Source organism: Monodelphis domestica, chromosome 1 (assembly GCF_027887165.1).
Source record: "Monodelphis domestica isolate mMonDom1 chromosome 1, mMonDom1.pri, whole genome shotgun sequence".
NCBI lineage: Eukaryota > Metazoa > Chordata > Mammalia > Didelphimorphia > Didelphidae > Monodelphis > Monodelphis domestica.
Window position 1 is genome coordinate 530,341,856 of NC_077227.1, and position 220,782 is coordinate 530,562,637.

The following is a 220,782-nucleotide window of genomic DNA, read 5'->3' on the forward strand; positions in this document are numbered from 1 at the left end:
TATTATCCCCATTTTACAGATAAAGAAAACTGGGGTTCCAGGAAACTGAGTGACTTCATCACAGTCAAATATAATAAGTATCCAACTTAACATCTGAATTTAAGTCTCTTCTAACTCTAAGCATAGAATTCTTTTTATACTCCTTGGTTATGTCACCTTGCATATTAGAATTAAAAACAATGCCCTTGACTTCTCATATTTATTCAAGTCATTCAACAAACATACTAAATTCCTATTACATACGGGGTAAAGGACAGAATGGCATTACAAAATATAGTGCTTGACTTGATGGCAGGAAGACCTAGGTTCAAATCCTGCCTCACACAGTAAGCTATATAACTATAGCAAGTGATTTAACCTCTCTGTACCTCAAGTTGCTTCCTAAGACTTTTATATAAGACTTTTAGACATCTGGAAAAGGAATCAAAAAACTCCTTGCTCCCAACTGCCACTTCCAAACTTTTCAGCAATTTTTCCTCCTTCTAAATTCATTCTGTCAAAAATGTTTATACAGAACATGGCAACTGTTTTCTATCATCTCCCAGGTCACTTTTCCCTCTTTCTCCAGGAGTTTGGTCCTTGTCTCACTTTCTTCCTCTCCTCCCTAACTCCTGTTCTTATACTTGGGAACTTAAACATTCATGTTGATGCTGTCTCAAACACCCTAACCTCTTAATTCCCATGACCTGCTTCTCCACTTCACCTGCAGTCATGCATGAGATCGTTACACTCTAAATGTCACCATTACTCACCAAAGATCCACTTCTTTGATCAAAAAAGCTGGCATTTCTCTTCTACCATTCCATTCCTGTGTTCTCCCACTTTTCCACCTTTGCTTCAGCAGACTTTTCATTTTGGAGATGCAAATTCTTCCCTCTTAACCCCCCTCCCCCAAACTGGTTACATTCCTGTCCAGAATCACTGTTTCAGGAAGTCCCTAGTCCATCCAAGCTCACTCTTCTTCTACCTCTTCTCCTGACTCTATGGAATTTTCAACTTTGACTCTGTGCAGATATTCTTCTCTTCCTCCTTTTCCCATTCACTTTCCTAATGGAGGAAAAGCTCACTGAGAGAAGAACATTTATTTTCCTTATATTTGTATTCCCCCTACTTAGCACAGTGCTTGGCATATTGGATACACTTATTTAAAATGTTTTATCTATATATCTATACTTCACCCCTCCTAGGATAAAGTATAAGTTCCTCTGTTTGGCTTCACAGCTCTTTTTATAATTTTTGTCTTTATATCCCTGGTACCTAGCACAATGTCTATCACAAATTATCACAAAAAATCACAAATAATAAATGTCAATTGATTGATTAGTTACTTGACAAGTTATAAAAGATTACAACCTTCTTGAGTGACAGGTATTCCTAGGTCAATGAAATCACAGATCTTTAATATCCAGGCTTCAGGAGTGATATAAAGATAAATAAAACATGCTTTAGATTAAACTGTTATCAGCAAAACAAGATCCCAAGATAACTCCAAGGGACTCACATTAAAAAATTCTATCCAGAGCCAAAGAAAATGTTGGAATCTGATTGTAGATTAAATCATACCATCTTTTACTTTATTTCCTTTGTCAGTTTTTTATTGCATTGTCTGCCATAGCATGAGAATATAGAAATATATATTGCATAAAAGCACTGGCATAACCAATAACAGACCATTTATCATGGAGAGAGTTTGAACTGCAAAGTGTCAGAAAACAATTGTAAAAATTGTTTCCACATGTAATTAAAGAAAAGTAAAAGAAATAATAAAAAAACAAATCATCTCTAAGATGCTAACAAGAAGCTAGAGTATACACAGGGACCACATCCTGGTAAAACTGTCTCCACATTCATTGGCCTGAAAGCCAGAACCTGTCCATGAGTTAGGGAGGATGTCTACCCAAAGCATATGAAGACTTCTTCCAAAAGAATGAGCAAATGAAGACGATTTGTTCAAATGGCTATGAAAGCAGCTGAAGCAAGCTCCAGGGAGTGTTTAGAATTTGGTCAGACATCAAAGACAACAAGGTCATCCACTGCATCACAAGCCATCACCAATCATCTTAACTTTTAGTTTGACAATGAACTTTGATGGCTGGAAGGAAGAGAGCAAAGCTGATGACTTTGTGCAACTCTGTCTCACTTAAATCCAATTCACATGCAAGCCCAGACACTATGCCTTATTTGATAAGTCACTTATCCATATTTCTATCTTTCACTCATTTTTTGGATGTAGAGTAACAATCTTAATGGAAATATATCTCAATACTAGTATATGATTGTTCATTCACATCTCCAGGCTCAGTGCCATATTCTTGAGCCTTCTAGGCTCACAGAGGTTAAATAATTTGCCCAACTTGGCACAGTTAGCCAGTGTCTGGGCCCAGATTTGAATGCGGATCTTCCTGACCCTAGGCCCAGTGCTCTATCCACTAACCCAACTAGCTGTCCCTGTAGAAGATCACATGTAACATCTGTTAAACATATATAAATGTATATACATAAAATCATTGCTTTATGGCAAATTATTATGAATAATGGCCCTTCAACAGTTTATGAAAAGGTACTCCTCCACTTAGAAAATGTCTTCAGTTAGTTAACAAATATTTATGTTAAAAGACTGTCTGCCCTTTGATCCAGCCATAGCACTGCTGGGTTTGTACCCCGAAGAGATTATAAGGAAAAAGACTTGAGCAAAAATATTTATAGCTGCACTTTGTGGTAACAAAAAATTGGAAAATGACGGGATGCCCATCAATTGGGGAATGGCTGAACAAATTGTGGTATATGTTGGTGATGGAATACTATTGTGCTAAAAGGAATAATAAAGTGGAGGAATTCCATGGAGACTGGAACAACCTCCAGGAAGTGATGCAGAGCGAGAGGAGCAGAACCAGGAGAACATTGTACATAGTAATGGATACACTGTGGTACAATCGATTGTAATAGACTTTCCTACTAGTAGCAATGCAATGATCCAAGACATTTCTGAGCAATTTATGAGAAAGAACGCTATCCACATCCAGAGAAAGAACTGTGGAAGTAGAGACAAAAGAAAAACAACTGCTTGATCACATGGGTCAATGGGGTTATAGACTCTAAATGATCACCCTAATGCAGATATCAATAATATGGAAATAGGTCTTGATCAATAACCCATGTAAAACCCAGTGGAATTGCAAATTGGCTATGAGAGGGGGTGGGAGGAGGGGAGAGAAAGAACATGAATCATGGAACCATGGAAAATTTTTCTTAATCAATGAAGTAAAATTTAAAAAATAAGTTTAAAAAATACTTATGAAGTCCCCATGGGGTGAATTACTGGCCAGTTTTTAATATTTTTTTTATCTCTGACAGAGCAATATTCTAAAATGTTCCCTTTAATTTCTTTGAATGCTTGTTTCCCACCAATTTAGTGGCCCCAAATATCCAAAGCATTGACTTGAGTTCCCCCAGGACAGATGCTTCCAAATAAATTCTTATTTTATAAACCCTTATTTTCTGATTTAGAATTGATACTACCTATTAATTCCAAGGCAGAAGAGTGGTAAGTACTAAGTAACTGGGGTTAAATGACTTTTCCAGGGTCACACAGCTAGTAAGTATCTAAGGACATATTTGAACCCAAGACCATCCATCTCCAGGCCTGGTTGTCTATCCATTGAGTCATCTCACTGCTCTTCAAATACCTTTGTAAGCCTCTCTCTCAACTACTAAAAAGAACCCCCTCAAAATGCAACATTTTCTTCCCAGCTCTAGGATATTTCTCTTCTTCCTTTAGAAGATTTAAGTGCCCTAATGTAGCTAGACTAACTAGCAATGATTTCTTCAAGCATCAATAGGACACACTTTGAAGTAAATCTATTCTTAGTACCAAAAAGGGACTCCATTTATAAATATGTGAAGGACTTTTTGTTTTGTTATAACATTTTCTATAACATGGACTCCAAGAACAGTGTGCCTGTAATATGCCTGTGCTTTCACATATGTGTTAGGAATAGAAGGATCACACTTTCTCAGTTCTATTACTTTTGTTTTCCTTATTCTACTAAGGAAGTAGGCATGTTCAAATTTCAATGCAATTAGCATTCATTTTGTTCAAGCACCTCATAATTAATCTTTTATGCTAATGAATCTGTTGTACATTTTTTGAAAATCACAAAGTAAGCAAAACCAAAACATATCTTTTAATAGCAGAGTTGAACAAAAATCTTTCAACCTATGTGGATGGTAGAAGGAATAATCTAATTTTCAGGCAAATGAAGCAATATTTATGCCTCAACTGTCTGAAAACCATTTCAGTTCATGGGTTTTACCTTAAAAAATAATGTTTAAAAGTAAACAGGGGGATGAAGTGAGGTGGCTTAAGGGACATAGAGCCAGGCCTAGAAACAAAAAGATTTTGGGTTCAAAGCTGGCCTCAGATACTTCTGACTATGTGATCTTGGAGAAGTCATTTAACCCAATTGCCTAGGCTTTACCACTTTTCTGCCTTGGAACAGATACTTAGTATTGAGTCTAAGACAAAAGGAAGGGATTTTATTTTTTAAGTGAATCAGGAAGGCAAAGAATACCAGTAACCCTTGTGTCAAGGACCCATGTTGAACAAACACCTTTGGCAAGATTTCTTCAGTTCTTTTGGCTATAATATCCTTTCCTAGAATGTTTGGGGAAATGTTTGCATGGTTCTCTATGCCTACCGTAACCAACATCCCACTTGGAAACACAACTTTCTAAATTATGAGAAAAAGTGCAAGGAAGAACTAGTTAGAATGAAAGTATGAAACATGAGAGAAGAGAACCATTGTCCATATACTCTAGCAGTTATCTTTGGAAGAACCAGATTGAGAAATGATTAGGAAATCCAAAGAGAAATGTCAGGAAATTCTATCCAGCCCAAAATTTAAAAAGCCAGTCATAAATCGCTGGTTTTAGAAGTTCTGGAGTTCTACAGGGAATCCAGTACAAGTACAAATAAACTGAAAGAAAGGCATCGAATTTGGTCCTCTGAAGTGGGATACTAATTGGAGTGGGGCTGGGGGACCAGATTGAAAGATCATAGAATTCTAACCCAGGACTCCAGAGCCTGCCACAGTTCCAAGTGCAGATACCCCAAAGGAAATAGAAGATTGTCATAGGAAAATATGAAGTCAACATCAGGACCAAAATGACCTGACTACCTAACTCAAGAGCATGGGAGGGGTAAAAAAGTCCTAATTCAGGAATTTGGACTGGATATATGAGCAAAAAGAAGACACCAAACATCATGAAATATATCATGGGTCAAGAGTCAGCCAAGACATAAATCCACAACTACAAGAAAAGCTTCAGAGGAAAAAAATCTCAGCCATAAGAGTTTAAAAAGTCTGTAAACAAAATGATATGAAATGAAATTAAAGGGAAAAAATGAAATAAGAGCTCTGGAGAGAAAAAAGTAGAAGGAAAAAATAGTTTAGAATAGAAGGTAGAAAATCTTACCAAGTTGTAAATTCCATTCAAACTAGAATAGAATAAAACATAACTTAATGACCCTCTGATACATTAGGAAATATTAAAACAAAACCAAAAGATTTAAAAATAGAAGAAAACATAAACCCCATCATTTGTGGAATGGCTAAACAAGTTGTGATAGATGATACTTATGGAATGCTACTGTGACATAAGAAATGATAAGCAGTGTGATTTTTGAAAAATCTCAAAAGACTTACATGAACTGACATATATTAAAGTAAGCAGAACCAGAACATCATACACAGTGACAGCAATATTTCTTGATGAACAAATGTGAATGACCTAGTTATTCTCAGCAATATAATCCTAGAGACCCATGATGAAAAATGCCATCCAACCTCCAAGAAAGACCTAGAGTCTGAATGCAGACCAAAATATACTATATATTTCATTTCCTGTCTTCTTTTTTTGTCTATTTGGGAAATATTCCATAAAACAACTAATATGGGAAAATGTTTTAAATGATTAAATATGTAAAATCTTTATCAGATTGCTTGCCAACTAAGGGAGAGGAGAAGGCAAGGAGGAAGTGAGGGAAAGAGAGGATCAGAAGAAGGGAAGGAATTTGGAATTCAAATTTTGAAAAAATGAATGTTGAAAAAAATTGTACATGGATTTGGGGGAAAATAAAATATTATTTAAAAAAATTATATGAGAGGGCAGCAACTAGATGACTCAGGAGATAGAGAGATAGGACTAAACATGGAAGATAATGGTTTCAAATATGACCTCAGACATTTTCTAGCTGTATGAGCCTGTATGATCCTGGAAGGTATGGCCAGGGTCTGTATGACCCTGGGCAAGTCATTAATCACAGTTGCCTAGTCTTACCACTCTTCTACCTTGAAACTAATACTCAGTATTGATTCTGAAACAGAAGGTAAGTGATAAAAAAAAAATCATATGGGAAAAGACTAAAGGAATATAATTTAATGATTATTAGACTCCTTGAAAACCCTAGCCAAGAATTAAGACCTAAATGTCATATTTTAAGAATTCATAAATGACAATTACTTACAGTTACAAGAATTAGAGGTCAAAGTAAAATTTGAAATCAACTATTACCTCCTGAAAATCAAGAATTACCACGCAAAATTAAATCTAATAATGCAAGGGGAAATGGAAGAGGGCTTTAAACATTTAAATATTCTTTTAAAGGAAGAGAAGATTTAAAATATGTCTCAAGACCAGAGGTGAGTTGAAACTCTGAAATGCAAGCACAAGTGTCAAGAGAGATAAAGAAAGATAAATATGCTTGAGAAATTAGAAAGGGATGAAATTATGATTAAATCCTTACATTTTAATCTGGCAAGAACAGAGGTGTCTCTATAGAATCCTAATCACAAGAAGAAATTTAAAAGCAGAGGAACTTGGAATGGTTTTGTACTGTTTAGATGGATTTAGGAAAGGAAATAAAAGGGATACAGTAAGGCGGAAATGAAAATGAAGGGATGGAACCTATTATTTCGCATAATTAACATGTCAATGGAGAAGAGTGTAAAAATATGGAGGAATAAGTGTAGTGGGCAGTGATTACATGAACTTTGCTCTTACTTGAAGACAAAAAAGGACTGAATACAAACACAAAGAATTTCATAGATTATTACTTATTACATTAAACTCAACAGAGAAAAAGCCAGACAGGACAAGGGGAGAAAAGCATTAAAAAGATTGATAGACCTTAGGACAAAAAATCCTACCAACACCTGCATGGCAGAACACCAGGACTCTCTGTTCCTCAGCCTGTCAGACTTGAGACAAATGCGTAACATGTACCCAACAGCACTCTGCATGGCTGAACATCAGAACTTTCCATTCCTGAGGCCTGTCGGATCTGGAAAAATGTATAACCTGACCGCATCCTGACCGCATCCATTCCTGAGAACCCCCCCCCCCCCCCCCCCGAAACAGTCAATGAAATTGATCCAAGTTGCCTTGTTCCCTACATTCCCTTTCTTCCCCAAACCTATAAGATCCTATATCTCTTTCGATCCAGGTGGGACTCCCCAGTTACCTCTTCTGGTATTGGGCTCCCCCTTGCCTCCCCATGGGACCCTTTCACTAATAATCTTGGCACTGGGCCCCCTTGCTGCTTCAAATAAACCCTGATGTACCACCCTACTCTGGTCTCATTGTCTCTTGGGTAAAACCCCCATCAGTCTGTCTTATAACAAAAGAAACCAGTTTTGGACAGTGGGTTGTAAGAGGAGATTAAAAGGAAAAAAAGCACAAAAATCAGTGACAGTGGTCTGGATGAGAAGAGAGGATGAGTAGTAGAGTGATGAGATGTATTTAGTAACAGGTGTTTCACTTTTAGCACTTGCTCTGTAAAGAGGTGTTTTGTGAGACAAAAAGGAGAAAAAGTATAAGATGAAATGATAATATGATAGCAGAAAATGCATAATTAGCAATCATATCTCTGAGCATAAATGAGATGAACTCATTCACGACACAGAAGAGTACAGCACAATACAATAAAAAATAGAATACCTGAGTAGAATTTTCAAGAAAATAATAAATATACTTGAATATAACAAAAAACAAAAAGCATACTTACAACATATACATGTGGAATTAAAATAAAAGTCTAGATCATAATTTATTATTTTTCTGCTGAATTAAAAAACATTAGGAGTAGTAATTAATGATTTCATACAATGCAATAGTTAAAACAAACATGGTTAAAAGAGATACATAGGAGAACTACATTCTTAACAACATAAGCAACAAAGGGCATGGATATTTCAAAGAGCACTGGGTTTACAAACAAGAATAAACTATTCAGAAAAGCTGAGTCCCATTATGCAAAGAAGAAAAAGGTCATATAACAAAATTAAAGATTTTCAAATATTCTTGAAGAAAAGAGCAGAACTGAATAGGAAATTTATCCTTTAGAATGAGAAACACAAGATAACATGAAATACTAGTTACAAAGGATCTAATAAGATCAAACTGTTTACTTCTCATTTAAGAAAATGATATATTTAAACTATAAACAAAGATTTAATTAATTTACATATAGAAGTTTTGGGATTGAATTGAATATAATGGAATGAGTCAAAAATAAAATAAAATTGGGTGGGAAAGGATAAAATGGAATAATTATATCATATAAAAGTGACATGAATAAAAAGAAATGCTACAATGAAGGGAAGGAGGGAATGGAAGGCTGCTAATGCTAGTGCCTTACTCTTATCAGATCTGGAAAAAAGGGGACAGTGCATTCATATGGAAGGGTAAATTTTTCTTAATTTAGGAGATAAGAGGATGAGGGATAAAGATTAAGAGAGGGAACTTTAGAAGGACAATAGATTAAGAAAAAAGAGGGCTGGGGGATAAAAAAAGGGATGGAATAATAGAGGTTATTTATATTAATAAATAAGAGGGTAAAAAATGATAAGGGAGGGTCCCTCTTTAGAAAGGTAAATAGCTTAATAACTTGGATAATAAGGGGAGGAAACAAGGAATCTTAGAAGGACAGGGAAGGAAAATGAGAGAGAGACTGAAAAAGAGAATTGACAGAATTGTGGAGGTAATGGTAAGAAGAAAATTAGATTTCTGAGGAAGAATATTATAAAAATACTAATAATGAAAAATAGAATGAAGGGGAATATGCAACTAATAATTATAACTTTGAGTGTGAATGAGATCTATTCACCCTTAATATGGAAATAGAGAACAGAATGGATCAAAAACCCAAACCTAATAATATGTTGCTTACAAGAAACACATTTAAAAATCAAAGACACTTATAGAGCAAACAGTAGGATGGTGTAAAATATATTATGCATTAGCTGGCAAAAAAAAAAGCAGAGGTGGCAATAATGACCTCAGAAAGGTTAAAATTAAAATAGATCTAATTAAAAGAGGTAAACAGGTAAAATGCCTTATATTAAAAGGCATCATAGGTAATGAAGAATTACTAAACCACCATAGCCCCCAGTTTTTAAAAGAAAAAGCTAAAGGAGTTATAGGTGGAAATAAGTGACAAAACTAAAGTTGGAGATTTTAACCTTCCCCTCTCAGAACTAGATAAATCTAATAGTGTTCCAGGGGGAGTAATGTGTAATTGGCTTGGAATGATAGGTAAGAGCTAGATTGTGAAAGACTTTAAATGACAAACAGAAGTTTGTATTTTACCATAACAACAATGGGGAGTCACTGAAACTTCTTTAGCAAGGAAAGAGCATGGTAAGAACCAAGATTTAAGAATATAAAGTACAGAGCAAATGACTTCAGCAAATGACTAGTGTTTGATAAACCCAAAGACCCCAGCTTTGGGGATAAGAACTCACTATTTAACAAATTGCTATGAAAACTGGAAAATGGTATGGTAGAAATTAGGCATAGATCAGTTTCTCACACTCTATACCAAGATAAAGTCAAAACAAGTATATGATTTAAACAGAAAGAGTGATATCATAATAAATCAGGGGAACAAAGAATAGTATACCTGGCAGATCTATGGAAAAGGGAGGAATTTGTGATAGAGATAGAGAAACTAGAGATAGAGAATGGTATAAGATGTACAATGAATAAATTTGACTATATTAAATATAAAAGATTTTGTACAAACAAAACCAATGAAAAAAAGATTAAAAGGGAAACAACCTGAGAAAAACTTTTACAATAAGTTTCTCTTATAAAGGTCTCATTTCTCAAGTTTATAGAGAACTAAGTCAAATTTATAAAGAATACAAGTCATTCCCCAATTGACAAATAATCAAAGGATATTATAAGCAGTTTTTAGGTGAAGGAATCAAAGCTATCAATAATCATATGAAAAAAATGTTCTAAATCACTCTTGTTTAAGGAAATACAAATTAAAACAACTCTGAGATGACACTTCATACGTATTAGATTGGCCAACATGACAGTAAAGGGAAGTGATAAATCTTGAAAGGGATATGGTAAAATTGGGACACTAATGTATTGGTAGAGTTGTGAACTGATCCAAACATTCTGGAGGACAACTTGGAACTATGCTCAAAGGGCTATAAAGCTGTTCATGCCCTTTGATCCTATAATAGCACTACTGAATCTGTACCAAAGAGATCATAAAAAAGGGGAAAGGACCTACTTGTACAAAAATATTATAGCAACTCTTTTTGTGGTGGCAAAGATTTGGAAACTGGGGCAATGCCCATCAATTGAGGAATGGCTGAACAAATTGAGATATATAATGGTGATGGAATACTATTGTGCCATAAGAAATGATGAACAGTATGATTTCAGAAAAAGTTGGACAGACCTTCATGAAGTGATGGAGAGAGAAATAAGCAATGCCTTTAGAATATTGTACACAGTAATAGCAATACTGTGGGTTGATCAACTGTGAAAGCCTTAGCTACTCTCAGCAATAAAATAAGCCAAGACAATTTTGAAGGACTTATGACAAATAATGCTATCCACCTCCAGAAAAAGAACTATTGGAGTTGGGTGCAGATCAAAGCATACCATCTTTCACATTAGTTTATTTACAGTTTTATTTTGGAGGGTTGGTTTTCTATGCATATTCTCTTACAATGACCAATATGGAAGTGCATTTTGCATAATACATATATAACCCAGATCAAATTGCTTACCATCTCTGAGAAGGGGGAAGGAAAGGAAGCAGGGAGACAATTTGGATGTTACAATTTCAGAAATTGTAATTGAGAAAATAAAATATCTTTGAATAATAAAAAGAATAACTGTTGAGAAATATCAACCCTATTGTTTCCACCAGAAAATAGTGATCAAAATCACCTTAGAAGCAATAAAATACTAGGATGGAGCCAAACTAGTCTACGTGTTGTTCCCCATACAAAATATGTCATCTCCCACCTCTGAACCTTTATCTAGACTGTCTTCCATGCCTGAAATGCTTTCCCTCTTCACTTATTTCTTTTGGCATCTCTAGCTCCCTGCAAGCCTCAGTTTATACATCACCTTCTTCTGCTTCTCCAAAGTGTTTGTGTTCCTCCCAAATTCATAGTGTATTTATGTTATAGATCATTTCCTGTGAGCATATCACATCCTCTTTGCAGAGTATAAACTATGTCACTTTTGCCTTTGTATTCTCAGGTGATAGTCACAGTGTTTAGCTCATAGTATTTAATAAATGGCTGTTGATTGAAGAATCTTCGTGTTAAAGCAAAAATGAAAGAAAAGCTTTGAGGGGAAAAAAAAAAGGCTTAAATAGACAGAGTGGCGTAGTGGATAGAATCCCTAGTTAGGAAAAAATGGCTTCAAGTCTCATCCCTAACACATTTTATGTGACACTTGGCTTGTCAGCATTCCAGGAAACTCTCTAAGACTAAGTTACTGTACTGGGAGTTCCCTGCCCTAGTGGAATCAGAGGCCAGGATGAAAGGAAAAAAAATTCCTAATTTTAAATAAGGGGTAAGTTCAGGGCTAAAATCATAGGAACAAAATAAAGAAATCAATCCAACTCCTTTATTAGGAATTAAAAGATGTATCCAAGGCTACACAGGTGGTGTCAGAAGAGATTTATATCCAAGACCTGATTCCAGAGACAACATTCTTTCTAACCCCACTCAAATGGAAAAGAGTCAGGGCAAAGAGGCTGAAATGTGTGTTGGGGGAGGGGAAAGAAGACAGAAGAAAATGGCCTGAAGCTCAGGTCCATCTCTGCCACTCCCTCTATGGCCTTGGGCATGTCTTTTGATATCTCTTCCTCAGTTTTCCTCATTTGTGCAATGAGGAGAACTTTCCAAGTTCCCTTTCAGGTAAAAGATTCCATAATTCTCTGAATTCTCCACTTCCACCAAGCTGTATAAGTGCAAATTCCCCACCAGGAGGAGAAATGACTCTTTGCTGCTTCCTTCACAATTTGAAAGAGTGATGCCTAATGTCACACAGAACCAGATTTGAATCTGAATGTATTGCTATGATATATTAGTGAGCGTTTGCAATTTACAGACCTTCAAGTCAAATAGAAATAATCATTTGTAAATATTCTCAAATGGACAGTATTTGGCTTCTGACATGTTCAATTCATCTTCATATTCTTTCAAAGATAGCTCATATTTGCCATAAGTCACTTGGTGTTCTATTCCCAGCAAGCAAAAGCCAAGACCTTCCTATGAAATATTGTTTAAGAAAGAAAACAAGTAAGAAAGAAGAATCAAAATGGGTAAAATAAACCATGTAGTCCAAGTAAATACTTTCACTGAAAAAGCAAGAGTCCAGCAGGTTAGCCTTTACAGAGGTAATGAAATCTTTCCTTGGTAGGCTGCTATGGCCACTTTTTTCTCTCAAGTTTTCAAAACATGAACATTTTACCAATATCCAAACAATTTGCAAAAATGTTGAATGCTACTTTGGTCCTTGTGTAGATTTTCCCTATAAAAAAAAAAGTTAATCTTTTCAATGCCTTTCCCCCCCCACCCCCACTTGATTGTTTTGGAACTTGTAAAGTATACTGGCTCAAGATGTGTGTTTTTGGCTAGAAGGGAATATTTAGAAATCCCTACCCAAAAAAACCCAGTGGGAGTGGAAATTTAAAAGAGGACCGCCTAATTCAGCAGTGAGATGAGGGTGAGGAGCAGCATGTGTTTGTGTGTGTGAGTGTGTGTGTGTGTGTGTGTGTGTGTGTGTGTGTGTGTGTGTGGTGTGTAAATGTGTCTTTCATAGTGCTGAGAATCCGAAGGGAATGTTTGATTAGCTACTCTCAGGGAGAGAGAAAAGGTGCTCAGCTCTCTACTTTGTTTCTTTCTTCTTTGGGATAATTTAGCTGGAATCTGGGATGCAGAAAATCTTAGAGGGGAAACAATATTCCTTCCGTGTGGTGGAAAAAAATTGAAAAATATTGCACACTTCAAACAAGGTATGTCTCTCTGCTCAACTTCTGGGCTTTGTGTAGTTTGCTTTCTATTGTTAGAAGATCAGGAAAATGTATTTGTTATTAGGAAACAGCAGCAGGGGCTGTCCTTACTGGCAAATGACTAAAGGTCCCAAGAGGGACTCTATTAGAAAGAAGGCAATGCTATATTATGTATATTATTGCATCTGACATCCAACTCTTGGATTGGTACAATTTATTTCTTTTACTTCTTATTTAAACCAACTGCTTGTGGTGGAGAGAAGAGGAACTGGATGAAATTGGGATGAAATTTACACATTTACTTTTGTCTTCCATCTTTAGGCTTTTTTTGGGCTAATGGGCTATTTAATTAGGAAAAGCAATGTCAGAAATGGCAATAATAATCACCATACAAAGTTAAAAGTGAAATCGATTTCTGTGGGTCTGTGTTTATCTCTTCAGGTGGCTGTTTATGGTATTTGGCTTATATGGCACTATTTAAACCTTGTTTACTTTGGACGTGTGTGTGTGTGTGTGTGTGTGTGTGTGTGTGTGTGTGTGTGTTAAGGTTGAATAGTCTTTTAGGGATAAGCCTGTGGGAATGAATGGCATTGTTAAAGTCTGCCATAGCAGCTCCACTCTTCAGGGGGAGTCAGGATATGTGATCTCTTCAGAGCATGATTTGTGTCAAACCAGTATAAACATGAAACAAATACCTCGAGCCCATGTGGAGCTGAGAGAATCAGCCCAAATAATGAGAGTTGATAACGGGTTCCTGACACTCTAGGGCAACAGGGCCTGCATCTATTAGAAAATGGAATCCACAATTTTCTCAAGGTAGCTTGTAAAACTACAACTACACATATTTGGCCACACGAATCATTTTTAAAATATGAGCACTAAAAAAAAGTGGCATTTTACCAACACATCCCAGTGCAATAAACAGGGGGATTTTGATAGTAATTTTATTTAAAGTTTAATATTTTCTGGGGGTTTGAATATTTTTTTTTACTCTGGCATGATGATATCCTTGGGCAGATCACATTCAAATCATAAATTTACCTGGGCATTATTTAGAAGATGGAGCAGTAAAATAAGAGAAACTGAATTCAAATCTTGCTCTTACCATCTCTTACCTGTGTAAACTAAGACTAGTTGTTTAACCTCTTCTAGACTTAGTTTCCTCATCTGGAAAATGAAGGAATTAGATTCAAGGACCTCTGAGGTCCCTTCCACCTTCCAATCTATGGTCCTATGTTAACTGAGCTACTGGCTCTGATTTGATGAATTAAAATCCCCCCTTTCTGTGAAGGGCTGTCAGCCTAAGAACCATAAGGCTACAGATGGCTGCATTATTAATTGCCATGGACTGGCTCCTGGGGATTAAGCTTCATTTTGAGGAATATGTCTAACAAATGGCTTTGTCTGTACCGTGTGTTGGTGATGAAAGGAAATACCTCACCAGGAATGCAAGCAATATTAATGGCCAATCCCCAAACCCCCTTTTCTTTTAATGGCACTAAGTAGCTAGTAGAATTTAGACTTTCATAAGAACTTTATAAAATTATTCATGTGGAAAAAAACAGAAGAAACAAAATGTTCAGATTTCAAACAAGAACTTCCCTTGAATAGATTTTTGTGCTTTATGTAGTTTGCTTTCCATCTTAATATAATGAAAATATATTTGTTACTAAAACATATTAAACAGATACAATCTCCTGGTTGTTTTTGTGCTCTGAGTGCCCACGATATACCAAGTTCTCAACAAATGTTTGTCAATTGATTGGCTGATTATTTGACTGAGATGACTTATGAATTGCTCCATTTGAATTTGAATGTTATTTCAACTGATCTATAACATTCCTAGAGCAGAAATTGTATGACAGGAAGCAGAGAAGTACTGTGGAAAGTGGACTTTGGATGTAGACCTGGCAAGGACTGTTGCCTTAGGACCATCCTAGAGAAGTTGGAAGTAATTGAAGTCATAAACTTAGCACTATTCAGGATGTTACAGGTCATCGATCTATCCTCCTCATTTTATAGATGAGAGAAATCATAGAAGACAGGTTAAGGGAAGACCAAAATTACACAGAAGTAGAATCAAAATTTGAACTCAAGTCTTCTAACTAAATCCAGAATTATTTACACTATGTTCACACTACCAGTTATTTTCTATATCCCACACCTAAATACTGAATTCCAACTAATGAAAGTAAGCCTTCTAACCTTCTAGATCTTCAAGTCATCTTGAATTCTTGGCTCAGAAATCTGCACTACAAAATGACTAATTATCCAGCATTTTTTGTTCCCTTATGTCTGTCCCAAGATGAAATTTTCCTGTTTCCTTCTACCCCCTTCTTGCTACACAACACATATCGGTCGAGTCAACATGTAGTCAAGTATTTATTAAGCTCCTAGTCTATGCCAGGCACTGAGATAACCTTTTCTAAAAGGTATCTTTCAGGGACAAGTCAACATAAAAATTTGGAAATAATTTTTTTCTGAATTCATAGTAATTAAAAGTAAATATAAAAGGAGTTGATCTAGGTTCAGACTTGAGCTTTCTAACTTAATCCTTAAAATTCCCCAGTTCTAAATTGACTCATAACTCTCTCTAGGCCAAGACCCCCACATCAAAGCATCTTCCTTCCTTATGGTTCCAAAAGAAAATAGGGTCTCCTGTCCTAAAAAAAAGAAAAGAAAAAACAAAACAAAACCTGGAGGCAACTTCGGTATTCATCCAACAAGTCATGTTAGGTCAAAAAGAACTTAGTAAGCACCAACTATGTACCAAGCACTGGGGTTTGTAAATCTTGAAATTTCTCAGACTTGTGAATGTTAAAAATTTTCCCCAATGGGGAATTCTCAATTGGAACAATTCCCTACTGGGGACATTCCCCATTTTGACTGTGAGAACTCGCCAGGATCAGAAATGGGAGGACCTCTACTCCACCTATACTTAAGACTACTTTAGGGGAGAAAAATCCTTGCTAAACAATGAAAGTACTTGGACCCATGCTTATGATGAGTCAGGGAGTTCTTTGAGCCATGCCTGTTTTTAGAATTGATACAATGGGATGCTAGGTACCTATAAAGGTCGGGCAACTTGTAAATTTGCCAGGAGCAAAGAGGTGAAAACTTACTTAGAGGTTTTCTCTTGAGGGGATTAGTTGACTCAGCTGTGTTTTCTCTGGTTCAGATTTACTGAGGGGATTGGTGGACCCAGCAGTGTTTTTTCTGATTCAAACTTACTAAAGGGATTAAGTAGACCCAGCAGTGTTTTTAGAATGGGTTGTCCTTTGGAAAACGTCTACAGTGATTGGTAGATGTAAGGACTTAGGGGAGGTGACATAGGAGAAAAACCCCTATATAAGAAAAAGCAGAATCTCTTGAGAAGGGAATCCTTTTGGAGGATCTCTGATGAGGATCGCTTGGGAAGAATCTCTTGAGAGAGGCTCTGGAGAAGGGAAGCTCTTGGAGGACAATCTCTAAGGAGGTCTCGCTGGAGCTCCTCTGAGGGGACTCTGTCCCTCTGGAGGCTCTAGAGAGAGGCCCTTTGAAACAGTCTCTGGCTGGATCTCTCTTTGAGGAGGACTCTGGCTGGAATTCTCTCTGGTGAAGTCAGCTGAGATGGAGCTGGCCTGGTGTCACTAGAATCCTTGCTTAGACAGACCTTGTGGTGAGTGATAAAAAACTGACTGACTGATCTCTCTCTCTTAAGACTCAGGTCTAGGCCATGTTGGCTTAAGGCCCTTCATACTTATTCCTTTCTTACTCTTTCTCTCTTTCTTTAATTCCTCATTGTATTATTAATTAAAAATCTCTATAAAACCCAGTTGACTTGGGTATATTCAAAATTGGGAATATATTCCCTGGTGACCACCTTATATTTGATTTAAAAACCAAGACACTAGTGAAACATATTTTCTGTGGTCAAATTTACTCACCACTCTTATATCTATCACAATTTATATCTTCCACTATTTTACTCACTACAGTTTATGTCTCCAACTCTTTTAACTGCCACAGTTTACAACCACAACAATTTTAAATCTTACAGGTTAGAAAGAAAGGCAAAAAACAGTCTTTGATCACACTAAGTGCAGTAGGGAAAATAGCAGACAAACTACCATAGGTATAAACAAAAAATATAAATTGGGGATTGTCTCAGAAGGAAGGCACTAGCAGGGGGGATGGCCTATGAAAATGCATGGAATGGGGAAATGGGACATTAATAGGAGGAATAGCGTGGAGTCCAGTATTGCTGAATCACAGAATATATGACCAGGAGTAAGATATAAAAAGATAGGAAGAGGTCACATAATAGCCAAACAGAAGATTTTATATTTGATCCTGGAGATTAATAGGGAGTCATGAAAGTGTTTTGAATTCAAAGGTGACATGATCAGACCTGCACTTTAAGAAGCTTACTCTGACAGCTGAAAGGAGAACAGAGTAGAGCAGGGAAAGACATCAAACAGGGAAACCAACCAGAAGTCTATTTCAAGGGAGTTTATATGAGAAATGTTGCAAATGTAGAACTGGCAGGTCTTGGGTACAAACTGGATATACCATTGAGGAATAGGAATCAAGAAAGACACGGAGTTTGCAAACCTGGGAGTGGTGGTTCTCTCCACAGTAATGGGAAAGTTAGGAAGAAGGGAGCATTTGGTGAGAGAGGAGGGGAGGATATATGAGTTCATTTTTGTGCATATTGAGCTTAAGGTATCTATGAAACCTCAAAGTCAAGACATCCATGAGGTAACTGGTGATGGAAGACTGGCAGCCAGGAGAGAGATTAGACATGGATAAATAGATCTGAGAATGATCAGCATAGAGATAATAAGAAGAAGAAGGAGAATCATCTGTGAAAGCTGATGAAATCACCCAGGGAACTAGTATAGAGAAAGAAGAAAAAAGGAGCCAAGGCAGAGCCCTGAGGGGTCACCTGAACCAATGATGAAGCTTGTTTGCTCATTCTGGAATCCCTGGTTCCTTCACAGTCAACAAACCAACTGATTGAATTGTTGGGGGCTTTGGTGTTCTACCCACATAAAGAGGTCATTCATTCAATTCATTCAAAGAGTATTTATTAAGCATCTACTACCAGGCACAGTGCTGGGCAAATGCCAACAAGTTCCTGATCCCAAAAATCGAATATTCTTTTGGAGAGAATACAAATGCACAGAAAAGTGAAGATGAGAAATATGTAAACTAAATCCAAAATCATGGGAGTAGAGGGGAGAGGATGTACTGCAACCTTGAAGGATCACAATAGACTTTGTTAAAAATTGATAGGGATGAACTTTGAAGGAAAGGATTTTAAGAGATGAGTCTGAGGGAAGAGTTCCAGGCATGGAGGACAGCTTGAACAAAGGCTAGACAGTCATATATAAATGTTGCAAGTAACTGCTCTTTGGTTCTAAAGTGTCTGAAGGATGGGAATGTGCAATAAGCCTGGAAAGATGGGCCTAAGCCAGATTATGAAGGATTTTAAATATCAAACTGAAGGGCTTCTTTGCATTTGAACCTGAAGGCTACAGGGAATATACTGGAGCTTCTTGAGAAGGGGGTGGGGGTGACAAAGTCAGGTGTGTGGGCCCAAGAAATATCAATTTAGCAGCTATGTGAAGGAGACAATTGAAAATAGTAGAGACTGGAGACTTAACTAATTAGAAACTGCCCTCCATCCCAACCAATCAAGGGAAAATTGGTACACATGGTGTCCCTGTTCTGTCAAAAATCTGAATAATTCATTCCTCTACAATGTGATCTCCAAATTCAGCAGTTAGTCACTCTCCTGGAAGAGCCACAATGCCTATGTTAGATCAAGTCAAATCAACAAGCATTTATATATTAAGTACCTAGTATGTCCTGGGCACTGTGCAAAAAAATGATTCACTGGTTTTCTCTTTTTTTTCTGGGCATTTTGATTGTTTATGAATGAGAAGACACAAATTCAAAGCAGAGTGAGGCAATACTGGATGACACAGAAAACTGATAATCACCCTCACACTTTCACTCATTCTTCAGAAGTGGTGAGTTCAGGGGACATCTGGGTAGCTCAGTGGATTGAGGTCCTAGTTTCAAATTTGGTCTCAGCCACTTCCTACCTGCATAAACCTGGGCAAGTAACTTGACCCTTATTGCCTAGCCCTTAACACTCTTCTGCCTTGGAACCAATATTGGTTCCAAGGCAGAAGGTAACGGTTTAAAAAAAAAAAAAAGAAGAAGTGGTGAGTCCATATTCCACAAGGGTTATTTTGTGGCTATCATTTTGTGGCTCCCTAAATAAGTCATCACATCAGCCTACAAATAACAAAAAACAGCCCACAGCCATGATATTCTGACTAACCTGAAAGGTTTTTGCTGAATTAAAATGCTCACATCTCCAGAGAGTGAGGTGGATGGATATTCAGTATTTCCAAAAAAGGGTGATTTCATCTATATGAGTCTTCCAGTCATTTGGGCAGACTAGAGTCTCTTCTAGCTTTAGTAGACAGTAATAGAAGCAATTGTGGCTAAAAATTGTTGTTATCCAATATCTAAGTGGAGTAATGGATGAAGCACTAGACTTAAAGCCAGGAAGACTCTAATTAAATTCTTCCTAAAATTCTTTAAAATCTCTAGGAAAGTCACTTAACCTGCCTTAGCCCCAGTGTCCTCATTTGTAAAATGAAGGGACTGGACCAAATGGCTTCCAACCTATCTAGATCTAATATGTGAATCTTTGATCCCATCTTTGAAATGATGTTTCCCTAAACTTAGTCCAACTTAATTGAATGGGCTCCTACTATATGCTAGGCTCAAATGAAATAACCCAGATAAAGCACTTTGCAAACCTTAAAGCACCATAAATATATCCACTATTACCATTATTGTCCTTAATGGCAAACACAAAGAGTTGTAGAATTATAGACACTGCAGTGGCAGGGGCAGCTAGGTTGCTAAGTGGTGAGAGCACCAGACCTAAAGGGAGGAAGAAGTGGGTATAGGTATGTCCTATCTGTGTGACCCTGGGCAGATCATTTAACCCCAACTGCCTAGCATTTGCCTCTCTTCTTTCTTTGAATCAATACTTAGTATCGATTCCAAGACAGACACTACAGTTTAAAAAAACTAAATGACTCAGTGGTCATTTAGTTCAACCTATACTTGAAACAAATTCCTAATAAAATTTACTCAATAGGGGATTATACAACCTTTGCTTGAAGAGCTCCAGTGATGTGGAGCCCACTATTTCCTGAAGCAGACCATTCTTCTTTAGGGTAGCTATAATTAATTATTAGGAAGCTTTTCCTGGATCAAATGGATACAAGATCTCATTCATTTGAAAGTTCCCTCCAATTGTGCAGATTGCAGTTCATCCATGCCTTTATTCTGTGTCCTACCAAAAGTTAACCACTGGGAGTCTACCCAACATGGTAGAAGCCATCCTCTCTGCTGACCTCAAAGAGAAGCCCCTAATCATCACCATTTTATCAGCACTACTTTTTCTTGCTATCATTCATTTCCTTGATGATAACTTGCTCTTGGAAGTACCTTACTATGACCACACCCACCATTCACCTCTCCATTGTTCCCTCTGAGCATTTCATTTTTATTTCTACAGAAATGATCATATTGTAGGTCTCATTGCTGTACGACATCAGGACCAGATTTCCTGACATCAAGCCTAAATTTGTCTCTGAAAATTCCATCCATGCCTCTTATTTCTGCTTCTGGGGTCCAAAAGAACAAACCTAACACCTCTTACTGAGTCATTTAGAGTCACTACAGTTTACTCCCTATTAAGTGACAGAGCAGATCACTTAATTTCTCTAGTCTTCAGTTTCCTCATCTAAAAAATGGTCAGGAGGAAGAATTAGACTAGATATCATCTAAGGTGGCATGTATGAAAGGCCCTTCATCATGCATAACCTAAGTTGATAGGATTTGTGAAAGTCAGCTTCCAAAGGAATAATCTTTAAGAAATCATTGCTACAGGGTCAGGTAGGGGGCTTCATAGCTAGAAAGCCAAGCCTGGAGGCAGGAGGTCATGGGTTCACATCTGAACTCAAATGCTTCTTACCTCTGTGACCATGAGCAAGTCACTATACCTCAGTTTCCTAGCCTTTACCACTCTTCTGCCTTGGAATCAATGCTTAGTATTGATTCTAAAGTGGAACATAGGGGTTTAAAAAAAAAGAAATTATGACTACTTGAACAGATGAGAAGGCATTGAAGTAGAACCTTTATGGGAATCTATTTCTATTTTTCTTTTTGGACTAGACTTGTGATTCTATTCATAAAGGAAACTTCCAATGAAGGAATTTCTTCTCTTAATGTAGATTGATACCAGCAATTTATAATGTTAAGTGATATTAGCTAGCATTTATATAGTACTTACTATATATGCCAAGTATGGTACTAAGTGCTTTACAAGCATTATCTCATTCGTGCCTCACAACAATCCTGGGAAGGTAGATGCTATGTTTATTCCCATTTTACAGATGAAGAAACTGAGGTAAACAGAGAATAAATGACATGCCCGTACAATTAGTAAGTATCAGAGGCCAAATCTTCCCAACTTTAGGCTCAGTGTTCCAACTACTGTGCCTTCTAGTTATCCCATATAAGACTTAAAGTCTTTAGAGACTTACCTGGGACACCTCAGGTCATATAGCCAATATGTATAAAAATAGAAACCATGAACCTTGGCATTTTTTATTCCAAAGCCAAGCCTCTGTCTAGTGTACAATATTGTCTCTCATATTGTTGATAGAGAAAATATATTTATATATTTCTGCTCCAAGTTGACACTATTGTTAAAAATAATCAGATGACTTGGAGTCAGTTTTGGTTAGTTTCATGACTCAGTTAAATAGAAATGTTTAGATTTGATTCAATTCAACGTAATGTATATGTATCACTTAAGCAACAATCTTGGGAAAATCTGCAAAGTAGCACTATTGTATATCACTCATGATTAGACAACCTAGTGAAGATTACTCTTCATTTGGGTTTTCCTGGTTGGACTGAGGACTCTGCTAGAGAAGCAGCTAGGAAGCTCAGGGTATGGAGTGAAAATCTAGAATCAGGAGCACCTGGGTTGAAATCTGGTCTCAGATACTTCCTAGCTATGTGACCCCAGGCAAGTCATTTAACTCTCAATCTTTAGCCCTTACAATTCTTCTGCCTTGGAACCAGGACTTATATAAATTATAAAACAGAAAGTAAGAAATTATTATTATTCTTATTATTTTACAAGAGACCTTGCTAGAAAGCAAATTTTAAAAATCTTTTCAAGTGTATCAGTCAGATAGTAGGTATCAAAGACATTTAATTTAGCTAATTCTCCTGAGGAAAAAAAAATGAGCAGAGCACAAGATAATAGCCTAGAACTTCTCATGTGTAAAATTTAAAATTAAATCTCAATAATAAAAATATCATAATTTAGGAGATTTATTAAATGATCATTAGAAATCAAGGAATAGAGAGGATACAAAATAAAGGCCATGTGCCCATGACTGATTACCCATTTCAAAATCCCCACCTTACCATCACCATCATGATTGCTGCATCATGCCAAAGAGAGAGGCGGGACTCCCTGTCCTCACATTATATCCGCTGTTTATAGAAACTATGTAACAACAGGAAGTCAGTGGGGTCCTGGGAAATGTAGTTCTTTTTTTAGGGTAACATTTTCAATTATACATTCTCCCCCGAGATCTGTGGAAGACTAGTCTCTCCAATGGGTCTTGTAAACATAACCAACTTTGAAATTACAATAATTTGAAGATAAGAGGAAAAGAGAACATAATCAATGATTGCTAGGTGCATTGACAAAAAGCCAATTAGGGGGCAATTAGGGGCCCTTCAACATAAGAGTATACATACAAAACAAATGCATTCAACCCCACACAGTTGAAATCACCACTTCCAAAGTTCACTCTGGATCTTCTGGTGCAGTGTGTGGTCTGTGGGGGCATCGTCATGGTGCCTTCTCCAAACAGTTCACTTTCTGGATTCAGTGAGGTAGTATGTTTCTTATCCTAAAATTACTCTCAAAAGAATTTAAACTTTTCTTTTTAGATTAATAATACATTTCCCCCTGAAGATGGTATTGAAAAACACAGGGATCACTTTGGAATGCATGGTTGAGTTGTGAGGTATATGAATCAATTGGCAAGGGAAATAAAAAATATTTTAAAAATCCAAATAAAAGAGAAAAGATAATTTCTGGATGAAATATAGACTATCAAAGTCTTATGTGTAAAAATTCTAAGTAAAAGAAAAACAAATCCATAACAGGTCCTTGATGCAGGGCCCAATTAAAATGATTCCATTCCCACAAGTCTGTAGGACAAAATGCAGTAATATTTCACTTACTCATTTACAGCCAAAACTACAGGAAGTTGCCATACTATAAAAGAAAAGGGTCTAGATTTTAAGAGTAAATGGGAACCAGGATGGAGCCAGAATAATTGATGTCATGTATTTTATGTAGTGTGTGGTTCAAGGAAGACCTGCATTTAATACATGTTAAATAGCCGCAACCTCGAGTCTCACATATGATTCATGTCCTTTTCATATAGGCTTAGAAGTTCATCAGTCCTACCTGGATTGGTTTGGTCTTTTTTGACCTTGTGCTCAATTAGCATTATGAAAGTAGCTTTGTGCTTTTTTGGCACTGTGCAATGACTCTTTTTGTATTCCCTTCTCCTGGAATCAGATAGAATCATTAAACAAAGTCCCATAAATTTTTTTAGCAATCAATGGCATCATTTTTATAGTCTAAAGCTTTTTGGGTATGCATTGCCATCATAGCAAATATATTTTAAACTTATATTACTTCAAAATCAAAAATGTTAAAGAAAATGTTCTCAATACTGTTAACCTGTGCTTCAAGAACAAAAAGGGAGAGGAAAAATAAAACTGAAATAGTATATTGCACATGCAAGCAAAACAATAATAAAAAGTTTTAAAAATAAAAAATATATAGCTTATAATAATCGACACACTGTGTCAGCTAAGGAAAGGTAGAATACAAAGATTGCTCACCAAAAATGAGATCCATTTCCTCTTCAAACCTGGCCATGATTCACTCTGAGTGCAAGCAAATGGTTTTCACAAAGTAACAGTGCCTTTATAAAGAAAATTAGTACAGCATGTAATGCAAATTCAAAAAGTATCAATATTCCCAAAGTTATAATAGTCCATTTAATGACAATAGCAAACAAACCCACTATCATATTTTACATGAAACTGCTATATGAAATTTAAAGAAAAAAACCTTAGAAGCTAATGGATACTTGTCACAAGTTTTTTAGGTATAGCAATGTTTCAACCTTGGCTGAGATATTTTTAAAAATCTATTACTGCCATCAATACAAAAATGTAGCAAAGGAGTCTATAAAAAAACAAACCTCTGTACTGTTGATATTGGGCCCAAAAAAATTGCCACTAAGAATCTAGAGATCATACTGGTGAAAGGGTAAAGTGATCTGAGGAGTTACAAATGAGAGATGCCTCTCTTTTGGGAGCCATCCAGGGGTACCATGCCCTAGGATCAACTTCCCAGCTCCTTTGGTATGAGACTGTAATGTCCCATCCATTCACATTTTTACAAATGTAGGAGGTGGGGATTATAATTGTACTTCACTTCAGCTACTAAAATGAACCTTACCTATTGTTACAAATAACTCATGAGGCAGGCAAAATGATCAGTCAGAGTTGAGAAAAAAATCTAAAAATCATGTCTAAAGACCTATTAAAATCAATTTAAGATATTTAGCTCATTAAATTTCCCAAGGGTTGTTATACAGTTTTAACCAGTTTTTTGATGAAGTCCATCCATCTTCTATGTGACAATTTACAAAGCCAAAATGGAAGAAAAAGCTATTTTTATATGGACTTATTCAATAATATTTTTTTGGTATGGTTATAAAGGAAAGGTAACAGAATATAGCAGTAGTAAAACACAGTAGGTTAAACTGATTCAGTGTAACAGATTAGTATTGAATACATTAATATATGAACTTAAAACAACAAAATTAAATCTTAAAGCAATCAGTAAATACAATAAGATACAGAGACTTTTATAAAACATTGGAGTCTGAAAAAGCTTAAAATTTCACCTCCAGACTCTTTAAAGTTCTTTTCTTCTATCTGTTCAGATTCCTATTGTCAGCACTCTTAGATCTCCCATAGTGAGGGAGAACATGGGTTTTAAGAATTTCAAACTGGGCAGGCCCAAATGACCAAGAGTTACAGGGAGATGAATTTCTCCCCTGAATCTCAGGCAAGATAAGCAACAGGATCAGTGCACTGATGATGGGGGAAACTGTTTGAAATAGGCAAAATACTGCTCTTTCATAGAGTACACACCATGCTTGTAATGAATTTCCTGTTTGGAAGAGTAACTTCCTTCTCCCCATCCCCCCTGAGGTAAAACACTAGTTTCCCCAGAGGGAGTTAAGAAGTAATCATTGCCTAAGGAAAAAGACATCCTTTTTTTTTATTATCTACCCTGAGGAGCACCTCTAAGGACTCCTAGCTCCTCACAGCAGCAATCAGCAGCCCAGCAGGATCAGTCAAGGGGCGAGGGGTTGGGGAGGGCTGGAGCAGGAGGATGAGCAACCAGGATCAAGAAGGTCAGGAGTGGATGACTGGGACAACCTAGGAAGCTAGATCACTAGCAGTAGCAGGAGCATGAACAAGAAGCAGGCCTTTGGGATTTAGTAGCCTGAGTGATCAAAATCAGGAGTAGTAGTTGGAGCAGGACTGGAGATCGGGAGAAGAATTGCTGGGGGCTGGAGTGAGGAACTGAGGAATATGGCCTCAAGAAGAGTGTAAGAGTCCTCAAACTGAAAACTGCCAGGCCCATAGGGAGGGCAACCGGGCAAAAATAAACAAACAAACAAACATACAAACTAGCAGGAACAGGGCAGCAGCTCAGGTAGAGAATTTTGAGTCCTCTCAGAGTTCATGGGGGGTGGGAAGGAGAGGTGGGTGAAAAGACTTGGCAGGAGAAACATGGCTTAAAATTTATCTAGGCTATCTTTAAAAAAATTGAGAGTTTTTCTTGTCCCTTCTGGTTGCCAACTATAAGATTTAAAGTTAAATATCAATAATAAAAATATTATAATTTAGGAGATTTATTAAATGCTCATTAGAAATCAAGGAATAAAAAGCATACAAAACAAAGGCCATGTGCCCATGACTGATTACCCATTTCAAAATCACCACCTTACCACCACCACTATGATTGCTGCATCATGCCAAAGAGAGAGGAGGGACTCTCCCTGTCCTCCCATTATATCCTCTGTCTACAGGAAGTATGTAATGACAGGGAGTCAGTGGGGTCCTGGGAAATGTAGTTCTTTTTTAGGGTAACAGATTTTCAATTATACACATGCATCTTTGTGAAGAAGGAGAAGAAAAGGAACCAGCATCCCTCCCAAGCAGACCATAGTGGCCTAACTCCCAGGGATTCCCTGATAAAAATCTTCAAACCAGGCAATGGGAAAATTACTTACTTAAAGGGAGAATTACTAATTTCTATGCCTTTGATTAGGCCCCTTTCTCTGACTGAGATGCCCTTATTTTCTCCATCTATTCTTGACCAAATTCCACCCATCAAGGCATATTTCAAATGCCACTTCTTTCTAAAATTGCAGAGAAGAGGAGACTTCCATCTTTTTCCCAGTCACTCCATAAATGTTTTGGGGACACAAAGACAAGAATGAAACACTCTTTACCCTCTAGGAGCTTCTATACAACTGGGAAAAACAATGCATACATATACCTACATACATATATGAAAGTTATACACAAAAGTAAATGCAAAGTAATTCCATAGTCCATCTAGTAGTAGTCTCTCGGTAACCGAGGATGACGATTGTCTTTGTGCGTTTTCATCTATGATAGATGAGTGTGCACAAAGACACTTGTGCATGAAGGAGATTTAAGTGGAAAAGTTGATGCACAGAGACAGTCCCACTCTCTCGGCATTGGAAGCCTGGGTCCACTGGCATGAAAAGTCGTTACACCTGAAGACTTCCTCAGCTGCATTGGATGACTGTGTTGTCCTTTGTGCTGCAACACACCCTAAGCACTCCACAGTGCTTTGCTGCATCGCCCTCTCAGCCGTTGAACCTTCTTATTGGTTTCTTCCGTCTGTTCAGCCGAAGCAGTCTTCACATGCTAGGTGAGCAAAGCCTTAGTTCACCAGGGGTCTAAGACCTGATGGCTACCCTCACAAGGTTTAGCTGGCCTGTCGAAGCCCTTGCCCGGGGTGTGGCCACTGCCGCATGCTAGCAGCTACTGGGAGCCACAAGTGAGAGCTGGGTGTCAGGTCATAGTCCATCTATACCTAAATATTTGTAACAAGTGGCCATAAGACAAAAAAATTGGAAAATGAGGGGATGCCCTCTGATTGGGGAATGGCTGAACAAATTGTGGTATCTGTTGGTGATGGAATACTATTGTGCTGAAAGGAATAATAAAATGGAGGAATTCCATGTGAACTGGAACAACCTCCAGGAACAGATGCAGAGTAAAAGGAGGAGAAGCAAGAGAACATTGTACACAGAGACTGATGTACTGTGGGACAATCAAATGTAATAGATTTCTCTACTAGTAGCAATGCAATGATCCAGAACAATCCAGAGGAACTTATGAGAAAGAACACTGTCCACATTCAGAGGAAGAACTGTGGGAATAGAAACACAGAAGAAAAACAACTGCTTGATTGCATGGGTCAATGGGGACATATTTGGGATGTAGACTCTAAATGATCACCCTAATGCAAATATCAATAATATGGAAATGGTCTTTATCAATGACACATGTAAAAACCAGTGGAATTGAGCATCAGCTATGGGAAGGGGTTGTGGGGAAGGGAGGGAAAGAATATGAATCATGTAACCATGGAAAAATATTCTAAATTAACTAACTAAATAAAATTTTCCCAATTTAAAAAAACAAGTGGCCATAAAATCATAAGATTTCATAATAATCCATATGAGTTAGGCCTTTCAGTTTTGCAGGGACCTTCAATACCTTCCTAGTGATTCAGGAAATATATTATCTATATCCCTGTTTTACAGATATGGAACAGAGACTCAAAGATTTACTGATTTGTCTACAATCCCACAATTTTTTAAAACCCTTACTTTCTGCTTTAGAATCAATACTCTGTATTGGTTTCAAGGCAGAAGAGCAGTAAGAGCTAGGCAATGGAGGTTCAGTGACTTGCCCAGGGTCTTGCCCTAGCTGTATAATTAGGAAATGTCTGAAATTAGATTTGAACCTGAGACCTCCTGTATCTTAATCCACTGAGTCACCTACCTGCCTCCTCTCACATAGTTTTTAGGTGTCTTTGGAGGGATTCAAAACTGGATCTTCTTCTTACAAACTTTTTGCTCTCTCCTCTAGTCTCCTTATCCTGTCTCTATGGGAAGACCTCTCTTTCCTTAAGCAACCTATTCTGCTTTTGAGTAGCTCTGCTCGAAACAGTCATAGAATTGAAATCTGCCTCACTGCAACTACCACCCCTTCTTTCTAGCTTTGCCTTTTAGACCCAAGAATTCCTTCATGAAGTTCTCTCTGACCTCCTATCTGCCTATCAGCCAAATAATGTCTCCTCTTGTAAATTCCTTATGTTGTACAATTATATTTGGAGGGAAGGGGAGGTTACCATATGTGACAATGATTTATGGTCATTTGAGTACATCTTATTACCCTAGTCCTGGTGTGTCTTATTTAACTTGATATAACCAAAATTTCTGCCTTATAATCAATAAATGTGAATTTAAATGTTTACTATATGCCAGGCACTGTGCTAAGTATTTTCTCCACCACTGTGCCTCTTGCCTGTCACCTCCTCCTGGAAGTTAGGGAACATAAACCAAATCATCTGAGCAGCTGAACCTGGCTTCAAAGTGGCTCTTATGAAAGTGGGGGCAATGAGAATGAGGGTTGGGATCCCAAGATCTTTCTATATCCCATTGATTTTCCTTGACTCAGTCTCCCTTAGAAATGGCCTCTATAGCAGCAGCTGAGGCTATTATCTCCAAGTCTTTGTTGCATGGAATGTCATACTGAGGTCCCTACTCCTGTAAAATCTTAGATCCAGAAGTTTAAGGTCTCTCCCCAGCTCTTCCCTTAGCAACTGAGATTAGCATAAACCCAGAATTCTTAGTTATGGCTCTATTTGTATCTTCCAAGAGATCAATAAAACATTGGTTGAATAAATGAGAATTAGGTTCAGTTACTTAGTTTGCTTTCCTTAATTAAATCCTAAAAGAGCTTCTATTCAATATAACCTTGAAGACAAGAACCATTTCCTTTTTTGTCTTTGTATAACTAGTTTGTAGCACGAATTTAGGGATCCTGGTGCACAGTAGAGCCCCCCAAATCCTTCTGGGATATGACTGAATTGAAGTGGGTTACATTTTTCCCAGGTCTTGGTGTTACAGTCACTGCCTTAGATTTCTTCCTTAGCATTGAGCTCAGTAAATCATTACTGAATTCAGATTTCTCACCTCAACCTTTGAAAAACTAATATCCACTAGATGTTGACATTTTGAGTTGAAAATTAGGAGAAAAAATTTTCCTTTGTGAAACACTTTAATAATTAGTGGCATCAGATACTCCGTAGCTGTGTGACCTTAGTCAAGTCACTTAATCCCCCATTGCCTAGCCCTTATTCTTCTGCCTTAGAACCAATACACAGTATGGATTCTAAGATGAAAGGTAAGGGTTAAAAAATAATGAGGGACTAAGCTATTTGCCCATGGGGACCCAACTAGCAAGTATTAAGAGAGAGGAAAGTCAGGGAAAGTAAAGCCATTGCTCTATTTCCCCTTAATTTTGAACCCCTGAAAAATAAAGAGCCAAGAACTTCCTTGGACTGTCTTCTGGCTTGAGAAACATTGAAAAGGTTCATTAGAAAGATGCCACAGAGAAGATATTGAGCAATACTTAATCATTAAGAACATCAAGCAGCCATTCCCCAAGGAAATCATTTATCTTCACCCCAAGGACTTGGGTTACTGGCTTGTCACAGGTGTAATCTTGCTCTCCTATGACTCACTATTTCAGAAAATCACTTTCCGTGATAAAGGTCTCCTCATTGACAAGACTGCAACTTGTCTCTCTGCAGAGAGAGTTAATACATACTATTGCCCCTCTACATTCTTTCCCTGAGCTTATGTAAGGGAAAAGAGAAAGCTTTGTGTGGACATGTGATAAAAAATTCATAAAATCATCCCTCAGGTGATCTATACTAGTCTGACATTCTTTTCCCTCAGATAAAAAAGAAGAAGGAAAAACTAGCCCTTGGGGTAAGGCTGAATACACCTCCCAGGTTACTGGGTCATTGGCAGCTCTGCTCGAAACCTGTTCATAGCTCTCACTGCTAGCAAACATTCATTCACTGCAGGTATTGGACTTAAAAGAGAAAGGAAGCTTGCTCTGACTGGCTTTTTTGCCTTTGGAAGTGAGAAGTTCTGCATTCTGGAAAGTGAAGGGATGACTGGGAAGCAGAGATGCCAGAAGTCCGATATCATTAATATGTGAGCCCCTGTCACACTAAGACAGCCCACAGCATAGGTCCAGCTTCTTCACTGGAGCTCTGCAATTTATTATTTGAATGAGTAGGTGATGACTGCCTGGGCCAAAAATAAAGGACAAGCCTTTGTTATGATTATGGATATAATTGTGCTGTGATTATATTTTATTTAGGCAGTGCTTTGTAACTAATAATTTCCTCTCTCAACAAACTTAGGAGATGCATGGGAGCAAATTATAGAGGGAAGAAATCTCTTCATAGCAATTGGCCAGAGGTGCCCCTGAAGAGAAGACCAGAGGGATGCATTGCATCTCATTGTACAGGCTTCAAACCCAAGACAAAATCATTAGCAAGACCAATGACCAACTAAATAAAAGTCATCAAAGAGTGAAAGATGGTACAGATGGCCTCCATTTGTTGGCAAGGCTTGCACCTAAATAAAGTCCTGCCCCTTCTTTCTTTAATTTAGGGGACTTGGATAATAGTGTTAGAGCTGAAAAAGACTTTATAAATTAGAATCCAAGTGTCAAAAAGTCCACCTTGTTTTTCAGGTTGTTTATGAACTTTGATGAGGAAAAAAATTGTATCTTAATTATATCACTAACTTCCAACTTAAATTTAATATTTCTTCAATGATTTAAAAACACTGTTCTGAGAAGGGTTCCATAGGCTTTATATAACTGCCAAAGGGGTCCATGACACACACAAAAAGATTAAAAACCTCTAATATAGTCCAACACTTTAACTTTTAAATGTTATTATTGTCTCTTCTTTTTATGTTACCTGCATTTTCTAATGTATCATCCCATCTTTTCTTTTTTTATCTGACTTTGTTTTTTATTTAATTTTATTTTTTCCCACTTACATGAAAAATAGTTTCCAACATTAAAAAAAGTTGTCTTGAATTCTCTCCTTCCACTCAAGATGGTAAGCAGTCTCATATAGATTTTACACATACAATTATGTAAAACATTTTCCCATACTAATCCTTCTGTAGAAGGAAACTTCAACAACAAAAAAAGGTAATGAAAAAATTTTGCTTTATTCTGGATTCAGACTCTACCAGTTCCTTCTCTGGAAGCAGATGGTACTTTTTATCATGAGTTCTTTAGTACTATGTATTGCTAAGAACAACAAAGTCATTCATACTTGTTCATTGTACTGTATTCCTGTCACTGTATACAATGTTCTGGTTCTTCTCATTTCACTTTGCTTTAGTTCATATAAGTCTTTCCAGGTTTTTATGAGTTCCTCCTGCTCATCAATTCTTACAGCACAATAGTATTTCATTACAACCACATACTATTACTTACTCAGCCAATGCTCAATTGATAGGTATCCCTTGACTTTCCAATTCTTTGCCCCTACAAAAAGCTGTTTTAAATATTTTTGTATATATAGGACCTTCCCCTTTTTGTTTTTTATCTCTTTGGAAAAACCTAGTAATAGTACTGCTGGGTCAAAGCATATACTTATATATAAATACACACACACACACACACACACACACACACACACACACACACACACTGTTTTTATATATAGCCCTTTGGGCTTAGGTCCAAAATGTTCTCAAGAAAGGTTGAATCAGTTCACAACTCCCCCAACAGCGCATTAGTGTTTCAGTGTTCCCACATCCTCTGCAAGTTTTGTTATTTTCCTTTTCTGTCATAATAGCCAATCTGATAGGTAGGGAATGGTACCTCAGAGTTGTTTTAATTAGCAGTCCTCTAATTAATCGTGCTTTACCATCCCTTCTTTTCCCCTCAAAAATTGTATCTTATAACAAAGAATTTTAAAGGACAAAATAGCCAGTTCAACAAAACATGCTAATAAAGCCAGATAATAATATATAGTGGTTCCATAGACATTATATTCATAGGACACACACACACACACACACACACACACACACACACCTCTGCAAAGGACAGAGAGAGATACCTTCTTATATCTCTCTGAGGCTTGTATGGTATTTTCATTTCCATTATTGTAATCACTTTTACATATTATATTGGTTGCTTGCTTTGTATCATTTCCTTTTCCCATGCTTCTCTGTATTCATAATATTTATCATTTCTTATAATATGATAACATTTCATTACATTCATATAATTGTAACTTATATGGTCATCTACCAACCAATGGACATCTACTGTGTTTCCATTTTTTTTTGCTTTCTTCCACCATAGTGTCCCTTGTCTTTTTCTTCCAAAAGCCTTTTCTTTTAATTGTTGACATCTTCAAGATATATTCCTAGCAATAGAATCTCTGGATTAGGGAAGGTAAATATTTTAGTCACTTTGTTAGCATAATTTCAGATTGCTTTCTAAAATCAGTCCTTTCATGATATAGACAAGGTAACTGAGACCCAGTTAAGCAAATTGCCTGAGGTCATAAAGGTAGTAAAAGGCAAAGGAGAGATTTTAATGTAGATCCCCTGATGGTTCCAAATCCTTAAACCCAAAGAATATTTCAGGAACTAGGCTATATCATAATGCCCCATGAAAGGAAGTGTGAAGCAAAACAAACAAAAACAAACAAAAACAAAAAACAAAACAAAGACATGTATGCCCAAAAAAGGAGGTTAGTTGCATAACAAGAATAAGTCATAAGAGATAGATGGAGAGGCAAGTACCACATTGCTCCCCAGTGGATGTTCCCTGTATATGGGCCTGATCCTCTATGAAGCATTTATAGAAGGGTATGGACATGAATGGCCCAGGATGAGTCATAGTGGAGTTGTTATTTATAAGAGGAGCACCCCTATTGATCACATGATGGATTTATTAAAGTATCAAAGTTAAATTTGGCACCTTCATTTCCATAACTATATAATCTCAACAGTAATGATATTCATACTTTCAGTAGTTTAAAGAAGTTGGGAGACCATTAATCCAGACTGGCTTGTCTTCTGTGAATGGTCTGCCAGATGAGCTAGAGAATGCAATTATTGGTCAAAACCATGAAAGGGTCTTCAGAGGCCATCTAGTCCAATGGATACCAGAATAAAATTTATTCTCCAACATTTATAATGTCTTCAACTAGCCTCTGCATGAAGTCATCCAATGAAAAGGGAAACCCACTATCTTTCCAAACAGCTCATTCTATTTTGTATACTGATTTCCAGGAAGTTTATCTTCTTATCAAGTCTAAATTGACCTCTTTGCAACTTCCACCCATTATTCCTAATCCTGCCATCTGGAAACCAAGCAGAAAAATAGAATCTGTCTTCCACATTTCAGTCCTCCAGATATCTGAATATCTATCATATTTCATTTAAGTCTAAATATCTTCATTTTCTTCAACAGACCTTCATATGACATTATCTTGAGCCAGGCCCTTCACTGTCCCACTGTCAGTGGTTTACCCACCACTGAAGTCTTCTTAGCCTATCAATATTCTTCCTAAAATATAGCCCTGAACCAAACACAATACTACAGAAATACTCTGATCACAGAAGAATACAAAACTACTCTTTCCCATGCTTTGGATCTTGACTCTTAAGATCACATTCACTTCTGAGGCTTTCATATCACATATTTGACATACTGATCCAACAAAGTCTCTTGTTCCTTTTAAAGCAAACTTCCCTATTTTATGCTTGGTGAAATTGGGGGAGGAGGGGTTGGGAGGGATTTAGCCCAAGAGTAAAACTGTAATTATCTCTGTTAAATTTTATCTATGAGGCATTATGTTATAGTAAGTAGGCAACCAACTTTGGCATCAAGATGACCTTGATTCAAAATTTCCCTCTGACATATATTGGCTATATAACCTTTGGCATGTTAATCCTTCAAAGCTCCAGACCACCCTCTTACACCATATATTCCATAATAGATGACAATCTGCAATAATAGATGGCTCACCAGCATGCCCTAGAGCTACTTTGATTAACTCCCAGGTCCTGACAGTTATGAATAAAAAGTAATCTTGGAGACTTTATACTAAATTTATAAGTATTTATTAGTAAAGAGAATGACAGATTCCAGCCTTTCTAACTTAAAGTAAATGCCCAGCTGATTTAATTCTGCTCTATTAGGTCCCAGATTCCAGCCAGCAAGGTCTCTGCCACACTGTTTGTCAAAGATAGCTACATAGATAAGCCTTACAGCTGAGTGAGAGAGAGAGAGAGAAAAGAGAGAGAGAGAGAGAGAGAGAGAGAGAGAGAGAGAGAGAGAGAGAGAGAGAGAGAGAGAGAGAGAGAGAGAGAGAGAGAGAGAGAGAGAGAGGTCCTCCTTTCCCAAGCCCCAAAAGAATGGCATGGCAAACTTCTCAGTCCCCATATATCACATCCCCTGACTTCTGTGACTTCTACCAGTCTGCCACTCTGGCACATGAAAACACATGACTCTGTGATTCCTATGACTACTTATTGTAGTGAGTCTTCTGGGATTGGACTGGGTGGGAGGTCCAGATATTTAATTCACACATGACCAAAAAAAAAAATCATGGGTATGGAAGGAAACTCAGAAGCTATGTGAATGTGAGTCAATCATTTTTACAGATATAAAAGGTGAGGGTCAGGAAATTAAACAATTCATCCCAAGTAACATCATATCAGAAGTGGGATTTGAACTGAGGTCCTCTGACCCTATAGTTAGTGCTCTCCTTCCCCACTACCATATCACAGAGAAAGAACATGGACTTATCAAATTTGGTGCAGTATTTTAGTCTGGCAAGATCTTTTAGGATATTAACTATCATTCACTATCTGAGGGACAGATAATTCACCTTTCAGTTTCAGAACACAGGCAAGGACGTCAGGGCATTGGAAGTAAAGGACAAACTAGCCTTCACATGTGCTTTAGAATTTAAGACAAAAGCAAAAGTACAGGTCAGTACAGCTTAGCAGAAGCAAATCAGTAAAACCATATTATGATATCCAGTCTCTTTGGCCATCAGAAATTCCATAGCCTGCAGGAGAAAAGAAGTTCAGAAAATGTCACACACAGTAGGTAAAAGAGCTTCAGATGAAAGAGACATACTAATTTTCAGCTTCTGTAACTACAGAAAACTGGTAAATCCCATAAAGTGACCAGAGAGACTAAGATGAGATCATGGCCCACTCTATGACTTTCTAAACAAATGTTTTCCCTAATGTATATCTTTCCTGTCACCTTCCATTATAGAAGATAAATAACTCTTGAAAGCAGTTCTCTAGAGCTCATTTAGGAGGCATGCCTGCTAACTAGTATTTTCCCCCAATGGCAGTGGAAGAGCTAAACTACCACTTCAGAGATATAATTACCATGTGTAATATTCCAAAGCATCACTATGGGTCAGAAGCCTTTGTGGATCTAGTAAGCATTACCATATGTCAGTCTGTTAGCAAGAAGCAAAATGATGGCCTGAGAAATGCACACAAAAGGTCTCTTCCTTGGCTTTGGCTTTTATGACAAAGCTAAAGATAGAACAGCATTGAGCAACCTGAGATGAAGAAAACATACCCCCAGATCAAAGTCACGTTGTCATACTAATACCAGGGAGCACAGAAACTACCCTGACTGTGAATGGTGGCTAGAAATGATTGGGGGCAGGGAAGAGTGGGGAGAAAGACTCTTAATTTGTCTATGCTCCTAGGCTCCAGTCTTGTACTTTCAAATAAATGCCTTCTGGGTATCTCCACCTAAATGACAATGCAAAGTCAGCATTCCTGATGCAACACATAGATTCAAATAATACCTCTACACTTTGTATAGCTTTGAGCAAGTTGCTTACCCTCCCTGTACCTCAGTTTCCTCATCTGTAAAATGAGAGGATCAGATTACATGGTCTCTTTCAGCTATAAAATCTATGATGCTATGTACTCATTATCTTCCAGCACCAAAGCCTGCCCTTGCTCCCAACATCTCTATTTTTAATAATGGCACTAGCATTGTCCCAGTCCATTCTCCTCTTTCTTACATACTTATATCTAATCTCTTGCCAAGTTTCCCCTAATGAGCAAGTCTAATATTTCTCTAACTAAAATCCTTCCCTAGTAGCTGCCCATTGCCTTCAAAGTCAACTATAAGTTCTTTAGCGTGGCATTCAGGACCCTCCACGATCTCTCTTCAATCTACATTTACAAGCTTATTTCATGGTGCCCAACTTTGTATATGCTGTACTATATCAGAGCCATCCTGCCCTCTCCTATTTCCATTTTTTTTCACATTATCTTCTGCTTGTACCTGGAACTAACTCCCTCCACATCCATGTATCCCAGCTGAACTCGCTCTCTTCCTCTGAGTTCTTCTCCCCACTTGCCTAGTTAGAAGAAATTCTTTTCTCCTTGAACAGCCTACATTGATATAATACTTGAAGCTTGATAAAACATTTACCCCACAACAACTCCTAAAATTGATCCTGAAAACATACACACTTCTTGGATTGGCATTTAAAGTTTTTCACAGTTTGACTGCAAACTATATTTCCAAATCAATTTAACATTACTTATCATATTTATCAGAGAGTGTCCCAAAAGTCTCCATTCAGCTTTTAAGCTTTAATATTTAAGGTATATATTACATTTTATATGGTAGTAACAAAATTTCCTGTTTGTGTCCCCTTTTGTATATATGTATATACATATTGTGACAGAGGTTAGCATGTTCATATTTATATATCCCAAGCAGATAATCTTTTACTGGGGAAGTAACATGCACATTTATAAGTATATATAGACTATATACAAAATCAATACAAGACAGTTTAGGGAGAGAGACACTAGTCTTTGAAACATTGAGAAAGGAGGGAGAATGAGCTGTATGTGATGGGGATTAGGATTAGATAATATTTCGATTAATGCCTATAGTGTACTAGATTTCCACTCTCTTGATTCTGTTTTTAGCCTTTCACCAACAAGAACCCAACAAATAGTCTGGGTGTAGGTGATTAGACTCAACAATTTCATACTAAGTCTCTGAGAAATTATCTACTGTCCTACAGTTTATTCAATGAGTCAAATCAAGTCAAAAGCATCTAGGCACTTTGTTAAATGCCAGTAATGCAAAGAACAACAAAAACAATCCCTGCCATAACATAACTGACAATTTAATGGTGAAAATAACATGGAAACAATTATGTACAAAAAGGTATATTCAGGATGAATTGAAGCCAGGAGGAAAGACACTAGGGTTTAGAAGGAATATGAAAGGCTTTTTGTAAAAAGTAAGATTTCATCTGAGACTTGAAGAGAACCAGAGAGAGACAGCTCCAGGCATGGAGTTCAGCCAGTGAAAATACCCAAAAGTCAGGAAATGGAATGTCTTATTTAAAAAAAAATAGCAGAGACCAATGTCACTGGAACACAAAATACTTAGGACTGAGTAAGGCATAAAAAGATTGGAGAGATAGGAAGAGGTTAGGTTAAGGACTTTAAAAGCCAAAAAGGAGAATTTATGTTTGCTTCTGGAAGCATTAGGGAAACAGAGGAGTATAATGAATTGGGGGAAGAGAGAAGGTAACATTCCTACATTTTAGGAACAAAAATTTGACAGCTGAATGAAAGATGGACTGGAGAAGAAAGAGACTTTAGGTAGGGAAACTAGCAGTTATTGCAACAGACCACATGCGATATGGACCAGTTCTAGGCTAGTGGTCATATCAAAGGAGAAAAGAGGGCATATTCTGGAGATATTTTGAAAATAAATATCATGAAAGTAAAATGGAAAGGACTTGGGCCTAGATATAGGAAGTAAGAGAGAATCCAGGAATAAAGAATGAAAGATCCAGTCTCTCTGAATAATTCCCTTAACCAGATTATCTACCACCTGTTAAAATGGGTTTTTACCACTAGTGCTAGGAATTGTCCTTTTGGTGTCTCTGGCAATCCAACATAAAGAAAAAAGGCAATAGCAAGTGGAAAGAAGGAAGGAAATAAGAAAGGAGAAGAAAAGGAAAAAAATTCTCTCCTCTGAGTTTTTGTGATAGTTCTTCCTTTCTGTTTTGCTTCCTTTCTACCTGACAACTTCTCAGTCTCCTTTACTGGATCATGATTTTTATCATGACCCCTAACTGTGGATGCCCTCCAAGATTCTGGCTTGGGTCTCTTTTCTCTTTATTCTCTTTCTCAGTAATCTTATCAATTTTCATAGGTTTAACTCTGATATGTATGCAGATTATTCCCAGATGTTTGTGTCCAATTTCAGTTTTTTTTCCTAAGTTTTAGCCCTGTATCACCAATTGCCTATTGTGAATTTCAAATTAGTTATCCTAGAACCATCTTAAACTCAATGTCTAAAATTAAACTCATTTTTTTCTTTAACTCCCCTCTTTCAAATTTCCATTTTTCTATTGAAAGTACTACCATCCTTCCAGGATCTCAGCTTTATACTCTTGGCATTATCCAGTACTCTTCACTCTTCCCCATGTTACATACATATCCATTCAGTTGAAAAATCTTGCTTCACATCTTACAATCTGATGTTTCCTTATTGCTTCAATTTAATTCAATAATCTTCTATTGTGTACCAGGCATTGTGCAAGGTACTGTAAGGATTAAATGAGTTAATCAATATAAAGCATTTTGTAAAACTTAAAGTCCTATATAGATATGAATTATATTATTGTTGATGTTGTAAATTGGCACACAGAGAATCAGAGAATCTCATAGTAGGAAGGGGATTCAGTGGCCATCCAGGTCAGTCCATACTAGCAAATGAAGTCCTAATACAACAATCAATAAAATAAATCAATTTACAAATATATATTAAGAACCTCCTATGTACCAGGCACTGTATTAAACCAGAGCTGCACCTTAAAAGATGAGGGGGAGTCTATGAGGCAAAGGTAAGTAGAGGCGATTTCTGGATCAAGAATGGCCAATATGGGGGGGGGGGCAGCTGGGTAGCTCAGTGGATTGAGAGTCAGGCCTAGAGATGGGAGGTCCTAGGTTCAAATCTGGCCTCAGACACTTCCCAGTTGTGCAACCCTGGGCAAGTCACTTGACCCCCATTGCCTAGCCCTTACCACTCTTCTGCCTTGGAAGGCAGAAGGTAATTTAATGGCTATTACAACAGTCTAAGCAAACAGTGAAGAAGGCCTGAATGAGGCGGTAACTGTGTGAGTGAAAAGAAGAAAGACAAAAAGAAAAGAAAGAATGTGGCAAGAAAGATTGTTGATATGTCATCAGTGCTGGCCTCAGTTGGTCCCTCTAGTCAGTCATAGAAACTCAAGTCTATCCTCATCAATCAAAAGTTTCATATTTTCCCTAGACAATGCTGACTGTGAGCTTGCTGTATCCCACAAGGGAAAGAAGCAGAGCAATAAGGTATTTATCTAGGCTGTACAATGCCAACAGTGTGCACCAGAAACAGCTTTAGAGTCATTCTGTCAAAAACATCAAAGCTGGCTTCTAGTATGGCTCCTATATGTTTTCTTCCACCTCTCGCAAAACTGCTGGACAGCTCTGGGCTCCACTGCCCACATGTCATTTCTATCACTCTTTCTACTAGAGTAAAATATGACAAAATACAACGGATAGCCTTTATGAAAGTCATGCTTGGAATATTAGTTGTTCAGTTGAAAAACAAGTGTTTGTAGAGTGCATTCAGCATGGTGCTAGGCACTGTGGGTAGGAGTGGAGTACATGAGACACAAGATATGGTTCTTGCTCTCCAGAAGTTTATAATCTAGTTTTGGAGACAAAGCAAATGAAATAATAATAATGCATGAAAGAATGTAATTAAGCTCAGGCCCTTCCCTTCTTTTCCCACCACCACCATTCTAATTCCTGTCTTGGTGACTTCTCACCTAGATTGCTATATCTTCCTTCGCCATCTCCTTGGCTCCAGGCTCTCCACACTCCCAAACATCTTGTGTATCGATCCTAAAATCACCCTCTTAAAGAACTTTTTTAGAAGATGCTTTTACTACTTTAACCTCCAAACCTTCAATACTTTCCTATTGCCTAGACAATAAAGTAAAATTCCTTACCTTGATATTCAAGGACCTCTGCGATCTATACTCAATTTACTAATCTAACTTTGCCTCTCTTGTTCATCAGGCATGAAAATTGGTTAAACAAAAATGGATCAATTTATCATTCTCTGAGGAAAACTTGTGCTTTCCTATGTTCCATTCATTTCTTCCAGAGAGAATGCCCTCTCTGACCCTTTTACCTACAAAAAATCCTATCCATTCTTCAAAACCAAGCTCAAATTCCATTTCCTCCCTTACCACCCCAGCTTGTATTATCAGTGTTTTTTCCATTTCTGGTTGTCCTCTTCCAGTAAAGTTCTACTCAGATACATCAAAGTAGAATGGTGCTGACCAGAGGTTCTTCAAGGCTATTTTAATGAAACAAAAGCTCTGACTGGTCCTACCAAACTGTAAAAGATCCATATACTATCCTGCCCATGGTCTAGCAATGTTCAGAAAGGGTCAGCAACAGAATATTGGCAACAAAACAGAATTCTTTTTTTTTGGGGGGGGGCTTCTAATTGAATTCCTATCAACTAAGACTTTATGTTGATAATGACTTGTGTTGGTAGAAGGAGTTCTGTGTCCTTGAAAAAGCATTAGACCAATAATTCTCAAATAGTGCTTGTTCCATAGCATCTTGTAAGGAACTCACACACACAAATACATATGAATTTCTTTTAAATGATATAACACATATACTTATAATGACTTGTCCATACGTGAGTCCTTTTACTCTCCTATAATATGCTAAGATTCCTCTCAACAAAAAATAATCATGGTAGGAAGTGGGGCACAGCTATAATGGCTAAGTGGATAGATAGCCAGGTCTAGAGATGAGAGGTACTAGGTTCAAGTTGTATGATTGAAAATCTGTTACCCAAGAGCCCACTGACTTCCTGTCATTATGTACTTCCTGTAGACAGAGGATAAAGGGCGTGGGCTTTGGAAGCTCCCTGTCTCTGATGTAGAATCAACATTGTTGGTGGTGAGTGGGGTTGACTAAAAAAATGACTAACCAGCCATGGGCATGTGGTCTTTATTTTATATCTTCTTCATTCCTTGATTTCTAATGATCATTCATAAATCTCTTAAATATATAATATTATTATTGAGATTTAATTTTTACTTTTACATTGATGACAACCACAAAGGGATATATAGTTCTTTTTTAATTCTGTCCTCAGACACTTCTTAGCTATGTGGCCCTATGTAAATTATTTAACCTTTCTTGCCTAGTCTTTACTGCTCTTTTGCCTTAAACAGTATTGATTCTAAAATGGAAGGTAAGGTGTTTTTTTTTTTTTTAAATCATGTTCTGTTAGCAACAAAAAATTCAGAATAGTGGTTAGATATCAGCTTTCAAAAAATACTTTAAATTCTACTTGGCATCTTCTTACCCATCATATGCCATCATAATGCTTTGAAATAGTAGGTCCTCAGTAAATACCTATTGTTACCATAAATTCTATTTTTCATTTCTGTATTTTAAGTTATTGGGTGCTAAATTGTGTGGCCCGTGCTAACCATGTTCTCAGAGTGAATTTGTACATTTAGAGCATACTACTTAACAAATCTTTGCTATTCCTCTTTTTTAAGTCAAAACCAACAATATATAAAGTACTGAAATATACATCCTACTTATTATTTCATGGCATTTCATGAATCAAAGAATTATAGTTGACAGGGACATGAAAACTCATCTAGTTCAATTGGTACCTGAATTAGAATTCCTTCTTTATAAAACTAGTAAGTAGTTATCCACTTTCTACTTGAAAATCTCTAGTGAGAAAAGATCTACTATTAGAGCTGAAACTATCATGAGGACTTTGATGCAGGGTGCCAACATCTGGATGGGGTGGGAGAAGCTTCCTCCTTTAGAAAATATATTGTTTTCCTAAAGTGACCACAATCTTCCAACTTCACTTCAGGATCATCTGCCAGCCAGCACTGTCCTCCCTAAGATCCAGAGGCATTCTTCCCTTTGGCTGGTTCCTCTGCAGAGACAAGGCCTTGACTGCTCCCTACAGATGTGGTCAGACTGTCCTCTGGGTGACTGTTGCCAGCACCTTCCTATATAGATACATATCACACAAAGCTATTTTGCTTGGCTTCTAGGTAAAAAAAACCCAAAAACTTCTTTCTATAGTTCTACCCACCATGTCCTAAGAAAACCCATTCTACCTTGAGGCAACTCAGCAGTAGATTGGCTGACCTGCTCTCTGACTTTGGAAATGGATAAGAATGGGAACTTTTCATATATTTTAAAGAGCATATTTCCATTTCATGTGTAAGTGCAAAGAAACCAGTAAACTAAACAATAGTTTGTAGTGAGAGAGAATCCTGAAAACATTCTGATTGCACCAAGCACAGTGGCCCTGGTCAGGTTCCATCACTGGTGACTCAATATCCTGATGCTATCTCCTCAGGGCTTAGAGAATTTACTGGAATCCTACTTATTTTTATGTGTCCATCTAACACATGAAAGATCAAATTCCATTTCCTAATCACATCCTGAAATCCCAAGGATTTTAGGCAGAACTTGCAACTGGCCCACTTAAGAAGAAAGAAAACTTTTCCAAAGGAAACATTCTCTCTCTCTCTCTCTCTCTCTCTCTCTCTCTCCCTCCCTCCCTGTTCCCTCTTTCTCCTCTCCCTGACTCTCCCTTTCTCTGTATATATATGATATTTGAACATGTATCATATATACATTTTTTCTTTTGCTTCAAAATTCTATCTCCTAGGAGAAAGGATAATATCACTAAGAAAGCTAAAAAACTTAACATATTCATCAGCAGAAGTAGCTTAGAGGGAGAAAGGAGCAGGGTACTGGAGAATTGGGACTATAGAATTTACTTCCAATGCAAGTTGGACCTATTAGGTTTACTAAAGAAATACATCACAATTAAAATGTTTACAAAGTCTGTTATAGCTCTCCCTGTATTATACTGAATCCCAAGGCAGATTTGAATGACTTCATGTATGCTTTGAGACTGAAATCTATTAACTAGTCATTATTTAACTAATGGTTACTAGACTCCTCCTGGAACCTCAACTTATCAAAACTCTTATTTGGTATAGTTTAGGAAAGTGGCTTGTTCTATTTGGTTTAGCCTTGTTCTTTAGACTAATCATTATTGTTTTTAATGCTTTAAAAAGCCCTAATCAAGAAAGAATCTGTGAAACACAAAATAAACCATAGCACCTAAGGGCCAGAATGGTCTCATTTTACAAATGGAGAGGCTGAGCACTAGAAAGATGTAATTGGTCAGTTGCCCACAATCCCACATCTAGGCAGTGTTTGAGCCATGATTAAAACTCCTTTCTTCTAGTTCCCAAATTAATAATAGAAATGTAAATATAGGTACAATCTAAGGAAGATCCCTTCCAACTCTAAATCTGTGCTATTGTGATCCTACTAATTTTCTGACTCTTGATTAATACATTATATAATATTAATAACTGATATGTTTGGAGTGCCTACACATTTACAAAGTTCTTTATACATTAACTAACTTTATCCTCACAATGACCTTGCAATGTGGACACTATTGTACAAATAAGGAAACTGAGGCTGAGTATCTCTGGCAACTAGTAAGTGTCAAAGGCAGAATATGAATCCAGGTCTCCTGACTATGAGTACAACACTGACTACAGCCCCATGCCACCTGCTTTTACATAAATATAGGTATGGTATGAATATGGAGAGGCAAAGGTTCAATGAATCCTTAGCTGGGAGGCTTGAGGACAAAATAATTCAAAAGGCATGACAGACTACCATGAAGCTCACTTAACTAATACAATTATAGACCAACGACCTCCCAATACTGGTAACACTGCTAATTTCCCATGATAGCACCCCAAGATGCTCCCAGAAATGAGCACAGTATCTGACTGGCCTATTTCCAAACCTGGTCTGGTATTTTGCTAAGATTGACTTTTTCCACCATCTCATTGTTTGCTCTAAGGAAAGGATAGGGACCCAAAAGAAGTGGCAAAGAGGCTGATGACTCCAGTTGGCATGTCTAGCTTAGGATAGAAATTGTGTGTGCCAGAAACATAGGCCATCTGCTATCTCAGCATGACACGTACAGGAGGACACGACTTGGGATCCTGGGGCTCCAGAGGACAATGTAGAATGATATAGCTGATGCTCTATCATTAAGCAAGCTGAAATTCAGAACTTCTGGCTGAAATGTTATGGTGTTATTGTTCCTTCCTCTCCAGGGTGCCATTTTGATATTTATGGGAATTGCTGTTCTCGCTATGAAGGCATCTGTTATTGAAATGTTCCTTGGTAAGTACTTTTATATGTGTATCTGGATACACTCATAACATTTTCCTAAGAACTGAGGGAAAAATAAGCCAAAAAAGTTTTTAAACTAAAAAATATTGCATAAACACTATTGTAAGTCTTGTCAAGATAAACATTCTGGGAGAAAGTTAAGAGAGAATGTTAACTGCCTATTTGATTAGTTTTATGTGCTATTCATCTACCTAGCCAGAGACAATCACAATTGTTGATGGGTTGTTCGATTGCCTAGACTCCAATTTAGTCTAGCTAATGTTCACAGGGCAGCACATTTAAGGATCTAAGAACCCTTTTGCTCCAAATCCAATGGTTGGCTTATTGATAAGAATGTATCCATCATTCAGCAAACATTTATTAAGCACCTACTATGTACTAGACATTGGAGGAGTTCCAAAAATAAATCAGGCAGATTTACCCATGGACAGAACTGCCTATTGGGGGGCTAGATGGTACAGTAGATAGAGTACCAAGCCTGGAGCCAGGAAGATGTATCTTCCTGAGTTCAAATTTTACCTCAAACACTGGGCAAGTCATTCAACCTTGTTTGCCTCAGTTTCCTCATCTGTAAAATGAGCTAGAAAAGAAAACAGTAAACCACTCTAGTATTTTGCCAAGAAAACCCCAGTTGGGGTCACCAAGAGTCAAAAGTGACTGAAAAAAGCCTGAACAACAACAAAATAGCCACCACATTCCAGGAGCCTATGTTCTAGTGGGGGGAAACAGCATATATACAGAAACAGGACCTCGGTTCAAAACTTAATGCCCCCCTTACAACTTGTATGGTCTTAGACCTCAATTTCTTTATCTTTAAAATGAGGGGGCTTGGACTGGATGGCCTCTAAGATCTTTTCCCACTCTGGATGATAAGTGTATACTATAAGGTAGAGAGTAATGATTTTGCACTGGCTCTCCCCTATACCTGGAGTGCACTCCCTCCCTCCCTCTTGATTTTTAGAGTTCCTGGATTCCTTCCCAACTCAGCACCAATGCAACTTTCTACATGAAGTCTTTCCTGATTCCCCCAGAGGCCAATTGCCTTTCTTCCCAAATAATCTTGTATTCCTTCTGTATAAGTTGTATATTCATTTCTACATGGAGGGGAGGTATTCCCACCCTCAATTAATGTGATTACAGAAGGCCCAACCTGAATTGAACCGATCAATCAAAAGAGTTAACTAGTGGTGAACAAATCCTTAATATTTGGGGGAGAAGTGCTATGATTTTTGGATTAAGATTGATGATTGCCAACCAGGAGATGCCTTGTGATTGGCTGAAAGATTCAAACACACCTCTTGGCCTATATGTAACACAGTAAGTCAGTTTAAAAAGTCTTATAAAACAGTAGCCATGGTGTGAGTAGTGGTCAAATCTAGTGCTGATGATCTCCTGAGAGGTAAATATTTGAGGGGGTGGGGAGAAGAGGAGGAGATAAGTTTCTCTCTCCCAATTCTTGCTGCTATGATTATCTTATGAATTTCAAAAGTTCTGAATATCTGTAATTTCCATCAAAATCCATTGCAGTATTCCCACCTGACAATAGCATCTGCATCAAAACTTAAGATAAACATGAAGGACAAACTGAAAACAAGGAGGAAAGGTCATATTAGGACTCTGTGAGGATGCCAATGCCCACTCCCTGACCCAGCAGAGAACTATGCTTAAGAGAAACTTCATGGGGCTTCAACAAAGGGAAGAATGTACTTCCAATAAACAGAAGGATTGAGTTTACCCTTTGGCTGCATATGATCTCCCAGCTTTTGAGATAAGAATGTACGATTTGACAAAAACTGCTGGGAAAACTGGAAAACAGTTTGGCAAAAACTAGGCATAGGCATCTCACACCCTATACAAAATATGGTCAAAATGGATATAGTGTTTAGAGACTAAAGAGTGATACCATAAGTAAATTAGGGGAACATAGAATAGTTTACCTATCAGATATATGGGGAAGAGAAGAGTTTGTGACTAAATAAGAGGTTGTGAACACTACCAAGTATAAAAATGAATCATTTTAATTATATTACACTCAAAAAGTTTTGCACAAACAAAACCAATATAATCAAGATTGGGAGGGAAACAAACGGGGGGAAATATTATAACAAATTTCTCAGATAATGGTGTCATTTTTCAAATATATAGAGAACCAAGACAAATTTATAAGAGTACAAGCTATTCCTCAATTGACAAATGGTCAAAGGCTAAAACAAGCAGTTTTCAGATGAAGAAATTAAAGCTATCAATAATCATATGAAAAAATGTTCTAAATCACTCTTGATTGGAGAAATACAAATTAAAACAACCCTGAGGTATCACCTCACACCTCTCAGATCAACCAATGTCAGTAAGGGAAAGTGATGAATGTTGGTGGGGATGTGACAAAATTGGGATGCTACTGCACTGTTGGGTGGAGATGTGAACTGATCCAACCATTCTGGAGAGCAATTTGAAAATATGGCCAAAAGACTATAAAACTGTTCATTACCCTTTGATATTACTACTAAGTATCCAAAAGAGATTAAAAAAAAAAAGCAGGGGAGGAGATGGGTGCATGGGAAGGACTAACTTGTACAAAAGTATTTGTAGCAGCCCTTTTTGTGGTGGAAAGAATTGGAAATTCAGGGAATGCTCTTCAATTGGGGATGGCTGAACAAATTGTGGTATATGATGGTGATGGAATACTATTGTACTGTAAACAATAATGAATAAGATAATTTCAGAAAGAGTCGGAAAGACCTAAATGAACTGATGCAGAGCAAAATAAGCAGAACCAAGAGAACACTGTACACAGTGTAAGCCATACTATGGGATGATCAACTGTGAAAGACTTAGCTACTCCCAGTAAAACAACGATCCAGGACAATTCTGAGGGACTTAGGACAAAGAATGCTCTCCATCTCCAGAGAAAGAACTGTTGGAGTTGGAATACAGATCAAAGCATACTATTTTTCATGCTAGTTTATTTGGAAATCTTGGTTTTATATGAGTATTCTCTTACAATAATGAACAATATGGAAAGAAAAAGAAAAAGAATTTAAGCCCCTTGATAGCAGAGAATATATCACTTTTACCTTTCTATCCCCAGAACTTGACACAGTGACTGTTTGTTAAATGATTGATTGGCAAAGGAGGGATCTAAAGTGTTTATATAGGCATATTAGAAGTTAGATAATACTTTCAATTGGCAGAAAGGGAAGAAATTAGAGGAACCTTAAAAGGCAATGAGATTCTAAAATGTAGAGATAAAAAAAAGAGTTCATTCCAGATATGGGGGACTGATCTAGTCAAAGGCAGAATATAGCATGCTGAGCTTGGAGGATGGCTAGTCTACTTTGGCTTAAACATAGAAAGCACAAAGGAAAGCAATGTGAAGAAAGGCTGGAAAGCAACCAGGCATAGGACAGAGATAAACGGATAGTACTCAGAGCATCCAAGGTAGGGACAAGGAAGTGTATAGGGAAGCCTTCCATATGAAATAGTCAAAAGCATCTAAGGCACCAATGCCCCAACCACAGTCAGAAGGCTCCTATCTCCATTTAAGTAGAAAAAAATCAAACACACCTCTTGACCTTTGTGTAACATGACAAGTCAGTTTAAAAAGTCTCACAATTTAGTAGCTATGGTTGGAATAGTGGTCAAATCCAGTGCTGATGGACTCCTGAGACATAATTACTCAGAGGAGAGGAAGGAGGGGAAGAGGGTATACTCCATTGCTCATTCAATTGCTTTGCTTAGCAAGTTTCTTTCCCTTAAAATGCCCTTTGGTTTTCCCTACTAAGCTTCCTTCTCACTGATCCCCTCTACCAGGGACACCTTCTCCATCCTGAAAAATCCTCAGCAGGATCTTACTTTCCCAGGCTGCTCAGGTAAACTAAGTATCCTTCTTCTCTAAACTTAAGGGGTGACTGAGAACCTGTCTCAGCAAATGCTGACAAAGACTTTGCAATTTGGCCAGGGAATAGCCCAATTTATTAAACAAATATTAGATATTGGCAGCATACCAATGATTAACTTGGGCAACAAAAGAGAAATCTATCACCTTCTGACCCTTTTAGAAATGCTACCTCGCCTTCTTATTAAAAAAAAAAAAGCAACACTAAAAGCACCAGGCTCACACACCTCATAGCCATTCATCTAGAAAACTTTGCAAGTGGTCCCCTGGCATTTCCCATTAGTCTCCTCCTCAAATCCTGTCAAATTAACATCTATATTTTACTTCTCAGTACTGTTAGTTATTTATTCCTAACAAGAGGGAGATAAAAGAATGTAGCTCTAGTCTGGAATTTTTTTAAAGGCTTTCATAGGCTAATATACAATCACCTCATTCCTCAATGATTAAGAAAAAAAAAAAAAGATGCCTCCTCTTTCCTCTCTGCTTACACTTCTTAAGCTTCCTTTCCTGACTTCTCTCTTCCCTCCTCTCCAAATTCTTGCCTCCAAAACTGTCTTTGATGCTAAGGTTCTGTCAAGAAGGCTTTAAAAGTATGATGGAAGGGGGCGATTAGGTGGCTCTGTGGAGCCAGGCTTAGATATAGAAGGGTACAAGTTCAAATGTTATTTCAGACACTTCCCAGCTGTGTGACCCTGGACAAGTCACTTAGTTCTCATTGCTTAGTCCTTACTGTTCTTCTGCCTTGGAACCAATACTAAGTATTGATTCTAAAACAGAAGATAAGGATTTATTTAAAGAAAACAACAACAACAACAACAAATAAATAAAGTATCGGAGAGAGAATAATCAGAGTCCAACTCTCCAAAACTGAAGTCTTTCCTTAGGGAAATTTTAAAATAATAAAATAATACAATTGTTCTTTTTTGAAAAGACTATACAAATACATATAGCATATTGCATGGTAACCATATATGCTATATAAGACAGCTATGTGGCACAATGGAATGGACCTGGAATCAGAAGACATCTTCTTGACTTGAAATCTGTCATCAGTCACTTCCTAGCTATATGGCCTTGGACAAGTCACTTAATCCTTATTTACCTCAGTTTCCTAATCTATAAAATGAGCTGGAGTAGGAAATAGCAAACCACTCAAGTATCTTTGCCAAAAAACCCAACCCAAATGGGGTTATGAAGAGTCATGACTGAAATAACTGAACACCAACAAAATATGGCAACCAGACCTTTTAGCAATAGTTATGGGTATGGATATGGAAGGCCTGCTTATTACTAGGGCATTGCAAGACCTTAGACTTGGAACTACAAGGGAGCTCATGGATCAGCAAATCCAACTCCCTAATTTTTGAATAAGGAAACTAAAGTGCAGGGAGGCTGTTAATTGCCTGCTATCAGGTAATAAGGTAAGGATTTTATTCTAAGTCCTGTGACTCTAAATCAATTTTCCACTGAATCATATGGCCTCCTTTTCTGAGGAAAAAAAGGATATACATAGACTTTACAACTGGAAGAGAACTTAAATTATGATCTATTCCAAAAATTTGGTCCCCTATGAGAGATGAAGAAAATAAACTTAATTTTTGAGAGATGTGAGAGAATATATGTATGTAATGTTACATACCTTGTCACATTGCATTTGTGTGTGTTCATTTTGCTGAACTGATCCTCCCTCTCCAATTTCCTGTTTAGTCTTTTCTTTTCTTTTTACAAATGATAGGTCATTGGGTAGGGAAGGAAGAAAACATGTATTCCCAAATGAAAATGATACAAGAACACAAATGACATCAATAAAAATAAATTAAGATGATCTCTATAGCTGCTTCTAGCTTTTATATTGTCTAGTCTAGCCTCCTTATCTCAGGATAAAAATACTAGCCTTTGAAGATTTAAAATAAAAGGACTTTTGTTTCAATCCTGACTCTGCAATTTACTATCCTGGGCAAGTTACAACTTCTTTGAACCTCAGTTTCTTATCTAAAAAGTGAGAGGTTTAGACTAGAAGTCTCCTGACATTTAAATCTTTGATCTCATGATTCTATGATATAAATTGACTTTTATTGCTGTTCAGTTATTTTAATCATGTCTGACTTCATTTGGAGTTTTTTCAACAAAGTTACTGGAATCGTTTTGCCATTTCCTTCTTTGGTTCTCTTACAGATGAGGAAACTGAGGCAAAAAGGAATTATGTGACCTGCCCAGGGTCACACAGCTATTAAGTATCTGAGGTCAGATTTGACTTTCAGTCTTCTTGACTCCAAGGCTGGTGCTGTATCCACTGCATCACCTAGCTACCCTATGGGCAATGTGGCCATTCAAACTGGTTATTGGCAGAACCAAAACTAGAATTTGCATCTTCTGACTCTTTATCTAGAATATTCTGGCTAGATTAATGATGCTACAAAGCATTTTTAAGAGCTTAGAGCATCAAAATGCTCACTCACCATCCATTCTGAATGTCACCCAAAACTTTTGTTAACTAAGTGATTAATAGATGATTAATAAAATTAATGTCTGCTAGATTTATATGTTGTCCTTCAACCCCCTTTCTAAATGCCAAGACATAAAAAACATCGTTAATTAAGTGCTTAATAGATGCTTATAAAATTTAATAGATATTTGCTTTATGTAGGTCAGGTTGATGATCCATTTTTGTCAATAGAAGTATAAGTTTATAGCTAAAAGGGATGTGAGAGGCCCCCTAGACCCACCCCCTTGGTTTTACAGAGGAGGAATATGACAGTAAAGTTCACTTTTCTTGTGCAATTCATGCTTTGAGAACCCTCCTTTATGCTATCGACTTAATTTATTATGCCTGTTTTGTAAGCCTTTTATGAGGGAGAAAATGTGATATAGTAGTAAGATATTTTACTGGGAGTCAGAAAACTTGAATTCTAGTCCTGAAACTTCCATGAATTAGCTGTACATGGGCAACAAGTCATTTTAGCTCTGGACTTCATTTTCCTCATCTGTCAAATGGAGAAGTTAGCTTAGCCCAAATTTCCTACCTTTAAAATTCTCTCACTTGGAGTGTAATTTATTAATTTAAGTAATTTTCACAGAAATCAGATGCAGTCTATCAGTGGACTAGCCTTGCTATTTGGGGAAGCTATATGGCTCAGTGGATAGGAAACCAGGCTTGAATTCTGAGTTCAAATCTAACCTCAGACACCTGTGTGACCTTAAAAAAATCAGTTAACCCTAATTTCCTAGCCCTTACTATTCTTTTGCCTTGGAACTAATACTTAGTATTGACCCTAAGACAGAAGGTAAGGGTTAAAAAATTGGCTACATGCCAAGCATTATGTAAAGACTAGACTTAGGAGTTCAGGAATGGAGGGACAATATGCAAAGAACTATGTATAGGAACAGCTAGGTAGCACAGTGGATAGAGGACCAGGTCTGAAGTCAGGAGGTCCTGGGTTCAAATCTGACCTCAGACATTTCCTAGCTGCATCACCCTAGGCAAATCATTTAACCCCAATTGCCTACCTTCTAGCATTTTTCCATCTTTGTATCTTACTTAAGCATCAATACTTAGTATGGATTCTGAAACAGAGGTAAGAGGTTTAAAAAGAACAATGTACAAAAAAATAAACAAAAAATAAATAAATTGGGGGAGAGATAGTCCAAGAAGGAAGGCACTAAGATTGAGGACTTGGGAGTGTGTTAACAGTGAAAAAAAAGAGCTGAATTCAGAGCTAAAAGTACCTGGATCCAAGTTATTCTTCTGACACATAATTGGCTGTATGACCCTGAGCAGGTCACTAAACTTCTCATTATTCTAGTCAATTCTCTAAGACAATAAGTTAGAGGGGATGTACTGACCTACATTAATAGAGAGAGTTTCCTCACCCAAGAGCTTCCTATATACCAATGAAATCACAGGTTCAGTTCCTATCACAGAATTTCAGAGTTGGAAAAGGTACTAGTGATCATTTAGTCCAATCCTATCTGAAAGGAATCCTCTTTGCAACCTACCTAATGAGAGATCATCCAGCCTGTGTTAGAATACCTCCAAGGATGGGGAACCCAATACCTCCCTTGGGAACCCAGACCGTATGGGGATAACTTTAATTGTTTAGCAAGTTATCCCTCATGAAAAAATCTAATGTCTCTTGAAGAATTCCACCCATTACTTAGTCTCTCTCCCTACCTCCACTCAGTCTTCTCTTTTTCAGGTTAAGTATTCCCAGTTCTTTCAAATGATTGTCACGTGGAACACATTCAAGATCTTTCATCACCTTGGTTGTCTTCTTCTGGGCAATCTTATCAGTATCATTCCTGAACTGCGATCCCAGAAATAAAAATAATACTGCAGATGTGGAAAAGTAGAACAGGATTATGACAGACTCTCTTACTGGAGTCCAAAGGCCAATCAACTTTTTCAGTTTCCGTATCACACTGTTGAGTCATTTTGTATGTTAAAGATTTATTATCAACTCCATTTTAACATGTTGTGAGTTTTTGTTATTATTTATTTAAAATTAGAAATCAGACTAGATGGAGCAAATAGGTTTTCATCTAGTTGAATTCATTTTACAGATAAGGAAACTGAGGTTTGAGATGGTAAATGGTTTACCTAAGGCTACACAAATAATAAATGACAGAACCAAAGGTCTCTATATCTCAGAATCCAGCATTCTTTCCTCCATACCATTCTGCCTCATTCCATCAAATCTTTGGTTACAGACATAAATCAATATATTCTCCTCTCTCCATTATTAAGTAAGACGATTTCAGAAAGTAAATAGCAGTAAGTCTTGCTTTACTGCTAACAGTTCTAATGGCCTCAATATAACAATTTTTTAAAAATCTGTTAAATCATCCTGGATATATTTACTTACAATTCCATTCCGTTTTTCTAGGACTTTATAGCCAGAGGGACCAAATAATGCTCCTGTGATTCTGGGGCACACACGTGTGCATGCACACGCGCACACACACACACACACACACACACATACACCTCTCCATCACCAGTGGTAAGGAGATTGCTTTCAGATGGGTCACTGCTTTGAACCTTCCATTAAGCACTGGCAACTCTGTCACTGTTGCATAGGCTCAGCTGGGCCTCTTAGAAAAGGAAAAATTAGGCCGATTTCCTTTCATCCAAACTCCCCATGCATTTCACCATCTCCAATTTAGCAAGAGAGCTCTTACAGAGGAAGGATGAAGAAAGATTTGCTTTAGGGCACAAGCACATTAGGAGGCCTTCCCTGGTCAGCTAGCTGCCTGAAGAGTGGTTTCAAAAGAGTCTTTAATTAATAAGCAAGGATTGCTGAAGTCAGAGCCAGTATCCCACCAAAAATAACAACCCAACCTACCACTACTGTTAAACTGAATCCAACCGTGTGCATTTTCACCCTGGAGGAATTTCTGTGACAAAATATCAGTGATCCTGGGGGGCGGTGGATCTTAATGAAAGCACTTTCAGTCCTAATGATAGCAAGATAGAGAAACCACAGACAACAGAAGTGCTCTCAGAACCAGACTGAGAGTTTTCAGTGACCACAAAGATGGCAACTGATTTTTTTCTCCAACTCTGGTAAAATTTCATATGATCAATTCCTTACAAAAACTTTTTAGAAATATTAATTTAGTACTTGTTTCACTTAAAACGTACTCCACAACTCTGGCTATATAGCATCGATTCAATTTGATGTAGTAAACATTTACAAAATGCCTATTGTGTACTAGCAATAGAAGATTAAAAAAAAAGATCAAGCATAGACCTTGTTCTAATGGAACTTATATGTGATCACAGACAAGCCAGGTAGCCAAGCAAGGCCTCAGTTTCCTCTCCTCTAAAATAAAGGAGTTGAACTACAGGGCCTCCAGGCCCCCTTTTAGCTCTAAATCTATAAACCAATCTATGATCTAATCTGATAATCTAATGGAAAACATCCTCACATATCACTATCTTACAAGGAAAAATAGATTAAGGGCAAAGAAGAGCTCCAAAGTGTTGTTTGAGGAGAGAGATATCATTTTCATAGGGAAGAGATGAGGCAAGTGGAATCAGGAAGGGTTTCTTATCTCTTGAGTTAATATATAACTTTAAATATAGGCTTCAAAAGCTGGAGATGGAGAGAGGAAAAGACTATCTGTGGAGCAAAAGTAGCAGAACAAGGAGAACATTGTACACAGAGACTGATATATTATAGCACAATTGAACGTAATGGAGTTCTCTACTAGCAGCAATGCAATGACCCAGGACAATTCTGAGGGACTTAGGAGAAAGAACACTATCCACATCTGGAGAAAGAACTGTGGGAGCAGAAATGCAGAATAAAAATAGATGATGGATTACATGGTTTGATGGGGATATGATCAGGGTTTTCATGTTAAAAGATCACTCTGGGGCAGCTGGGTAGCTCAGTGGATTGAGAGTCAGGCCCAGAGACAGGAGGTCCTAGGTTCAAATCTGACCTCAGCCACTTCCCAGCTGTGTGACCCTGGGCAAGTCACTTGACCCCCATTGCCTAGCCCTTACCACTCTTCTGCCTTGGAGCCAATACACAGTATTGACTCCAAGACGGAAGGTAAGGGTTTAAAAAAAAAAAGCTCACTCTACTGCAAATATGAATAACATGGAAATAGGCTTTGAACAATGATACCTGTATAACCCAGTGGAATTGCTTGTCATCTCCAGGAGGGGAAAGGGAAGGGGGACAGATCATGAATCATGTAATCATGGGAAAGAAAGGAAGAAAGAAAGCAAGGAAGGAAGGAAGGAAGGAAGGAAGGGAGGGAAGGAGGGAGGGAGAGAGAGAGAGAGAGAGAGAGAGAGAGAGAGAGAGAGAGAGAGAGAGAGAGAGAGAGAGAGAGAGAGAGAGAGAGGGAGAGAGAGGGAGAGAGAAAAGACTATCTCAGGCATGGGAAGTGGTATGAACAAAGGCACAGAGACTGGCTAGTACAAGACGAAAAAGAGGAGTAGAATTGTTTTAATTTGGTTAGGAACCAAAGTACATGGAGGGGAGACCCAAGATATAAAACTTGGAACAAGACGGGGAAAGTTCCTAAATGCCAAAATCAAGAATATGTGTGTGCGAAAAGATAGATGGATGAATGGAGAGAGACAGACAGACAGAGACAGAGAGAGAGAGATGGATAGACAGACATATACATATATGCCCATACATGTACATATACATATATGCCCATACATGTACATACACACATATGCGTATAATCTATCAATTTTATTTTCACCCTCATCTTAACCTGTGATATCTTAATACATTCCTCGTCCTCCATTCCCTTAGGTACCCTTTCCTTTTGAAACTCTCTTCAGCATTTGACACTCTTAACCACTTCTTTACTGATTAACTGTTTGAAATGGCTTCATAATATGGCATTTTCATAACTCCTATCTGTCTAACAAATTTAATTCCATTTTTAAATGTCTAGAGCTTGGAACAAAAGATTAATAAAAGATAATTGTTTTTCAAAGACTAAATGAATAATAAATATTTAAGTTGAATTGAAAAAACTATTTTAATAGTCATCTACATAAAGATGATAATAGAACTGGATGAGATCCAGGCAAAATTTTAGAATATTATTAAAGGGGATGTTTATGAACACTCAGGAATAGAAGCAGTAACCACTAAGGGCTTCTGTGTCTTCATCAAGAGCAGGTCATATGAGACTAAATTCCTTTCCTTTTTTGGCATGGCTACTAAATAAGAGCTAACATTTAATAATGCCTGTGTGTGCCCATGTGTTAATCACTTGGTTAATCTTCACAACATCCTTGCCCACAGTCATACAGCTAGTGACTGGGATCAAATTTGAATTGACTTACTACAGAAATTCCAAGGGAATTCTGTGTATATAGTTTATTTGTATTTCAGCAAAGTACTTGCCAAAGTCTCATGTTCATCTCTTACTACTTAGTTTCCTTAAAAGTTCAACTTTAATCCCACCTTCTGTAGGAGGGCTTTATTGATTCCATTAGCTGCCAGTGCCTTCACCCCTGTAAGGTTACCTTCCATCAACTCTGTCTCTTAAAAACCTATTTCTGTGCCTTTTGCCTATCCCCATTAGAACATAAGTTACCTGAGTGCAGGATTTGGTTTTTTCTTTTTCCTTGTTTCCCCAAGCTTGGTATAGGGCTTGAGTCAAAGTAAGCACTTAATAAATTCTTGTTGGTTTATTGGAAAATTTGGTTTATTTCAGTTGGCCTCAAGAGGTAGAATCAGGAGCAATGGATGGAAGTTATTGAGACAGATTTTGACTTGATATAAGCACACACTTCTTATCTAAAACTGGAATGGTCTGCCCAAGGGGTAGTGTGTTCTACATCAGCAGAGGTTTATCTGTTTGTAGAACAGAGTAAAAAAAGGCTTCTTATTCAAGTGTTTATTGGACTAGTTGACGTTTAAGATCCCTTTCAGCTCTGTGATTCCTTGATTCTGCAAAGTAGTGAGTTCCCATTATGAGAGATCTTCAGACAAAGATTTGAAGATCTTTTGTTGGTGAATATGGTAGAAGTACAGTTTAGACTAGATGGGCTTTGGAGTCATTTCACTTCTAAGATTCTGTTTCTCATTTTCGTTCTCCCCCACCTCTCTTATATTTTCTATCCATCTCCCAAAACAGACATACATGACAATCCCATAGTTCTAGGGGGGTATGCTATACCTACTTCAATACTTACATTTCAGACATTTATGATTTCAGGGAGGTAGGTGCACCATCAACCACTGTGGCATACAACCATCACAGGATGGTTTTTCAGTGTCAGGTGGTCAAAACAATTAATCTTCTTGCAATTAACCCTGTGATTGATCTCTCTGAACTCAGTTCTATTAGTCCTCAGAAAACAGACATGCAATTCACTCCAAGGCTTTCCAAACTTAGGTGAACTCATTAGAGTTTATACTTTATGAACATAGACTTCAAGAAGCCAAAGTTATTTGTATGCTACTATGAAGGACAAAAATAAGCCTCATCAACTGTCAGCATTTAATATGTTACCAAACAAATATGGCTCCATTTCACAATTTATCCTACCTGTGGAATAATTTTTTTCTTTTTGAGAATTTTATTTATTTGTTACATTAAAGTTCTCTGGTATCTCCATCCCTCCTTTTCTCTCCCATCCCTTCTTCTCACCTCACTATATGTATGTATTTATTTATAAAGCTATGTCTTGCTTATTTCTACAAATCTATTCTTTCTCTGAAGGTGGACCTAGGTAATTCTTCAAACAATATTTGTTACTATATATTATATTCTCTTGGTTATGCTTATTTCCCTCTTCATAATTTCATGTACGTCTTTCCATGATGTTTTAAAAAATTAACCTGCTTGTCATTTCTTACAGGACACTACAACCATATGCCACAACATGTTCAGCCTTTCCCCAATTGATGGGGGGGTAAAATCCATGGAATAATTCATAGAATAGTGAATACTGTGTTTTAATGCATATATATAATACACAAATAAGATGCATACTAAGAGTATATCATTGATTCAGTCTGGTCCCATTGTCTAAAGGCCAGGTATATTGTACTTCATTCCTTCCCAGGGTTTGTCAGTTGCCTAGAGCAGAGATGTCAACCAGAGCTGAATTCCCTCCTCAATGTCGTAAGTGCCAACAGAACTAGATAAAAAGGAACCTGGAAGTTATTTAATAAAATAAGTTAAAATGTAGTGAAACATATATAGTCTTACATTTTGAAACTAAGTCAATATGTAGCCCAAAGAGATCCTTATGTATGTTGTAGTGGCCTTCATTTCTATTGTAGTTTTTACACCACTTCCCTAGAGAGCTATTAGATCTCTTATTCTCTGCCATTGACTATAGCCCCCAAAACTGTGATTCCTTCAATTTTAGGAGTCCAAGCTCCCAAAGTCCATTTAACCACCTTATAAGCTTTTACAGAGAAATTTTCTTCAAAGATATAGTAAGAAAAGCTTAGAAACACTTCCCATCAACATCTTTTGGCATAATTTCCTTTCCCTCCCCACACTATACTGTCTCTGGGAATGAAAGGGAGATTAGGTTCTCAGTTAAAGTCAGATCCTACAAAGCATTAGTCCCATTAAATTCCAGACCAAAGCTGCCCCCTCTACCTTCCCAGAATCCCAGCTTCTCAGGGCTTCCCTGTTGGTCTAGCCTCAATTTCTGTCCTCCAAGGGTCCCATGACTTAAGTTCCCAGATCTAAGGACCTCACTCTTTGCCCTGAGAATTGAAAAAGACAAATAAAACAGATCAAAACTAGTATCCTGTTTCTATAGTATCCTATATATACTACATACATGGACAAAGGGAAGGTGACCCATCCCCACCATACTCCTTACAATCTTGTGTCACCTTCTATGAGTGAAGGAGTCCCTCATCCCTGGACAGTGCCATAGTGAGAAAGCAAATATCTAAAGTCAGGTAGACTTAAAGATTCATACAGTTCTGGCTACACTGCCAATGGGGGTTGGGGGTGGGAGGCTGCCTTCCACCAAGTGACAGACCACTACAGAATATTCATGCATGCATCAGTCCTCCTTGTCTCCCAGAAGCAGTTCTCTAACATCATTTGGTCATGCACCAAATCCCATTACTCTAGTACCATTTAAAATGTTGTTTTGATAGGTTCACCAGAAGGATGTGAATCAAAGATGTCTTTAGAGAATAACAATTTTGAGAAGCTTAAGTTGGGAATTTGTCTGTTTGCCATAATTTAGTTTATTGTAGTTAGTCCCCGACTGCTTCTGTCTCCCCAAAAGATTCACGTCTCTCAAAGACCTTTTGAATCATCCTCACTTCTTATATTCTTAGTTGAAGAAAACGGGAATATTTAATTTTGAAAAAGGAAGACAATGAGGATATGGTAGCTTCTTAAAGTATTTAGTGGATCATCATGTAGGAAAAGGACTAGACTTGTACGGCTTGGTCCTCCAAGATGAAACAAGAAACAGCAGACCAAAGTTGCAGAAGCAGGATTCTGCCCAGAGTGAGGCCATTTCCTAACAACTAAAGCTATCAGAAAGTCTAACAGCTTGCCTCCAGTAATAATGAGTTATCAATCAATCAAGGGAGGTCTTTAAAGAGAAGTTGGATGAGCAATTGTGAGGGACATTATAGAAAGGACACTTTTCAGGTTTGGCTTGAACTAGATGACCATTGAAGTCCCTTCCAACTCTGAAATTGTTTGATTAGAGACAGCAATTATATTAAATGATGCTAATTAGCCTTTTCTGCACTTATTCTATTTAGTGTTGTTGCTGATTGGAAACTCTGAAGCTAAAGAAGTCACCAAGAAGAGTAAAAAACCAAAACTCTGTAAGTAAAAATAATAATTTCTGTTATAAAGCTGGTTTTTTCAATAAGGGATAATCCACTGGGAAATTTGGAATAATTTTAAGTTTTATGTTTAATCATTTTATCCCTGGAATTGAACTCTTAATGAGTTTAGGGTAGTTGGTATAATATACTTTATTACTCTGAAATGCACACCAAAAGACACTTAAACTCCCATAGCTGAACTAGGGTACAAATTTCCCAGGTTTTAAGAGGGTGTCTCCCACTTAGCAGCCAAGAAATTGAGTCTGAGCAACTACAGAAACTTAAGTTTTGGCCTGAACAGAAAGCTCCTAGGAAAGCAGCCACCCAGTACACCCAGAAGCTATAGCCAAATCTGAGAAAAACAATGAGATATAACACCCTGCTAGGGAAGGAGAGTGGGAGGAATTAGAGAAAGTAAAAAACATTTACATGGTAGAGAATTAACCATAGGATGAATTGGAAGGTTAACTTTAAAGGCTATTTAATCTTCTAGTGGAAACTGAGGCCCAGAAAAGTTAAACAACTGCCCAAGGTCATGCAGGTAGTCAAAAGAAACATTTCAACATAAGTCCTGCAGAGGCAGCTCTCTGTTTACTGTTCAAGGATGCCACTCAGGATTGCATAAAAGGATCCAAAGATATCAGGGGTATTTGAGGTAGCTATGTAGCGTGGAGAGGTTTGGTGGTGCAGTGGATAGAGTTCTGGTCCTGGAGTGAGGAAGACATAAGCTTAAATTCTGTCTCAGACACTTACTAACTGTGTGACCCTGGACAAGTCATTTAACCTCTTTTTGCCTTGGTTTTTTCACTTGCAAAATAGGAATAACAATAACATCTATTTTCTAGGATCCCTGTAAGGATTGAATGAGAAAATAATTGTAAATCACTTAGCACAGCAGTAACTGGCCCATAGTAAATGCTATATGAATGTTATCTATTATTATTATTATTATAGTTAAGATTACATGATTGTTAAAAGAATTGAGGGGAAATTTGTCATTAAATTTTCATTGGAACGTAAGCTTAAGAGCAGGAACTGTTCATTTTTATTGTTATATGCCCAATGTCTGGGACATAGTAGGCATTTAATAAGTATCTGTTGGATTGAATGAGCAAGATTAAATTTGAGGTTCATTCCACTAAGGATCAGCTCTCCAACTGATTTTATAATTAATGCATCTTTAAATGGAAAAAGTTCATCATTTGAAATAAAGAGACTTCTTCTATACCTTTAAGCCCTACATGTGGGACTTCCTGATGGAATGAGACAGAACTAGCCTAATACCCTGAAATGCTAATAGGTTCTAATTGTAATTAGTATTTCATGTCCGAACCTAGCCAGGAAGACTGGCCCTGGGGCAGATATGTGGAAAACAATGATTGGGTTAATATGGAAACTAAACACACTACCTAAGCATTCTGAATGAAGAGTTTGTGTTTTTTCCTAGAGGCAAGAGAGATTCCTTAAAGACTTTCAGACAAGGTAGTGACATGGGCAGACTTGTGCCTCAGGAAGATTATTTTGGCAGATGTGAAGGAAACTTATGGTGCAATGGGAAGAGTATAAGATTTGTAAGTCAGAGAACCTCAATTCAAATTGCAGCTCTGCTACTGACTACTTGTTTCATCTGGGCAAGTTGTTTGTGCTCTCTGGATCTGTCTCACCCTTTGTAAAATAAGAGGGTAGGACTAGATGACTTTTGAGGTAACTTCCCTTTCTAAATCTTGGCTCCTATGGTTCCATACTGCAGCCAAAGTCATTCCTTGTCATCTGTCTGACTTGGACATTCCCCTATTCAAAAAACTGCAATGGCTCCCCATTGCCTCTAGGATGAATATAAACTTCTCTGTTTAAATCTCAAGACTAAATATATCCCTAACCTAGCTTTCTAATGTTTTGGTACATTATTCTCTCTCTTACACCCAGCAAAAAGGGCCATCTCTATGTGTTATAGTTTCTCAGCTGCTTCAGTCATGTCCAACTCTTCCTGATCCCATCTGGGGTTTTCTTAGCAAAGATATTAGAGTAGTTTGCCATTTCTTAAAGAAAGAGAAAGAGGTCAGTGTCAGGGGAGCACTTCAGGCATGGGAGGATGGCCAGTGCAAAGACATAGAGATAGGAAATGGAATGATAGCTGTGAAGAACAGAGAGAAAGACAGTTTGCCTGAATGATAAATTGGAAGAAGAGGAGTAATATCGAGTGAAACTGGAAACCTGGAGTGGGGCCAAGTCGTATAAGGCTTTAAAAGCTAAACAGAGGAGTTTGCATTTGATCCTAAAGGCAATAGGATGCCGATGGAGTTGGTTAGTAACCAAATCACTTAGTTAGGTTTGAGCTTAAGAAAGATACTTTGGCAGAATGTGTAGGATGGACTGAAGTGGTGAGACTTGAGACACAGATACCAATTAGAAGGCAATTATGACATTTTAAGCAAGAAGTGATGAGGGCCTGAACTAGGGTGGACCCTGTGTGAGTGGGAAGATTGGGTTAGACATGTTGTGGAGATAGAAGTGGTAAGATCTGGCAATTGATTGGATAACGGGGTGAGTGAGAGTGTATAAGATAATATTAAAATTATCATTTCGATAGAGAGGTAGAGATGGGTAGTATGAAGCTCAAAGAAAAAAAGTTATTGAATAATGGCAACAGAGGAAGGAACTAAAAGGGACATTGAGGATCATGTCTAGTCTTACTTTTGCCTAAGTGTATTCGGTGGTTGGGTTGTGGGGTGGATGGATGTCTAAGGTTATGGTACCTTTTAGGGAAAGCCAAGCTTCTTTTATCTCAAAATGATGCAAAAAGTATCCATATCCACAAGAGAATAAGAGATCTAAGAAAAGGAACATTTATTAAATAATAGGAAAAGATACAGAAGGTTTTAGCAGAGTGGGTGAGGAACAAAGAATGGTCTTGGGAAGGATAAGGATTAGGTAGATGGAGATGAGAGGCTGGAGAGCTCATGCTAGCTCCAAATGGTTCTACAGAGTAATAACGACCAAGGATTGGAACTAGAGCCTCAGAACCAGAGAAGGAAAAGAAGGGCTCTTAAGGGTTAGGGAAGGACCCTGGGTGGAAGCCCCTGTTTGCGTCAGTGCTCAGAGGAAATGGAGGGGCGCACCTGCTACAAGGGAAAAGTAGACTCCAGAGTATTTGGTTCCCAAATAGAAGAAGGTCTCTAAACTTAACTCTGAGCTTGCTGGGAATGGATCATCCACCATCATCAGTAAAGTGGTTCTTCCTTGACTCCAGACTCTCAACTTGAAGCAAGGCACCCAGGCTCTGGATCACAGGTTGCCTGGAGGAAGACTGCTGCCCTGCTCTAAGAACTCAGAAGATCAATGACAGCTCCAACTAGTATTAATGCTTTTTGCTGTTGCAAAGATGTTCCCACCATTCAAGGCTCTGTTCCCTATTGGTTGTCTATACCTGTGACTCAAAAGCCATTGAGGACAGAGTAGACACCCAGTAAAACTAAGTAAAGTTTATAGTCAGTGTCTTTTCCCCTGCCTTGTTAGCTGGCTGCTCAGGGACTGGGTTCGAGGACCTCCTTCTCCTAAGAACCAGTTGCCCTAGAATAGTGATGGTGAACCTTTTAGAGACCACTTGCCATACCATGCCCCCCCTACTGAGTGCTAGGCATACCCCACACCCCTCTTAACCCACACAGGGGAGGGAGAGAGAGCTACCATTGGGCTTCTGGGTAGAGGGGAAGGTGAAGTGAGGAATGTCTTATTTGCGTGTAGAGAGGGGGAAGAGAGTGGCCCCATTATTCTGCTTCCCTCCAGCTCTGTCACTTGTGAGCTCCCCACCTTACCACTCCCCCCTTTATGTATTCTCATTGGGCTGCTGGGTAGAGGATCAGGTGAAGCAAAAAAAAATGTCATCAGCACTGAGATGAAGAGGGGAAGGAAGAAGCTCTGCCTAGGTCCCTCTGCCCTTCTAGTAATGAACTCAGGCAGGGAGGGGTGGCATAAAACCACAGAGAGCACTCTGTGCCATCTTTGGCACATGTGCTATAGGTTCACCAACATGACCCCTGAATCTATTGCTTCTTTGCCCTTAGTTACTGCAAAGGTGCTGCATTACTCTTCCATGGCATCCTCTTTCTCCTTATCTATCAGATGCCTACCTTGAGTCTTCTTCCCTAGATTCTGAAATTTCTGTGTCTATTAAAGTATAAACCTACAAGGCTTACTATATGTTGAGTTTGAGGGTAGGGTTGATCTGGTTCTGTGATTTTATCAGTAGGTCAATTAAGTGAGGGAGTGGGCAATGCACTGGACTTGGAAGGAGGAAGATTTGAGTTAAAAATCCTCTTAGACATGTATTAACTGTATGATCCTGAGCAAATCATTTAATCTGTCAGCTTCATTTTCCTCATCTGTAAAATGGGAATAATAGCACCTACTTCAATGGGTCTTTGAGAGGATCAAAGAAGATAACATGTAAAGCAGCTTGCAAACATAAAAGTGCTATAGAATTATTAGTTATTAATGTTAGAAGCTCTTTAGATTTATGCAACATGCAACTGATTTAAAACCTACAGCCTCAGAGGAGGCATCACCACTTAGAAAGAGCACCAACTCTGAAGACAGAGGTGTAGATTATGATCTTAGATGGTACTACCAACATGATGTGATCTTGAGTAAGTCTCTTAACTTCCATGGAAGTTTCCTTAATCTGTAAAATAAGGGGTTGAATTAAATGTATCCTGATGCCTCTTTCACCTCTAAATCTAGGATCCTAAAGTTGCCTGTGGACACAGAGAAATTGAGTAATTTGTCCATCATCACATAGCTGGGCAATCAATAAACATATATTAACTTTGTGCCAGAAATTGTACTAAACCCTGTGGATACAAAAAAAAAAGGAAGTTGCTCTTCTTAAGGATCTCACAGTCTAAGGGGCTAAGATACCAGAGAAACAAAAATGTGTCGATAAGCTATATACAAGGTAAATTAGAAATAATCAACATGGAGAAAGCAATAGTATGTAACAGAGACAATACCAGAAATGAAATCTTGCTGGCTTTCTTTCCAATATACCATGCTGCTTCTCTCTGCCAAGGGTTTCCATTTAATAAGGGATTCTTGACAACTGAAAAATCTTTCAGTCCCAAAGGAGTGAAGCTGCAACAGTGGGATGACAGGCAATAAAATTGATACTTTGAAAAAGAGGCTTAGCCTGGGGCCCTTTCAAATTATGCAGCATAAATAGCTCTCTACCTACTAGTAAGGTTGTTCAGGTCTGAAGAGACTCTCAATAATATGATGATGACAGTTGCCATCATCTGCACCCCTCCGAGCTTTCTTCCACTTTTCCTGTTTCTCTTCCTCTTTATCCTTCCTTCTTACATACTTTCTTATCCTTCTTCCTCACATAATTATGTCATAGTTTTGCTAGTGGTTACTCTTGGCTTCCACTGACATTGGGAAGCACCCAAATGACACCCTGGGCTAAAAAGATTGCTGAGCTGGTGATACTAGAGAGAATGTCAAAGATTATCCTAAGGACTAATCTATATGCTGTCACCCCTTCTTAAAAAGGTAGAAATAAGGAAAGAAAATAGTTATCAAATTGGTCCCAAGCCCTACTGTGTACATCCATCTGCAACATCAATTTGTACCTTAGCTGTCATGTAGCCATAGCCAAACAAAGTAAAGGCACTCTCCTTGCATTATAAAAAGAGAATGTGTAAAAGGAAACCAAACTCTGAGTAATTGAAAAACCAATAATGTTCCTGGAGAACAGATAATGAATCATACTTATGTCCTCTCTGCCAAAACATTGGAGACGACTAGGGCAGAATCTCATATATGTTGTCAAGATGGGGTCGTTATATTAAGGGATTTTGATTAACTGTTTTTCTTTGTTACAAAGGAGAGTTCAATTCTTGGGGTTTGTGTGAGGAGTTATTTCTGGAAATTATTTTAATGTCAAGACAAAAGGCATCAATAAAATATTTTAATTTAATCAAAATTTTCCAAAAGAAAACAAACTTCCTCTTTTTCAAAGATAGTCATCTTTGAATCATCAAATCTCTATAAGATTTCTAAATTTATGCATTTGAGGCCAATAGATGACTTTATCTACAAATGTCTAATATGCCAATTGAGTGAATATGAATCTTCAAAAGTAGATTCAAATATATGGCCTAAATGTAATTGAGAGCTTTTTTTTCTGATTCTAGTTCAGAAATATTAATTTAAAGGTTTAGAATGAAAATGTTATTTTTATACAATTTTGTGAGGGTTATAAATTTTAAGTATTAGCTTCATGGATCTGTAGACTCCAGGCCTTTATATTTAAAAAGAAAACCCATTCTTTAAAATGTGAACCTTTTAACCCAAACTAAAAGTCTGACAAAAGCACACAAATCACTTCTATCAAACACATCTAAATAGTGGGGAATGACACAAAGTGTTTAAAAGAGGAATAATAATTTGTCAGCTTCATAATCTCTCTGATGGTCATTTTCATGAGAAGAATCCCCAAAGCATTCTAAAATGGTATCCAAAATAATTTATAGACCAGTGATGTTGAACATTTTAGAGATCAAGTGCCCAAACTGCCACCCTCACACTGCCTGTGAGCCTCCCCCTTACCCCAGACAGGGGAGGGAGGAAGTGCTCCCATTGGGCTGCTAGGCAGGGGGGCAGATGATGTGAGAAATGTCCTCAGGCACATGTGAAGAAGGGGTGGAGAGCAGTTCCCTTCCAGCACATGTGCCATAGGTTCACCAACATGGTTCTAGCCAATCCCAGGGTAGTGAATTGAAATGGAGAGTATGTTGGTCTTGTAGTCAAGGGAGATCTGAGTTTGAATCATGCTTCCAATCTTTATTAGCTGTGTGGTCCTCATCATATCAATCTCACTGAGTTTCAATTTCCTAATCTGTTTCCTAATCTTGGAGCTAATAATACCTGCAATACCTATCTTGAAGGTTTGTTGTAAGGGAAATTATTCTACAATGTGATTTTTTATCAATAAAATAATGAATATGAAGCTCTTTCCACACCTTAAAATACCAAATAAATGTCAACTATTATTACATTATCTTGAAGTCAATATCAAATGAGAATTCCAAATGAATGAAATGATTAGAGGCACCAACCAGTAGCAAAATCTTATTTTCTGCTGTTTCTATTGCTCTCTGTAATACCAAGCCAAAATTAGCACTCTAAGGCACTGTCAGGTTATTTCAAAATAATCTATCTGTCCAAAGTGTGAAGGCCTCCCAGTGAAAATCTTTTTTTTTTTCTTCACATGAACCAGAAGATGAGAAGGCCATGGTCCTGGGGCTTAGAATCTTGGCCAGAAGTCAAGAGAAGAGTGTCAGGGAAGATGTGTTTACTTGCCCTGGGAAATACAGGGCTTGCTGAAACATTGGCATGATATGAGGAATCTTGGTACATGAATAAGTCTTTGGTTCCAGAATGCCAGTAGCTTTGAATTACTCCAGAAAGTGTTGAAGTTAGAGTCAGGAAAAGTTCCAAATTCAAATCCTCATTCTGGTGCTTAGAGGGCAAGTCACTTACCCTCTAAGCCTCAACTTGAATCCCACACATATATGAAAATCATAAAAGGTTCCATGACAAAGACAATCTTAAATATAATCTTGTTCAAAGATTCAATTCAATAGTGAGCATCAACATCAAAAAAAGAAAGAAGACATATATGTTCATCTAAGGTGCTCACCAGTGTCATTTAGGATAACCTATACTCAAACTAAATATGAATACTGCTTATCAATGACAAGATTCTTCAGTTGTAATATGGTATTGTGAATAGAGAGCTAGCCTTGGAGTTAGGAATACCTGAATTGAAATCCTGCTTCTAGCAAACATCAACATTGACCCAGAACAAGGTATTTAAATTTATGGAATAAGGGAATCAAACACAAAATTATGAAGACAGGATATCCATATGCTATATGACCTTGGACAAGTCCCTTAACCTCTCTGTGCCTCTCCTCACCCATAAAATGATTGTGTTGAATTTGATGGACTTTGTGACCCCTTTCAGCTCTAATTTATCATCCTGAACTAAAGCAATACTACATTTATTGCATCCTGCCTGGGAACATTTCAAAGTCTCACATGTGAATTCTACAATCATTCAAAAGAGATAAGTTTAATTAATCATCCATACCCTAAAGACAAAGTGAATGAAAAAATGTTTATCATCTATACTACAATATGATTGAGAGATCTAAAGAATATTAAATTTGATCATGTTTTTGTTTATTGATTTTATGAAAGGATTTTTCTCAGCAAAGCAAAAGCAGCCTTAAAGATTTTCCTTTGATACAGTGTCTCTCTCAAAAGTAAGTCCAAATTATAGAATTTCATGATTGATTTGGTTTTAGAGATCTTGTTCAATAATCTTTGAAGTTTTATTTTTTTAAACCCTTACCTTCCATCTTGGAGTCAGTACTGTGTATTGGTTCCAAGGTAGAAGAGTGGTAAGGGCTAGGCAATAGGGGTTAAGTGACTTGCCCAGGGCCACACAGGTAGGAAGTGTCTGAGATCAGATTTGAACCCAGGACCTCCCATCTCTAGGCCTGACTCTCAATCCACTGAGCCACCCAGCTTCCCCCAATCTTTGAAGTTTTTACATCAGATGAGGTACCTATTCATTGAAAGTATTCATGAGTACAGAGAAGATGCCAGCATATCATCATGATTAGAACATTGATGTTTAAGTGGAGAAGTCCTATGTTTAAATCCTACCTCTGATTTCATTGTTCAGTCTTTCCAGTTTAGTCCAACTATTCATGACTCCATTGGGGTTTTCTTGACAGATACTGGAATGGTTTGCCATTTCCTTCTGAACTCATTTTATAGATGAAGAAACTGAGGTAAATAGGGATAAAAGGACTTGCCCAAGGTAAAACAGCTAATTCATGTCTGAGACTAGATTTGAATTCACAAGAATGAGTCTTCCTAACTGCTGTAATAGAGGGTTAGTCTGGTGGTAAAGAGGTCTCTACTCTTTCTCCCTCTCTCTCTTTACCACTTAACCCTCTATTACACTGCAGGGAAAGTATTATGTCCACTGTTCTACCTAGTTGCCTACCTCAGTTACTCTTTCTTCCTCTCTCAAACTGTGATTATAGAAAATATTGTACAAAGGCCAGCTAAACTGTGATTGCCATGATACATTCAGCCTGATTTGTAGTTGTAATAACCCTTTTTATAATGTAAATAATGACTTGTTTTTTATTTAGTATTTTTATCATGGGAAATGCTATCTTTCTTTGTAATAGATAATAAAAAATCTATCAAAGAAAAATTATATATTCCTTGATCAAGGGTCTAATTGTCTTTTCACCAAAGAATAGACTTCCTTTGGTAAAAAACAAAATAATTTAGAAGTAAATCAGTTAGTAAAGAAGCATTTATTAAGCACTTACAATATGCCAAGCACTTTTCTAGGTGCTGGGGGGTGGGGTGGGGTAGGGTAGGGTACAAAGACCATTCTTGACTTCAAAGAGTTTATATTCTAATTTGAAGGCAATGTGTACTTGCAGAAGATAGAAAATAAATAAAGTCATTTGGGGAAGGCAGACAGTAGCAATTGAGGTCAGGTTGAGTAAGGATTCAAAAGCTAAACAGAAGCTTTTATACTATATCCTATAGCAGAGTTTCTTAACTTTTCTGTGTCGTGAACCCCTCTGGTAGTCTGCTGAAGCCTATGAAGTCCTTCATAGCATATTGTTTTTAAATGTATTGTGAAGAGTGAATCAAACTCTATCTATCAGCAACTTTTAAGTTAATCAATCAAAAAACTTAAGTACCCCTACTTAGTACATTACCAGGCACTAAGTATGAGAGTTCACAAGTCACTTGCTAGAGTGGATGAAAACTCCAGAGATCACTGCCCCCACCCCCACCCCCACCTCCATTCCTCCATTCCCACCCCCCCACCTTTGCCTGCAGTGCCAGGCAAATCAAAACACTGTGATTGGTTCCCATAATGTGGGAAAGGGACAGGAAGTGATGTGGAAAAAAGGACTATAAAAAAATCCTAAACTTCCTGTCCAAGGGACTTCTTCTCCAAAGGAGAGAATCCAAGAAGCAGAGACTCCAGAGAAGAACTCCAAAGGAGAAGTCTCAAGAAGTAGTTGTTATGAGTGGAGAGAAAGACCATCCTTTCCATAGGTTGAATTAAAAAAAATGTTCCTGGCACTGTGTTAGGTAGTTTCCCTCTATAAGACAAAAACCATGAAAACCCAGTTCTCTTCATTCAAGGAGGGCACAGTCCAATATTAATGTTCTCCTGATGATGTATATGACTGCAAATTATTGAATGCAATAGTCTCAGAAGAATTCAAATGATCTTAACAACACAAAGCCTAGTGCTGAGTATGAATGGAAAGCAGAATTTTATAAATGATGACTTAAATACAAGAATGGAAGACATCATTGGATGTATAGACTCCTGGAAAGGAGGAAGGGCCATTAATGAAACAAGGATATAGCATAAATGAGAGCCTCCATTAAAATGAGTGAAAGGGAAAAGAACAAGCATTTTTAAGCACCTATTATTGGCACTATGATAAGTGTTTTATAAATATTACCTCATTTGATCCTTTTAAAAATGCTCTGAGGTAGGTACTATTATTTTCCTCTTTTTTTACAACTGAGGACAAATTAAAGCTGGCAAATACTAAGTGACTTGACCAAGATCACACAGTTAGCAATGTCTAAGAGTGGATTTTATCTCAGGTCTTCCTAACTCCAGGTCCAGTGCTTTATCCTCTGCATGACCTAATAGTGGTGTATTTCTAGTACATTATATATATTCTCTCTGGGAGATTTATAGTAAAGTAAAGGCACAGAATAGGCAGCGAAACAGCTCAGTGGATATAGAGCACTAAGCCTGGAGTCAGGAAGATCTGAGTTCTAATATGACCTCAGCCACTTACTAATTGCATAACCCTGGGAAAGTCACTTAGCTTCTATTAACCTTAATCTATTACATGAGGAAATGGCAAATCACTGCAGTATCTTTGCCAAGAAATCTTATGCATAGTAATGGTATGATATGATCCATTAGGTGATGAAGATTCGGATGTAACTGAACAACCGAATAATTAAAACAAAAGACTAAGGATTAAAAGATTCAGAGCAATGGTGATCTTTGCTGGAGAAGATAATATACAAAGCAATGAAATTATGGATCACTCTAAGAAAATACAGGCTCAATTAGATTAGAACATGGGCTCTCAAACCAAGCGATGAAAATTTTTTTTTAATTCTTAAGTTTATTTAATTAATTAATTTAGAATATTTCCCCATGGTTACATGATTCATGTTCTTTACCTCCCCTCCTCCCACCCCCTCCCATAGCCAAAGAGCAATTCCACTGGGTTTTACATGTGTCATTGATCAAAACCTATTTCCATATTATTGATATTTGCACTAGGGTGAGAATTTAGAGTCTATATCCCCAATCATATCCTCATTGACCCGTGTGATCAAGCAGTTGTTTTTATTCTATGTTTCTACTCCCACAGTTCTTTCTCTGGATGTTGATAGTGTTCTTTCTCATAAGTCCCTCCAAATTGTCCTGGATCATTGCATTGCTGCTAGTAGAGAAGTCCATTACATTTGATTGTGCGACAGTGTTATCAGTCTGTGTACAATGTTCTCTTGATTCTGCTCCTTTCATTCTGTATCAATTCCTGGAATTTGTTCCAGTTCACATGGAATTCCTCCAGTTTATTATTCCTTTGGGCACAATAGTATTCCATCACCAACAGATACCACAATTTGTTCAGCCATTCCCCAATTGAGGGGCATCCCCTCATTTTCCAATTATGTCACCACAAAGAAAGCATCTATCAATAATCTTGTACAAGTCTTTTTCCTTATTATTTCTTTGGGGCATAAACCCAGCAGTGCTATGACTGGATCAAAGGGCCATGCAATCTTTTAAAAAATATTTTTAACTGTATTTCATTATAATTGGTTTACTTTATAATCCTATGTATTTTATTGTGTGATTTAAAGATATTATTCTGAGAAGGGGTCCATAGGTTTTACCGGACTGCCCAATGAGTCCAAAGCACTGAAAATATTCAGAACCCTTAGATTAGAGGGACATTGCCTCAAGGCAGGGATATGAGATAGAAGACCATTAAATAGTTCAGGTGTGAAGAGATAAGGGCTTTGTGGCCATTGTAATGGGGCAAAAAAAAAATGTGAGAGATATTATGAAGGACAAAATGGCAACAATTTACAAGTGACTGGATGTTTGAGCCAATAAAGAAGCAAATATTATCGTTCAAATATTCTTTACCAGTCAGTTCTATTTAACAAACCTGGCTTTCTGAGGAGTATTATGTAAAAATGGATTTTTTTGGAGTTGAATGTCACAGTTATATCTTTACAAGACAGCCGACTCAAGTTCAATCTTATTACTCTGCCTACAGACATACTTTTCCTATTTCAGTATTAATTCTTCCTCTCAATAGCTATAAGACAAATTTATAATGTCTTTATCTGATTGATGAGCAAGTCTAGGCCCCAGAGCAAAGTAACTTTTTTGGGGAGAGTGAAAAGGTGAACAGCGAATGAGAAGTAGAATGTACTCTTTTGAACACTGAGCATTTGACTTATTGAACCTGACATCATCCTATAATCACTCTGTTATTAGAATAGGCAGATTCCACAAACCGTAGGCAAAGTATGCAAAGACAATGCCCATGCTTACAGGGTTTTCAAGACATATCAACACTGATTTTCTGCTCTTGGATGGAGCTTGATCCTAGGAAAGCCAGTGAGGTAAACATAAGTGATGAACAAGTTAAGTTTAGTAACCAATACAAGTCACGATCACAAATTCACATAGAATTGCAATATCAGAAGGGAGCTCAGTTCTAATTCAATCTATACTTATAGCAGAATCTTCTTTATATCATCTCTAAAACATCATTATCCAACCCCCACCTGGTGTCCTGAAGTAACAGAACCCATTACCTTTGGAGGAAGCCTGTTCTACTTTTAGAAAACTCTTTTAGGTGGTTTTCCTTACATCAAGCTAAAATCCACATCTCTCCAACTTCTACCCTCTGGAGCCAAGTAAAACACTATTCATTCTTCTTCCATGAACATCTCCAGTTCCTTCAACTGATCTTCATACAGTGTATTTCAAGGCCTTACCCCAACAAAGTATGTATTCCACCAACTCAATAACCTTCATAAAAGATGATGCCACCCCAAGCTGAACACAGTATTTCAGATGTGGCTCTTCCTCCCTGAATGTATCCTAGAGTTGTTTGTGTTGGCTTTCATATCACACTGTTGAGTCATATTGACCTTACAGCTGACTAAAAGCACCACGTCCAATTGTGCCTAAACATGCTCCTCTAGTTTGTACTTGTGAAATTGATTTTTTGTACTCAGGAGTAGAATTTCACATTTATTCCTAGTAAGTGTAAGTAGATTCAGTCAAACATCCTACACTATTGAAAACTTTGTTGGATTTTGACTCTCCTTGGAATATGTTAGCTATCTCTTTCAGCCTTAAGTCCTTGAGAAATTTAATGTTTGCCATCTGTGCCTTTGCCCAGCTCCCTGTAGTTAGGATAGACTCCTTTACAAAAATGAATGGTCTTTAAGTAGGTGGGCCTCATGAAGAATCTCATAGAGTTCTTTGAGTACAAAATATGAGACAAAGGGAAGAGCAGAATAAACTATTCAAGTAACAGAGTTCTCTTTCAGAAAAGCTATTGGAGCAATGTGGTCTGGTGGACTATACCACAGGCCTGAAAGTGTAAGTTCTAGACATCAGTCTCACCAGTCAGCAATGTGGCCCTTAGCCAGTGTCTCTTATGAGTGAGGAACACTGAAGTTCCCTCTTAGGTAAATACAATAGAAACTTTGTTTGGATTCAGTGACTGGTAGGCTATTTACAAACATTTATTTGGAAGTGATGTTATGACTTGTGAACACAAACTCTCATTTTGTAGTTGGAAACATTCAGGAAAACAAACAAAAATGTAATTTCATGCTTGAAGTAATAAGTTTTATATTTCATTTAACCAGATCTTATGGTATTTAGGGTTTGTTCATTCTCTTGACTTCTTCAGTCTTACCTATATTTCTCATTTGTCTTCACTTTTTACTTATCCTCTTAAGAGATTTGGATTTTGGGCATTTGTTTTTCAACAAAAGAGGTGGGGAAAGCACAAAGGAAGTCAGAAAAGGAAATAAACCTTAATGATGAAAGAGAGCAAGATATAAACTACAGATATCTAGATGCTCATTGGAAGAATTTTAACCAGCACAAAGTGCCCATATCTGTATCAAAGAGGATGCTTCCTCTCTGCAATGTCTCTTTCTTTCACAGAATTTGAGTTAAAAGGAACCTCTGGCCATGTAATATAAACCCTACCTGAAAAAGAATTCCCACTATAATATACCCAATCAGTAATCCTTTAATGAGAGGGTACCAGTCACCTCCCAAGGCAGCCCAAGCCACTTTTGTACAGTTCTAATTGTTAGAGTTTTTCCTGACATTAGACCCAAATTGACCAATCAATCTATAAGCTTTTATTGATGCATAATCAATAAGCACTGTGCTAGGTACTGGAAATGGAAGTGCAAAGAATAATCCATACTTTAATTCCTACCATTGTGCTACAGGTTTTGTCCTATCTTTGCTGTCCTCTATCAGCCCTGCATTACCTACTGTAGCTATCACTCTGCATTGTTTTTCAACAATCATGACTCTATCCTAGAACTGATGTTCTCTCCATCACCATGCCCGTTCTACTGAACAAAACCAGGAAAAATAGACATGGGGATCCATTCTACTCATGACACCCACAATCAGTCATAAGGTGAAAATGACCTTCTTGTTGTTCCTTGCACACAACACTCCCATCTTTGTCTTTGCACTGCCTGAAATGATCTCTCTCCTTATCTCCATCTTTTTAGAATTTTTTGTTTCCTTCAAAACTCAATTCAAATGATGTCTTCTATATGAAACCTTTCCTGGTTTCTCTAATAGCTAATACTCAGCCTCGCCCAAAAAAGTTATCTTGCTTTTATTTTGTACACATTTTGTATATACATATTTGTGCATATGTTATCTCTCCCACTAGAATGTAAGCTTTTGGAGGGAAAGGACTATTTCATTTTTACCTTCTTATCCCACAGCATCTAGCACAGTGTCTAGTAGATTGTAAGTACTTAAACCCTTATTGGTTGATCAGCTGCTTGGTTGGTAATGCCAGTACCTCACTCAAAGTGGCTTCAAGATCTCCATGTCCTCTCTGCTCAACTAAATTTGACCCTGGTGCTAGATTTCAAGTTACAGCTATGCTCAAGAAAACAGAAAAATTAGAATATATTTTTATATTTATTTGGCACTTTACAGTTTTCCATGCCCTTTCACATAGATTCTCTTATTTCATCTTTACCACCACCTTTCCATCAGCCATGTTGGCACCTGATCCAGAAAACATGCTCTGAAAGCCTTAATCCTTTCAGCTCCAGAACTCCTGCCTTGGTTCTCATGAGGTCTTTATCAATGAGTGCCTCCCATGTGGCCCTCTACACCAGAATGCTTGCTCTAGTCATGGTTCACTTTACTCTTCCACCATCGCTTGCCCGTTTGTCATTTCCATCCTGGAACTGTAATCAAATCAGCACTACCACTGCTACTGAAAGGGTGTATCAATCGACTCTCCTATGGCTGCACTTACCTCCTTATAACTTTCTAAGTAAAAATATCCCCTTGTGGTGACCATTCCCCCTATTTGTGTTGCCTCCTCCTATTAGAATGAGGGCAGGAACAATCTTCACATTTGTTTATGTATCTTTAATGCTTAGTAGCACAGTGCTTGGTATATGGGAGCTGCTTAATAAATACTTTTTCATTCACTCATGTATTAATTCTCACCTTCATAGCAACTCCATGAAGAAACCAAAGCTCCTAAAGGTCAAATGATCTAGTCTAAGTCACATAGGCAGTAAATGGCAAGGTATAAGTGGAATTCATTTTTCTTGAATACAAATTTCAAATCCTTTCACTGTAGCCTGTAGTCATCTAATTGAATTGGGACAACATAGTAGTTGATTGAGATGTCACATCTAAAAGTAGATGAAATCTGTGAACAAAAACAAATGTGTCAAAGAATCTGTGAAGGTTAGATGGAAAAAAGGAAACAGACATGAACCTAGAAGCAACTGAGTAAACAATTAAAATAGGAACTTTATTATAGAACTGGGGATCATTAAAACAGAAAAGATCAATCAAAAATGAAAAAGGCAGGAATGGTATCTGATTTTTCTAGCCAGCCCAGGGTTGCTATGGATACTGAATAATATATTAATGGATAGCTCTGTAATCACTCTGAGAATCAAAGACTTTGCCTGTGTTTACACTGTGGACTAGTGACCTCATCCCAGATTCATAACTAGCATGGAGCAATCAGGGCTTTGCTGTAGCATGCCAAATATGAGAGGAGGGCGTACTTCTTCCCCATAGTGATTACATGTCTGCCAGAACACACAATTATGTGGCAAAACCACTCTAGAGAATCCTCCCCACTTCTAGTAATCACAAAACATATCTCAAGAAGGCAATTGTTTCTCCTAAGTCTCACTGGAAAGGAGCTTACACCAGTCTTTTCTCGGAAGGACTGAACCCTCAGATGGACTATCTTTAGTACCATTGCTTGGCTGTCCATCATTCATTTCTTTTTTGTCTCATGAGAAAATATTTCTTGTTATAGCTCTTCATGAAAGTCATTACAGTGGTATGTGTTATATACATATTATATATATTTTTGCCTTCAGGAATGAAATAATCCATCATTTATTGGTACATTAGGATTATAAGAAAGCTGGTGATGTTTAGAATTCTTTCTAGATACTTCGAAGAATCCATAAGTTCTAGTATTAGAAATAGGAGAAGCAAGAATAACAGGGGTAATACACAATACCCCATAAAATGTTGAGTTCAGAATTAATAGCAACTTTTCCTTAGTGCCTAGAAACCTTTTCTCTTATGCATTTTCACAAGTGACTGTTACTGAATACCAATTTTCTGCTTCATAAGGAGGTATAGGTAAATAGCAAGTCTCTAAATAAATTTGATCACAGTAATTATTCAACAAGATCCAAGATAGTACTATTTACCCAGCCAACCTCTTGTATATTCATACTTTTTTTGACTGGGGCACATAACTTGCTATCTATAATAGCTGTCTACTGATATTACTTAGTAGTCTGCCACTAAGACTGAGTTGATTTTCCCAACAAGGCCCTGGGGTATGGCAGCAGGGAAGAAAGGCCTCAATTAGCTCAGTACTTTCTCTACTAGAAACTGCTCCAAGAAATACTTTGCTTATCTATAAAATTACTAGAGTTTAACTTCCTCCACCCAACACCTTCATACCCCTTAATACACCAAAACAATGAGTCATCAAGGTCTTCTGCTCCTTCTCCCCTAAAAATTTCTTGTTACTTTGCATTACCTGAACTAATCTAATTCTCATTCATTTCAAACCTATTTTGGAATTAGTACCTGTGACCTCACCCCACACACATATCCATGTCTGTGTCCAAAAAAGCTACTCCAGGTTCAAGTCACTCTGTGGTTCAAGTGATGGCTTGTGAGCCACCAACAATATGTATATTTTTGATAAGTCAATGAGAAAAGACAAATTAATTCAAAGCAAAAAACTCAATCAAATAGCAGAGGAAATTGATAAGAAAAGAGACCCCTTGCCCAGAAATATATTCTCCCACAGGTAAAATACCATTTCTGAGTATATCCACATGTGTAGAAATACATGATTAGAGAACATGAATATGAGTACACATGTAGACAGCACATATATGAAGGCACATAAGATAATGTAGAACTCAGGCACAAATATAGAGGGTACATATAGGAATGCATTTGACTAGGGAACATTTGACCCTGGGATAATTCCCTGATATCTGGGGGCCATCATATCTTGACTGACTGACAAAGTCACAGTCTGGGGAAAGGTGTCTGCAAAGCAGACCCCACCCCAGATGAGAGCCCCCTACTAACCCCCTCTCTGTGACTTCTCTTCCCAACTTCCCCCACTAATAGACTTGCTCTGATTATTATTCTCTTCCCAATACAGGAGAAATAATATGAGAGCAAATACTTATAGCATCAATAAATATATACCCCACTTTAATCCCCCTAGATTAGTACCCCAAAAAGATTGCAATTACAGAGTTAAAGTCCAAAGATTATTGCACATAACCCCTCCTTTCTCAAGCACAAGATACGCTTCAAGGCTTTACAATAAACAGTGGCCAAATGCTTGAGCACCATAATAAATCTTTCCCTACAGTTATCACACTCTAATAAATTTGTTGATGAACAGAAACCAAGCAGCATTGCTAGGCACTTCAAAGTAACACAAGAAAAACAGAACTTGTAAATTGAGGAAAACCCCAAAACTGGTCTGCTTTAGGTCCTCACACCTAGATATGAAGATGTTTTGTTATTCTTCTCCCAAAAAATTGTGATTGATAATGAAAGATGACCAAAAGCACAATGATCCTCTCAGCAGGTCAAGGGGTACTAACCTACAAATGGCTTTATTTACATTAATCATATCTATCATAGAGGGTTGAAATGCAATAAATGATCACAGGATTCTTTGTTGTAGTAACATCACAAGAGTGTTGTTTAAGTGATTTGATAATATCCAATCAGAATGCAGAATGTCACATATGTAGAGAATTGATTGTGCATTGTAACCATGAAAATGTGGTTTGCCAAGACTGTGAATGTTAAAAATTTGTAATGCCAAAACTGTAAAGGGTTTCGGCCAAACTATAAAGATAAATTTTAGTGTCTTGACTTAAAATCTAAAATTAAGTGGTTGCCATGGGAAAATTCCCAAATATGAAAATACCCAAGTCAGCTGGGTTTTATGGAGATTTTAATTAATATAAATGAAGGAATTAAGGGAAAGAGAGAGAGAGAATAGCCAAGTAGTAGAAAAGGACCTGAGCCAAAGGGAGAGCAAGTCAGTCTTTATCACTCACCACAAGATCATCTCAAGCAAGCTCCAATCCTCCACTGAACTCCTGAACTCCTTCACTAAGTTCAATCCTTCTCCTTTTAAAGAAATTTTCTCTTATGTCACCTCGCCTAAATTTTCATATCTACCAATCACAGTAGACACTTTTTCCCCAGGACTGCCAATTCCTAGTTCTTATCTTCTTTTGTTCTCACCTTCTCTAGTTAGATAAAAACTTCACACCTCTTTTTGTTAAGCTTGCCTTTTGTAAGTTGCTTGATCTTTTAGTGACTAATTTAACCTTTATAGGTAGTTAGCACCCTTTTGTATTAGATCTAAAAATAAACCACCTAGCTTAAGGTTTTGGCTTCACTATAAGATATGAGTTAGGGACTTTTCATTGTTCAATCAGGAGTTTGCAACTTTATCTTCCCCTAAGTCACTGTCTGAGTAGGGTGGAGTAATTTTAAAAGTTCTCAATACATTCCTGATCAAGTACTTCCATTGTTACAATAGGGGAATTTGCTTAACCAAATCTTCTAAGGTACAGTCTGAGCAGTTTTAAGATTCAGAGTATGTACCAGAAAACCTATATAATAAACAAACCATGGCACTGTGGCAGATCACTGTGTGTGATGCCTGCATAAGTGGGTTGAATGCACAATGTATCTCATCTCATTTATCTGACAAGGTTGTCACATCTGGGCAGAGACCTTAGATCCTCAGAGAGGCCACTGGATGGACCTTGCTACCTGATGAATCAACTTTAATTACTCATATCTCTGATGCTTCAGAGTTGCCTATGCCCTCCATAATATACCAATCTTCTATGCTCTGTTGACCATCATGTCTCTGCTCTTTTCTCAGGGACATTTCATCTCTGATATGCTCTGCTACTGTATTGTTGTATTTGATGATACCTTTAAGCTACCACCACCAAGCTACTCCTCAACTATTCACATTTGTTGAGCTAACTGCTGTTCTCTGCTACCATGTGCTGGAGTAAGCCCATAGGCAAGTGAGAGTTTATTTAGGCAGAACCAGATTGATGATTTAAAATTCCTTTTAATTCTTGTTAAATCCTATTCTGGGGACTCTACCCAATAATAATACAAAGGAGCTATGCCATTCTGGGGTTAGGGAGCTCCCTGAGACCCAAGAATGTTCTTTGTTACATTGAAAATTTATGAAAGCAAGAAAATTTTAGTGAATCTAAGAACTTTTATTAGATGCTTTGTTCTAAATTCCTGCCTTTAATTATGAATAGCGTGGTGGATCAAAATCAATTACCTTTGTTTAGCATGACAGACCTCTTTAATCTCCTTTTAAAAGGGTGAAGTTTGAGTAATGGTGGTTTAAATATTCTCAAGAATATCAAAGGCATCCCTGAAAAAATTTTAAGGAATGTGTCATTTGAGGGCTACATCTCAAACTGTATTACAAAACAGTAATCATCAAAACAATCTGGTACTGGCTAAGAAATAGAGTGATAGATCAAAAGAATAGATTTGGTACACAAAACTTAGTAATAAATGGCCATAGTAATTTAGTATTTGATAAACCAAAAGATTCAAGGTTATAGGATAAGAACTCACTATTTGACAAAAAATATAAGGAAAATTGGGAAATGTTATAGCAGAGACTGGAAATAAACCAACATTTCATACCAAATACCAAGATAAGGTCACTATGGATGCATGATCTAAACATAAAAGGTGATAGATATCACAAACAAATTAGGGGAGCATGGAATAGTTTACTGTCAGATCTATGGATAAGGGAATAATTTAGGAACAAACAAAAAATAGAGAGCATTATAAAATGTAAAATGGATAATTTTGATTATATTTGTTTCAAAAAATTTATACAAATAAAACAAATGCAAACAAGATTAGAAGGAAAGCAAAAAGCTGGGGGGGGGATTTTATAGCAAGTATCTCTGATAAAGGTCTAATTTCTCAAATATCTAGAGAACTAAGTCAAATTCATAAAAATAAAGGTAATTCTCCAACTGATAAATGGCCAATAGATATGAACAGATACTTTTTGGATGAAGAAATCAAGTCTATTTATAATCATCTGAAAAAATGCTCTAAATCACTCTTGATTAGAGAAATATAAATTAAAACAACTCTCAAGTACCCCAACAAATCTATAAGATCAGCTAATATTGGATGGGATGTGGAAAAATTGGGACACTACTACATTTGGTGGAGTTAAGATCTGATTTAGTCATTCTAGAGAAAAATTTGGAACTATGCTTAAAGAACCCTAAAACTACAAACCCTTTAATCCATCAATACCATTAGTAGGTCTATATCCCAAAGAGATTTTTAAAACAAGGTGGGAAGAAAGAGCCTATTTGTACAAAAAAATATAGTAGCTCTTTTTGTGATAGCAAAGAATTGGAAATTATGGAGTTACCCATCAACTGGGGAATGATCAAGTTGTGGTATATGATTATGATTAAACACTATTGTGGGGGGCAGCTGGGTAGCTCAGTGGATTGAGAGCCAGACCCAGGGATGAGAGGTTCTAGGTTCAAATATGATCTCAGATACTTTCTAGCTGTGTGACCCTAGGCAAGTCACTTAACCCCCATTGCCTAGCCCTCACCACTCTTCTGCCTTGGAACCAATATGGAGTATTGGTTCTAAACAGAAGGTAAGGGTTTCAAAACAAACAAACAAACACTATTGTACTTTGCAAAATTACAAGCAATGATTACATGGGTCAGTGGGGATATGATTGGGGATACAGACTCTAAATGACCATCCTAGTGCAAACATCAACAACATGGAAATAAGTTCTGATCAAGGACACATGTAAAACCCAGTGGAATTTTGCACGGCAGCTATGGGAAGGATGGGGGGAAGGGGAGGTAAAGAATATGATTCTTGTAACCAAAGAATAATGTTCTAAATTGACTAATTAAATCAAATTTTAAAAAAATTACAAGCAGGATGATTTCAGAAAAATCTAGAAAGACTTACATTAACTGAAGCAGAGTGCAGTGAGTAGAACCAGGTCTTTGTACACAGTGATGACAAACAATCGTGAATGACATAGTTATTCTCAGTAATTCAGTGATCCAAGACAACCCCAGAAATTTATTATGAAAAATGCCATCTGCCCTAAAAAAAAGAATTGATAGAGTCTGTATGAAGGCTGAACATATTATATTTTACTTTCTTTCAACTTTTTTTTATTTGAGATCTTTTCCACAAAAATGACTAATATGGGGAAATGTCTTACATGATTACACATGTAAAATCTATTATCAGTTTCTTATTGTCCCTGGGAAGGGGGAGGAATGGGAAAGATTGAGGGAAGGTGAGTGGGAAGTGAGATAATTTGAACTTAAAACTTAAAAAAAAAAAGAATGTTAAAAATGTTTTTACATGTAATTGGAGGAAAAAATAAAGTATTATTTAAAAAGGAAGAAAGTCCTCAATGGGAAAACAAGTAGCTAAACAGAGAGAGGGAAATACTGACCTATGTCAGATTGAGGGGCAAAATGTCACACTGAGGAAAAAAAAAGAGAAATTGGAACCACTGAACACTTGAAGGCTTAGCAACTCCCTGATGAGAAGTGGTAAAGCAACTGTTTTTCCTACTGGTAACAACAGTAGACAGATCAGCTCTCTTCTCAGGGCATGTATCCAAGATGTAATGGGGAAGTTCATAAGACAGGTCCAACTAGATGATTACTACTCACTTATATCAGTTAATCAATAAACATTTAGTAAGCACTTAGTATGTGCCAAGTACCCTGGTAAGCACTGGACATAGAAAGAAAGACAAAAAACAGTCCTTGCCTTCCAGAAATTCACATTCTGAGTGGGAAAACATGCAAACCACTATACATAAACAGGCAGTTAGGTAGCACACCGGATAGGGTGACGGGCTTGGAGTCAAGAAGACTCTTCTTCCTGAATTCAAATGTGACCTCAGACACTTATTAGCTAGGTAATCCTGGGTAAGTCACTTTAACCTTGTTTGCCTCATTTTTCTCATCTGTATTATGAGCTGGAGAAGGAAATAGCAAACCACACTAGTATCTCTGCCCAGAAAAGCCAAATAGGGCCCCAGCGTCAGATATGATTAAAACAAGTGAAAAACAGCAACAACATGTATAAACAAATTATATACAGGATAAGTAAGAAATAATCAGCAGAAGAAAGGAATTAGCACTAAAAGAGACTGAGAAAGATGTTCAAAAATGGGATTTTAGCTGGGACTTGAAGGAAACTTTCTGGTGATTTATATGAACACAAATGACTGCTAAAAAAAATCAATAAAATGTTAAAGATTGCAAAGCCTTGAGGCAGGGGACTGAATACCTTGGGTATATGCGATGTTTCAATCAATGCTGTTTATCAAAGGAAAGGGCTTGAGGAAAGAAGGCAAATTTGGGAAGCAAACGTTAGTTAAGTAGATTGTATCTTCTGAGAAACGGATTTGGTATTTGGACCATTCTTTTTATATATACATATATATTCATATCAAATACATATCTAATTTATATAATATATGCTACATATAACATATATGCATATATAATGTATATAATATAGATATATTCAGACATCTGTGTAACTGTCATTCTGAGCATTCTCTGTTCTTTTCTGACATTGTCACCAACATTGCTAAAGTAAAAGGAAATTGACTGAAGACTACCAAGGGCCATTTTTTATTTTTCTTCATATTATGAGTTGCCAGGACTTCAAATAATTCAGCCACTGTCAGAACCAAAACTTATACATCAGTGTACCTGGATGAGATTACAGATAAATCAGAGTCTGAAAGTCTGACAGAGCTAAGGTAGATGCTTCAGGTTCTATAGATGTAGTGATTCAAGATGAGAAAAATGGGCACAGTGATATAGAGGGGATGGATGAGAAAATAGTAGTTGATGAGCTTTGGAATGTTATAAGAATGCTACATAAGTTGGAGAAAAAAAGCAGGTTGAAAAATTGGGGCAAATGAAATGTCCAGGAGCTGGTTTCTGAATTCCTAGGCCAAATAAAAAGCATGCTTGAAGAACCAACTGAGTAAACTGAGTAATTATAATAATTTATATTTAGAATATTCTTTAAGATTTTCAGAGTACTTTACATATATTCTCTATTATCTTTTAAATAACTCTGTTAGATATTTTTATTCCAATTTTAGAGGTGAAGAAATTAAACCTGAAAGAGTTTAAATGACTTTCCCACAGTAATTTCACTAGTAAGTATCCAAGGCAAGATCGATGTCATCTCCCTAAATTCAAGTCCAAGTACTCTCTTCACCATACTAATTTACTCTAGGGTCCATCCAGGGAAACAACAATAGTAAGGCAGAACAGGCAGGAAGTTTATAGCTAGGTGAGCAAATAGTTTGGTATCTGGGAAATCTGGCATGAGGGACCAGGAATGGGATTAGCCTGGAGACAGAAAAGTGAGGATCAAAGAACCGTGTTGTGAGAGGCCCGAGATACTATTTGACTGAGAGGGGAAAAAAAGAGATGGCAGATAGATTCTTTTCCCATGCCTCACTGATATGAGTGGAACTAGAGAGGAATTTACATAAAACTAGCTTCAATAGCCTCTCCCACAGAAACTATAGATACTGTTACTCTCTCTTTAAAAGGCTATGAAACTTTGAACAGTTACAGTTTAACTGACATTTCTTGATGAATCAATGTGGAGCTGGAGAGTTCTGTCATCAGGGAAAAGATGAAGAAATTGTCATTCTGAAGAGTTACTTGTCATAGCTAGAAAGACTGTGTGAAAAGAGAAAATGATTCCCTAAGAACTGGATTTAACCCTCATGTTGAGAATAAATAAAGATTCCTGAAAGATTTGAACTACAAATCTTAGTAGGTGACTGGTGGGACTTTGTTCCAGAAATAAAGAGAAGTCTTCCTCTTCCTCCTCCTTTCCCTCCACAAGAACAACATTTATTAAGCACTTACTATGTCCGGCACTGGGGATACCAAGAAAATGCATCACCTATCCTCAAGAAGCTCATATTTTAATGGAGAGACAGCAATCAAACAACTATGTACATAGAAGATATGTATAGTATAAATAGAAAGGCACCAGCAGTAAGAAGGACCAGGAAAAACCTCTTGTGGAAAGTAGGATGTAAGCTAAGTCTTGAAAGAAACCAGGAAAGCCAGAAGGCAGAGATAAAAAAAGTTATTGGGGGACAGGAGGGGGTCATTCCAGGTTTCAGGAATGCAAAAAGCATAAAGCTGAGACAGGGTGTCAATATGAGGAACAGCAAGAAGGCCAGTGTCATTGGATTATAAAGTATTAAAAAAAAAAGACTGAAAAGATAAGGATGCAGGTGATGACGCACTCCAAAAGTCAAATAGAAGATATTGTATTTGATTCTAAAGGTAATAGGGAGCCATTGGAGTTTGTTGAGGAGGGGTAGGATGACTTGGTCAGACATATGCTTTAGGAAGATCACTTTGGCAGCTAAGAGAATGGACTAGATTGGGGAGAAATTTGAGGCAGGGAGACCAACTAGAATGCTGTTGTAATAGCCTAAAAAGCAGGTTTTCTGACTCCAAGTCCCTCACTCCATCCAAACTGCCATTCTGCCTCTCAAAGTGGACACAAGGACAGAATTAGGACTTCTGGATAAGGACTCTGGATGAAGATACTTGGGCATCAGAAATCAGATAGAAAATGGAAAATGAGTGTCAATAATTGTGTTGATACTTAACAGAGATATTCTAAGAAAGAAGATCCTTGAAAGAAGATTCTTCCTCAGGCTAGAACTTGGAATAGGCTCTAGGCAGAACTGAGCCCTAGGAGGAAATGGGAAATTATACCTGACACCAAGCCAGAATTGAAGTAGCTAGGTGGTACAGTGGATAGTGTTGGATCTGAAGTTAGAAAGGCCCAAATTCAAATCTAGTCTCAGAAATTTACCAGCTATGAGATTGTGGGCAAGTCACTTAACACTGTTTGCCTTGATTTCCTCATCTATAAAACTTAAATAATAGTATCTACCTCCCACAGAAGTTATGATGATAAAAATGAGATAGCATTTGTATCTAGAGCAAAGCATTTTGCAAACTTTAAAGAACTGTATAAATTTTAGCTCTTAATATGGATTGAATGGCAAAACAATGGAAGACAACAATAGAGAAAAAGGACCTGGAAAAGAGTTGTCCATGATAGCCAGACATAAACATTTAAAGATTTACCGTCATTCAGTGCTGATTACAATATAATTTAGCTTCCTTGAACTCCAGATCATACTTCTCTACTCTTATAAAGTCAAGAAACATGAAGAAATATTCCAACCTGTCTTCTCAAGAAAGGAGAGAGGTATTGGGGAGATAAGAAATTAAACCTGCATAGCCACACCCAGGACAGAGACTAATCATCCAGGTTGAGTGGGGAATCATACCAGCAACACCAGTTCAAAAGATGCTCTTAAAAAAAATTATAGAAGCCCAAAACACACCATTGATCCCAGACTAGAATATACAGACCTCAGTGTCTGGGTTACTGAAATGAAAGGCAAGGAAGAAAATAACCATGGTCAATAGTCAACTTTTGGTGGGAAGAATAAACCCAACAAAACTGTTTCAAGCACCAAACTAAAATTTCTTAACTCAACCCACAAATTGTTTAAGCCTGTGAGCAAACATGGCCTGCTAGATTCCCAAAGGAAGGAAAGATTTCCAAGCTGGCTCAGATCCAAACAAGCCAAGGTTGGCTGAGAGGGCAGGGTAAGGAAAGAAAAGGGATGGGATTCTGATTCCAAGCCTCTTTACAGATTGTTTGAAATGTTGACATGGCTACCATAGATAGTTAAGGGTTAAAAAGAGTCAGATTGTTGGTACAGCTGGAAGTCATTACAGCTGAGACCATCAGAGAAACAGGGAGTTTGGAGTGGGTGGCCTGGCCAGTATTCAGAATCCATTCATAGAATCTTGGAGTTTGAAGGAAGGGCCCTCAAAGATCATGCAGTCCAACCTCCCACCCCATGCAGGAATCCCTTTTAAAACATCCCTGACAAATGATTACACAATCCCTGCTTAGAGTAGAGAGAGGAGCTCCTTCTTTGAGTAGGCAGCCATTGTTACACAGATGACCTTGCTCTTCTCTCTGGAGAAAAGCATGGCAGGTCTCCTCCCCACACAGCCCTTCAAATATTTAAAGACAGCCATTATATCCACCCCCACCATTTCTACCACTCCCCCAGATCTTCTCTTCTCTAGGCCAACCATCTACTGTTCTCTCAACCATTCCATCTATGACAAGATTTCCAGTGTGACGCAGGACAAAAGAGTAATGAATTTCAAACATGTATTCATATCTCAGTCCTTTCATTTATTATTGATGGACTTTGGGCAAGTGTCAGTCTTTCTAGGTCTCAGGCTTCCCATCAATAAAATGAGAGAGTTAAACTAGATGACCACTGAGATCCTTTCCAACTCAAAATCTATAATTCTGTGATTAGTTATCCCACTTTGAAAGCACTCCAGCTTTCAGAGACCATTTACAAATGTAACACCAGGAACTGGCTAACATACTCCAGGTAGAATATGATGAATACATGTGGTTTAATCTGAGAAATAAGGCTAGGTTCCATTGTCAGCTAATTTGTTTATTTCTTCAGTGAGGTCAGTAATGAGTTTCCTGCAATATTTGCCAAGGTCTTCACCTCAATAAGGCTATGAATTTAGTTTAATAAAACCCCTTTCACTTCTGTGGATTGTAATTTACTTTATAAATATTTACTTTTTGTTAATATATATATATGAAAAATATATATATATATATATATTTTTTTTTTAAGAGTATTTGACTTAAGGGGAAAGTTAGGTGGCTCAGTGGATTGAGAGCCAGGAGTAGAGATGGAGGTCTTGGGTTCAAATATGACCTCAGATACTTCTCAGTTATGTGATCGTGGGCAAGTCATTTTAACCCCATTGCCCAACACTTGCAAACCTTTTAGAGATCTCATGCCTAAACTACACCTTCAAGCTGCCTCTGAGCCCCTCCACATTACCCCAGACAGCAGAGGAAGAAAGTGCTTACACTGGGCTAATAGGCAGAGTGATGGGGCATGTGAATATTATCCTCAGGCACAGGGGAGAGGGAGAGGAGGGCAGCCCCATCTTGTACACTGGAGCAAGCATGCCAAGCCATCACCAACACAGGCCTAGTCCTTACTACTATTCTGCCTTGGAAACAATACACAGTATTGATTCTAGGAGAGAAAGCATGAGTTTAAAGACAAAAACGAACAAAAAATGGTCATATGAATCAACTAGATAGCAAAGTGTTAAATCAGAATTAACACTAAGAAGGTAAGTGTTAAAAAAAAAAGAGTACATGCCACTTCCCCAAATGGAATAATCTCTTCCAGGTGAGAGATTCTCATTTTTGTCTTTATATACCTAGCCTGTGGCATATAGTAAGTGCTTAATAAATATTTGTCGATTGATAGACTGATGGTCATGGCAGTAGTGATAGCAATAGCAGAACAAGGTAATGAAAGTAGAGGTTTCAATTGAATTTTCACCAAAGGAGATGCCAGCTTGTGACAAAGTATAAGGGCATAAGAGAGAATCTGACTCTAAATGAAATATATTCATTGCTACTCACTCCCTTGACAATTTCCAAAACATCACTTTTATAGCTTCACTTCCTCTTTTCAGAAATGCTCAATGTTTTCCTACTACCTACAGGATAAAGTCCAAAGTCTTTCACCTTGGATTCAAAGTCTTTTAAAATCTGACCCAAATCCATCTTTTTCAGCCTCATCTCACACTATTTCATGACTCTTACAAACTAGTCAGGTCAGTCACCTCACAGTTTCCTAAATGAATCTGGAGTTTTCCAGTCTCTGCATCTTGGTTCATGCCAAGTTCTCCAACCAGAATGCTTGCCTTCCTTCTTCTCCACCTTTCTAAATCCTATCCATCTTTCAAGTCTAGTTTATGTTTCCCCTACTTACTCCTATAGAAAATCTCTCCCCCAAATCCCAGAACATATTGAGGTCTCCCTATTGTAAAATGTCACGCTTAATATCTGTGCCACATGTTCTCACTAACAGTACATTTTAGTGCCTTATATTACTTAACTTTATATGTTTGTATATTTTTTCTTTCCCAACTAGATTTTAAGTTCTTTGAGAGTAGGGACCATTTCTTTTACTTCTATATGTTCATGGTGCCTAGTACAGAGGACCCTTTTCTGACTGACATTCAAGGTTCTCAGCCCCAACCCACCAATCTAAATTTATCTCCAAATGGTTCCCAGTATGAACCCCCAAACCAGGCTGAGCTCACTGTCTTCTGGATAGATGAGATTTACTCCCAGTCTCATGCTCATACTTAGTTTCTTTTTCTCCCCAAAATGTCCTTCCATCATCTCTGCAGGCAAAAAGAGAGGCAGCTGTTCCCAAAGAATGACACTGCCACCCAGGGTCGATAGAAAATGCCAATGAGGAACAGCATAAGATGGGACAGTGTCAATAGCTGGTGGCACAGCCAAGCAATAGGAAGTACTCTCAGATCCAGTCTTCCTAGTGCCTTTCTTTCAAGGCTCAACCTAATACATATTTTTTTTAGAAAACTGCTCTGTCACCCATGAGGCAAAGCAGTAGAATTAAGTGCACCAATGAAATGGAAATATTCTAAAATTGCCTAATAAGGTATGAGGAATGAAGAGCAGGGGCCCAGGAAATAGTTCTAACTATGGCACAGCTTAAAACTGCCTGGGGTTGGAGGGGAATTCGCCATCTTCTACTCAGTTAAGCCTTAGCATACATGCTTGGGGGGGGGGGGGGGGAGTTTGAGGCCAAACCAGTCAAACCAGGTTTCACCAGCCCACACTATATAATCATGGAAGTTGAGATCTCCTCCAGCAAGCCTCTCCTACCTTTTCTAGCACACATAGATCTCCTTATCTCATCTCTGCATTCTTATAGTATTTACTGTCTGTTGTTGGGATCTTATTATTATTCCCATTTTAAAGTTGAAGAAACAAAAGCAAACAGAAATTAAATGACTTGCTTAGGGTCACATATATAGCAAGTGCCTGAGGCTAGATTTGAACTCCCATCTTCCTGACTCTAGACCCAGTGGTTTATCCACTGCTTGGCTAACTACCTGGAAGAATACAAAGAATTGGTACAATTCTATAGGAAATCTACAGCAGTGAGGATCAAGAACAGGGACACAGGAACTTGTGATGGTGGAACTCTGTGCCAGGATTAGTTGCTTCTGAATCTATTCCTTTTACTTCAAAATGGGATTGGTAGGGCCAGAAGCAATTTGAAGTCCCTGCAACATTAAGATTGGGAAAGTGCCACTCTCAAAAAACACCAGTTTTCAATGAATACTAATTCCCTGGTCCAGACCCCAACTCCAGAGCTTCAGTGCTTGTACTGATCACTATCCCTACAGGAAGGCTGAGTTAACATTCTTCAGGAACTGTTGTTATATTTGCCTGCTCAAGGGAGGGATTCATTGCCCAGAATTACTGGGACTAAACATATCCTATATCTGGGAGAACGTGGAGTTACACTTATCATGGCACACTATTGGCTGATGGAATGAAAGGCAACTAACCACAGCGCTGTGTTCCGCATTCTGGGCACTGATTGACTCAGTGACTGTAGGTTAATAAGAGTGTAGCAAAGGTTTATAGGAGAGTGGGAAGGGTTTATAAAGCCATATATATATATATGTGTATATATATATATATATATATATATATATATATATTATAACACCACTACTTCATGGATTTTCACCTATCACAGGGGGATTTTCATCTATCACAGGGGTCTCTGGAACATAATTCTCATGATAGGTGAGGGATCACTGTACTAAAGTTTTATGACTAAAGTCCAGTGAAATATAGTGGAGACACATCTTACTTGGGAGTTCAGATCTAACTTGTGTAGAGTAAAAATTGTCTCCTCTCTGCATCAGATCCCATTGGAGAACAGCCAGAGCCATGTTGAAAAAACAAATGTAAGGGAAGTTGGCAAGCAAGAGCCATCATTTCAATACAAGGTTTGGCACTAAACACTAAGCCCAATCAACATGCATTTATTGAGTGCCTACTATGTGCCAGACACCATGCACATGCAGTGTAACAGTTGGTCCAGGGCATGAAGTGGGACTAGGAGTGAGCTGCTGCTGGAGAAGTTTCCATCATTCCTCTGCCCAATATTCCACTGAGGCCTCTCTCTCCAGCACTACCACCCTTCCTTATCCGAAGCCCTAAGCGTAGTAGATGGATGGGAATAAGAGGAGGAAGCAGGCATCAGTATGACCTGATGAGAAGGGGATACTCAGCTCCTACCTTACATTCACCCCAGGGCATATGATCACTGAATAGAATAGCAGATATGATCTCCTACAACATTTAAACTCTCTGTCTCTCTGTCTCTCTGTCTCTCTGTCTCTCTGTCTCTCTGTCTCTCTGTCTCTCTCTCTCTCTCTCTCTCTCTCTCTCTCTCTCTCTCTCTTTCTCTCTCTCTCTCTCTCTCTCTCTCTTTCTCTCTCTCTCTCTCTGACTCTCTCCCTCTGACTCTCTCTCCCTTTCTCTCTCTCTTTCTCCCTCCCTCTCTCTTTTACTCTCTCTTTCATCTGTCTCTCTCTATCTCTGTCTGTCTGTCTCTCCTCTCCTTCTCCTTTTCGCCTTTCCTTTTCTTTACATCTTTCTATGTCTTTCATAGTTGAATCCAATGTATAAATGTTGGGGCTCTATTGTAAACACATTCAAAAAGAGGCAGGGTTAGCCATTGAGTTGGGGGATTATTCACAAGTCCACATACCTCTTAATAAGAATCATAGACCCACAAAAGGTGAAGTGAGAGATTGAAGGTCACTGTCTCTCTGGTAACCATGCAGAGCAAAAACAACACTGAATCACAGCTTCTATCTACCCTCACCAGGGTCAGGTGGGACTCCTCAGTGAGCGGCTATCAGTGCCACCTGGTGGTTAAGACATTTAAGTGTTGTGTTCATGTGAGCTGTTATTGTTGATCTCATCTACTCCCATGAGGGAGGGTGTGCTCTTCTTTTGCCACTGAACTTGGCAGTCAAGGGTGCTTTGGGGAAGAGTTTTGACCTAGGGAGTTTATCCTTTGATCCTTTTTTCCAAACTTGGGCTTGATTGGAGTCTCCCATAAGAGGCCCTTCTGTGACCCTTTGAGACCCACCTTTGTGGAGCCTTGCTCCACCCACACAGATAGCCACTCACTTTAGAGGGCTTCTTAACCTTTTTTGTGTATGTCATGGAACGTTTTGGCAATCTTGCCAAGTCTATAAATCCTTTCTCAAAGCAATGTTTTTAAATGAATTTTTTAAAAACACTTAGTATTACAAAAAAGCTCAATTGAAATAGTTATCAAAATATTAAAAGTTTCAAGCTCATAAAACCCCTGAAATTTATCCACAGACCTCTTGGCTCCATCAACACCAGATTAATGTTAAGGACACCTCAGAAAAGAACCTGAAGCTCAATGAAATAGCTTGCCTAGAGTCACACATCCAGCAAATGTCCGAGGCAGGATTGAGCCTAATCCCAAGGCTAGTGGGCAGCTAGGTGGCAGAGTAGCTAGGGTGCCAAGCCTAGAATCAGGAAGACTCATTTTTCTGAATTCACATTTGACCTTATGTAACAGTTAAAATTTAGGAATTTGGGGCAGAAATTAGTTTCTCTCTGCAAGGAGTATTATATTTTATGAGGTTTATTAAAGATTAAGGATTAAAGAAAATACAGAATAAGAAAGCACGTGACTAAGCCAGAGAGAGGCCTAGACACAACATCACCTACAGTATGAAAAAAAACACGTCTGCTTGCAAGCGGAAAACAAGGAAGAAAAGAGACCCCAAAGCCTTTGCAATCAGGTTAAATACCCTTCTCGGCCCAGGTGAGGTTACAAAGCATTCTGGGGAAGTGGAGCACGGACTTCTGGGGATTGAAGTCCTGGATTCGAGTCTATTTTTACACTTATTACTTATTACACGTTTATTAGCTGTGTGACACTGAACAAATCACTTTGCCCTATTTGCCTCCTTTTCCTCATCAATGAGCTGAAGAAGGAAACTACTCTGGCATTTTTGCCAAGAAAACTCCAAATGGGGTCCCAAAGAGTTGGACACAACTGAAAAAATGACTGAACAAAACCCAAAGCCAATGTTTGTGCATTATATCACATTAGCTCTTATCTCATTCTTCCACTTATTTCCCTAATAACTTGCTGATTGTTCAGCTTCATGTTTCCTAAGAATAGACCAGGAGAGTCTGAATTGAAGGCTTCTAACAGCAATAAGGTTAGCTTTGATTCTCTGAAGTTCTTCCTTGTTTTGGACCTGATCACAGTCTAACAGACTGGCAAACAGTTCCTTGTGCAAGTGGAGGAATCAGTGAAGCTAGCTGAGTAGCCTCTAGAATTGTTAATTTAGTGATTGGAGGGTTTGAGAATTATGGGGTGGGGTGAGTTGGTGTCTTTGTCTTTGTTTAAGCAAAATTGGGGCAGAGCTGATGGTTTGTTGTATTTTTATTTCTATATGAGGATGCTTTTTAGTTTTCTCCTCTTCCAATGAACTCATGAAATATCAAAAATAATAATTGACTTTTATTAAAAAATGTTCACATTTGCAAAGTGTGCTCATTTCTTCCCCTATGCTTCACAACAACTTTCTGAAGTAAATATTACAGGTGTGATTACTACCTTTTTATAAAAGAAAATGAGATAAAGAGAGGTTGTCCTCCCTATCCACTCTGCCATATGCAAAAGTAAAATCTTGTTCTAGTCTTGAGTACATTTAAGGCCACAAAGGCAAGTCAACAATCTTTTAACAATAGTGGATGACAGTCTATCAAGATCTAGCCTTATTTTTAAAAATATTGCTGTCCTCTGGATTTTGCACATCTTCACTTCCCAATATATTCTTTCCCTCCCCCTTTTAACAAAAAAGAGAGAAGAAAATTAGTTCAACAAAATTAATCAACACATCAACTCTGATTGGACTCATAGGAGTTAATACATCCATGGTTGCCCCCAATTCCCCTCTAAAAAAAGAGAGAGAAAGAGAGAGAGGGGTGAATTATCTCTTCTTTTAGAGGTCACCTCGAACCAGCTTTTGGCTTACACAGGGACACTGAAAACTGATGGTTTTCAGAAATATTCTAATGCAATGTTTGCTTTCATTTGGTGACTGAATGGGGCCAGGGGCAGGAACAGTTCTGCTTTGGGAGATTAAGTGAATAAACAGTCATAACCTCTTGTTGCTCACCCTGCATGTGGTTTCACCTGCAGCACTGGGTTTAATTTTGCCATCATTTTGCATTTGCAGCTGTGCCTCAGATCAACTGTGATGTCAAGGCTGGGAAGATAATTAATCCTGAGTTTATTGCGAAATGTCCAGCTGGATGTCAAGACCCCAAATACCATGTTTATGGCACTGACATTTATGCATCATATTCCAGTGTCTGTGGCGCTGCTGTTCACAGGTGGGGAGCTTTGAGCTATTTCGAGACCCAGCAGATCAAGGCATGGGTTCAGAGAGACTACACACAGTCAGATGGGATTACCTACTAGGGAAGAAACGAGTTGTCATGAGTTGCTTTTCATAGCACTAGCTGAAAAGGAGGATAGAATGAATCTTCACTTAAAGTTAGCTTTAAAAAAAGCTCTCTCTTAGTGGAAGATAAACATTTCAGTGGTTTCTATTTAAATCTGGGACAAATAAACCAAATAGAGTTGATCAGATTCAAAGACAGAAAAAAAAATGTTATCAATTTGTGCCTTATGGAAAGATAGAAAGAAGAGAAAGCTAAGACTTTTGATCAGAGCAGGATCCAAAAAGATCTTGACAAGCTAGAATATTGGGCCAAAGATAATGATTTGGAATTTCAATAGGAATAAAAGTAAAACCATATGCTTGGGTTAAAAAAAAAAAACTCTGCTTATACAAGAAGTAGGAGGCATGACTATGTTGTAGCAGTGTGTGTCTAGAAAAGATATGGGGCTTTTAAAGGAATACAATGATATGATATGACAGGGGGAAATAATATAAATAAGTAATATTAAATGCTAAAAATTCTAAGGCAATTTTCAGTTGCATTAACAGAAGCATGGCGTACAAAACCTGGGAGCTGGTAGTCTCATTATACTGTACCCTTGTCACATCTCTTCTGTAATATTATATTCAGTACTGGAAAGCATCCAGAAGACAACCAATAATGCCAAATGAGGACTGATTGAAGAAACTGGCACTGTTTATTGAGAAGAGACAATTTGGGAACTCATGATAGCTGTCTTCAAGTAACTAAAATGCTGTCGTAGAGGAGAGAGATAAATTTTGTTGAGCTTGGCTTCGAAGGGCAGAACTAAGGAAAAAATTACCAAGAGACAAATTTAGAATTAATATAATAAGAAACTTCCTAATAATTAGAATTATTCCAAAATGGAATGAGCAGCTTCAGAAAAAGGAGAGTTTTCCCTCACTTGAGATCTTCCAATGGCTGACATAATTTTCTGGGATATTTTAAGTCTTTTTTAATCCTCCCCCAGCCCCAGCAATGGTGGAAACTTTCCTCCTCCTTGTGTCTCCCCACTAAAATCTAAGCTCCTCAAAACTAGAGATTATTTCATTCTTTAAGGCTGTTCCCCAGGGCCTGAGGTACCATAAATGTTTAAAAATGCTTGTTGATTTGTTGATATTCCTATTAGAGTTCAGGTTGGGGGGGTGCACTTTTAGGATCCTTTCACTTCTGAAATTTTGTAATTCTGTGAGCTATGGATGAGTGGTTAAAAATTAATAAATCAATGAACAAATATTTAATACGCATCTACTATGTTCCAGGTAGTGTCCTGAGAATATTAAGACAAAAAGTTAATGGCTTCTACTCTCCAGTAGATTGCATTCTATCAAGAGATTCAGCACATAAATATATAAGTATTTATAGAGTTAATGTGATTTTTAGTTGATGGGGGCAGCACTAGCTACTTAGTCTAGCCCTGGGAGGTCCACAAGGTAGGTGAAAAGAAATGTCAAAATAAGAAGATACTAGGAAAGGCAGCTAAGTGGCTCAGTGGACAGAGAAACAGGCCTGGAGACAGGTCTGTGTGACCCTGAGCAAATCACTAAACTCTACTTGCATAGCCCTTACTGCTCTTCTACCTTAGAATAAATACTTAGTTTTAGTATTTCTAAGACAGAAAGGAAAGGTTGTTGTTGTTGTTTTAATGATTTGGGACATGTTCTGTTGATAAAAAAAAAAAGAAAAAACTAAGAAAATAAGGAGGTAGGCATAGGTGCCACTTCTTTTATAAACTATTTAACTAAGATCAATGAGAACAAGATCATCAGATCATAGATACGGACCACGAAGGAATCTTGGAAATCATCTAAAGCAACCTTCTCATTGTAAAAATTAAGAAATGGAGTCCCAAAAAGGTCAAGTGGCTTGCCCAAGGTAGTGAATGGTGAAGCAAGAATTCAATCCTCTGACTCCAAATTCATCACTATTTCCACTGTCTCTTGCTTTAAAGATTTCTCCCCAAAATAACATAAAATACTGGTAGTTCTGGAGCTAGCATCAATGTTTCTTGACTCATAGTTTAGTATTCTTTCTATTACATTAATACTGCCCCTCCTAGGTAACAAAATTGCCACTACATCTATATGTACTGGTTCTATTGAAGTATCCTAGCATAGCTACCAGATAGAGACTAGACTTCAGATTTCATTAATATAGAGAACTCTCAAAAAAAGAAACTCCCTCTACCAAGAAAAGTCAACACTTTCAATGTACTTTATAACCTTAGAGAGGTTCTTGGGATGCTTAGAAGTTAAGTGACTTGCCTGGAGTCACCTAGTTTGTGTCAGAGGTTGGACTTGACCCTAGCTCTTCCTAGCTCCAATGCCATCTCCCCTTCTTCTCACTGCCTTTCCAGGATCATAGATTTTAGAAATGGAGAATTCAAGACTTTAGAAATCACTTAGCCCAACCCCATCATTTCATAGATGAGAAAACTGAGTCCAAGAGAAGTTAAGTATTGTGGAAGAGGCATGAAGAGAGAGGACTTGCAAGCCAGGTCATGCAAGAAACAAGGCTGGGGACCTGTCTGTCAATCAAGATTTGCTCAAAGATGTATAACTAGTAAATGGTAAAGCCAGTATTTAAACCCAAACACTCTGACTCAAAATCCAGTTCCTTTTGACAGTACAGAACTCTTGATAACTCCACAAAAAGTGTATGTGCCAAAGTTGAATCATTTCTGAAATCATGGTTTATGGATGGCTTTGGATTTTTGAGACTGACTGGCATCCCAACCTAAGCTAAATGCTAAAACCCTAGCAACAAGTTCAAAAAATGCTCTTCTTTGCTCAATGTCAGTTTTACCAAATCTTAACATCTGGCTATTTGGAATGTTCCTGGACAATACTATGCCAAAAGACATAGAATCATCCTGTGTTTTTATGACATACTCCATGAATTTTTCCACTGCAAACAGCAGTCAAATCGGTAATTAACAACCAACTCTTGAATCCTGATCATCAGCTTTTACATTTGTAAGGCTTTCAAAATGACATTCTATAATAGCAAATATTATTATAGTCTGCCAACCACATGAAAGGTGTAGCAAATACAAGATCCCACTGTGCTTACCACTGGATTCCATAAAGCAAAGTCTGACAACAAGGTATCCCCTTGTGCATGTGTGAAAATAATGAAAGATTCTTTAAAGGATGGAACAAAGATGACTTTGCTTGACAATCTGCTGTTTATTAACATCAAGCTAGGCATAAAACAGGGAGGTGTATACTTGCCAAAGGTGTTTGCCATTGTCTAGGAGGATGTAAAAAACCATTTGGAATAGGGTTTGTCAATAGAATATCCAAATATAGCCATTCAGTGTCCTGAAGTCCTTTCCAAGAATCTTAACTATACTTTCTTTTGCTCAATGCTTTGTTTTCAAAAAGTTTCAGAAGTTCAGGATGGTTTTCTTGTATTATTTCTTGCAATAAGATATTAAATATTTTCAAATTGCATTGTTCTTCTAGGAAACCTAGGAATCTTCAATTGTCTCTGGGCTTTCTGTCTCCAAAATCAATGGGTTTTGCTTTTATAGACTAGATCATGCATTTTTTTAAACATTATTACCCCCACTTCTCTCCTTTTAAAAAAAAAACCCTTTATCTTCTATCTTAGAATCAATACTGTGTATTGGTTCCAAGCAGAAGAGCAGTAAGAGCTAGGCAAGGGGGTTAAATGACTTACCCAGGGTCATATAACTAGGAAGAGACTGAGGTCAAATTTGAACCCAGAACTTCCAGTCTTCAGACCTTACTTTCTATCCATTGAGGCACCTAGCTTCCCTTTCTTTCCTTCTTAATTATCCTTCACTTCAATATTTTTGTATTCCAAACTAGTTATCCTTTTCTTTAATTCTTTAGAGAAATTCACCACTGTAGATTCAGTTTTTTTTTTCAATCTGTTTATTATTTCCTCTATAAAGGCTAGAAATTCTAACATTTTCCCCTTTCTAGTTCCTTTTCTTAAGGTTTTCACTTCTCTTTTGAGCCATTCTACAATACCTTGTTGTTAGTCTATGTTTTTTTGAAATTCTCAGAGGATATGTGTTTCATTAAACTTTGATTCTATTTCCTTTGCCTCATGACATTTAAGAGAGGTTTTTAATTTCATTCTTCCTTTGAATCTTAATATCTTTTCTGTTGATTTATCTCCTTGTAGTTTATTTTGGTTTAATTCTCTTTATCTTAAAATTTTGGTATGTCAGCTTTTTCTCTTTATATTCCTATGTGCAGTGAGTCCTCTTTTGCTGGTGGGTATACATGTCTGTTCTTTCATCTGCCTCAGCTTCCTCCCATATTGGAGAATTGAGTTTTACTGGCCTTCATATCTCCCCTAAGTCACTTCTGAGAAGATAAGCCTGCCCTTTCCTTCAGGCCCAGTGCAGCCACATGTACTGACCCTGACAATGAAATGGGGAATGGAAAGGGGGTTGGGAATGATGCCTGAAAAGTTTCTGCAGCAGCAGGGGACTTTCTGTGTAGCTTCCAGCCAAGCCCATGAGTCAATTTGTACATCCATGCTAGAGCATGAAGGCTGGTGGGGTAGGGAAGCAGAGTAATAATAACAGTAAAAATATCAACAACAATAATAATAAATGGCTAACATTTATATAGCATCTACTACTGCCCTAAACACTTTACAAGTATTACTTCATTTTATCCTTACAACAACCTTAGGATTTAGGTTTTATTATTATCCTTATTTTATAGGGATGGAAAATGAGCCCAAGAAAGGTTAAATAACTTAACCAGCATCACAAAGCTAGTAAGTGTCTGAGACTGGACTTGAACTCATCTTCCTGACTCCAGGTCCAACACTCAATCAACTCTGCATTAAAGATGAATGTTTTCCAGTGTTCATTTATAAGGCTTTTGCTTTATTGGACTTCTATCTTTCTTGTCCTATGGATTCAACTATAATTGCTTTATATCTTGTACATAATTCCTCTTTTGATGGGGTTTTTTTTTGAGTGTTAGTAGAGAGCAGAGAAACTGTTTACTCTTCCAGTTTATTAGACACATGATCTGAAAGTCAGACGTAAAAATTTTCTATACTGGTCAGGTTTCCCAAATGTTTATAAATGACATTGTGATAATTAAATCAAGCACCAGGATGTTACAAAGCCTGATAAATAAGATACACAATCATTTAAAGGAATTCAATCTTGTATTAACTACAAAAACTAAATAGAGGGAGAATGCCTACCTTCTAGATTATTAGATCTGTAATTAGGGTGGGGATACTAGGGCTTTGTCCATGGCACCATATGCAGAGGGCACTGATAATACTTGTCATCTATAAGCAATGGAGAAACATCAAAACTTAGTACCTAGTTAAGGAGTTTAGTTAGTTAAAATACTAAGCTACCCAATGATAGACTGAGTGAATTCTTATTTTTCTCACTTTCACCTTCAGATGAGAGTGTCATTCATGCCATTTATTGGTGTGATTTGTGGTACTTGCCCCAGATACAAATTCTTAGAAACAAAGGCCTGTGTTTTTAATATTAATATTCTTCCTGTGGTATTAAATAGCTATGAGATATAGAATATCACAGTCTCTAAGGAATTAAAGTTAAGAGTCAACAAAAGAACAGTGAAGAAGAACATAATGGATATGAATAGGCCACAGAATATCAATAATGAAAAACTGTTTAAAAATATAGCCTAAAGGATATATCATCATAATGATATATGACTGGAAAAGAAGGTTGGCCAATCAAATGATATAAGCAAGGAATAACAAGTGGATAATTCACATACTCCATTGATCAGTAATCAGTCTCAATCATCAGTAGACAATGTTGGAGATCTAGAGAAAAAGGTTTCTACCATGTTGGATAGGGCTCTTTTGAGTGAAAGATGTAGACAGCAGCATTCGGTGGAAATTTTTTCAAGGGGATGTTTCTTCACTTTACCTAAAGGCATTATTTCAATACTGTTTATTTTTTTTTAATCCTTACCTTCTACCTTGTATCAATTCTAAAGCAGAACAGCAAATGCTATGCAATCAGGGTTGAGTGACTTGCTCATGGTCACACAGCAAGGAAGGGTCTGAGGCCAGATTTGTACCCAGGATGGATTTGAAGTCTGATGATCTAAGTTGAAACCTTGATTCCTCTACTTCCTATTTGTTTGATCTCAAGCACTTAATGTCTCTAAGTTACAGATTCCTTATATATAAAGTGAGGGAGATGGACTAGATGAGCAATAGAGTCCCTTTCAGTTTGAAATTTTTGCTCTCCTGTTAGGGTGTTGAACAGAATGAAAGCATGTGACTATTGCTGTCTCCACTGAGGAAAGGAGAACCCATCCCAATGAAATCACAGACCTATGGAAGAAGGGTGAGAGTCCTGACCTGCCCCAATTAATATTATCACTAAGACCCAAACAGGTCCAATGAAACAATCAAAAATGTAAACTAGTCATGATGAAGGAAGGGAATAAACTTTTATAAAGGACCTACTCCATGCCAAGCACTTTTCAAAGCACTTTCATAAACATTACCTCATTTGATAATATGTGTGAAGAAGTCCTTAATTAATTTGAGAGGATTAACTGTGCTTTGGTCATTGGCTAGAGAGATAATATAAAAATAAGACAAAGGAGGAGGCTAAATAGATGAAGAAGAACCCTGTAGCAAGTAGAGAGACCTGGACTAACATATCATCCTGTCCAGCAGAGGAGCCTTGACAGTGCAATGGATAAAGTACCTGAAGTCAAGAAGATTCATCTTCCAGAGAAATGGCAAACCACTCTAGTATCTTTGCCAAGAAAACCCCACATGAGCTCAGTAAGGATTAGACAACAACTGGGGTAGCTAGGTTGCTCATGGATAGAGGATCAGGCCTAGAATCAGGAGAACCAGGGTCCCAATATTCCAAGCTGGGTGACCCTGGGCAAGTCACTTCATCCTATTTGTCTAGCCTTTTCCCTTCTGTCTTAGAATTGTTACAAGGACAGAAAGTAAGTGATCTTTAAAAAAATGATAGACACAACTGAACAACAAACAGTGAACTTCATGAAGATTATAAAAGGAGAATGGATTTCTAGGCCAGTGATCATAATACACCCTTTTTACCACAAATATTCTCTACCCTTATGCCTTACTACCATTGGAATTTAAATTTGAGTGCATTCTCCACATGGATCTTATGTGAGCAAAGGAAGAATACACCCCTGGGTTTGGAGTGGAATGTTTTCATCATTGCTATTCTTACCATCCTCTTAGTTCACACTTCTGCAGAAAGGTAGATGAGGTCATTGACTGATAATCAGTAGGAAACACACCAGTGGAAGCTCTTTAGGAGGAAACTGCCATCAGGGCTACCCCTAGAACCCTGAGTAGGAGGAGTCATCCAGTCTATGAATATACCCCACCTATACAAAGGAGATTTAAGGGAATGAGCCCAAAAGGGGACATTAAAAAGATAACAAAGTATATTTACATAACACTTTCAACCTTTTCAAACACTTTTGCATCTGCTCTCTTGGTGGATTTTTTCCCTTCATCTCACCTCATGAGGTCCATAGGGCAGATAATATAATCCCCATTTGAGAGATGAGGAAATTAAATCAGTCTAATAAAGGAGCATAACTGGTCAGAACTACAACTCAGGTCTCCTGAGTCCCAGGCCAAAGATTTCCACACTACCTTTATCATCCCCCCCCCCCAAAAGAGCAACCACAGGAACAGGAAATTCTCAGATTCAAATGAGAGCATTAATTGAACTTGGAAGTAAAAAGGACAATGCAGAGTAGAGGAGTCAGCAGAGTTAAGCAGAAACATCCAGGAAAAGCTTCCTTTGAGAAATGAAGTTTTAGTTATATTACTGGAAGTTATAGATTCACAAAGCTTTCAAAGTGAGGAAGGGCCATCTAGTCATTTTGGCATTTATATAATTGAGAAAACTGAATCCCAGAAAAAAGAAAGTGGCTTAATAAAGGTCACATGGCCAGTAAGTGGCAGGGATGGAACTCAATCTCCACTTTTCCAATGGCACATCTATTACTGCTCCTTCCAGTATCAATGAATCATTCTAGGTGGGTGAACAGCCTGCTTATTCGAATGACAAAGAGGATAAGCTGATGCCTTTCAGAGGCCAGACCTAAGACTAGCCTGGCTAGAGAAGAGCAGCTGCATTGAAGAGAAAGAGGAGGAGAGGAAGGAAGGAAGGAAGGAAGGAAGGAAGGAAGGAAGGAAGGAAGGAAGGAAGGAAGGAAGGAAGGAAGGAAGGAAGGAAGGAAGGAAGGAAGGAAGGAAGGAAGGAAGGAAGGAAGGAAGGAAGAGAGGGAGGTTGGGAGGGAGGGAGGGAGGGAGGGAGGGAGGGGGGGAAGGGAAGGGGGAAGGAAGGATGGAAGGAAGGATGGAAGGAAGGAAGGAAGGAAGGAAGGAAGGAAGGAAGGAAGGAAGGAAGGAAGGAAGGAAGGAAGGAAGGAAGGGAGGAAGGAAGGAAGGAAGGAAGAAAGGAAGGGAGGGAGGAAGGAAGGGAGGAAGGAATGGAGGAAGGAAGGGAGGAAGGAAGGGAGGGAGAAGGAAGAGGAGGAAAAGACAAAAGACCTCTGAGCACTAGGAAAAGAAGCTTAGATGATAAACCTTTAGCTGTACAAAGTTACTTAAGGTTGATATACCACCAGGGATTAATGTGATGAAAAATTAGTTAGAAATATTACTCTTCATGCAAAAAGACATGGAAATTTCCTCGGTTAAAGCCAGAAGTTCTGTTCCTGGCAGTTTTCTTTCTCAAACTGATTTTAGAGAGCAAAATAAGGTGGGTGAAAGTGGGGGCTTAAATGTCAAAAGGACTTTATTGATCTAAAACTCATAAGGGAAAGAGCATTGTTTTATTTTGTTTTTTACCATGACTAGTTTTGTCACATATCTAGTTGGATGTGACAAGATTTGGGAGAGATTTGCAAGAAGATACTATTTTTTAGAAGAGGTTAATATTTTATATTAAAGGATTTCATAGCAATAAAATTTTACAACTACATTCCACCTCTAATGATTTACCAGGTCTCCCTGACTAAGCAAGTCCCTTGATTCAATTTCAGAACAAGAGATTATTGGACATATTTAAGAGAATATAATTTGTCTTTGGCTCATTTTCTTCCCAGAATTAATCCCTGTATTTATAGAGGAATCAAAGAAAAGGGAGATGGCTCAGAGTGAAGAGTCCTTCACAGGCAGCAGAGGTGACTACACTGACTTCTGACAAGATCACCTACTGCCAAGACCAGAATTGGATCAGAAACTAGCCATAAGGCCTGAGATTCAGTTGTTTCTCAGCTTGTCTACTGGCCCATAGGTTATGCTAGTGATTTCTAACCTGTGAACTGGAGACTTCTTGGGGTATCTACAAAGTTCTTTCAAAAGGTTCATATAATGAAATTAAAATTGATTTAAGAAAATATTCCTCCCTTCTGCAAACAAGATAAATACTCTCTCAATAGGTATAGATGCGATACTGTTTTTCAAATGTATACCAACCTATTATGAGTATAAAATTACATATTCACTGATACGCCTTAACAAATTCAAACAAATTTTATACCATTACACATTTTCTCAGCTAATGAATGTTAATAAATATAAATAATATATTTATTAAATAATAAAAGGGATCTTCATATTTGAAAAGAACAATTCCTAGGAATATAGATTTAGGAGAAGTCTTTTTCTGATTTTACAGAGGAAGAAAACTGAGCTCCAAAGAGTTCTGAAATGTCTTGCTTAAATCTATAAGGTAGTAGCAGAGCTATATTTGAACCCAGGTCCAAAGAGTACAAATTCAATCACTCTTTGTGGTAAGAGTAAACAATGAGGACCACTTAGTTACCAATAAAATAATCAATGAGAGTTTGTTGGTCACCTATTATACTACTAGTATTGTGGTCCATTCCTGAGGGTACTTACAAGAATTATTCAATGTTACCTCAAAGAACTGAGAGTTCAGTAGAGAGCATGAGTCACCCTAACCATTAAAGTCAAAACCATATAGAAAATATATCATTGCTTAATGGTACATTTCAGTTCAGTGTGGGCTTTAGTGTGAATTAAAGTAATTAGAGATTGTGGGAACTGAACTAAAGCACAAAAATAGTCAAAATTTACCCCAAAGAGAAAGAAGCAGAATATTCCTGATTGAAATAGCAATATAAATAATGGTAAGAAAGCTGAATTTAGGATCAGGAATTCTGGATTTGAGGAATGATTCTATCATTTATTATCTATGTAACTTTGAACAAGTTATTCAACTTCTTTCACACCAAGTTTCTTCGTCTATAAAATGAAGAGGTTAATTTGGTGATCTCAAAGGTTCCTTCCAACTCTAATAGTCTATGACTGTAATATTTAGGGTTCAGCAGAGGGCAATAACCACAATGTGCCAAGTCAATGAAAGGGCACCAACCTTGCATTGATAGTAGGAAATCATAGTTCTAGTTCCTACCATGCTAAAATTATACTTAATTAAAGGATTCTCATTTGGAGAAATTTCTACTACCCCTTGTAATAAAGGATATACTTGGAGATAGAGAGATACTACCAGAGGGTGTCTATGTCTATTTTTCCACCCATTCCCTCCTACCTCCCTTTTCCTCCCCCCTTTTAGTCAGCCACCTTTCTATGTAACTCAAGGTTAACTGTGAGGATTAGAGAAGATACTTTTCCCCTCTTTCTCAAGTAAGGAGGTTTATTGGGGAAGATAGGACAGGATGGAGGAAAAGGTAAGAGGGATGGGGTATTCCCTAATCTATACAAGAAGTTAGGAGGGTAATAAGAAAATGACAGTTCTGTCACCACTGTGACACAAAGTCTATCAGGGAGATATGAGGACAATTATTTTCTTCTTTCTTCTTTTCCAAACAGCCAGATAATCTCAGCTTGGTTAATTCAAGTCCAGAGACACAATTAGCTCTTCAGGGTCAGCCACCACCCTCAGCCACATAAAAACTTCTTCCAGGAGGGGAAGGGAGGCAGGAGGGAGCGGGTGGAAAAACAGGTGGCATTTGAGGGAGGAGGGTAGGCAAAATCTTGATCCATTAGCCATTTAGTAGTGACCCATAGACACCCTCTGGTAGTATCTCTCCAAGTATATCTTTTATTACAACAGAAACCCAGAAGTCTATTTATTACAACTGGCACCCCAGATGTCTAATTTATTATACCCTGAAATAGGCTTACATATTCGATGTTGTTTAGAAAAAAATGGGCTTGGGAAGTATTAAAAAGAGAATTCATTTAGCATTACATTTAAAAAGTATTAATTGAAATTTCTAATAAAAATTACTTCTTTTGTTGGAAAAGGAAATTTGAGAAGATAGAAAGAACTGTCAGGACAATTAGTGAGAGAAATTCTGAGATCAAATAATGGGTTATGTTTTGAAGAAGACATTTCTATGGGTTAGGATTTTGACAATTTTTTTTTTGGTTTCTTAATTTCTCTGTCTCCACCTCTGTTTAGAGAGGCAGGGATCAGTTTATTAATAGTTCTCTGTCTATGCCAGACAATTTGTCAGTGAAGTAGGTTTCTTTTCATTCTTACTTCAGATGTTATTCTTTGTTCACAGTGGTGTAGTTGATAATTCAGGAGGAAAAATCCTTGTTCGAAAAGTTGCTGGACAATCTGGGTACAAAGGAAGTTACTCCAATGGAATCCGGTCATTGTCCCTGCCCCGATGGAGAGAATCTTTCATAATCTCAGGTACCCTCAAAACCACTGAAATATTTCTAAACTTGTGGCTCATGCCCCATTTTTCATTAAAGGCCTGGTAGGGAATAAGGAGACTAGAAAAGAGAATGCTGTTCTTCCTGAGTGGCTTTAATGATTAGAGTTATATAATTTTAGATTTTAATCATCACTTGATGATTCAAGATTCTCAGGTCTCTTTGAATATATAATAGGAATCTACAGGTCCTATTTAAAGACAGTCAAGAGTAGTTAGGAATTTAAGTTTTGGAACTCATGTCTCAATGTTTCAGTGCTAAGACCTATTTCCCTTTAGATTTTTGGCAAGTAAATAAACAACAGATTCAGAAATCTACTCTTGGCAAAGAATTGACGTAACATTAAAATTTTCACCATTTTTCTTTAAATATTCTGTCCATTTCACCCTTTTGTTTCCATTAGTTATTAAGTTGGCATTCAACAAGCACACCTGGCATTCTGCTTCACCTTAGGCAAATGGCCTATTCTAGCTCATAGACCAGGAACTGGAATGGGCCTTAGAGGTCACATTGCCCAACTCCTCCATTTTCCTAATGAAACTGAAGCTCAAAGAGATTAAGTAATTTGACCAGGGTCACATGGTTAATGGTAACCAACAGAGCCAGAATTTAAACTAGGGTCCCTTTCACTCTATAGAACTCCCTCTAAAAAGAAACCTAGAACATTCATTTTGGAGGACTCTCTGGAAGACCAAATTGACTCTAGGATATAACTAAGGAGACTGAAAAGCCCTAGGGCTCTTGGGAATATTTATGGTACTTTGTAAAAGATCCAGAATTAAGCGTAGGTTTCTTCAGATAAAAACTACTTGTGACATTTTAGAGCTGGAAGAGATCTTAAAGATTGCCCTGATCCTTTTACAGATGGAGAAATGAAGAGTCAAAAGCATTAATTCACTTACCCAGGGTTAGTTGGTGAGAAAAGCAGGAATAGAACCAGTCCCCTAACTCCCAGTCCAGCATACTTTCTATGTCACCATAAGGTCTGAGCAAGATCAAGAATGCAGTAACAGAACTGGAATGGGCCTTTTAAGAGAATTCCAAGCTAGAGTAACTTCTGCATCTCTCTGGGCCTCTCTGGACATGACCAGCACTCTGTAAGACCAGCTTCCAGTTGAATTTCACAAGTTACAAGCCAGGAATCACATTAAAATACTAAATCATCAGAGCCAGAAAATAGGACCTAGAGATACACATCCCACCCATAAACACTAGACATTTGCCAAAAGAAAGATGTGATCCTTGAATTCTTAACCTGCAATTCCCAATTCCCAAACCTAACCAAGTAATTCCCAAACTCCAACAGTAAAATGAATGTCATCATTTCTTTGAGTCAAGATTTTTAGGTCTTTGCAATGAAAATCATTATGTTAAGATATTTCACTGTAAAATCCTAGCAGGTGTCTCAATCTCCCTACCTTCTATTTGGTGACATTGGAGTGAAGTTTTGGAGAATTTCTTGGCTTTGTTTTGGGAATGTTAAATATTTGTGTTTCTGAAACAATGAGGAAGTCTCTTCTACATGGCTGAGTTAGAGGTTTGCACTGTGTCATGAAGGTATAAATTGACTGGCAGCCCAAATAATCATAATCATTAGGCAGTCACATGGTCACCTCCAGCATGGTGTGCACCCTTGGCTTTCTGCCAACCAGCTTAACTGGATTATGTCAAGATTCTCACTTGAAAACTGAGATGCCTCAGTGACCTTTCTTTGAGTTTTTATTTCCAATTTTCACACTTCACTGTACTCCTCTAATTAATACACTGAGGTTGGCTTGAGAAGGAGGGGGACGTGGGCATTTTTGTCAGCAGGATATTTCCACACAATTCAGGAAAGGAATAGATATGTGATTCCCTCAAGAGCTTTTGGATATTACCCATCTGTTTCCTGATCTATGCTATAGAAGGTTAAGATCAGATTCCTTTTCATTTTGAGTAATACATAGAAAATAAGATGGTATATTTTTTCCAGTGAGATGCTTGTTCACAAGTGCACTTACCTGAGTCAGGAAAGAAAAAAAAAAGATTTGTAATCTATATCATGTGATATGAGGGCTTGTAAATCTCAGCCTCTTGCTCACTAGATCATTTTCTGAGCTGAAGGGAATTAGAGAAACTAATCACATAATTCTCACAAAATTTAAGAGTTGAAAAGGACCTCAATGGCTCCCTATATCAACCCATTCCAAGCTTCCTTCCTGTTGTGTCCCATTTCAGTGGCATTCAAGTAACCTAAAATAGCACTGGAATTAGAATGAGTGGACCTGAGTTCAAATCCTGGGTCTGATATTATGTAATACCATAGAAATATATATATATATATGTGTGTGTGTGTGTGTGTGTTTGTGTGTGTGTATATATATATGTACATATATATATAATAATGACATAACAATAAAGTGCAAATCACTTAGCCTGTCAGGCCTTGGAGCTTTTGTAGTTGGATTAGTTCCATCTCTAAATCTAAGATCTTTTGACCCTAAATATTCAGTCTACAGTGGTAGTTATGAGATTTGTTAACAAATATATAAATTTGATTATATAAATATAATCAGTGGATTAAGAGCTAGGCTCTTAATGGGAGATCAATCCTAGATTCAAATTTGACCTCAGACCCTTCCTAGCTCTATGATCCTGGGCAAGTCACTTAACCTCCATTGCCTAGCCCTTACCACTCTTCTGCCCTGGAACCAATACATAGTATTGATTCTAAGGCAGAAGGTAAGGGTTTAAAAACAACAACAACAATAACAACAACAAGTATGTAAATCACCTCTGAGTGACTAGTAAAATCTTGAAGCAAGATGTTTTGTCTTTAGCATTCCTAGGTTGCCCAATCTCCATACGTTTCTTAGCTTTTACTGTGCCCCACCTCAGATGTATGATATCCTCATAGTTCCTCTGCCACCAGAACTCCCAGAACTTCTAAAATCACAGACTGTAGAAATCACGTACTTTAACTCTGACCATCAGCCTACTCTCTTCTTTTCAGGAATAGACTAAAATGTTTCAATTTGAAAGGATCTTAAGATCAAATTATTTTACAGAGTAGGAAACTGAGGCTTTCAAAGGTAAAGTGACTCACCCAACATCACACAGCTAATTTGTGACAGAGTGAACTACAGCCCAAATCCAGGGATTTTCTCTGCACTCTATCACCTCTAAGTACCACCTTCCCTTCTAAGAGAATACAAATTCTTAGGGTCTAAGATTTAGAAGTGGAAGGAACCTTAGACACCATCTTATTCAACTCCCCCACACTCCAGGCGAGGACATTTAGGTCCCCCCAAAATAAATGGTTTATCCAAAGCCCCACAGGTAATAAGTAGCAAAACCAGCTTTTGAACCTAGATCCTCTAATTCCAAATCTATTATTTTTTTCCCCATTGCTCTGGCATATAATTAAATATATAAAGTTAGCATTCTTCACTGTTCCCCAGACATCAGAAGTTCTTTCTGGACCACTACTGAATGTTTTTTTTTTTTTGTATCTGTTTCATTTTAGATTTCTTTATGGTCATGTGGTGTCAATGAAACAAAGATATTTTCAAAGATGAGAATGGGAGGCAGTGATTTGGGGCAAAGGATACTGGATCATAGGACCTAGGTTCAAGTCCTGGCTCTGCTATTTTTTATCTGTCTGACCTTGGGCAAGTCATTTAACCTCTCTGAGCTTCAGTTTCATCTATAAAATGAGGCAATTGGTCCAAATGATCTCTTAGGCCCCCTTCCAGCTCTAGCTGGATCATATTAATTATGATGATCTTATTATGATTTATTACAATCTTATTAATCCTCTTGGCTCTGAATGTATGGTCTTTGATTATCCTATACCCAACTTCTGAATAAAGTCTATCCACCCACTATTCAGAAGTGTAGCTTTTTGCTTGCTTTCATTTATCTACTGAAATTAAATCTCTAAAACTATAAACAAATACCCAAGTTTACATATCATGTTTCCATGAGTCAGGATTGAGACCTAATGTTGAATATTTCCAGTTGCAGGGATTTCATTGTTCCTATTCAAATCTTCCTAATAGAGTAAGGCTCAGGAGAGAAAACTAAATGTTTCTTTGCTTTTGATATTTGTTTTTAATAGCTCTGCCCAGGATGGGCTGGCTTTGTGCCTTCTTAACATAGATAACTTCAAGGAAAATGGGTAATGAGAAATAGAATCAATTAATATGGAGGGTCAGCTAAAAGCGCCTCCTGGAGAAATAATCAAATATTTTCTTTTTTCAGAAGGTAAACAAAAAAGAGGCGTGACCTACCCATCAACTCTTGAATATTCATCTCCCAAAAGCTCAACTGCTAAAGCAGGCAAGTGATTGATTTCCTGTATGACTCAAAGAAATGATCCCGATCAGCTTCCCACATACCCCCGCCCTCCTCAACTCCAACCCCCAGTTTCTCAGAAGAGTGACAAAAATCAATATTCCAATATTGGGATTCCCCAGAAGCTAAGAAAATTTTAGAATATAAGCACCTTAAGGACAGGAATTCTTCCATTTTTGTCCTTGTGTAGCTCTAGCATCTAGCACATGTCTATAACCTAGTAGTTGCTTAATTAGGATAGGCACTTGGACATGTGATTTCATTAGTATATGGAACCACCTAGGAAGGAAACTCCTTCTACCAAGGCCAGTTAGCACATCCTCTGCAAATTAGACAGTTGCCTAGAGCATTCAGAAGTGACCTGTCCAGGGCCACATAGCCCAGGGTCTACACAGCTAGTATGTGTCAGAGATAAGACCTGAACCCAAGTCTTCTTGGGAGCCTGGCTCTGTATACATTGCACCAGGTTGCCTGATGAGATCAGCTCGACAAATTACATGTGGGTCAATGAACTGGGGTGAGAGAAATGATTCTGGGAAGCAGGAGGGTCAAAGACAGACTGACAGATGGACACAAAGTCCTCTTGCTGATCAGTGACAAAGTTTATTGATTTCAAGTAGCTATTTATAGATGGTTGGATCATGCAGAGGGATTAGATCAGTCACAATGGAAGTCAATGATTAACAGAATGGAAATAATGGATTTAGATTACTTAGGTGGTTTTGAACAGAGTTTTCTATAGGTGGTAATTTAATATGTCAGTTCAACACATCAATGTGTGACCCAGCTTTTTGTAGAATACTGTATGTTCTTCTCACAGAACTCCTACATCAATAATTTCTTGGAAGAACATACAGTATTTGGAAAGGTTTGTTTTTCTCATGCTGGAGAGCAGCCTACGTGTCTGGCAATTCCTAAACTATGGTTTCCCAGAGATCTTGCAAACTGGGGAGCATTGGGCATTCCATAGCCTTGCTGGAATGGAAGTTCCTAATCTTCTTATGTTGTTCCCACAGCTGCCTCTCCTCAATTAATTAGTATCTGTTAATTAATTGACTGCTTTTAATATGTGCCAAGAACATGGGTACAAAGACGATGAGGCCTTTTGTGTTTTTTAACCATAGCAAATGTTTTTTGTTTGTGCCCAATTCTGAGACTGACAGCATTTCTGTTGCTGTCCAACTGAGTTAATATTGCCTTGGATTTTGTTATTTTGTTATATTTCGTTTCTGGCTGTTTCACATTCATACTGGAAGCTCAGTCTCCACACTGGAATTAAAAAATTAAAAAGGCTAAATCTACCAGGCCCCCCCAAAAGTAGGGGAATGAAGGTACTCACCTGGTCAATGTGACAAAAGCATACAAACTACACAATCCCAAATAACTCAGGCTGAAAAATATACTAGGCTTTGTTCTAGCATAGCATGGCCTCCCTGACAGTCACAAAGTAGACTGCTTTGTCAGATCCCATTATAGAGCTGCTGAAAGAACTGGAAAACACCTTTATTTTAGACTTCTTTGTGTGTTATTTATTTGACTCTGCAGAAATTTATGAAGCACTTATAGTTCCTGGAACTGCAAGGGGGGAGGGGGAAATGATACAATTTCTGCCCTTGATGAACACCCATTCTACTGGAATTCCACATCTCACATGGCAACTCAAAGAAAGCATTCTCATAACTGAATGGAGTAGGATTGGGGGAAGATAGTTATTCAAGATCACTTCATGCAATTAATTCCCCAAATACCTGATGTGAGATAAAGATGGGTTTTGTTTTTTATTTTTCTTTTTTCTTCCTTTTTTAATTAAACTCTTACCTTCTGTCTTAGAATCAATAATATGTATTGGTTCCAAGGCAGAAGAGTGGTAAGGGCTAGGCAATGGGGGTTACGCAAGGTAACACAGCTAGGAAGTGTCTGAGACCAAATTTGAACCCCAAAACTCCCATCTCTAGACTTGACTCTCAATCCAATGAACCATTCTTTCAAGAAAACTTGGGGAATAAGTAAGAAGAACCTACAAATAGCTTGAAAGTTTAATTATAAAATCCATTTGACTTTTAAATTCCTGAAGGGCACAGACCATGTTCTTGTTCTTTTTTATTTCAGAAAAGGCATTTCTGTCCCTCAGTTTTCTCAACTTTAAAGTAATCAGGTTGCACTAGAGGGTCTCAAAGGAATCATCCAGCTCCCATTCTATGATTCTAGACAAAATTTCAACTGTACCAATCATCTTACAATCTATATTGTTGACTGATTGGCAGCCAAAAGGAGGCATATTGAGGGAATCATGTTATCAGAGAATTTCAAAACTTTAAATCTGGAATGGTCTTGTAAGACTACGTGTTCTAGGTCTGTTGTTTTACAGATAAGGAAGGGAAGTGAGTGGTGAAAAGACTTGTCTGGGAATCACACATGATTTTTTTCTCCATGAACTGCAAACAGTAGTAAATACTCTGAACCTGTGTTGGCAAAGTGTGCCAGTGTGCTGGAGGGAGCTACTTCCTTCTCCATCTCCATGTGGCTGAGGACATTTCTGACATCCTGCACTCTTCTGCCCAGCAATTCAATGGGAACACTTCCTCCCTCCCCTGTCTGGAGTAAGATGGGGGCTTGTATGTGGTGTGAGGGTTGGAGTTTAGGCACTTGGTCTCTAAAAGATTTGCCATCACTGCCCTAGACAAAAGCAGCAGGTTAAATGCCATCTCACATGTTAACCCCACAGACTTTCTCTTTCATGTAATAGTTGCCTAAATAATTGCTAACATTGCTTTCCAACATGATTATCTATATCAATCTATATATCTCAAGCATTTATTAAGTACCTACGTTGTGCCAGGCTAGGTTCTTGGTGATAGGAGCACAGAGATAGAAATGAAAGTCTCTAACTTCAAGGAGCTCACATTTTATCAAGGAGGGAAATGCTCACATATAGGTATATAAAAATATATGCCAATTAAATACATAGTAATGAGTTGGGGAGATAGTTATCAATATCCCAGGACTTTAGGAAAAGTCCTTGTAGTTGGTGAAGCTTTAACTGTGCTGTGAGGGAAGATAGGATTTTAAGAACCAGAGGATTTTCATGGATCACTTAGGGTTGCCAGATTATGGGAATCATATTTTAATTCAACAAGAAGTTGTCTCCTCTAGCCCAAAAGAATTTCCCTTTAAAGTTGTAGGAAATGTAGAAATGTAGCCAGGTGGTTCAGTGAATTGAGAGTCAGGCCTTGAGATGGGGAGTTCTGGGTTCAAATCTAGCCTCAGACACTCCTTAGCTATGTGTCCCTGGAACAAGTCACTTAAACCCAATTGCCTAGTCTTAACTACTCTTTTGCCATGGAACCAATACTTAATATTGATCCCAAGACAGAAGGTGAGGATTTTAAAAGTGAAATAAAATAAAATTATAGGAAATTTTTCATCCATTCAACCTAAAAGCTGCCCTGTGAACCACAACAATGCAGCCTTTAACACTATTCTTCCTTGAATGAATGAATTCTCTTAAATTCAGGATGGTAAATGCTGGCAGATGGGCTTACGGGCATCATTCATTCCCTCATTCATTCTGTAAACATTTATTAAACACCTACAGTATGTCAGGCACTGTACTAAGTGCTAAAGATATAAAAACAAAACAGTCCCAGCTCCCAGAGCTTCCCTTGTACTAACCATATTGCAGATATCAGAGGCTAGGTAGAGAGGATGAACAGCTGCTAGGATTTCAGCCTCCCGTGGTAACAGGTAAATCAAGTTAAGATTTCAGTATAAGAGATGAAAACACACTTCTGCAGGATTGATCCCATTTGAGTGGGAAAGGTCTTGACTTGCAAAGAAGTAACATTACATGAGCAAACCTCTGTGCCAGGCAGTCAGAAGCCATAACGTGGGCAGCTGTAATTTGGTTAGGCTCCGTAGCTACTCAGACCAGATAAAAATAGCTAAATGCTAGTTTATAAAAATCCACCAAAACTCGGTGAAGTCACACGCTTCATTATCTGCAAACAAAGGGAAAGGACATGAGTTGTTGATGCAGAGAGCTGGCCAAGTGTCCAATGCCAAAGCTGCATCTATTCCACCCGCCTGCCCCATTCCCCATCCACTTTTTGGTGCTTGAATTTCCCTGGCCTAGAACATAATCCAGGCAATGAATGTAACACAAGGGGTGAGCTTCTCAACTACTCTGCTATGTATAATGCTTTAAAAAATCTGCTGTTTCCTCATTGTTGATTTCCAGTTAAGTAGTACAGCTTATGGCTGCTACACCTCCTCCTAGTAGCTCCTAGAGAAAATCTATGTGACTTTAAAACTGCTGCAGCTCTTATGTGTCTTCAATCTGTTTGCATCTCTAACTCCCGACAAGATTCCCTCTTTGGCCTCATGCCACACTGCTAATCTGTAGCTGAAATGGGAGAATGGGGGGCTTTGCCCTAGGACACCAAAATTTGGAGAGCATTGTTAGCACTTGCTTCCTTTGAATGGCACAGAAACAATTGAGTTGGACACCTAATTACCAGAAATAATTAGCTAAAATAGAAAGGTGCCAAATGACTGTCACTCCCTAGACAAGGTCCTTTTAAACTAGGGCCACTCTGCTTCCTTCCTTTCCCCCTTGGCATGAGCTAGTACTCTTTCTAGAAACAGACTCATGTCCCTCTCTTCCTGACCCCCAACTTGACTAAATTTGTTCCAAAAGTTTATTTGAGAGACTTTAAAATTTCCTCTGAAGTTTTCATCTTTTTAAGGTTACAAAAATATCAGAGGGAGCTAGGTGGATAAATAGATTGAGAGCCAGGCCTAGAGACAAGAGGTTCTAGGTTCAAATCTAGTCTCAGACACTTCCCAGCTGTGTGACCCTGGGCAAGTCACTTGACCCCCATTGCCTAGCCCTTGCCATTCTTCTGCCTGTGAACCAATACACAGTATTGATTCTAAGATGGAAGGGAAGTATTCTAAATATAAATATATAAAAATATTTTTTTAAATCAGTATTCCTTATACACATGAGAAAGAATAACTAAAGGTTATTATAGCCAGACTTGAGATCATCTCATTCTATAGCACTATGCTCTAAGAGAGTGATGGTGAACTTTTGGGAGACAGAGTGCCAGGCTCCATTCTCCCCCCTCCCCAGTCTGTATGCTGTGCCCCTCCCCTATACCGAGTGCCAGGTATACCCTACCTTCCCTACTACCCCACACAGGGGAGGGAGAAAGAGCTCCCATTGGGCTACTGGACAGAGGGGTGGAGGATGTGAAAGAATGTCAACAGGTATAGTGGAGAGGGGGAGGGGTGCAGCTCCACCGGAGTCCTTCTGCCTTTCTAGTAACAAACTGGGGGTTGAGGAGGCGGTGGCCATGTGCCCACAGAGAGTGCACTGTGTGCCATCTTTGGCACCTGTGCCATGGGTTCACCATCACTTCTCTAAGATATTTGATAGTATACTCTTAGCAATGAACAACAAATGAAGTATTCTATTCCTATATTGACTAGATCTGTTTTCAATTGGAGACAAACTCCAAGTTAAAAACAGACCATAGAGGAAGCCACTAAACACAGTGGATAGAGCATCAGTTCTGGGAGAATCCAATCAGAACTTGGATTCAAATATGACCTTAGACACTGTGTAATCCTGAGCAAGTCACTTAACCCCAATTGCCTAGCCCATGCCCCTCTTCTACCTTAAAATTGACAAGACTAAGACAGAAGGTAAAGGTTTAAAAAAAAGATCAATAAAAGCTAACTATATTACTCCAAGTAATGAAATTGTCAGAATGGAAATTGAGAGAGTGCCCCAGTTTTGGTCATGTGGTGCATGGTTCAGTTAAAATTTGTCAAGTAGTGTTTAAGATGGAGCAAAATATGTGAATAATATATGCATGCATATATGTTTATTTTTTGAGAGAGATTATATATATTTCACATGTATAAATTATGCTCTCTATTTTGACACCACCTTGGAAAACATTATCATTCTGCTAATTCCCATCTTGACCCTCTGTCTCTCTGATTGAAGGGCAGAGTCAAAAACTCAAACCTCCAGTTTAAGGAAGAAGCCTGACTGAAAGCATCTCCTCCTTTCTTACCAAACTGAACTCCTCTCAGACCTCTCTGATGACTTCTCTGTGCCCCTACATGAGATATTGTCTTCTCTCCCTTTTCAGCTTCTTTTAGTGTATTGTCTTCCCCCATTGGAGTGTAAGCTTCTTGAGGGCAGAAATTTCTCTTTTTTGTTTTTTTAAACATTTTTGGATAGCCAGTGCTTAACATAGTGATTGGCACATAAGAATTTTAAAGTTTACTGACTATTGATTATTATCGGCCATTTGACTATGTCCCTCTGTACGAATTATGTGTGTGTATTAATAATAAACACAGATGTATTCATAAAGGCAGCATAATATTCAGTGGATAGGGAGCTAGTCTTGGAATAAAAAAGACCTGAATTCTGGATTCAAGTCCTACCTCTAACATATACTAGCTATGTGACCCTGGATAAGTCATTAACCTCTCAGTGTGTCAGTTAATTAATTCTCTGAAGACTACAAATTGTAAAAAAGATACCAAGATTACTTGATCATTTTAAATTTCACTCAAGGCTTCTATTAGTATATAGAGTTCAGATTTATGATTTTAATGGTAGAGGGTTCTTCCAATGAAGAAATCCCCTCTTCCAAAACAGACCCTCAACTCTTCTAAAATATAGTCTTAAAGACTTAAAAGCCTGGGGTTACTTATAAATGCTAAGTCACTTGCCCAGGGTCACATGGTCAAGACTTTTAGGAAACAGGACTTGAACCCAAACCTACATTGAATTCCGAGGCATACATCATGCCCTTCCATCCACTATACCACTCTGTCTTCTTCCTAATGTTAGATGCTTTATGTACTAATCAAAGCTCAATCTAGAGGCAGGTAGGTGACTCACTGGATCAAGAGCCAAGCTTAGAGACAGGAGATCCTTGGTTCAATTCCAGTCTCAGACACTTTCTAACTGTGTGATCCTGAGCAAGTCACTTAAGCCCAATTACCTAGTCCTAAATGCCTAAATGGCTCTTCTGTCTTGGAAATGATACGTAATATCAATTTTAAGACAGAAGGTAAGGGTTAAAAAAAAAGTTCAATCTAGACCCCAGCTATACAGGTTTGAACACCAAGGATCTTGGGCTGTGATGCAGCAGCAGCACAGGAACAGGAAGAGTCGGGCTTGGTGGGCACCTAATCATGCATCCAGACCTCCCCTAGAGGGCCACATGCCTCTTTAGCTTCAGAGGGAGCTCCTGGCTACCCTTCTCTGGCACAGGTCTCTTGTGTAGAAAGGGAAACCCCTTAGGAAACAGGAAACCCATCTGTTTCCCCAGTCCTTGTGCCATCTTTGGTTGGCTCCAGCTCCCTTCCAGGTTATATAGAGAGTTTCAGTATTAGTCACAGAATCATAGAATGCCAGAGCTAGGGGGGAAAAGTTAGAGATCATTGAGTTTACTTACTATCCTATCTCATGTTATGGATGCCAAGTAATTTGACTAAAGTAACATAATTGCTTCATATTAGCATCAAGACCTGAACCCAGGTTTCCAATGTTCTTTCCATTATACCGTACTACGAATATTAACAAAGTGATCCCATTATTCTGTGGGGCAATAAATAGAATGAAATTTTAAATTATGTAGTCATTCTAGGTCATTTGGCATGATTAAACCATTTGTTCAGTATATGAGATATCATTTTTCAGTCCAGTCTGACTTCTCAGGATCCCATTTGGCATTTTTTTTAAACTCTTACCTTCCGTCTTGGAATCAATACTGTCTATTGGCTCCAAGGCAGAAGAGCAGCAAGAGCTAGGCAATGTAGGTTAAGTGACTTGCCCAAGGTCACACAAGGATGCATCTGAGGCCAGATTTGAACCCAGGTCTTCCTGACTCCAGGCCTGGCTCTCTATCCACTGTGTTACTCAGCTGCCCCTGCCCATTTATATTTGACAGCTAATTATGTCCTTTTGACATCTCTTTCACAGTTGCCTGGAACAAATATTCAGTAGCCTTCTATTATTATTTAATTTGTGTGTTTATAGGTTGTCCTCCCAATCAGAATATAAGCTCCTTGAGGCCAAGAAGTACATTTTATGCTCCATGAATCACCCATAGTGCCTAACACAGTCTCTTGCCTTATAGGATTCATTCAGTAAATGCAGAAAATTTTATTTCAGGCAGTTCCCCAGTATTATATGCCAGATATAGTACCACAGAGGTATCAAGCACATGGCCCTCCATCTGCATGTACCCCAAATTCCCAGGGGCAGCTCAAACCAGATTAATATGTAATTGGCAAGTGTTTAACAAAATAAGTAAATAATATAATAAAACAGATAATGTCACACTTTAAAACTAAGTCAGTCTGTGGGCTGTAGGGATCTGTATGGATGGGATTAGACCAAGGATTAGTGACTTCTATTTCTATTTGAGTTTGACAGCAGTGTAGTACAGTTATTACATTTTTCAGGATCTGGTTTGATTCTATTTTTTCATAGATGAGACCACAAAGTCATATCAGAAGTCTACGATCCTTCTCTCAACCACCCCACAGCCAACCACCACTACACGAAGACCTGCTACCACACCAGCAGAACCCCTGAGCACCACTCCAAGGCTGTGGACTTCTCTGGACACCACCACTGCCTCCACTACCACCATCACTGCCAAACTGCAGCCTGCAGGTCACAGGGTCAGAGATACAGGTCAGTACAATAGATGGAGCTCATAGGATCATAAATTTAGAGAAGGTGCATCAGAGGTCATCCAGTTCAACCCCTCAATTGATAGATAAGGAAACTGAGGCACAGAGTATCTAAGTAACTTAACTTGGGTCACAAAGCTAGTGTCTGAGGTAGTTGGTTGGCTATAGGCTTAGATTTTTCAAAAAGAAGAGTTAATGGAAGAATAATTGGATTTTTTTATAGAGAAATTATGATATTCCAGTGATTTTTGTTGCATTGAGGGGGCAACCTTAAAATCTATGTGTAGTTCTCTCACTTTGTAGTGTCTAGACTGGTCCGAGGAGTGTAGATGGTGGAAGGCTCCACTCCTCCTGTATCCAAGAAGGTGCATTATTGTGTATGTCCTCCCAAGTGTGAAGGTCATGGGTAATACCCAACTTTATTATTTTTTTAAGAAAAGCATTGTGCTATAGTAGATTGAGATCTGACTTCAAAGCTGAGAAAAGCCAGTTCAAACCCTGCCTCTGACACACACTGGCTATGTGAATCTGGGAAAATGGTACAAAATGGTACAAAAAAGGAATTTGAGAATTCCCTAAACCAATTAAATTACAGGTCCACTTCCTATCCATATCCTATTTTACTAAACAATACACCCAGAGCAGAGTCCTAGAGCTCCCTAAATTATACCATAGTGCTTAATACTACATTCAAAGTCTAAAACTGGAATTATGGTATTAGTGTTAGAATGTTGTCTTACAACTTCTCCTTTGTGAAATTACTCTTTCTTCAGACCTGAGTTGAAAAGATCTCAAGTTTCAAGGTTACTAGAAGTTGTTGGGGTTTTTTAAAACCCTCATTGTCTGTCTTGGAATCAGTACAAAATATCAGTTCCAAGGCAGAAGAGCAAAAAGGGCTAGGCAACTGGACTCAAGTGACTTATCCAGAATCAAACAGCCAGGAAGTATATGAGGTCAGATTTGAACCCAGGACCTCCTGTCTGTAGGTCTGGTAGGTACTCTCCAGTGAGCTACCTAACTGCCCCTCACTAGAAGTTTTGAAACAAACCCTCTTTCCCAAATAGTAGCCCATAAGGAAAGTCCAGTTTTTTGATATGTTATATCCTTCTCTGATAACTTTATCATCACTATTGAAGAAGGGGAAGGAAGCATTTATTAAGTCCTGCTCTGTGCCTGGTACTATGCTAAGCACTTTACAAATTTATTTTATTTGAACCTCACAACAACCCTGGGAGGTAGGTGCTATTATTATTCCCATTTTACAAGGAAGGAAAATGAGGCAGACAAAGGTTAAGTGACTTGGCTAGGATCACATCACTAGCAAACATCTGGGGGGAATCCACCTAATTTATTTCAAAGGACTACAATAATGAAATTTATATACAGTATTCACAGCAAGGATGGGCTCCTTAAAAGACATTCTAAATAGCTTCCTCATACGTTTGTACCTAAGCCACTAAATGAATGGATAATTATCCCAATTCTTAAAGACCCTCAAAAACCGAGTTTCCCTGTGAAGGATCCATTCTGGTCTGAGGGTTCATTGCTAATTATTTTTCATCCAGTGGCTCCCTGTTACCTCCAGGGTCAAATATGAAGTTGTCAGGCATTTCAAGTGGCAGCTAAATGGCACAGTAGATAGAGTATGAGACCTGGAGTCAGAAAGACTCATCTTCCTGAGTTCAAATCTGGCCTCAGACACTTACTGGGTGGCTCTAAACAGGTCACTTAACCCTGTTTGCCTCAGTTTCTCATTTGTAAAATGAGCTGGAGAAGGAAATGGCAAATCACTCCAGGGTCATAGCTGAGAAAACCTCAGATGGAATCACAAAATTGGACATGACTGAAAAACAACTGAACAGCAGAAGCAGACATTTAAAGATCTTCACAAATGAGCCCCTTCCTATTTTCCACATCTTGTTCCACTTTATACCCTCAATGAACTCTACAAGACAGTTTTCATTTTTTTCTTTTTTTAAATTTATTTAATTCATTCATTCATTTAGAATATTTTTCCATGGTTACATGATTCATGTTCTTTCCCTCACCTCCTTCCTCCCCCCTCCCAGAGCTGAAGAGCAATTCCACTGGGTTTTACTACAAGCCAGTTTTCTGATCTTCTTGTTCTTTGTGCATGGCATTCCCTCTCCCACCTCTCTTACACTGCTGGACATCCCTCTAGTGTAGAGTTTTCTCCCTTCTCACATCTTGGACTCACTGGCTTCCTTTAGGACTCAGCTCAATCTCTACTTTCCCTTGGAGAACTTTTCTGTTCTGGACTTTCCTCCCTAAGGCCACTTTCTAAATAGAAAATTCTATACTGCCTACCCCATCAGACCTTGAGTTCTTTGAGGGTAGGGATTATTTCTGTCTTTCTTTGCCTCCTCGGTGCTTAGGAACACTGCCTAGCTGGCACATAGTAAAAGCAAGGCATTAATAAATTCGTATTCATTGATTCATTGAAATAAATCCTGCTTCTATCCAATCAATATTTTTCAATATCTGTAAGTCCTCTTCTCCCAGTACCAATCCTTGAACTCTGGCTAGCCTGAAACCAGACCTATCCAAAACAAGGAATGAAATTGTTGACCAGAATCAGACTTTTAGTCCTCAACATTTGGTCTGAACAGAGAAACAAGCAACATGGCATGCAGTAAAGAATACCAGACTGGCAGTCAAGAGACCTGGTTCAAGTCCCAACTTGGACATTAACTTGCCAGGATGACCTTAGGCAAGTCATTTCACTTCTGTTCCTAGAACCCTATGTCCACAACTACCAAATGAAAGGCTTGAGATAGAAGATCTTTAAGATCATCACAGGGTTGGAAATTCTCTGACTGCTAGAGGATGCTAGGTACAGTTAACTCCCCAACAACCAAACAAATGGAGAGAAGCCAAGTACTAAAGGACCAAAACAAGTATCCTCCTAAATCTGTTTCTGTTGTTGCTGGTATTGCTCTGGAATTCATATGCCAAATAGTATTTTTCCCCTAGTTTACCTTCCTAATTATGTTTAACTTAGCCAACCAAAAACGAGGAGTTCCAGCCAAGAACATTCAAATATTTCCCTTTCTAAAAGGGTCACTGTTTACAGATCCTTTTCTTTGCAGTTCCCAATTTTTTCAAAGATTCTTGAAAGTTGAAGGTCATATTTATAAGTTGCCTCTTCTTCTTGTCTCCCAGGAAGACAACAATTCTCATAAAATGCATATTATTAAGTATGTGGCAAAGATATGCTCCTGTGCTGGAAGTTCTGAAGGCTTTGAAGTTTAGCCCTTGCTTATTTGGTGAGAGGGGGAAACCTGAAACTGTCTTTGAATCTGGCAAATTCCTATTATTCCTGGCTTGACAACTGGCTTAATCAATGGACTTTCTTCATCTTTGTCCACCAGTCTACTTTATTCTGACCTATCAGAATGTTAGATAAATATTCAGAGCGAGCTCTCCCTGCAATGTGCTTTAACTGCCAAAGGAGAGAAGCCAAATTTAAATACACACACACACATGCAAGCTTTTAAAAACTTCATTTCCCACGCACAAAATCCTCCTTCCCCAAAAAAAGTTTGATGTGGTAGGAAGAATAATTAATTTAAAGTCAGAAGTCTTGGGTTCAAATTCTGGCTCCCCTACTATACTACATGTATGACTTGAACAAGTCTCATTTTCCTCAATTTCCTCAACAGTAAAATAAAGGAGAGGGTGACCTTCTAAGGTCCCTACTATCTCTAAATCTGGGACCCAATACCTGTGTGACTTTGGGCAAATCACTTACCATTCCAAGACTTTGACTTGTCTTCTTTAAAAAGAAGATGTTAACTATTCTCTAAATACCCTCTATAGATTTAAATCCTCTGATCTTAATATGAGGGAAGTAAACATTTTATGTGAAGTTCATAAAATGAATCTTCCATTAATTAACCCTGACTTACACTAATGCTTTAATATATGTTTAAATCAATTGACCATATTCCACTATAGACAAATGGAATCAAATAATATTTGATATTTTTAGAAAATTTTTAAAAGAGCCCAAAATAGCAACATGTATTTCATTAACAGTTATTTCCAATAATGTGAATGGGGAAGGTATTCTTTTTTAAAATTTTATTATTTCTGTTTTTTGAATGAGTGTTTTAAAAATTAATCTATTCCACCCACAAACAAAGAATAAGTCTCTCAATATAGAGCTACAGAGTCCAACAAAACAAATTCTCTCTTTAGTCACATCCAAAAATGTATGTCTCTTTCTTCATTTTAAACTCATCACCTCTGGTCAAGAGGTGAGTGACATAGTTCTTCATTCTTTTGGACTTATGACTTATCATTGATTTGATAAGTGCTCTGAAGTCTTTTCAAACTGTCTTTCTCTAAAATGTTATTGTTGGAAAAATTGTTCTGATTCTGCTCACTTTGCTCTGTATCAATCCCTAATAGTCTTTTTGGTTCTTTTTTATTTTTATTTTATTTTTTTTAATAACCCTTACCTTCTGTCTTGGAATCAATAGTATGTTTTGGTTCCAAGGAAGGAGAGTGGTAAGGGCTAGGCAATGGGGGTTAAATGACTTACCCAGGGTTATCCAGCTGGGAAGTGTCTGAAGCCAGATCTGAACCCAGGACCATCTGTCTCTAGGCCTGGCTCTCAATCCACTGAGCTACCCAGCTGCCCCCTTTTATTTTTATTTTTGAACCCTTACCTTTCTCCTTAGAATTACTATCAAGTATTGACTCCAAGGCAGAAGAGTGATAAGAGCTAAGCGACTTCCCCAGGCTCACACAGTTAGGATTCCCAGTTCTTTAGAAAGTGCCCATTTCATCATTTCTAATGATGGAATAATATTTCATTACATTCAAATACCACAATTTATACAGCCACTTTCCAGTAGGATGATTCACCCCTTAGTTTCCAATTTGGGGGAAGACACAAAGAACTTCTATGAATATTTTTGTACATGTTGCTTCTTTTCCTTTTCATTGGCTTTCTTTGGAGTATAGGCCTAGTCATAGTATAGTGGAGTCAAAGGGAATAAACAGTTTAGTAATTTTGGGGATATAATTCCAGATTGCTTTTCAGAAGGACTAGACCAATTCACAGTTCCACCAAATGTGCACAGAAATACCATAGTGCACCTGTTTTCCCAATAGTCTCTCCAACATTTGCCATTTTCCTATTTTGGCATCTTTGCTATTTTGACAGATATGAGGCAGAACTTTAAAAATTGCTTTAATTTGCATTTCTCTAATTATAAATTTCCAGAGTATTTTTGTGTAATTGTTGATAGTTTATATTTCTTCCTTTGGAATCTGTCTATTCAAATTCTTTGATCATATGTCTTTGGGGGAATAGCTCTTAGTCTTATAAATTTTAATCTATTCCTTGTATATCTTGAAAATGAGACCATTATTAAAAAAAAACTTGTAAAGATTTCTTTCCAGTCATTTCCTTCACAATTTTTTCTACATTAGACTTGTTTGTATAAAAAAAAACTTATATTTTATAAAACCAAAATTGTTCATGTCATTTTGTGTGAACTTCTCTATCACTTGTTTACTTGTCAACTCTTCCCCATCTATTGATCTGAAAAGTAATTTCTTCCTTGTTCCTCTATGTTTTTATATTCTGACCTTTTATATATGGTACAAGAAGTTAGTCTAAATCTAGTTTCTACCAGACTGCTGTTTAGTTTCCCCATAAGATTTTGTTCAATAGTCCCTCTTCCAATAACTGGGGTCTATCAAATACTATGCTGATGTTTTGTTATACCTAATCTATTGCCCTAATTCAGTTCTCTTTCTTTTTAACTTGTCAGTTGTGTTGTTCAGTCATTTTGATCATGTCCAACTCTTAATGACCACATTTGGAGTTTCTTGGAAAAAATACTAGAGTGGTTTACCATTTCCTTTTCCAGTTCATTTTATAAATGAGAAACTGAAGGAAAGAGAGTTAAGTGCCTTGTCCAAGGTCATAGAGCTAGTAACTGTCTGAGGCCAGATTTGAACTCACAAAGATTAGTCTTTCTGAATTCTGGCCCAGCATTCTACCCACTGCATCACCTAACTACCTCTTAGCCAATATCAAACCATTTTAATGATTTTTGAGATGTCATTCTAAAAAAAAAAGTGAGATAAGTAGACAAAAGGGCTTATCAGTCAGTGATAGATAGTGTGATTGAGAGAAATGGGGCTGACTCACCATCTGATAGGCAGAGACTCCATTGGGCTATCTAGCAGGGAGAACAAGAAGGAAGGTGTTTCTCTGAATTGAGTCCCCTTACCTAAACCTGCTTCCTGGGGTAACATCTATTCAGAACCCCTCTCTCAGTATTCCCCACAACTACAATAGGGATGTCTCTTTAAAAAAATTATATATTAGGTATTTTGTTTTTCAAATCCCTTCACCTACTTTATATTATGTCCCTCATCCTACAAAATACTGAAGTCCCTTACACTGACCTCTGGCTGACCATCCACTGTTGTACCCATCCAAGGCAGATAGAAGCTAGCTCAGTAAATAGAGGATAAACTTGGAGGTAGGACAACTTGAATTTGAATCCTGTCCCAAACATTTAAGTCTCAGGTTTGTTGTGAGATTAAAATAACATGTAAAGTGCTTTGTGAACTTTAAAACCACTACATAAATGTTAGCAATTATTTTTGTTATTGTTTTGTTATTATTATTCAGCCCTGTTTTCTTTTAGAATATACCATTCTAGAATCTAGAATGTGATGGTGAACATTTTAGAGACTGAGTGCCCAAACTGAACCCTCCCACCACATGTGAATCACTCTCTTACCCCAGACAGGGAAGGAAGGAAGTGCTCCCATTGAGTTGTTGGGCAGAGGAGAGGATAAAATGAAAAATATCCTCAAGAATGGTGGAGAGGGAAAAGGGGGTAGCCCTCTCCAGCACATGTGCCAAAGGTTCACCAGCACAGCTCTAGAAGTTCCTTAAACTTCCTTCTACTGTCCTACCACTTCCAAATGAGACTTAACTGTCCTTTGTCCCATAATCCCAGGGCTCTGCATTATATTAGCTAACCTGATTAAAAAATTGATGCTAGAATAGTAGATAATTATTTAATAACAAACACATTAGCAGAAAAAAAAGGATATTGGAGTCAGGAAGTTCTGGGCAGGCTGCCTGATCTTGGGAAATTTTTGAACTCTACAAATTATCTACAGGTTGCCTATCTGTCTCTACAAGGAGAATTTCCATAGCCAGAAATCTCCATACTGGTGAAATCAAGGTCCAGAAATCCTCTCCAAAAAAAGATGTTTACTATTTTGCTCCTCCCAGAAAAATATATTTTCATTTTCATAAAGCCCTAAAATGCACTGAAAAGTGAGAGAATTTCAGGCCCAAAAGAAAGTCATTGGTTAAAGTATTTGGAGGCAAATGGACCTTCCAAAACTACTCAAAGCATATGGTGTAGGCAACTGCCTCTTTTACCAATATATAAAGATGATCTATTGTCTCTATTTGGAGACTCTTGAAGTGACTTGAACATGTGTCCTGGTTCCAGTCTATTTCTGTATCCCTCAGAGAATAAGTTATACTACCAAGCGAGTTCCTCTCCCTTGGAGCAGACAATAGTTTCCCTCTGGTTATAGTAACTTTTTTTTATTACTGCAATTACCTTGAACCCAGGTTGCATATTTGCAACTGGCACAACCGATTTTAATTTGCCCTTGTGATCTGACTAACACTGTCAATGTATAGACCATTATATTTAAATATATGAGGAAGTACTATGTGTCCTTTCATCCCTTTCCCAGCTATTTCATTTTTCAAAACATTTCTCTTTCCCTTTTTCTACCATTTAGCAACAGAGAATTTTTTTCCGCACCTATGGTAGCTTTTATTCATGGCCTCTTTTTTCCTATATTCTTCGACTTCTTACCTTCGTGGAAATTTGGCTTTCCCCCCCAATCTTATCTTTACATGGCTGTTCTGTCACCCCAAAAGCCCCACTTTTCTCTTTTTAAGGCTCTCTCCCTCGCTTTTTAAAAAATGCTTCTAAGAGACCATACCTGTTATATTGAATTCTAATGATTGCTTGATTCTCTCACCTGGTAATTAGGGCTAACCATTGTGTACCTTTAAAAATCCCTGTAAGCTAATGCTATCTGCATCAATAACATGTTAATGCTATTTAAGAAAACTGCTAAATGTTAAATGACATTTTCTATTGAAGGATTACTTTAGCCTCCTCTGCAGCTGGCACAGGTTAGGGTAACTATTGTAAGTATAAAGATGTCTAAAGAAATAGAGTGACTTAGTAAAGGAAATTCATTCTGACAGTTGTGAAATGCAGAAGTTATTATCTAGAATTTTCACCCATTGTTGAACCGAAAGTATTTTCTTCACATTGATGCTTTTTCCTGGGCAAGTTCAGGCTGCCCACAGACAAATATCTGCCATCATTCTGGCCTTCATAATAGCTGGTTAGAAAGAATGAGAAGGCTTACCTTAACTCATGCACTGACCAGTGACCTGTTATTACAGGATTCAGGTCCACTGCAGCCTATGCAGGCAACCACAGCATTACGCAGACCCACACAGGTAAGGGATTTAGCTCATTTTCCATTAACTGTTGAAAAATAAACATAGTGCCATGCCAGGAGAGGCAGTCTCCTGGTGGAGAGAGGAGTTGGACCAGGAGTCAGAAAGATCTGAGTTCAGGTTCTGCCTCTGATACATATTGACAATTTTATCCTGGCCATATCACATAACCCCTCAGTGTCCAACTCTCTGTGATAATGCAAATAGGGGAAAAAAGGAACAATTTGCATTAATAAAGGGAGTTTCCTCACTGGGAGTTTCTTATACCAATGAAATATGTTGGAGCAAAAAAAAAAAAAGATGAGATCAGTTCCATTGAATCCTGGGATACAGACAGAAATTAGCCTATTAAACATACCTTCTCTTAGAATGTTCTTTAATTTTGCTTTAAATAAATTCAAGTCAGATTGAGAACACTGGGAGAAAGAAATCTGAGGTTTAAGCAGGCTACTTGGAGTTCCAGATCACAGGATCTCTTCTTCCTTCCTTGTGGACTAATCCAACCCCAACCATTTTTCTACTCTGCATCTCCACCAAAGTACAGAATCTACCACTGAATTCCAGGGAAATTATAATAGAAGCAGATTTGAGGGGGTTAGGAAGAGGAGGGGAATAAAAGAAGAAATCACTAAGGTAAACTGGTTTTCCTCTTTTCCCCTTTCAATTCCCCCACAGATCCAATGACAAAAATCAGTAACTACCTTCCAGAGCCCTATAGGGGCTGTCATCAATCTGGGTAATTGGTATTATTTTGTACTGAATCATATTATTACCATTTAAGGTTTTTTAAAAGCCAAATTCTTGCCTCATGACTGTTCTACTGCACCTAACTGTGCTTCCTTCCTACACATTCAGAGAGATGGCCCCTTGTGGTGCAATCTTGTGTAAGTAACTAGGTTTGTTACCGAATCTTTAGTTGCATGAAGTTATTTTAACCTCTAGAAAATGTCTCTTGGCTTTGTTCTGTCTCAGTGTGACAGAAAAAGGAAAATCTCTTGTCAGCTCAGAAGCTTAAGTGCGTCAATCGAATTTATATTAGCTTGGGTGGATTTTTACCCCTGACAACCTCTGCTCCCATCACCTGCCCAAGCATGCCTTGAGAACTAAGTGGAGAATAGACTTCCCATGGAAAACAAGCACCAATGTCTGATCAGTTTCATCCATGGGCCCATTGACTACAAACTGGGGAAAAGGCAAAAGTGTAATTGACCAAAAAACAGAGCTGAGCCTCCCCACCTTTCAGATTCCATTTTTCATTCCACTGAGCAAACCTGAATTTAAGGATGGGGCCATCCTCTTATTTTCCAATCTGCCTCATGCTGAGTCTGCCCTTTATCCCCCAACTTTCATGGCTCCATCTGTCGCCTGCTCTGCCTGGCTATCCCTTTAACTCCCCCATGACTATGTCCTATTATTTTGCTCTCAGTTCATTTCTCCCAAAATCCCACCTCCCCCTGTTTTCTTCATTACTGAAATTCAATTTGATTCTTTAAACTCTCTCTGTCCCTGTCTCTGTCTCTCTTTCTCTGTCTGTCTCTATCTCTGTCTCCCTGTCTTCCTATCTCTCTATCTCTCTATCTCTCTCCCTATTTGCCCCCAGAATGCTCTGGCGCCTCTACCAAGTCACAGAATCTCAGAGATGGAAGAGATGCAGAGGTTATCAATTCTAAAACACACCTGAATAGGTATCTCTTCTATAAAATTCTCAAGAAGTGGTCATTTTGCAGAATTCCAAGCAAGAGAAACGTATCACCCCTGGAGACAATTCATTGTATTCTTGGATAACTAATTGTTAGGAAATTTTTCCTTACCTAAAGTCAAAATCTGTCTCTCTAGGGGCAGCTAAGTGACTTAGTGGATAGAAAATCAGGACTGGAAGTCCTAGGTTCAAATTTGACCTCAGATACTTCCTAGTTGCATGACTCTGGGCAAGATACTCAATCCCAATTGCCTAGCCCTTCTTCTGTCTCAGAAGGTAAGAGTTATTGAGTTTAGCCATGTTGAATGCATGGATTCCAATGAGAGATCCTGTGTGTGTGCCTGCTCAGTCAGCTTCATAAATGGCATAGCCCTGGCTGACCTGGGGCAGGTGGAGGACTTGGGGTACCTAGTGGACCAGGTCTGGCTCTGGTCCTGCTAGCCACCTTGGGCCAGCTTGTTCTGCTAGAAATGGATGCCCAGTTACACAAGGATTACCTGCAGCAGGTATTAGAATTGGCTTCCCAGGTTGCCCAGGATGTTCACTTTTTTTTTTTTTGGAAGAGTGATCTTGGGTAGCATGTCCATGAAGCTTCCTTGCTCCTTGGAGACTGACCCTAACCTTACAATAAAGAATTTCAGTCCTTCTTTGCCTCTATTGCCTTCACTCTGCATTTCTGTCATCACCAGATCCTTTCCTCCACAAGGGCCCTTCCTCTCTGCGAGGCGGGGGGTAGTTTGAGGTTCAACAGCATAGATGGGCTCCACAAATGAGAAGTCTCTTATTGGTGGAAATGGTTTTTAGAGCAACATTTGAGATATATGTGTGATCTTTCAGTTTAATAAATGTAGGAAGGTTATAGGGATCAATGATACTTCTAAAGAATCACCCCTTAGCCTGCCACTTGACTTGCTACTGTATTTAATTTGATTGAATAGTGTCTTAAATTGGACATCTCATTCATTAGCTCTACTTCCCACCTCATTTCATTGAATGTTAATTATTTAATGAATTGGAAAAAGCAACCTTCCCCAGTAGCAATTACTCATTTTCCTTTATAGTAGATAAATATTAAAATTACTAAATACATACAAATTTATAAGCAACAATAAAAAAAGATATATCCAAATAGTTTCCATCCACCATAGGATTCTCTGCTGCCCATAAACTCAGAGCCATCATCACTTGGGGCCCTTTAGCTACTACATGGTAAAAGGGAAATTCACGTCTCCAAAGGTTTTCTTTAAGGTATAAAGGCAGGTTTTATTATCATGCCTCAGCTGTCTGTTAATAGGCGCTTCTCCTCATAAAATACCTGTCTTCATTGTGACATCTGAAGATTCCTGTTCTTTTGGCTTGTTCCCAAGGTCTAGGTTTCCACCCTGATTCTTCCAACCTCTGTTCCACATGGAACATAATTTGCTCATAATTTAATTTTCTTTTAACCTGACTCATGTTTTGAGTTCTGTTCCTGCTTGTTACTTTGACTTTGGCACTTCTTAGCCCTTGTGCCCACTGGATCTCCTGGCAGGATTAGCCTCTCCCTAAACTCTAGTACCACATTAACCCCAAACCATAGCTATAAAATATGAATCCCTCATCTCCTACAGGGCAAAGGGACTTTGAAATTTCAGGTCATTTATAAAAAGAAAAGGAAGTAAAGCATTCTATATCCAACCTAAGTGGAGCCATTTCTCAGTGACAGTCATCTTTCAAACCATCATTCCATCCTAAATTCCTCATTCATGGAGAAATAAGTAAGGAAGCCAGGTAGGAAAAGGTGCAGTTGGAAGCCATTTTAGAAAATAAGGTATCAGTGGAATTTATTTTAGACCTGGACAAAGAATTGAGGAAACTACAGATAGATGACCATTCTTTGCAATATGACAAATTTTTCCTGACTTGTCTGGAAACTTAGGCACATCCATCATAAATTACAGATGGTCATAGAATCACACAAATCTAGAAATGATATCAGAGGCCAGCTGGTCCAACCCATTAATTTTAACTGACCCTTGGAAAGAGAAAGTAACAATGTGTAGTAAATTAAAGAGGTGGGATTTGAACTCAGGGCCCTCAGCCTCTTTCTATCCTACCAAACAGCTTCTTGGGCAGAACTCTCTAATGGCCAAACTCATTACTCTCCAAAATAAATCGTCAGAACACCACAGGGTTGGCTTGTCCATCACCACAGGGCTAGCTGTGAAGCTCCAGGGTTCCAGCACCATCATTGGAGTATAAATTCCTAGAGGGAGAGGATTGTCTTTCTCTTTACTTGATCTGTATTTCCAAGGCTTAGCTCAATGCTTGGCATTCAATGAGTAAACATTTAATCAATGTTTATTGCTGTCTGCCCTTTAGTCCTTTTAGTCACTCTCTACAGGTTGACTGGAGAAAGATTGTAAGAAAACTTTTTCCTTATTGACACCAGTTTACAAGTGATTCTTCCAAACTCAAATGTAAGTACATCAAGTTTGAGGTTTCAGAGTTCATCTTTTGAAGGAAATTAATTTATTTTCAACTTATTCCAGACAGGACAGAAGCAGCACTAACTGAAAAATGGAAAGAAAAGGAGTAAGGAGAGTAAAGGATCCTAGAATATGGGATCCCTAGAATTGCTCATCTTTGACTGAAAACAAACTGGCAAGCAAGCCTTCTAAATTGGCCAAGATCAGTGAATGTTGCAAGCCTCTTGGGTCAACTAGGAAATTTCATCAGGCCGATGGTTTGTCATGATGAAAGATGAAACAATATTTTTTACCAGCAGGTGGCATTAGAGTAATAAAGCTAAAAGTGTGGAATTTAGAAGAAGAAACAAAGCTTTTACAGGTCATTAAAGTGTCTTCTTTCCCCTTTTCACATTTTGAGGTCATTAACACAGTAAGAAGAACAGTATGCAATACACCATTTCTTTGTGTTTACATAATCCCAGTAGCCAGCAAGTTGGATAATAGTTAGCAAATGAGATTTAGGGGATGTAACATTTAATTTACGAATAAAGAGTCCACACTGTACAAACAATAACCATTTCCAGTGGCTGATTATAGAGTGCCTCTGCCCTGTTGGAGAGGGCAGTTTACAACATATCCTGTGGTGCTAGATCTAAGCCCCGTTCTAGCTATGTAATATTGCCAAAGGGAGAGTTTATATTTCAGGACTTCAATGAGGATCTCAATTAAGGTAGTTAGGTGGATAAAGCAATGTGCCTAGAATCAGGAAGATCAGAGATCAAATTCAATGTCAGACATTTACTAGCAGTGTGAGCCTGGACAAGTCACTTAACTGCTGTCTGCCTCAGTTTCCCCATCTGAAAAATGGGGATAAAAACAGTACCTTTTTTTACAGGGATATTGCCAAGGATTAAATTAGATAATATTTGCAAAGCACTTGGCATAGTGCCCAATACATAACAGACTCTATATAAATGCTCATTCCCTACCCCACTCTTCAATACCCTAATGTCTAAGTAGACACTCTTCATGAATTATAGTGACCAAAAAATTTTTTTCCAAGATCATGAAACTGAAGGGTACCTCCTCCACTCCATGTAGGAAGGCTATGGTAGAAATCCACAGTACAACTAACCTCTACTTAATGTTTTCAGTAAGAAAGAACCCTTTACTTCCCAAGTTAGCTGACTCTACTTCAAGCTTAATGTCAGAAAACAATCAGAACCATCCAAAGAGGACAAAACTGCACTTCAAGAGGTAGTGGTTGGCTTCCCTCTTTGAAGATTTTCAAACAGAGACTAGATGACCATTCTTGAGGGACATTATAATGGGGATTCTCTTCAGATATGGATTGGACTAGATACTTGATGGGAGTTGAAGCTTTTTCTAATCTCAAATTGTAACACTTGGATGCTGTAGGTACCTCTAAATATTAGAATGTGTTTCCTGTGATACATCATGATTCGCTTTGACACATACCCTTGATTAGTGTATCAGATGAAGAGCAACCAAGGACTTTAGGGACCAACTCTAGTTTATTTTCCACCTAGAGAAAATTAGGGTTGTCAAGTAGATAGAGGATCAGAGAAGTGAGGGGTAGAGCAAGAATCTTGCCTATGGGCCAAGACAAAAAAAAAAATATATATATATATATATGTATGTATGTATGTATGGTAGACCAGTTCCCTTGATCTAATCAAGATTTGACTTAACAGGTACTCTGATCAGTGCTGGGCCAGACTTGGGGTGAGAAAAGGACTACGTGTTTGGGAAATTACCAGAGTATTTACTTTATTAAGTTTAATAGCCTGTCAGTAATCAGGATCCAGAGAATCTATTTGACATTCTCTTTGGAATGGAGCACCCTTTCCCCGGAGCATTTTATCCAAGGTCTGGATATCATTCATTATTTCTTCAACATCACTGGCATGGAAATCTGAGTGGCATGGAAGTTGAAATGAGGACAAGTTCAATTTCTTCCAGAAATGTAATTGGGCCAGCTCCTGATTTCTCTAGCTTTGTTGTCAAAAGAGTTATAACATCTCAGGTAAAAACCACCCTAAGACACCTGTCTAGGAGACTGTCTTTGGCTTCTCAACATGACCATGTGAGCATCCCCTTGGTACCCTTACAACTCTCCCTAACTCTGCTTTATAGAGCAAACCAGGGAAGGTTGAAGATTTCAAAGAGTCTTGCATGATCTATTTATTGATATTTATCACATTAAAAATTAAAACATCTCAGTATTTTGAAATTTTTTGTTTTAACCCTGTGAATCACCTCCAAAAGAACATTCTCAAGAACTCCCATGAGTTCCTGGACCACACTTTGAGAACTGATGCTCTTGATCTGGAATGGGCTTTCTGGGATGGCTTGCTTGGAATGAGACAAAAGATTATCATAATCATCTATTTGTGTGAATAACTTTTGGACATTATTCTCCATAACCCACTAGGGCTGTGTATGGTTGATGTTGGCAGTGATTCAGGCATTTATTTGAATAGCAAGGCCAAGATGTAGGAAAGAGTTAAGCCAGGAAGTAGAGAGAAGATACTTCTCTGAGCCTCTACTAAACATGTCGAGCTAGTAGGTTAAAATGAGCTGTTCAGGTATTATTCTTCTGGTATGTTTTTTGCTAAGTTTGAGAAAAAGTAACTGTGACTGACTTTTCCAGACTGCTTTTATTTTTTCTAACTACTTTTCCTTCTACTCCCTCCTTTTCCCCAGTGGAAGAACTTTGGTCATTCATTGCCATTTAAGTGGTTTGGCATAGGACTTACTGTCATTTACTACCTATGTGATTTTGGCAAGTCATTGACATCTCTGGGTCTCAATTTCTTCATCTATAAAGGGAGGGGGGTGGTTGGACTAGATGACATCAAAGTTCACTTCAAGCTCTAGATCTATGATTCTGTAGTCAGAGATCTTGTGATTAACAGCCCTAGGAGACAGCTGGTATGAGAGCTTTAAATGAGTGACCCACCAGGCATATGTTGCTCTTGGCTCACAATGCCCCAGTGCACTCTCCAAGCCTGTGAGTGTCCAGTGGATGCTCTACTCATCCAATCAAACCACTGAACAACACTCAATGATTGAGAGTCAAATGACCACAATTATGATATCTTGACTGGCCAACTAATAAATCATTTGAGATCTGGCCTTACTTCTAGAAGTATCCCCTTTTAACTTGCATTGAGAGGCTTGACCAGAATCTGACTGCTTTATGAAAGGGTTTAATATAATAGGTCTTGGATAAGGTGGGTGAAGGAAGGAAAGATATAGGTTGCCCTGGAGCTCTACACAGTCCTTGATCTGTATGGGGAGAAATTCCCTTTTCATACAGATTTCTCCCTCCCTTCTCAGCTAAAATAATCCATCATTTAACTTATTTATCTATTTGGCCTAAGAGATTGAAGGAGGAATAGATCCAGGTAAGCAGGAAAAGACAAGGGAGCTATATTCTCCTTTCTGAGAGTCCACAGTCTCCCTCAGAGGTCTGAGATGTTTTTTTCCCTCAGATTGAGGGAGGTTGAAGATGTTTGTTTGAAGGAAGATCAGTTATAAGCTTTGAAAGTAGAAACAGGATCCTCTCAGATGGCTTCGGTGATTCCTCAGCCCCACCCCACCCCCAACTGGTCCTGCAAGGTCCAAATCCCAGACCACAAGTCCAGAGGCTCCTCAGAACCCTCTCAGATAAGTTTTTCCTGCCCAAAAGCTTTTGCTCTCTAACTGCCACTGGTTCTGTCTCAGTCCTCCTGTCAGGGTTCCAAATCTTTCCATGCCCCCATCCTTACAATAGGAAATTGAGGCCAAGACAGGTTAAAGGTGACTTGCTCAGTCACACAGCTAGTAAGTGCCTGAGGCCACCTCTGAACCCAGGTCTTACTTACTATCCATTTGCACCACTTAGATGACCAAGTGTTCTCTGTGAAGTACTGGTCAAAACACACTTTTGGTTGTTGACTGCAGGATGTTAGGTTGTGTATGTCCAGCACTTCATAAACCTCTCAGTGAGAAATAGCCACAAGGAAGAGCTCACTGACTCTTAAGAGAAAGAAGATGAACAAGTAGACAGCATAGATTCCCCCCCCCACCCCTGTAAAGATTAAAATTTATGGAATATGGGGAGACTGAGGCAGATAGAAATTAGTTTCTCTCTGCAAGGAGTATTATATTTTTTTTAGAGGTTTATTAAGGTTAAAGATTAAGAATATACAAGTAAGAAACATGTGCCTAGGCCAGAGGCCTAGACAAAATAACCTCACATCATGGAAGAGACGCCTCTGCTCCAAAACGGAAGTCCAAAAAAAGCCAAGACCCCAAAAGCCTTTGAATCAGTCTTAAATACCTTCTCGATCTCGGCCCAGGTGAGATTACAAGGCATTCTGGGGAAGTGGAGCAAAGGCTCATGGGGATTGTAGTCCTGTATTCGAGACTATTTTTTACACCCCCCAACCCCCCCCCAACCCCCCACCCCCCGCCTCCTGAGCTCAAAGAACAGAATGGAACTGAACAAGGAGAATCTGTTTCAAAGTGCTAAAGGTCTCAGGCTGCCCCATGCAAACACCACCCAATAACCCCCAATCTGTGTAGTTGACTCCACATGTTCTACCAGTTCTGATTTTAAACGATGGTGTTCTTTCTTTACATGTTATCAAGCTGGAGAGACAGGCTCATGGAAACCTGGACTGGCCCTTTTGGATGCAGGTAAGTGGAGCATTGAGTAAGAAGCCAAGGAACCCAGTAGTGAAGAGGAGCTAGAATAAATCCTGCCTCTGCCACTTACCTGTCTATATGATCTTGGATAAGTCACTTAATTTCTCTTGGTCTGAGTTTCCTCACCTGTTAAACATGAGGATTTGACTAGATGGCCTGAGGTTCCTTCTATGATCCTATGGCCACTTAATTTTTTGTTATGTTTGTTGTTTATTATATATTTGTAGACAAATGGGGTTGAGGCATTTGCCCAGGGTCACCCAGCTTCACCAGATTTGAACTCAGGAAGGTGACTTTCCCTGTCTCCAGACTAGGGGTTCTATCCACAATCTAGCCTCCTATGGCTACTTTAGAAACTATAGATGTATAGATTTGTAGCAGTGATGATGAACCTTTTAGAGACCGGGTGCTCAAACTGCAAGCCTTGCTGGGCATGTGAGCCCCTCACCTTACCCCAGACAGGGAATGGAGGCAGCACTCTGATTGGGCTGCTGGGCAAATGGGTGGGTAAAATGAAGATTGTCCTCAGCTGCATGGAGAGGGGGAGGGAAATAGCCCCCTCTAGCATGCATGCCCTAGGTTCACCAACATGGTACTGAGGTGAAGAAGGCCTGACTCACCTCACCAACTGAACAGAGCAGAGCAAGTCAGAGGAATTCAGTGAACAGAAGCTTTGGCTAAGAACTCAGTCATTTTTCTCAGGCTATCTCAAAACTAAGCAAAGTGGTCTCTAAAAATTCCTACTGGGGGCCAGAGAGAGAGGAAGGGAAGATTGGTGAGCAAGAAGGAGAAAAGAAGAGCTGGGTTACAAAGCTCTCCTTCACAGTGTTTTCAGTTTCCATTCCATGCAATAATGAACCAGGATTTGACTTCAACTTCTACTGCTCCTCCCCTTCCTCAGGGTTCCAGTCTTCTCCTACCTATAGAATATGAGCCACTTTAGGGGAGAAACTTTTTTTGTCATTTTTTCTTTGAATTTCTAGCACCTTGCAAACAATAGCCACTTTAATTAAATTGTATTCTATGTCATTGCCTGCTCAAATTAAGTGTGTACCATTAAATCTTTGAAGGTCCAGCTGGAAAGTATTCTATTGGTCCCCTACAGTGAGAAAGAGTCAGGGATGGATGGGTGGGTTAGTATATGCTTAGAAGAATTTAGAGAGGAACATGTCTCTGGGCTCCTATTTCTACTCATGTACCCAAACTTTCACCACGTGACCCCTCAGTCTACCCCGTTGGCTAATGTCATTAATGAGAGCCTCAGTGAATGGGACCCTGTCTGGAAAAATACTTGTAAATCTTCAAAGAGAGTTTTTAAGAGAAAAAGAAAAATTGGGGGTGGAAGGCTAAAGCAAGGCTAGCAAGCCCATCTTAAATGTAAAATGAGTCATGTGTTTTTTACAAACTGGGAAAAACATGCCCAGAGAGCTCCAAAAGAACACTGAAGTGTTTCTGAAAGCATTTAGTGAATGAGCTTGTTCCCCTTGAAGTCTGTTGAGGCTTTAGTAGGAATCCTAAGAGATCAATGAAGCTACAGTTGAGGGGCTCATTTCTGTGTTGAATCAAACAGTAAGCCCTCATGTTCAGTGCCTCCCACTAGTTTTCACAAAGGATGAGTTCTTCCCAGCTGGAGTTCCATTTTAGTATAATGGCTTCCTGGGGGCAAGAAAGAGCCATGCTATGGGAGGAAGGAGCTGAATGGGCTACCAACAGCCACCAAGAGGAGCACAAATGTGTTATTATTGTCCTATTTCCACTGGTGAGGTCAGATGCTTCTTTTGCATGTAAGTAACCAAAAGTCTTACTGATATTTCCAGGATCAAGGCCAAATGAAGAATTAAAGACAAGATCTTTGGAACCAGCATCCAAAGGAGATCCAAGTAAGTTAAATGTTAGATAGTGGAGCCACAACTAGTAATTTGTGTGCTAGAGACAGTAGCATAACACATGCCTGGGGCAAAGAGCACCAACCAGACTTCAGATGCTGCTAGTTAAGTGGAGCAAAGAACTCAAGTGGGGTGTGGTCATCTTGTAGAAACTTCATATCTGAACTTTCTACTCTCATATTTTATGTGCTAAACTCAGTTGGTTTTACTTGCTAAAATGATTTTCAGTACCCTAATCATCCTTTACATTTGATACCTGAGATAAAAAGCCCATTCCACTTCGCTGTAGTTAGAACTCTGCCAACTAGCATCTCATGGTGATTTTTTTAGGCTATTGGTATATTCTTCTACTTCCACCCCTACCAGTCCTTTCATTTCCCCCAATCCAATTGTTTGCTACTTGGGTATCAATGGATGCTCCACTATCTCACTCACCAAATCAATTATTCTCCTACCTCTTTATCTTCTTGCACGTTTAAACATAAATATCATTGTACAGTTCTAGGGGAATGTGATAAGCAGTGACCAAAATCTTTCCCTCTCTGGATTTATTAGAGTTCTTGATTAATCTGGACCATCTCCAATTATTAGCACTCTTTTTACCTTCTGAAATATCTACCTGAGGGAGAAATAATTAAACACATTTGTTACTTACTTGAACTTCAAAAGAACCACCCATAATCTAATTAGTGTGAGAATTCCTTCCCCCAGCAGAGACCTTAACCCTCCATAGTTTTGTGAGTTTCTCCTCCACATGATGAAAATTCCCAACCCCCCATAAAGTACCACAAAATGTACCCAGAGAAATGGGAGGAGGAGGACTCCCAGGTAAAAGTGGGGAGCAGGACAGTGTGAGGCAAAGAGAGTACAGGAGTGACACACCAGCCTAACATATGAAAACTTTCTATTTTAATTCATTATGCTTGCTCATTAGCTATCAAGATCTGTTGTTTCCATGCAGGACTGTGAATATTGTCAATACCCTTTCAAATGGGTGCCCTGCATAAAGTCACAATTACCCCTCCCCAATATGACTTAGCTTGCTGAGCATAACTACTTTGGCTCTGGACCAAGCTCACAGATTCTCTTCTTCCCACTTGAAGCCTTTCCAAGTTAATAGGAAGTTTTTAGTGGAATGATTACTCCATTATCCGCTACAAACTACCAAAGAAAAAGTTTGACAGTTACTAGTCTCTAGACCAGAGGAATGTTGTAGACAGTATATTGATATTTCTACAGAGTATTTAACAACATCTTTCAGGATATCCTTTTGGGCAGACGGAGAGTGTTAGTCTGATTAGTTCAATCTGGAAATTGCCCAATGGCTAAACCCAAGAAGTTGTAATATTGAGTTGAAATGAACCTAGAGAAAGGACCTTAGTTGAATATCTATAGATTTGCCCTCCTCTCTGTGAATAGTCAACGTTTTTATCTGTACTTGTATGAAGGTCCAAACAGTATGCCCATGAAATTTTCAGATAATCTAAAGCTAGGAGGGATAACTAGCATGTTGGATGACATTCAATATCCAAAATAATCTGAGGAAGCTCGATGCAATTAAATAGGGAAACAGGAAATCCTATATTTGGGTTCAAAATAAATCAACTGGGTTGAATATAAAATGAAGAGTGGCCCTATGGAAAGGGCCTAAGGACCTCTAGACTTTACTTTTCATTCAAGTTAACACAAGAGTGATATGGCAGCCAGGAAGGCTAATTCAATCTTAGGCTACATTAAAAGAGACATGATGTCCTGAGCAATGGAGGTAAGAGTTCTATAATATGCTATCCTGGTAACACCATAGAATTATGTTCAATTCTAGGAACTCCTTTTTAGTAAAGATTCAACAAACTAGAATATATTTAGGGAAAGATAACCAAACTGCTGGTGGAACTACAATCCATGCCAGATTGAAGGAACTTGATGTATTTAAGAGAGACGAGATTTAGGGAAGACATGATAGCAATCTTCAAGTATTTAAAAAAGAAGAGGGATTGGAGTTCTTTAGCTTTGCTCTAGAAGGTAGAGGTAAGAGCAGTGAATGAACATTTCAAAGAAACAGATTTTGGCTAAACATAAAATCATTTCTTAACAGTTAGGGGGAATTTGGTTGTCTCAGTAGATAACAGGTTCCTCTTTATTGAAATTCTTCACATGGAGGCCAGAGGACCACTCACTTGTCAGATATGTGAGGGAAGGAATTCTTGGTCATTTGCAAGTTGATCTAGTTAGCATCTGAAGTGCCTTCCAATTCTGAGATTATATGATTGAAAATCAGCTATTTTTACCACTTTGAATATATTAGTGTTATGTTATTTTTTTCTTACAGCTGTGTATATCTGTTAAAACATTTCTACCCTAATAATTTTTGCCCTGAAGGCCCAGGCATTAAATATACATGTGACAAAAGATCTTGGCAGACAAGAATGTTGAGTCAAATTTAATAAGGTGAAGTTAAATGCCAAGGCTTCCTTAACAGGTGTGGGGTGGACACCCTCAGTGTAATCCTTCCCACAGGGCATTGGCCACCCACTCTCACTTTCTGGTCTGGTTTGCTCACTCCAATGACAGGTCTTTAATTCCAGGTAAAGACTACCACCATGTGGTTCTACATAAACTCTTTCAGAGTCCAGGAGATCTCCCTCTTATGGGGAACTATGTTCTCCCTACTCACTCTGGCTCTTGAATTTTCTCCAATGTGATTTCCATTAACACAAAACCAGCTACTCACTAATGATGACACCAGGATATTTTAAACATACGCATTTATTTAACAATAAGGCAAAAGCAATCATAACCAGTTTATCACAACTACTTGATATAAGCAAATGCAGTGATTACAGTTCACACATAAGCCTGGGTTACCCTCTCCCACCAATGTGCTCAGGAGCTATGCAGGATAAAGGGCAGAAACAGAACCCTGGCAGTGAAGCCCAAGAAGCACTGGTGTGCTCAAAAATAGCTTTGCCTCTTGTCCTTAGCAAGGTGGCTGAAGACTTCTTGTTTATTTAAGAGGTTGAGAATTCCCCATCAATGCAGTTCTTCCTGGAGAAGCTGGATGCCCATTTGTTTGATAGAAATGATCAGATTGTACTAGAAACTTTCTGAAGCCCTTTCCAATTTTTACCAGAAAGAAGCACTGATTCACGTAAGATGATGTCTACTGCTGATAGAATTGCAAGTTTCCATGATGACTTTTGAACTTCCCGATTCCCTCAGAATCAGCCACCAATAGGCCACATGTGACTACTGGCCACAGAAACAAGCAATCCTTCACTACCCTAGGAAACTGACACCCAGCCACTGAAGTCAGAAACCAAGTCAGCACCCAAAACTAGGTTAATATCAACTCACATTGGAGGGAACTTCCCTCTTCTCCCCTTCACTTCCTTCCCAAATACTCAGATTCTTTTCTCTGTAAATATGACATCCTGAACATAACACAGACAAATTCAATCCTTTATTCAACATCTGTCCAACTCCAGCTTTTCATTTTAAAATGAAAAGAAAAAGATAAAAAGACAGTAAGCTCTGGGGATATCACCTAAATTCCAGGAGCCTACTTGCCCAAATGGTCAACCAGCTAGCAAGGGAGTGAAAGTGACCTGTGTGGTCTGAAAAACAAGAATGGATAGGACAGCTCAGTACCCCAGGAAAGTTCCTGAGAGTGAAAAGTTTACTTGTTAATTGTTATTGTTAATATGCTAAATTTTACTAGCAAATACTAGCAGAAGAAATGTTCATTTTATTAGCACTATGAACAAATGGTGAGCCTATATGTCCCAGAACTATGTTTTCTTTTTATGTTACATTAAAGCTATGCTTAAAAGGTTTGCTAACACACACACACAAGAAAGGAGGAAAATCCCTTCACTGTCTGTCTCAGGACTGTCACTAGGCCAAGAGGGGAAAGCCTGCCAATGATCTTTATCAGGGCAAGGATGTTATTGTGTGTTGATTGATTGTTCTTTGTAAAGGCTGAAGGGAACAGCTAGAGTAGCTAATTAGCAATAAGAAAGAACTAAAGTGCCTTGACCCAAAAGCTGGATAGCTTGGTAATTTCATCCTAATTAAAAACTAAATCTTGGGAGTAGGCCACAGCAACCACTGGTGTTGGTTTTTTGTTTTTGTTTTTGTTTTTGTTTTGTTTGGATTAGTTTTTTTTTTTTTTTAAGAGATGTGAGAGGGAAGGTGGAAGGCTGAGTTTTCTTCTCTTATGAATATGGACAGAAATAATCCAGAAGAAAAGGAAGAGAAGGCACTTTCTAAAAGAAAAAAATAGGTCAACAGAAACAAATTGTTTTTGAAGGTAGTAGAGTTGAGTAAGACTGGCAAGTTTTCCCTTCAAAAGTAGACATTATACAGTCCCCTTTCTCTGAAACTTGCCAGAGCTACAAGCAATACCTCCAATGGCTCAAAAAAGTCTACTCTATATTCAGAGTAATTGTAGATCTGTAACCCCTAGAAATACAGCTCAGGAGCCTCCATGGATCTGTTTACTTTTAACAGTTAGAAAAGAAAATCACTTCAAAGCAAAGGCATTTAATGAATTTGGAGTAAAAAATATAACAATAAAGTATTTTCTCTATAAATATGGTGCATATTCTTACACAAATATATTTGCCATCTGTGGGAAGAGTGGATACACCTACAGAATACATGCAGATAGATACATATATATAAACAGTACATGTAGCCAGTACGCTTGCTTTGAGGGGCTCATGCTATTATCAACAAAGGAAGGATCCAGGACAACTCCAAAGGACTCATGATGAAAAAGGTAGAAAAAACTAAAGCAGTCCAAATGCAGATTGAAGTATACCATTCTTCACTTTATTTCCTCCATGAATTTTTCTCCAATGTAAGCTATATATGTCTTGTTTTACAACATAACAAACATAGAAATGTATATTGTATGATAACATACATGTTAGTACAACCTATATCATATTATCTGCCTTCTTAAGAAGGGGAGGTAGGAGGGAGAGAGAACATGGGTTGTAAAATGTCAGGAAATGATTATTAAAAATCATATTAACAAGTAATCTGAAAAATAAATAAATTTTTAAAAAGAGAAAAAAAAAACAACCTCAAATATTTACCAGCTGTGTGACTCTGGGCAAGTCATTTAACCTTGTTTGCCTCAAATTCCTCATTTGCAAATTAGTTAGAAGAGAAAATGGTAAACCACTCCAGGACCTTTGTCAAGAAAATCCCAAATGGGGTCAAAAAGAGTTGGACGCTACTTAAATGACTAAGAAACGACAACAACAATGATATCATATAATGAAGATTTGAAGAAATGAAGCCAGATTTAGGGAAGTTGGCTAATGGGTGGCTAGGAGCTAGAATCCTTGCTTCCGTTCAATTATTTGACTTTGTCTTGGATTATTAAGAACCTGGAAGAAGATTTTCTTGAAGTTCACTCTGTCCATTGCCACAAAATATTTGCTTAAAAGCGTTGTCCATAATTCTTATGCATTTTTTAAACCTTTAACTTCCATCTTGGAATCAATACTGGGTATTGGTTCCAAGGCAGAAGAGTGGTAAGGGCTAGGCAATGGGGATTAAGTGACTTGCCCAGGGTCACACAGTTGGAAAGTGTCTGAGGTCAAATTTGAACCTAGGACATCCTTTCTCTAAATCCACTGAGCTACCCAGCTGCCCCCAATTCTTGTGCATTTTTGAATTTCACTTTTTAAATTCCCTATTTCTTCTCTACTTCTCCTCCCCCTCTAAATATGCAAAACTCAGTTCTGCCTTATAGAACTGTATCTAGAGAGCTGAAATGAATCAGGGAGGCCATCTAGTCTAAATCTCTTATTTTACAAATGAGGGAACTGCAGCCCCCAGAGGTTAAATGACTGGCCCACAGGGGAAAAGTGGCAGAGCCTGGAAATAGAGCCTAAATCTTTTGACTGCAAATTTAGGGCTCTTTTGACTATATTATGTTATATCTACACTGTAAATTAAAGACTTTGCTATTGCAGCTACCTATAAAGTAGAGAGGTCCAACACTGTTCCATAGGTGCCACTCCAAAGAAGAACAACATTTATAGGCAATTGGGAAATAAGTGCCGCTTGTGATACCTGTAGGTATACTGTTCTTAAGTAACAAACTGATTTCATTTCAGTAAAAAGACTTATCGAGCAGAGCAGTGAATTGTGGACAATTGTTCAGTGGAGTCAGTGGGTAGTAGGGTAGTAGCCTTTGTGAGCAGTTGGCAGGATAGTCCAGTGGGATCCAGGATTCACAGAGCCTGAAAATGTCAAGTGGAGGGGACTGTAATGATCAGTTTAGTCCTTTTACATTCTAAATGAGAAGACCGAGGTCCCAAAAAGAAACTTGGTCAGAATCACACAATGGCTCAGTGGAAACTAGCATCCAGGTCTTTTGACTTCTGGTACAAGATTTTTTCCTTTATATCTTGTCCTAGAAGAAAGAGGAGGGAAGAAGAAAGAAAAGTATCTGGAAATCTATCATGTGTCTTTGCTTCTACATCCACTCTGTCAGGCAGGTAGTATAGGTATCGTTAGCCCATTTTATAGATATGGAAACTGAGGAACAGTTTCACAACACAACTAACTGGAAGATGTGAGACTAACTTCTTACTGGAAGTCCATTGATTTTCCCATTACTAAGAGTCAACAGATGCTTAATTCCCAACAACTGAGAGCTGAGCTGTTATTCCTTCATCCCCAGAGAGCAGGACTTTATTTCCATGAGTGTTTGCTCGGTTGCACCATTACTACAAGCAAAGGAAAGGTTTGAAAGAGCTAGAAACAGTATTGACATTGTGTCACTGGGCTGTAGCTTATCGACATTGTGTCACTATGTTGAACCTTCCTGGTGAAAGATCTTAAATCTCTTTATGTATGATTTACCAGGTGAGCATGCCTCATACAAGATGAAAAGAAAGTGTCTTGCCTTCCCTTATACAGACTTTGCTGCTCTTATCTTGACACACTAATAAATATTTGAATTGAGTTGGATCAATTGAACTGAAATGAATTAAACAACTGAACAGAAAATCTGTCACAGTCCCAGAAAATTGGGCAGTGGGGGGAGTTGGGATGGAAGATCACAAACTCCTGAAATCTATCAATAATATTACTTTATGCCTGTATGGAGAATTGTTCTAACATACAGAGAAGCACCATGGCATCATGAATAGACCACTGGATACAAAGGATTAGGGTCTCACCTCCGGCACTACTAGTCATGCAACAATGTGCAAGTCTCTTAACATGTAAGCTTCGATTTCTTTATGTGTAAAATGAGGAAAATATCCATAATGGTTACTCCATGGAGCTGTGTACAAAGTTCAAATGAACTTACACTTGCAAAGAATTTTGCAACCTTAAAACTACTATAGAAATGCTAGTTTTTATTCTGTATTATATAGGAGACCCTTCGGAGGGCATTTTCCCATCTTTTTGGCCTTGATGGAGATTTGAATAGACTGATTTATGAAGAATACGAAGAATACTCTAAATCAGCCACAAAAATAAGCTTTGACCCAAATATGTAAGAAATTAAAAATATCACACAGAAGACCTAAGAATCAAATAATTCGTGGGCATTTCAAAAATGAGCATTCTCTCCATTGTTCTGCTTCTCTTTTATTGTATTTGCCTGCGAATATCTTCATGTAAGGGGAATATCTGTATCTGCTACAAGGAAATCCTGTTGGGTTGTATCTTCATAATGATATAGAAAATGATAGAAGGGGAGTAGCCATCAGTAGTAAATGAGAGTAAGCCTGATGCATATATTGAGGGTCCAATATACATTTTGAAGCAAAATGACTTTTCAAAAAATTATAAGGTTATGAATCAACCATTATATTGCGCACTTCAGAGATAGCTCAAATGACATCAGTATGATTATTAGTAATAGAGCTTTAGAATTTACAAAGGACTCATATGATCATAAATTTAGATCTGGAAGGGCCCTTTATGCAATCCCAAAATCAATTTACAAATGATGTAAATGAAGGCACAGAAAGTGAGAACTGTGGTCACACAAATATTAAGTGTCTGAGGCAAGATTCAAACCCAGCTCTTCTTTTTTTTAATGTAATTTTATTTTTAAATATTTTTAAATATTTTCCATGATTATTTGATTCATGTTCTCACCCTCCTTTCTTCCCTAATCAATTCCACTGGGTTATACATATATTATCCCTCAAAACCTATTTCTGTATTATTCATTTTTGTGATAGAGTAATCTTTTTAAGACCAAAACCCTAAACCATATACCCGTATAAACAAGTGTTAAATCATAAGTTTTTCTTCTGCATTTCTACTCTCACAGTTATTTCTCTAGATGTGGATACCATCCTTTCTAAACCCAACTCAGAAAAGATAAGTTATTTGCCCATAGTCACGTGACTAAAAAGTAATGCTCCTAGAATTTGAACTTAATCCTTCTTATTCACAATATGGACAATTTTGTGAATGCAAAAATGCCCACCCATTTTGCACTCAGAATTTTTCATTGGTCTAAGGTTCAAATCTGGCCTCAGACACTTCCCAGCTGTGTGACCCTGGGCAAGTCACTTGACCCCCATTGCCTAGCCCTTACCACTCTTCTGCCTTGGAGCCAATACACAGTATTGACTCCAAGATGGAAGGTAAGGGTTTAAAAAAAATAATAATTTTTCATTGAATTGTCTGATGTTTTAAATTTAGTATTATTTGTTTGTTTCTTAAGTGTGGGAAATTGAGGAAAGGGGAAGTCAATTATTAAATATGATTAAAGAGAATCAAAGTAAATCAATCATTTTTCATTCCCCAGACTGCAAAGTTGATTTGTCCTTTTTAATTGATGGGAGCTGGAGCATCGGCAAACGGCGTTTCCGAATCCAGAAGCAGTTCCTAAAGGATATTAGCCAAGCTCTTGACATTGGCCCAGCTGGACCACTCCTAGGTATTGTACAATTTGGGTAGGTATCATTGGTATCCCCTGAATCAGTGGTCTAACTATTTTAATACTGCAGATACCGTAGCACTTAAACATCTGTCCATATCAGTAGCAAATTTCTCAGGTGCAAACCAATTAGTCAATCCATTGATTTATTTATTAAGTACTACCTACTATGTGCCAGATGCTGTAGTAGTCATTGGGAATATAAAGATACAAATTATACAGGCATCACTCTGTTTAGGATCTTCCCTTCTATTAATATATATTAAAGATAAAATTTCCAATGATATAAATTCCATCTGGAAAAAATAGGGGAAAGATCAAGTTTAGAAACTTCAGATCCAAGTCGCTGATGTTTTTACTTGTATTAGAAGGAGTTCTGTTGGAAGCTTTCCTCCATCATGCATATGTGAATGATTATATGTCTATATGTGAACACATGTACACATCTGTTTATACACATGTATGTGCATATATGTACATATGTTACAAAATGTGTATATTGGACCTCTTCAAGATTATTCCCTTCTCACAGATAATTAGCCCATTTGGGGCAGGTTTTGTATTCTGTTAATATGGTTATAGTCACAATCTGCTATTGTTCTGAGGTTGATTCAATCTATTAGTAAAACCATGAAAGTTGGGTCACAGAATAATAGAATCTCAAGGTTGGAAAGGACCTCAATGGCCATCCAGTCCAACCCTTACCCTAGAAAGAATTCCCTCTAGAACAACTCTCACAAAGAGGTTTCCAGCTTTTGTTTGAAGACTTCCACTACTATAAAGATAGCCCATTCTACACAGAACCATAGAATATCAGAACTGAAGAGTACCTTAGAGATTATTTAATCCAAGCCCTTCTCCTTTTGCAGATGAGAAAACTGAGGTCCAGAGGTTAAATCATATATGGATGACTTGGATTTAAATGTTTATGAATCTTTTCCTGATCTATCCTGGCTTACTACACTGAAATGTCATCTAGGGGGAAAGGGCAATTCCATCCTTTGAATGTGGGTTGTTGTGATGAGATGGAGTAATAAAGCACCATGTTGTTGTTTGAGATTTGGGATTTTTTAATTTTGATCTAGTGAATTTACTTAAAATGTCTCAAAGTTACATTTTTATAGCTTGCTCTTCCAAGGTGAGATGGGTAAAGAGAGACTTTAAAATAAAATGATCTAGGTCTTATTGCGTATTTAGAGTTGCTTGGAAAATATAAAGTGTTTTGTATCCCTTAAAGTGTCACCAAAACATGATATTTTGCTTGAAAAGGGCCAAGGAGAATAATGGTTTCTTTTTTTTTTAGTTAAGAAAAAAAATGTTGCCATCTATCTTAGAATTAATGCTGTGTTCCAGGACAGAAGAGTAGTAAGGGCTAGGCACACAGGGTCATATAACTAGTAAGTATCTGAGGTCAAATTTGAAACTAGGACATCCCATCTCTGGGCCTGACTCAATTCACAGAGCCACCCAATCATACCCATATAGTTGCTTTTTCTTTTTTTTAGATAATGGGGGTCAAGTGACTTGCCCAGGGTCACACAGCTAGGAAGTGTCTGAGGCCAGATTTGAACCTAGGACCTCCCATCTCTCTGCCTGGCTCTCAATCCACTGAGCAACCCAGCTTCCCCCAGATGGTTGCTTTTTAAAGATAATATTTTTGATATTATTTCCACCTGAAAGGTCATAGAAGGTTAAAATTAGAATAAAAAATATGGAAGGGACTTTAGACAACAACTAGTTTCAGTGCTTCACTTCCTTTTCATAGAAGAAGAAATTGAGGGCCACCCCAGAGGGTATAATTTAAGCAAGATCATAAAGCTAGAAAATGGCAGAGATAAGGCTCTGATCTCAGGCTTCTGATTCTAAATTCTTGGCTCTTTCTATTATCCCCTGCTGCCTTGGAATTTGGGTTCTTGAGCTTTTCCTTTTGTGAATAAAGTTATAATTTCAAAGTAGGAATAATCAAGGAATAAAATGGAGCAAAGACCTTAGAGCTTATTTAATCCAACTCCCTCAATTTATAAATGATGAACAGGAACTAGAGAAGGTAATAGTAAGTCATATTTATATTTGGCAGGCCAAAAATCTTATTGAAATCTTAAGCTTTGACTGGGATCATGTATGCCCATGGGGATGTCTTTGAAACCATTTGTTGTATATGAAATCACCACTGGCCATATGCTCCTGCATATTTATTTCCACCTATATGCCTACTGAGTCATTGAATATTGAGATTCTTCCAACATAGCCCTCCATGTTGTTCAGCCACATAACATCACCAGAAGTTTGCTGGGCTTTCTAACAATGGATTTTTGAAGCAACAAGTCAAAAAGATCATTGAAAGTGCAAACACTTTTCCAAATGAGATCCAATTCTAGGCCCAGCACATTGTTCATCTAGAGCAGTTGTCTAAATTACGTCTTGATGAACTTGCACAACAGGCATCTTTTCCTCCGATCCAATTTAATGGCATAATAAAAGTAATATGTATTGTTCATCTGCGTTGCTTTTCTTCTTGGGATTTCTAGGCTAATTTCTTTTGCAGAACTGTAGTGTTACCGAATTTAGTTCAACCAGCACAATGTCATCTGTAACTATGAGCATCTGGAGTACATCACTCTTACATTTAGACTTTGTGGAAGAAATTCTCCATAATCCTGGCAAACCCCTTTAGTAAGCTTCTATCTCTCTGTTGGATGTCTCACTTGATAGCGAGAGTCAACAGATTGCTGACCAAAGTTATTGCCGTGTTTGCATCTGTCACAGAATCATGTATGAGCGAGGGTTACCTTGCTGGGAAAGACTTCTAATCTAAATTTTGCTCTAAGGCAAGAGGGTTTTTTTTTTCTTTTTGGGTAATAAGAAATTAATAGAAAAAGTAGGATCTTATAACCTCTGCACCTTTCAGATCCTTGTGACACTACAGCAAACTGCGAAAATCTCTCTTTTCTCTTCTCATTATACTTGAGGGCAATGGATTGAGAGTCAGGCCTGGAGGCAGGAGGTCCTGCATTCAAATCTGGCCTCAGACACTTCATAGTCCCTTGGGCAAGTGACTTAATTCCAAGTGACTTGGAATCCATAGTATGGATTCCAAGATAGAATGTAAGGGTTTAAAAAAAAAAAGAATACATTCAATGTCATTATCAAAAATACTGCCACGTGTGAGAAAGCATCTGTTGTTTTCTTGTCTCCTTGGTCTTTTTTTTTTGGGGGGGAGGGCGGTTATAGTACCATTTCTTCCATTCTTTTGGAATCTTCCTCTCTTTGAGATGAACTGAAAATCATTCTTTAGAGTATTCTTAAGGTGTGTCACCTTCAGGAAGGTTTTTCTTCTCCATATGTGTGAACAGTTCTAACTATTGTTCCCAAGCTTGTTCTAAATGCTATTTCCTAGGGTAAGGAGGTGTTGGTGTCCAGGTGTAGGAGTCCCACCACTGTGGCTGATGGGAATACATTGGTATAGAGATATTGGGAGATGTGGTCTAGTTTGCATCTATTTGTTCTCCATTGTCTGCAAAGATTAAAATTTAGGGAAGATGGGGAGACTGAGGCATCTGAGGCAGGTAGAAATTAGTTTCTCTCTGCAAGGAGTATTATATTTTTTTGAGGTTTATTGAAGATTAAGGATTACAGAAAATACAGGATAAGAGACACGTGTCCAGGCCTAGACACAATCTCACCTACATTATGAAAAAAAGCCACGCCTGCCCCAAAACGGAAGTCCAAGAGCCAAGAGAGAGACCTCTCAAAAGCCTTTGAATCAGCTTAAATACCTTCTCGATCTCGGCCCAGGTGAGATTACAAGGCATTCTGGGGAAGTGGAGCAAAGGCTCGTGGGGATTGTAGTCCTTTATTCGAGTCTATTTTTTACATGTCCCCCTTATAGAGTCCTCTATGGATGCTCTTGGGCTAATCTGACTTAAGTGAACTTTGACATCAAACTTCTGTCTACATGTTTTGCCTTCATGTCTTTGTTGTGTGAGATAAGGAGAAGGAGAAGGAAGTGAAAAAGAAGTTCCTTCTGACTAGGACAAATAGAAGAAGCTTCATAGACCAGGTGTGGTTAGATCTCAGCAGGCAGAAACAAACCTCAGGGAACCCAGGCATAGGGAATGCTGTAAGCAAAGGCAGAAGCAAGGAAAAAGAACACTGAATAGTATAGTTTGATTAGCAAACAGGATGACTTTAGGCAAGTCACTTACCTTGATAGGCCTTAGTTCCTTCATCTATCAAAGGAGAGATTTGGAGAAGATGGCCTCCAAAATTCCTTCTTGCTCTAAATCAGTGATTCTATGATTGTAGAGGGTATAAGAGAGAGATCATGCTGGAAAGGAAGTCTGAGAGTAGGTTTTAAGGACCCTGAAAGCCAACTTTTATTCAACATTGACCATGGGAAAAACCCAGTGCAAGGTCCTGGGAATACAAAGAAAATGACCTAGTCCATGATGGTAAGGCGCTTACATTTGGGTGAAGGGGAAAATGAATGAAATATGAGGCAGACAGTTAGAAGGACCTGGATGTGCAATTTCATTGTCTTACAGAACTCTAGAAATGATGACATTCTCTCTACTAATGCAGAATAGCATCTTCTCTGCAACTGACAGTCTTAGAGAGTTCCCTGGATCACCGATATCCTCCAATCTAATTTCATGATATAATAAAAGCAATACACGTTGGTCACCTGCCTTGTTTGTCCTCTTGGGATTACCCAGTGGAGGTAACAAGTTAAATGACTTGCTTAGAGTCGCTACTCAGCCAGTAATGCTATCAGAGGCAGGACTTGAACCTGGGACTTTATGACCCCAAGGCAGCTCCCTAAGCATTAGGATACCCTGCCATTTGGGTGCATGTTTACATATAATAAAAGTGGGGTATAATGGAAATGAAGGAGATTGTAAAAAGAGCTCTAAGAAAAATGAAGAGCAAAGCTCTCAGCTGATGGAGTAAGGAGACCAGAGAAGGCTTCATAGAGGAAGTGGCCTTGACAAGAGGGAAGAATTAGAGAAGTAGACATGAAGAAGGAGTGCCTTCCAGCAGAGGGAAAGAGGGGGAGAATGGCCTCCTAAAAGAATAAAGGGTGGGAGCTTGGGAGGCAGCATACTGGGTTCAGGGGACAGTCATAGACTGCTTAGTTTCACGGGGACTTAGAGTAGATGAAGGAGCCTAAAGTCAAATAAGGCTAGAAAGCGAGGCTGGAGCCAGCGTGTGGAGGGTCCTGAATGCGGAGGGTCAAGGAGTGTGGGCTTTATTCTGCAGGCACTGGGGAGCGATTGAAGGGTTTTATATAAAAATAACAGATTGTTCCAAATGCCAGCTTACATTTCTTCTCATCAAGACACCTATTTTGAGAGCTTCAAATTGAAAGAGGAAAGGGTTTCTATGTTCCTTCAGTCATATTTTTTTCTTTTCCAAAATGTCAGCCTATTTTATTTAATGTGTTATTTTTGAAAACAGCAAACTGAAAGCAGACTTATATAAAGATGAAATATAAGCACCTTAGTGCCAGATGTCCCGAGCTCATTTTATATGGGGGACAAAGACTGGTGTGTTATCTAACATTAGAAATAGTTGCAGTGGGGGGGATATAAGCTTGTATGCAGCAATTTTATAACATAATATGAAAATAAAGTGATAAACGTGTCAAACAAGTGAGGAATGGAGTGAGCACAGAGTCATATGTTGATGGGAACATTAATTGGTGAAAAACACAGCAGGGAGAGGAAAAGATTCCATAAACATCCCCCTTTCCTGTTTTTCAACTGTGATCAATATCAATAGAATAGTTTACCCTAATCCCATCCGACAACATTTTTTAGAATCATTTCAATCAGTGCCTTAATATCCAGTAACATGATTGATGTGAGGCCCAGAAAGACAAAGGCATGTTTGTTTTTCCCTGTTGTAAGCACTTTGAAAGGGAATTTGTCAGCCTCAGGGCAGCATGATGAGCTTAGCATAGTGCCTGGCACATAGTAGTCATTTAACAAATGCTTATTGACTGACTGATATTCCCCCAACTTCCAGTCTAGTACTCTATCTCCCACCTCCATTCCTTTATCCAGACTGTATCCCTACCTCTATCTGGAATGTATTCCTTTCTCTGATCTTAGAATCTCTAGCTGCTTTCAAGGCTTGGGCTCAGGTGCCACATCCAAAGAAGCCTTCCCTCATCTCCTTCACTCTTGATGCACTCTCTCTCTGCAAAAATATACTTCACTGTTTACATGTTATATCACTACCTGGTAGAAAGTGTGCTGCTTGAGAGATGGAACTGTTTCTTGTTTTGTCTTTCTATCTCCAGCGGCTAGCTCAGTGCCTTGAGCGTGCTTGTCAGATTGGAATGGATGGTATAACAGAAGTGGCTGCATGAGGCAAGAAAACCAGATCTGGTGCTTTATCTGCTACCAACTTGCTGGGTGCCTGTGAGCAAATGGTTTGGACTAGATGAAGCTGGAAGGTCTCTCTGTCCCAGCTCTTAACAATCTGTGATTCGACACACAGTAGGGATTCATTCCATCAGTATTTGGCTGAAATGAAACATTTTTTCTGGACCTTGTAGCACAAGACTATGATCACTCTCTCCTAATGATGAGACGATGGAATACAGCTGGGTCACACATCTAATCACTGAAACACTGGCTATAATGTACATTGCAAAGGGGTAGCCGGAGTTGCCTCTGGAAAGAGAAAAAGTAATTCCTTCTTCCTGCTGGGAATGGAGAGATTAGAAGAGAGAATTTACCTAACTGAAATTGCTTTTGAAGCCTGGGTCCAGCTCTGGATGGCCTCCTTGTTCATGTTCTTCACCACATGTAGCTTCCCTTCCCAACATCCCTAAGTTTGGCAAGAAGGAAAATACTAATTTTGTCCAGTTGTTTCAGTCATGTCCAACTCTTTGTAGTTTCATTTGGGGTTTTCTAGGCAGAGCCATTGAAGTGGTTTGCCATTTCCTTCTCCAATAAGTAACTGAGACCAAATTTGAACTCAGGTTTTCTTGACTCCAGGTCCAGCACTTAGTCCACTGCAGAAAGGACCTGGGTTCAAATCCTGCCTATGATACTATCTGCATGACCTTGATCAATTCATTTGACTTCCCTGGGCTTATAGTACAAACATTCTAGGACTCTAAGTGTGTCCAGAGCATCAGAGACTTAGTGCTAGAAAGTACATTAGAGGTCATCTAGTTCAAGTCCCTCATTTTACAGGTGAAGAAACTAAGGCTAGACTTCCTTCCAAAGTCACACAGGTAGACAGTGCTTGAAAAGGACCTCAGAGGTCATTGAATCCAACCCTCCCATGTATCGATGAGGAAACTGAGGCCCTCATAGAGAAGTGACTTCCCTAAGTTAAATGCATGATCAATGAATGATATAGCGAGTCATCATTGTGTGGACACCCTGAGTAAATATCAAACAGGACTAACATCGAAGCCCAGGACAGCCTAGAGCTTCTTAACTTCTGCTGGGATGAGCTTCTGTGATAAGAACTAAATGACTAGTTCTACTTCCAGGTGGAGGGTTTCAGCCCTGTGCTGGAACAAAAAGCCTAAGGTTCCTACCCTTTACTTGCTCCATACATTTCAGAATTAAAATTGCATAGCTTATGTATATGTAATTGCATTTAATAGGAGCTGGGACTCTTGGAGATACATGTAAAACACCAAATGAAAGACTAGCTGGAACAAGTAGCTATTAGATGAACTTAGCCAGAGTAATGAGTAAGGCCACCAAGGCTGCTGATGGCTTGGGAGTTGGAGCCTGGATCCACAGGGATTAAAAGCTGCCAAGACTCTAAGTCTAAAAATGGTCTCTTTTTAGATTGCAGTTTCAGCCTAGATTGAATATAATTGCATGTGTTGTTTTGTACCTCGTGATCATAATGAGATATTATATTTGGAAAAACAACAAGATGTTGATTTTTTCCATTAAAAAAATACACTCTTCTGACCCCATGGTGACCTTACAGAGCACCTCTATTTTTTATTGAAGGCCTCCTCTCCGAGCCAGACCTTAATAACTCTTGGAAGAATATCTTAGATCCATCCTCCACTCAAGGAGGCAAAGGACATTCATACAACAGAAAATTTTCACTGTAGATCTTTGGAATGTTGAAATTGGGAATAGAGCTTTAAAGGGCATCTGAGCCAGCCCCCTCACTACAAATAGGGAAAAAGCTCAAAAAAAAAAGAATGTATTCTCACGGGTCATACACTGCATCAGGGACAGAGCCGTTGTGGGAAACTCTGCCCATCTGGGAAAGAAGTCTGAGAAATGTCTCTGGTTGATTCAAAGCCTTGTAGGTGCGCATGTGCACACAGTCTTAGAGCTGGAAGGCACTTAAAAATGATCTTGTCCAAGGCCCTCTTTTCCTAACTGAAGAATCTGTGTATATTCAATAGAGTTGGAAGATAATGAAGTGGGTAGAGGAAAACCAGTGACAGGGCTGTCAAGGAGAGCTCTTGTATCTCATCCCCTGAGACATGTCATAAACATGTAAAGAAAATCACTAGGTGCCAAAGGGTGAAAGGAGGAGAGCGCAGAAGGGTTGGGCAGGGAAACTTCTCCCTTTGCAGAAACAAGGCACTGTCTGGTCAAAGCCCCACAGATAAGCATTAATCCAAAGGAGAGATATGAAAAGACATTACCCAACCCCTTTCCTTTGCAGAAGCAATAGGTCCACAGATTGAGTATATTGCATATATATTTAACTCTTACCATCTGAATCCAGATTTGAACCCAGGACCTCCTGTCTCTAGGCCTGGCTTTCTATCCACTGAGCCACCTAACTACCTCTTGTTGTATTTATAATCTTCAGGATTTTTTGATATACTGCTCAGTTTTGCTGATTTTTATCTTCTTTTTCTCTAAAAAATATGATTTATTCTATGAGATGACTCTCTGGGAAAGGAAAAGATAGAGATGCTGGGGTGTGGGGAGGACTTTAGTGAAGTAAAAAATCAAAAGAGAGTAATTAAAAAAAATGTCTTTTAATTAGGTCAGATCGTATGGCCCATTGAAGGAACCAAGGGAATAAGTTAAACAAGTATTTAGTAAGTACTTACTATGTGCCAAGCCCTGGCTCTAGGACCAAGGGATACAAATACAAAGAATAAAACAATTCCTACCCCAAGTTTTCAGTCTAGTGGATCTATGATTCTAAGGGTAAATGCTCAAATCATCATCCTTCTTATAAAGAGTAGAAAAATAAGGAAATTATTTCACAGAAAACTGATTCCAAATCATGTGCAAAGCTAAGGTGAAGGAGATGCACAATCTAGATTTTAAAAATGCCCATGTGGAGTTTCAGGTGGGTCAGGACACAAGCACAAATAACTACAGCTTAAGTGCACACCAAAATGTATGAAGTAGTATATGGGGTTCTAGCTGAAAGTCCTTATCTACTAAGTGAATTGGCCTATCAACTGATTAGCAAGAAGTTATTAAAGCCTACTATGTGCCGAGCAGCTAGCTAGGTGGCACAGTGGAAGCAGTGCTGGGTCTAAAGTCAGGAAAACGGACCTTTGTGAATTGCTATCTGGTCTCAGACACATACTAGCTCTGTTTGTCTCAGTTTCCTCTTCTGTAAAATTAGCTGGAAAAGGAAATAGCAAACCTCTTCGATACCTTTGCCAAGAAAACCCCAAATGGGATCATGAAGGGTCTGACAAGGTTGAACAGCACTATATGCCAGGTAGCTCTGTGGAGCAGTGGGTAGAGTGCCAGGCCTGAAGTCAGGAAGACTTTTTTTTTAAAACCCTTACCTTCTATCTTAGAATTAATGCAAGTATTAGTTCCAAAGCAGAAGACTGGCAAGAGCTAGGCAATTGGGGTTAAGTGACTTGCCCAGAGTTGCATAGCTAAGAAGTACCTGAGGCCATATTTGAACCCAAAACCTCTTTCTCCAGGCCTGCCTCTCTATCCACTGTTCCACTTGGCTGCCCCAAAACGCATCTTCCTGAGATCAGATCTGGCTTCAGACGCTCACTAGCTCTGTGATCCAGGGCCAGTCTCTTAACCCTGTTTGCCTCAGTTCCTTTTATGTAAAATGAACCAGAGAAGGAAGTGGAAAACTGCTCCATATATTTGCCAAGAAAACCAAAAATGGAGTCATTAAGAGTCAAACACAACTGAAATGACACAGTAACAACAACAAATATGGCAAGCAATGTGCTATGTCCTGGGGATACAAAGACAAAGATGAAACAGTCTCTGGATGATAGTTATATAAAGTCTCAGGGGGTTATATTCTATAAGAGGAATATATACAAAATATCAACAAAATAAATATAAGAAAATGGGCAGGAGAAGACCATGGAAGCTGGGGGACTGGGGAGATGAGGAAAGGACTCATGGGATATGGTGGAACTTGAACTGAACTTGGAAGGAAACTAGAGTTTCTAAGAAGTGATAATAAGGAAGGAGTGCAGTCTAGACATGGGAAAGGGAGGTATAGCTTTCATAAAATTCCAGAAGCAAGAGAAAATGTTGTTTATAAGGAAGCCTCATAAACCAAATAAAGGAGTTTCACCTTTATGCAATGGCCAATAGGGAATCATTGAAAAGTTTTGAGTATGGCCAGAACTAGACATAAATTTATCTTGCAAGAGTACAAAGAATGTCTTTGTGGGAAAACTGTTGGAGTTGTAGAAAGGTAAAACCTATATTTAAAAAAAAAGGTGAGTATGGATAAGACTAAGCAAGCTAGTTGGGCTGGGAAAGAAATTTTATGAATGAAAATAAAGGGAAATAAATCTAGAAAGTAAGCTAGTTCTAGATCATGAAGTACTCTAAATGCCAAGTAGATTTCTATTTTATTCTGAAGATAAGGGGAGCTATTAAAAGTTATTACTCCCTCCCCACCACTCTCTTTTTTATTTCCCTTGTAATTCTCTATAGGGTATGATAGGATTATATATCCCAATGAATCTGGCCATTCTTCCTTCTCTGAGTCAATTCCAATGAGAATAAGATTTAAGTATTACCCATCATCCTCCCCTCCACTGTAATAATTTTTCCCCCTGTGCCTCTTTATGTGATAAAATTTACCTCATTTTACTTCTCTCTTCACATTTCTCTTAGTGCTATCCACTTTTTCACTCCTAGATTTTTTTGCATATTATTCAAAATAGCTTACTACCACAACCTGTGTCTTTGTGTACTTCTTCTAACTACTCTGATAATAATAAAAAAAGTTTAAGAGTTATAAATATCATCTTTCCATATAGGAATATAAACAATTCAATTTTATTGATCCCCTTAAATTTTTCCTCTTTCTTATTTACTTTTTTATTCTTCTCTTGAATTTTGTATTTGGATGTCTAATTTTCTAAGTCTTTTTTTTTCAGAAACATTTGGAAATCTTCTATTTTATTAATTGACCTTATTTCCCCCTGAAAGAATATACTTGGTTTTCATGGATATGTGATTCTTTCCTTTCCTTTCCTTCCTTTCCCAGTTCCCTTTCCTTCCAGAATATCATATTTCAAGCCTTCTGATCCTTCAGTGTGAAAACTGCCAGATCTAGACTAGGGCTCTGTGATACTTGAATTGTTTTTTTTTTCTGATTGCTTAAAGTATTTTCTCCTTGGTCTGGAAGCTCTTAAACTTGCCTATAATATCGTAGGAGTATCATTTGGGGATTTATTGCAGGGGATGATCTGTGGATTTTTTTCAATTTCTATTTTACCCTCTTGTTCAAGAATATAAGGGCAGTTGTTTTTTGTTTTTGTTTTTATTCTTAACAGTTTCTTGTAATACAATGTGTGGGCTTTTTTTTATTAATCATGACTTTTAGGTAGTCTAATAATTCTTGATTAGTCCCTCCTCAATCTATTTTCCAGGTCAGTTGTTTTTTCATTGAGATATTTCATATTTTCTTCTTTTTTCATTCTTTTGATTTTGTTTTATTGTTTCTTGATGTCTTGTGAAATCATTAGCTTCTATTTGCTCAATTCTAGTTTTTAAAGAATGAATTTTTCCCATGACCTTTTGATCCTCCTTTTCCATTTGGTCCATTCTATTATTCACAGAACTCTTTTCTTCATTGGATTTTTGGCCTCTTTTTCCAGTAGGTCAATGCTGTTTTTTAAGAAACTTTTCTTTGTTAGATTTTTATGCCTATTTTTTCCAGTGAACCAATCTTGCTTCTTAAACTGTTATTTTCCTTTTGCATTACTTTAAATTCTTTCCCCCATTTTCCCACATATCTTATTTGATTTTAGAATTCCCTTTTGAGTTCTTCCAGAACCAGAGACCAATTCCCATTTCTCTTTGAAGTTTTGTATGTGGTTCTTTGGATCTTACCTTCTTCTATTGACTCTGAGCTTTGTTCTTTGTCTCCTAAGAAAGTTTCTAGTGTTAGATATTTCCTTTGATATTTGCTCATTTTCCAAGCATTTTTTTGCCTGTGGTCTGGAAGTTCAGAAAGCTGCTGATTCTGTTTCCTCTGCTGATGGCTTGCAGGACTCAGCACTCAGAATTATTTTTTCCTGGGGCTAAGAGTTTCAACACAGTGTAAACTTAAGAAGGCCAAGCCCTGTGGACTTCCAGCTTGACTGTAGGTTGGTTCTAGGGCCTGGGACTTCAAGGGGTGGGTCTGAGATGTGGGATGCTCTGTTGTTGGTATAGGCACAATCCCAGGAACCTGGAGTTGGCCTATGCCCAGCCTCAAAACCTGGTACAATGGGGGGGGGAGGTTGCCAGCACTTTTCTGTGTATGGTTTTGCTTCCAATTCCCCCTAATCCAGTGAAAAGTGACTCTCTCTGACTACCTTTCAAGTTGTATTGAGCTTTTTTGACAGGATTTACTGAGAATTTTTGAATTGATGTTTATTTGTGTTATTGGTCTATGGATCTTTGCTTTATCCTTCCCTGGTTTAGATAGTAGAAGTCTTTGAGCTTCATAAAAAGACTTTGGTTGACTGCTTACTTTCTTAGTTTTGAGGAATAATTTATGCAATATTGATGTCAGTTGTTTAAAAATTTGGTAGAATTTTCCTGTAAACCCATCAGGATGAAGAATTTTTTTTCCTTTGGTAGCTCCTTCAAATTCTTTTTCAGAGATTGCATAATTAAAGATATCTAGTTGGTGTTTTGTCAGAGTATTTTATATTTTTCAAGGAAATCCTTTTTTCTGTTTAGTTCTGATTCAGATAGAGGAAAAATAATTTTTTTGCAATTTCCTGTGATTTTGCCTAGTTCATTATTGTGTTGATTTGGTTATCTGTGCCTTTCTTTTTAATCACATAATTGAAATTTTATTAATTTTGTTCATTTCAGAAAATAAGCTTTCACTTTTGTTTATCAGTTCCATAGTCCTTGTGGGTTTCTAATTTATTTATTTCTCCTCTAATTTTTAAGATTTCCCATTTTCTGTTTATTTTTGGTTTATTTAGGGGTTTCTATTTTTTTTCTAATTCACTTTATTAATCTCTAGTTCTATTTTGTTCATGTAACTTTCAGGTGATATTTTTTTTTCTTCAAAAGATTATTTTAATTGCATCACAGAAATTTTAGTTTGTTGTTTTATCATAATAATTGTCTGCATGATAGAGGTTTAAACTCAAAAACTGAGTGACAGTCTGGGAAGCTGTGGAGGTTTCTCATTCACAATGGGGGAGGGGCCTCAGGAGGCTTGGAACCTTGAGAAGACAAGAGATTCTGGGAGAGGGACCATTGGTCTCTCAGTCTTGAGATAAGACAAGAAGCAGCTCAACAAGATCTTTCACAGCTCCTGGTGTCTTTTTCTGGTTCTTCCACTTCTAGTTGGGATCTGGGGAGAATGGTATTCAGTTATCAGGAGAGAGATTTGAATCTCTGGCTCAAGATCCAGTCTTAAATCAGACCTTTGCTATCTCAAGGCTGAGAGTTCTGTTTTGTGAATGACAACTTGGGTTTGTATAAAGAACACTGCACTAAGAGATAGATGGTCTATTCAGCTATTAAGTGTTTATGGCCAGGCTCGAACTCAGGAAGATTAGTCTTCCTAACTCCAGACGTGGCACTCTGTGCTACCTATATTCTTAATTTCTTTTCATTCCTAGCTAGTTGTATGACCTTAGAGAAAATTAAACTCCTCTTTCTGGGTTTCAGCTCCTACATTTTTCAAATGATTGGCCTGTTTAAAATTATTTCTAAAGTACTTTTTAGCTTTGCTACTGTGTTCAATTAGTTTGAATCTTTATGGTTTCCTAAGTTTTAGCTATCCCTTGCATTATTTAAAAATTAATAAGTATCATCTCTTAATGCCTTTCTTCAGTCTTCAATATGATCAAAGATATAAAGCTAGAAATGACCTTAGAGTCAAACTAAATACTCCAACTCTCTCTCACCTTGCTGATGTGAAAATTGAGGCCCAAAGAGTTTAAATGCTCTGCCAAGGTTGTGTAGACATTAATAGGGCAGGCATGGAATTTTTGCCCAAATCCAGCACTCTTTACATCAGCCTGACTTCATCCGTAAAATGAAAAGGTTTATTAAACAATCTTTAAATTCCCTTCTAACTTGGATTTTCCATGACTCCAACACTTTATTGTCCCTAGTAAGCTATAGAATAGAGAAAGCAATCCATACAAATTTTTACCTTCCTTCCTACCAGGGAAGTGATCTTGTGTTTGAAGCAGTCAGCTCATGCAGTAAAATAAACATAGCACATACTCTGTGAGTCATCATGTCAATTCCCTTTATGACCATTTTGCTTGAATTTCTAGTTATTAGTAGCCCTTCTGGAAACTGTTTAAGGTGTTTAAGGTGACCTCAAGGGAGATTTTTTTTAGAAACTGTTCATTCCATTTTCCTATTACCACTGAATGCCAACAGTGAGGAAAGGTGTCAATCATTGTAAAATGTCATTCACTGTAAAGTGTCAATCTTCCTTACTCTTCTACTCCTAGAAAACTCACCTGAAACTTAACATATTCCTTTATATACCTAACAAGTAAGGTGATGGCTGGGTGGATGGGCTGGCTGGTAAACAGGTGTGAAGAACTATCAGTCACTTTATTTCCCTACTTTTCTAAAAGCAGAACTTCCCCTGGATTCACTCCTCTCTGGGGACATGACTTTCTTCTCTCCAAGTACTGCTCTTCTAGGGGTATAATTTCCTTTCATGTTCAGCAGAGCAGACAGAGGAATTTTGTCCATTTCATCCCAACCACTGACTGAAGCAATTATTGACTCCCTTTGATCCTAGAGAAATCATTCCAGGGAAAGCAATGAGAAATTGTCCAAATAATCGATAAATTCACACTTTCCCTTTGAATGCAAATCCTTAACTAGTAGATATTGGCAAAACAGTAAAATCATAATCCCTTTCAGGTTTCCCAATTAGCCATCCCAAAATGCTACATCCAAGTACACATACTTAATCACAGCTTTAAAAACAAAGGAATTAACGCAAATAAATAAATAATATTATTATATTACATATAATTATATATATATACATATATATATATATGACCACCAACTGTTTTAAAGGATTAGCTTTGCAAAAAGCAAGAAGCAAAGAGATCCCCCAGGGCAATGACAGGGCCAACATCCCAAAGCTCTCAGGAGGTGAGGAACAGAACATAGAGGAGTTGCTGGCAGTTGGTGGACTCTGGAGGAGTGAGAGCTTGCTTTTCCTCTAGCTGTCAGAATAAACCAGGAGGGTAGCTGTCTGATTTTTCTGGGGTGGACCCAGATATCCATTGGTTCCCTCTCTCTTTGGCTGTCCTGATCTTCTGCCTGTTTCTACTATTTGCTGATACAGAGAAGTAGATTTCTGCTATTGCTGGTGACATCTTACTGGGATTGCTGTTTGGATCAAAGAAAGGATTCCTGTGTTGTGAGATTTCTTTGGACCCTTTTGTCCTTGTCTCTGCCAATCTTTCTTTAACTTTAATTAATTAGTTAGAAAATTATTTAGAAAAATTATAGCAATTTTAGGATTTTAATATCTGGTATTGGTTAGAAGTAAGTTAGGACCTGATTCCCTTCTCTTCCTTTCTCCCTTTAGTTAAATAAACATTTTATTTTATATATATAGCTAGTTTGAACCCATCTTTTGGCCCACCCTATAACATTTGGCGAGGCAGTAGGGCAACCTGCAAAGTAATTGACTTTGGCCAGAGAAAAACAGACAGATTAATAGGTTGGCAATTAGGCAACCTGGGAATAATCCATTGTCCTTCTTCAGCACTTGGTTGCTCTCCAAGGTGCTAGTGCTGCTTACCCTGAGTAGCACAGAATTCTGACTTTTGACTGACATTGAATGGGATTTAATTTTATTTAAAGAGCCCAAAGGCACATGTGCTAGGAAGCCATTTTTTTTGTTCTGTTCTTTGGTGTTTGTAAATACTAATCATAGTGGATAATAATAGAACATGTCCTGTGTTGTATAACAACTTTATGTACACTGTAAATATTACGTCATGGGACATGGAAAATGTTTTTTGGTGTTTTCTATGAGATTGCTTCCTACATATCCCTTATGGGATTTTTACCTTGTTTCCCTAAAGTTGCTATATGGTTTTAGGATATGAGTGGATGGAACCAGTGATGGCATTAACTATAAGACCTATGTTAGCCTATGTACCATTGATTTGTATACGTTTACTTGTATCATATAAATGTAAATTTGTGTTTTTTGGAGTTGGCTATTGATTAAGAGTAATTGTATTATGGATAACAAAAGATTCTGAGATGAAACAGATGATAATGATAATGAAAGATAAAATAGAGGCAGTGGAGTTATGTTTGAAAGAGAGGATGATTTTAACAAATAATATTGTGAATGATTTAAAAGATACTGATAAATAAAGAAAATAATGATGAAAATTTTAAGAAATTGTCTAGATTGACAAGGAAAGAGGCAGAATGCAATAAAAATCAAGCATTGTTGTTCCTTCTAAGGGATATCCCTGTTGTAACATAAGAAGAAATATGTAAGGTTAAAACTTATAAATTATTTACACCTGAAGATTTGGAAATGATTAGATGTAGGACCCCATGTTTTTCCAATGAACCAAAGTGATGAGGGAATTTCATAGGGCTATAAATATTTTTGACCCTGATTATGCAGATTTTTATTTATAAATGGAAGATGTTATTAACTAAGAGGGAAAGGAATCAATTCATAAATTCATTATTGATCCCATGGCCACAAGATTTTGGAGGTTTGGATATGAATTTATCCCCTGATTATGAAATGATGAAACAAGCCAGAAAGTCAATTATGGATGTGATGAAGAGACATACTAACTGCCCTAATGCTCAGTCTAAATTTGAGAATATTAAACAGAAATTAAATGAGTCACACAAATAACAAATGCAGCTGAAATAATTTTAGACCTGGGTGTGTTAGGAGATGATACAATTACACACATTAAAAGGATATTTGTAAAAAAAATGCATGCCTAAGATTAAATTATTTTTTAAAAAATAATTGCCCAGATTGGGAAGAGATGGGACTGGAAGAATTAAGGAGAAAGGCAACTTATGTGTGTATGGACACTGATGATAAATATGAAGACAGGGATATTGTAATAGAGGATTTGGAAAAGAAAGTGAGGGATGCAGAAAATAAAGCAAGGGACAGTGAAATAAAGGAAATAAAGGCAGTGGAAGCACTTAGATCTGTGCAACCAAACAACCAATATAAGCCAAGAGAAAGGAGATCTCCTTAGAGGTGTTTCTTCTGTAACTGTGTTGGACATTTTGTTAGGGAATGTTGGTTCAGAGAACAATTTTCTGGACAATTAAATAGGAATAATGGATATAATAGACAGTATAACAATAATTGGAATAATAATTATCAAAGAAGAAATAATGTAAACAATTGCCAAAATGTTTGCTCTCAGGGAGCTCAAGTGCCAGATTTGAACACTAGGCAAGAGTAGGTTAAATCAGGAGCAAGACACAAATATAGTCAAGTAGTGAATGGACATAAGGGACATGTTCATTATGAAGGTATAACTGGAATTCTAAAGTATTTAAAGACTCAAGGGAAAATGGAAATAAGGTTAATGAATTTATAATTAATGTGATTGAAACAAAGAATAATGTAATTAGTATTAATAATTGTGAGGAAAAAGAGAATTATAATGGAAAATTAGTGGAAAATTCTAATGATTGTGAAATAATGGAAAATAGTGAAGAATGTAAATTGGATAAAGATAATGTGATTGTAAATGAGAACAATGATACCAAGGTAGAGATAATAAAGAACAATGAGAGTAGTGAAAAAAAAGCTGATAATGGTGTTAAAGATGTGAAATCCTGGGAATATTGCACAAATTCAAACAGATGTAAATTTGTATTGACGGGAAATAACTGAGCTTTGTACTGATGTTACTATGCTAGCCCCAGTGTTGGAAACATTCCAACCACCTAATAGTACAGAACCATATGTGTCTGTCACTATTGGAGATCAGATTTGTGATCTTCTGGTTGATACTGGAGCCATTAAATCAGTTTTGCAAATTTTTCCTAAGAATTGTAGAGCGGTTGGTACAATGGAAGTAATAGGAGCTACTGGTAAACTACAGAGAGTAGCAAAATTACAACCCAAAAATGATTACTTTAGGTCCTTTATCTGTGGAACATGCATTTCTGTGTATACCAGACTATCCAATGAATCTTTTAGGTAGAGATTTATTATGTAAATTAAGGGCAATAATCCAATGTACTGATATTGGTGATATCTTATTACATCTACCAGAAGAATCTCTGAAAGCTTTTCCATTGCTATTCTTAGATTCATTCAGTACAGAGGATGACTTAGATTCAATCTATCCAATAACTGAGGATATCCCTGAAGATCTTTGGTCAAAGTCTTCCACAGATGTATGTCTATTGAAATCAGCTATTCCAGTAAGGGTGAGGACTAAGGAAGGACTAGTTCCTTGTGTACCTCAATATCCCTTGACTAAAGAACCAATTGCAGGTATAAGACCAGTCACTGAATCCCTAATCCAACAAGGGATCATAATACCTTGCTTCTCAGAATTTAATGCTCCTGTTCTTCTAATCAAAAAGTCAAAGTTAGATCAGAATGGCAAAGTTGTATATCATTTTATGTAGGATTTAAGCACAGTCAATGATTATGTAATAAAGACTCATCTTGTTGTACCAAGTCCAGCTTCTATAATTTCTTCCATTCCAAGTCAGGCAAGATATTTCACTGTGGTAGATTTATGCTCAGCTTTTTTCTCAATTCCAATTCACGAGGATTCTCAAAAGATCTTTGCTTTTACCTGGGAAAAAACTGGCAGGGCATCTTCCCAGGAGTTGTGAGAACAGGGAGTTGAATAAGAAGTAAATGGAAAGGAAAAAACTTTCTTCTATGGGCTGGAATGAAGATCCTCAAACATAGGCACCCATTGTCTCTTCTGAAATAACTGTCCTCACAAATGGTCCTTGTCTTGGTGTGCTATGCTACAGTCACCTTAACAATTACCTGCTCATTATTGTCCTCCAGTGCAAGGTCAATTCTCATGTGGACACATGGTCCCTTTGTGTATCCATTGCAAATCTCCTTGTCTACACTTTTCCATGGCTGCCTTTTCATTGAGTAACCCAGAGTACTCTCAAGTGCACCTCATAACTTCTCACTCCCAATCCCAATCAAAGGAATTCCCACACATCCCCATAAACCATTGAGAACTGGAAGAAACTGAAAACAAAAGTACCTGCAGCCCATTCATCTCTGACCCCTAGCCCCAGTAGTCTCTGTAAAGTGATGTTCCAAAAGTAGCGTGTTCTCACCTGTTTCCATGGTGATAATTCTTAGATAAACTACTGAATACCCAGAAAAGAAAGTTCTCTCTGCCAAAGGTCTTGATACTGTCTTATAGTCCCCCTTAGAAATAAATATGGTTTTATCAACAGAAATGACATGAAAGAAGAGGATTTGTCATGTGCTTTACTGACAATACTTTAAGGATTACTGAGCCTTTCCATGTGCTTTGATGCAGGAACTTTCTATATTCCTATCTTCCCTTATTAAAGTGATCCCCTAAGGGGGAGCTAGGTAATAGCGGATAGAGTACCAAGCCTGGAATCGAGAGGACCTGGGTTCAAATGTGACCTCAGCCTCTTCCTTGCTGTGTGACCTGGGCAAATCACTTAACTCCATTTGCCTAGCCCTAGCCTTTACTGCACTTATGGCTTGGAATTGATAGATATATTGATTCTAAGTCTAAAGGTAAGGGTTTTAAAAAAAATGTTAACTCCTTGAGAGAAGGAACTATCTGGTTTTTTTTCTATGTGTATCTCTTAGCACAGTGCTTTGCTCATAGTAAGCATTTGACAAATGCTTTTTCATGTATTCATGTGCTCTGTTCTGGCTAGAATACATTTGGAGTGTTGTAACATATGTCTGTGAGCCATAATTTTGGAAGTACATTGACAAGCTGGAGATCATTCAGAGGAAGGTGGGTAAGATAGGCAAGAGCCAAGATGATGCCATAGGATGATCATTTATAGGAGTTGGAAAACCAAGCAGATGTACCTGAGGAAAACCCTGTAAAGCTTCTGGTCCTTTTCAGCATCCCTAAACTGCTCTGATTTGTGGAATCATAACAGACCAAGAAAATCCCCTTATAAAGTTGGTGAAAGCTTTATATAAGACATCCTAAGTCTTGGGAGTAGCATCTCACAGGACATTTATAGGGAAACAGTGTAATACAGTGGAGAGATTGCTGGATTTGAATGCATTAAAATTCTCATTTTTCCATTTATTATGTAACCATGGACAAAGTCACTTCATTTTCCTGGCTTCAGTTTTTTTAATCTATAAAATGAATGAGTTGGATTACATGACCTCTGAGGCCCCTTTAAGTTTTGAATCTATGATACTATGAAATGTGGCCATGTAGCCTGGAGAATGGAAAATGGAGAGGGAGCCATGACAGCTGTCTATAGTTATGACAAGGTATATCTGGGGATAGAGAATCAACTTCTGCTTCATTTCCAAAAGACATACCTAAGAACAGACAGAGGAAGGTTTAGGTTTGAGTAATATAAGAGAAAAAAATTCACAACTATGGTTATGCGGGGAGAATGAACTATCCTAGAAGATAGGTGTTGCCTCTCACTAGGCATTTTGAAAGAAAGGTTTTAAAGGGGATTCCTATTTAAATGTGATCTGAACTAGATGATCTGTGAGATCTCTTCTAAATCTCAGATTCTTACACTCTTCTAATCTGTTTCTGTCTCTGCTTCTCAGGAACCTGAACTTCCTTCAAGGATCAATTTAGGTGCCAACCTCTGAAAAGCCTTTTGTGAATCCATATTTTCATCACTCTCTCCTAGCTCATTTTTCCTTATGTGTACTTATTTATGAGGCACTTAGGTGGTACAGTGTATGGAGTGCTGGCTGTGGAGTCAGGAATACTCCTCTTTTTGAGTTCAAATCTGGCCTCAGCATTTACTAGCTATGCAACCATGGGCAAGCTGCTGACCCTGTTTGCCTCAGTTCCTCATCTGGAAAATGAACTGGAGAAGGAAATGGCTAACCACTCCAGTATTATTTTTTTAATTGAAAATTTTTATTTAATTAATTAGTTTAGAATATTCTTCCATTGTTACATGATTTTTACATTGTTACATGAGTTTTACAAGTATCATTGATAAAGACCTATTTCCATATTGATAATTGCACTACCACTCCAGTATCATTGCCAAGAAAATCCCAAACAGGATCTTGAAGAGTCAGAGGAGACAGAAATTGCTCAACAACATACTTATTTTTATGTATATTATTTCCCACCTCAGTCTATCTCAGTAGAATGTAACCTTCATAAGGGTAGGAAGTCCTTCATTCTTTCCTATCACAATGTCTTGCATATAGGAAGTATTTAATCAATGTTTGTAAAATTGAATGAAACAGTGGAATGCGTTAGTAAGAACCATCATCAACTTTATAATTTCTAGACCTAGCATATAGTTGGCACTTAAGTTTTAAAAATTGAATACTAATTTATAAAAAGTCAAATTAAATCAAGAAGTGGTTATTAAACACATATTGTAAGCCAGATATTGTGCTAAGGGATGAGAATATAACTATATGCAGAAACAAAGATAGTCCCTTCCCTCAATGAGCTTACCAATGAGAGAAGATAACATATAAAAGGAAGCTGAAAGCTGAAAGGAATGGGCGTTAGGGGAGAGGACAGAGGAGGTATGGTGGAAAGCATCCAGAGGGTCAGCAATGGATAGGAAGAAGAATGAAAACATGACTAGTATTTCCCAGTAATTTCTAATATTAGCAATTAGTAATATCTAGATAGTAATATCTGAGTATTTTCCTTCAAAATGGAGATTGTGGGAGGAATTGAGCAATCAGAGGAAAGGGCTACAGGTGCAGAGTATACTTCCAGTGTGAAATAGTCAGAGATGACATAAACTTCCAGGAGGAGTATCATGATCATCTGTGTATCTCCAATGCCAAGCTTGAACTTAGTAGGCACTTATTGTTTGTCTAACTGAATAGTAGGATGTATTATAAGAATTGTGACCTTATTCATCTGCAGTGTATCATACAAAATAAGAGTTAAATGAACGCCTGTTAAACCAAACCATAATTTGATGACTGCCAGTGGTTAAAGTGGCTTCTGCCACTTACTCTGTGTTCATGACTCTGAAATCATTTCTCATTTCCCTTTTCCATCAAAGGCACTTTTCAGTTTCTCTAGTAGCAAGACATTTTCTTACTAAGTTTTATTTCTTGTTCTAACACAGAGACGACCCTTCCATGGAATTTAACCTCAAGACTCATGCGAATTCCAGAGATCTGAAGGCAGCCATAGAGAAAATTCCCCAGAAAGGCGGGCTTTCCAATGTGGGTATGTGGCCAATGGTTAGAATAATTGTAACTCTGTATCACAGAAGATTTTCCTCTTTGGTTTCATTCTGCTCTTCAGAATTGGAGATGATGGAAGTGAGGAGGATGCTCAGATCGTAGAATGGAATAGTACTTCCTAAAAGAATCACTCCCTTCCAGCCCCCAACATTAACCTAAGCATAACAACAGCTTTAATACGAAAGTTTGATCAAGACTTCAACAGAACAATATATGGGTCACTATAATGTATACTCTATAGGGCTCCAGGCAGCCCCTGATCTCTCCCTCCCCCTTCTCCACAATCTTTAAGAGAAGAAAGTATTTGAAATTGGGGTTTTTGTTTTCATCTCTGATTGCTTCAAAAGGCTATCAGTGTTTGTCCCCAATAAGCTCAATGCTTTTTCTATTTTATCCACTGTCTCATCCCTCTTCTTACTGCCCTGGGTTGCTTCTAGGCCCTACATCTTACTCAGAGGAAGCCTCATAGGAAGGCACCAGCTGAATACTTTGGTGCTAATAAATTTTTACAACTATATCTCATTCACTACAACTTCAGTAATTCTATATTTAAAATCATTTGGACACCTGCTTCTATGATTCTAAGTACATTAAAGCCCAATTAATGAGGCTCCAGCCAGCTGGGGAAAGAGATAGTCTGGAAGAGTATGAAGCCTGGAAGTTGGAGATTTGGATTTGGGACCTTGTCCTATCACTAATACCGTGGGATTTTGGACAAGTCCTTTTGCTTCTTTGAGCCTCAGCGTCCTCATCCATTAGGTGAGGTAGCTAGGCTAAATCATCTCACAGAATCCTGCTACCATTTACATCCTCTGATTTAAGGGCCAGGAGATAGATTCCCCAGCTGGCTGGAGTCTCATTAATTGGGCTTTAATGTATGTAGAATCATAGAATGTCAGCTAGCGGGAACTTCAGAGTTAGTCCAAACTTTTCATTTTACTAATGAGCAGACTGAGACCTAAAGACAGGAAGCAACTTTCCAAATAGTCTTTAGTTCTGACAGAAACTCTCTTGTCACCACTTCTACATGAATTCCAAATTAGTGAGGTTTCAACTAGTTTCTTGGATACGTCAATTGAGGGTCTCTGATGTTGACAGCATGGGAAATTCCACTGCTTCTCACAAATCAACTTTGACTTAGTAATCCCTAGAGAGTGTTTTGGGGCATACAGTGATGAAATAACTTGCCCAGAGTGATACAGCTAGTTAGCATCAGAGATAGAATTGAAATCTGGACTCTATTGACTCCAAGCCCAGCTCTCTATCCACTGTGCCATCCTTCTTTGGTTACTGTTTATAAAAGCACTTTAGACAAACCTCCTAACGTGAGATAATAATGAGAAAGTACTTAGCACAATGGCTAACATATAGCAAACACTGTATAAATGTTGATTATCATCATTATCGTCATCATTATTATTGTTGTTATTATTACAGGGAGGGCACTCTCTTTTGTTACCAAAAACTTCTTTTCCAATGCCAATGGAAATAGAGGGGGAGCCCCCAATGTGGCCATAGTGATGGTGGATGGCTGGCCCACAGATAAGGTAGAGGAAGCTTCAAGACTTGCCAGAGAATCCGGAATCAACATTTTTTTCATCACCATTGAAGGTGCTGTTGAAAATGAGAAGCAGAATGTGATTGAACCCAACTTTGTGGACAAGGTATTTGTCAAGAAAATAACTCTCCATTTCCTATGCACTTGTGTACTTCCAGCAGGCATAATGGGGCTTAGTATTTTGCTTCAGTTCCTGGGGCACATATGTTGGACCAGATGTATCTCTGATGGCAAGCAGTCTTCAAAGGCAATTATGGGGAACTACGCTAGCACTGCAGACTTTCTACAAAGTAGTCAACTCAGGAACATTTAGTATAAAGAAAAATATTCCTTCGTTGGAATACAATGGAGCAGGGACACCACAGGGGAACGTCCATATATGGACACATAGAACAAGAACCTATCTGAGGGATACCCACCTTAGGGCACTCAGTGACCTCCAGATAATGAGCAGCAGGGTCTAAAGAAAGTCACATCCATAAAAACAAATACACTTTAGGAGGCAGCTGGGTGGCTCAGTGGATTGAGAGTCAGCCCTACAGATGGGAGGTCCTAGGTTCAAATCTGGCCTCAGACACTTTCTAGTTGTGACTCTAGGCAAGTCACTTTAGGCCCCCATTGCCTAGTCCATACTGCTCTTCTACATTGAAATCAATGCCCAGTATTGATTCTAAGATAAAGGTGAGGGTTAAAAAAAAGGCTCTTAGAAAAATTAGAATTAATAAACATATGGAGAAAAATAAATAGGGATAAAAAGGAATACACCTTCTTCTCAGCACCACATGGCACATTCACAAAGATTGACCATACATTAGGTCACAGAAACATGGCATACAAATGCAGAAAAGCAGAAATAATAAATGCAGCCTTTTCAGATCACAAGGCAATAAAAATAATGATCAGTAATGGTACAGGGAAAACCAAATAAAAACTAATTGGAAATTAAACAATATGATACTCCAAAATCGTTTAGTTAGAGAAGAAATCATAGAAACAATTAATAATTTCATCGAGGAAAATGACAATGGCGAGACATCCTTTCAAACCTTTTGGGATACAGCCAAAGCAGTAATCAGAGGTAAATTCATATCCCTGAGTGCATATATTAACAAACTAGGGAGAGCAGAGATCAATCAATTGGAAATGCAAATAACAAAACTCGAAAGCGATCAAATTAAAAAACCCCAGCAGAAAACCAAACTAGAAATCCTAAAAATTAAGGGAGAAATTAATAAAATCAAAAGTGATAGAACTATTGATTTAATAAATAAGACAAGTAGCTGGTACTTTGTAAAAACAAACAAAATATACAAAGTACTGGTCAATCTAATTTAAAAAAAGAATGAAGAAAAGCAAATTAACAGCATCAAAGATGAAAAGGGGGACAGCACCTCCAATCAAGAGGAAATTAAGGCAATCATTAAAAATTACTTTGCCCAATTATATGGCAATAAATACACCAATTTAGGTGATATGGATGAATATATACAAAAATACAAACTGCCTAGACTAACAGAAGAAGAAATAGAATTCTTAAATAATCCCAAATCAGAAAATGAAATCCAACAAGCCATCAAAGAACTCCCTAAGAAAAAATCCCCAGGGCCCGATGGATTCACAAGTGAATTCTATCAAACATTCAGAGAACAGTTAATCCCAATACTATACAAACTATTTGACATAATAAGCAAAGAGGGAGTTCTACCAAACTCCTTTTATGACACAAACATGGTACTGATTCCAAAACCAGGCAGGTCAAAAACAGAGAAAGAAAACTATAGACCAATCTCCCTAATGAATATAGATGCAAAAATCTTAAATAGGATACTAGCAAAAAGACTCCAGCAAGTGATCAGAAGGGTCATCCACCATGATCAAGTAGGATTTATACCATGGATACAGGGCTGGTTCAATATTAGGAAAACCATCCACATAATTGACCACATCAATAAGCAAACCAATAAGAACCACATGATTATCTCAATAGACGCAGAAAAAGCTTTTGATAAAATACAACACCCATTCCTATTAAAAACACTAGAAAGCATAGGAATAGAAGGGTCGTTCCTAAAAATAATAAACAGTATATATCTAAAACCATCAGCTAATATCATCTGCAATGGGGATAAACTAGATGCATTCCCAATAAGATCAGGAGTGAAACAAGGATGCTCATTATCACCTCTACTATTTGACATTTATTAGAAACACTAGCAGTAGCAATTAGAGAAGAAAAAGAAATTGAAGGCATCAAAATAGGCAAGGAGGAGACCAAGTTATCACTCTTTGCAGATGACATGATGGTCTACTTAAAGAATCCTAGAGATTCAACCAAAAAGCTAATTGAAATAATCAACAACTTTAGCAAAGTTGCAGGATACAAAATAAACCCACATAAGTCATCAGCATTTCTATATATCTCCAACACAGCTCAGCAGCAAAAACTAGAAAGAGAAATCCCATTCAAAATCACCTTAGACAAAATAAAATACCTAGGAATCTATCTCCCGAGACAAACAGAGGAACTATATGAACACAACTACAAAACACTCTCCACACAACTAAAACTAGACTTGAGCAATTGGAAAAACATTAACTGCTCATGGATAGGACAAGCCAATATAATAAAAATGACCATCCTACCCAAACTTATTTATCTATTTAGTGCCATACCCATTGAACTCCCAAAAAATTTCTTTACTGATTTAGAAAAAACCATAACAAAGTTCATTTGGAATAACAAAAGATCAAGGATATCCAGGGAAATAATGGGAAAAAAAACAGTATGATGGGGGCCTTGCAGTCCCAGACCTCAAACTATATTACAAAGCAGCAGTCATCAAAACAATTTGATACTGGCTAAGAGACAGAAAGGAGGATCAGTGGAATAGACTGGGGGCAAGCGACCTCAGCAAGACAGTATATGATAAACCCAAAGATCCCAGCTTTTGGGACAAAAATCCACTATTCGATAAAAACTGCTGGGAAAATTGGAAGACAGTGTGGGAGAGACCAGGAATAGATCAACACTCCACACCCTACACCAAGATAAATTCAAAATGGGTGAATGACAAACATAAAGATGGAAACCATAAGTAAATTGGGTAAACACAGAATAGTATACATGTCAGACCCTTGGGAGGGGAAAGACTTTAAAACCAAGCAAGACATAGAAAGAATCACAAAATGTAAAATAAATAATTTCGACTACATCAAATTAAAAAGCTTTTGTACAAACAAAACCAATGTAACTAAAATCAGAAGGGAAACAACAAATTGGGGGAAAATCTTCATAGAAACCTCTGACAAAGGTTTAATTACTCAAATTTATAAAGAGCTAAATCAATTGTACAAAAAACGAAGCCATTCTCCAATTGATAATGGGCAAGGGACATGGATAGGCAGTTTTCAGATAAAGAAATCAAAACTATTAATAAGCACATGAAGAAGTGTTCTAAATCTCTTATAATCAGAGAGATGCAAATCAAAACAACTCTGAGGTATCACCTCACACCTAGCAGATTGGCTAACATGACAGCAGAGGAAAGCAGTGAATGCTGGAGGGGATGTGGCAAAGTAGGGACATTAATTCATTGCTGGTGGAGTTGTGAACTGATCCAACCATTCTGGAGGGCAATTTGGAACTATGGCCAAAGGGCGATAAAAGAATGTCTAATCTTTGATCCAGCCATAGCACTGCTGGGTTTGTACCCCCAAAAGATAATGGGGAAAAAGACTTATACAAGAATATTCATAGCTGCACTCTTTCTGGTGGCCAAAAATTGGAAAACGAGGGGATGCCCATCAATTGGGGAATGGCTGAACAAATTGTGGTACATGTTGGTGATGGAATACTATTGTGCTAAAAGGAATAATAAAGTGGAGGAATTCCATGGAGACTGGAACGACCTCCAGGAAGTGATGCAGAGCAAAAGGAGCAGAACCAGGATAACATTGTACACAGAGACTAATACACTGTGGTATAATTGAACGTAATGGACTTCTCCATTAGTGGCGGTGTAATGTCCCTGAACAATCTGCAGGGATCTAGGAGAAAAACACTATCCACAAGCAGAGGACAAACTTTGGGAGTAAAAGCACCGAGGAAAAGCAACTGCCTGACTACAGTGGTTGAGGGGACATGGCAGAGGAGAGACTCTAAATGAACACTCTAATGCAAATACTAACAACATGGCAATGGGTTCAAATCAAGAACACATGTGATACCCAGTGGAATCACGTGTCGGCTATGGGGGGTTGAGGGGGAGGAAAAGAAAATGATCTTTGTCTTTATTGAATAATGCTTGGAAATGATCAAATAAAATATCATAAAATTTTTAAAAAAGGCAACTGTACCATAACCCCTCTGAAATATCTGCTCCCTTAATTCCCCTTAAAGTTACTTGAATCACATTAATCTCAACTAGCTGCAGATTCAGTCATTTTGCTACTTTTGGAAATTAAATTAATATGCTACCATAGCTTAGTCATTTCCTGAGCTGTCACGTTACCAGAGATGCCTCTGAAAGGCAAAGGGTAGCCACATCTAAGTTTGGAAATGAAGGAAGAAATAGGAAGGGTTACCAAAGTGGCAGTTATTCCTATAAAACATATATATTTTATATGTGTATATATATATATACATTGTTGATATGATATTCACTCTCTCCCTGTATATATATATATATATACACACATATATATACATATACATGATATCATATATAAAAGTACATCATATATAAAAAGTACAAAGTAACCTGAGGGTGCAGCTGAGGAATTTCATTAAAGGTCTCGCTACAAAAGGAGATGGAGACAAGGAGGGAATCAATTCTTAGCCTCTGCAGAGACATGAAGATGGCAGGGTATCACCTACAAAGAGCAGCATATGGGCCATTTGGCTACAATGTTGAGAATTTGAAGAGAAGTAATATGAAATTTACTTGAAAAGGAAAACTGAAGCCAGAATATGAAGGGCTTTCAATGCCTGCCAGAAGAGTTTATATTTTTCCTAAAGGCAATAGGAGCCCAGCGGGTAAGTGACATGGTCTGATCGTGCTTTTGTAATATCCCTAGCATAGGATAAAATGGACTGGGATGAGATCTGAGGTAGGGAGGCCAGTTAAGAGGTCATTGCAGTAGTTTAGTGTTGAGGCAGATAATTCAAATACTGTTGTCCCCTTTTTATGGAAAGAAAACAGATGTTCAACTAGTTTGAGTGGTTTATCCACCATCAGAAAACTATTTAGTGTCTGAACTTGGATTCAGAACCAGATCTTCCAACTCTATGACTAGTATTTTTTCTTCTGTAATACATGACTTCCTCCGTGAATAAAAATGACATATCAGGGTAAGTACTAAACGATGCCCAAAGAGATATATATTCCATGAGATTATTAATAGTCCTTAGGCCAACTGAATCTCCCTCTGACCACCATATGGGTCAGGAAGAAATGTTCCTTCAGAAGAATTAGTTTCTTAGATATCAATCCTCTATAATTCTTGAGAGCTGGAACTTATGTAACACTTTACCACTATAAACCATTATATACAAATAATCTCATGGATGCTCACCAAAAACAACAACAACAAAAAAAAAAACAAAAACAAAACAAAACAAAACAAAAAAACCTGTGCAGAATCTTCCCTATATAAAAATGTAACCCTGTCTCAAAGCCCATTAGTATGGAATTCTCTCCTTATTGGTCAGGATGAATGCCCTACCTAAGCTCTAGCTTTAGCTTCAAATCTTCTTCAATCATCACCAAGTCACTTCAGGTACTTCTGACTTCCCACTTCAAAAAGGAAAATGAAAAAGGTCAATCCCACTTTGTTGTTTTCTGGGGAAAAAAAAAGAAAAGAAAAGAAATTCAAAAAAGACTGGAAACAACATGAGAGGAGGCAGCAGTCTCCATCATCTACCCCCAGCTTGCTATCTTAGAATCTTTGTGGAATTTTCCCCTCTGGTGAAATCTAGAACTCCCTCTCTGGATCCAGTCAAGTTATCTCACTCCCAGTGGAGAGCTCCTTTACTTTGTTTTGTCTGACATACATTGTCCGATGTCTGTATTCTCTGGTTTTCGTCTTGCTATGATTTGGATGAATGGATTTCTTTGCTATTTGCCATTTATATTCCCTGTGGAATTGGTATTTGGTGGGGAAAGGGTCAAGTCTTAGATGTAGATTTTTTAATTCCCCAACTCCCAATAAGACAAAGGGATCAGAAGGTAGATTGCATGGAAATATACATTACATGTATAACCTATGCCATATTACCTACCATCTCAGGGAGGGGGAAGAGAGGGAAGAGAGAGAACATGGATCATAAAATGTGAGAAAATGATTGTTAAAAATTATAAATGGGAAAAGTATATGTACATGTAATTGGGTATATATATATATATACATATATTTATTTATGTTAGATTGAAATCTATCATATCCCCATAGACTAATAATCTTTAAGGAAAAAGGAACACAATTCTACCTTGGAATCGCCTTTCTCTAAACAGAGCAGAGTAGCCTCCAGTTCCCAACTTTCTGTTTGCCCTCCTGGAAGAAATTAAAATCTCCTTTGGATAAAGATGGAAGAACCAGACTAGAATTTTCTTTATATACTCCCTTAAATAATATTAGTCTAGAAGAATATGATTGGGGTCAATCTAACTTCTGATCTCTTTGTCATCATTGGGGAAAAAGGAATCCCAAGCTTTATATCCAAGTTTTGACCCTTTCCCACACCAAATACCAATTCCATTGAGATAACACAACTCAACCATGAGAGTTCCATATCTCACTCAAGGGAAAAACTCCACAAAGTCTCTAGCAAGCTAGAGGTAAGGTATTGATGAAGACTGCTGACTCCTTTCATGTTTTTCTACATTCTTTTCCTTCAACAACCAGAAGTGGGGTTGGCATATTCCATCTTCTTTCTTGAAGCAGGAAGCCAGAAACCCCTAAAACACCTGGAAGAGTCCTGGAGATGATTTGAAGCTTTAAGTCTCCCAAAGGGGACTGGTGAAGGCTCAAGCTCTCCCTCTATCACCAACTCCACCCAATCCCTCACATAGGGCAAAACATTCATCTGCATGTATAATAGTCCCATATTGATGAGCTTTGAGCCAAGGGTTAGGTAGTGAAACTGCCCAGTAGCAGGACTTGCTTAAGGCAGCTGGGAAAGATTGATGAGGGATTAGTCATTTTGATTAGAAGAAGTAGGAAGATACCTTTGGGGGATGAATCACAGCTCATGCACTACTGTGGCTAACCAGGGGAGAGTAGGTGAAGAATTGAGTGGAGAGTTCATGGGACAGGGGAGAGGGGTGACATCAGCAAGCAAAAGGCTGATCCTACAAGAAAAAAATATATAGAAGGGAAAGATGGAAGATTGGAGATCTTGTCCTGGTGCTCAAGATTGCTAATGGATTGCCTAGCTGATTTGGCTCCTGGTCTCATGATTGTCTAAGGTCATGAACATTCCTGTTTGTCTTTCCAGGCTGTGTGCAGACGAAATGGCTTCTATTCCCTCAATGTGCTAAGCTGGTTCAGCCTCCACAAGATTGTGCAACCCCTAGTAAAACGGGTCTGTGACACCAACCGCCTAGCCTGCAGCAAGACCTGTTTAAACTCTGCTGACATTGGCTTTGTCATTGATGGCTCCAGCAGTGTGGGGACAGGCAACTTTCGCACCCTCCTCCAGTTTGTTGCCAACCTCAGCAAAGAGTTTGAGATTTCAGACACAGACACACGCATTGGGGCTGTGCAATACACTTATGAGCAGCGGTTGGAGTTTGGATTTGACAAGTATAGCACCAAGCAAGATATCTTGAATGCCATCAAGAGAGTCAATTATTGGAGTGGTGGGACCAGCACTGGAGCTGCAATCAATTATGCCTTAGAGCATCTCTTCAAAAAGTCCAAGCCCAACAAAAGAAAGCTAATGATTCTCATCACTGATGGCAGGTCTTATGATGATGTACGAATACCAGCTATGGCTGCTCACCAAAATGGTAAACTTTTTTTTAGTGCTTCTATTGATGATATAGTGAGAGGCAGCATGGTACAATGGAAAGAGAGCTAGCTCCAAATCTAGGGCAAGTCACTTAATCTCTTAGTGGTCTGGACATCTCTCTGAGAGTTCCTAGCCAGCTAGGTAATATAGTGGATAGAATCCAGAATGTCTGAGTTCAAATCCAGCCCCAAATACATACTAAGTGTATGAACCTGGGCAATTTACTTCACCTTTGCTTGCCTCAGTTTCCTCATATTTAAAATGGGGGAAATAATCATGGATCCTGTTTGATCCTCTGAAGATCAAATTCAATAATAATTGTAAAGCACTTATAGTGCCTGGCAAATAGCAAAACTATATATTTTGTTGTTCAGTTATTTCTCCATCATGTCCAATTCTTCTTTTTGGCAGAGATACTGGAGAAAATATTATTTCCTTCTCTAGCTCATTTTACAGTTGAGGAAACTGAAGCAAACAAGGTTAAGGCCAGATTTGAACTCAAGAAGATGAATCTTTCTGAATCCAGGCCCCGTGCTCTATCCACTGTGCCACCTCACTGCTCCAAGCATCATATAAATGTTAGCTATTATTATTAAGACCCTAAGTTGTAGAGAAAGTAGCAACTCAGATTGGTAGAAAGATTTCCCTGACTGGCGAATTATCTACCAGTGAAATCACAGGTCCAATCCCTATCCCTACTGACTGTTGTATGTCTGAGCTGCTAAAGAAGCCATGGGAGTGAAAAAGGGAAGAGAGGATTCTCTGGTTGCTATCTATTGTCTCTGGAACAGGTTAGGCAAGTAGCAGTCAAAGTGGATGCCGCCATATTCAATGAAACAGCCCCATCATTCAGGCCTCTACAAAGCTGAAAGTGAGTGGGGCAAGTGAGATGAGGAGCCAGAGCCAACTTCAGTGTCCTTGTCAGGGAAAAGGATAAATTCCCAAACTTTAGCACAGTTATACTTACAACATCAGGAGACAACAGTGAGCATCACTGTCAATGTACAGGGCAAGTGAATGGCGTGCCAGTATTTTGTATGAACTTGGGCAAATAGTCTAACCTCTATACAATTGCTTTAACATCTGTATAACAAGGGAATTAGACTGGATCCAGGATTCTTAACCTGTGATCAAATAACTCTTCTTTTTAATATTTTGATAACTTTTTTCATTTTTCAGTCATTTCAGTCATGTCTGATTCTTTACGACCCGATTTGGGGTTTTTTGGGCCAAGATACTGAGGTGGTTTGTTATTTCCTTCTCCGTTTGATAACTATATTTCAATATGATTGGCTTCCTTTGTAATCCTATGCATTTTACTTCATGCATTTTAAAACACTATTCTGAGAAGGGGTCCTTGGGCTTTCTCAGACTGTCAAAGGGACACAAAAGAAATGTTAAGAACCCTTGCAGAGTAAGTTTGTGAAAAATGTAGACCTGGAACCCATATAGCCTATGCCCTAATTTTGGTATTCTCCTGGCAAGAAGTTACAGAAAACTGAGACCATTGCCCCTTTTCCCTTACATATTAGGAGAGGGGGGAGATGACACGGGCACTGTACCCCAGAAACCCAGGTGAACTATTATCAGGGAAACTCCCTCACTCCCTTGCATCCTAGAAACACCCAATGACCCCCCCTAAGGTCCTGAGATGTTTATCCTCTTTGATTGTCCTCTAGATTTAAGATGGACAAAGAGATGAAACTTTATGCCTCCAGACAGACCCCAGTCAGATGTCTACCTCACCCCACCAAATGCCCTCTAGCACTCTTAAGTCACGTCCACACCATGACATAGCATCTGTTGTAAAGAGTATAAAATCCCCAGAACTGATGTCATCTGGGGAACAGCCTTTCCATTCATGCTGTCCTCCCAGGAACTGCTCCCCATCTTGCCATTACACCTTGCTATCCTCCTGGCCATTCTCAACATTACTTTCTAAATTAATAAATTTCTCTTTTTGTTTTTAAGCTAAGTTTTGGAGTCTTGCATTCTTGCAAAAGGTATCCTTCCCGAACCCCAGGGGTACACTTCTGAACTCCATAACACTCATCTATAAAATGGGAATAATAACAGCACCTTTCTCCTCCAGTTATTGTTAGGATAAAATGAATTAGTATTTACAAAGGGCTTTGTAAACCTTAAAGTTTTTTAAAAAACTATAATCATCATCATCATCATTATGACTATTTATTAGCCTTAGGGTTAACTGCTCTTCTCCCATTTCCTCCTCTATAAAATGGTGTTCATAAATTTAGAGTTGGAAGGGACCTTAAAGGTTAACCAGTCCAATACTCTCATTTTACAGATAAGGAAACTGAGTCTCAGAGAGGTTAAACAACTTGCTCAAGATCACAAGGTACTCTAAGCAGATCCAGAATAATAATATTACCCTGCCTAGCTTCCAGAACTATTTCAGGGCACAAATGAGATAAGGTATGTGAAAGTACTTTGTGAATTGAAGACATTTGTAAACTATTAATAAGATAATTAATAAGGGCATTAGGATTAGTTGGATGGGGAGGGGGAAGCCTTCTTGAGTTCTGGAGGGGAGGGCAGTGATTATTCTCCCCTGAATATTAGGGCATTTAGCAATTTAGCAGATACCAAGCTTTACAAAGGACTTAGAGAAACGCAACCACATTCTGATAGACCAGTGGGCACAGCAAAGGGGGAAGCCTTAGTGTCTGAATTCCATGAGCTGAAGGGGCTCCATCTACCAATTGGTCCTTGCTTTGTTACCCAGTGTTCAGGGCTACTGGACCAAGTCTGGTAGTTTATAGTAGGACTTGAGTATTGAACCAGGAGCTTATGGTAGACCAATGACCAAGCCTGGATCACAGAGGAGAAGAGGAGGAAGAAAAAGATGATGAGGAAGAGAAGGAGAATGGAGAGGGGAGAAGGAGAAGAGAGAGATGGTTCCAAGTGGGCAGCCAGACTGCCTTTCCCATTTGCCCTTCCCTCAAGGGCTATCAGAGAAGAGGCTATGGGAACAAGTAACCGAGAAACTAAGTGCCTCTTTTCCCCTTGGCAACTATCTGCAAGATCTGAACTCATTACCAATACAAGTCATTCATTCCATTTATGGATATCTTTGATTGTTAACGAACTCTTTGTTGCACAATGAGCTTTCCTTCCATTTCCATGCATTAGTTTTTGTTCTGTTCTATAGAGCAATGGGGAAACAGTCTTCTTGTTCTTGTCTTTAACATGACAGCTTTTTAATTTCTTACTAAGCATTTTTGTTTCTGGGGTATTATACACGCCAAGTTTCTTCCACCTTTACCCACAAGAAAATTTCCAAGTCTCTCAATATCTTGGTCATCCTCCTTTACAGGATTTATTTCCTGCACTTATGAGGCTACAACTCACTTTGAGACAACTTGTTGACTATATTAAAAACATCTACAAGAGAATGATGTGGTTCAAGTTTGACTTTGAAGAAATGAAACGAAAGGAAAATGACATTTATGGGGAAGACTAATAGCAGTAATATGCTAATATCCAATTAGGAGAAATTTAAATTTCAGCTAATACAGAGTTATATCAAGAACCTAATGAACATTATATGAAATCAATATTGTATGGCCAAAAAAAATCCTCCTTTAGACATGCTCCAGCTTGTTGATATTTTTCTTAAAATATGAGATTTATAATTCATGATGTATGGAAAGGAGGCAGAAATTATTATCCCCTGAATATTATGGCATTTAGCAACTTGGTGTTTAAATAAAAGCAGTCCCATAAATAAGATATTGTTAGTTCTTTTAAATGATATCTACTACTATTTTTTAATGACCTCCCTTTACATTGGCAGGAAAATGTCAGAAATGTACACCTGAGAGAAAGCTGAGAAGGGATAGTAAACACTTTGAATGGCAGTCAGAATCTAAAAGAATTTTAATAATAGAATCTAACTTGAGGAGATTTAAAGTCTAGTCAATTGCTAATTATCAAATACCTATAATATACCAAGCACTGTTAAGGACTGGAGATCTAAAGAAAAGCAAAGAATGGTATCTCCTTTCAAGGGTCTCAAAATAAAATGCAGGAGACAACATGCAAAAACTAGATGCAAACAAAATAAATACAAAGTTGGGGGTAAATACTAAGATCTGGAGCAGTAAGTAAGATCTGAGAGTTCAAGCAGACTAGAAGCTCAATATCATAGGCAAGAGGTACATCTACACAGACTAACATGGTCGCTCAGTTTCCATATCCCTTAGAAATTAAAGTCATTGCTATTATCCTTCCTACTTTAAAGAAAGTTAAGCAACTTGACCAGTTCCCAAATGTAATGGCTAATATGGGCTTAAGTATCTTATAATAATAACAATAGCATTTGTGTAGCATCTACTATGTTCCAGGCACTATGCTAAGTGCTTTACAAATATTATCTCATAACTTCTCACAGTCTCATAGTTAATTTTTTAAATTGTCAATTTATTTTGAACTATTTTTTCCACGGTTATATGATTCATGTTCTTTCCCTCCCTTTTTCCTTCCCTACCCCAGCCAACAAGTAATTCCACTGGGTTATGCAAGTATTATCACTCAAAACCATATTATTCATTTCTGCAATAATCTTTTAAAACCAAAACCCCAAATGCTATACCCATGTTAACAAGTGATAAATCATATGTTTTCCTTCTGCATTTCTATTTCCACAGTTCTTTCTCTGGAGGTGGATAGTGTTCTTTCTCATAAGTCCCTCAGAATTGTCCTGGGTCATTGCATTGATATTAGTAGCAAAGTCTATTACATTTGATCATCCCATAATGTTTCCATTGCTGTGTACAATGTTCTGGTTCTGCTCATTTTGCTCTGCATCAGTTCTTGGAGGTCTTTCCAGCTCATATGGAAATCAAGCAGTTTATTGTTCCTGATAGCATAATAGTATTTCATCACTATCACATACCACAATTTGTTTAGTCATTCCCCAATCTCTCCTCACTTTCCAATTTTTCACCACCACAAAGAGAGGAGCTATAAATATTTTTGTACAAACATTTTTCATTATTATCTCTTTACAATCTCATAGTTATTTGATCACTATAACAACTCTGGAAGGTAGGTGCTATTATTATCTTCATTTTACAATTGAGGAAACGGAGGTAGACATACACATTTATATAGCCAAACAATCATAATTTATTAAGGTTTTACTTGCTAGTCACTTTGCTAAGTGCTGATGATACAAATAAAATACAAAAGCAGTTCCTGCCCTTAAGGGACTTACATTCTAATGGAGAAGACAACAAATACATAAATAGTTACATTCAAGATAGATGCAGAGTAAGGGACAGACAAGTGGTTAAGTGGATAGAGAACCAGACCCAGCCTGGGGAGGACCTAGGCTGTAATCTCATCTCTGATACTTGAGCTGTGTGATCCTGGGCAAGTCATTTATCCCCATTTGCCTAGCCTTTGCCCTTCTGTCATTGGGCAATTATTAAGACAAAAAGTAAGAATTTTTTTAAAAAAGATCTAGAATAGATAGAAAGTCATAACAGAGGCAATTAAGTGACAGGGGTGACCAGGAAAGGTCTCCTGAAGAAGACAGAATTTGATTTGAGTCTTGGAGGAAGCTAAGTGTTTCAAGAGGCAGAATTAAGGAGGGAGAGCATTCCAGGCATGGGAGGCAGTCAGTGCACAAGAACAGAGATGGAAATTGGAGTGTTGTGTGCAGGGACCAAGGACAGCGAGCCTAGACCACAGAGAACATGGAAGGCAATCATGGGAAAAGACTAGAACTGTGAGAAGAGACTGAAGAATAAAGAGCTTTCAGGGCCAAAGAACATTGTATTTGATCTAGCATTAATAGGGAGGCCGCTGGAATTAGAGCAGGGAAAGGTGGTGGCATTGTCAGACCTGTGCTTTAGGACAATCAATTAGGAGATTATTGCAATAGTCCAGGTGAGAGAAAATAAAGGCTTGAACCAAGGTGCTAACTGTGGGAGTAGAGAGAGGTATATGTATTCAATCTATATCGAAGTTAAGCAAGATTTGGCTCATAATTGCTCATTATGGAATTTTTTTTTAAATGCTTACCTTCTCTTAGAATCAATATTAACTATCAGTTCCAAGGTAGAAAAGCCATAAAAAATGAGCAATTGGGATTAAGTGACTCACCCGGGATCACACAGCTAGGAAATATCTGAAGTCTACCTCCAGTCTCTAGATCTGGCTCTCTATCCACTGAGCCACCTGCCCTGCCCCTGCCCATGCTATTTTTTTTTATTTTATAATATTTTATTTGATCATTTCCAAGCATTATTCATTAAAGACAAAGATCATTTTCTTTTCCTCCCCCCGACCCCCCATAGCCAACACGTGATTCCACTGGGTATCACATGTGTTCTTGATTCGAACTCATTGCCATGTTGTTAATATTTGCATTAGAGTTTCGTTTAGAGTCTCTCCTCTGTCAAGTCCCCTCAACCGCTGTATTCAGGCAGTTGCTTTTCCTCAGTGTTTCTACTCCCACAGTTTATCCTCTGCTTATGAATAGTGTTTTTTCTCCTAGATCCCTGCAGATTGTTCAGGGACATTACACCGCCCCTAATGGAGAAGTCCATTACATTCAATTATACCACAGTGTATTAGTCTCTGTGTACAATATTCTCCTGGTTCTGCTCCTCTCGCTCTGCATCACTTCCTGGAGGTTGTTCCAGTCCCCATGGAATTCCTCCACTTTATTATTCCTTTGAGCACAATAGTATTCCATCACCAACATATACCACAATTTGCTTAGCCATTCCCCAATTGATGGGCATCCCCTCATTTTCCAATTTTTCCTGCCCATGCTATTTTAAGGGACACAAACCACTTTCTTTTCAACCCTTTACTGTAAAGGAAAGTAGGGAAGGAAAAGGAGGAGGGGAAGAGAATAAGCCTTCTATGCCACAGGCACCATAATAATAATAGCTATTACAAATATTATCTCATTTGATCCTTACAACAACCCTGTTAAGTAGGTGCTATTTTTATTCCCATTTTACAAACAAGGAAACTGAGGTCAATGGAGATTAGATGACTTGCCCAAAGTGACATAGCTACTAAAGGTCTGAGACTGGATTTGAACTCAGATCTTCTTGACTCCAGGTCCAATACTCTATCCAATGTGCACCCCTGCTTCCACGTAAGTAGTAAAAATATCATTTCCAATTTGAAGATGAGGAAACTCAGGTCCTATAAAAATGTAGGTGTCTTGAGTAAAAATAAAGGGTTTTTCCCTCCACTGACTTGGAAGGTGTATCAGTGGAGTTTACCAGGGAATACCTAAGAAGGATCTGACAGACAGAGAGAGTGGATACCTGAATGGGTTAGTACCTACTCTCCTCACAACCCCCCTGAGGGGGATGACTGTCAATTGTGCAGTGATATCTTGAGGTTTCCTGAGGGAGGGGGATAGTGTGAAGTTGACGACAAGGTTTCCCTAAAATTTAACCTAGGATAACCCCAGTCTTCTTCTGGGCACAGAGTGGATTAGGAGACAAGACTTGATGAGGGCTTGCCTCAGGGGAGGCTGATTTTAATGCTTCCCTGCTGAATTTGTTCAGTTGCCTCCTCAGTTCAAAGTCAATAGGCTAGACTAAATCTGGCTGTAGTCAACAAAGGTTTAATGTAGGGGTTCAGGGTAAATAAGGAGGAGGAAAGTGGGATTTGGTTTCCCTGGTATATTCCTACATGATCTTTCACTTGAGCCGCGGAATTTTGCAAATCTCCCGTTTCCTCACCCTGTAACCCCACAGTTATTATTATGTATCTATCTGACTAGCCTATATAATCAATAGTTAGATAAAATGCTGGGTAACTGACAGAGCCTGAAAGCTGGGCTCTCTTTTCAGTGAGTCCACAGCTCCCCCTTTGGGGTTTGAGATATCTTCTCCTCAGATGACAGGTGGTTGGAGATGTTTGATTGAAGAAAGATCTTCTAGGAATCTTGAAAGTAGAACAAGGTTCTCCCAAGTGGCTTTCAGTGAAAACCCCAACCTCAGAAATAGGTCTTCTCAGTCAAGGACTCAGCTCAAAAGCCCCTAAAGCTGCTCAGCACTCTCCCAGGTCAGTTCTCTTCCCAGAATCCTTTGTTCTCTCCAACTGACACAGAACCCTCATATCAGGGTTCCAAAAAAATCCTTCCATGCCCTCATCCTTACAGTCCATAGACATTAAGTGACTTGCCCAGAGTGATACAACCAATGAGAGTAGGAGTTAGGTCTCAAATCCAGGCCTACTGACTTTAAATCCAAGAGTTGAAGAACTCTAGTCAATTTTCAAAAAAAAAAAAAAGATGATCCTCTGGGCTAGGCCAGCACTAGATGGGTACTGGTAACTGGTAAATGTTTAACAACTGGCTGTCTTGGTGAGACAGGGGGAGGGAAGTATAAACAATTCATTTTTAAATTTAATCTGCATGATAAAAATTTTCTCTAGAACAGTACTTTCTTAAGTCTAGACTCTAGACTCATGTAAGCAAACCTATGGCACGTGTGCCAGAGGGGCTGATTCCCTCCCTCTCTCCATGGGCTTGAGGACATTTCTCACATGACCTTCTCCCCAGCAGCCCAATGGGAGCACTTCTTCCTTCCTCTGTCTGGGGTAAGGTGGCAACTCACATGTGTTATACAGTGACAGTGAACCTTTTAGAGACTGAATGCCTTTAGGCTCTTAGTCTCTAAAAGTTTTGCTGTCACTGCATACTAATCACCCCAACCCCCCAAAAACCAATCAATTCATCTGAGATTTGTTACATTTTCTGATTTCCTAGGTGTAAATGCTCACACTAAATATTTAGCAATTGGCACTGGAGAGGCAATCTGAGTCAGCTCCAGGCTATATCTGCCCAGGACTTTGACCCATTTGCCTGGAGAAAAGAAGACTTAGAGAAGAGCAGGTAGCTTTAAGGGAATCAAGAGAAAGTCGGCTTGGTTTGTTTTGCCCCAGCGGCAAAAGATAAACAAGAAAGAGTTAAGGAGGTAAATAGAATTTTAGAAAAGTTTGATATGATAGACCTATGGAGAAAACTGACTAGAAATAGAAAGGAATAAACCTTTTTCTCAACAGTATATGCCATCTTCACAAAAACTGACCATATAATAAAGCATAAAAACCTTGTAACCAAATGTAAAAAAGCAGAAATATTAAATACATACTTTTTAGACCATAATGCAATAATGAAATAAAAAACACATTCAACAGCTACAGAAAGACTAAAATTTAATTGGAAACTAAATATTCTTATTCTAAAGAATGGATGTGTCAAAGATAAAGCATATGAGCAATCAACAATTTTATTAAAGAAAATGATAATGAAGAGATAACATATCAAAATTTATGGAATGCAACCAAAACTGTACTTAGAGGGGAAATTATAAATGCTTACATTAAAAAATAAAAAGCAAACCAATGAATTGGACATGCAACTAAAAAAAGAAAAAAGAAAAAGAAAAAATTTTAAATCCTCAATTAAAGACCAAGTTGGAAATCCCAAAAACCCAAATGGAAATAAATAAAATTGGTCATAAGGAAACCTCTTGACTAACAAGTAAGACAAGGAACTGGTTCATGAAAAGTAAAATAAAGTAGATATTGGTGAATTTGATTTTAAAAATAAAAAAGTAAACCAAATTGCCAGCATCAAAAATGAAAAAAGGTAAAATCACAACTAATGAAGAAGAAATTAAAGCAATTATTAGGAGTTATTTTGCCCAGCTATATGCCAATAAATCTGACAATCTAAGTGGAATAGAGGAATATTTACAAAACTATAACTTACCCAGCTTAACAAAAAAAGGAAATATAATAGCTAACTCCATCATAGAAAAAAAAATGAACAATCAAACAATTCACTAAGGAAAAGGCTCCAGGGACAGATGGATTCACAAGTGAATTCTACAAAACATGCAAAGAGCAATTAACTCCAATACTTCATAAACTATTTGAAAAAATAGGGGAAGAAAGAATACTTCCAAATTCCTTTTATGACACAAATATAATATTGGTGATACCTAAACCAGAAAGAGATAAAACAGAGAAAGAAAACTATAGCCCAATCTTTCTAATGAACACTAGTGTGAAAAAAATGTAATGAGTTAAAACTGTCTTGCATTTCTTTTTTCTGGAAAGTTAATTGTTAAACATTTACCAACAGCACATACCTGATTTAAGATTTCTTCCAGCTCCAAGATATTATAGGATGTTAAATCTGGAAGAGATTTTTTAAGATTATAGAGTACAATCCAACTAAGATAACTGAGGACCAGTCCCTGCTCCCGATTTCTAATCCAAGATTCTTCCATGTCACTGGGCTGCCTTTCTCTGGAGTCTATTTTGTTATTTTTCTGTAACACATTTCTTAAAATGAACTCAAATGGTCCAAAGCAGCAGTCAAATTCTTTGGCCTAAAAAAAAAAAAGGGCCAATTGCAAATTACAGCCATGAATTAGATTCTCCTGCTGCTGGAAGTCCTGATGCTGATGCCACCTAAAGTAACTATACCAGCTTTTGAAGTCAAAGAAGGTCAATTGCCCCATGATTTTCAGCCCTTAGTCCTGTAGTATATATACACAACTGGTAGACCAACATATTAGGTAGGGGAAATCACATGCTGTAAGGAAGAAGGAAAGTCTGCATTAATTCTCGGTACCTCCCAAGGATATAAAAATTGGTATATGTGGATCCAGACCCTTTTCAGGTCCCTGAAGAAAGAGAAAGACCCTGGAAAGAAGCCAGAAGAATGTAGAGTATTCAGAACCTCAATTATTTTTCCATTCCCAACTTACTATATTAGGGGATATTTTCAAGAATTGAGAAGGAGATAATAGGATACTTCTTTCTTCCAAGAGATGAGAACCTGAGAAATGGGGAGAAGAGAAAAAGCTGGAAACTTAAAAACAGCTTTAATCACAATAGTTTTTTAATTAGAATTTTTGACCATTTTATTAATTAATATTATCTAATATATTATATTAATGACAAAGTTTTTATTAAAGAAAATAATATCAACAAGTTTTAGAATATAAAGCATGAGTAATAATAATAGACCTATTTTGATTACAAAGTATTAATTTGCCAATATCCTTTGTATTTTCAAGATACTGTTTTTGGCTTAAAAAAAGGATTTTGAATTGGCAAAATACCCAATAAACTACACACTAATTTGTGGCATGTATGTGTGTGTCTTTATATATATCATGTATGTGTGTGTCTTTATATATAAATTCATATTTATATATAAAGACACACACATACATATGTATATATACACATTTATTTGCATATGTGTTAATACAGAGAGAAAGGCATATATATATATATATATATTACTTTCATGTATCAAATATATCTTTAATATATCACTTAAATAAACATGGATTAACCATGCAGGTCTGACCACAAGAATTCGCCACTCCTTTATTGCTACTACTAAAAATCTGTCCTTCCTCAAATAGAATTTGAATCCCAATAATTGCTTAACAACTCTTATCAAGCCCTGGTCTCCATTCACCACCACCATCATCTTCATCTTGACCTACAGTTTACCACCAAGCAACAAGATTGATTAATTCACAATGGTCTAAAAGCAACATAAGTCAAAACAATATTGATGGGTGGGAACATTAGAGAAGACATAATTTCTGCTATTAAGATATTTTCAGCCCCTGTCCTGGAGTTGTGAGTCTTCTACTGGATTGATGATTCTCAACATTGAGAACTTAACTACAAGATAGCCATAGAGGCTACTTCATATAAGAGTCCTGTTAACTCCTTTCAATTCTTTTCCCTCAGGTGTGATCACCTATTCTATAGGAATCGCTTGGGCAGCTCAAGATGAACTGGAAGTGATCGCCACTCACCCTACCAAGGATCACTCGTTCTTTGTAGATGAGTTCGATGACCTCTACAAGTCTGTCCCCAAGATTATCCAGAACATTTGTACAGAATTCAACTCTCAGCCACGGAATTGAATCCAAAGCACCTCCAAAAGAGTGGTTTCCCCAACTATCTCAAACAAGAAACATTGACAGGCTTTTCTGAAGGTCCTTGGGCAGAGATTCAAAAGGTTCCAAGGGTTCTCCAGTCACCTTTTACCCTTAGGAAAGGCTAACTTATAGGCTGTATGGAGGTTCATGCCTTTCTCATTTGCTTTCTTTTTCTTTTCTTTTGCTGGTCTCAAAACTTGGTGTTAAGTAGGGAGAAGACCAAAATTTCTAGAACGAGCAAAATTGATAAATTCATGAATCTGAAACTCATGGTTTTAAGTTTGCCACCAGAAGAAATTTCTTATTGCTATAGTGATTCCACAACAGGATGAAAATGGGTCTTTGGGCAGGTGAATATTTCCTTCTGAAAATACCTCTTATTTTAATTATGCTCACCCTCAGCCTCTGACATGATCATGCAGTTGTTGTTTTTATTAAATCCTTATAAGGCTAATATACAAAATGGCCTGATCATGTGTCATATTTGAATGCAAGCTCCACATTCATGTTTAACACTTATCGATGGAAAGTTATTCTGTCCTATTTCTAGTTTTTTACAGCATGTGAATAATACTCCCTTCTCCATGCCAGAGGTAGTAGTATACCCAGAGAAAATGCTACCAAACAAGAAAGAGAACTACTCTTATGGAGTCTAATTTATGCTTATTTTTCCCATTTCCTGAACTTCCTCTTCACTGCATTCAATTTTACTGTTGCCACTCAGTGCTTCTAGTGACTAAGAAGCATTCAGGCAATAGCCCTATGGCCCAGCCACTCACTGATTCTAAATTAGTGTGACACATTTTACTAGTCAGTGAGTTTAGCTGTCACCTTCATTACAATCAGAGAGTCGATAGTAATTCTCTTTTAATGGGATGACTTTCTGCATGACAAATCATCTATCAGTATTTCAGTATCCACTATATGCACCAGCAATTTTTAATTCAATAATGATAAAAGAAATGCCTGCTGCTTACAAGGCACCATGTTAGACATTAAGGGAGATACAAAAACAAGTAAGATATGCCTAACTGTAGCAGCAGCTACCAGAATCTAGTGACTCTAATCTTTACTATTGCTGAGAATCACTGAATCCGAGAGCTGAATGGGATCTTAGACTAGGAAACTGAGGTCCAGAGAGGTTCGTTGATTTGTCCTAATCCATATCAGTATTAAATATTGGGTCTAGGATCCAAACCAAGTTCCTTCATACTTAGGAAGCTAGCTAGTTCCTTCTGGGTGTTTGGAATTTTGATAGTTCTTTTTCCTCTTCAGCAATGCTAAACTTTGATTAGCTCTCCAAAGGCCATCTCTGTGCTGCCAATAGGTTGACAATGGTGCTAGTTTAGGGTAGCACTAGACTAATAGACTTATTCAGATAAGGGCAACTGAGATAAAACCATAAGTGTTCAGATTTAATTATGGATTTTTATCTAGAAAAATTTAGTTCTTGATTAAAATCACCTTAAATACTAACAGTACTATAAAAGCAATATAAGTAATATGTAGTAAGAGTAATCTGTATTCCTAGTACAAGAGCAAGCCTTTTCATAGTCAACTTCATGGTGTAAAAGGACAATGTAGACAATTTAAGAAGGGAACTAAAGACCGAGATGTGAGAGGAGTTAGTTAGAGATACCTAATCACATTAAATGAGGTCAGGTCTCTAGACTTCACCAAATGGCATGCCAGAAATTGCAGATGTATTTTCAAAGTCACTGTCAATAAACTCTAATAAAATGGAATTCTAGATGGAGGCAGATGTTGTCTTGTTTTTTTAAAGATGGGGGAAGGGAAGGGAGGTGGGCAACAGATGAATTCCAGGAATTACAGACAATTTAGCCTAATGTCCTCTCCCAGAAAAATAAAAACAAATCTAGAACACATTATTAAACAGATGGTACTATACTAGTAGACAACATGTGTTCATGAAGAATGACACCTTCAATTTTATAGGATTACTTATTTAGCAGATAACATTGATAGGCATATTTTGTACTGATTTTAGCAAACCATTAAATAAGTCTCTAATCATATCCTCAGAGGTAAAATCTATAAATATGAACTAAATGGTGTACGAGCCCCATAGTCAAGTCATCTCAAGAAGTATTGAGGATAAGCTATAAAGGACACAAATAAAAGAAAAAAAGCTTTCTGCCCTTGAGGAGCTCCCAATCTAATGGGGGAAGGGAAGAAGAGAGAACATCCTACAACTACACACAAACAAGAAGTATACAGGATATACTAGAGGTAATCTCAGAAGGAAAGCACTAGCATTATAGAGGATCAGGAAAATCTTGCACAAGATGCAATTTTAGCTGAGACTTAAAGAAATGTAGGGAATCCAGGAGGCAGATACTATGAGGCAGAAAATCTAGCCTTGGGGGACTATCAGTGAAAATGCTCAAAGTAGGAAGCTGTATCTTGTGCAAGGAATATCAAGGAGGTCAGTCTCACTGGATCACTGAAAACATGAAGGGAAAGAATATGTAAGAAGAATGGAAAGAAAGATTAGAGGTCAGTTTGTGAAGGACTTTGAAAGCTAAAGGGAGTTTTATATTTGATCCAAATATTGTAAGGAGCCACTGGAGTTTATTGAATGAGGAGTCAAGATATGTTTAGAAAATAAAGGAGGAACCTAAATCTAAAGAATGATCATTTGACAGCTGAGTGGAATATAGATGGAGCAAAGAAAAGACTGGAATAGGGAGAGGCTTGAGGCTGTGAGAATAACTAGAAAGTTATTGCAATAGTCCAGGCATAAGGAGTACCTAAATTAGGGCAGCTAGATGAGCACAGTGGACTTAGAATTAGAAAGATTCATCTCCATGAGTTCAAATTCAGCTTCAGACACTTACTACCTTTCCTAGCTGTGTGACCCTGGGAAAATCACTTAACGTTATTGCTTCAGTTTCCTCATCAGTAAAATGTAAAGTTAGGTGAAATAGGGGTGAAGGAGATGGGGTGCAGGGGAGACCTTTTCATGATGCAAAATAATAAGGAAGGGAGAAGAGGGGAGTTTCAACAATATACTTCAGTTTTTTTCAGGGAAATGAGAGGCAAGATTATGGATAGTGAAGAAATGAGGAACCTATAATCTAAAGAATTATGATGAGTAGCTGCATTAGCCAAAAGGGATATCTCAAGAGGAGAACCACAGAACTCTCTCTTGAACCCTGTCCTAGTTCACACTATTATTAAATGACCCCAAAATACAAATGTTTATCAAAATTATAAATGATGCAAAACCAAGAGGGAAAACAAATATAATGGATGATAACATTAAGCTCTTAAAAATTTCTCAATAGTCTAGTATAACAATTAAATTTAGGTTTTGACTCAATATGAGAGTTATAAAAGTGGTCGCCATTTATAAAATATTAGCCCCTAAGTCAAAATGACTGTTAACAGCTTTTATTTATAACAAGGTAGAGATAGTGAAAGTGGGAAATATAGGAAAGAGACAAAGACTGTTCTAGCTTACCAGCCCTAAGTGCTGCTGCTGAAGTCCAGCTAAGCCCCCTACAGGAGCTTTCCCAAGTCCCAATCTCTATGTGGATTTCCCAGTAGTCCTTAGCCAGAAGACTCCATGGTGTCACATGGAATCCTGGGGAAGAATCTCTCCAAGGAGCCAGCCTCTCCAAAACCAAGGAAGGGAAGAGAGCCCAGACCATGTTGGTCTCTTCTTTTATAGCAATTTTTTCCATGTCATTTCCTGTCTCTCCCCCTATTCATGGAAACCAATTGCAGTCTTTCAATTTGCCTAGCACTCCCCAAGATGGGGTAGTGCTTGTGGCCTTTTAGGGGTGTGAACTAGTAAGTTTCTTGTGAGCTCTCTTACCTAATGGTTAGCTAGCTACTAAGTAGGGGTACTTTAAGTTCTTGGTTTGATTAACTAAAAATAGACAAAGGGAGAGTTCATTCTATCTTCACAATCCCCTCTGTCATTCTATTGGAAGACAAGCATGATGAAATCTCCCAGAGTTACATGCCTAGTTTCCCCAGTGAATCATTTCATGTAACTAGCTTATACATCTAAAGATCTTCTAGCTAAGGGTGCATACAATATTGCATTTTCTAAGAGGGAATTACAATAGTTGGAGATAAGAGGGAAATAAAAGAGAGATAGCAAAAACCAATGTTTTCTAGGCACAACTACAAAAATCCAATTAGGGGGCAGTCCCCTTTGGCATAAGAATTTACATTCAGAATAAATGTGTTCAACCCCCTTCCATTTTGTTGACTACATCCCAAAGTTCATTCTGGATCTTCTGGTGCAGTGTGTGCTTTCTGCAGTCTTCTTTATGGCACTTTCTCCAAATAGTTCACTTTCTTGATTCAAGGAGTTAGCAAGCTTCTTTTCCTGAAATTTCTCTCAAAAACATTTTTTTTAATCTTGGATTTTATGAAAATTATACACTAGGATTGTGCATGGAAGTAAAAAAAAGTTAAATGCATAAGGAAAATATGTAAAGTCCTACATTTATGACCTAAAAAACAAATTACACTGATGGAGAACCAGTCTAGTTATTAGAGGCAGGTTTATTCAAGAACAGAGCCAAAATGAACCACCAAAATGGCACAGCAACTAAAAAAGGTAATTTAAAAAGTCATCATCTGTATCATATGACCCAAATCATATCTGAAGAATTGTGCCCAGTTCTGAGAGGCACACTTTAAGAAAGAAACTATTAATTAAAGTAAGTCAAGAGAATGATGACCAGATTATGAGGGCCCTGTAAAACATGTCATGGGAAGAACAGTTGAAAGAGTTGAGAATACTTACCTATCTTCATATTATTGAAGGTTTGTCATGTTAAAGATGGAAGAATTTGTGTTCTGTTCAGCTTTAGAGAAGTTCTGGAACATGGTTTTTGGGGTTTTTTTGGGGGGGTGTTTTTTTTTAAACTCTTACCTTCTACCTTAGAATCAATGCTAGGTATTGGTTCCAAGGCAGAAGAGGGGTAAGGGCTAGGTAATGGGGGTCAAGTGACTTGCCCAGAGTCACACAGCTAGGAAGTGTCTGAGGCCAGATTAGAACCCAGGACTTCCCATCTCTGGGCCTAACTCTCAAACTACTGAGACACCCAGATGCCCCTGTGGTAAAGGCTAGGCAATAGGGTTTACGTGACTTGTCAGGGTCACACAGCTAGGAAGTGTCCCAAGTCAGATTTGAAACCAAGATCTTCTGTCTTTAGGCCAGGCTTTCAGTATATTGAGCCATCCAACTGATCCCTGGAACATGATTTTAATAAGGGTAGTGGATAGATTACAAGGTAGCATAGCTGGGTCTAATATAAGTGTAGCATATGCTCTAGGATTATCCTTCCCAACTTTCACTCATAATAGAAAGTTAAGTCCTATGGAAGAGAGATTGAAAAGCATGCAATAAGAGTTTGGAACAGCTGAAATAGGCTAACATTCATGACAAAGAATTTCATGGGAAGGAAGAATCAAAAACTACTCATTAATGTGAAAGGAAATTCTTGGTTCTCTTTGTTTATTCTGAGTTTGCACTTGTGAAAAGGGAATCTTTTGTTCTCTTTGCCTAGTTGGAGTTATTAATCCTTTGAAATAACAATAACTTAAGTACTCTTACTTAGTACCTCACTAGACTGAAAACAGGATTGACTCTCTTTTGTCTACTTTTGAAGGAATTAACAAAAGCCCATATACCTATACTTAACCCTAAAGTTAGGGAAGTCCACATACTCTTACTCCTAGAAGGAGAGTTAACACCTTTAGAGGTGAGAAGCCAGCTAGATACTTGGAAAAGCTCCACCCTTTTTTCTAACTCAAAAGCCAGAAACTTTTGAATTCTTTTAAGAGTTCACATACTCAGAAACCTGTGAATCCAAAAGTGTGAATCCTAGGAGGAGAGTTGCCACCTTCAGAGGATGAGAGGTGTGCCAATTTTGGAAGCTGTGATTAGTCCTTGTGAAGAGGGACGGGGATAGGAAACCACCACAAAAGCCACAAAATCCTTAGGCTGGGTGGCTGGTGAAGTTACGTTTCATGGAGAGTGTCTCCTGGAGATAGTGTTTGAGGGAACCTCATTGGAGACTGCAGTGTGGATCCTGACTTCAACTTAGACCCTGACTCCTGGACTACTTGGTTAGGTGAATGAAAAGGCTGATTCCCTTCCTAGTTTCCTAAGAGATTAGCTTCCATCTTGGAGGAGGCCAAGTGATTACTCACTACTAGCCTTCCTGACTGAGGATTAATATAGGTATTTTCTCTAATCTCTTTCACATTTCTCTACTTTATTGTTTCCCCTCTATTTTGGTAAATAAACTCCATCCAACCATTAAATTTAACCTTTACATTTCTTAGTATTTTTTATTACCTGTGGATTTCCATGATTAGTACTCTATAATTTATAGCATCATAGGATTTAGAGTTGGAAGGATTCTGTTTCTTAAAAGATCACCTAGTCCAACCTTTTCATTTCATTCATGAGGAATCAGTCCCAGAGAAGGGAATTAACTTCCCCTAAATATATATAGGCAGTAAGTTTTGTTTGGAGCTTAAACCCAAGGTTTCTGATCCTCCCACTGAACTATGTTGATCTTTTTTTCTATATTAGATGAATTTCAGAAAAGTAATATGCAAAACAAAAATCCTCTACTGCCGTGCTCAGGATGCAGCCCCACTCGTGACTTCAGGGTTACTGAGAGGTGGCAAACAATCAGTCAAAATAAATAAAATAAAGTAAAAACAAATGGAAGACAGCTTAATCATTACAGCCATGGAACTGCTTTGCACCTAACAGCTGCTCTACCATTCCCAGGGTTGGTTTTTATTTTTATACCCATTTTCATGGCAGGCAGATTACATTACCTAACACACATGTTCAAAGAGAGATAATTGGAAAAGTGATACATTAACTTTTAACAAATCACTTGATTAACATTCTATATTTTTGTATTGTGATTACAGACAGAATACAAGATAAATGCTTTCGTCACAGGTGGCTTACTAGGGAGTTTGAGTTACTGATTTGTGTAATTGAGTCACTGAGGCATATTGAAGATTAGTGTACCTGTACTATACCTGTACATATTGTATGGGCCTCTAAGATTGATTTGTTGCTGGCTTCATGAGAAAGTTTTGGGCTTGGCCTGTAGCTTTGGTTTTGCTGGGAATTATGTACCTAAGTAAAAGTTAATCCATGAGAGTCTTTTTGGGATTGGTTTTGAGGGTCTGATCTTTTGGTGATGTTTTGGAGAATTAGGGTACATGTGTTTTGCTGTTGCATTATTTCTTTTGAGACTAAGGGGAATAATAATCATGTCAATTCATAGGTAAGGGGCATTGATGAAAGAGGTCATGCAAGGGGGATAGAGTGGGCAGTCACATCTCGCCAAGGACCAGCTACCATGCGTGACTCTGTCAAGGCGTCATGGTCTGATGGCCCCCAGCATTCTACAAGAAAAAAATGCTATTAGGTAATAAAAATTACATATAAGATAGTGGACTTTCACTTCAAAGTGTGAATATTTGGCCTTTCTCCTTATATGGTTCATGTTCAGTTAATTTTCCCACCTGACCAATGAAGAAAAATTAATCATGGAAAAAAATCAATTTACATGATTCTTGCTCAAGGCTTAGCTTTAAAAAGCATCTATTTGAAACTCCACCACTCAATTTGTTCTGTTTTCTTTAGGTATTCCCACTGATTCAGTGCTTTAAAAGGTTTATCTATCACTTTGGTTTTGCTATTGCCCCAAGCAATCATCAGAGATGACTCACTGAAGTTGCCAAATAGAGGAGAGATTTGAGCCAACACTCAACAATTCTGTGGAGCTTCTCTGCACTAGATGATGCACAGTATCTCATTCTTTTTAATACCTTTTCAGAGATTTTACCAGTCTTTCTTATAATTGAAAGTTCACGGAGCAGCCATTCATTCAGTAGGACTATCTGTAGCCATTATCTATAGCAGCTAGTTGATCCCTTAGGTCATCTTCAGAGTTTCATTCTTCTACACAGATATGAGACATCTAACTACATAAGCAGGATGACTATTTTAAAGTTACAACTCTCTCACATTTTCCTGCGCTAGAAGATTTGTGAGGAATTGGGGTTGTGAGGAGCAGGGAGGAAAGGGAATTGGTATTATCAAAAATCATTGTCTCCATGTAGGTAGTCTCAGTTAGACCCATGGGTCAAAGGATAGTATTCAAACTAGACCCATTTATCACTGAAATTGGAATATGAGAGTAAAGGATTTATTAAAAAGCACAATGAAAGGACCCCAAGAGCAAGACATCAGAACTTCATGTTTTGTATTTATTTGTATTCAATTTGACAAGCATTTTTTAAGCATCTACCTTGTGTAAGGTGCTGTGTCAGGTTACCTCTGGGATATAAAGACAAAAATTAAAAGCAATCCTTCCCTCAAGAAGCTTACCTTCTACCGGAATAGCCTCCTCTCCTATAGCATGGTATTTTTGAACCTAGGGATGTTCCTGTTCCATGTTGAGCCATTGGAATAGTACTTCAGTGGAAGAAGATGTAAAAAAAATAATGGTTCTATTTAGTCACACTTTATTTACATACATATAAGATAGAATGAAAGTCACTTGTGACTGTAATGTTGATTTAAATTTCTTGTGAAATAAAACTGCTACAAGTCCACAGAATTCCTTAAGTGAGGACCAGAAGAATCCCAATTAATTTCAATTATGTTAATTCAAGTAGAAGTAATTGTATTGTCACCTTAAATGCAAATAGTACGCGTTTACCAGCAGGCATTTATGTGTTCAATATAGCAATCCTTTCCTTTTGGGCTTTAAATAAGAAGGTCAATGCTCATTTAAAAGCACAAGGCAAATTTCTCAATTAAGGAGTGTTTAAAGACCAAGAACAGAGAGATTTGAAAAAAATAAATACACTCAAGAACCATCTTTAAAATATCCAGTCACTAAAATTAAGAACCAGGTTAATTTAAGTAGCCCAGAGGTATCACCTCATACCCAATTGTAGCCAGAAAAGATCCTTTAAGATGGGAAGACTCATTGTTGAGAGGACTATGGGAAGAGAGGTGTGCTAATTCATTGTTATTGGAGCTACTATATTAGTTCAAATTATATTAAAACATTTTTAATTAATACTAATAACAATAGCTAACATTTATATAGTACCTACTATGTGCTAGACATTGTGCTAAGTGCTTTATAAATATCATCAATTACTAAATAATTCATACATTTTGACATGGAGGTTCTTTTATGGAGACTTTATCCAAAGGAACATATTTATAGCAAGAAAAAAGCAATATGTAGAAAAGTGTTGACGGTAGCATTATTTATGATATAAATGACTATTAGCAAATATGGGCCTAATGACTGACTGGATAAATTATGATATGGAGATAAGTGGAATATTGCTCCATAATTAAAAAAAGATTTACATGAAGAATTTTTAAAATGCATTCAGTTTACAAATGGGGAAACTGACCCTCAAAAAAAGGAAGAATATAACTCAGAATCACACAGGAGCTCAAAACCAAATCCTATCCTTCAAATCCTATTTTAGTTTCTAAAAATGTTGTTTTATTGTTGTGTTTTTCAAGTGTTTAAGGCTTAAGAGGGGGAATATGGACCTTCACCTAAGCATCTGGTATCCCCAAATGCTTCAAAGTGGTTGTACTCTTTGACACTCTCCGTTCCCTACACTTCCTTCAAACAACTGATCAATCAACAAGCATTTATTAAATGTGTCATCTACTAAGAATACAAAGACAAAAATGAAACAATCTCTGTCAACAAAGATATACATTCTTTCAGGGGAAAATATAGATATGTAGTCATAGTAAGGGGAAGCTAGATGGCTCACTGGATAGAACACTGGATCTGGAGTCAGGAAGACCCAAGTCCAAATCTGACCTCAGACACTTAATAGTTGTCTGACCCTGGGCAAGTCATTTAACTCTGTTTGCCTCATTTTCCTCGTCTGTAAAATGAGATGGAGAAGAAAATGGCAAAAAGCATTCTAGTGTCTTTGCCAAGATAATCCCAAATGAGGTCATGAAAAGTCAGACACGACTGAAATGACTGAACAATAAAAACAAAAGTCATTGTAAAAATACACATGTGTTAAAAGGAGGGTGGACATACACAAATGGGCAGATTTTAAAAGGCTTCATATAGAAGGTGGTCCTTGATCTGAGTCTTGAGAGTTAGTAGAGATTCTAAGAGGCAAAAGCAAGGAGGAAATACATGTCAAGCTTGGACAATGGCCACAAACTTGAAGATGGAGCATTGTGCACAGGAAATATCAGAAGATTTTGTTGGATAGTAAAATGAATAAAAGGCAATCATATATAATGTGGCTGGAAAATAAGTTGAAGCTAAGTTGTGAATGCTGTTCAAAGCCAAAAGAATTACCACACAGTAAAAGGGAGCAAATGGAGTTTATCAGGTAAGAGAATGGGATGACAGATAACCATGTGCTTTAGGGAAATCACTTTGGCAACTGTGGAGAATAAATTGGAGAGAAGAGAGACTTGGGTTCAGAGACCAAGTAGAAGGCTGATGAAAAAGGCCATTGAGAGGGAAAAGGGCCTAAAGTACAGTAGTGACTATGGAGTAGGGAGAAGATAACAAATGAAAGAGATATTGTGGGGATAAAAAGCAAGACTTAGAAAATTGAAGATATATGAGTGATAGAAATGAGTTGGCAATGTCATCAAGGTCTGTGAAAATTGGATTTAGCTCTCCCCTGATTGTAACACTGAAGGTACTTAGCTCTTCCTTGATAGTGAAGATTGAATTGTAATCCTCTGTCTATTTGTTGATTTAATCCCCAGAAATATAAGCACAGTATTTGAAGTTGAGTGGGAAGATCTGCCCATGTTAGATCTAATCACCAAGGGTGTGTAAATCTCCCACTTAATCATGAGGTGGGATGTCTGTGACGATAGTGGGTGATCAATTAGAATCAACTAATTGCCTTCTTGGCAGTCCAAGAGCAGAGCGTCTGCTGTGATTGGTAGATATGAAATTTAGGGGAGGTGACACAAGAGAAAAAGATCTTTAAAAAGAGGACCATGGAAGGGTAAAGAGGAGTTCTCAGAAGAGGAGTTGGACTGGAGGATAAGTTTCTTGAGCTTGGATTCGAGGGAAGATCTCTGACTCAGAGTTGGACTGGAGGAACTGGACCCCTGGAGGAACTTGTGCAAGAGACCTCAGACTGCTTTCTTTTTAGATGGTCACCCTTGGTGAGTGAAAAGCTGACTTTCTTGGGGGTATAAACCTCTGAAAAAGACCCATCCTCTTGAGAATTTTTCCCTTGGCTGAGGCTTAGAAATTCTAACTGGTATCAGAAGAAGCTCTCTCTCCCTCTCTCTCTCTCTCTCTCTCTCTCTCTCTCTCTCTCTCTCTCTCTCTCTGTCTGTCTCTCTCTGTCTCTCTATCTCTGTCTCTCTGTCTCTCTCTCCTTCTCTCTCTGTCTCTGGCTCTGCTCTGTCTCTCTCTCCTCTCTCTGTCTCTGTCTCTGTCTCTCTCTGTCTCTGTCTCTGTCTCTGTCTCTGTCTCTCTCTCTCTTTCTCTCTCCTTTTCTCCCTTCCTTAATATCTTCCCTCTATTTTAAATAAACTACCATAAATTCCATTCTACTTTAGTAATTCATTTTGGATTTTAGAAAATTCAATCCCTAGAGATCACCTATATAAATATTCAGAATCCAACCACAATTAAATTTAACAGGTCTTAAGCCTCAGTGACTTAAAGAATGGAGGTGTCCTTGACAATTATAGGGAAATTAGGAAAAGGGGTGGGTTTGGGGGGGAATAATTAATTCGGTTTTGAAAATGTTGACTTTTATACAGCTACAGATTTAATATTTAAAGAAAAACTTGTAAGTGTTCACATGCAGAGAATGAACTGAAAAATGGAAACATGAAAGGCATAATCTATATATACATAACTGTTTGCTAGATGATGGTTTCTATGGTGTAGGGATCAGAGCAAGGAGCCGAGATACTTGGAAATAAATTCTATAAATAATTAAAAAAAAAAAGAAAATGTGGACTTTGAGACCCTATAGAATAAGCAGTTCAAAATGTCTAATAGGAAGTTTGTGATGTGAGATTGGGGATCACAAAAACAGACACGGACTATCTAAATATATCTAGGAATCATTTGTATAAATATGATTATGGGAGTTGATGAGGTCTTCTAAAGAGAGAAGAAGGTCCAGAATAGAGTCTTCAAAGACATTAAGTTTTGGGGTATGGCATGGATTGTAATAATCCAAAAGATGAAATAGAAAAGTAGTCAGAAAGATAAGAGGAGAACAAGGGAGAATCGTGTCCCAAGAACCCAGAGAGAAGAGAACAGTCAGAGATGAGAGTAGACAACAGTACCAAGTACAGAGATCAAGAAGGATGAGGATTGAGAAAAGGTCATCAATATTAACAATTAGAGAAAACAAATAACTTTGGAGGCAGTTGAGAGATAAGGTTGGAAGTGAGGGTTCGAGGAGCTGGAAGAAATGAGTGAAAAAAGTAGGGATAAATGGGTGTCTCTCACTCATATATCCCCAATTTTCTCTTGGACTCCACTTTGGCAATCTAAACCTAACTGACCAAGGTTAAGACTATAGCCTGAAACTGTAGAAAAGAGTGAAATGAATGACCCATATGGGAAACCCTTGACCTTCAAATAACCAGGTTTTGTCACTCAAAAGGTTAGTAAAATCAGAAGTCTGTTATCTCTGTTCCTCTCAGGCTCAGAAGGCAAGATGACTACCCGCAAGCCTGAAGCTCTCAAAAATGCAATCTGACAGATGTATACTTGTTAACAACAGGTTTAAGGAGGTAAAACAAGGACCGGGTGAGGGTAGAGGGCCAAGGAAGTCCCTAGGCTAATAAAACTAAGAGACTTTCATAAGTCTGGCTTCTTTGTCTTCCAAGCTATCTCACAACCTTCCTGACTAAGCTATGTCCCCCCAAATAGCCCTATCCGAGCTTCCCTAGTCTATAGCCTCTCCAAAATAGTTTTCGGTAAAGGTAACAGATCAAGTTGGTTGGATCAGGGTTGGTGACCATATGGCCAGATCACCAAGGATGCAGGCTAGAGCCTGTGGAGGAAAGTAAACAGTTCAGGTCAAGGCAAGCTGGCTTTCTTTCTCAAGGCTCACAGGTAGAACTGGAACTGACTGGCAGGAATATCTCAGGGACATACAAGAACCAAACACAGGATTACACAGAGCATCACAAGCAGGATCTGAGGGAGATCAAAGTCCAGAAGCTGTGAACTCTCTCACTGCTCCCAAACTGCTCCTCAGGGCTGGCAGTTAACCCCCCCTACCCCTCCCTGCCCCATCCCCCAGCAGTCCCTCTCTCAGCATTCCAAGAGAGACCCAGGAACATTCTTTCAGCTTTAGCGTAACTAACCTCCTCTCTTTTCCTCTTTTTACATTCTCCTTGGAACTCTTCCCCTTGCATTCCAGCCAAGATCTTATATTTTTCACCCTGCAACTCAAATCCACTTTACTTTATCTCTCATTTCTTTCTCTCCACCTGAACCAATAAGATCTGGGGCAGTGACATGATTCTAGCCCACTAACTCTAGACACCCAAAGCTAGGTTCCTGGGTCTTGAATAAATGAATCTAGTATGCTGGGAAAGGCCAGTGGCCCAAAGTATCAAGACTACTAGAGACCATGCTTGTAAAAGGAGCATATATTCTAGTTTTCAGAAGTTGGGCTCAGATGTGCTACTAGAGGAAGCCACTGGCCACCCCCACACATCTCCTTTCAATTGGGCCTCAGTAGCTTACAAGATGTTATTTCTTCACACCTACAGACCGTTTTTTAAAAAGTATTCCATGTCAGCAACTTGAATATCTTTAGTTCAATATCAGATACTTGAGGTAGCCATACCACTGGGTTTGATTTTTAAATACTTCAATAGTTCTGTGTTGAATTCATTGTGCGGTTTCTAAAAGAGATCTTAAAGATCAATTAGTCCAACCTCTTTGTTTTACATGTGAGGAAACTGAGGCCCGGAAGAAGAAAGTGCCATAGGCAATAATGAGCAGAGTCAGGATTTGAATCCAAGTGTTCTTTTTTTGGAATGCAGTAAGTACTCTTTCCATTAATAAAGGAAAAGGGAAAATATTCTTTCAATTTAAAAGAAAAAAAGGTATTCCTTAGTGTCAGTGACACAGATACTATCCCTTTGGAATCCACTCCTGTTACTATCTATGGGGTGAAATGTCACATTCAAACACAAGACCAAAGGATGGCCATTTAGATGAAGGGTGAGGTTTCAAATAAACAAACAAAAATTGAATAGTCTTTAACTGAAAAATAGCATTTCACATCACCAGCCTTCTCTTGCACACATTTCTGGGGCTACAGTCTGTGAGCTACCCATGTAAGCAAGGAATACATTTGGCTTGGCAGGGCAGCCTTGCTTTCCCAAAAAGTTACAAGCCCAGCTGTGTGGTTCTTTCGTTGCCTTTCCAGCTTCTACTTGGGCAAAAAGAGCAGGGCAGGGCTCACTCAGGTAAACAGTGAATTGGAGTCTGGCAATTCTCAAGGAATGATCAACAAAGAAAGCCTTTACAGGACACCCAAACCCAAGGGAGCAGAGGAAACCCTCCAAGCAGCATAAATTGGGCAAACTCGGGTCAGACGCAACCCAACTGGGCCTTACCCTCTCTCACTACAAATGCTCTAGGATACTAATGAATACTAGTGTTTTAACCAGACAAAGCCTCTATAGACTTTCCTCTCATCTCAGTGAGGAAGGAGCTTCGAGATCCTCAGTGAGAGCAGAGGCACCATTTTGAAAGGGAAGGAGGGCTGTGGTGAATAAGAACTTGTCCAAAAGTGAAAAACCACAGTGTCAATGAGCGTCTAAGATATGCACCAAGGAAAATAAATGAGTAGACAGAATTTACTTGAAAGTGCAACAAGTCACAGAATTTTGTTTTCTCCCAAGAAAATGCTTCCATTGAGTTTAGGGAACAAACTGCAAAGGGAAAAGAGCTGGGATTTTTCCAGCTCTGATGGCCGAAATGTAAGGCCTTGGAACTCCCATAGAACTCCTTTGACCTTTCAATTAAAGAACATTTCAGCCAAAGGAAAAAGAGAACAACATAATCAGCCCTTTCACTGGGCAGTGAGTGGTGTTTGTAAAGACCTCAGAAAGGCAAGAATAATTCTGGCTGTGTTACTTTCATCAAGCAAGGGTGTCAACATTTGTTTACTTAAACAGGCCATCTCCTTCTTCTGATAACATCACTTTTCAAATAAATCTTGACGGATACAATCTTAGCAATGTTTCAGTTATAATTATTTATTGTACAGTCTACTAAGCTAAGGACACTGTGCTTAGGAGATAAAAACAATGTAAAAAAATTTAGAAAGGACATTGATAAGCTGGAGAGTCACTAGAGGAAAACAATCAGAATGGGGGAGGTCCTTGGATTCATACCATATGTGGATAGGTTGAAAGTCTAGAGAAGAAATTAATTTGGGGGAGGAGTTTTTGAATATTTAGAAAACTGACTCAGAAGAGGAATTGAATTAATCCTCTTCACCCAAAAGTCTGATGTAAGAACAATGGGTGGAAGCCACAATTGGTCATATTAAGAATAATTATTATTATAAAGCAACTAGCATTCATATCATGTTTTAAAATTTGCACAGTGCTTTACAAGTATTTCATTTGATCTTCACAACAGCACTGGGTGATAAATACTATTATTATCCCCATTTTCAGATGGGGAAACTGAGAATGACAGATTAAATGACTTACACAGGGTTCAGCAGCTAGTTAAATATCTGAGGTTATATTTTAATGTAGGTTCCAGGTTCAGCACTCAATCCTCTGTTCTAACAAACTGTCACTATTTAAAATTTGAGCTTGATAGAGGGGAAAATGTAATAATGAGAGCATTTGTAAGGAGGTGGGGGAGACAGAGTGTGCTTCAGGCAGTGGAAAATTCAATTCAATTTGACAATGACAATTAGACAACTATTGTGTGCTGAGTACTATGCTAGATATATGGGAGCAGCAGCAGCATCTGCTACTATGGAGGTCTGCAAAGAGAATTCTTTTTAGATATAGCTTGCACTAGATAACTTATAAGATCCCTTCCAACTCTGAGATTCTAGAATTTAAAAAAATTACAACAGTACATAAAGGCACTTTAAGGTTTGTGAAGCACTTTAAACATGCTAGTCCATTTCATCTACCTTCTCATTTGATCTACACAACAATCCTGTACTATAGGTGCTATTATTACCCCCATTTTACAGCTGAGAAAACTGAGGTTGAGAGGTTGAATGACTTGCCCAGGATAACACAGGAAGCACTTGAGCTAGCATAGCAACTCATGTCTTCCTGATTCCAAGTCTAGCACTCTAATCTGTTGGGGGAAGTGAACCCCTGAGGTTCAGGATGGGCACCCTTAGCAAGAATGCAAGACTCCATAATTTAGCTTAGAAATAAAAAGATAAATTTATTCATTTAAGTCAGGTTGAATTTGGCTGGAAGGACAGCATAAATGGAAAAGACTGTGTCTTTGAAGGGATCAGTTCTCGGGTTTTTATACTCTATTTAGAGCAGGTGATCCATGACTTGAGGAGGGTATTCCAGCAAAAATGGGGAGGGTTGGTCACCTGACTGGGATCCGAGCAAAGTCTTATGTCCCAAAGACACAGGATTTGGCTGGGCATACTTTAGGGGTTTAGATTACTACCCAATGGTAGTGGGACATAACCAGAATTTATATATCTATGTCCATCTCAAAACCTAGGGCAGAATCTAAGGGGGATAATTCTTTGAAGGGTCTTTCTTATCATTAAGTCTTTGAAGTCCAGGCCCACCCTTTCCTTAGCCTTAACAAGAATGCAAGGAAGCAAAGAAGGAATTTCCTTGCTTACATTGGCCTGAAGCACTTCTATAATTTGGGGGTACAAGGTAAACCCAGAGTCCCCATGCCAAACCTATGTGCCAATTAAGCTGCCTCCAGTAGTCAGAAGAAAGAATGTGTTAACTTGGAAAAACATAGAACTACTAAAGTAGTCAGTAAAACCCAAACTTTAATCAGGAAAGAGAGAAGGTTTGGTATTTGACCGCTATACAGAGCCAAGCACCTAAAAACCACACAGAACCAAGGGCTCTGGGACCCTGAGAACAGTATCTCTGTGAGAATCACCATGAGATGATTCTCCAAAGAGCGACAGAACTTGGGGTTTTATATACCTTTTGGGGAACTAAGGACAGGGAGGTATGATTGATTGGCTTTAAAATAAGTATACGGAAATGAGAAGTCCAAGGCAGGATTATCAGGGAGAGGCCAATGCTTTCCAATGGATAGCCAAGGCTAGGCTTCCTGGGAGAGGACTTTGATACAATGGGAGAAATTACTAAAACAAAAAGGACACCTAAGACTTGATGGCATGCTAATCTTACCTAAAATGGGATAATTAAACATTTTAAGGTCTATTGTTCAGTCTGAAACAGGGGAGTCTGGAACTTCTCTCTGCGGGCGAGTTCTCAGGGAACAAGGGTAGACTTGGGATTCTCCAAAACCCACTTGACAAATGCTTCTGCCTGGAAATGGGGCTACTCTAGAGTAAGAAAAAGCTTCCTAGAAGAAGGGGAGCTTTAGTTGGACCATATTGGACACATAGAATTGGAAAGAGTAATGCAAAGAGAATAATACAGAGTAAAGATGCAGAGTTATCAGTAATGATACTTGTGAATATTTTATAATAAATAAAAATTTGTTAAATGCCTATTATGTGCCAGGCACTGTAAGCTTTGGGAATACCAAAAGGGGCACAAGATAATTATTAGTTCATCTAATACTATGAACAGAACTATTATGTCACTTAATTGGGGTCAGTTAGCCCAGAGAAGTTGTGGGTAAGTATGGGGTCATTCATATATAGTAGTCAATTATGTTTTAAAAGTTTTTTTTTTTTGCTAAAAATCTCATGAATGTTTTTTTTTACCTGAAATCCTGAATAATTTTTTATATATGGATTGAAGACCCCTTTAAAAAAAAGGAGGTCTTTAAGGTGGTATTTTGTTTTAAGAAATCACATTTTTGTAATAATCAACAATCAAGATGAGATCTTGTGTTTTCTACATCCTTCAAACAATTTCAAAGTGGTACCAATATGGACCACTATAGAATATTACTTCATAAAGCCTGTTTTTCCTTGCTAATAATACCCTCACCAAGAGTAATCTTGATTCATGTATAGATGACCTTCATAAAGACTTTGTATAAATGAAAAAGGAATTCAATAGGTCAGTAGGTTTTGGTATTCACACACACATACACATACTTTTCTATATCGATAACATTCATAATTTTTTGCTTTTGGTATCTTCCCCTTCTTATTAATGGATCCCTCAGTGTTCTCACAACTGTCTCACCTCCAGAACCCACCTCCTTTGAATATACTTGATACAGTCCTACTCCTATTCTTCTTATCTGTATTCCTTTTAGGGCCACTCTGATTTCTCCTATTAGCATAGCCAGGATTGTGATGTTAGAGTCCAAGTCTGGTGGCTCCATTGTTCTTTATGGTTAAAAGAATATGTTGTACCAACCTTTGTAGATCTTCTCCATCTTTTTCTTTATCAGATACATAGGACCAGAAAAAAAAGTTGGTGGATCAGACCAATGACACATGAGGGAGATGAGCAACAGACAGTCTGAATCCATTACTGGCATTATTGCATGGTAGTATAGGGGGAAAAAATACAATTTTGTAGTAGGAAAAGTTTGATTTAAGCATTGGTTGGTTGATTCACTTAATATCAACTGTTTATAGGGCATATTGCTTAGTATCTTTAGGACTCCAATTTCCTCATCAGTAGAATAAGATTGGACTATATGACCTTTTAAGGATACTTCCAGCTCAGAATCTATGATCCTTTAAAATAATGGCATACTAGTATAATGAGATACATTCTCTTTTAATTTATATGGATAGGATCTTTTCAGAAAGGAAGGCTGCACTGTCGAACCAAATACATTGCTTGCTTACATGATATGGCACATGGACTGTAGTTCCTAGGATTGTGTATGAGAGAAAGATGATATTGTTCAATACTATTTTTAAATTAAAGGCTAATTAAAATAAATTGTCTTTTAGACTTCAATGAAAATTTCCATTCTCTAAGTAATTCTAGAAAAGTGTGGAATGCCTTTCTCATCAGGGGTTTCAATGATTCCCATATTATTTCCCCCTCATTCTGTCTCCTCTTCTCTTCCTTCTCCTTCTCTCTCCTCCCCTCTCCTGTCCTATCCTGTCCTGCTCACTCCTCTCCCTCTCTGCTTCTCTCTCTCTATTTGCCTCTCGTTCTCTCCATAATAGATAGCATATTGGTGTAATAATGAAAATTATGAGGCTGATAGTAGCTTAATATCTTTATTAAATCAAAGTAGAGAGGGAAAGATAGGAGAGGGGTAGAGAGATATCTAATTTCTTAATCTATTGGCCACCATGATGGCCTGTGGCTAGCCTCCAACAAGGGTTCCTTCAGTTTCCTTTGCTCCAGCCAGAAGACCTCAAAAGATCACCTGGTCTCCTTTTATAAGCTCTTTTCTCCACCCACTAGCTCTCACACACCACATCTCAGGAACCAACCACAGTTTTTTAATTTGCCTGGGCAGCCCAGGGAGACAGTGCCTGTAGAATCAGTTTCCTGTCTCCTTGGTTCTTTAACTTCCTTTCTCTGAGGGCTTATCTATACCTGAATTTATTCAATGGTCTTTGACCTCCAGGTCACTGAGAGGTGACATTAAATAAAGCAACATAACAGAGAGAGAAATTCTCTTTCAACACTGGACTTGAGGTCAAGAAGACCTAGGCTGGAGTCTGGTCTTGACACTTAACTAGTTAAATGACAATGGACAAAACCTTCTTCTCCTGGGGCTCCTTTATTTTTGAAAGTGGAGCAAAGAGCTCCTTCCAAAACCTCCATTAAAGGAGAGCATCCAGGACCAGCTATCTCTTCATTTCCCATCAGGCTATTTTCCAGCTACATTAAGCATCTCATTCTCATCCCAAATTTTAAACTTACTTTTCTGTGTTGTATTTCCTCATTAGAGGGCAGAGATTGCCTTTTGCCTTTCTGTGTGTCTCCAGCACTTAGCACAGTGCCTGGTTCATAGCAGGCATACTTAATGAATGTTTATTTGCTGATTGATTAAAATTAATCTCTCTGAGAATCAGTTTCCTCATCTATAAAATGAGAGGATTGATTTAGATGGTTTCTAAAGTCCGTTTCAGCTCTAAACCTATGATCTCTTTCTACTTTCAATAGATCCCCTGGAAATCTTTATTACTAGTTCAATATATTCTTAAATCTTGGTTTTTACATCACTCTTTGTTTGCCAGTTTAATCTATGGGGTTGCCAGGATGATAATCAAAGTGTGCTTTCAACTTTCTCTTGCCTATTTTTGCTATCTGATCACATCACAAGGACTCACAATTCTACCCATCATCAGTCAATTTGCTTATGTGCACACATCAGAAAAGTTTCCAACAATCTGTAGATTGGGCTATACTTTATAATTACTTGCATTAATGTAACAGTTTTATCATTAACAAAGCATTTCCCTCACAACATTCAGAAGGCAGGCAGCTCAAATCTGATCTTCATGTTACAAATAAGGATCACAAAGCTCTGAGGAGTTAAGTGATTTGTCCAGGGTCATGCAACTAGTAAATGTTAAGGTCATCACTCAAAAAAAAAAATCCAGATCAAGAGCATTTTCCATTATATTTCTACTGATGGGGCTATGTAAAGGGGAAGAAGGAGAAATAGTGCTTTAAAACCTTAGAAACACTTTGAAATCCTCTTGAGATGGTGCTTGAAGATCCTAGCTTTTTATAAGTTAGCAGATATTGCCAAATGAGAAGTGTAGATTCCAATCCTGTGTTTTCTATGTGCCTTCCTCCCAGCTGATAAGGGCTTGCCCAGCCTGAAGGCCTGTAGGGTGTAAACCTTAAAATTTCTTAGACTTATAAATGTTGGAAATTTCACCACTGGGAAATTTCATACTTGAAAAATTTCCTACTAATAGTCTATTGGAATGTGAACCCCATTGGCATGGGAGGTTCCTTCTCCTCCCTATCTAAGACTACTTTAGGCCAGAAACCTTTTGCTAAACAATGGAAAGGGCTTTGACCTATGCTTAAGCATAGAACAGGAAGTTCTTTGAGTCATGATTGATTTTAGAATTGATACAATAGAGATACTTGGAATGACAGAACCAGGTCTTGGAAAATACAATCTCCACACTACTCAGTCCTAACAGGATTTAGGAAGGGCTGCAGCATAGATCAAAATTTAATTATTTGAGAATATGACCTTCAACAGACATGTGCAAAGGGGCAGACCTCTTGGCGGTCCTGGGTTAAGCTAGAGCCACCATTGGCACAGGGAAAACATGGACAGTGATTGGTAGATGTGAGAACTGAGGGGAGGGAACTGAGATGGTTTCCTTAAAGATAGCGGGGGTCTGAGGACTGAGGAGGTTGGAGAGGTTTTGCTCTGAGAGGTTGTGCTCTGAGAAGCTTGCTCTGAAGGAATCTGGAGGTGGAGGCCCCTGAGACTGTTTCTCCATTTTGGTCATGTGAGTGATAGGGACTGATCTCTTTTCTTTGCCTCAGCTATCTAAAGGCTTGGGCCTTTTGGCCCAGCCTAAACAGAGGGGGTATTTAAGTCCTATTCCCTTCTCTCCCCTTTCTCTCTCTCTCTCTCTCTCTCTCTCTCTCTCTCTCTCTCTCTCTCTCTCTCTAATACCTTTCTTCCTCCTGTTTGTAATTAAACTCCATAAAAGGTTGACTGCTGACTTGAGTTTTCATTTAGGAATTACATAGCTGAATTCCTTGGCGACCTTAAATTAATATATATCAGTCTTTTAAAGTGATTTCCTTGTCACAAGGGCACCCAAGCTATCTCAAAAGTCAACAGATGATATTGTAATTTCCCTCCACCTGATAAGAGCTTGCAAGCCTAAGAGGAGAGGATACCAGAGCAACCTTGAAAGTTGATGAACAGGGCACAGGAGGGAACTTCACATTCCTCTGCCTCAAAATCCACACTCCCCTTCTCCACTTTTCAGGGGAAGAATAATTTGAAGAAAGATGGAGAATTCCCAAAGATGGGAGGGGGACAATTGTCCCAGACCCTCAATAAATCTAGAAACCTGAAACTGCTGCTGTTATGGCCATTCCATCATTGCAAGGTCCATTCCTGGGCTATTTCTATCACCCTGGCCATACTATCGGGAACATCCTTGAGTAAACCACTTTCATGCCTTTAGATGAAAGGATCTGAGCTACAATTCTTGGGTGAGAACCAGCTTTCACTCTCCCGCCACAAACTTGCTCTCCAACAACACTATTGCTATCAGAAGGCATAGAGGTGGGGGTGGAGGGTTAGAGAGAGTAGAAGTAACCAAAGATGCTCCCCACTGGAGCAGGCAGAAGAATGTCAGAAAGAGGGCAAGGTGGTTGGTTGTCCCATGAAGTGAATGTTGCCATTTTATAAATTGTTCTTTAGTTCTGCTCACTTTGTTCCATCAATTCATGAAGTTCTTCCCAAGTTTCCTCTGAAACTGTCCATTCCATCATTTCTTATGGCTCAATTACTTTGCATTACATTTGTAAGTCATAATTTGTCTGGCCATTTCCCTAACAGGTGGAGTTTCCAGTTTTTTAACTAGTAAGAAAAGAGCTGCTGCAAACACAAATGTCTTCCTAAGGCACAATTCTGTCATGTCACTTCTCTCCTCAAAGACTTTCTGAGGCTTCCCATTGCCTCTAGACTGAAAGGCAAACTCGGCAGTCTGACACTGAAAGCCCTTCACCATCTAGTGTTAATTGAATTTTCTAGCATTTACATTTCTCCCCTTCAGATCCTTTACATTGTGGTCAAAATGGATTACTACAGTGGAGCTGCCCTAGAACCTCCGGCCTCCTCGTGTTTCGATGACCCATTCCCACCCACTGTCCTTGCAACACCTTCTATCAGAATCTCTGCCTTCCTTCAAGGCTCAGACTTGTACCACCTCATCTTTGAAGCCCTCAGTAATGAATGTTTTCTCATATTTCAAACTTTTGTACAACACTGATCTCTTTTTTTGCCCCCTTAACTCTCTGCTTCTAATTAAGCTTCTTGAAGTCAGGAACTGGTTTTTCTTCTTTGAATTCCTGTTGCGTAGAACAGTGCTGGCATGTAATAGTCTTTCAAGAATCGTTTGCTGCATTGAGAATGTAGACCAGTGGAGGGATCTGGGGATACTCAGCCATTGGGGAGATATACCAACTAGATATATTCAAGAACTTCAAAGGGGAAAAAGAATTAGACATTTCTACTTAGCCAGGAAGAGCACAACTAGTGGCAATGGGGGAGTCACAAAAAGGCAAATTTAGGTTTGATTTAAGTTAACCAATCTGCTAGCAATTAGAGCTGAAATAAGTGGAATGTGGTGGGTGGTAGGTTCGTTGAGGGTCTTCCAGAAAATGCTATCTGATGCAAAATGCAGTAGCTGCTAAAGAAGGGATTCTTGTAACATCGTAGTGAATGAACAAGATGATCTCTATGTTCCCAACTGATTCTGCAATTTGTGTCAGCCATTTAAAATAAAATGATTTTTCACTTCCCCCTTTGTAAATGGAAACTTAACAACTTTGTTGTTCATCCTGGATTCCCCACTCTGCACATCAGTTGCCAAATCTTGTCATTTCTGTTTCCAAAATATGTCTTGCTTCTGACCCCTCCTAACTACTCAAACAGCCACCACTTTAATCAATTAATAAGCATTTATTAAAGAATCACTAGTTGTGCTAGGTGCTGGAGATGCGAAAAGTTCTTGATCTTCAAACGCTATTCAAAGACTATCTCGCCCTGCCCCTATTCCAGTGGCAGGGGAGACAATATAAGCATATTTAGGGACAAACAATATATTTTGAGTAGCTAGGTGGTACAATGATGTGTAATTAGAAAATCTTGAACCCTTGGACTCCATCTCCCAGAATTGTTTTCTTGTCCCAAGAATCCTTTTCCCTTCGTTCATGTTTGAGTTTGTTACTTATGTATATAATTTTGTGGTTCCTCCCTATCGCTCTCTTCTCCCGCATGCGCAGTCTGGGAAAACCTCTCTACTGAAGGTATGTTTTCTTTCCTCTACTATCAAGTGATATTTAATAAATCTTTTAAAATATATTATTTGTAGTATTGAATATATTTTTTTAAATATACAGTGAAGACTCAAGTCAGGAAGATCTAAATAGTACTTACTTTGAAGGGTTGTTTTGAGGATCATATAAAGTAACATTTTGTGAAATTCTTGGCATAGAGCCTGGCACATAGACCTTATATAAATATTAACTGTTATTATTGTGATTCATTACAGATGTAATAAATACTGTCCCTTTAAGGTACTGCCTTTTCATATGGAGCTGTTTGAAGAAGTCTGGGATGTGGGGAGACACAGTACTTTTGTGTAAAGAAAACTAAATTAATTTTTAAAAGGAAAGGTATATCCTGTTTCATAGATGAATAGTTTGGTGCCTGGAAGAAGAAAAATGACTTTGATTCAATAGAAACAGTGGGGAAATGTGTGTAAAAAACACTTTTCAAATATGCTGTAAGCACTATGGTTGTAAAAAAGAAAGAAAATGAATTGCATTAAAACTATAAAGGCTTAAATCACCTTGTAAAGCTTATGGGGCTTGTATATAGTTTTATAGTGTAAAGAGGAAGAGAACATTTTTATTTATTAAAAACTGCCAAAATTAAAGTATAAAGAAATGTTATTTTTAGAAAAGACAGTGAAAGTCCATATCGGAGACTATGGAATGGTTGGAGTCCATCAGCTCATTTGCAAGCAACTGTTTTAAGATTTAGAAGGGTAAAATTTATAATGTAAAATATCATATAACTAGATGAAGGCTATGGAATGATACGATAAGGACTGTAGATTACATAAAGGAAATCCAAAGAGTTTTTGCATTGTAGGTGAAAGATGAGTCTTAGTATCAGGATGTTCTGATTTAAGCCATTTTAAGTAATATCAAGAAGGTGGTTAAGTGAATATTGAAGACTGAAAAAACTGCAAGAAGTTTAAAAGGAGGTAAGTGATACATTTGTAGTTCAATAGAAGTTGTGTGAGGAAGCACCAGGAGCAGTCAGTTTGCAAAAATCTTCAGCTAAGAGGTTCCTCATTTCCTCATCTCTTTAGGGAGGTGGGAGCTCATTGGGCAAGAGCTTCAGTGTCAGCTAAAGCCCTTCAGAGATATCTGGAGTTTGAGGTATAAAGTCTCTCAGATTGAATATTGCTTCCTGCTGCCACTTCTGATTTAAAGCATGACGGGAGAGAAGCAGAAGGGAGATTGCTTTTGAAGCTGTTTTGTGAAGAGTTGTTTGCCTCAAGCTGATTTGTCAGTACAGCATCCTAGAGAATGACAAGTTGTAGGGCTTGTCTGTACTGCCCAGAGAGTACCAATCTGAGCACTGTAGTTTTTTGGCTTAAAGGGGACTGCTATTTAAATTAAGAATGTAACATTTTTCTCAACACTTTTCTAAGAAGCTGAAAGACTATATCAGTTTGAAAGTAGAAAAGAAAATGAGGAGAGTAGTGAAAAAATGAATGGGAACAGAGAAGTAGCTTTGTATGATATAGAGGTTCCCGTTTGGACCAATGACATTAAAGCTTGCAGTAAAGAGTTGTGAGTTAACATGAATACACAAGTTTTCCTCACTCGTGTGTTTCCCTGCCAGGTTTCTATATGTGTGTGCCCATCCTCTGCATAGAATCTGAGTCTGCTGGTAGCAGAGTATGACAAGTGCTTATATGTGGACTGTGAAGTCTTGGTTCTTCCTGGATCTGCTTTAATACAATTTAATAATAATATTAATATAACATAATAGGTGATGTTAGTATGTCTTTTTCCTTATTGTTATGTAAATAGACCCCAAAGTGGCATTATTGTGAACATCCAGTTTGTATAAATGGAAGTCTACTGGTGGGGAGGCTGTCAAGAGCTAACAAGAGAGTGCATTCCCTTTATTACAGGCTTACCTTTAGGACCCTGAGGAAAATCTGAATATGTGTGCCTTCTTACTGAGACTAGAATTCTGAATATATTTTACTTTTTTTTTAAACCTTTCCTTTTTGTCTTAGAATCAATTCTAAGTATCTGTTCTAAGGCAAAAGAGCAGTAAGGGCGAGGCAATTGGGGTTAAGTGACTTGTCCAGGGTCACACAGCTAGGACGTGTCTGAGAAAAGATTTGAATCCAGGGCCTACCATCTCCTGTTCTGGCTCTCTATCCACTAAGCCACCTAGCTGCCCCTATGTACTTTTGATAGAGATAAAAACTTCCTTTTTAGAAATGAACATACTATCCTGCTGATAAACCCTATGAAGTTCTTGTTTTTCATTTAGAAGCTTCTGAATATCCCAATTCATCAAATCAGTTCTGATTTTTATGAGTATTCTGGTCTGGATGAGTAAATTCTGCTCTGTACACTCAATTTCTGAAAGCTGCCCACTCCTTTTCTGCTCTCTTGTTGCCAACCATGTGTTGGCTCAGCTTTCCCGCCAAGTCAGCAACAAATTGTTCACACATGGAGAAGCACTCTAATCTGTTGATATTAAGCCTTCTAGTAGTCATTTTGCCTTGGGGCTGTCACTTTTTGTTGAGTGTGAATATTTAAGGTGGAAAGGATAAGTTTGTGATCAGTCTAGCACTCTGCGCTACACATCACCCTGATCGCTCTGACATTCTGCCTGTCCCTCTCTCAACGATAAAGAGTCAAATGCCACTGTCTGTTATATCCATGAGCTTCTATTGTATTTAGGTATACAGAAAAGAGTTGGTGACCAAAACATGGCAGGGACAAGTCTTCAGTAGTTAAGTGACCATGGATCTTTCTGTGTCCAACTCCATTCCTCCCAAGCACTTTCTGCCATGTCTGATAGTCTCTGCCTACTCTGATGTTAGTCCACCCAGATTTATAAGCTTGTCCTTTTTTGATACATTAATGATGGTCTCCAGATCTTCATTACATTTTTCTTTGACCTCATCAGGGTTTGTCATGGTGGAAGCATACACAATTAAGATGGTGGCATGGCACTTTCCTACAAGTGGCAATTGCAATGCCATGAGCTTGTAATTCACTCTCTTGGGGAGGCATACAAGCTTGCTGACTAGATTGGATTGGACTATGAAGCATATACCAGCTACCATATACCTCATTAAAGTGCTCGCTCCAGAACATAAATCCAGCTCCATCTTCAGTAAGCTGGCCTCCATATGCCAGCCTTGTTTCATTCAAGGCTGCTATTTGGATGCGATTACCTGCTGAGTTCTCTTGTGACAAGAGCTATTCATCTGCTGGATTTGATCTACTGGACTTCATATTGTCTGTAGGTGGGTAACTATGCTATGTGCCAATGGTAAGTGGAATACTCATTGCAAAAGTTTTTGTACATCTTTTTGTGTTTTGACTGCAGGTAGATTACCTCCTTGCTGTAGGAGGCTGGCCAGAATTAGGTGAAGTACTCAATTTCTGAGCCCTCTCCCTCATGCCAGGAAGAGAGCAGTGTGGTCCTTCAAAAGGTTGCTAAGACACCGAGGGGGCTGCCAAATCCCCCTGCTACTTCAGTCCAGTGACAAGATGACCTTGTTCCCTGGGCTGTGGTTCCCATTTTATCTGCACCTTCTGCTTCATCATTTGCCCATTGCCACAGGTGTTTTGGGTAGGTTAAAGTAGTAACAACAAATAAGAGCTGAATAGTATAATATATATTACATATTATAGTACAAATGTTCTACTTAATAAATATAAAATAAAAACGAAATGGCAAAATAGTAAAATGATATGGATAATGTCAAGTAAGTTGAATTTAAGTGCCTCTCCCAGAGGCATCAGGGTCTAGTGGTCAGCAAAAGTGAAGGCCACTGGTAATGGTTCTGGATGCAGTGGAGTCCTTGGTGTCTTCAGTGTCTGACCAAACTCTAAGCGCTCCACAACACCAGCTTCAGCCTTCTTCAGGACATGTTAGAACAGCTTGCTCATATCCACCTATTCCTCTGGGGAAGTCTTCACATGCTTGAGGGAGGTACGCCGCTAAGTCACCGATAGCTGCTCAGGTACTCTGAGCTAAACTGGTTTAGCTCATCTACCAAGACTGTTTACTGGGGTGTGACTGCTACACATCGTATAGTATAGATGAGTTTTGTGGCAGGTGGACACCAAAGATGGATAAGCAGCCCCCAACCCTGAACATCCCATATACCCCTTTAAACCCAGTTTTTTTTTCTATTACATCATCTAGCTGTCTCTAAGAAGCATGGGAGTGGGATAATTACTAACACTTAGAGGTAAATTCAATTATTACCCTCTTATTATAGTTGGGGAAACTGAAGCAA

At 38.1% G+C, this 220,782-nt stretch overlaps 1 protein-coding gene and 1 long non-coding RNA gene across 3 annotated transcripts; one reads left to right on the top strand and one right to left on the bottom strand.

Annotated features, from left to right (window-relative positions):
* The first annotated feature begins 12,696 nt into the window (after positions 1-12,696).
* Positions 12,697-194,105, top strand: VIT (vitrin). Of its 2 annotated transcripts, XM_056813270.1 has the most exons (15): positions 12,697-13,339; positions 45,003-45,072; positions 60,220-60,285; positions 94,660-94,816; positions 106,480-106,613; positions 110,879-110,956; positions 119,499-119,705; positions 128,208-128,264; positions 137,073-137,120; positions 138,947-139,009; positions 147,816-147,963; positions 170,672-170,775; positions 172,230-172,456; positions 179,846-180,359; positions 192,152-194,105. In XM_056813270.1, the coding sequence occupies exons 2-15, from the start codon at positions 45,021-45,023 to the stop codon at positions 192,328-192,330; spliced, it is 2,034 nt and encodes a 677-aa protein (XP_056669248.1). In that variant the 5' UTR covers positions 12,697-13,339; positions 45,003-45,020; the 3' UTR covers positions 192,331-194,105. The 2 variants fall into 2 exon arrangements, with proteins under 2 accessions (XP_056669248.1, XP_056669249.1); XM_056813271.1 differs by lacking the exon at positions 128,208-128,264 and having other exon boundaries at positions 12,698-13,339.
* Positions 71,642-92,284, bottom strand: LOC103103740 (uncharacterized). Its single transcript, XR_458714.2, has 3 exons — positions 92,130-92,284; positions 82,313-82,453; positions 71,642-76,412 (listed from the first exon to the last, which is right to left on the bottom strand). It is a non-coding gene; the product is annotated as an uncharacterized LOC103103740 (long non-coding RNA).
* Positions 194,106-220,782: the final 26,677 nt, after the last annotated feature.

Excerpts from the sequence above, each read along its gene's own strand:
- VIT (XM_056813270.1), top strand. The coding sequence starts at position 45,021 with ATGGGAATTGCTGTTCTCGCTATGAAGGCATCTGTTATTGAAATGTTC. Across the intron at positions 60,286-94,659 it reads GAGTAAAAAACCAAAACTCT|CTGTGCCTCAGATCAACTGT; the intron begins GTAAGTAAAAAT and ends TTGCATTTGCAG. Across the intron at positions 137,121-138,946 it reads ACTGGCCCTTTTGGATGCAG|GATCAAGGCCAAATGAAGAA; the intron begins GTAAGTGGAGCA and ends TGATATTTCCAG.